The 243793-nt window shown below is 40.3% G+C and overlaps 7 protein-coding genes and 3 long non-coding RNA genes across 12 annotated transcripts in view; 3 read left to right on the forward strand and 7 right to left on the reverse strand.

Moving 5' to 3' along the window:
- The window catches only part of LOC133538189 (uncharacterized), a 34903-nt gene extending 29467 nt beyond the window's left edge, over positions 1-5436 (reverse strand). The window contains exon 1 of the long non-coding RNA XR_009802942.1: positions 5147-5436. This is a non-coding gene — a long non-coding RNA (uncharacterized LOC133538189). The remainder of the gene's footprint in view (positions 1-5146) is intronic.
- A 14638-nt stretch (positions 5437-20074) lies between these two features.
- Positions 20075-80226, reverse strand: enox1 (ecto-NOX disulfide-thiol exchanger 1). 2 transcript variants are annotated; one of them, XM_061879576.1, is made up of 14 exons: positions 79779-80226; positions 79246-79375; positions 44316-44509; positions 39754-39921; positions 39424-39630; positions 37219-37452; positions 29572-29784; positions 26088-26194; positions 25714-25831; positions 25437-25630; positions 22189-22296; positions 20962-21049; positions 20641-20726; positions 20075-20548 (listed from the first exon to the last, which is right to left on the reverse strand). In XM_061879576.1, the coding sequence occupies exons 3-14, from the start codon at positions 44428-44430 to the stop codon at positions 20417-20419; spliced, it is 1770 nt and encodes a 589-aa protein (XP_061735560.1). In that variant the 5' UTR covers positions 44431-44509; positions 79246-79375; positions 79779-80226; the 3' UTR covers positions 20075-20416. The 2 variants fall into 2 exon arrangements, with proteins under 2 accessions (XP_061735560.1, XP_061735561.1); XM_061879577.1 differs by lacking the exons at positions 79246-79375; positions 79779-80226 and adding an exon at positions 76033-76760.
- lacc1 (laccase (multicopper oxidoreductase) domain containing 1) lies at positions 79864-84754 on the forward strand. The gene is made up of 5 exons (XM_061879579.1): positions 79864-80354; positions 83640-83818; positions 83890-84055; positions 84130-84346; positions 84422-84754. Exons 1-5 carry the CDS (start codon positions 79907-79909, stop codon positions 84606-84608), a joined length of 1197 nt encoding a protein of 398 aa, XP_061735563.1. The 5' UTR covers positions 79864-79906; the 3' UTR covers positions 84609-84754.
- LOC133538193 (TGF-beta receptor type-2-like) lies at positions 84667-97253 on the reverse strand. Its single transcript, XM_061879578.1, has 8 exons — positions 96958-97253; positions 92746-92893; positions 90018-90220; positions 89302-89948; positions 89087-89224; positions 88877-89018; positions 88591-88718; positions 84667-86914 (listed from the first exon to the last, which is right to left on the reverse strand). The coding sequence occupies exons 1-8, from the start codon at positions 97004-97006 to the stop codon at positions 86702-86704; spliced, it is 1668 nt and encodes a 555-aa protein (XP_061735562.1). The 5' UTR covers positions 97007-97253; the 3' UTR covers positions 84667-86701.
- On the forward strand, positions 96957-106464 carry si:dkey-69o16.5 (Alpha-aspartyl dipeptidase-like). Of its 2 annotated transcripts, XM_061879581.1 has the most exons (10): positions 96957-97199; positions 97325-97479; positions 97670-97758; positions 97849-97923; positions 105095-105174; positions 105256-105429; positions 105662-105721; positions 105793-105875; positions 105939-106012; positions 106099-106464. In XM_061879581.1, the coding sequence occupies exons 2-9, from the start codon at positions 97346-97348 to the stop codon at positions 106000-106002; spliced, it is 759 nt and encodes a 252-aa protein (XP_061735565.1). In that variant the 5' UTR covers positions 96957-97199; positions 97325-97345; the 3' UTR covers positions 106003-106012; positions 106099-106464. The 2 variants fall into 2 exon arrangements, with proteins under 2 accessions (XP_061735565.1, XP_061735564.1); XM_061879580.1 differs by lacking the exon at positions 106099-106464 and having other exon boundaries at positions 105939-106075.
- Positions 106173-168820, reverse strand: itgav (integrin, alpha V). Its single transcript, XM_061879573.1, has 32 exons — positions 168329-168820; positions 156462-156592; positions 146191-146282; positions 145307-145421; positions 143742-143803; positions 143570-143618; positions 139989-140111; positions 137967-138011; positions 137703-137746; positions 137575-137631; positions 133196-133248; positions 132427-132502; positions 132222-132351; positions 132041-132138; positions 130316-130409; positions 130178-130223; positions 125310-125417; positions 125177-125232; positions 124952-125106; positions 124741-124878; positions 124613-124680; positions 119227-119371; positions 119050-119142; positions 117347-117426; positions 117094-117174; positions 116928-117033; positions 114864-115022; positions 112398-112532; positions 112191-112304; positions 109560-109667; positions 107525-107644; positions 106173-107455 (listed from the first exon to the last, which is right to left on the reverse strand). Exons 1-32 carry the CDS (start codon positions 168493-168495, stop codon positions 107363-107365), a joined length of 3141 nt encoding a protein of 1046 aa, XP_061735557.1. The 5' UTR covers positions 168496-168820; the 3' UTR covers positions 106173-107362.
- Positions 167989-178139, forward strand: LOC133538196 (uncharacterized). Its single transcript, XR_009802943.1, has 3 exons — positions 167989-169359; positions 174876-176450; positions 176513-178139. It is a non-coding gene; the product is annotated as an uncharacterized LOC133538196 (long non-coding RNA).
- LOC133538191 (alpha-tectorin-like) lies at positions 175382-187317 on the reverse strand. The gene is made up of 18 exons (XM_061879574.1): positions 187238-187317; positions 185432-185514; positions 185062-185295; positions 181375-181446; positions 181181-181283; positions 181000-181102; positions 180677-180911; positions 180389-180563; positions 177988-178084; positions 177823-177885; positions 177546-177748; positions 177321-177452; positions 177070-177254; positions 176849-176997; positions 176506-176751; positions 176228-176390; positions 175869-175964; positions 175382-175797 (listed from the first exon to the last, which is right to left on the reverse strand). Exons 1-17 carry the CDS (start codon positions 187284-187286, stop codon positions 175869-175871), a joined length of 2388 nt encoding a protein of 795 aa, XP_061735558.1. The 5' UTR covers positions 187287-187317; the 3' UTR covers positions 175382-175797.
- Positions 187318-204374: 17057 nt separating this feature from the next.
- LOC133537771 (alpha-tectorin-like) lies at positions 204375-220577 on the reverse strand. The gene is made up of 16 exons (XM_061878855.1): positions 220365-220577; positions 220217-220285; positions 212804-212897; positions 212615-212717; positions 212307-212538; positions 212041-212218; positions 208248-208326; positions 208088-208150; positions 207820-208019; positions 207622-207747; positions 207329-207513; positions 207098-207252; positions 206281-206526; positions 205621-205783; positions 204786-204878; positions 204375-204659 (listed from the first exon to the last, which is right to left on the reverse strand). Exons 1-15 carry the CDS (start codon positions 220563-220565, stop codon positions 204786-204788), a joined length of 2187 nt encoding a protein of 728 aa, XP_061734839.1. The 5' UTR covers positions 220566-220577; the 3' UTR covers positions 204375-204659.
- Positions 220578-220658: 81 nt separating this feature from the next.
- LOC133537816 (uncharacterized) lies at positions 220659-226566 on the reverse strand. The gene is made up of 3 exons (XR_009802854.1): positions 226512-226566; positions 225725-225797; positions 220659-220744 (listed from the first exon to the last, which is right to left on the reverse strand). It is a non-coding gene; the product is annotated as an uncharacterized LOC133537816 (long non-coding RNA).
- Positions 226567-243793: the final 17227 nt, after the last annotated feature.

Raw genomic sequence — 243793 nt, forward strand, 5'->3', positions numbered from 1 at the left:
TACATGTGCTTTGTGGACTTGGAGAAGGCATTCGACCGTGTCCCTCGGGAAGTCCTGTGGGGAGTGCTCAGAGAGTATGGGGTATCGGACTGTCTTTTTGTGGCGGTCCGCTCCCTGTACGATCAGTGCCAGAGCTTGGTCCGCATTGCCGGCAGTAAGTCGAACACATTTCCAGTGAGGATTGGACTCCGCCAAGGCTGTCCTTTGTCACCGATTCTGTTCATAACTTTTATGGACAGAATTTCTAGGCGCAGTCAAGGTGTTGGGGGGTTCCGGTTTGGTGACCGCAGGATTAGGTCTCTGCTTTTTGCAGATGATGTGGTCCTGATGGCTTCATTTGACCGGGATCTTCAGCTCTTACTGGATCGGTTTGCAGCCGAGTGTGAAGCGACCGGAATGAGAATCAGCACCTCCAAGTCCGAGTCCATGGTTCTCGCCCGGAAAAGGATGGAATGCCATCCCGGGTTGGGGAGGAGACACTGCCCCAAGTGGAGGAGTTCAAGTACCTAGGAGTCTTGTTCACGAGTGAGGGAAGAGTGGATCGTGAGATCGACAGGCGGATCGGTGCGGCGTCTTCAGTAATGCGGACGTTGTACCGATCCGTTGTGGTGAAGAAGGAGCTGAGCCGGAAGGCAAATCTCTCAATTTACCCGTTGATCTACGTTCCCATCCTCACTTATGGTCATGAGCTTTGGGTCATGACCGAAAGGATAAGATCACGGGTACAAGCGGCCGAAATGAGTTTCCTCTGCCGTGTGGCGGGGCTCTCCCTTAGAGATAGGATGAGAAGCTCTGCCATCCGGGAGGAACTCAAAGTAAAGCCGCTGCTCCTTCACATCGAGAGGAGCCAGATGAGGTGGTTCGGGCATCTGGTCAGGATGCCACCCGAATGCCTCCCTAGGGAGGTGTTTAGGGCACGTCCAACCGGTAGGAGGCCACGGGGAAGACCCAGGATACGTTGGGAAGACTATGTCTCCCGGATGGCCTGGGAACGCCTCAGGATCCCCCGGGAAGAGCTAGACGAAGTGGCTGGGGAAAGGGAAGTCTGGGTTTCCCTGCTTAGGTTGTTGCCCCCGCGACCCGACCTCGGATAAGCGGAAGAAGATGGATGGATGGATGGAAGCCAAAATCAGAACTTCCCTCTTCATCGAAGACGTCCAACACGAATTTAGGAACACACATTAAGGCGACTTTGTCATGATCCGTTGCCCGGATCATGTGTTATTTTTCTTCTGGTTTGGCATGGTCGCATGTTTTTGCGTGGCTCGTTCTCCCAGGATGTAGACTGAAACTCAAGAGGCAAGGTGCACGTGAGACAATGATTTATTCTCATAAATAATACAGGATCCAATACAAACAAAACAAGCGTGCCGATAGCACGAGAAGCAAAACTAATAGCCAGCGCGAAAGCTTAGCATTGAAACAGGCAAACCAAATGGCGAAGCTTAGCTCAGGAATCATATACTGTAAGGTCAACGTAGTAACTGTTGCAGGAAGCAAATAAGACAGCCAGACTGAGTGTGCCAAAAAACAGGATTTTGTCGATCTCTGATTAGTGCCCGGCAGCAGGTGAGCGTCCCTAACAATATTCAGAGGCAGGTGAAAGAAATCCACACCCATGGCAACTAAAACACAAATCCACGGGTGCTCAAAACAGAACTATGGGAGTCAAACTAAAATAACATATAATCCGGGCAACAGATCATGACAAAGTTCATGAAAAGTTTTACTGCACATCATCATCATCATCATCATTTATTTTTATTCCTTTAATGAAAATGCATGTACTGTATACAAAAAACATACAGTTGACACTTTCATTGTTTTTTTGTATCTTATACATTTCCATGATGAGACAGGAGCAGATGGAAGAATACTATTCTTATATTTATCTGCCCCCTTTTTAACACTAATTATTTTAGATGACTTTATAACTGTTCCCTCCACCAACAACCAAACTCCAACATACTTTTTAATTTTCGTTTAAGCATTTTCACAATGACACATCCAATCTAAATCAAAATTCAGTTTGATATAATTCCAGTTTTCTCTTTTTGTAATTCTTTTTAACTTCAAAGATATTCTCACAACTTTTTAAGTCTTTGTTTAGAGAATTCCATGCTTTCACACCAGCAACAAACAAGCACATTTGTTTCAAATTTGTTCGCACTATTAGATGTTTAAAGTCATACGGCCTTCTGTGGTTCTCATCTTCAGACGTGAACACTAAAAACTTTTGTAAGTCCTTCGGAAGAACTATATTTCTAGCTTTGAACATCACTAATAGAGTATTCAAGCCTACAATGTCTTTTAGTTTCACATAACCATTACCAACTGTTCCGAAACAACACACGTCATTGTTGTGTTTTTTTGTCAACCTATAGATAGAGGCATTTTTTTTTTACTGTAGGTGGAGAAAATAATATCATTATAGATGTGGGCCAAAGAAGAGGCAAACTAAATAAATACATACAGACATGACAGACAGTTAACACTCTCAGTGTCATTAACATTTATATTATACATGTGGGCCTATAGATAGAAAAACTCTTAAAGGAGAACATTATCACCAGACCTATGTAAGTGTCAATATATACCTTGATGTTGCAGAAAAAAGACCATATATTTTTTTAACCGATTTCCGAACTCTAAATGGGTGAATTTTGGCGAATTAAACGCCTTTCTATTGTTCGCTCTCGGAGCGATGACGTCACAACGTGACGTCACCTAGGTTGTCACCTAGGTAGTCAATCCGCCATTTTCTCAAACACATTACAAACATCGAGTCAAATCAGCTCTGTTATTTTCCGTTTTTTCGACTGTTTTCCGTACCTTGGAGACATCCTGCTTCGTCGTCGTGTTGTCGGAGGGTGTAACAACATGATCAGGGACGGATTCAAGTTGACTTACGTGGAGTGGGCATCAATTAGCACGGCATGCTAATAAATAAATAAATAAATGGGTTGTACTTGTATAGCGCTTTTCTACCTTCAAGGTACTCAAAGCGCTTTGACATTACTTCCACATTTACCCATTCACACACTGATGGAGGGAGCTGCCATGCAAGGCGCCAACCAGCACCCATCAGGAGCAAGGGTGAAGTGTCTTGCTCAGGACACAACGGACATGACGAGGTTGGTTCTAGGTGGGATTTGAACCAGTGACCCTCGGGTTGCGCACGGCCACTCTTCCACTGCGCCACGCCGTCCCTGTAACCTCTATACTAACATGCTATTTAGGCTAGTTGTATATACATATTGCATCGTTATGCCTCATTTGGAGCTATATTTGCATCCAGCCTTTCCCTCCACCCACATTTAATGCCAAACAAACCCTTACCAATCGACGGATTCAAGTTGCACCAGTGTCAAAAGATCCGAAAGTCCCTCGTTTGGTCTGCACACTTTACCGGCGATGCTACAACAGACATGGTACAGAGATGTATGGATACCTTGCAACACTCAAAGCAGATGCATTTCCAACGATAAAGTCAACGAAATCACAAAGGTGAGTTTTGTTGCTGTTATTGACTTATGTGCTAATCAGACATATTAGGTCGCGGCATGACTGCCAGCTAATCGATGCTAACATGCTATTTAGGCTAGCTGTATGTACATTTGTAGCTATATTTGCATACAGCCTTTCACGCCACCCACATTTAATGCCAAACAAACACTTACAAATCGACAGATTTAAGTTCCTCCTGCACATTTTACTGGCGATGCTACGAAAGACGTGGCACAGAGATGTATGGTTACTCTGCGACACTCAATCGTTGGTTAGAAGGCGATCGCCGAATAGCTTCAATAGCTATTCGCTCAATAGCTTCAGTTTCTTCCTCAATTTCGTTGTTGCTATCTGCCTCCATACTCCAACCATCCGTTTCAATACATGCGTAATCTGTTGAATCGCTTAAGCCGCTGAAATCCGAGTCTGAATCCGAGCTAATGTCGCTATATCTTTCTGTGCTATCCACCATGTTGGCATCACTAAATGACGTCACAGGAAAATTGACGGTGGATTTACAGATAGCGAAAATCCGGCACTTTAAAGCCTTTTTTCGGGATATTCCATGATGTGTAAAATTCTGAAGAAAACTTTGAAAAATAAAATAAGCCACTGGGAACTGATTTTTATTGGTTTTAACCCTTCTGAAATTGTAGCTTTGATGCAGCAAGCTACTTTTGCTGTGTATCCTGTAGTGTAGCTTGCTACATTTAATCGAGAGTAACTTGTCACTTGTGAATTATATTTATATAGCGCTTTTTCTCTAGTGACTCAAAGCAGTTTACATAGTAAAATCCAATATCTAAGTTCCATTTAAACCAGTGTGGGTGGCACCGGGAGCAGGTGGGTAAAGTGTCTTGCCCACGGCAGTGACTAGAATGGCGGGAGCGGGGATCGAACCCGGAACCCTCAAGTTGCTGGCACGGCCACTCTACCAACCGAGCTGTACTGTACTGTTGGAAACCCGATTAGAGTTGGGGGAAAAAAATACCAATATGTCCAAAGCCCAGCTAGCGCCACATATCTCTTGTTATGTTGTTGTTTTTGCTACATTTATTTCATTTAAAAAGAGTTAACTTCTTTTTGCACTTGCTTGCCACTTTGACTGATTAAAAAAAGAAAAAAGATGCAATTTGCCTTCATGTGACCGTTCTGTACGAAAGGCACCATGACATGCGAAAGGTACAAAATGGCTCCGGCAATTGAGCAGCTAAAAAGGTAGCACCAGGGCGGAACAACATCTGTGCGGAAAAGGCCTGCAGAAAGTTGCCAGGGTCTGTGGAGGAAGGCAAAAGCGGTGAAATGTTGCATTTTCTGTGTTTTTAATGTTGAGATCGTTAGAACAATATCGACTATAGTCCCTTTTAAGGCGGTCATTTTTGCCCATTCTGTATTAAAAGCACCAACAATGGGCAAAAGGTACAAAATGGACCCTACGTTTTGTTTTGACACAAAAACAACCCCTGCATAATGAATAAAAGGTTTTACGGCGGGCCCAGTTTGACCCTGGAACAGATTATTTCCACAATTTCCGATTTGGCCTGAGTGGTTCCACTGTACTTTTAAGTGCAATAAGCACTTAGCTTACAACATTTCCCAAGTAGCTTGCCCATCACTGCAATTAAAATCTATGCCTTACCTGCACGTCGACCTCCTGTCACCTGCATCTTGGGGACTCAACTACAGCTGCCATGCGAGTAGGTGACAACAACCTCCTGGCTGACACCTAGCTTCTTTCTTGAGGCGGTCAAACCTATTGTTCTATTTGTTTATCTTGTTGGCTGTCGTCTAAATATCCGGTGCCATACTTCAATTTTCATTCTGAAAGTTTCTCTGGCTGAATTGAGTAAGAAACCAAATGGACTTGTCTCTGATGCTTGTTGTACTCGACTATACTTCAATTCTGTCTTGGTTGTGGAGGACCTAGAAAATGACATCACTTCCTGTTCTCTTGGTTGTCTGATGCTCTCATTTTTAATCATTTTCCATTCATGTCCTGTCTATCTACCCAATTAAGAATTGTAATTGTTTAAACAAAAGAACTGAACACATTCCCAGCAACAAAATGTAAATGTCAACATGTTAAAACACATGACGAGAATGAATTATTAGAAAGAGACATGGACAAGGGTTATATAATTAAATATTATCTTCCTATACTTTCTTCAGACATGTTAAATTGTGCTAATATAAACATATGTTCCCTAATATAACCATGGCTATAATGCACGGGAGTGAAATCAATCATGTTGGCTCAAACAAGCTTTATTTTCCTCTTTTTTACTAAGACAACCTTCTTATTCATCCACTGCGTGCATAGATGAATGAATGCATGAATACATTCCAGCAAATAACATCACGTGTGGTACATTGTATTGTTGTTTTAACTGACTTAACTCTTAAAAAAATACTATACGTTGTCAACAATCACTAGCTGCAGGGTCTACTTTTGTCCCGCAGATGGGAGTGTTGCATCGTGTATATGTATATATATACGTATCCTTCCGCCCAATTGTAGCTGAGATAGGCGCCAGCGCCCCCCGCAACCCTAAAGGGAATAAGGGGTAGAAAATGGATGGAACAGACGGATATATATATATATATATACATACACATTATATATATATATGTATAAATATATAATAGTTGGTATATAGAATATATATATATATATATATATATATATATATATATATATATATATATATATATATATATATATATATATATATATATATATGTACTCTTGACAAATAATAATATAATATTATAATTACAGGCCCTGAAACATGGCGCCACCACTAATTAAATGACATGACAGTGAGTTGTTTTACTGTATTTAAAATGTAAAATGTCATGACGTAAAAATCATTTTGATTGTCTTTTCAGCCATCCCTACCATCCATACACCAAATGAATGAATGAATCCATTTTAGTCAATAACAGATATCCGTCTGCACAGTCATTGCCTTCTTCATGGCAGAGAAGTGCCTGCTCAGACCTTCAATTTTCCCAAGCAGGCAGAACATGTCAAGAATGTTGGAAGTCACAGGTGCAAGTTCATTAAGGTGATGAGACACAAAGCAAAATATATTTTCTCCTGCCTTGTGAAATTATTTCAAACAGCTTTTAACATTATTCACATCCTTTTGCAATTCTTTGTGTGCAACAAAGTAATAAGTGGAGCTTGGGCAAATCAACTTTGTTAGAACTTATTTCATGCAGTTTTCATTTTGACAAGGAAATTTAAAAGTGTTTTTTCCACAATCATCTTACCATCGACAGACTTGTAGATCTCTGGTTTTACTCGAGGTTTACTGCCATTTCACCCCGATTAACCTTTTTCATAACCTCATGCATATCTTTATGCAGATTAACTCGTTTGTTTATTTTGACCTGACACGACGATCAGCAATCAATTTAAACTCATTGGGGGGGTTTTCAGCATGTATTTCCTTCAGTGAAAAAACATCACTATTATGCTAACAAATTGCCCACCCTGGATGAGTATTGACAAGATGAATCAAGACCTCTTATGGTTACATTGTCCTACCTTCTTGGGTTTTCTTATACTTTTCATATTACAACACAGCCATAATCGGACACTCTAATACAGGTGTAACCTATCTCTAAAAAAAGAGAAGTGTGGAATACTTCTCCTTATTTGTGTTTGACTTTGTTAAATGCTTGGATTATTTATTCCTTGCCCTTTTGTGGGTTCTTCCGAGGATGTCGTAGTCGTAATGGTTTGTACAGTCCTTTGAGACATTTGTGATTTAGGGCTGTATAAATAAACATTGATTTATTGATGATTGATTTATTTTTATATATATGTATATATATATATATATATATATACATATACATATATATATATACACATATATACATATATATATATATATATGTATATATATATATACATATATATATATATATACATATATACATATATATATACACATATATATATACATACATACATACATACATGTATATATATATATATATATATATATATATATATATATATATATATATATATATATATATATATATATATATATATATATACATACACATATATATAGTACAGGCCAAAAGTTTTGAACACACCTCTCCTCATTCCATGCGTGTTCTTTATTTTCATGCCTATTGACATTGTAGATTGTCACTGAAGGCATCAAAACTATCAATGAACACATGTGGAGTTATGTACTTAATAAAAAAATGTGAAATGACAGAAAACATGTTTTATATCATAGTTTCTTCAAAATAGCTACCCTTTGCTCTGATTACCGCTTTGCACACTATTGGCATTTTCTCGATGAGCTTCAAGCATACCTGGGAAGTGAAAACCATTTCAGGTGACTATCTACTTGAAGCTCATCAAGAGAATGCCAAGAGTGTGCAAAAAAGTAACCAGAGTCAGTGTGCAAGACACGCTTGTCCTAAACAAAAGGCTGAGGACAAAGGGTGATAAGACCAGGTGAGTTACTGTTTTGTTTGTACTGTCTTTTAAATAGTATTTCTAGCATTTTGCTGTTGTTTGATTGAATGAAATGTTATTTTATTTTTCAAACAAAAATGTAAAGTGAAAGTTATTCTTGCTGATCTGGGGCATAGGTCAGCATCTAAGTCAGTGAAATTATATTGTGGTATGTGACCCTGGTGCCAAAGTAGGTGAAGTGTTTTGTTCAGAATACTGTGCTTCCTGAAAACAGAATCAAGGGGGAGAAGGTAAAGCGCAAATAAAAGAGGGACAAGGATTGAGCCCTGGGGGACCCCATGTGGTAGAGGAGCTGTGGAAGACATGAGGTTGTCTATGTCCATGACCCTGTTGCACTTCATGAAACCTGTTGTCCACAGGTTTATTCAAGGTCAGGTGGTTATTGCGGAAAGTGTTGTTTTGGTATTTATCCTCCCAGGAATGTTAAAAAAGCATCTGGACCCGCTGTGGTTAATTAGTAGTGAAAGAGTGATGTCAGGATACTGTAACATGAGGTGAGCAACAAGGCATGTGTCGGTGGAAGACACAGAATGAACTAATTATGAGCCGGTGGTCACAGTGAGTTGGCCCAATGAGACACAACAAACACATTCTCTTGATGACAGCATCACAATATTGATGTTTGCCCTGGTCCGAAGCCCCTTTGTGATAAATTCATCTGGGGAATAGAGTTTGACCTGGACAGTGTTGCTATGAGATTGTCAAAACAAAACAAAAAAGCGGTTGTGGAAAACAATTACACCATCTTGCGCAGCACAAGGAAACAAGGAAAAAAAAGACATGGTTTTCCCCAAGACCATGGCGGCGGTATGACATCAAAACAACTACAACCAAATAATTGAATAGAAGGAAATATAAAATAGAAGGAAATATAAAATTTTGTCTCCTAATTTGTCATAAAGGTCATTCTAGGGACGGGTGCAATCCATTCTGCCTCTAAATCCCTTTGAAGGCCTACTGAAATGAGATTTTCTTATTCAAACGGGGATAGCAGGTCCATTCTATGTGTCATACTTGATCATTTCGAGATATTGCCATATTTTTGCTGAAAAGATTTAGTAGAGAACATCGACGATAAAGTTCGCAACTTTTGGTCGCTAATAGAAAAGCTCTGCCTTTACCGGAAGTCGCAGATGATGACGTCACCCGTGTAAGGGCTCCTCACATCCTCACATTATTTTTAATGGGATCCTCCAACAAAAAGAGCTATTCGGACCAAGAAAACGAAAATTTTGCCATTAATTTGAGCAAGGATGAAAGATTCGTGTTTGAGGATATTGAAAACGACGGACTAGAAAAAAATAAAATAAAATCAAGTTTAAAAAAAAAAAACGCGATTTCATTGGGACGGATTCAGATGTTTTTAGACACATTTACTAGGATAATTCTGGGAAATCCCTTATCTTTCTATTGTGTTGCTAGTGTTTTAGTGAGTTTAATAGTACCTGATAGTCGCAAGGGTGTGTCCACGGGTGTCTTAAGGCCAGTGTCTGATGGAAGTCGACGGCAGCTGTATGGACGGCACAAGCTCAGCTGATCTCAGGTAAGTGGCGACTTTTTACCACAATTTTCTCACTGAAAACTGCTGGTTGACATGGAGTCGGAATCTGCTCTGATCCATAGGAAAAGCTTCACCTCCGGGAATTTTAAACAAGGAATCACCGTGTGTTTGTGTGGCTAGAGGCTAAAGCTTCCCAACTCCATCTTTCTACTTTGACTTCTCCATTATTAAGTGAACAAATTGCAAACATTTCAGCAAGACAGATGTCCAAAATACTGTGTAATTATGCGGTTAAAGTAAACGACTTTTAGCTGTGTGTGTGCGCAGCGCTAATATTTCCTAACAATCTGTGACGTCACGCGTACACGTCATCATTGTTGTCCGTTAGGTGCAGTTGTCCGGGGACGTTTCCAGTTGATTTTGGGAAGGTGGGAAAAAGTTTCTACCACTGCAGGGTTTGTCAGCACAAACAGTTTGTCTTTTGTTGTGATGAAGTTTTTTTGAGCAGTGTCCTCCTTGTCAGCGACAAGTGGTCTTTCCGTTGATAAAAACATTGTGTGCCACCACTCAGTGCAGCAGAAGTAGAGGTTGCCAAATGTAAAAGTTCAGTCACACTTTTCCAGCAAATCTATTTCACAGATTTAACTCACTTTTCCCACATTTAGCAAATCTTCATCTCAATTAAGTTTAAATTAAATGTTGCCTCTAAATATTATTTCTCAATGTTAAATGTCAATGCTAATTCTAAATCTAAATATTACATTTAAATCTAAATGTTGTATCTAAACCTAAATCTTTACATATAAATGTTGAATCTAAATCTAAATATTAGATCTAAATATTAAATCTAACTCCAAATGTAAGCGCTAACTGTATAGATCTTAAATAAAAAATCTAAATGTTAAATCTAAATATTAAATCTAAATGTAAGCGCTAAATATTATATCTAAACATAGATCTTAAAAATATAAATCTAAATTCTAAATCTTAAATCTAAATCTTAATTTTAAATCTTAAATATAAATGTAAATGTAAGCGCTAAATGTGAAATCTAAACCTAAATTTTTAATCTAAACCTAATTGTTGAATCCAAATAAGAATAGAAATCTAAATCTATATCCATCCATTTTCTACCGCTTATTCCCTTTGGGGTTGCGGGGGGCGCTGGTGCCTATCTCAGCTACAATCAGGCAGAAGGCGGTGTACACCCTGGACAAGTCGCCACCTCATCGCAGGGCCAACACAGATAGACAGACAACATTCACACTCACATTCTCACATTAGGGCCAATTTAGTGTTGCCAATCAACTTATCCCCAGGTGCATGCCTTTGGAAGTGGGAGGAAGCTGGAGTACCCGTAGGGAACCCACACATTCATGGGGAGAACATGCAAACCCCACACAGAAAGATCCCGAGCCCAGGATTGAACCTATGGACCTTCGTATTGTGAGGCAGACGCACTAACCCCTCTGCCACCGTGAAGCCCCTAAATCTATATCTTAAATCTAAATCTAAATCTAAAAACAAAATGTGAGCGCTGTAATTTCTTAATTCCTCGTTCACAGTTCTCAGATTGACTTTTGTTAACTGCCTCTGTTAGTTGCATGCTGTGAGCTATTTTGTGTTACCTCTGTTATAATTAAAATCCGTGTCTTACCTGCATCAGGCCACAACCTCCCGGCTGAGACCTAGCTTCTTTCCTGCGGCGGTCAAACCAATTGTTCTATTTGTTTATCTTGTTGGCTGTAGTTTTTTTATCCGGTGCCAAACTTCAAATTTCATTGTGAATGTTACAATCGCTGAATTGGGGAAACATTTTTTTTCACCCTCCTCTGTGTCTCTCTACTCTTATACTCTATTTCAAGCCAACTGGTCGAGACCGAGGTTTCTTCCTTAGAAGTGGTCTTTCCTTGCCTCCGTCGCCAAGTGCTGGGTAATGCGGGGTTCAGTCGGTTCTCTTGAATGCGTGAGGAGCGTGGTTGAACCTGTGCTCAATGTTAAAGGCCTACTGAAACCCACTACTACCCACCACACAGTCTGATAATTTTTCATCATTGATATATAAACTAACATTGCAACACATGCCAATACGGCCTTTTTAGTTTACTAAATTACAATTTTAAATTTCCCGGGAGTTTCGTCTTGGAAACGTCGTGTAATGATGACCTGTACGCAAGACGTCACGGGTTTTTAGGAAGTATGAGCGCTACGCACACACACACACAGCTAAATGTCGTCTGCTTTAACGGCATAATTATACAGTATTTTGGAGATCTGTATTGCTGAATCGTTTGCAATCTGTTCAATTAATATTGGAGAAGTCACAGTAGAAAGATGGGTTTAGAAAGCTTTAGCCTTTAGCCACACAAACACACGGTGATTCCTTGTTTTAAATTTCCGGAGGTGAAACCTTCCTATGGATCAGAGCGCGGTCAATAGAACATGGATCCCAACCACATGTCAACCAGCAGGTTTCGGTGTGAAAATTGTGGTTAAAAAGTCAGTTCTTACCGGAGAAAAGCTGAGCTTGTGCCATCCATAGCTGCCGTCGACTCCCCTGAGACACTGGCGTCAAGACATCCGTGGAGACACCCTTCCGACTATCAGGTACTGTTAAACTCACTAAAACACTAGGAACACAATAGAAAGATAAGACATTTCCCAGAATTAACCTAGTAAATGTGTCTAAAAACATCAGAATCCTTCCCAATGCAATCGCGTTTTTTTTAAAACTTTTTATTTATTTATTTTTTGTAGTCCGTCGCTATCAATATCCTCAAACACACATTTTTCATCCTCGCTCAAATTAATGGGGAAATTGTCGTTTTCTCGGGCCGAATAGCACTTTTTGTTGGAGGCTCCCCTTAAAAACAATGTGAATATGTCAGGAGCCATCAACATGTGACGTCATCGTCTGTGACTTCCGGTAGAGGCAGGGCTTTTGTCTTATCATCGAAAGTTGCAAATTTTGTCGTGGATGTTCTCTACTAAATCCTTTCAGCAAAAATATGGCAATATCGCGGATTGATCAAGTATGACACATAGAATGGACCTGCTATCCCCGTTTAAATAAGAAAATCTCATTTCAGTAGGCCTTTAAGTGCCTTAAGAAACAAAATTGGCTTGATTCTGATGCTTATTGTACTTGACTATACTTCAATTTTGTCTTGTCGTGGAGGACCTACAACATGACATTACCTGCTCAGTGGCCTTGTGGTTAGAGACTGGAAGGTCGTAAGTTCAAACCTTGGCAGAGTCATACCAGAGACTATAAAAATGGGACCCATTGCCTCCCTGCTTGGCACTCAACATCAAGGGTGGGATTTGGGGGTTAAATCACCAAATGATTCCCGAGCGCAGCCACCACTGCTGCTCACTGCTCCCCTCACCTCCCAGGGGGTGAACATGGGGATGGGTTGAATGCAGAGAATAATTTCACCACACCCAGTCTGTGTGTGACAATCATTGGGGCTTTAACTTAACTTTAACTTCCTGTTCTCTTGGACGTGTGATGCTCTCATTTTTATTCAATTTCCGTTCATGTCCTGTCTATCTCCCAATTAAGAATTGTAATTGTTCAAACACAGGAATCAAACACATTCTTAGCAACGAAATGTAAATGTCAACATAATAAACACATGGCGAGAATGACTTACTAGCAATAAACATGACGAAGGCGTCAAGTTTCAAGAGCCCAAATAATCAGGGGGCAGACATCGAAATGTGGATGTTTTGTCAGAAACTGCCTCCTCAGGTCATATTCCATCGAGACTGTGTTTACTTAATTGCAAAGTTAACACATCGGCTGTCACACTGCACCGTCGACAAATGTATTATTATAAATAAATAAATAAATGGGTTGTACTTGTATAGCGCTTTTCTACCTTCAAGGTACTCAAAGCGCTTTGACACTACTTCCACATTTACCCATTCACACACACATTCACACACTGATGGAGGGAGCTGCCATGCAAGGCGCCAACCAGCACCCATCAGGAGCAAGGGTGAAGTGTCTTGCTCAGGACACAACGGACGTGACGAGATTGGTTCTAGGTGGGATTTGAACCAGTGACCCTCGGGTTGCGCACGGCCACTCTCCCACTGCGCCACGCCGTCCCCCGTATTCTGCCTTTGCTACTTGTTTCCAGCGTGTGCAGCTAGTTAACAGTATGAAGAATAAGAAGCTCCAGTTTTTGTTGAGGATCGATGTTCTTTCATGTGCATTATTTTCCTTCCTCATTTTTATTTCCTTACAATTCTTCCTTCATTTATGTTTGTAAGACTGGAAATTTAAACATAAAATAAACATAACAAAAGTACAACGTCCATTGTGTATTTTCCATCCATCCATCCATACATTTTCTACCGCTTATTCCCTTCGGGGTCGCAGGAGGCGCTGGTGCCTATCTCAGCTACAATCGGGCGGAAGGCGGTGTACACCCTGGACAAGTCGCCACCTCATCACAGGGCCATTGTGTATTTTACATAAATAAAATAGAAGATTTAGTGTAATATAGTCACTATAAATGACAAACGTTCACACATATTGAAATTACACAACATTTCCCTGCTTGGCATTCAGCTTCAAGGGTTGGAATTGGGGGTTAAATCACCAAAAATGATTCCCAGGCGCGGCACCGTTGCTGCCCACTGCTCTCCTCACCTTCCAGGGGGTGAACGAGGAACAAGGGGATGGGTCAAATACAGAGGACCAATTTAATAACACCTTGTGTGTGTGTGTGTGTGACAATCAATGGTACTTTAACTTTACTTCATACCAGGGGTGTGGGAAACAATCGATTCGAATTTGAATCGCGATTCTCACGCTGTGCGATTCAGAATCGATTCTCGTTTTTAAAAAATTGCCAGAGCCCCCCGCAACCCCAAAAGGGAATAAGCGGTAGAAAATGGAAAATGGATTTTTTTTTCTATTATCTAACAAAACAATACACAGCAATACCATAACAATGCAATCCAATTCCAAAACCAAACCTGACCCAGCAACACTCAGAACTGCAATAAACAGAGCAATTGAGAGAAGACACAAACACGACAAGGAACAAACCAAAAGTAGTGAAACAAAAATGAATATTATCAACAACAGTATCAATATTAGTGATAATTTCAGCATAGCAGTGATTAAAAATCCCTCATTGACATTATCGTTAGACATTTATAAAAATAAAAATAAAAACAATAGCGTCACAGTGGCTTACACTTGCATCGCATCTCATAAGCTTGACAACACACTGTGTCCAATATTTTCACAAAGATAAAATAAGTCATATTTTTGGTTTGTTAAATAGTTAAAACAAATTGACGTTATTGCAATCAGTTGATAAAACATTGTCCTTTACAATTATAAAAGCTTTTTACAAAAATCTACTACTCTGCTTGTATGTCAGCAGACTGGGGTACATCCTGCTGAAATCCTATGCATTGAATGAATAGTGAATCCTTTTAAATCGGGAAAAAAAATCGTTTTTGAATCAAGAATCGTGTTGAATTGAAAAAAAATTGATTTTGAATCGAATCGTGACCCCAGGAATCGAAATTGAATCAAATCGTGGGACACCCAAAGATTCGCAGCCCTACTTCATACCCAACATTTTATGTGACTTATTAGCGTTGTCGCCCTCTACTGGTCAAATTTAGCACTACATGTATTAAACGAAGCTTGATCGTTACGCTCTGACAAAAAAACAATACGACTCCGAATATAAAATACATCACAAACTCAGCAAAATTAAGGCAAAACAAATTAAATATCTTAATGCAAAATATATACTTACAAATGTTCGACCACGTTCCGTGATGACGCTTACACGCTGGGATTTCTACCATTGTTGCTGCTTGTCTGGAACAATGTGTCGTCAATTAGAAGTTCCGCCAGGAAACAATGACTCGAGCACTTGCTCAGAGTAAAAAATTCACATGTTGTTGTCCACTCGTTGTTTAAAAGTTAGATTTTTGCAATTTATTTCGATTACCGTATTTCCTTGAATTGCCGCCGGGGCGCTAATTAATTTAAAACCTCTTCTCACTCCTGCGCTTACCAAAGGCATGCGGTAAAAGTAAGCATGCGCTAATTATTTTAAGACCTCTTCTCACTCCGGCACTTACAGAAGGTATGCAGTAAAAATTTGAGTGTGATGTAAGCTTGGACCTTGAATCCTACTGAGTTGCTCTTAATCTTCTTCCCTTTATCCGATTTTAAATTACCAGTATTGAAATCAGCCTCCTCCATTTTGAAAATGATGACCGGGAAAGTGTCACTCGTGACGTCACGAGTTTGACCAGGCGGTAATACTAAGCACGCGCTAATTATTTTGGGAAGAAAGTTTGACCCAGCAGTAATTCAAGGCAGGCGCATACTATATGCCCTGCGGCAATTCAAGGAAATACGGTATTTTAGAATAGTATTCTTCTACTCACCCCACTTCTGCTTCTCTGTGACACATACGTTTCGCTGTCACCCCCTGCGGGTTGGCGGGAGCACTGCTTGCATGATCAAGTCTAGTTTTAATGGTTTCATCAAGCCTATTTGGGGGATGTTCGGCGGGCCAAATGAAAAGCGTTGGCGGGCCACCAGTTGAATAGGCCTGTAAATATTATATGCTGATTCTGTCTTTTTTTTAGACATGTTGAATTGTGAAAATGTAAACATATGTTCCTTAATGTAACCATGACCATTATGCACAGGAGTGAAAACAATTATGCTGGCTCACTTTTATGTCTTTTCCACTTTTTTTAGTCGCGGAACCTTTTCATCCATCCACTGCATGCACATATGAATTAACACATGAATGAATGAATGAATGAATAAATGAATGAATGAATGAATGCATGCATTACAGTTAATAACATCACGTGTGGCTTTTACTGAAATACTGCATGTTGTATCAATCACAAGCTGCAGGGTCTACTTTTGTCCAGCAGATGGGAGTGTTGCATCAGAAACTATATGAGCACTGATGCAAGCCATATAATTGGCGATATTAATAAGTATAATAAATATATATACTAATGTAAATACGTGAGACCATCCCCGACTTCATGAGTCATGTTAATTTATTTAACTTTGAACAAGTCACAATTGTACTTCTTCTCACACTTGCATGACAGTTAAGAATGTTAAAATGTGACCGCGTGCGCGTGAAGGTCATTTTAATTGTCTTTTCCACATTAGACATCTTTTTTGTTGTTATTTTCATTGCGTATCCCACCCATCCTACCACTGAATGAATGAATGAATCCATTCTGGTCAAGAACATCATGTATGAGACAGTGTATTGAAGTTTGAGTGACTTAATTTATCACCAAAAAGGGATTTTGACGTCAGCCACAAGCCTAAGGTTGCAGTTTGGCCAACAGAAGGGAGTGTTGCATCACTCAACGGGTAGAGCGGGCGTCCGGAAACTTGAGGGTTCCCGGTTCGATTCTAGTCGCTGCAGTTGAGTCCTAGGGCACCCACCTTGATCCCAGTGCCACCCACTAGTATAAGTGTAGCTTACCACCACCAAGCTTGGACGTATGGGTTTGCCAATGTAAAGCACTTTGAGACAATTGTGAAAAGGCGCTGTATAAAGAGGATTCATTCATTCATAAACTATATGAGCACTGTTATATACAAGCCATGTTATATACAGTGTGACTATAATAATATATAACGATAACTATCACCACCAAAATTGGATCACTTCAGTATCCCATTTCTGACATCCATCCATTCATTTTCTACCACTTATCCCTTTCAGGGTCGCGGGGGTTGCTGGAGCCTATCTCAGCTACAATCAGGCAGAAGGCGGCGTACACCCTGGACAAGTCACCATTTCATCGCAGGGCCAACACAGATAGACAGACAACATTCACACTCACATTCTCACATTAGGGCCAATTTGGTGTTGCCAATCAACCTATCCCCAGGTGCATGTTTTTGGAGGTGGGAGGAAGTTGGAATGTACCCGGAGGGAACCCGCAAGCAGTCACAGGGACAAAATGCAAACTCCACACAGAAAGATCCCAAGCGCAGGATCAAACCCAGAACCTTCGTATTGTGAGGTAGATGCACAAACCTCTCTTTCACCGTGCTGCCCCCATTTCTGACAGTCTGATTTAAATTCACTTTGTCCCTGTGGGTGTAGGTGGGGGCCCCGAGCATGCAAGCACAGAAAAGTTTCACCTAAACGTAAATTAATATAGTAGAAATTATTCAAAATTTAATGGCTTGTTCCTTTTCTCTTTTCTGACATTTTCTGAAAGTTTAATCAGAATCCACCCATAACCTTTGGAGCTGATGAGTTGCTAACAGACAAACAAACCCCTCGAGGAAATTTTAAAGAGTAGGATAATTAGGGCTGTGAATCTTCGGACATCACACAATTTGATTCGATTCTTGCGGGTGACAATTCGATTCAGAACCAATTTTCAATTCAAAACGATTCCTGATTCAAAATCAGTAGTTTTTTTTAATTAACATTGGATGCCAGTCATGATTAACTACAATGCCCATCCATCCATTTTCTACCGCCTATTCCCTTTTTGGGGTCGCAGGAGGCGCTGGCGCCTATCTCAGCTACAATAGGGCAGAAGGCGGTGTACACCCTGGACAAGTCGCCACCTCATTGCAGGGCCGATTAACTACAATGCTTTGTAAAATATATGAACAGTTCGGATCAATTTCTATGTTACTTAAAAGAAAACTGGCATTTTTAAATAAAATTCTACCCAAACATTTAATAAAGTCAAATATAAGTAAGGCAACAAGGACAGTATCCAACATTCCCCTTTTCTAAAGTAAATCTGTACAGCATATATGATCCTCTGCATGTATATATATATATATATATATATATATATATATATATATATATTCATATACATACTGTACATATACACACACAGATATACATACATACATAGGCATAGGGAGTTTTTCTACAAACATTCGTGGAAGAATGGGCCGCTCTCAGCTTTATTATAAGAAAAGTGAAGAGTTTGGGAACAACAGCAACTCAGCCACCAAGTGGTAGGCCAAGTGAACTGACAGAGAGGGGCCAGCGGCTGCTGAAGCGCATAGTGCAAAGAGGGCGCCGACTTTCTGCACAGTCAGTTGCTACAGCGCTCCAAACTTCATGTGACCTTCCAATTAGCCCACGTGCAGTACGCAGAGAGCTTCATGGAATGGGTTTCCATGGCCGAGCAGCTGCATCTAAGCCATAGTGGTGTAAAGCACGTTGCCACTGGATTCTAGAGCAGTGGAAACGCCTTCTCTGGAGTGATGAATCACGCTTTTCCATCTGGCAATCTGATGAACGAGTCTGGGTTAGGAGGTTGCAAGGAGAACGCTACATTTTGGACTCCATTGTGCCAAGTGTGAAATATGGTGGAGGAGGAATTATGGTGTGGAGTTGTTTTTTAGTAGTTGGGCTTGGCCTCTTAGTTGCAGTAAAAGGAACTTTGAATGCTCCAGAATACCAAAACATTTTGGACAATTCCATGCTCCCAACCTTGTAGGGACAGTTTGGAGCGGGACCCTTCCTCTTCCAACATGACTGTGCACCAGTGCACAAAGCAAGGTCCATGAAGACATGGATGACAGAGTCTGGTGTGGATGAACTTGACTGGCCTGCACAGAGTCCTGACTTGAACCCGATAGAACACCTTTGGGATGAATTAGAACGGAGACTGAGAGCCAGGCCTTATCGACCAACATCAGTGTGTGACCTCACCAATGCGCTTTTGGAAGAATGGTCGAAAATTCCTATAAACACACTCCGCAACCTTGTGGACAGCCTTCCCAGAAGAGTTGTAGCTGTAATAGCTGCACAAAGTGGACCGACATCATATTGAACCCTATGGGTTAGGAATGGGATGGCACTCCAAGTTCATGTAAGTCAAGGCAGGTGGCCAAATACTTTTGGCAATATAGTGTTTATATGTATGTATATGTGTATATATATCTACATAATATATACTCATATATGTATATACACGTATATGAATATATACATATTTGTATATATGCACGTATATATATACACATATAATTATACATCTATATATATACATAAACTGTATGTGTATCCATGTATATATACATATATTTTTTTATTGATTTTAATCGATTAACAATCGTTACAAATAAGAATCGTAATTCGGTCAAAAATAAATTCTTTGGACACCCCTAACAATAATAAAATGATGTATAGAATAGTGACAGACAGAAGAAAAGGGATTCATAATTCAACTGATGCTGTGGCCAAAGACAAAATTGTCACAAAACACATTTTAAGATATTCAACATCCTGCTGGCATCTGGCAGCTAAAGTGGATAGTGCATCTCCCGAATTCGTCACGTTTCATGTATCAGGTAAACCGCAATGAATGGGGCCATATGAATCCCCTCCCTACCATATAGTTATAGTACAATGATAGTATAAATACCAATCAGATACTTATGATTGTCAGGTGAACAGTTCGAAGAGGACCCCGCTTCTCGCCCTCAGCTGGGATAGGCTCCGCCCACAGCACAAAAAAAAAAATCACGACTGAGCTCGTTTTGACGACTTCCTCTTTAATAAAAATCTCCGTATTCATCAAAAGCAAACACAAAATTTTAAGCCTTTGACTGACGTTAGAACAGAAAAAAAAAACATCCATGAGGATTAAGACATGAAAGTAGGCGGAGCTTGATGCCAAAAACCCCCAATAGAAGATTCTCATCAGTGTTGGCGTGACAGCAGGGGCGTCACATCACACACACCCCTGCAGGTCATAGCGGTCCCTGGAGGCAGTGAACGTTCACCACCTCAGTGTCAACGTGATGGCCGCCCACTGCGTCAATCACTGTGTGCGCGCGCGTGTGCGTGTGTGTGTGTGTGTGTGTGTATCCTGAGTCATCCCGAAGTGAGGCTGTCAAACCCACAGAACTTCCAGCGTTTCTCCAAAGTGGCTCCCACGCCGCTCAGCTCCTGCCTGAACATAAGGGGCAGTCGAACCATGAGGCGCTCCAGCTGCCCCGCGGACACCTACACACACAAACACACAAACACACTTAGACACGCAAACACACACCACTGTGCACCACGAACATAACTTTCAAGGAGGAGTGTGTGTATACCTTGGAGTCAAGTCTCTGCATGTAAGACCACAAATACTCCAGGTTGGCTCCGAATGGGTGAACATGGAGGAAGGTCGAAATCACACCTGAGGTCGGCAGGATAGGAGAGGAGAACATTGTTGAAATGTTTTTGATGATTTTTAAGCCGTGCACGCTTGCACAGGGAGAAGTTTGAATTATTTTGACTTTTAAAATGTGACCAAAAACTGTGTTCTGGTGTTCACACAGTGACACTGTCATGATGGACACAGTTTGACCCTGAAGAAGAGTTTGCAATCGTGACAAGGAACGCATGGCCGCCGTGATGACATCATCACTCACCCAGAAGCAGGGCCTCTTTTTCTGAAAGGACGACGTTACTTCTCCTGCCCATGCTGAGGTACGTTGATGGGGGACACCCGCTGACCCCCTGAACACACGGAGAAATATGAAACAAATACAATGAAGTCACTCACGATGTAACACATGGAGCAGCTCTAGGGCGGAGCCCTGTGGAACGCCGATGTTTTAGGAAGAAGAAAACAAAGAGAAAAAAGGAAACTAAGAGGAAGCAGAACAAAAAATAATTAAAAAGGAGAAAGGAGAAAAGAGTGGAGAGAAGTGGATGAGGACAACGAAAAAGAAAAGGAAGAAAAAAAAGAAGAAAAGCAAGACGAAAAACAAAGAGAAGAAGAAAAAGTAAAGGAAGAAAAACAACAACAAAAAACAAGATGAAAAACCAACAGAAGAAAAACAAGAAGTAGAAGAAAAAGAAGAAAAACTAAATGAAGAAAAACTACAACAAAAAACAAATAAACAAAGAAAAACAAGAAGAAGAAAAAGTAAAAGAAGAAAAACAACAACAAAAAAGACAAACAATTAAAAAGTAAAAGAAGAGCAAAAACAAGAACAAGAAAAACAACAAAACAAAAGACAAACAAAAAACAAGAATAAGCAGAAAATGATAGGAACAATAACAAGAAGAATAAAAATAAGAACAACAAGAAGGAAAATGATAAAAACAGGAAGAATAAGAACAACAGGACAAGGGAGAAAATGCATAAGAAACAGTAGAAGGAAAAGGATGACGAGAAGAACAAAGGACAGAACAGTAACCAGAACACAAAGATGAAAAAAACAAGTGGAAGAATTTAAAAAAAGGATAGGACGAATAGGAACAAGTTTAAAAATAAAAATAAAAATAAAAGAAGGAAGAAGACAAATAAGAAGAAAAAGACAAATAAAAATTAGAAGAGAAAGAGGAAGAGGAAGAAGAAAAGAACGAGTGAAGAAGAAGAGGAAGGAGAAGAGAAGTAAATCAGAACAAGAAGAACTTTGGTAGAAGAAAATGACAGAGAAGACGAAAAAAAAGAAAATGGTCAAGAAAAAGAGAAGCAAGTCGAAGATAAAAAAGCAGAAGAATAGGAATAAGTGACAGAAGACGTAGAAAAGGAAGAAGAAGAAGAAGAAGAAGAAGAAGAAGAAGAAGAAGAAGAAGAAGAAGAAGAAGATGATGAAGAAGAAGAAGAAGAAGAAGAAGAAGAAGAAGAAATACAGGATCCAGTTCACCTTGTCTTGGAGCGAGAGCACCTCCCCTTCCAGGAAGTGATGCTCCTCTCTCGCTTGCTCTAACTCCGCCTCCTTGCTCGCCAGCTGCTCCTGCAGTCTGTGGAGCTGCTGAGAGCCAAATAGACACATTAACATGACATCACAGGTGTGTGTGTGTGTGTGTGTGTGTGTGTGTGTGTGTGTGTGTGTGTGTGTGTGTGTGTGTGTGTGTGTGTGTGTGTGCGACATTACATTTCTAAATAAAATGGGGTATCGACTAATCCAAATAGTTCCTTCAATCCCCAGCAGAGGGAGACATTCCAGCATCTGGATGTTCAACACTAACATTTGTTTAGTGCTGCCTCCTTTTCTTTTGCCCCACTTTTCATGCGCTTTGTTTTTGATTCAAAGTCTTCACCCAAACCTGGTTTTCGTACAAGCGTCTCTGTTATCCTGCCAACATCCCGCCAAACTAAATTGTTTGTTTGCTCACGTTTCCTTCCCAGAGTCAAGGGTCCAAACAAAGAACTGTAGGTGTTGACTCAGTCTCTTTGCTTGTTTTTCTCTGGAGTATGATAATAATCCAGCATGCGGCCAAAGAAAGTTGTGAGTGCCAACACTTTGACAAAGAAGGTGAGAAACACTATTAAATTGAAGCAAGCACTGAAAACAAAGGCTCTCTCCTCCACTACTTCCTCCCCGCTCCTCGCCATCTTCGCCAACAATAGTCTTCAATAAAAAGTATTAAACCCACTGAATGTGTGCTGTGTTAATTTTTTGGGTGTTTTGGATCCATTACTTTGATTTACATTATTTCTTAGGAGAACAAATTCAGGTGTAGCCCGACATTTTGAAACTCATTTCTAAAAAAAAACAAAATACTGTTTAAATACTGTACACATACTGGAGAAATGCTGTTTAAATACTGTATACATACTTTATAAATACCATTTAAATACTGCAAGAATACTGCTTAAATACTGTAAAATTACTGCATTAAATAATAATGTTTAAAAAGCTGTATAAAATACAGTTTAAATACTGCATATATACCGTTGGAATCCTGAAAATATACTGTATATATAATGTTAGAATACTGTATGAAATACTGTATTAATACTATATAGATACAGTTTAAATACTGTAAAAACACGTTCTAATTACTGTATGAATACTATTTAAACACTTTATAAATCCAGTTTAATTACTGTATAAATATTGTTTAAATACCGTATAAATACAGTTTAAATACTGTATAATTACTGTTTAAATACAGTATAAAGACACTTAAAATACTGTATAAGTACTATACTAATACAGTATAAATACTGTATAAATACCATTAGAATTCTGTACGAATACCGTTTAAATACCGTATGAATAAAGTATAAATACTGTATAAATATTGTATGAATACCGTTTGAATACCGTATAAAAACTGTATTAATACCACTTAAATACTGCATAAATACTGTATGAGTACAGTATAAATACTGTATGAATACTATTTAAATACCGTATGAGTACCGTTTGAATACTGTATTAATACCATTTAAGTACTGTTTAAATACTTAATGAATACTGTATAAGTCTTGTATAAATACCGTATGAATACTGTAAAAGTACAGTATAAACACCATATAAATATCATATAAATACTTTATTAATACCCTTTAAATACTGTTTAAATATTGTATGAATACAGTTTAAATACCGTATAAATATTGTATAATTACTGTATGAGTCTTGTATAAATACTGTTAAGGCACTGTATAAATACCTTATAGGGACGGCGTGGCGCAGTGGGAGAGTGGCCGTACGCAACCCGAGGGTCCCTGGTTCAAATCCCGCCTAGTACCAACCTCGTCACGTCCGTTGTGTCCTGAGCAAGACACTTCACCCTTGCTCCTGATGGCTGGTTGGCGCCTTGCATGGCAGCTCCCTCCATCAGTGTGTGAATGTGTGTGTGAATGGGTAAATGTGGAAGTAGTGTCAAAGCGCTTTGAGTACCTTGAAGGTAGAAAAGCGCTATACAAGTACAACCCATTTAACCCATTTATTTATATATACTGTAAAAATGCCATATGAATACTGTATAATAAAGTATAAACTCTGTATTAATAGTGTATAGTACTGTGTTAATACCATATAAATACTGTATGGACACAGTTTGGGTACATTTATACTGTGTAAATACTGTATAAATACTGTATATATATTATTTAAATACAGTATACTGTGTAAAAACTGTATAAATACAGTATGAATACCATATAAATAATGTATGAATACCATTTAAATATAGTATAAATACTGTTCAAATACTGTATAAATACCGTATGAATACCGTATAAATACTGTATGAATACAGTTTGAATACAGCACAAATACTGTGTAAATACTGTATAAATACTGTATAAATACCATTTGAATACAGTATAACTACTGTGTAAATACCGTATAAATATTGTATGAATACCATTTAAATACTGTACTAATATTGTTTGAATACCGTTTAAATACGGTATTTTATAAGTACTTTATGAATACTGTATAGTACTGTGTAAATATTGCATAAATAATACTGTATACAGTATAAATACTGTGTAAATACTGTGTAAATACTGTATGAATACAAGTATGAATACTGTGTAAATACTGTATGAATATTGTATGAATACCGTACAAATACCGTTTGAATACAGTATAAGTACTGTGTAAATACTGTACGACTATTGTTTAAATACAGTATAAATATTGTATGAATATCATATAAATACAGCATAAATACTGTTTAGATACCGTATAAATGCCATATAAATACAGTGTAAATATTGTAAATACCGTATGACTAACGTATAAATATTGTGTAAATACTGTATGAAAATCGTATAAATATTGTGTAAATACCATACAAATATCCTACGAATATTGTATAAATAGTGTGTGAATATTGTATAAATACAGTAAAAATACTGTGTAGATACCATACAAATATCCTATGAATATTGTATAAATACTGTGTAAATACTGTATGAATATCGTATAAACACAGTATAAATACTGTATAAAAACCGTTTAAATACTGTATAAATACCAAATAAATACCGTACAAATATCGTATGAATATTGTATTTATACAGTATAAATACAGCATACATACTGTGTAAATGTCATATGAATACTCTTCAGATACTGTACTAATATAGTTTAAATCCAGTATCAGTACTGTATAAGACGTGTAAAAGAGCGTGTAGAAGAAGAAGAACCTGCTGCACGCTGACGACGCTCTGCTGCAGCAGCTGCAGGGAAGTGTCAGGGAGGTTCCACCCGACTGCGTTGTTGTTGTCCTCTCTGCACACCTCCTTCTGAGCAAGCTCCGCCTCCTTCACGTAAGCCTCCAGCTGCCATCGCAGGGAGACGTTCTCCTCTCGAAGACACGCCTCCCTCTGATCGCACGCCCCTAGGGGGAGGAGTCAAGGCCAGACAGGGGCACGGTCAGGCGCTGTACACGCCCCGCACGCCATGGCGTGTTTTCTAACGTACCGTTGTCCTCACAGCGCATCTTCTTGCACGGGCTTTCGTCGGAGTCTTCATCCGACATCTCCATCTCCTCTTCGTGTCGGAATCCCATGATCTCGTCACCGTGGACTTTCATCAGCTCCTGGAACGCCATGAACATCATCACTGTCCACGGATAATAGCTTCTTACTATCATTTCTGCACACTCTTCTGCAGCACTGTTGCTATGGCGACAGGTCCTCCATGTACACTTACCAGCACCGGCTCGCAGCAGATCGGTTGTTAGTTCAAGCCTGCTTTGTGTGGGCGGAGCCCCACAATGACCACTGACTGGGCACAAAACTCTTTGACTGACTTCCTGTGGGAGGGGACAGCGGACAGGAAGAAGGCGTACCAACCTCGCACTGCTTGCGCCAAATGTCTAGGTTCTTGCGCTGAGCTTTAGAGAAATGGTCCCATGCCTTTTGTCTGCAGGCGGCGGCGAACACGGCTGAGATCTGCTCGACTTTGGGGTCAGCCGGGGAGGGGCCGGGGTGGGCAAGGAGGGGAATCGAGACACAAAAGAAAACATTTTATGTGTTTGTGTGTGCCGTGATTCGGACCCAGGACTAGCTCGGGGCCGATGGGTGGGAGGAGTCATGTCATGGCCTGGTACCGGCCCTTTTCTAAGTTCTCTACTCCCATTGTACAGTATGTACATGTACTTAGACCAAGGTCGTACTTACACATGTACTTGCATGGTACTTGTATTGTACTTACACAAGTACTTACACATGTACTTGCATGGTATTTACACATGTACTTACACATGTACTTGCATGGTACTTACACATGTACTTACACATGTACTTGCATGGTATTTACACATGTACTTGCATGGTATTTACACATGTACTTACACATGTACTTGCATGGTACTTACATTGTACTTACACATGTACTTACACATGTACTTACACATGTACTTACACATGTACTTGCTTGGTACTTGCATTGTACTTACACATGTACTTCATTGTACTTACATTCTACTTACACATGTACTTGCATTGTACTTACATTGTACTTACGCATTGCACTTATATTGTACTTACATTGTATCTACATTGTACTCACACATGTAGTAACATAGCACTTACATTGCACTTACACTGTACCCACACATGTACGTGATTGTACTTCATTGTACCTACATTGTACTCACATGTGTACTTACATTGTACTTACATTGTACTTACATTGTACTTATACATATACTTACATTGTACCTACTTTGTACTTACACATGTACTTACATTGTACTTATACATATACTTACATTGTACCTACTTTGTACTTACACATGTACTTACATTGTACTTATGTTGTACTTACACATATACTTCATTGTACTTACATTTTCCCTACATTGTACACTCACACATGTACTTACATTGTACTTACATGCGTGTTTGCCCCCCCACATGCAGGTTGACTTGCTCCATGGCTGACACGTGATGTCATAGGTCACATGATCACGTCATTATATTTACATTTCCAACTTGTTTTTGACTTTGACAAACCTCAATGGAGGAAAGAACATCCACGGGTTTCCTTTTCAGAGACTATGGGTGGATGGACCATAGATGGAGGATGGGTTGGATGAGTGGGTGAATAGACAGGTGCATGAAAAAAAATTAATGGGTGGATGGGTGCACTGGACAATGGATGGATGAATGTTAAAATGGATGGATGACGCAGGCTGGATAGAGGATAATGGATGGATAGGTGGACGGTTGGTGGATGGAGATGGAGGACATATGGATGGATGATAGATAGATGGATGGATAACATACGGATGGATGGATGGATGGACAGATGGATAGGTGATGGATAGATACATGGATGTGTGGAAGGATGATGTAAAAATGGGTGGGTGATTGGAAGAGTTAATGGTTAAAGAGATGATGACCTATGGATGGTTGGACGGACTGATGGGTGTATTGATAGATAGATGGATGGATGATAGATGGATAGGTGAGTAGATGATAAATGGATGGTGGATGTATAGATAGATGGATGACGTAGCCTGGTTAGAGGACGATGGACGGTTAAATAGATGATTGATGGATGCCAGGTGGATAGATGATAAATGAGTGGTTGGATGGATGGAGAGGTGGATGACGCACAGATCAATGGACGAACAGACGGACAGATGGATGGCTGGAATGATGGATGAATAGATGGATGGATGAGTGTTGGTTGGAGCGGTGGATAGTTGGATTACATATGGACGGATAGACACACAGTCGGACAGATGGATGGGTAATGGATGGATGAACGGATGATGTATAAATAGATAGGCAGATGGATAGGTAGAAGGGTGGGTTGTTGGAAGGGTCTATGGCTGGACAGATGGATGACATTTGGATGGATGGATGATAGATGAATGGGTGGATGAATGATAAATGGAGAGTGGATGTATGGATGACATAGAATGAATGGAGGATGAGAGGTAGGTGGGTGAATAGATCCAGGCATAGGTGGATGCCTGGACAGATGGAGGGATGGATGCATACATGGATGACGATGAGATATAGATAAATTGAGGGATGACAGATAAATGGATGGATAGGTGATATATAGATAGATGGATGGATGGATGGATGGATGCCTGGATAGATGGACGGATGATATATGAATGGATGGATAGTTAGGGACGGCGTGGCGCAGTGCGAGAGTGGCCGTGTGCAACCCGAGGGTCCCAGGTTCAATCCCCACCTAGTGCCAACCTTGTCACGTCCATTGTGTCCATGAGCAAGACACTTCACCCTTGCTCCTGATGGGTGCTGGTTAGAGCCTTGCATGGCAGCTCCCTCCATCGGTGTGTGAATGTGTGTGTGAATGGGTGAATGTGGAAGTAGTGTCAAAGCGCTTTGAGTACCTTGAAGGCAGAAATCCGCTATACAAATACAACGCATTTATCATTTATTTATTTTTATAGTTGATATATGGATAGATGGAAGGATGGATGGATGACAGATACATAGATACACAAATGGCTGGATAGATGACACAAATATAAATTAATGATTACAAATAGATAGATGGCTGGATGAGGGATGGATGACATGGATGGATGGATGGGTGACACATAAATAAATGGATGGATGACGGATGGATGGATGGATGGATGACATAGATAATGGATGGATGATGGATGCATGACACCATGAATTGATTAACGTGGACCCCGACTTAAACAAGTTGAAAAACTTATTCGGGTGTTACCATTTAGTGGTCAATTGTACGGAATATGTATTGTACTGTGCAATCTACTAATAAAAGTATCAATCAATCAATCAAACACATAGATAGATGGATGGATGGATGGATGGATGCCTGGATAGATGATGGATGGCTGTATAAATGGATGGATAGATGATATATAGATAGATGGATGGATGGATGATAAATAGATAGATAGGTGGATGGCTGGATAGATGACACATATGTGAATTATATGTTATATTTATAGATGTATGTATTACACATAGATAGATGGATGACGGATGGCTGACACATGGATGGATGGATGGGTAACACATAGATAGATGGATGGATGATGGATTACACAGATAATGGATGGATGATGGATGGATGGATGACACGTAGATAGATAGACGGATGGATGGATGGATGCATGACACAGATACATGGATGGATGGATGAAACATAGATAGATAGATGGATGGATGGATGATATATAGAAAGATAATGATGGATGGATGGATGGATGGATGTATGGATGAGACATAGATAAATGGATGGATGATGGCTGGATGACAGGTTGAAAGGTTGTAATCCAAGGTTGTGACAAGGAGTGACTTTGAAGATGCTTACACTGTGTCAAGATGGCCACCAGGGCGCACTTGAAAGCCTCCTTGGCGCGCTCCATCTCCTCCTCGTGCTGCGCCTTCTCGCTCATCAGCCGGCGCACGTGGCCGTTGGCCGACTGGATCATGGAGTAGAACTGGTTGGCGGTGCGACGGTTGACCTCGCCCCGATCCATCCAGGTGAGGAGCACGGCCGTGGCCTGGCTGAACTTGTGGTTGTCTGCAAAGAGGAACAGGCTGACTGGGGCATGTTCATCAAGATGTTGCAGGAACTGATCAATACTGCATCCACTCTTTCAGTCTGCAGCTACACACAAACTCACTACGCTTCTTTTCCTGCTTCCTGCTTCCTGCTTCCTGCTTCCTCCCCAACGAGCAGGCGTCACCACGATTGGATGTGAGCGTTCCTTCACGGGACCTTTGGCGCCCAGTCAGCCTAAACCAACGGCGGCGCCCAAATTGTTCCCCAAACGTCACAGTTGAGAGGCGCGCCGCCACATTACACGTCCGTCACTTGAGAGCGCCCCGTCTTATTTCAATGACAATGGAAGCGCGTGAGCACTGAGGCGAAGACGGGAGTGAATTAGCGAGCGCTTAAAGGCGCTGCGGCGCAGATGAAAAGCTTCTGGAGCGGCGGCGGCAGATTAAAGTCACATTACACGACGTCGCTCCACAATAATAACCGCTATTTTTTTTAGTTCACGACAAAGACTCCACAAAGGAAACACCTTTGGCTTGTGTTGCCATTGGCGGCGAGCTGCCGTACGGCGCCACAAACAGATGTCAGCGAGCACGCTGCCGACCGATAGCGATCTTAGCATGAAACGACGGTGACGGATGGTCCGTGGGTAGGTGCCCCTGGGTAGGTGAGCACTACCGCCAACTTGTGGTCTGGTGTCTGCATCGCATTGTTTTCGCACCCAGGAGCAACATTGCCAAAAGCCCAAAAAAATGAAATAAAACTAAACTGAAAATGCTGAATTACGGGAAAAGTAGAAATGGTGGAATGTGGAAAATATATAACCTGTGTTAGAATGGGTGGAACCATTTAAGAAATATCAAAGAAGCAGGAATTTTTTAGATCAAAGGGAATTTGTGTAATATATGTATCCATCTATCCATTTTCTACCGCTTGTCCCTTTTGGGGTCGCGGGGGGTTGCTGGAGCCTCTCTCAACTGCATTCGGGCGGAAGGCGGGGTACACCCTGGACGAGTCGCCACCTCATTGCAGTATAACAATATATATATATAATATATAAATAGTCTAATTACTACTTTTGAGGATCGGTCTAAGACCATTTAGAGTGAGAAGCTCATTTTATTTTCGCTCGCATACAAAACATTCTAACTTGGATTGTTTCCCTGGCTTCGAGACTCTCCCGAAGGACAGTGCGGCGAAGACACAACAAACTCCCTTCTTGTCTCTCGTGGACACACACCTGTTGTTGTTGACTTTGGACTAGCGACAGCACGACATCAAGGCCGCGGAACAGGGACACGCTGCAGGCTTACACACACACATGCATCCACCAAAATATACCCTACGCCCCATCCAATGCCCTTGACGCGAATTCCTTAGGGGTGATGGACGGATGGGCAGCGCCTGAAGAGCTGCAGCCTGCGACCGTGGCCCACATCCCTCCCCTCTGTTGCAAGACTCGAGATGTTTCTTGTAATATGTATATGTGCTTTGCTATGGAGGTTTTTTCGCACTCCAGACTGAGTCCCCTTAGCAGCCCAGTCTAGATTGTATTTTTTTACTCATCATCCCCCAGCGTTAACCTTTTTCCCATCTTTTACGGGGCGCCTTGTGGCGACCCATTAGCGTTCCTGTTCTGTAACCCTGATTGTTTGTCTAATCTTTAACGGTTTTGTGCTGAAAACAAAGTTTTTTTGTACTTGTGCAATAACAATGAAGACCTACCTACCTCCCTACCTACTTAAAAAGGCTGGTTTTAGAACATAGAAAGTTGTTAGCTGAAATGGCTTCAATTGGTTAAAAAATTCGTTTGCACGTTTGAGTTCAACCCAGTGGACGAGAGGGTAGCTTCCCTTCGCCTTCGGGTGGGGGGACGGGTCCTGACTGTTGTTTGTGCTTACGCACCAAACAGCAGTTCAGAATACCCACCCTTTTTGGGTACACTCGAGGGAGTACTGGAAAGTGCTCCTCCGGGTGATTCCCTTGTCCTACTGGGAGACTTCAACGCTCATGTTGGCAACGACAGTGAAACCTGGAGAGGCGTGATTGGGAAGAATGGTCGCCCGGATCTAAACCCGAGTGGTGTTTTGTTATTGGACTTTTGTGCTCGTCACGGATTGTCCATAACAAACACCATGTTCAAACATAAGGGTGTCCATATGTGCACTTGGCACCAGGACACCCTAGGCCGCAGTTCCATGATCGACTTTGTAATTGTGTCATCGGATTTGCGGCCTGATGTTTTGGACACTCGGGTGAAGAGAGGGGCGGAGCTTTCTACCGATCACCACCTGGTGGTGAGTTGGCTGCGATGGTGGGGGAGGATGCCGGACAGACCTGGCAGGCCCAAGCGCATTGTGAGGGTCTGCTGGGAACGTCTGGCAGAGTCTCCTGTCAGAGAGAGTTTCAATTCACACCTCCGGGAGAACTTTGAACATGTCACGAGGGAGGTGCGGGACATTGAATCCGAGTGGACCATGTTCCGAACCTCTATTGTCGAGGCGGCTGATTGGAGCTGTGGCCGCAAGGTTGTTGGTGCCTGTCGTGGCGGTAATCCCAGAACCCGTTGGTGGACACCAGCAGTGAGGGATGCCGTCAAGCTGAAGAAGGAGTCCTATCGGGTTCTTTTGGCTCATAGGACTCCGGAGGCAGTGGACAGGTACCAACGGGCCAAGCGGTGTGCAGCTTTAGCGGTCGCGGAGGCAAAAACTCGGACATGGGAAGAGTTCGGGGAAGCCATGGAAAACGACTTCCGGACGGCTTCGAAGCGATTCTGGACCACCATACGGCGCCTCAGGAAGGGGAAGCAGTGCACTATCAACACCGTGTATGGTGCGGATGGTGTTCTGCTGACTTCGACTGCGGATGTTGTGGATCGGTGGAGGGAATACTTCGAAGACCTCCTCAATCCCACCAACACGTCTTTCTTTGAGGAAGCGGTGACTGGGGAATCTGTAGTGGACTCTCCTATTTGTGGGGCTGAGGTCGCTGAGGTAGTTAAAAAGCTCCTCGGCGGTGGGGCCCCGGGGGTGGATGAGATCCGCCCGGAGTTCCTTAAGGCTCTGGATGCTGTGGGGCTGTCTTGGTTGACAAGACTCTGCAGCATCGCGTGGACATCGGGGGCGGTACCACTGGATTGGCAGACCGGGGTGGTGGTCCCTCTCTTTAAAAAGGGGGACCGGAGGGTGTGTTCCAACTATCGTGGGATCACACTCCTCAGCCTTCCCGGTAAGGTTTATTCAGGTGTACTGGAGAGGAGGCTTCGCCGGATAGTCGAACCTCGGATTCAGGAGGAACAGTGTGGTTTTCGTCCTGGTCGTGGAACTGTGGACCACCTCTATACTCTCGGCAGGGTTCTTGAGGGTGCATGGGAGTTTGTCCAACCAGCCTACATGTGCTTTGTGGACTTGGAGAAGGCATTCGACCGTGTCCCTCGGGAAGTCCTGTGGGGAGTGCTCAGAGAGTATGGGGTATCGGACTGTCTTATTGTGGCAGTCCGCTCTCTGTATGATCAGTGCCAGAGCTTGGTCCGCATTGCTGGCAGTAAGTCGGACACGTTTCCAGTGAGGGTTGGACTCCGCCAAGGCTGTCCTTTGTCACCGATTCTGTTCATAACTTTTATGGACAGAATTTCTAGGCGCAGCCAAGGCGTTGAGGGGTTCCGGTTTGGTGGTCACGGGATTAGGTATCTGCTTTTTGCAGATGATGTAGTCCTGATGGCTTCATCTGGCCGGGATCTTCAGCTCTCGCTGGATCGGTTCGCAGCCGAGTGTGAAGCGACCGGAATGAGAATCAGCACCTCCAAGTCCGAGTCCATGGTTCTCGCCCGGAAAAGGGTGGAGTGCCATCTCCGGGTTGGGGAGGAGACCCTGCCCCAAGTGGAGGAGTTCAAATACCTAGGAGTCTTGTTCACGAGTGGGGGAAGAGTGGATCGTGAGATCGACAGGCGGATCGGTGCGGCGTCTTCAGTAATGCGGACGTTGTATCGATCCGTTGTGGTGAAGAAGGAGCTGAGCCGGAAGGCAAAGCTCTCAATTTACCGGTCGATCTACGTTCCCATCCTCACCTATGGTCATGAGCTTTGGGTCATGACCGAAAGGATAAGATCACGAGTACAAGCGGCCAAAATGAGTTTCCTCCGCCGTGTGGCGGGGCTCTCCCTTAGAGATAGGGTGAGAAGCTCTGCCATCCGGGAGGAGCTCAACGTAAAGCCGCTGCTCCTCCACATCGAGAGGAGCCAGATGAAGTGGTTCGGGCATCTGGTCAGGATGCCACCCGAACGCCTCCCTAGGGATGTGTTTAGGGCACGTCCAGCTGGTAGGAGGCCACGGGGAAGACCCAGGACACGTTGAGAAGACTATGTCTCCCGGCTGGCCTGGGAACGCCTCGGGATCCCCCGGGAAGAGCTAGACGAAGTGGCTGGAGATAGGGAAGTCTGGGCTTCCCTGCTTAGGCTGCTGCCCCCGCGACCCGACCTCGGATAAGCGGAAGATGATGGATGGATGGATGGATGGTTGAAAAATTAAAAACATGTTTTTTTATTCATCATTTGATTTAATTTATTTTTTTTAAATAAATAAATTCCTAACAATGTGAAATTCCAGGAATTTAGGAAACAAAATAAATAAATATAACTAACACCAGCATAGAAGTTGAAACGCAATATTTAAAAGGAGCAACGGCTTTAGTTTCACTATCTGAAGTGAAGTGAAGTGATTTATATTTTACATACCACTTTTCTCTAGTGACTCAAAGCGCTTTACATTGTGGAACCCAATATCTAAGTTACATTTTTAAACCAATGTGGGTGGCACTGGGAGCAGGTGGGTAAAGTGTTTCGCCCAAGGACACAACGGCAGTGACTAGGATGGCGGAAGCGGGGATCGAACCCGGAACCCTCAAGTTGCTGGCACGGCCACTCTACCAACCGAGCTATAGTGCCCCGATATAGCTGCAGCTCACCAGTAATCCTGCCCTGAATGCGGACTTGCAGGCACTCACAGAACATCTATGTGACTGTATTGGTCCCGACTAATAGAATCAACACACCTACTAATTTAATTTTCCTGAAGGAACTCTCCTGAAGGAATCAATAAAGTACTATCTATCTATATATCTATCTATCTATCTATCTATCTATCTATCTATCTATCTATCTATGTATCTATCTATCTATCTATCTATCTATCTATCTATCTATCTATCTATCTATCTATCTATCTATCTAATTTAACCATAAAAGGCATTTTTATATCTAAATATTTTTAATCAGACTTTTTGTTTATGTGTCTGCCAAGATTCCACTCCTCTGATATAAAATCTAACGTAAACGACTCACTTATATTTTTTTGTTTTGTTTGTTTTTGGATAAAAAAAATAAAATTGAGTCCATGAAATAATCATTTAACTTGTTTCTAGTGTTGGTACACAGTATTTGCACTTTAATGTACTTGTATTAAATATAAGCTACTGTAGTTGGGTTTATCCATCCATCCATCCATCCATTTTCTACCGCTTATTCCCTTTCGGGGTCGCGGGGGGCGCTGGCGCCTATCTCAGCTACAATCGGGCGGAAGGCGGGGTACACCCTGGACGAGTCGCCACCTCATCGCAGAGCCAACACAGATAGACAGACAACATTCACACTCACATTCACACACTAGGGCCAATTTAGTGTTGCCAATCAACCTATCCCCAGGTGCATGTCTTTGGAAGTGGGAGGAAGCCGGAGTACCCGGAGGGAACCCACGCATTCACGGGGAGAACATGCAAACTCCACACAGAAAGATCCCAAGCCTGGATTTGAACCCAGGACTGCAGGAACTTCTTATTGTGAGGCAGACGCACTAACCCCTCTGCCACCGTGAAGCCTAGTTGGGTTTAAAGAATACAAATAATAATTTTCCATTTAAAAGTAAGTAAATGTTAATTTGAAGTAAAGTAATTCACCAATGATACTTTGTTTACTGCAAAATGTTTGTGATGACAAGCAAAAACAGACAAAAAAACTTTGAAAGGAAAAAAACTTTGTCTCTACTCTCACAAAACGTACCAAAAAATAAGCAAAACCGTGACCCTAAACCGGAAAGGAGAGTGGGTTCCCTGTTCTGTTGCATCTTTAGTAAACACAAATATATATATGAACAAAATGGCTCGGCGATGAGGTGGCGACTTGTCCAGGGTGTACCCCGCCTACCGCCCAAATGCAGCTGAGAGACCCACCGCAATCCCAAAAGGGACAAGCGGTACAAAATGGATGGATGGATGGACAGTTGACAGCTGTTGGCATATACAGTATTACCTCAATCAAACATGGTGGAAATGTATGTCACAATATACTGCAGTAGTAAATAGTAGGGAGGCAAAAATCCTCGTTATAATCCTGCACAGGATATTGAAAACAAATTGTGATATGAATCGAGATCGGATGACATGAAAAAAATTCATCGTGGTCATTTTTTTTGCCATTTCACCCAGCCCTATACGGTCAAGGACGTAACAATTCTTCAGATCAAGGAGGTTTGGACACAACAACTCTGGGATTACAAAAAAGTGACAAGGTTTGAGAAGTATACCATAAATTGATTAACGTGGACTCCGACTTAAAAAAGTTGAAAAACTTATTGGGGTGTTACCATTTAGTGGTCAATTGTACGGAATATGTACTGAACTGTGCAATCTACTAATAAAAGTATCAATCAATCAATCAATTCCAGAAAAACCAACAATTTTGGGCATGTTGGAAAAATCAATAGCCTGAATATTAGAATGGTTTCGATTGGTTGAGAAATATCAAAGTAGTAAGAATTACTGAGCTCAAATAGAATTTGTGTTACGAAAAAAGTCTAATAACGAAAAATGTGGCCTTTGTTAGGAAGCAGAAAACTCTTAGTTAGATGCTGGAGTGGCTTGAATTGGTTGAGGAATTTATCAATTTCCATTATCATTTTTTGGGCCGATTGTTGACATCAAATGAATGCTTTGATGTCAGAATGTTTATTGACTCCTCAGGGATCAATAAAGTTTGTCTCAGTCTATATCTCGAAATAGTACACATTTTTGAGATGAAAAATTAGTGTTTAAAAAAAAAGTGGAATTACCAAAAAGGTATTTAGACAACCTCTGGGACGTAGAACAAGTGTCAGCTGGAATTTTTTGATGCCGGGGAGGAACCTGGGACTTTTGAGAATGTGGAAATTAGGTAGACTGACTGCTTCAAAGGAAATGATTTGACTTGGTTGAGAAATATGGAAAGGTTCAGAAAAACGGAAGACCAAGGAACATTTGAGTTATGGTAAATGTGTGATTTTGAGAAAAGCGAGAATTTTAGGGATGTTGAAAAATGTTAGTCAGAATCTCATGAATGTCCTGAACGTCGGAATCTTTTGAATCATTGAAAAATGTGTGACGGTCTTCAACATTCACAATAAATAAAAATGACTGATGTCTTCTCACCTTTCAGCCCCTCAGCCAACATGGCCGCCTCATGCTCAGAAAAGTGCACGACAGGCGCCGGAGACGGCGGCTTCAGACAGTCCTCCCAGAGCGTCCGGCGGTGTCGTTCTTCCCTGGCCAGAAGTCGCTGTTGACACTCCCACTCGTACAGGTCGTCTCGTGCCTGAGCAAAGTCCACATGGATCTTCCCCGAGTCCTTCTTGTCCGTGCTGGACCCGATACGCATCCGGTATCCTGGGAAAACACTCATTGCTTATTGGCACATAGTACTATGCTATTATGAGACCTTGTCAGTTGGGTGCATCACCGAGCACTGGACTCAACAGGAAGCAAAATTCAAGTAGTCTTGTCCTCAAGTCTGTCAATCCTCTAGTAGTTTAGTATTCTAGTAGTATGGCATTTCTAGTGGTCTAGCTCTCAAGTCTTCTAGTCAAGTAGTTCTCTACTCCTCCAGTCGTCCAACAGTCTAGGCCTTGTTCTCTTGCCCTGTAGCTGTAGGTCTTATACACTTCTGGTTCAGAAGATTTCTAGGCTGTAGCTGTCTAGTCGTCGTGTCGTCGAACCCTGTAGTTCTCTAGGCCTCTGGTCGTCTAGTCAGTCCCAGAGACTATCTAGTCCCAGAGCCCCAAAAAAGGCTGCAGGTTTTAGAGCATTTTCTTTTCGGGCTCCAGTACTTTGAAATGCCCTACCGGCATTTAGAGATATCACCTCGGTAGAAGCATTTAAGTGCCACCTTAAAGGCCTACTGAAACCCACTACTACCGACCACGCAGTCTGATAGTTTTTATATCAATGATGAAATATTAACATTGCAACACATGCCAATACGGCCGGTTTAGTTTACTAAATTATAATTTTAAATTTTCCGCGGAGTTTCCTGTTGAAAATGTCGCGGAATGATGACGCGTGTTTGTGACGTTATTGGTTGGAGGGGACATATTAGCTCAGCACCACTTACGGCTAAAAGTTGTCTCTTTTCATCACGCAATAACACAGTATTTTGGACTTCTGTGTTGCTGAATCTTTTGCAATTTATTCAATTAATAATGGAGAAGTCAAAGTAGAAAGATGTAGGTGGGAAGCTTTTAGCCTTTAGCCACACAAACACACAGTGTTTCCTTGTTTAAAATTCCCGGAGGTGAAGCTTTACTATGGATCAGAGCGGTCAAGCGAACATGGATCACGACTACATGTCAACCGGCAGTTTTCGGTGAGAAAATTGTGGAAATAAGTCGCCTTTTACCGGAGATCAGCGGAGCCAGCGTCCTCCTGCTGCCGTGACTTCTCTCAGAGACTCTGGCGTCAAAACACCCGTGGCCACACCCCTCCGACTTTAAGGTACTCTTTAACTCACTAAAACACTAACAACACAATAGGCAGATAAGGGATTTCCCAGAATTATTATGTGTCTAAAAACATCTGAATCGCTCTAACTTGCCCTCGCTCAAATTAATGGGGAAATTGTCGCTTTCTCGGTCCGAATAGCTCTTGCTGCTGGATTATAAACAATGTGAGAATGTGAGGATCCCTCACACCGGTGACGTCATCATCTGCTACTTCCGGTAAAAGCAAGGCTTTTTTTATTAGCGACCAAAAGTTGCAAACTTTCTCGTCGATGTTCTCTACTAAATCCTTTCAGGAAAAATTTGGAAAAATCGCGAAATGATCAAGTATGACACATAGAATGGACCTGCTATCCCCGTTTAAATAAGAAAATATCATCTATATACTTTAGCTTTTAAAATAGACTATGTTGTAGACCAGTTGACCTGACGCTTTTCTCTCTTTTTTGCTCTGCTTACCAGATGGCCACGGATAATCCCAGGAGAGAGACCAGGTGGTGCTGGCTGTTCTAAGTCATGACCTAGTGTGGACCATTCCTCTATGACCTGGATGGAGACCTCCTACGACCTCCAGCTTGCCACCAGTGGGACTCTCACATTATTAATAAAAGATGATTGATAGTCCTCGTTCTTTAGTCCTGTAGGCGTCTAATCTTCTTCTTGTCTAGTCCTGTAGTCGTCTCGTCCTTGTTATGTGGTCCTGTAGCATTATAGTCTTCCTGTCTTCCACTCCTGTAGTCCTCTAGTCATCCAGTCATTGTTCTCTATTCCTGTAAAAGAATGGTCTTCTTGTAGTTCTTTTGTCGTTTAGTTGTGCTCTCGTCATCTAACCACACAGTGGTCTAGTCTGTCCATGTCTCACCTGACAGGTAGATGGCTTTGTCCACCATGAACTGTTCGCTGAAGCGAATGTGGCAAAAGTTCTTCTTGCTCTTGCGGATGGCGATGATCTCGCCACACGGGCTGAAAACCTCCCTGATGATGTCGTCGGTGGCGTTCTCTGGCAGACCGCCCACAAACACCGTTCTGCAGCCGGGAGGCCGCTCCCGGATCGATGGAGGGGGCAGGTCTGCGGCACAGTGACGTCATGAAAGTGAAATACCTGCTAGTGGTTCTAGAATACTCTCCAGTGATCAAGTAAATGTCATTATGATAATGAATGAATGGCTGAGGGGAGAATTGGACTTCTCACTCGGATTCTGAGGGAAGAGAGTGCAGCTCTTGCAGTGGATGATCTCCTTGGCCGGCTGCACGTCGGGGGGCATGGGCAGAGCCGGGACCAGGTTGACCCTTGTCATGATGGGGTTGACTGGTGCCATGAGGTCCAGCGGGGACTCGAACCTCTGGATGCACATAGAGTCTGTAGGAGACCAGGAGAGTCTTACTTAAGGACGGTATAGCTCGGTTGGTAGAGTGGTCGTGCCAGCAACTTGAGCGTTCCAGGTTCTGCCATCCTAGTCACTGCCGTTGTGTCCTTGGGCAAGACACTTTACCCACCTGCTCCCGGTGCCACCCACACTGGTTTAAATGTAACTTAGATATTGGGTTTCACTATGTAAAGTGCTTTGAGTCAATAGAGAAAAAGCGCTGTATAAATATAATTCCCTTCCTTCACTTTAAAACACACTATGGTTATCTTCATCCGTGCACTAATGGATGTGATAAGGGAAAAAGGCTCCAAAAGGAAGATAAAGAAACAACGTCTCAGCCGCCAAGCTGGGGGTGGGAGCAGAAGCCGACTAAAGGGGCAGTCAGATGTGACTATAAGGAAGTCAATAATCAAACGTCGCAAACGGATCAAATTAGCTAGCTGCTGTCAGCATGACATGCTAACGACATGCTAGCTCTTTGTGCTAGCACAACACTGCTATTTTAAACCAGCTGCTAACGGTAGCTCCCCATGAGCTCTGCCTGCTCCTCACTTTGTTTTTGTTTGATTTGCATTCGTGTTCATTTCAAATGAGTCCAAGGCAATAAAACAAAAACAAATGAGTCGTCATCAAAGAAAGTCGCCATGAATAATTGTCGTCTAATGTGTGTCAGCTTTTATCTGCTAGCTCCAGCGAGGCGTGTTTGGTCACAGAAAAACAAGGAAAGGCGAGTGTGAGCGCTTAGCTTTTAGCTCTTTGGAGAAGCCATTAAAGTGGTGTGTGCGATAACCCTGACAGCTAAATTACACTTGTTGGCGCCGCACATTCATCACAGTCCAGCCGGGCCGCTTTTGCTGGCGGGCGCCATGACTCACGCCGCCTTCACTCTGTGCCGGCGAGACCTATGTGTGTTTATTTCTTTATTTTGTTTTACCAGACCCAAATACAATGCCTGATCCTTTGGCAACCTTCTGACTCATCAGACGGCGAGCGGCACATCAGGATGTGTAACGTCACCGCCACTACGTGAACAATTTTGCCGCTTTGTGGAACACAACACGGACAGATGTTCTGGGACGTCTTGTCATCCACAAATTAGGAGCTGTGTCCGAGTACTTTGGTCTTTTTGCCAGGTTCTACATGATGACCTTGGTGTAATGTGCATACCTTTGTGTATATGCGGTGGACAAATTATATTTTGTACCATTTAAGGGTTAAATACTCAGTGGCCTAGTGGTTGGATTGTTTGCCCTGAGATCGGTAGGTTGTGAGTTCAAACCCCGGCTGAGTCATACCAAAGACTATAAAAATGGGACCCATTACCTCCCTGCTTGACACTCAGCATCAAGGGTTGAAATTGGGGGTTAAATCACCAAAAATGACTCCTGGGCGTGGCCCCCGTTGCTGCTCACTGCTCCCCTCACCTCCCAGGGGGTGATCAAGGGTGATGAGTCAAATGCAGAGAATAATTTCGCCACACCTAGTGTGTGTGTGACAATCATTGGTACTTTAACTTAACTTTGTTTATATGTATTTTTGCACGTATTGAACATTTATTCACCAGGGTAAAACAATTAAGAACAGATTCTCATTTTCAATGCTGACCTGGCAGAGAGGCGACAAGAACACATAGGAGATGTTGAGATATGATGATAATTTGTCATCGTTTCTCGTTTACCAACAAAAATGAGCGCTGTCGATCGCTCTCAACAGTTCACAAATGCTTTTAACGTGCGGCGGAAAATGTGTTGGAACATAAATTATTGTTTTGGACAAACACTTTTTGAACATAAAACATATGCGGAGAATGTCTGCAATTTGTGGACGACAGAGCAAACAGCGGACAATTAGGAAGACTTAGGTAGTATTTCTTTGTATAATTATAATGAATTATTACTATTATTAGTTGTTAGCTATAAATATGTGGTTTCACTGCCATTTAGGGCCTGATCTATGAAAGGTTTGCATATAATGAAACACGTGCAAACTTGATAGCACACGCAAAGCTGATCTACTAAACCTGTGAGCAGAGGATTGCGTCTGTTAAGTGAGCAGAATTTATTGTGTCTGGCTTCATCAATTTGTAGAATATATGCTGATCGTTAGAACGGCCACAATATTGGAAAAAAGGACACGCAAATGTAATTATTCAGTATTAGAGATGTCCGATAGTGGCTTTTTTGCCGATATCCGATTTTCCGATATTGTCCAACTCTTAATTACCGATTTCGGTATCAACCGATACCGATATATACAGTCATGGAATTAACAAATTATTTTGCCTAATTTTGTTGTGATGCCCCGCAGGATGCATTAAACAATGTAACAAGGTTTTCCAAAATACCGGTAAATCAATTCAAGTTATGGAAAAAAATGTAAACATGGCACTGCCACGTTTATTATTGAAGTCCATCCATACATCCATTTTCTACCACTTGTCCCTTTTGGGGTGACGGGGGTCGCTGGAGCCTATCTCAGCTGCATTTGGGCGGAAGGCGGGGTACACCCTGGACAAGTCGCCACCTCATCGCAGTATTATTGAAGTAACAAAGTGCATTATTTTTTTAACATGCCTTGGAATTTGGGACATGCTCTCCCTGAGAGAGCATGAGGAGGTTGAGGTGGGCGGGGTTGAGGTGGGGGGTAGGGGTGGCGGGGGGTGTATTAGTGCTGCAAGGGGTTCTGGGTATTTGTTCTGTTGTGTTTATGTTGTGTTACGGTGCGGATGTTCTCCTGAAATGTGTTTGTCATTCTTGTTTGGTGTGTGTTCACAGTGTGGCGCATATTTGTAACAGTGTTAAAGTTGTTTATACGGCCACCCTCAGTGTGACCTGTATGGCTGTTGACCAAGTATGCTTGCATTCACTTGTGTGTGTGTGTGAAAAGGCTCAGATAATATGTGACTGCCCTGTAGCAGCCAAAAGCTGCAATCATTCACCGGCAATCAGTGCACCTGTCTGTGATGAAGGAGCTGCCTTCATAAGCCTGCTCAACCTGCGCCGCAATATAGTCCTCTGTACTATAAGCCGATACCCAGCTTTATGCTCTGTGTCTCTCTCTCTCTCTCTCTCCCTCTCTTTCTCTCTCTCTTTCTACATGTCTCGCTCCGTGTTTTCGGTGTGTGTTTTCTTGTGTCATCCCCGCAGTACTCTCCGTCGCCTTGGAAGTGAGTTGTGCGTCACACTTTTCCCTGGATCTCCCTCTGCTTCCCTCGATCCTTGACTACTCGTTCACCCCCGGACTCTGACGCCTCTCTGCCCCACGGACCTCACGTGTATCTCGGATCCCTTCTGCGTGGCCCTCTTTGGTTTTGACTGCTTCCTCATTCAACATTTACGGTAACACTCAACAATTAATTACACACATAGTCTTACACCACACACTCTTGTTTTTTGGTCACACACTCCATTCTATAGTTTAGGAGTAATGTTTGTTATTATTTTCATATATATATATATATATATATATATATATATATATATATATATATATATATATATATATATATATATATATATATATAATAACTCATTGCGCATTACACACTCTGGTGTCTGTTGCCGTCATCTCCCCTCAGTAACCATAACACTAACATTGATTAAACGTCGTCAAAAGCATGTTGTTTCAACAATGTATTTGTGTTGTAGAATATATTGGTTGGGATATTACCAAATGTCAATGGTCAAATCAACCTCAGAACACAACATTGATGAAACTTCGTCAAAAAGCATGTTCTTTCAACGTTGTATTCGTGTTGTAGAATATTGGTTGGGAAATGACCAAATTTTAATGGTCAAAACGTCAGAACCCAACATTGATTGAACGTCAAAAAGTATGTTGTTTCAATATTGTGTTTGTGTTGCAGAATATAGGTTGGGAAATGACTCAAATTAAATGGTCAAATCAACGTCAGAACCCAACATTGATTGAACGTCAAAAAGTATGTTGTTTCAATATTGTGTTTGTGTTGCAGAATATAGGTTGGGAAATGACTCAAATTAAATGGTCAAATCAACGTCAGAACCCAACATTGATTAAATGTCGTCGAAAAGCATGTTGTTTCAACGTTATGATTGAGTTGCTCTACGCCAGGACCTAATTCAACAAGTTCTCAATGTGGTATGTGTATATTGATACGTGCGTCGCATAGCAGCTACCATGGCAACCATGCTGACCCCCACTGGGGGCTGCGGGTTTGCAAAGGACAAGGTGTTTAGCTTGTATGAATATTCATGACTCTTTAGACTCATTAGCATTCGCACCATCACGCTGACAGCTACGTTTAATATTTTGGTGCAAAATTATGGTCAATACGAATTGATAAAGACGTTATTGACATCATATTGGACAGCAGTAGTCATGTGATCGCCAGACCGGAAGTTACCTGAGAGCAGCTGCTGCCCGCCAACGCCCAGCGGCACCACGGTCAGGTTGGTCCAGGCAGGCCGCTCGCTGGTCTGATGGCTGCCATCAGTCGCTGAGGAAGCAACGCTGGCCATGATTGTCGTATCAACACCACCTGAACCAGGCTGGCAGGCCGGGGCCCAGGTCAGACAACCTCATGGAGGCGGGCCCTTACTGAGACAGGAAACAGCAGAGTTAGCGAAGTAATGTCATAATGAGATAATTAGACTTGTTGTATGAATATTGATCACACGTTCATGTATGTCATCCTGACGTTCATAACATTTACGATAGCCACCGATGAGGACCCCAGGAGACCCGTAAAGGTATTGAAGGAGGGGGTTTGGTTGATTACACTCTTTTTTCATATATATATTTCCGTTGAAGTTTTTCCACAATAGTAAATGTTTTTAAAATCCATATTATCATTTATCCAACACACTGTAGTAGGTATGAAACGATATGGACATTTCATTACACAGTTATTATGACAAAAAAATTACTGTTGTATTGACAAATGTGCTCAAAAGGTTACATAAACACACACTGAAATATTTTTACCATTTTTTTTTGTAAATAACTAAAATAAATAGATGCAGTGTTAGAAAAGCCACTCTTTTGTATGTTTTGTGTTTCTTTATGATTCATTGAAAGTGTTTTAGTTTGAGTATTGTAATTATTTTAAAGGGTTAGGCCGGGGTTCGGCTAGGCCGGGGTTCGGCAACCCGCGACTCTAGGGCCTTCAGCGCCACCCTAGTGGCTCTCTGGAGCTTTTTCAAAAATGTATGAAAAATGGAAAAGGATGAGGGGAAAAAATATACATATTTTGTTTTAATATGGTTTCTGTAGGAGCACAAACATGACACAAACCTCTCTAATTGTTAAAAAGCACACTGTTTGTATTAAACATGCTTCACTGATTCGAGTATTTGGCGAGCGCCGTTTTGTCCAATCAATTTTGGTGGTCCCTGAATTCACCGTAGTTTGTTTACATGTATAACTTTCTCTGACTTTCTAAGACATTTTTAATGCCACTTCTTTTTCTGTCTCATTTGTCCACCAAACTTTTAACGTTGTGCGTGAATGCACAAAGGTGAGTTTTGTTGATGTTTTTGACTTGTGTGGAGTGATAATCAGACATATTTGGTCACTGCATGACTGTAAGCTAATCGATGCTAACATGATATTTAGGCTAGCTATATGTACATATTGCATCATTATGCCTCATTTGTAGCTATATTTGAGCTTTTTGGTTTCCTTTAAGTCCTCTTAGTTCAATTTATATCTCATGAGACTATCTGTATGTAATATGGCTTTAAATTTTTTTTGCGGGACCAGAAATATTTTTTTTTATATTTTTGGTGCAACATGGCTCTTTCAACATTTTGGGTTGCCGACCCCTGGACTAGGCGTTTATTGTTTTAAATATGAATTTGCACTGTAGCACTTAAATATTTATTGCCTTAAAAATGAATGTTTTTATTATTTTTATTATTTCTGGACCCCCGACACTGTTCAGCTGTCTTTGAACGCAGTGTAAAAACACTTCAGTCTGGTATAGGACAATCACTGTTCTAAGCGAGCACAGCTGCTGGGTTCAATGTGCATAGTTGAATACCTTAGTGCATAGTTGAATACCTTAGTTGCTCAGACAGTAATGTGTTTCTATAAGATTAAATTGGGCTACTCATTTCTTAATGTCTCCTGTTTTCATGTTAGCATTTGAGCTAGCGAGTAAGCGCCAGTCGACCGTGAATTGATCCAAGTGCAGTTATCAATCACGTTTTTTGAAATTATAGTTTTAATTTAAAACTGTAATACTAACCGTCTAGAGTGTCACCACAGTTATTATTATTATTACCGCTTGTCGTTACATCCCTACACTGTAGTGTAGTTTACAAATGACCGTGGCAAATGTAGGATATACTGATCTCCAAATTAAATTGAAACACAATTGAATTGTAGGTGGTTGATGAACTTTTTGTGTGCTTGTCGGTCAGTGTATCTCTTTAGGGACATTCAGGAATACAACTGCCTGTGGTTTTATGTTGATAACTAACCACTTGATGGAGCCCGCGTACCATTAGAGGTACACATACTAAAGTTTGAGGATCGATCACTACTATTTATGTGAAAAATCTATACCCATAATTTCATAATTGTGTAATAAATAAGTTTTTGCATGTGTCCAGACTTAAGGGACACCCTGTCTATTAATTAGGAGTGCCGTACAAAATCTGAATATCGATTCTTATTTACTAAGACTCTGAATCAATCCAAAATGTGCCATAATCGATTTTAAATAAAGGTTGGTTTTTTTGGGTATTTTTTTTTGGTCCTGTCCAGCTTCTCAAGCAAATCATATAGTTGATGTAGATGCCCATATCGGCTGTTCAGATGTACTTTACCAAATAGACGTGCAGGATACTTCTCTCGTTGCCTTATTTGTATTTGACTTTATTAAATGTATTCATATTATCATTTGGTGCAGCCGGGCCGGAGCAGGGGGGATAGAAAGAGAGAAAAAAAAGAAGACCGAGGGGGACATTTTGGGGACAAGACAGAGAAACAAAAACAACAACAGCAAACACAACAATAACAACAACAACAACAACAATAGAGCAACATCAGCAAAGGATATGTACAAAAATGATGGTATTAGTGATAGAAAAGAAGCAGTTAGCGAAATAAATAATAATACAGAGATAAGCATTATTACGCTACAAATGGAGCATTATAAGTACCAATAGAAATAGCGCTATTGATAATGAACAATACCAGTAATTTACCTTTATTATCAACAATACAGTTGTTCAAATGCAACAATACATATACGTAATGATAACTAGAGATACAAAAGAATGCAGAAAAATGGAGGGGAAGAAAGAGAAGCAACCTATATTAACCTTGTAGATTGTTATAGTATCAATACTTTAAGCTTTGTCAGTGTGCCATGTGTTACCCAGTTTCCCCTGGGGCAACAGCGTTAATATATGTTTGATGAAATGTGATTACGTGCATGAGTGTATGTAAGTACATGTACTTTTTTTTTTCTACCGTTTATTCCCTTTTGGGGTCGCGGGGGACGCTGGCGCCTATCTCAACTACAATCGGGCGGAAGGCGGGGTACACCCTGGACAAGTCGCCACCTCATCGCAGGGCCAACACAGATAGACAGACAACATTCACGCTCACATTCACACACTAGGGCCAATTTAGTGTTGCCAATCAACCTATCCCCAGGTGCATGTCTTTGGAAGTGGGAGGAAGCCGGAGTACCCGGAGGGAACCCACGCATTCACGGGGAAAACATGCAAACTCCACACAGAAAGATCCCGAGCCTGGATTTGAACCTAGGACTGCAGGACATTCGTATTGTGAGGCAGACGCACTAACCCCTCTGCCACCGTGAAGCCCGTACATGTACTTGTATATGTAAAATAAAATTTTTTTTTAGCGCTTACTCGCTGTGCATATACGTCATACGTATAAGGCTGTGAATCTTTGGGTGCCACGTAATTCAATTTGATTCTTGTGTGTAATGATTCAACTTAAAACGATTCTCAATTCAAAATCATTATTTTTTTAAATAACATTGGGTGTCAGTTCTAAGATCAACTACATTGCTCCATAAAGTACAAAAAAAGCTCTGATCAATTTCTATATTACTTAAAAGAAAATTTGTTTTGTTTATTAAAATTATACCCAAACATATAATAAAGTCGAATACAAATAAGGTAAAAAAAGAGAAGTATCAAACACTTTTTTTTTTTTTTTTAAGTAAATATGTACAGCAGATATGATCATCTACAATGTAGATGATCATATAGTTGATGTAGATTCTACATCAACTATATGATTTGTCTGAGTGGCTAGACAGGATGGATTAAAAAATAATAATAATAATAATAATAAATAAATATTTGTTTTCATCTATTAAGCATCATTACAAATAAGAATTGCGATGAATCTTTTTCACACCCCTCGTCATATGTCAGTAAAAGCTTTTATAACATGTAACTGTATTGGTCCGTTTTTTCATTATAATTTACATAGCAATAATTCTATAGCGACAACTGGATTGAATCGAGAATTGTGTTGAATCGAGAATCGATTTTGAATCGGATCTACACGCCGAGAATCGAAATCAAATTGAATCGTGAATTGTTTTACATCACTATTATGCAAAATATTATCATTCGTACTCCTGTTCCTGTTCCTGTTGCGCGCGCACACACACACACACACACACACACACACACACACACACACACACACACACACACACACACACACACGCACGCACGCACGCACGCACACACACACATGCAGACGTGCATGATAACATTTACTGAGATTTGAGCCACGTGAAGCTCAGCTCACTTTCACACATCATCAAATATTCATCACGGAATGCTTGTCCTGCTTCATTATTCATGAGCACACACACACACACGTGCCCGCACACACACATCCATCGTCAAGCTGCTGTCTTTTTCTGCATCACATGACCTTGTAGAAAACAGCTCTCTAAAGTGCAGCCTGGGTGACATTTTTCAGCCCGCAGCTCGTTTTCTATTGGCCGTATTAATGAGATATAGCAATAGAATTTGCAATTCCGGTTAGGAATTGCGTGTGTAAGCCCTATGTGCTGGCATGAGTGGAACTGAAATGCTTGAATGTCCAGCACGAGTGGAGTGTATGGATGTTGGAACGGTTCAAATCGGTTGAGGAATGTGAGATGTGCAGTCGATTGTATGTTTCCCTTTCATTGTCAATTGGGAGCAAATTCTGGGAAATTCCAGGAAAACCAGGAATTTGAAGAAAAGGAAAACATGTTTTGCGAGCGATATATCGGAGGAGTAGTGTGGGTGGATGGTTGAAAGGTCGGAATCGTTTTTATAAATGGCGCAAAACGATGAATATGTCCATTCTTTTCCTGGAAATTTAGGAAAAACCGGGAATCTTTGCAATTATTGATACTGGCACAATTGTCCTAAAAGATATGAATGGGTTGGTGTTGGAACTTTTGGAATTGGTTGAAAAATGTTGATGTAGTAACAGTTTGAATTTAGAGTGGATATTTTGGAATTTCTGGAAAACCCAGTATTTGTACAGGGGAAAAACTAACAGGAATGTTTTAGTCCTAACTAAGAAGACTGTTTTGAAAGCGGAATGGTAAAAAAAACAGTTGAAAAATGTGGACTGTGAAAACTTTCCAGGAAGAGGTGAAAATAGGGTTTTGGAATATAGGGAAATCTGGGAATTTCTGGAATAGTTTTGCACTTGTAGTTTGACTGTCTGAGGTGAGTGGAGTGTGTGGACGGAGGAACGGTTCGAATGTGGGATATGGAGTGGTTTGTATATTGCCCATTCATTGTCAATACAGGGAAATTCCTGGTAATTCCGGGTAATCAGGGAATTTTACAGACCAGGAAAATATGCTGGCTTGAATGTCCAGGGCGAGTGGAGTGTGTGGATGTTGGAACGGTTTAAATCGGATGAGAAATGTGGGATATGTAGTTGAATGTATAATGCCCATTCATTGTCAATGGGGAGAACATTCTGGGAAATTGCGGTAAAACCAGGAATTTGGGAAAAGGAAAAACATGTTTTGTGATTGATATGTCGGAAAAGTATTGTGGGTGTGTGGTTGAAAGGTCAAAATCAGGTTTAAAAATGGCGCACTACTATAAATGTCCATTCATTTGAACGGGAATTTCATGGAAATTTGGGAATGTTGGGAATTTTAGAAAATATTGATAATACAAATGGGTTTGTGTTGGAATTTTTGGAATTGGTTGAAAAATGTTGACGTAATAACAGTGTGAATTGAGAATGGGAATTTCTGGAATTTTGGGAAAAAACACAGAATTTGTACGAGGAAAGAGGAATGTTTCATTCCCAACCAAGAGGAATATTTTGAAAGTGGAATGGTCAAAAAAGGGTTGAAAAATGTGGACTGTGAAAACTTTCCAGGAAGAGTTGAAAATAGGGCTTTGTAATACCGGGAAATCTGGGAATTTCTGGAATTCCCAGTGTCTGGATGGTGGAATGGTTCGAATGTGGGATATAGAGAGGTTTTTATATTGCCCCATCATTGTCAATACAGGGAAATTCCTGGTAATTCCGTGTAATCAGGGAATTTTACAAACCAGGAAAACATGTTGGCTTGAATGTCAAGGTTGAGTGGAGTGTGTGGATGTTGGAACCGTTCATATCAGATGAGAAATGTGGGATATGTAGTTGATCGTATAATGCCCATTCATTGTCAATGGGGAGAAAATTCTGGGAAACTCCGGGAAAACCGGGAATTTGGGAAAAGGAAAAACATGTTTTGCGATCGATATAGGCGCCAGCGCCCCCCGCGACCCCGAAAGGGAATAAGCGGTAGAAAATGGATGGGATGGATGTCGGAAAAGTAGTGTGGGTGGATGGTTGAAAGGTCGGAATCGGGTTTAAAAATGGCGCAAAACTATAAAGCTGTCCATTCATTTCAATGGGAATTTCATGGAAATTTAGGAATGTCGGGAATTTTAGAAACATATTGAAAATATATATGGGTTGGTGTTGGAATTTTTGGAATTGGTTAAAAAATGTTGACATAATAACAATGTGAATTGAGAATGGGAATTTCGGAATTTTGGGAAAACCCAGAATTTGTCCTGGGAAAAAACTAAGAGGAATGTTTCATTCCCAACTAAGAGGAATGTTATGAAAGTGGAATGGTCAAAAAAGGGTTGAAAAATGTGGACTGTGAAAACTTTCCAGGAAGAGTTGAAAATAGGGCTTTGTAATAACGGGATATCTGGGAATTTCTGGAATTCCCAGTGTCTGGATGGTGGAACGGTTCGAATGTGGGATATGGAGAGGTTTGTATATTGCCCCATCATTGTCAATACAGGGAAATTCCTGGTAATTCCGTGTAATCAGGGAATTTTACAAACCAGGAAAAGATGTTGGCTTGAATGTCCAGGTTGAGTGGAGTGTGTGGATGTCGGAACCGTTCAAATCAGATGAGAAATGTGGGATATGTAGTTGATCGTATAATGCCCATTCATTGTCAATGGGGAGAAAATTCTGGGAAACTCCGGGAAAACCGGGAATTTGGGAAAAGGAAAAACATGTTTTGCGATCGATATGTCGGAAAAGTAGTGTGGGTCGATGGTTGAAAGGTCGGAATCGGGTTTAAAAATGGCGCAAAACTATAAAGCTGTCCATTCATTTCAATGTGAATTTCATGGAAATTTAGGAATGTTGGGAATTTTAGAAAAATATTGAAAATATATATGGTTTGGTGTTGGAATTTTTGGAATTGGTTGAAAAATGTTGACATAATAACAGTGTGAATTGAGAATGGGAATTTCGGAATTTTGGAAAAAAACACAGAATTTGTCCTGGGAAAAAACTAAGAGGAATGTTTCATTCCCAACTAAGAGGAATGTTATGAAAGTGGAATGGTCAAAAAAGGGTTGAAAAATGTGCACTGTGAAAACTTTCCAGGAAGAGTTGAAAATAGGGCTTTGTAATACCGGGATATCTTGGAATTTCTGGAATTCCCAGTGTCTGGATGGTGGAACGGTTCGCATGTGGGATATGGAGAGGTTTGTATATTGCCCCACTCATTGTCAATACAGGGAAATTCCTGGTAATTCCTTGTAATCAGGGAATTTTACAAACCAGGAAAACATGCTGGCTTGAATGTCCAGGTTGAGTGGAGTGTGTGGATGTTGAAACCGTTCAAATTGGATGAGAAATGTGGGATATGTAGTCGAATGTATAATGCCCATTAATTGTCAATAGGGAGAAAATTCCAGGAAATTCTGGTAAAACCGGGAATTTGAGAAAATGGAAAACATGTTTTGCGATCGATATGTCGGAAGTGTAGTGTGGGTGGATGGTCGAAAGGTCAGAATTGGGTTTAAAAATGGCGCAAAATTATTAAGATGTCCGTTCATTTGAATGGGAATTTCATTGAAATTTGGGAATGTCGGGAATTTTAGGAAAATATTGATAATATAAGTGGGTTAGTGTGGGAATTTTTGGAATTGGTTGAAAAATGTTGACATAAAAACAGTTTGAATTGAGAATGGGAATTTCGGAATTTTGGGAAAACCCAGAATTTGTACGGGGGAAAAAATAAGAGGAATGTTTCAGTCCCAACTAAGAGGAATGTTTTGAAAGTGTAAAAAAAGGGTTGAAAAATGTGGACTGTGAAAACTTTCCAGGAAGAGTTGAAAATAGGGCTTTGGAATGCCGGGAAATCTGGGAACTTCTGGAATTCCCAGTGTCTGGATGGTGGAACGGTTTGAATTGGCTGAGAAGTGTAGGAGTTGTGCATGTTTGAAAACTGGCCCTCTCATTTTCAATGGGACTGCAAAGGCAAGATACTTAAGTTTTGGGAGCTCCGGCTTCCTGGTCGAGCCGAACGTTTTGGGATGGAAACTGTGAGGCTGTGGAATTTTGCGGCGGATAACCCTGAACAGATGATGTTATGGTGTAGAACCTTCTACGTGTGAACGAACGTTATCTGAAACCACTTTTAACGTATGGTTGTGCCGCAGCACAAGATCAGTCGCGTTCTGGCCCGCCCCTCATGTAGTCCACCAGGACGCCTGCCACCGCGTCTCTTAAAAAGCATCGCAAACCATCAAAGCCACTCCGCTCGTTCAGAGAGAATTCCGGAACGTTCCCCGGAGAGAGATGTTCAAAGATGACACTTTCTAGGCTAAACGCTGACACGTTCTCTGGGCGGCCGGTCGGAGGAGACGCGTCGCTCAAAAGGAAGAGGAGAGCAAGACAACATGGCGGCACAGTTCCTCGCCTTCCTTCTCTGACGCTGTCAGCTTGTGTTTGCAATCCTGCATGGCCTTCGCCGCGTCACCATCAAATCGTCGCCCGGCGGCTCACGGCCATTAGCCGCCGCCGCCGCCGATCAGCGGCCAGAAGGCGACCGTCAAGTCCTAATTGTCGCACGATGAGAAGGGCACCCCGGGCCTCTCGTATGTGTGTGTGTGTGTGTGTGTGTGTGTGTGTGTGTGTGTGTGTTCTTGTATTTCTACCCTTCTTGATGTCTCAAGAAGGGTAGAAATACCGGTGAACAAGTTAGGAACAAAGTCATGGTCCCAATACGGAAAACCATTACATCTAGTAGATAATGTCTCATCTGCACCCCTGCTGATTGGGTGGTCCCAAAAAGGAGGGATTTTTCAAATTGACTGTGAGTCGGTTTTAAAAGTGCTCCTCCTCTGCTCAACATATGTAATAAGAAGTGTGTGTGAAAGAAATTGAAATGGGCCCCCTTTGGCCAAAATGAATAAAACTAAATAATTTAATATGAGGAATACTGTAATAACTTGAAGTAAATCACAGATTAAAAACCAATTGCAAACAAAAAAATTTAAAAAAGTAACTAAAAGCAATCTTTTTTTCACAATGTGTCAACTTTTTTCTTATAAAATTGGTAACAATTTTTCTTATTCTTTCTGTCTCGTAAAATTATTACTTTTTCATGATAAATGATTATTTTCTAATGCAAAATGGTGACATTTGTCATATAAAATGTCTGACTTTTAAACAATATTGCCAATTTTTTTGTTGTTCTTGAAAAATAGTGAAATGTTTTGAGTAAAATTATGACTTTTGTCATTATTTTGCCAAGTAAAATTCCGATTATTATTATAATACTGCCAAAAATGTTAAGTTTTCCTATAAAATTGTGACTTTTGTCGAGTAAAATTATGAATCTTTTTATAAAATTGCCAAAATTGTAAGCTATTCTTGTAAAATTGTGACTGTTATTGAGTACAATTCCAAATGTTGTCATGATATTGTACAAATGTTCAGTTTTTCTTGTAAAATGTTGATGTTTACTACTTTTATTATAATACTGCCAAAATTCTAAGCTTTTCTTGTGAAATTGTGACCTTTTTCTTGTGAAATTCCAACTAATTTTTCACGAAAAGCTTTTTTATATTTGCATAGTATGTACAAATATATATTATCAATGTTGTAAATACAAATCTATGATAGGTTGATTGGCAACACTAAATTGGCCCTAGTGTGTGAATGTGAGTGTGAATTTTGTCTGTCTATCTGTGTTGGCCCTGCGATGAGATGGCGACTTGTCCAGGGTGTACCCCGCCTTCCGCCCGGTTGTAGCTGAGATAGGCACCAGCGCCCCCCACGACCCCAAATAGGGAATAAGCGGTAGAAAATGGATGGATGGATGGATGGATATCGAGAAAGGTCTCAAGAAGGTAAGAAATACAAGAATGTGTGTGTGTGTGTGTGTGTGGTGTGTGTGTTTGTGTGTGTGCGGGCGTGCAAGTGATTTTGTCCGAGTAACAATAAAACAAAGATGGCCGACCTGAAGATAATTTTTAATACATAGTAATATATATTGCTCCTAATCACTGCTGATACTGTAAAGGGTTAATTTATTCAACTGCAGAAGGTACAGGACATATCTCCCACAAATCTGTTTTTATTTTAACGATCAATAACGGTTTGATAAAGCCAAAGTTTTTTCCATACTAACTTCAAACTTCAAAGCCACTTCCATTAAATGCTCAGTCATTCACCAACAAGGATGGGGCGAGGGTCACCACTTTGTGAACAAATGAATAAGCAAATTGTAGAACAGTTTAAGAACACCATTTCTCAACCAGCTATTGCAAGGAATTTAGGGATTTCACCAGCTACGGTCCGTAATATCATCAAAACTTTCAGAAAATCTAAACACATCACTGCACGTAAGCAGCAAGGCTGAAAAGCAACATTGAATGCCCGTGACCTTCCCTCCCTCAGGTGGTACTGAGTCAAAAACCGACATCACTGTATAAAGGATATCACCACAGGGTTTAGGAACACTTCAGAAAACCACTGTCAGTAACTATAGTTGGTCGCTACATCTGTTAGTGCAGGTTAAAACTCTTCTATGCAAAGCGAAAGCCATTTATCAACAACACCCAGAAATGCCGCCGGCTTCGCGAGGCCCAAGCTCATCTAAGCCTGACTAATGCAAAGTGGAAAAGTGTTCTTTGGTCTGACGAGTACAAATTTTAAGTTGTTTTTAGAAACTATGGACATCATGTCCTACGGACCAAAGAGGAAAAGAACCATCTGGATTGTTATAGGCGCAATGTTCATAAGCCAGCATCTGTGATGGTATGGGGGTGTATTAGTGCCCAAGGCATGGGTAACTTACACATCTGTGAAGGCCCCATTAATACTGAAAGGTACATACAGGTTTTGTAACAACATATGCTGCCATCCAAGCAACGTTATCATGGACGCCCCTGCTTATTTCAGCAAGACAATGCCAAGCCACGTGTTACAACAGTGGGGCTTCATAGTAAAAGAGTGTGGGTACTACATTGGCCTGCCTGTAGTCCAGACCTGTCTCACATTGAGAATGTGTGGCGCATTGTGAAGCCTAAAATACGAGAACGATGACCCCGGACTGTTGAACAACTTAAGCTCTACATCAAGCAAGAATGGGAAATACTTCCACCTGAAAAGCTTCAAATATGTATCCTGAGTTTCCAAACACCTCTTCAGTTCCCAAACGTTTACTGAGTGTTGTTAAAAGGAAAGGCTATGTAACACAGTGGTAACAATGTGTTGCTGCCATTAAATTCCAAGTTAATCATTATTTGCAAAAAAAAAAAATGTTTTCTCAGTTGGAACATTAAATATATTGTCTTTGTAGTCTATTCAATTAAATATAAGTTGAAAAGGATTTCCAAATCATTGTACTCTGTTTTTATTTACGAATTACACAACGTGCCAACTTCACTGGTTTTGTATTTGTCGCGCAACACTATTCTCATTGCAAATGAGCAGGCAGTTTTTACAGGATGCACGTTTCTCAAACCATGAAAAGCATTCCAGCTGACAGTTTTTTACATTTACAAATACTCAATCCCACTTTTCCTGAGCCTGAGAAAGACGCCTCCTGCTAAAGAAGCAAAAAAATGTATGCACCAACTACAGGTAAGTCTACATGTATAAAATAATACAACTGTATACTTTTTGCATTCCCAAAATGCTCGGGTTCATCGAAGTTTCAAATTTTCCAGCACAATGTAATGTAATAATTTAATCTTCTATTGTTGTTGTTGTTTTTGTTGTTATAGTTGTGTTTGCTGTTGTTGTTTTTGTCTCTCTGTCTAATCCCCCTTTTATCCCCACAATTTCCCCCTCTGTCTTCCTTTTTTCTCTTTCTATCCCCTCCTGCTCCGGCCCGCTTGCACCAAATGATAATATAAATACATTTAATAAAGTCAAATTCAAATAAGGCAACAAGAGAAGTATCCTACACTTCTTTTTTGTAAAGTAAATCTGAACAGCCAATATAGACATCTACATCAACTATATGATTTGCCTGAGAAGCTGGACAGGACAAAAAAATAAAAAATAAAAATAATAATAATAATAATGTAATCTTTGCACATTTCTTAATCAATCATTGCAACTTTTCCTTCAGGGCTGCACGATTAATACATTTCAATCCAAATCACGATTGTGGCGGCCCCGATTAAATAAGGGTGATTGTTGACGATATTAATATTTAAAAGCGCAGGCTCCACTGCATATCAAATCAAGCACTTTCACAGCCTGCGGCGGCAGGACTGCTTTGCTTGTCTCCTTGGAGTCACGCTCGCAGCACTAACGGCTATAGCCATTATGTTAAACAGAGTCTGGAGACACTTTTTCGTCGGGTGCCAAGACATGGATACCATCTACCTGTAACTGGGCATGTGCATGAAATGTAGAAATCAGAGGTGCTTCAAAAAAATCTATTCACATATGAATCGCAGCTGTTTATTCTGATTCTAAATCGATTCAGAATTTTCAAGAATCAATAAAAAAATTACAGTATACATATATATTCATATATATATATGCTGTATATGTATACACAGATCATGTGTGTATATCTATGTATACATATGTATGTATATACATAGATACACGTATACTTTATATATGAATCTTTATATATATATGCACAGTATATATACACATATATACACACATATACATATATCCACACATATATATGTATGTACATATATGTGTATACAGTATATATGTACATATACACACATATGTATATATACATACATATACTGTATATACACACGTGTATATATTCATACATAAATACATATATACACACACCTATATGTATATACTCTATACATACATATAATACATATACTGTATACACACACATATATATATACATACATATATATTGAATATATACATATAAATCGTATATATGCGTATACACACACATATAGATACAACTGGGGTGTCAAGAAACTCGATTTTCATATACATTGTGATTCTTATTTGTAACGATTCTTAACTGATTAAAAAAAAAATCTTATCTTTTTTCTTTAAAAAAGAAAATATGTATATATTTTTGTTAATCTGTCCTGTCCAGTCACTCAGACAAATCATATAGTTGATGTAGATCAGGGGTCGCTAACCTTTACCACTCAAAGAGCCATTTTGACCCGTTTCACAAAATAAAGAAGACAATGGGAGCCACAAAACTCTTTTGAAATTTAAAATGAAATAGCACTGCATACAGAGTTTTTTTTTTTAGCTTTGTGCTATTTATAAACCAGGGGTCTCAGACACGCGGCCCGCACCTTAATATGTAGATTTAAAGATAGTGCGGCCTGCAAGTTTTATATGAATGCCGCTTGACAGCATCACACTTGCCAACCGTCCCAATTTTTCCAGCAGACTCCCGAATTTCAGAGTAAGTGTTCTCGCGAGTGTCTGCTAATTTTCACCCAAACAACAATAATAATGGCGTGCAATGATGGCACTGACTTTAACGCCCTCTACAACATGTACAAACAGGTTGCAGGCCCAGATTCATTTTAAAAGTGGCTACTGCAGACACGTGCGTGACTGCAAGGCATACTTGTTCAACAGCCATACAGGTCACACTGAGGGTGCCCGTTTAAACAACTTTAAAACTGTTACTAATATACGCCACACTGTGAACCCACACCAAACAAGAATGACAAACACATTTTGGGAGAACATCCGCACCGTAACACAACATAAACACAACAGAACAAATACCCAGAATCCCATGCATCCCTAACTCTTCCGGGCTACATTATACACCTCCGCTCGCACCAATCCCCTATATATATATATATATATATATATATATATATATATATATATATATATATATATATATATATATATACACATACATATATACATACATACATATGAACATATATATATATATATATATATATATATATATATATATACATATGTACACACATATCTATATACACATATATATATATTGAATCAATTAAAAAATATATGTTATTTTAAGACCACATTTTTTAAAAAGACGTTCTTCGCGCTCACTTCGTCCACATGATATATTAGCAACCAAGAAGAGCTTTTGTAACCTGTAAACTGTTTTGAAAATGTTGCATTATAATTTTCATGCCATATAATAAATAGCGAGAATCGGTTTGAATTTAAAATCGATTCAGAGTGGAATCGCTACCCCAAGAATCCGAATGGAATCGTGAGTTGTTGTAAGAACAAATACACAAAGATTTGTCTTTGTATCATTACTGGGGTTCAGTTAGTTTTGTTTTTCGCTTTATTTCTTTATTTCCATTGTATCTATCTGCTGCTCATGGCACAGGGGTGGGACCAGACACGCTCTGCTTCTTCCCACTCCTTTTGTGTGCATGTGAAGTTTAAACATCTTACAAAAACTACATTGAACTGAATGGAAATAAATTGCAAGTAACTTGCCCACCGAACACAGTGATTCTTAATCGGTATGCAAGCTCCACCTAGCGGTATGCCAAAGAATCATATTACACACATGATACATGTTACTGTTCAAAATGTGTGTACTGTCACAGTGGCCAAAATATTACATTGAAATAATTTTAATATTGTTGTTGGATAAAACATCTGCCTTGTTTTAATGAATATTTAGGCCTACTATGCTACTATATTTGAATGTTTATCATTATGGTGGTACTTGGGGGATTGTTTTCTGAGGCAATAAAGCCTGAGAACCATAGACATAACATAGTGAATAATTGCTATTTCAATGTTGCTAAACATAATTGTGTTGATTATTTTCATACTGCATTTTAATTCAGCTTTGACATTCACACGCAGTTTCTACACAAATTGTCACTTTACGCACGTCAACTCCTGCCTTAGTCCGTGTAAACATAGTCTAATCAGTAGTCTTGTGACCTGCCTCGTCCGCCATCACTGATGAAACATGTCACTAACAAGACTCCTGTGTGTGTGCGTGTGTGCGTGCGTGCGTGCATGTGTGTGTGTGTGTGTGTGAAAGCACATGACGTACAGTAGCAGATGGACAAGCTAGTAGAGCGAGGCAGCGTTTTCCTTCAAGCTAACGTTTGTTCAGCCGTGACCACCCTGTGCATTTTAAAGACTTCAGCCAATTAACATTGCTCACAAATTGGGGGTTAAATCACCGTGTGGCCATGGCTGCTGCTCACTGCTCCCCTGTGGGGATGGGTCGAATGATGAGGATAATTTCACTGCACCTAGTGTGTGTGTGTAACAATTATTGGCACTTTATCTTTAACCGGTATAGCTCGGTTGGTAGAAAAGCCGTGCCAGCGACTTGAGGGTTCCAGGTTCGATTCCCGCTTCCGCCATCCTGGTCACTGCCGTTGTGTCCTTGGGCAAGACACTTTACCCACCTGCTCCCAGTGCCACCCACACTGGTTTAAATACAACTTAGATATTGGGTTTCACTATGTAAAAGCGCTTTGAGTCACTAGAGAAAAGCGCTATATGAATATAGTTCACGTCTCACTTGACAACTTTAAACAAACACACACATACACACATTCTTGTATTTCTTACCTTCTTGAGACCTTTGAAAAATGCCTGCCTCTTTAAGATCACCCTTTCTAGATTTATAAAGATTTGTGTTTACAACATCGATAATATATACCTACAATGCAAATATAAAAAATATAAGCTCATAGTCCGTGTTTTTGTTTGTTTGTAATTGTTTTTTAATCGTCATTATTTACTTCCGGTTATTACAATATGTCTCTATATACATATTAATTTTTTGAAATTTATTTTGGCTAAAGGGGCGCATTTAAATTTCTTAAACACTTGTTATTACATATGTTGACCAGACGGGGAACATTTCAAATTTTTACACACACTTGTTATTTCATACGTTGACCAAAGCAGGAGCACTTTTAAAACTGATACACAGTCAATTTGAAAAGTCCCTCCTTTTTGGGACCACCCTCATTTTGATATATTTCACCAGCAGGGGTGCAAATGAGACATTCTCTATTAGATGCAATGGTTTTCTGTATAAAGACCATGATTTATGTCCTAACTTGTTCACCGGTCCTCATATGGAAGGTACTTTTTCCTTGTTGTCTCAAGAAGTGTAGAAATACAAGAAAAACACACACACACACACACACACACACACACACACACACACACACACAGTACACAATAGTACACTAAAGAGGAGGCATACTGTGACTGTACAGTCAAAATGATATCATACAGGCCAACTGTGCAAACAGTGGTTGCTAGTAGCCGTTAGTGCTGTTACCTCGCAGGCCTGATGGTGGCCTATCATGGCGCCAGGACTCCCCACGCCGCGTCCACAAGCCGGTGGGCGACACGGTGAGAAAATGAGTGTTGTTTTATGTGGCGGCTAAATGAGCTGATTGACGGAGGCATCGGGCCGCGGCGGCGCCGTCTGTTCCCATCCCGTCTAATTAGGATGACGAGGAGGCGGCGCGGGCGGGATTGGGGAGCTCGCAGCCCCGTGGCGTCTCGCATGACCGCCGACGACCTGCGTGTCACCGGACCCGCTGACACGCTCCGCTTGCCAGGCCTTTCGTCATCGCGCGCGCCTCCCGGACACTTTTATGGCGCTTGTAACGTTGCCGTGGCAACAGCTGCCTGTTAGATTACGATCATTGGTGCTGCGACCCGCTTGCTTGACAGTCACGTCCGTTCTGCTGCCAGTTCTCTGATTTGGTGGATTATTTCAATTCTCAATTTCACGTGATTATTTCTACTGAGTGAGACAGCCGGTGTCATTCATCGCTCGTGTGAGGAGCAATCGCATGAATCAAACGACACCTCTTTAATACGCACACAAATCTAGCTGTCGGGGGTGGATGCTGTCAATAATCAATTGAGAGAGGAGCAATAGCATGGATTAAACAACACCTCTTTAATACGTGACACAAATCTAGCTGTGGGGGGTGGATGCTGTCATTAATGAATTAAGAAATGAGCAATCGCATGAATCAAACGACACCTCTTTAATACGCACACAAATTTAGCTGTCGGGGGTGGATGCTGTCAATAATCAATTGAGAGTGGAGCAATCGCATGGATTAAACAACACCTCTTTAATACGCACACAAATCTAGCTGTGGTGGGTGGAAGCTGTCAATAATCAACTGAGAGATGAGCAATCGCATGGATCAAACAACACTTTTTTTAATACGTGACACAAATCTAGCTGTCGGGGGTGGATGCTGTCATTAATCAATTGAGAGAGGAGCAATCGCATGGATCAAACCACACCTCTTTAATACACACACAAATATAGTTGTGTGGGGTGGATGCTGTCAATAATCAATTGAGAGAGGAGCAATCGCATGGATCAAACAATACCTCTTTAATACGTGACTCAAATCTAGCTGTGGGGGGTGGATGCTGTCATTAATCAATTGAGAGAGGAGCAATCGCATGAATCAAACAACACCTCTTTAATGGTAAATGGGTTGTACTTGTATAGCGCTGTTCTACCCCTTTTAAAGGAGCCCAAAGCGCTTTGACAGTATTTCCGCATTCGCCCATTCACACACTGACGGCGGGAGCTGCCATTCAAGGCGCTCACCAGGACCCATCAGGTGCAAGGGTGAAGTGTCTTGCCAAAGGACACAACGGGCGTGACTAGGATGGCAGAAGGTGGGGGTTGAACCAGTAACCCTCAGATTGCTGGCACAGCCACTCTACCAACTTCGCCACGCCGTCCCGCACGCAAATCTAGTTGTGGGGGGTGGACACTGTCATTAATTAACTGTGAGAGGAGCAATCGCATGAATCAAACAATACCTCTTTAATACGTGACTCAAATCTAGCTGTGGGGGGTGGATGCTGTCATTAATCAATTGAGAGAGGAGCAATCGCATGAATCAAACAACACCTCTTTAATGGTAAATGGGTTGTACTTGTATAGCGCTGTTCTACCCCTTTTAAAGGAGCCCAAAGCGCTTTGACAGTATTTCCGCATTCGCCCATTCACACACTGACGGCGGGAGCTGCCATTCAAGGCGCTCACCAGGACCCATCAGGTGCAAGGGTGAAGTGTCTTGCCAAAGGACACAACGGGCGTGACTAGGATGGCAGAAGGTGGGGGTTGAACCAGTAACCCTCAGATTGCTGGCACAGCCACTCTACCAACTTTGCCACGCCGTCCCGCACGTAAATCTAGTTGTGGGGGGTGGACACTGTCATTAATTAACTGTGAGAGGAGCAATCGCATGAATCAAATAACACGTCTTTATTAGGCACAATCATGTAGCGCGGGTTCATGTTGTCATTTAGTCATTGTAATAATAACCAAGTTATATATATTTGTGGAGAGGCATAGCCGACGTGCCGACAGCGGGCTCGGACAATTGATGGCGGCGAGAGGGCGCAGCGTGCGGCGAAGCGCAGAGGCGGGGCGCGCCTTGAGCGAGACTGCAGCCATCAGCGTCAGGTGCGTACACCACACACCTGCGCTCAATCGCTTCATCTTCTGCTGCAGCACAAAAAGGGCGAAGGAGGAGCAATCGGGGGAGAAGTAGGAGAGGAACGATCCAACCAGAACGACCACGAGAGCGACGAAGGAGAACCCGAGCGAGATGAGTCCCCGCAACAGACGCAACCACCGGCCACCGAAAGGTGCGCCGCCGCCACCAGCAGGAACAGCTGGCGCGCTAGCAATTGGCGCAAAAGACAGGCAAGAAAACCTCATGTGTATTGAAATAATAAACATGGGCCAACCCTGCTATGATGCGGCATGTGTCCATCGTCACTGCAACCCACACATGGATGGCAGGAAGTCTGTCACAATATTCATCACCATGCTGGCTAGCAAGGAGGAAGATGTCATTAAACACTTGCGAGAGGTGGGATCATGTGAATCAAAATGACACATCTTGACTACGCACACAAATGTAGTTGCGGATGATCAAGCGTTCTGCGCGTTTCGACTTTTCAGATTATATTTAGTCTTTGTATTCCCCTTTTTACATTTCTGATGGCGTCGGTTATCGTTAACAACCTGCGAGGAGCGATCGTGTTTGTGCCTGCGCACAATGTCAATGACAACCAACACAATTCAAAATAGAAATAAAATACAAAGACTCAAAATAATCCACAACGCTGCAGCAAACGAATGCTCCATTAAGTGCGTTACTATATCCGTGGGGAGCGGGGGTGAGGGGGGGTTAGTACCTCAGAGGACGCCTGAAGGTTGAAGCTGATGAATTATTGATCACACACACACACACACACACACACACACACACACACACACACACACACACACACACACACACATACCCTAACCTCATTAGAACAGAATAGTCACAAAAAAGTCAAAGAAGTCTTTGTTCTCGCTTCGCTTCCTGCAGCCGACCCAATACTTATGTCCTCACCCAACGGCAGAACATCTTTGATTTTGTGTTCTTCACATTATTGTGAATAAATGATTTTTGTCGCTCCAAGATGAATGCAACATCCTCATCCTTCTGCTCTTCCTCAGTGTCTCTCTCAGCCTTTGTGGCGCTTCCACTTCCTGACACAGCCTCGCTTGCCTCACCCTGGCTTTTTCTGCTCACGCACACACGCACGCACCCACACACACACACACACACACACACACACACACACACACACACACATACACACAAACTGTGATGTAGTGGCCAGTGAGCGCGTTGCATAGCTAACTTCCAACATCATTCATCAGAGCTGCTCTGCTGCATGCAGCGGATGCATCAACATGATCCTCCTGTGGGGGAGGGGCTGTTGTGTGTGCGTGTGTGTGTGTGTGTGTGTGTGTGTGTGTGTGTGTGTGTGTGCGTGTGTGTGTGTGTGTGTGTGTGTGTGTGTGTGTGTGTGCATGTGTGTGCGTGTAGAGGGAGGAGTGGGACAGCAGAAGACGAGCTGTAGAGAAAGAGAACATTGAGGATGAAGGAAGGAAGCTGACTGCATGATGACAACACTCATTCATTCTAATACACACACAGACACAAACACACACACTCACACACACACACAAAAGAACTGCCATCTGGGCAATGCTGACCTTTCAAAGTAAAGGTCTACGTTCACACGCACAAAAGGCGGTGAGAGTGTTTTTCATGTTCACACTGGCAACAGCGTGGCTAACCTATATGCTACTGAATGAATACATGAATAGATGGTGAGATAAATAGACGACTAGTTAACGACATGAATAGATGATTAGATGGATAAGTAACTACATGAATAGATGACTAGATGGATAAGTAACTTCATGAATAGATGACTAATGATAAGTGACTACATTAATAGATGATTACATGAATATATATTTTTGATGACTGGATAACTACATTAATAAATTATTACATTAATAAGTAATTACATGAATAAATAAAACCATGAATAAGTAACTCCACCAGTATGTGAACACATGAATAGGTAACCCCATGAATATAATTTTTTGATAATTAGGTAATTACACGAATAGATGACTAGATAAATAGGTGACTACATTAATAGATGACTATATGAAAAAGTAACTACATGAATAGATGATTAGACGGATAAGTAACTACATGAATAGATGACTAGTTGATAGGTGACTACATTAATAGACGACTAGATGGATAAGTAACTACATGAATAGATGACTACATGAATATATCATTTGATGAATGGATGACTACATCAACACATTACTAGATGAATAAGTAATTACATGGATAAATAAAAACATGAATAAGTAACTCCACCAATATGTAACCACATGAAAAGGTAACCACATGATTAGATTTTTTTGATAATTAGGTAATTACATGACTAGATGACTAGATGAATAGGTGACAACATTAATAGATGACTATATGAAAAAGTAACTACTTGAATAGATGATTAGATGGATAAGTAACTACATGAATAGATGACCAGTTAATAGGTGACTACATTGATAGACGACTATATGGATAAGTAACTACATGAATAGATGAATACATGAATGTATCATTTGATGACTGGATAACTACATTAATAAATTATTAAATGAATAATTAATTGCATGAATAAATAAAAACATGAATAAGTAACTCCACCAATATGTGACCACATGAATAGGTAACCACATGAATAGATTGTTTTGATAATTAGGTAATTACACAAAATAATGACTAGATACATAGGTGACTACATTAATAGATGACTATATGAAAAAATAACTACATGAATAGATGATTAGATGGATAATCAACTACATGAAAAGATGACAAGATAATAGGTGACTACATTAATAGATGACTATATGGATAAGTAACTACATGAATAGATGACTAGATGGATAAGTAACTACATGAATAGATGACTAGATGGATAAGTAACTACATGAATAGATGACTACATTAATATATCATTTGATGACTGGATGACCACATCAATACATTATTAGATGAATATGTAAATACATGAATAAATGAAACGTGAATAAGTAACTCAACCAATATGTGACCACATGAATAGGTAACCACATGAATATATTTCTTTGCTAATTAGGTAACTGCATGAATAGATGACTAGATGGATAAGTAACTACATGAAAAGATGATTACATGAATACATCTTTTGATGACTGGATAACCACATTAATAAATTATTAGATGAATAAGTAATTACATGAATAGATAAAAAATGAATAAGTAACTCCACCAATATGTGACCACATTAATAGAGTTTTTTGATAATTAGGTAATTACATGAATAGATGACTAGATGAATAGGTGACTACATTAATAGATGACTATATGAAAAAGTAACTACATGAATAGATGATGAGATGGATAAGTACAGGTAACTACATGAATAAATGACTAAATGATAGGTGACTACATTAATAGACAACTATATGGATAAGTAACTACATGAATGGATAATAGATAACTAGGTAACTACATGAATAGATAATTAGATGGATAAGTAACTATGTGAATAGATGACTCGATGATGGGTGACTACATTAATATAATATTTGATGACTTCATAACTACATTTATAAAGTATTAGATGAATAAGTAATTACATGAATAAATGATCACATGAATAAGTAACTCCACCGATATGTACCCACATGAATATGTGACCACGTGAATAGACTTTTTGATAAGTGGGTAATCACATGAATAGATGACTTGATAAATAGGTGACTAGACGATAGGTGACTACATTAATATATTATTTAATGACTAGATAATGACATGAATAAATGATCACATGATTAAGTAACCCCACCAATGTGACCACATGAATAGATTTGGTGATAATTAGGTAATCACATGAATAAATGACTAGATGAATAGGTGACTACATTGATAGATGACTACATGAGTAAGTAACTATGTGAATGGATAATAGATGACTAGTTAACTACACACATAGATTATTAAATGGATAAATAACTGCATGAATAGATGACTACATTAATATATTATAGGTGACTACATGACTATATATTTGATGACTAGATAACTACACGAATGAAGTATTGAAATAATAAGTAATTACATGAATAAATGATCACATGAATAAGTAACTTCACTAATATATGACCACATGAATAGGTGACCACGTGAATAGATGTTTTGATGATTAGAAAATTACATAAATGGATGACTAGATAAATAGGTGACTAGAGGATAGGTGACTACATAAATATATTATTTGATGACTAGATAACTACATGAATAAATTATTAGATGAATTAGGGCTATATAAGTAAACATTGATTGATTGATTGATAATTTAACTGAATAAATGATCACATGAATAAGTAACTCCACCAATAGGTGACCACATGAATATGTTTGTTGATAATTAGATCATTACATGAATAGATGACTAAACAAATAGGTGACTACATTAATATATGACAATATAAATAAGTAACAACATGAATGATAAGTAAATGAATATGTAATGGCATGAATATTTAAACTACATGGATAGATGACTAGATGAATATGTAATTAGATTAATAATGAGTTACATCAATATGTAGCTATATGAATGTGTAACTACATTAGATGACTGAATGAATATATGACTAAACTATACGAATATATGAATAAATAAATGACTATATTAACAGATACATACATGAATAGATGACTACATGAATAAAGAACTGCATGAATAGTTGACAAGATAATAGATGATGAATTGAATAGATAAATAGATGAATGCATGAATACATGACGAGATAATAAGGAATTCCATTGAGAGATGACTAATTAATAGATGACTACATCTGTAGGTGACTACATTAATAGACGACCAGATAATTAGGTGACCAGAAGAATAGATCAGCACATGCATAGCTGACTAGATGAAGAGGTGACTAGGACTAGATCAGTGGTTCTCAAATGGGGGTACGCGTACCACTGGGGGTACTTGAAGGTATGCCAAGGGGTACGTGAGATTTTTTTAAAATATTCTAAAAATAGCAACAATTCTAAAATCCTTTATAAATATATTTATTGAATAATACTTGAACAAAATATGAATGTAAGTTCACAAACTGTGAAAAGAAATGCAACAATGTTGCATTTCAGTGTTGACAGCTAGATTTTTTTTGGACATGTTCCATAAATATTGATGTTAAAGATTTCTTTTGTTGTAAAGAAATATTTAGAATTAAGTTCATGAATCCAGAGGGATAAATGATAAATGATAAATGTGTTGTACTTGTATAGCGCATTTCTACCTTCAAGGTACTCAAAGCGCTTTGACTCTACTTCCACATTCACCCATTCACAGACACATTCACACATTGATGGTGGGAGCTGGCATGCAAGGCGCTAACCAGCACCCATCAGGAGCAAAGGTGAAGTGTCTTGCTCAGGACACAACGGACGTGACGAGGTTGGTACTGGGTGGGGATTGAACCAGGAACCCTCGGGTTTCGCACGGCCACTCTTCCACTGTGCTACGCTGTCCCTCTATTACAATCCCCAAAGAGGGCACTTTAAGTTGATGATTACTTCTATGTGTAGAAATCTTTATTTATAATTGAATCACTTGTTTATTTTCAACAAGTTTTTAGTTATTTTTATATCTTTTTTTCCAAATAGTTCAAGAAAGACCACTATAAATGAGCAATATTTTGCACTGTTATACAATTTAATAAATCAGAAACTGATGACATAGCGCTGTATTTTACTTCTTACCAAAAATGCTTTGCTCTGATTAGGGGGTACTAGATGACTACATGAATTAGATGACTATATGAGTAGGTGACTAGGACTAGAAGACTACATGACTATATGAGTAGGTGACTAGATAAATAGATGACTAGATGAAGAAGTGACTAGATGACTACATGAATAGATGACTATATGAGTAGGTAACTAGGACTAGATGACTACATGACTATATGAGTAGGTGACTAGATAAATAGATAACTAGATGAAGAGGTGACTAGATGACTACATGAATGAATGAAGACATGAATAGATGGCTCGATGAAGAATTGAATACATGAATAGGTGACCACATTAATCGGTGATTAGATGAATAGAGGGCTAAATGAATGAAGAAGTACATTATCAGGTGACTAAATGAACAAATTGATAATAATAATAATACTAATAATGGATTAGATTTATATCGCGCTTTTCTATTGTTAGATACTCAAAGCGCTCACAGAGAAGTGGGAACCCATCATTCATTCACACCTGGTGGTGGTAAGCTACATCTGTAGCCACAGCTGCCCTGGGGTAGACTGACGGAAGCGTGGCTGCCAGTTTGCGCCTACGGCCCCTCCGACCACCACCTATCATTCATTCATCATTCATTCACCAGTGTGAGCGGCACCGGGGGCAATGGGTGAAGTGTCCTGCCCAAGGACACAACGGCAGCGATTTTTTGGATGTCAATAGGTGGGAAGCGAACCTGCAACCCTCAGGTTTCTGGCACGGGCGCTCTACCCACTATGCCATGCCGCCCCATATAAATAGGTAAAAAGACATGATGAAGGTAATGATATAAATGATGATGGTGATGATGAAGGTGACTTTGAACGTGTGGCGTCACTGAGAGGTCAAAGGTGAATGTTATGCTAATGTCTTACAAGCGCTAGCAGGGTAATTTTTCAAAATAAATGTCAGCGGCGTTGTAAATTTGTATTGTGTGCGTGTTTGATGCTATTTGTTTGCGTGAACATCAATCACTTGGGGTTGGGGGGGTCACACCACTTGACATGTGTGCCCCCCCTCACCCCCCACACGCACACACACACACACACACACACACACACACACACACACACACACGCAATACATCTCCATCATGAGGTGGAAGGATGGCCTTTATTTCGTCCGACAGCAACGAATGCGACAAAAAGGTTGCACAAACACAACATTAAAGTCAGTGTGTGTCCATGGCGTGGGGAGAGAGGAGGCGAAGAGAGAGGAGGCGAGGAATGAGGAGGTGAGTTTTTCCTCCGATGCGACGAGGAAGGGCAGAGGACGTGATTGGTTGAGACGTGTGAGGTGGGGGGAAGGGATGCTGGGTGTTGGCAGACCACACTTCTAATAAAGTGAAGCTCTGCCCACACTGACACATACTTCCTGTTTACATATCATCATTATTACAATCATTATTAACATGTAATTAAATGTACTTACACACTAATTACCTTTACTCAAATATATTTAGTCTTTTGGAAATGTTGGCCTTAAATTGAATTATGAAATCATCTTTCTGAATTTAATTGTTAGTGAGGAGCGCTGCCATAGAAACATTATTACATGAGAACAAAGAGATGTCACGCCGTCCCTCTCTCTCTCTCTCTCTCTCTCTCTCACACACACACACACACACACACACACACACACACACACACACACACACACACACACACAACACACACACACACGCACACGCACACTCACACACACGCAAAGAGGATTATAGATTGTGCATCCGAGTGTTTCCTATGAAATGAATAATTTCAACCATCCTGACTCAAACAGAGTATCACTGCAGTGCACGGACAGCATTAGCGTGCACGTGGAAAAGGAACTGTCTGCATGCTGGGATGATGACCGCACACGCGCACACACACACACACACACACACACACACACTTGATGTGCTCTCGTCAATTAGAGGATCTTGGACAATATATATATATATATATATATATATATATATATATATATATATAAATATATATATATATATATATATATATATATACACACATATATATATATATATATATATATATATATATATATATATATATATATACACAAATAATAAATTAACCCACGCATCGCAACGGTAATACGATAGACCTAGTGCTTGTCAGGGGTATCACCGTTTCCAAAGTTACGATACTCCCGTATACTAAAGTATTGTCCGATCATTACCTTATAAAATTCGAGGTTCAGACGCATGTTCATCAAACTAATAATAATAATAACTGCTATAGCAGCCGCAACATTAATACGGCCACAACGACAACTCTTGCTGACCTACTGCCCTCGGTAATGGCACCATTCCCAAAATATGTGGGCTCTATTGATAACCTCACTAACAACTTTAACCACGCCCTGCGCGAAACCATTGATAACATAGCACCGCTAAAGTTAAAAAAGGCTCCCAAAAAGCGCACCCCGTGGTTTACAGAAGAAACTAGAGCTCAGAAATTATTATGTAGAAAGCTGGAACGCAAATGGCGCACGACTAAACTTGAGGTGCACCATCAAGTATGGAGTGATGGTTTAATAACTTATAAACGCATGCTTACCTTAGCTAAAGCTAAATATTACTCAAATCTCATCCACCGTAATAAAAACGATCCTAAATTTTTGTTTAGTACGGTAGCATCGCTAACCCAACAAGGGACTCCTTCCAGTAGCTCCACCCACTCAGCTGATGACTTTATGCAATTCTTTAGTAAGAAAATTGAAGTCATTAGAAAGGAGATTAAAGACAATGCGTCCCAGCTACAACGGGGCTCTATTAACACTGATACGATGGTATATACGGCGGGTACTGCCCTCCAAAATAGTTTCTCTTGTTTTGAGGAAATAAGATTAGAGGAATTGTTACAACGTGTAAATGGAATAAAACAAACAACATGTTTACTTGACCCTCTTCCTGGGAAACTGATCAAGGAGCTTTTTGTGTTATTAGGTCCATCAGTGCTAAATATTATAAACTTATCACTTTCCTCGGGCACTGTTCCCCTAGCATTCAAAAAAGCGGTTATTCATCCTCTTCTTAAAAGACCTAACCTCGATCCTGACCTCATGGTAAACTACCGACCGGTGTCTCACCTTCCCTTTATTTCAAAAATCCTCGAAAAAATTGTTGCGGAGCAGTTAAATGAACACTTAGCGTCTAACAATCTATGTGAAACCTTTCAATCCGGTTTCAGGGCATATCACTCCACGGAGACAGCCCTCGCAAAAATGACTAATGATCTATTGCTAACGATGGATTCTGATGCGTCATCTATGTTGCTGCTCCTCGATCTTAGCGCTGCTTTCGATACTGTCGATCATAATATTTTATTAGAACGTATCAAAACACGAATTGGTATGTCAGACTTAGCCCTGTCTTGGTTTAACTCTTATCTTACTGATAGGATGCAGTGTGTCTCCCATAACAATGTGACCTCGGACTACGTTAAGGTAACGTGTGGAGTTCCCCAGGGTTCGGTCCTTGGACCTGCACTCTTCAGCATCTACATGCTGCCGCTAGGTGACATCATACGCAAATACGGTGTTAGCTTTCAGTTATGCTGATGGCACCCAACTCTACATGCCCCTAAAGCTGACCAACACGCCGGATTGTAGTCAGCTGGAGGCAAGTCTTAATGAAATTAAACAATGGATGTCCGCTAACTTTTTGCAACTCAACGCCAAAAAAACGGAAATGCTGATTATCGGTCCTGCTAGACACCGAACTCTATTTAATAATACAACTCAATTAAACAAGGCGACACGGTAAAGAATCTGGGTATTATCTTCGACCCAACCCTCTCTTTTGAGGCACACATTAAAAGCGTTACTAAAACGGCCTTCTTTCATCTCCGTAATATCGCTAAAATTCGCTCCATTCTGTCCACTAAAGACGCTGAGATCATTATCCATGCGTTTGTTACGTCTCGCCTCGACTATTGTAACGTATTATTTTCAGGTCTCCTCATGTCTAGCATTAAAAGATTACAGTTGGTACAAAATGCGGCTGCTAGACTTTTGACAAGAACAAGAAAGTTTGATCATATTACGCCTGTACTGGCTCACCTGCACTGGCTTCCTGTGCACTTAAGATGTGACTTTAAGGTTTTACTACTTACGTATAAAATACTACACGGTCTAGCTCCATCCTATCTTGCCGATTGTATTGTACCATATGTCCCGGCAAGAAATCTGCGTTCAAAGGACTCCGGCTTATTAGTGATTCCCAAAGCCCAAAAAAAGTCTGCGGGCTATAGAGCTTTTTCATTTCGGGCTCCAGTACTCTGGAATGCCCTCCCGGCAACAGTTCGAGATGCCACCTCAGTAGAAGCATTTAAGTCTCACCTTAAAACTCATTTGAATACTCTAGCCTTTAAATAGACTCCCTTTTTAGACCAGTTGATCTGCCGTTTCTTTTCTTTTTCTCCTATGTCCCACTCTCCATTGTGGAGGGGGTCCGGTCCGATCCAGTGGCCATGTACTGCTCGCCTGTGTATCGGCTGGGGACATCTCTGCGCTGCTGATCCGCCTCCGCTTGGGATGGTTTCCTGCTGGCTCCGCTGTAAACGGGACTCTCGCTGCTGTGTTGGATCCGCTTTGGACTGGACTCTCGCGACTGTGTTGGATCCATTATGGATTGAACTTTCACAGTATCATGTTAGACCCGCTCGACATCCATTACTTTCCTCCTCTCCAAGGTTCTCATAGTCATCATTGTCACCGACATCCCACTGGGTGTGAGTTTTCCTTGCCCTTATGTGGGCCTACCGAGGATGTCGTAGTGGTTTGTGCAGCCCTTTGAGACACTAGTGATTTAGGGCTATATAAGTAAACATTGATTGATTGATTGATATGTATATATATATATATACATATATATATATATATATATATATATATATATATATATATATATATATATATATATATATATATATATATATATATATATATATATATATATATATATACATATATATATATATATATATATATATATGTATATATATATATATTAGGGGTGTGGGGAAAAATTGATTCCGATACGTTGTGCGATTCAAAATCGATTCTCATTTTTAAGAAATCGATTTTTTTTTATCAATCCAACAAACCACTACACAGCAATACCATAACAATGCAATCCAATTCCAAAACCAAACCTGACCCAGCAACACTCAAAACCGCAATAAACAGAGCAATTGAAAGGAGACAAACACGACAAGGAACAAACCAAAAGTAGTGAAACAAAAATTAATATTATCAACAACAGTATCAATATTTGTTATAATTTCCGCATAGCAGTGATTAAAATCCCTCATTGACATTATCATTAGACATTTATAAAAAATAAAAAAAAGAACAATAGTGTCACAGTGGCTTACACTTGCATCGCATCTCATAAGCTTGACAACACACTGTGTCCAATGTTTTCACAAAGATAAAATAAGTCATTTTTTTGGTTTGTTTGATAGTTAAAACAAATTTACATTATTGCAATCAGTTGATAAAACATTGTCCTTTACAATTATAAAAGCTTTTTAAAAAATGTTTTACTACTCTGCTTGCATGTCAGCATACTGGGGTAGATCCTGCTGAAATCCTATGTATTGAATGAATACAGAATTGTTTTGAATCGGAAAAATATCGTTTTTGAATCGAGAATCGAATCGAATCTAAAAAAAAAATCGATATATTATCGAATCGTGCGACACCCAAAGATCCACAGCCCTAATATATATATATATATATATATATATATATATATATTTTTTTTTTAAAGAGATTGGATAAAAACGGCAAAGCGCTCTCTCATACAGTATAGAGGATCACTCACAAGCCTTTTTAAAGCATGTTATTAAAAAGAGCATAAGCACTCCCGTCATATAGAGGATCTTTGACAAGCATTTTTTAAAAGTAGGTTGTTAAAAACAGACACGCACTCCTGTTGTATAGAGGATCTTTGACAAGCATTAGGTTGTTAAAAAAGAGAAAAGCACTCCTGTCGTATAGAGGATCGTTGACAAGCATATTTAAAAAGTAGGTTGGTTAAAAACGGCAACACACTCTCCAATATAGAGGATCTCTGACAAGCCTTTTTAAAGCACGTTATTAAAAAAAGCAAAATCACTCCTGTCATATAGAGCATTTTTTCAAATGTAGGTTGATTAAAAACAGCAAAAGCACTCCTGTCATATGGAAGATCTTTGACAAGCATTTTTAAAAAGTAGGTTGTTAAAAACAGTAAAGCACTATTGTTGTATAGATGATCATTGACAAGGATTTTTTTTTTTAAGTAGGTTGGTTAAAAACAGCAAAAGCACTCCTGTTGTATAGAGGATCTTTGACAAGCATTTTAAAAAAGTAGGTTGTTAAAAACAGCAAAGCACTCCTGTCATATAGATGATCTTTGACAAGCATTTTTTTTTAAGTAGGTTGGTTAAAAACAGCAAAAGCACTCCTGTTATATAGAGGGTCTTTGACAAGCCCTTTTAAAGCGGGTTATTAAAACCGGCAAAATCACTCCTGCTATATAGAGGATCTTTGACAAGCATTTTTAAAAAGTAGTTTTTTAAAAAAAAGGCAAAGCGCTCTCTCGTATAGAGGATCTCTGACAGGCCTTTTTAAAGTAAATGGTAAATGGGTTGTACTTGTATAGCGCTTTTCTACCCTTTTTTTTAAGGAGCCCAAAGCGCTTTGGCAGTATTTCCACATTCAAGTAGGTTGTTAAAAACAGCGAAATAACTATTTTCATATAGAGCAGTGGTCCCCAACCACCGGGCCGTGGCCCGATTGGTACCGGGCCGCCGAAGAATTTTTTATAAAAAAAAAAAATAATAATAAATAAATTTAAAAAATGTTTTTTTTTGTTTTTTTAATCAAATCAACATAAAAAACACAATATACACTTACAATTAGTGCACCAAACACAAAAACCTCCCTTTTTCATGACAAAAACGTTCCTTTTTCATGATAAAGAAAAAAAAAAAAAGGATTCCCTAACCAAAATTGCGAACTTTATCGTCGATGTTCTCTACTAAAACCTTTCAGCAAAAATATGGCAATATCGCGAAATGATCAAGTATGACACATAGAATGTACCTGCTATCCCCGTTCAAATAAGAAAATCTCATTTCAGTAGGTCTTAAAAGACGGCTTAGCGCTCCTGTCACATAGAGGATCTTTGACTCGCTGAGTATCTTCCACTGGATGCTCTGCAGCATTCACACGGAGACGACAGAAAAATGTTGCGCCACGAGTACTTTCACTTTCATTCTGCAGAGGAAGTGTCCTTGGGCCAACACTGGACACACGACGACTACAAAGCGGTCGTGTGTGCCTCACTCTTTTTCCTCCTTAAAGAAAAAAAGAAAAGTCTCCTCTTTCCTGTCAGTGTTTGCGGGTCATGTTTACTCCAACACGCACACACACACACACACACACACACACACACACACACACACACACACACACACACACACACACACACACACACACACACACACACACACACACACACACACACACACACTACACAATATGTGTGACCCAGCCAACAAGACATGTCATGATTCAAAAGCATACTTGGATTCTGGACGACTAAAGTCCTCCTGATTCTCCTGAAAACAACTGTATAACCTCCTCCAAGGCACACACTTGTTCCTGTGAGTCTGCTAATTAACACCACCTACTAATGATTGTGTACATTGTGTGCAGTGAGATGGCAGAAAACAAACGAGAGCGTGAACATCATTAAAACATAAATTGATTGTAGAAATTCATGTTCCGTCTGTCACAGTGACGAGGCTACATGACAACATAAGCACAACATCAGCATGCATCATCACACACACGCGCACACACACACACACACACACACACACACACACACACACACACACACACACACACACACACCAGCCTGCCTGTTAGCCTACCTGGCTAACCTTCTGTGTTTATTAGCCAACATTAGCATTTGAGCACAAAGAAGGGTTTGTCATCGCAAGGTACTCAAAGTGCAAAAAGTAATCAGATTACATCACGATTCCTCATGTGTTCACCTTCTAAACTTTCCCAATGAGACCAAGTGGGGAGTTGTGCCTAATATTTCATGGGAACACATGAATGGATGACGACATGAACCGTATGGCTACATAAAAATGTGCATGCATAGTTACATGCAAATATATGAATAGGCGACTATATGACACGAGCGGATAACTATGAATGGATGATTACAGGGATACAGTAACAGTTGATTGTATAAATGTAGCCATGTCATTACATGTTGTCTCGATGAATGGATGACTCCATGATAAGGTGAGATCTTGAATAGTTGACCACATTCGAACGTGTATTGATGATGACATGAATTTTTATATACACATACAAAAAGGTGATTGTATGACTGTATGAATACACAAATGGATGAATACCATAATGTGTAAAGGTGACTAAGTGAATAGAAGATTGTATGAATACAGGAATACACAAATAGGTGACTATTATCATGTGAAAAGATGAGTACATGAATATATATCCTGTTTATAAATATAGATTATAAATGATCATTTTACTGCAGATGAGGACATGAATACATATAAATGGATTCCTAAATCATAATACTGCATGCAAACATTAATAGATACCAACAAATGGATGATTAAATGAATACATTAATTATATGATTATATAAATGTCGCCATGCCATTACATGGTGACTAGATGAATGGACTACATGCTTAGATGAGTACATGAATAATTGAATACATTAAAATGTGAATAGATGACGACATGAATATTTATCAACTCAATAATGAGTGTATGCTGTATGAATACATTGAGGGATGAATAAGTTAAATGTGTAAAGATGACTACATGAATATATGTACATATATAACTCGATGATTGTATGGATACTTGAATAGGTGAGTACATAAATAGGTGACTATCAAAATGTGAATAGATGAGTACATGAATATTTATTCTGTGTATGAATATAGATGATCATATGACTGCAGATGAGTACATTAATACATATAGATACATGAATAGATGATTATATGACTTGCATACATGAAGAGATACCTAAAATGGATGATTACATAAATTCATTAATCAATGATTATGATTATATGAATGTAGACATGTCAATACATGAATAGACGACTCCTTGACTAGATCAGTGCATGAATAGATGACAACATGAATATTTATGTAAATGTATGATCATATGATGGCATGACTGTATAATTACATCGATAGATGCATACATTAAAATGTGTAATTATGACTACATGAATATATGTAAATATAGACATACACGATTGTTGGACTGTATGAATGCATGCACAGATGACTACATATACGGGTGACTAATAAAATGTGAATAGATGAGTACATGAATATATGCCCTGTCTATGAAAAAATGATCAATGATCATTTGACTGGAGATGAGTACATGAATACATATAAATACATAAGTGTATAACTGTATACATACATGAATAGACAGATATGAGTGGATGATTACATAAATGCAATATTAGATGATTATATGTATGTAGTAATGTTTTTACGTGGTGACTATGAATGAATGACACCATAATTACAGGGGTGCATGAATAGCTGATTACATGAAAATATGACAACATGAATATTTATACTTCTACAAAAAAATATTGTATTACAATTGATTGATGAATACATTAAACACTGTAAACATTACTACATGATGTGTAAATATATGAATACATTATTGTATGACTGTGTGAATACATGAATAGATGAGTACTGTATATAAATAGGTGACTATTAAAATGTGAATAGATGAGTACATGAATATATATACTGTATATGAATAGATGATAGATGGTCATATGACTGTATATGAGGAAATGAACACATACAAATGGATGATTGTAGGACTATATGAATACATGACTAGATGACTACATGAATACTGTGTATACATGTATTAATAGACGACTCCATGAATGGATGATGACATAGATTAAGAGATAATTAGATGAATAGGTGACGACATGAATTAATAAATGTAGATGATTATGTCATGTCATTACACGGTGACCAGATGAATTGATGACTACATGAATAGATGATTCCATGCATACTTTCTGCAGTAGAGCTACGTTAGAAAGCAGTTGTGAACGTGCGTGGATGATGGCATGAAAACACAAACATTTCCATTCATCGCCTTTCAAACGCTGGTGGCGCTAAAAGTGCTCGACACAATCACACAATCACACAACAGCCAAAAATACTTTTTTTTTTCTTCTTTTTTTTTTTTTTTACCTCCGCCAAGGAGATGCGACGATGACGACCACGAGCTGCACGCGCGCCTTCCTGCCTGCCGCTCATCCAACGGGAGTGCGCGTGCACGCACTCGAGGACGCGCCCGTGCGTGTGCACACTCTGGCAGGTCCTTGAAAAGAGAGAGGACACACACGCGAAGACAACACGTGAACGATAAATAATATTAACTGACATACGCCTCAGCCCAGTAGACACTCCATTAGGTACACCTATAATGACGTGTTTAAATACAAAGATTATAATTGAAATAAAGCTATAATGACGATAACATTATGACTGTCAACTTATTCAGTGTTTTGACAGAAAATGTCGGAAAAATAGTTGTTAAAGTGCATATTTCATACATTCATATAAAAATTGACGTGTAAACTCTTTGACGTGGTCTGGCGTCCTCTGCTGGTAAACACGACGAAGTGTCACAAAATAATTCACGCTTCCTACTTACATATATATGTAATAAAATATAATATTGTGGGACTTTGTTCATGTTGGATACAATTTGTAACAATTACTTTTGCCTTTGCGTGAAGTCGAACTTCTCCCGTGCCGCTGCGGTCACGCGTTCCCCGCCCGAGTGGGCGGGGCGTGCGCGCAAACAGGAAACGGGGCCTCACGAGCGGCTTCCTTCCAGGGCGCGAGGATGTGCGCGGTCGTGCTGCTGGATCTCGCGCACGCCTGCCGCTGCGGGTGCACCGAGCGGCTGCTGCGCGAGGAGTCCGCCACACACGCGCACGTGTACTTGCTGCCCGGCGCCGGCCACGTCGCGGACGCGCTGACACTCGCGTGCGGGAGCGCGCGCCGGCTGGACTCGCGCTCCACCGCCGAATGCGTGTACGAGCTCAAGCGGGCGGCGGATGACCTGGACGCGCGCGCGCTGCGCGTCATCACGAGTGAGCGGGGACGAGAGCGGCTCCTTCGCTACCAGCAGCTGCTCTTTACGGACTTGTACACCTTCACCTACCGGCTGGGATGCCTCCGCCCCACCCACACCCACTCACCTGAGGTGGAGGATGACGTCAATAACTTTCTGCACACACTTCCGGCCCTGGGCGGGCCCGTCAGATTGCTGACGTCATCGCTGTTTCCAGGTGACTTCAAAACAAAACTATGACATAGTAGCATTATAATATCTCGTAGTCACATTTGTGACAACGCAGTAACTATACCAGTTAGTAATACTTGTGTTACACCGTTGTAACAATACAATGTAGTAATACCTAATATGTTAACAGTACAACGTAGTATGTGTTACAACCGAGGAACAATATAAAGTAGTAGTAGCCTACTCAGTGGCCTAGTGGTTAGAGCAGGGGTGTCAAACATACGGCCCGCGGGTCGGATCAGGCCCGCAAACAGGTTCTATCCGGCCCGCGGGATGAGTTTGCCAAGTTTAAAAATGAGCCGAAATTTTTGAATGAAAGAAACTGTTGTTCTAAATGTGTCCACTAGATGTCGCAATAGCAATTCTTTGTATCTTTGTAGATCAGGGGTCACCAACCTTTTTGAAACCAAGAGCTACTTCTTGGGTACTGATTAATGCGAAGGGCTACCAGTTTGATACACACTTAAATAAATTGCCAGAAATAGCCAATTTGCGCAATCTACCTTCAATAAATACATCTATTTATATTAAAAAATTGGTATTTCTGTCTGTCATTCCGTCGTATATTTTTTTTTCCTTTTACGGAAGGTTTTTTGTAGAGAATAAATGATGAAAAAAAACACTTAATTGAACGGTTTAAAAGAGGAGAAAAACAAAAAAAAAGAAAATTTAATTTTGAAACATAGTTTATCTTTAATTTCAACTCTTTACAATTCAAAATTTAATGGAAAAAAATGAAGAGAAAAACTAGCTAATTCAAATCTTTTTGAAAAAATTAAATAAAGAATATATGGAACATCATTAGCAATTTCTCCTGATTAAGATTAATTTTAAAATTTTGATGACATGTTTTAAATAGGTTAAAATCCAATCTGCACTTTGTTAGAATATATAACAAATTGGACCAAGCGATATTTCTAACAAAGACAAATCATTATTTCTTCTACATTTTCCAGAACAACAATTTTAAAAGAAATTCAAAAGACTTTGAAAGAAGATTTAAATTTGATTTTACAGATGTTCTAGATTTGCCAGAATATTTTTTTTTAATATTAATCATAATAAGTTAGAAGAAATATTTCACAAATATTCTTTGTTGAAAAAACAGAAGCTAAAATGAAAAATTAAACTAAAATGTATTTATTATTCTTTGCAATAAAAAAAATAAATTTACTTGAACATTGATTTAAATTGTCAGGAAAGAAGAGGAAGGAATTTAAAAGGTAAAAATGTATATGTGTTTAAAAATCCTAAAATCATTTCTAAGGTTGTATTTTTTCTCTAAAATTGTCTTTCTGAAAGTTATAAGAAGCAAAGTAAAAAAATTAATGAATTTATTTAAACAAGTGAAGACCAAGTCTCTAAAATATTTTCTTGGATTTTCAAATTCTTTTTGAGTTTTGTCCCTCTTAGAATTAAAAATGTTGAGCAAAGCGAGACCAGCTTGCTAGTAAGTAAATAAAATTTAAAAAATAGAGGCAGCTCACTGGTAAGTGCTGCTACTTGAGCTATTTTTAGAACAGGCCAGCGGGCTACTCATCTGGGCACCGCGTTGGTGACCCGTTGTAGATGATGCTACATATGTAAAAAAAATAATAAACCACATGATGTTAGTGCACCAGTCGAGGGAAATTATCAAACTAAACAAATAACATCCTGTAATTTGTTTCGATATTACTTTTTTATCTTGATAGAATGAAAATTAACAACGAGTTGACTGATGAACATTAACACATAATTTATTCAGAAAGTATAAATAAGGACAAATAAATATAGAATATTATTAACTGCATTGTGTAAATGTAAAAAGTACCTAACAAAACATTAGAATTTTACATTACCAGACATTGCTCGTTTATTTTTAAACAAAGAACAGTTCTAATTTTTAAACAAAGAAAACAATCTGAAGTTGTCTTATTTTAAGTTGTCGGCCGTGATGTTACCAGTCCGGCCAACTTGGGAGTACATTTTTCTCCATGTGGCCCTCGATCTGAAATGAGTTTGACACCCCTGGGTTAGAGTGTCCGCCCTGAGATCGGTAGGTTGAGAGTTCAAATCTCGGCTGAGTCATACCAAAGACTATAAAAATGGGACCCATTACCTCCCTGCTTGGCACTCAGCATCAAGGGTTGGAATAGGGGGTTAAATCACCAAAAATGATTCCCGGGCGCGGCACCGCTGTTGCTCACTGCTCCCCTCACCTCCCAGGGGGTGATCAAGGGGATGGGTCAAATGCAGAGGACAAATTTCGCCACCAGTGTGTGTGTGACAATCATTGGTACTTTAACTTAACTTTAAATTTAGTAATATTTGTTTGTGTGACAACGCTGAGATTGGTAGGTTGTGAGTTCAAACCCTGGCCAAGTAGACTATAAAAATGGGACCCATTACCTCCCTGCTTGGCACTCAGCATCAAGGGTTGGAATTGGGGGTTACATCACCACAAATGATTCCCGGGCGCGGCACCGCTGCTGCTCACTGCTCCCCTCACCTCCCAGGGGGTGAACAAGGGGATGGGTCAAATGCAGAGGACACACCTAGTGTGTGTGTGACAATCATTGGCACTTTAACTTAACTTTAACTTTAGAAATATTTGTTTGTGTGACAACCCTGAGATTGGTAGGTTGTGAGTTCAAACCCCGGCCGAGTCATACCAAAGACTATACAAATGGGACCCATTACCTCCCTGCTTATCACTCAGCATCAAAGGTTGGAATTGGGGGTTAAATCACCAAAAATGATTTCCGGGCGCGGGACCGCTGCTGCTCACTGCTCCCCTCACCTCCCAGGGGGTGATCAAGGGGATGGGTCAAATGCAGAGGACAAATTTCGCCACTAGTGTGTGTGTGACAATCATTGGTACTTTAACTTAACTTTAGTAATATTTGTTTGTGTGACAACCCTGAGATTGGTAGGTTGTGAGTTCAAACCCTGGCCAAGTCATACCAAAGACTATAAAAATGGGACCCATTACCTCCCTGCTTGGCACTCATCATCAAGGGATGGAATGGGGGGTTAAATCACCAAAAATGATTCCCGGGCGTGGCACTGCTGCTGCTCACTGCTCCCCTCACCTCCCAGGGGGTGAACAAGGGGATGGGTCAAATGCAGAGCACAAATTTCGCCACACCTAGTATGTGTGTGACAATCATTGGTACTTTAACTTTACAACATAGTAAAAATATAAAGTAGTACTACAACAAGAACAACACAGTGTAGTAATATTTATGTTTTTCAAAATACTAACACATGCTGTCTTATTTACCTGCAGACTGTTTCGGCCATGGTTTCAGTACGCGTTCAGGGGGCATCTCCTACATTCCCACCTTGTCCTCCTTGAACTTATTCAGCAGCAGAAGGAGGCGCGACCCCCCCGCCGTGGTGGAGGAGAACAGACGCCGATTGGCGCTCCACGCCGGGTTCCACCCGCATCCCTTCCACCTGGCCAAGGTGTGTCATTGCGTGGAGACACCTCGACTGCGCCTGTCCTCTAACGGGACATGCGCTCTCTGCTGCCGCAGGTCGAACATTCCAGCCAGGTGTGGATCGTGGGTGAAGCCGAGCCAGAGAACTACGACGCCATCGTCACCAATAGGCCGGGGTTCGTCATCGCCGCTCCGGGCGCCGACTGCATCCCTATGGTCTTTGCCGATCCCGTGACGAAAGTGGTCGGCATTGCCCACGCAGGTACGTGACACGCCTTCACACGGCGGTGTGACGCAGCATTGAACCGGAAGCAAATTTTTCTTTGTGGTCCTCAGGATGGAAAGGAACCTTGATGGGTGTAGCCATGGCAACAGTGGAGGCCATGGTGACGCACTTTGGTTGCAGCTCCAAGAACATCCTGGTGGCCCTTGGACCGTCGGTGGGGGCGTGTTGTTTCAAACTGGCGCGAGCGCACGCATCCAACTTCCATCCGGTTTGCGTCACAGACGCCCAGTCGCCCATGCCCCACGTCAACATCCGCTTGGCCAACAGGTAATGCTGCCCTTCATAATTCATAATTAATTCGAACACCTGCGACTAACCCTCTGTGTGACTTGGTTGTCACAGGCTCTTGCTCCAGGAGGGCGGATTTCTGCCGGAGCACATCCACGACGACACGGTGATGGACAGGTCACACGTGACGCTGTGCACTTCCTGCCATCCCCGAGACTTCTTCTCCCACGTTCGAGACGGACCTAACTTTGGCACCCAAGTGGGCTTTGTGTGGATCAAGGAGGCAGGAACGCCCCACTGACAGAGAAGGACATTTTCTATTTAAGACACGGGACTGTCGGACATAACAGATGAAAACATTTTTGTACAAACCTTCACATGTTTTATTCTCTTCAATGACCAAATATTTCTGCTCAGAAAATAAAGCTGAGATGATCTGCTGAGTCATTTTTAGTGTCTCTACTGAAATGAGATTTTTTTTATTCAAACGGGGATAGCAGGTCCATTCTATGTGTCATACTTGATCATTTCGCGATATTGCCATATTTTTGCTGAAAGGATTTAGTAAAGAACATCCACGATAAAGTTCGCAACTTTTGGTCGCTAATAGAAAAGCCTTGCCTGTACCGGAAGTCGCAGACGATGACCTCACCCGTGTGAGGGCTCCCCACATCCTCACTTTGTTTTTAATGGGAGCCTCCAACAAAAAGAGCTATTCCATTAATTTAAGCGAGGATGAAAGATTCGTGTTTGAGGATATTGATAGCGAAGGGCTAGGGGGGGAAAAAAGGCGATTGCATTGGGACGGATTCAGATGTTTTTAGACATATTTACTAAGATAATTCTGGGAAATCCCTTATCTTTCTATTGTGTTGCTAGTGTTTTAGTGAGTTTAATAGCACCTGATAGTTGGAGGGGTTTGTCCACGGGTGTCTTGAGGCCAGTGTCTGAGGGAAGTCGACGGCAGCTGTATGGACGGCACAAATTCAGCTGATCCCCGGTAAGTGGCGACTTTTTACCACAATTTTCTCACCAAAAACTGCTGGTTGACATTTGGTCGGGATCCATGTTCGCTTGACCGCTCTGATCCATAGGAAAGCTTCACCCCGGGAATTTTAAACAAGGAATCACCGTGTGTTTGTGTGGCTAAAGGCTAAAGCTTCCCAACTCCATCTTTCTACTTTGACTTCTCCATTATTAATTGAACAAATTGCAAAAGATTCAGCAACACAGATGTCCAAAATACTGTGTAATTATGTGGTTAAAGCAGACGACTTTTAGCTGTGTGTGTGTGCAGCGTTAATATTTCCTTACACTCCGTGACGTCACCCGTACACGTCATCTTTCCGCGACGTTTTCAACAAAAAACTTCCGGGAAATTTAAAATTGTAATTTAGTAAACTAAAAAGGCCGTATTGGCATGTGTTGCAATGTTAATATTTCATCATTGATATATAAACTATCAGACTGCGTGGTCGGTAATAGTGGGTTTCAGTAGGCCTTTAGCTTTTAGCTAAATAAATAATCAATTGTCTGGGGTTGGTATTGTTCACCTCCCTTTGGACTTCCTTGTGAGACAGCAGAAGGTCTGGGGTCATGGTTGTTGTAGTGCTTCATATAGTCTTATAGTTCTCTGCGACTGACAGCTGATCAGTACAGAGTGACCGCTGACTGAGGCTCCACCCACTTCACGACGATGAATAGATGCCAACATTTGTCCCAAGCTAAGGACAGACAATAAGACAAAGAACACTGGACGGTCGTCGGAACGTTGGGTTTGAGGTTAGGGTGACAATCGTTGACATAGCAATTGAATAAAAAGGGGTTTAGGGGCGGTGGGTTTGTGGCTAAGGTTAGAATCGTTGATATGGCTTTGTTAGTTCAAAGAATTCGGGTTTAGGGGTTTGGAGTTAAGGTTACAATCGTCAATATGGCTATGTTGGTAGGGTTACAGTCCCAAGACATTCAAGTATTCTGGCTAGTGCAGACTCACATGCAAAGACAAAATACCATCAGAGAGCGTGGTAATCTTGAAGCCACTTGATTGGGTGTCCTAGAACAGGAAGTGGTGAACATGTCTGCCCAGGCTGCTCAGTGCAATTGGTCACGAAAAATGTGGCCTCTGGGGCGAGCTGCACTGTTTAACAATAGTCCCGCCCCTTTTCATACTTCATACAGGTAACTGACCAATGAGAAGCCACTTCCTGTTGTTTTCAAGACATTTCCAGGTGACCTTTTTTTAGGAAGAAGACTTTGTAATGTGTCGCGTCAGCTGTCTTGCTGAGGAAATGCGATCAAAAAATTGTTCTTTGATGTTGAAGTTGCGGCGTCACGTGTCGACTTCTGCTTATGTGGTCACTATGGAGATCAGCAGCCTACATAAAAAAGTCTTCATCACACGTTGTGCCCCTGAGGATCAGCACTTTCAGCATGGCCGACATCCTCTGGCGTCTTTGCTCTACCGTCATCACCTTCTGATGGGACCGTTTTCTCCACCTGGTCCCGCTGCAGGGCGGCAAAGCGCTCCAGCACGCAGGGCGCTGTCAGCCGGGCCTCGGGGTCGTGATCCCAGCACTCTCTCACGGTGGAGCAGAAGATGTTCATTCCCTGATGTCATACAAACCCCGTTTCCATATGAGTTGGGAAATTGTGTTAGATGTAAATACAAATGGAATACATTGATTTGCAAATCATTTTCAACCCATATTCAGTTTAATTTGCTACAAAGATAACATATTTGATGTTCAAACTGATAAACATTTTTTTTGTGCAAATAATCATTAACTTTAGAATTTGATGCCAGCAACACGTGACAAAGAAGTTGGGAAAGGTGGCAATAAATACTGATAAAGTTGTGGAATGCTCATCAAACACTTATTTGGAACATTCCACAGGTGTGCAGGCTAATTGGGAACAGGTGGGTGCCATGACTGGGTAAAAAAACAGCTTCCCAAAAAATGCTCAGTCTTTCACAAGAAAGGATGGGGCGATGTACACCCCTTTGTCCACAACTGCGTGAGCAAATAATCAAACAGTTTAAGAACAACGTTTCTCAAAGTGCAATTGCAAGACATTTTGGGATTTCAACAACTACGGTTCATAATATCATCAAAAGGTTCAGAGAATCTGGATAAATCACTCCACGTAAGCGGCATGGCTGGAAACCAACATTGAATGACCGTGACCTTCGATCCCTCAGACAGCACTGTATCAAAAACCGACATCAATCTCTAAAGGACATCACCACATGGGCTCAGGAACACTTCAGAAAACCACTGTCACTAAATACAGTTTGTCGCTACATCTGTAAGTGCAAGTTAAAGCTCTACTATGCAAAGCGAAAGCCATTTATCAACAACATCCAGAAACGTCGCCTGCTTCTCTGGGCCCCGAGATCATCTAAGATGGACTGATGCAAAGTGGAAAAGTGTTCTCTGGTCTCACTAGTCCACATTTCAAATTGTTTTTGGAAATATTCCACATCGTGTCATCCAGACCAAAGGTTGAAGCGAACCATCCAGACTTTTATCGACGCAAAGTTCAAAAGCCAGCATCTGTTATGGTATGGGGGTGCATTAGTGCCCAAAGCATGGGTAACTTTAACATCTGTGAAGGCACCATTAATGCTGAAAGGTACATACAGGTTTTGGAACAACATATGCTGCCATATAAGCGCCGTTTTTTTCATGGACGCCCCTGCTAATTTCAGCAAGACAATGCCAAGCCACATTCAGCACGTGTTTTAACATTGGGCTTCGTAAAAAAAGAGTGCGGGTACTTTCCTGGCCCGCCTGCAGTCCAGACATGTCTCCCAGCAAAAATGTGTGGCGCATTATGAAGCGTAAAATACGACAGCGGAGACTTCGGACTGTTGAACGACTGAAGCTCTACATAAAACAAGAATGGGAAAGAATTCCACTTTCAAAGCTTCGACAATTAGTTTCCTCAGTTCCCAAACATTGTTAAAAGAAAAGGTGATGTAACACAGTGGTGAACATGCCCTTTCCCAACTACTTTGGCATGTGTTGCAGCCATGAAATTCTAAGTTAATTATTGTTTGTAAAAAAAAAAAAAAAGTTTATGAGTTTGAACATCAAATATTTTGTCTTTGTAGTGCATTCAATTGAATATGGGATGAAAATGATCATTGTATTATTTATATTTACATCTAACACAAGTTCCCAACTTAAACAGAAATGGGGTTTGTACACAACCCATTTAAAATCTAAGTTTGTCCTGAAAAGACTTGTTAGACGGGACTTTTTAAGAGATGGATGACAGACCTGATGCTGCGTCCAGGCGGTCGGCATGTCGGGTCGTCGTCGGTCTCTCAGCACAAGATCTCGCATGCTGTCCACGCAAGGGTGCTCGCACCCTTTGGAGCCAAACGCCGGCTCATAGCTTCTCACCTCTACATACATGCACAAAGACACACACACACACACACACACACACACACACACACACACGCACACAGAGTTTAGTGGGTCTTGTTGCCATAGGGAAGTAGCTTAGGAAGCACCCGGCAGGGACTCTTCTGTTTGGCTATGTTTGTATTTTGCCTACTACCTCCGACGGCGCTGCAGCGGGAGGCCATTTCCCACAGGACCAAGGCCATGGAGTACACGTCCATCTGCTTGAAGGCCTCCACATCGTCCAAGTTGACTCTGGACTCCAGTACCTCAGGAGCCATGTAGCGGGCCGTGCCCACCTGGAATGTACCACATGGAAGGATCAGGTTCTCAGCGGCATTTTCCCCAAGATACCGCTTGACTTTACCTGTCCGCTGTTGGCATAGTCGTCTACCGTGAGGGAGAGGTCCAGTTTGAGTGCCAGGCCAAAATCGCACAGAACACATTCCCCGTTCTTCTTCAGCATAATGTTGCTACTCTTCACGTCCCGATGAGCCACCGGCAACTGCGAGGGGCGCGTTAGCTTAACTAAAATCGTAGTCTCAAACTTACATGATATCATTATATTGCTAGTGGCATCACCTTGGGCGCCCCGGCGGGTGTGGTGTCACTGTGAAGGTGAGCCAAGCCACGAGCAAGGCTGGTTGCCATGGTAACCAGCTCCTCCCAGTTGAGGACATTGGTCATGAGGAAGTCTTGCAGGTTTCCTAGGTGATAATACGTCAAGACCAGCCAATATGTGGTCATAGCGTGACCTGCCGGACCTCGGGCCTCAGCTGCGCGGAATCCGACCACGTTGTCATGTTCCAGCTCGGGGTCGGACAAGATGGCGCTCTCGTTTCTCCACGAGGCGTATTCCGCGGCGAGAAACACTTTGACTGCAACCGTGTCTTTTGGCAGCAATCGCGCCCTCCAGACCTCTGCAAAGCGTCCTTTGCCCACCAGCACCTCCAGTTTGACGGAAAGCGGCCAGCCCGCGCCACTGTGAAGGGACGCAACCTTGGCCGTCGACTCCTCGCTTTGAACGCTACTCTCCCGTCTGCCCCCGCAAGGACGGTCACCGTTGGTCTTGGCGGGCCACCGGAGTCCGACAGGACGGCCGTGTTTACCTTGGCGACGCGTGCGGTGGAAACAGAAGGCGGCCGTGGCGAAGGCAGCTAGCAAGAGGGGCGGCAGCAGGCTGACGGCCACCACGGCGGCCACGTCCTTTCTATGCAGCCTAGAGAAGCCTGATGATCAAAGGAAGAGTCACGTGGGCGTGATCATGTCACGTGACCGCGCTGCCAGAATGCACTCACCGTCGGTGAAGATCAGCTTGTCATTGCATTCATGTTCGCCGCGGCAACCGCACACCATGGCCACACCCACATCTGCTGGCTGCCACACCATGTGACACTCTCTGGAGGTGACACTGCGCAGTAGCCCCGCCTCCACGCCCTCTAGTGGTAGCGCGGGGTCGTGACACATGGTTTGCACTGTTGTTGTGTCGTTCATCTTTCTCCTGGGAAAGACAAAATTACATCATCAGTCTTCTCTGATGCTTTTGACCATAACTACATTTCAGGAAGTGGGCGCGTGTCCAAGGTCGCAATGAGACTGAATTAAGTCTATCCTCAATGCAGTGTCAGTTCTGTTTCAATCCAGGGTCTGCTCACTTAGGTCAAGTGTATTGGTCACGTCAATCATGTTCCAATAATGTGTCAGTCAGCTTCATACCAGTTTCAATCCATTGTCTGTCAATTTAGGTCTTGTGTTAATACTGTCAAACCTGTTCCAAGCCAGTGTCTGTCAGTCTGCTTCATGGCTGTTTCAATCCAGTGTTAGTTCATTCACATCTACTTTAAAGGCCTACTGAAACCCACTACTACCGACCACGCAGTCTGATAGTTTATATATCAATGATGAAATATTAACATTGCAACACATGCCAATACGGCCTTTTTAGTTTACTAAATTGTAATTTTAAATTTCGCGCGAAGTCTCCTGTTGAAAACGTCGCGGTATGATGACGCGTACGCGTGACGTCACGGATTGTAGCAAACATTTTGTTCCAGCCCGATCCCAGCTATAAGTGGTCTGCTTTAATCGCATAATTACACAGTATTATGGACATCTGTGTTGCTGAATCTTTCGCAATTTTTTCAATTAATAATGGAGATGTCAAAGTAGAAAGATGTAGGTGGGAAGCAGTGTATTGCAGCTGCCATTAGCAACACAAACACAGCTGGTGTTTCCTTGTTTACATTCCCGAAGGTGAAGTTTTACTATAGAACAGAGCGCTCCAGCGAACATGGTTCTCTACCACATGTCAAACGGCAGGTTTGAATGAGAAAATGGTGGTAATAAGTCGGCTCTTACCGTAGACATGAGCGGAGCTTGCGTCGTTCCTCGTGCAGCTGTCAAAGAGGCAGCTGCGGACTCTCTTGCCTCCTCCGACCGGCCGCCCCCGAACGTGGGATGCTTCCACCATGGAAGAGGGGAAAAAAAGCTCAGCCTGGCCTGACCGGCTGCCTTCGCTTCGCCTAATCGAGAAACGTGGCTTCCCTCAGAGACACTGACGGTCACCACACCCGTGGCCACACCCCTCCGACTTTCAGGTACAACTATATAATCTCACTAAAACACTAGTATCACAATAAGCAGATAAGGGATTTTCCAGAATGATCCTAGTAAATGTGTCTAATAACATCTGAATCTCTCCCACTGCCCTGTCTTTTTTTTTTCTAGTCCTTCACTCTCACTTTCATCATCCACAAATCTTTCATCCTCGCTCAAATTAATGGGGAAATTGTCGCTTTCTCGGTTCGAATCGTTCTTGCTGCTGGTGGCCATGATTGTAAACAATGTGAGGAGCTCCACAACCGGTGACGTCACGCGCACATCGTCTGCTACTTCGGGTACATGCAAGGCTTTTTTATTAGCGACCAAAAGTTGCAAACTTTATCGTCGATGTTCTCCACTAAATCCTTTCAGCAAAAATATGGCAATATCGTGAAATGATCAAGTATGACACATAGACTGAACCTGCTATCCCCGTTTAAATAAGAAAATCTAATTTCAGTAGGCCTTTAAGGATTTCAACATCTACGGTCCATAATCTCATCAAAAGGTTCAGTGAATCTGGAGAAATCACCCTACGTAAGCGGCATGGCCGGAAACCAACATTGAATGACCAAGACCTTCGATCCCTCAGGCACAACTGTATCAAAAACAAACAACAATCTCTAAAGAATATCACCACATGGGCTCAGGAACACTTCAGAAAACCACTGTCACTAAATACAGGTCATTGCTACATCTGTAAGTGCAAGTTAAAGCTCTACTATGCAAAGCGAAAGCCATTTATCAACAACATTCAGAAACGCCGCCAGCTTCTCTGGGCCCGAGATCATCAAAGATGAACTGATGCAAAGTGGAAAAGTGTTCTGTGGTTTGAAGAGTCCACATTTCAAAATGTTTTTGAAAATATTCAACATCGTGTCATCCGGACCAAACGGGAAGCGAACCATCCAAACTGTTATCGAAGAAAAGGTGATGTAACACAGTGGTGAAGATGCCCTTTCCCAACTACTTTGGCACGTGTTGCAGCCATGAAATTCTAAGTAAATTATTATTTGCAAAAAAAATAAAATAAAGTTTATGAGTTTAAACTTCAAATATTTTGTCTTTGTAGTGCATTCAATTGAATATGGATGGAAAATGATTTGCAAATCATTGTGTTCCGTTTATATTTACATCTAACACAATTTCCCAAATCATATGGAAATGGGGTTTGTACTATGATTCACGTACCTGTGCGGAATAGGGTAAAAAGGCACAGGGCCAGAATTTCACCAATCCCGTCAAACCTGTCGCGATCCGGTGTCAGCCTGCTTCAGTCCAGTGTCTGTTTCCCAATTCACTGACAGTCTACGTAAGTTTTGTGTCAGTCTACTTAGGCCTGGTGCACCCTTGTCACAGGTAAACTTGGGTAGTGACAAGAATGAGTTGTACGTAGGAGCTTAGCATGTTATTGTGATAGCTCACCATATGGAGACGCAGATCTCCTCCAGGTAGGTGCAGAAGGAGGACAAGGAGCAGTTGGAGAGGCAGATATCGTCCTGGCACGCCGGACTGGACGCTTCGCACCACTTGCACAGGTTGAAGTTGAAATGGCTCGGCGACGCCACCGCCGCTGGCAGGAGAAGACAAGGGAGGAGAGGAGGACATGAAGTTAGCACTTCAGTCCTCAACGTAAGACTTCTCAGCTAACGTTCTCGCCACTCTTTTTTTACACTTGCAAGACACGAGCATGGTCAAAGCCAGGGGTCGGGAACCCAACATGTTGAAAGAGCCGTATTGAACCAAAAATACAAAAAACTAATCTGTCTGGAGACGCAGAAAGTTAAAAGCCTTATGTAAGGGTTATAATGAAGGCAACACATTAAAGTAAGCGTCTCAAAGGGTTTGATAACTCCTGGAAATGACTGCCTTAAAACTGCCAAAGGTATAGATGTGTGTGCCCAAGTTGAGGGAAATGACAGGCGGTCTTCTTCTAATGGATTTATTACAATCTTTGCAAGCTGGGTAACGTTTGCTGTGGTCTGGAACAAAATGGCACACAATAAGAAACGCAGCCGATAGTACTTACAGATAACGTGTCATGAGACATGCAATCCAAAGAGGACATAAGTAAAGGAAATTAAATAAACTCAAATATACCTACAAACGAGGCATAATGATGCATTATGTGCACACAGCTAGCCTAAATAGCATGTTAGCATGGATTATTAGCACTCCACGCAAGTCAGTAACATCAACAAAGCTCACCTTGGTGCATTCACACACAGCATAAAATGTTTGGTGGACAAAATGGGACAAATAAGGAGTGGCATTAAACACGTCTTTCTGTGGCAGCGATGGAGAAAGTTGTACAGTATACCAACTGCGGTGAGTTCAAGGAACGCCAAAATTAGTCGGACCAAATGGCACTGGCCAAATACTGTCATCAGTGAAGCATAAACACAAACATCCTAAACAGTGGGCTTTATGACAATTAGCAAAGTGTGCGTTATGTTTGTCCTCCTACATAAACATTATTAAAACAATAAATATATTTTTGAAAAAGCTCCAGGGAGCCACTAAGGCGGTGCTGAAGAGCTGCATGTGGCTCGAGAGCCGCGGGTTGCTGACCCCCGGTCAAAGCTAACAATTGTACTCAATGCTGTGCGTCCATTGTATCACTCCAATACTTTGTCCGACTTTAATGAGTGAGCTACACTACAGCTTTGCACACACACGCACACGCACACACGCACACACGCACACACACACACACACACACACACACACACGCACATCTGGGCTTTCTTGGCGGAGAGGACAGCGACTGTCACTGCGACAAAGTGTGTGTGTGTGTGTGTGTTTGTGGTAATAACAACAGTGACACACAGGCAAACACACAATGCAGTCCCTTAAAAACTGATCACCAGGGTTCACGGCAGAGGCGATTGCTCTAAGACTGCAAGCGAAGCCCAGGTTCCCTTAAAATTTCCAAAAATCCATCCATCCATCCATTTTCTACCGCTTATTCCCTTTTTGGGGTCGCGGGGGGCGCTGGCGCCTATCTCAGCTACAATCGGGCGGAAGGCGGGGTACACCCTGGACAAGTCGCCACCTCATCACAGGGCCAACAGAGATAGACAGACAACATTCACACTCACATTCACACACTAGGGCCAATTTAGTGTTGCCAATCAACCTATCCCCAGGTGCATGTCTTTGGAAGTGGGAGGAAGCCGGAGTACCTGGAGGGAACCCACACAGTCACGGGGAGAACATGCAAACATGCTCAGGTTGCATCCTGACCAGATGCCGGAACCACCTCATCTGGCTCCTCTCGATGTGGAGGCGCAGCGGCTTTACTTTGAGCTCCTCCCGGATGGCAGAGCTTTTCACCCTATCTCTGTTTATTTACATGATTTTTTTTATTTCTCTTTGCTATTTGGGCTTATTCGACCCTAATTAGAGTAAAAACTAAACATCATCTTTTTATATAGTGTACTTAGTCCATAAGTAATAAATGTGTACTTAATGTGTAGTGACATGCTAGTTTTTATTTTTACACTTTTTTATCCAAATTCCATTGTGTTATACTCTTCTGACACCACCAGAAAGCAGTATAAGACCACAATTCAGTAGTGTACACAATTTTGAAAATAAGAGCTAAAAAGATGCTGTCCACGTATGTGGCCACTAAGGCTTTTACAGGTTAAAGCGGCTGAAGTCTTACACCCGCAACACCAAGGGCCAAGGCCGTCAAAGCTGCCTAGCTCTGCTGGACATTGAGAGATCACTTGTCAAATCCCTGGAAAAGACGCCTTCTTGGGACGACAGGGTCACAGATCACTTTCTTAAAAAGGATCGGAGGGTAGAATTTACGTATAAATAAACCGACACATTTTATTATGTAGGCCGAAATTGGCCCTGCGATGAGGTGGCGACTTGTCCAGGATGTACACCACCTTCCCCCCGATTGTAGCTGAGATAGGCACCAGCGCTCCCAAAGAGAATAACCGGTAGAAAATGGATGGATGGGCAAAAATTGAGCTTCCCCTCCTTGAGAGACCAGCATCCGGCACTGGTTCACAGTTACACCATCACTTCCTGTTTGTGGCAGGAAAATAAAGATACAATGATGCCATAGCGCTCGGGCGGCATGTTTCCATTTTTTTGACCAAAAACTAGAGATGTCCGATAGTGGCTTTTTTGCCGTTACTCCGACATTGTCCAACTCTTAATTACCAATACCGATATCAATCGATACCGATATATACAGTTGTGGAATTAACACATTATTATGCCTATTTTTGTTGTGATGCCCCACTGGATGCATTAAACAATGTAACAAGGTTTTATAAAATAAATAAACTCAAGTTATGAAAAAAATGCAACATGGCACTGCCATATTTATTATTGAAGACACAAAGTGCATTACTTTTTTTTAACATGCCTCAAAACAGCAGCTTGGAATTTGGGACATGCTCTCCCTGAGACAGCATGAGGAGGTTGAGGTGGGTGAGGTTGGGGGTCGGGGTTGAGGTGGAGGGTGGGTAAGGGGTAGCGGGGGTGTATATTGTAGCGTACCGGAAGTGTTAGTGCTGTAAGGGGGTCTGGGTATTTGTTCTGTTGTGTTTATGTTGTGTTACGGTGCGGATGATCTCCCGAAATGGGTTTGCCATTCTTGTTTGGTGTGCATTCACAGTGTGGCGCATACCGTATTTCCTTGAATTGCCGCATGGCATATAGTATGTGCCTGCCTTGAATTACTGCCGGCTCAAACTCGTTTCCCAAAATAATAAGCGCATGCTTAGTATTACCGCCTGGTCAAACTCGTGACGTGACGAGTGACACTTCCCCTGTCATCATTTTCAAAATGGAGGAGGCTGATTTCAATATTGGTAATTTGAAATTGCATAAAGGGAGGAAGATTAAGAGCTATTCAGTAGGATTTAAGGTCCAAGCTTGCATCACACTCACATGTTTACTGCATACCTTTGGTAAGTGCCTGAGTGAGAAGAGGTTTTAAGTTAATTGGCGCCCTGGCGGAAATTTAAGGAAATACGGTATTTGGAACAGTGTTAAAGTTGTTTATACGGCCATCCTCAGTGTGACCTGTATGGCTGTTGACTAAGTATGCGTTGCATTCACTTGTGTGTGTGAAAAGCCGTAGATATTATGTGACCAGGCCGGCACGCAAAGGCAGTGCTTTAAGGTTAATTGGTGCTCTGTGATTCTCCCTATGTCCGTGTACACAGCGGCGTTTTAAAAAGTCATACATTTTCCTTTTTTTTTTAAACCGATACAGACAATTTTGAAACCGATACCGATAATTTCCGATATTACATTTTAAATCGGACATCTCTATCAAAAACAGAACACTTTTATTTAGATTTTGGACAGAAAGACAAAAAACATGAGCTACTTGAACACGACTACTATGATGATGATGAAGTACTTTTTTTCTCTTTTACATCTGGGCTAAATGTGTTATTTATCCAGTTTGTGTTGTTACTAATCAAACGTTAATATTCGCGATACAAATGGGATCAAAATTCACTTGAAGTAAGTAAAGAACACGTCGTCACAAACTTTTGGACTTTTTCAAACTTTTCCACCCCCTCTCCCACACACACACACACACACACACACACACACACACACACACACACACACACACACGCAGGGAGAGTAACTCACAAACGCTCAGGAGGACCACGGCGTTCTGCATATTCCAGAACCGAGCCATCGTCCACGGTCACGCTGGGCCGTCGCTCGGTATGAGTCCGGTAGCGGGGTCCGTTTGTGGGGAAAGTCATGAACGCGGACCGAGCCCTCCAGATGTTTTTCATCCAGATGCGGACAGCAAGCCCCGCCCACCTCCGCTTCTGCGCCCGTGACGTCATCGGGCCGCTAAAACACGAGCGAGCAAAACATTCCGGGTAAGCAAGTCTTCGACGCGGGTCACTTCATTAGGTACACCTTTCAATGTCACGCGTTAGTTTACGATTTGAAAACTTTAATCTCCCTCCTTGTGATTGGTCTATCGCTGACTCCTCCCACCCAGGATTTGAGCGACTCCAGTCACATGACTTCCGGCCGGCAGACAGCTGAGACGGACGCAATGAAGAGCGGGAGACTTCTGCTGGTGTCCAACTCCACGCTGCACGGCAGCGGCTACCTGGACCACTGTCACGAGCACATTGCGCGCTTCCTGGGCAGGTACGAGCGTGCACGCACGCTGACGAGACGCGAACTTTTGCTTGCCCGAGCGCGTGCTTGTGGCATCTATTATAAAAAAAAACAACACAATTCTGACAGGAACTTCGCCATGACGTCATTACTATGAGTGTTTCTAAATACTGTTCGTACTGTCACGTGATTATAACCCACGCACTTTGTGCGGCTGTAGAAAGGTGAAGAGGGTCTTATTCGTCCCGTACGCGCTTCACGACAGGGACGCCTACGCCGAGACCGCTCGAAAGAAGTTTCGGACTCTGGGTGAGTGAAGTGTTGTGCTCGTTTTACGTGGCAAACAAATGACGGCAAAAGTGACGTTTTTTTTTTTTTTTGCTCAAAATGTGCTTGCAGGTTACGAGCTTGACAGCGTCCACGACGCCGCCGACCCTGTTGATGCCGTCAACAAGGCGGAAGCCATTTTTATTGGTCAGTGTTTCGAGATTGACTTGTTGGTCTCGCCCGATGTCTGTCCAGTTTTGTAGTCTCACTCCAGTCTCAATATAATTAAGTCCTGGGTAAATCGAGTGTCAAACCACTTATGTCTAATGCAGCGATTCTCAAACTGTGGTACACGTACCATCACTGGTACGCGGGCGCCATCTAGTGGTACGCCAAAGAAGCACTTGATTAAACTATAATATGTAAAGGCCGACTGAAATGAGATTTTCTTATTCAAGCGGGGATAGCAGGTCCATTCTATGTGTCATACTTAATCATTTCGCGATATTGCCATATTTTTGCTGAAAGGATTTAATAGAGAACATCTACATTAACTTTCGGTGTTAAGAGAAAAGCCCTGCCTCTACCGGAAGTCGCAGACGATGACGTCACATGTTTGATGGCTCCTCACATAGTCACATTGATTTTAATGGGAGCCTCCAACAAAAAGTGCTATTCGGACCGAGAAAATGACAATTTCCTCATTAATTTGAGCGAGGATGAAAGATTCGTGTTTGAGGATATTGATAGCGACGGACTACAAGAAAAAAAAAACGCGATTACATTAGGACGGATTCTGTTGTTTTTAAACACATTTACTAGGATAATTCTGGGAAATCCCTTATCTTTCTATTGTGTTGCTAGTGTTTTAGTGAGTTTAATGTTACAGTCGGAGGTGTGTGTCCACGGGTGTCTTGACGCGCAGTGTCTGAGGGAAGTCGATGGCAGCTATGGACGGCACAAGCTCAGCTTTTCTCCGATAAGAAGCGACTTTTTGACCACAATTTTCTCACCGACCTGCTGGTTGACATTCCGTCGGCATTCATGTTCGCTTGACCGCGTTCTGATCCATAGTAAAGTTTCACCTCCAGGAGTTTTAAACAAGGAATAACCGTGTGTTTGTGTGGCTAAAAGCTAAAAATTCCCAACTCCATCTTTCTACTGTGACTTCTCCAATATCAATTGAACAAATTACAAAAGATTTAGCAACACAGATCTCCAAAATACTGTGTAATTATGTGTGTACGCAGCCCTCATACTTCCTAAAAACCTGTGACGCCTTGCGTACACGTCATCATTACACAACGTTTTCAAGACGAAACTCCAGGGAAATTTAAAATTGCAATTTAGTAAACTTTAAAGGCCTACTGAAACCCACTACTACCCACTACGCAGTCTGATAGTTTATATATCAATGATGAAATATTAACATTGCAACACATGCCAATACGGCCTTTTTAGTTTACTAAATTACAATTTTAAATTTCCCGCGAAGTTTTTTGTTGAAAACGTCGCGGAATGCTGACGCGTGTTTGTGACGTCTCAGGTTGTAGCGGACATATTAGCCTAGCACCACTTACGGCTAAAAGTCGTCTCTTTCATCGCATAATTACACATTAATTTGGACATCTGTGTTGCTGAATCTTTTGCAATTTGTTCAATTGATAATGGAGACTATAAAGAAGAATGCTGTTGGTGGAAAGCGGTGAATTGCAGCTTCCTTTAGCACCGAAACACAGCCGGTGTTTCTTTGTTTGTTGTGAAGCTTTAACACAGAGCGGTCAAGCAAACATGTTTCTCTACGTCAACCAGCAAGTTTTTGGATTCGAAAATTGTGATATTAAGTCGGCTCTTACTGGAGACTTGAGTGGATTATGCGAAATCCTCCTGTAGCTGTCAAAAAGGCAGCTGTGATCTTGGCTCCTCCATTGGCCTGCTGAAATGAGATATTCTTATTTAAACGGGGATAGCAGGTCCATTCTGTGTCATACTTGATCATTTCGCAGAGAACATTGACGATAAAGTTCACAACTTTTGGTCGCCAATAAAAAATCCTTGCCTTCACCGGAAGTAACAGACGATGTGCGCGTGACGTCACAGGTTGGAGAGCTCCTCACATCCTCACATTGTTTATAATCAAAGCCTCCAGCAGCAAGAGCTATTCGGACCGAGAAAGCGATACTTTCCCTATTAATTTGAGCGAAGATGAAAGATTTGTGGATGAGGACGCACGGAGTGAAGTACTAGAAAGAAAAAGAAAAAAAAGAAGACAAAGCAATGGCTGGCGGCGTTTCAGATGTATTTAAGACACATTTATTAGGAAAATTCTGGAAGATCCCTTATCTGCTTATTGTTTTAGTGAGATTGTAAAGTCATACCTGAAAGTCGGATGGCTGCGGTAAACGCCAGTGTCTCTCAGAGAAGCCGAGGAGCCAAGATCACAGCTGCCTTTTTGAGCTGCAGAGTGTGGTCCCATAATCCACTGAAGTCTCCGGTAAGAGCCGACTTAATATCACAATTTTCCCATCCAAAAACTTGCTGGTTGACGTAGAGAAAGATGTTCGCTTGACCGCTCCTTGTTAATGCTTCACAACAAACAAACACTTGCGTGCCTTTAGCACCGTGTTTCGCTGCTAAAGGCAGCTGCAATCCACCGCTTTCCACCAACAGCATTCTTCTTTATAGTTTCCATTATTAATTGAACAAATTGCAAAAGATTCAGCAACACAGATGTTTAAAATACTGTTTAATTGTGCGATGAAAAGAGACTACTTTTAGCCGTGTTTGGTGCTGGGCTAATATGTCCGCTATAACCTCAGACGTCACGCGCACGCGTCATCATTCCGCGACGTTTTCAACAAGAAACTGCGGGAAATTTTGAATTGTAATTTAGTGAACTAAACCGGCCGTATTGGCATGTGTTGCAATGTTAAGATTTCATCATTGATATATAAACTATCAGACTAAGTGGTCGGTAGTAGTGGGTTTCACTAGGCCTTTAATTTTCCGGATTTCAAACAAAATGTTACTGTTCAAACTGCGTGTAATGGGACAGTGGCCAAAACATATTATACGTTTGGTAAGTAAAGCATCTGCAGTTTTTAATACATACTTTGGCCTACTATGCTACTGTATTTTAACATTGGTCATTATGGTGCTACTTGGTAGGGGATGGGGGGGTGGGACCCACGTGACTAGTGTAAATCTAGTGTCGGACCAGTTTCCATGAAGTGTCAGTCCACTTATGTCTAATGTCATTTTAATTAGGTCTTGTGTAAATCGAGTGTGAGTCCAGTATCTAGTGTCAATCCAATTATTCTAGTGTGAATGTATGGTTAGTCTTTTATCATGTCATGTCAGTGGACTTATATTTGGAGTCAGTCCAATTAGGTCTAGTGTAAATCAGGTGTCAGTCCACTTATGTCCAGCGTTAATCCCATTAGTTCTAGTTTAAATCTAGTGTCTGTCCAATTAGGTTGAGTGTATATCAGGTGTCAGTCCACTAGTCTACTGTCAAATTAGGTTGAGTGTAAATCATGCATCAGTACACTTATGTCCAGTGTTAATACAAATAGCTCTAGTATAAATCTAGTGTCAGTCCAGTTTGCATCAGGTGTCAGTCCCATTAGGTCTAGTGTATATCAGGTGTCAGTCCACTGACTGACACCGGATGTACACTGCGCATACGTGGCCTGACATACGTGTCAATTGTCCAGTGTCAATCCAATCAGCTCTGGTGTAAACCTAGTGTCAATCCACTTAGGTCCTGTTTTAATTTAAATTCGGTCTATTTAGGTTGAACCAGTATCAGTCAACATTAATTTGGCGTCAATACAGAGTCGGCCTACTTGGTTTGATAACAATTCAGCATCAGTCAATATAGGTCTAGTGTAACTGCTTTGTCAATCCTGTTTTAATCCAGTGTCAGTGTGCTTCAGGTGTTTAAATCCAGCGTCAGTGTACTTAGTTGTAATGTCAGTCCAGTGTCAGGCCATGTGGATTGTAGTGTAAATGCTGAGTCATTCTTGTCTTCTGTAGTATAGTTTCAGGAAATTTACATCTAGTGCCAATCCAAATGTAAATCTAGTGTCAGTCCACTTAGGTCCGGTTTCAATTCAACCTCAGTCAATTTAGGTGGATTGTCAAAACAGTATCAGCCAATATACAGTACATATATAATCAATCCAGTGTCAGTCCACTTGGTCTGATTACAAATCTGTGTCCGTCCTTTTAGGTCTGGCGTAAATGCCGTGTCATTCTTGTTTCAATCCAGTGTCAGTCTTCTTAGGTCTAATGTAAACATTAGGCTTGTATCAACTCTGTTCTGATCGAGTAAGTCTTCTGTAGTCTAGTGTCAGTCAACTTAGATCTTGTGTCAATCCAAGTGTAAATCTAGTGTCCGTCCACTTAGGTCCAGTTTCAATTCAAACTCAAGTCAATTTAGGTTGATTGTCAAAACAGTATCAGCCATCCATCCATTTTTTACCGCTTATTCCCTTTTGGGGTCGCGGCGGGCGCTGGTGCCTATCTCAGCTACAATCGGCCAATATACAGTACATTTAGAATCATTCCAGTGTCAGTCCACTTGGTCTGATTACAATTCTGCATGTATCTTCTTAGGTTTGCCATAAATGCTGTGTCTTTCTTGTTTCAATCCAGTGTCAGTCTTCTTAAGTCTAGTGTAAACATTAGGCTTGTATCAACTCTTTTCTGATCAAGTCTTCTGTAGTCTAGTGCAGGGGCGTCACTAGACCTAATACTGTACTGGGGCACACCTGGGGCAACAATAATTCATGTGAGCGTGCAAAGCGCGCAAGCAAAAACATTTTTAGCACTTATTATAAAAAATACATAAATAGTGCTTTAAACTATGAAATCATATCAGATTATGTTGTATGGATCTTTGATTAACCACCTGAAATTAACTAATGCATTTGACCTACTTGTGCACTTTTTTTACTCCAGACTTCTAAACTGCTACTGGTAAAAGCAAAAAGGAAGAGCAATGAATCTTTTTGAAATATTTATTGCAGTAATCATCTGCAAATTTAACATCTACAAAAGTAAAACAAAAAATAAAGCACCTCTGGGTTCTTTTATATTATTTAATTTCCATTTATGGCAATGTGGCTAATCCTATTTCAGATACACAAAACTATAAAATATACACAAAACAATAAAGCCACAGTAGTAGAATAAATGAACAACTGTTGTGTGTCTGTTCAGGGAATCATTTTCTGAGAAGTAAACTGTAATGTCTCGTTTTCATTTTTGAAAAGTGCTCAATCACTCTGGACAGGCATGGAAATATTACAGTAACTGTTATACAGTTGACCAGTGGTTCCCAACTGCTGGGTCGTGACATAAAAGTGGATTGTGTGTCATTTTCAGTGAGTCGCAGTAAGATGTGTGCATGAAAAAAAAAAATTTAGGGACAAAAAAATCAAATTGTGGCAACAAAACCAGATATTTTTAGCCATTTTTCTAGTGACTATTAGTGAGTATTTTAGCAAAAGGCAAACCGACTAACAAGTTGGAGGAGGACTCAGGACAGACATGGAAATATATTTTTTGAAAATCTAAATGGGGCAACAAAACCCGATATTTTCAGCCATCTTTCTGAAAACAAATACAGAAATGTTACTATTTTTTCTGGAAACAAACCAGATGCTTTAGCTGTAGCCATTTTTCTGGTGACAAAACAAGATTATTTTAGTCAAAGTCACAACGATTAACAAGACATGTCTACTGTGCTATTTTTCTGTGAAATAAACTTGAATGATTTAAAAATTTGGCTCACGACTTGATGATATGGAAAAATGTTTTTCTTCCTGAAGATAAACCATTTGAGAAGCACTCAACTCACACATGCTTACTCCAAATCATCATTGATGCAGAACAAGCAGACAATAACCAACATTATGTTTCATGTTCATTGGAAATTCCCCCGACAGCTCGTACAGCAAATGAATATGTTTGTCTTGATACAAGGAATATAGTTAGCTAACTTAGCATCAACTTAAGACAATGATGTTGCCTATGGCTAGCTAGGACTTCACTTACATCTCTCATCCTGCTGCTTCTTCCCTGCTGCAGGCGAATAACTTTCTTTAGTCCATCTAGGAGTTCCAGTTTGAGTCAAATCAAAATCAAAATAATGTAATTAACAAATTTTTGTTGGCTAACGTTACCTACCTCACGCAGTGATTCTCATCCTCTCTCTCTCAACCGAAGTCTCGATCCACACGTGAATAAATTACCATATTAATTAGCCATGTGCTCATTGTTTCGTGGAGTGAATACAGTAGCAATCAATTACCATACTAAGTAGTATGTGCGCTGTTGTCTATGTTACGTAGACTTAAAACTGAAGCGTTTTTTTTTTTATTGGTGACATTTTTACTGGGGCACTGCCGATCAACAGTGGGGCACGTGCCCCAGTGAAATATGTCTCGTGACGCCCCTGGTCTAGTGTCAGTCAACTTAGATCTAGTGTCAGTCCACTTAGGTCCTGTTTCAATTACACCTCAGTCAATTGAGGTTGATTGTCAAACCAGTATCAAATTGCATAAATCTGTCCAGGGTCAGTCTAAGGTTTTGGATGAAGCCACTGCCCGCCTACCAATTCTAATCCAGTGTCAATCTTCTAAAGCTTAATGTAAACAAAAGGATTGTGTCAACTCTAAGCCTTCTGTAGTCTAGTGTCATTCTACTTAGGTCCAGTGTAGGTCAACATAGATCTAGTGTCATTCCAAGTGTAGATCTAGTGTCAGTCCACTTAGGTGCGATTTAAATTCAAACTCAGTCAATTTAGGTTGATTGTCAAAACAGTATCAGCCAATAAACAGTAAATCTAGAATCAATCCAGCGTCAGTCGACTTGGTCTGATTACAGTTCTGCATCCATCCTCTTAGGTCTGGCGTAAATGCTGTCATTCTTGTTTAAATCCAGTATCAGTCTTCTTAAGTGTAGTGTAAACATTAGGCTTCAACTCTGTTCTGATCGAGTAAGTCTTCTGTAGTCTAGCGTCAATCAACTTAGATATAGTGTCAGTCCACCTAGGTCCTGTTTCAATTACACCTCAGTCAATTTAGGTTGATTGTCAAACCAGTATCAGACTGCATACATCTGTCCAGGGTCAGTCTAAAGTTTTGGGTCGAGCCACTGCCCGTCTACCAATTCTAATCCAGTGTCAGTCTTCTAAGGCTTAATGTAAACATAAGGATCGTGTCAACTCTACACCTTCTGTAGTCCAGTGTCATTTTAATTAGGTCCAGTGTATGTGGCCTGTCTCAATCCAGTGTCAGTCCATTTAGGTCTGGTGTAAACATGTCAATCCAGTGTCAGTCCACTTAGGTGTCATATGCATGTCTTACAGGTGGAGGAAACACTTTCCGGCTGCTGAAGTGTCTCTATGACAACCATCTGCTGACCGAGATCCGGAGAAGGGTTCTGGAGGTGGGCTTTTGACCTAAAGTCAGACGGGCGTCAAGGCTGTCTTTATTTCAAATTCCTGTGTTCCTTTCTTGTCCGGTCCAGGACGGCGTGCCGTACATGGGCTCCAGCGCCGGCACCAATGTGGCCACTGTCAGCATCAGCACCACCAACGACATGCCCATCGTCTTCCCGCCTTCTTTCGCCGCCATCGGCCTCGTCCCCTTCAACATCAACCCACACTTCTTGGACGCCGACCTAAACAGTCGCCACATGGGGGTGAGTCTCAATCGCTGACGCCATCGAGTGCTCCTTATCTTGTCTTCCTCGTGCACTTTGACACCTTTTGGCTTATTAGACTACTCAAACAAGGTGTGTCATTAAGATCAAACATGATCGGCCTGGTCTTATCAGGCGCCGCAGAGCGAGGCCCAAAGGTCTCTGGTCACATGACCACAGAAGGGGTCAAAGTAGCAGTCAGCTGACATGACTATGATGTTGGCTCATGCAGGAGACGAGAGAGCAACGCATCGCTCAGTACCACGAGGAGCCGGATACGCCGTCGGTGCTGGTGAGACCACGCTGACATTACACGGGGCAGACAATTAAGTCCGGAGTGCGATCATGTTTACGTATGTCCAGGGTCTTCGTGAAGGTTCTATGCTACTGGTGGAGGGCCAGCGAGCAACTCTGTTGGGAAGCACCAAGGCGCGTCTCTTTACCAGGTAAGCGCCAAGAGCACGCTACTGCGACACGGCACCTCTTAATGACTGCGTGGCGCCCGATAGGGGACAAGCGGCGGTGGAGTATGAGCCAGGAAGTGATCTCAGCTTCCTGCTGACGGAGCTTTGACCAATCAGAGGCAAGCAAAGTTGGATCTCAGGTTTTTTTACCCCCTTCAAATAAACTGATGACACTTTTTTGAGCAGCGCCCCTTCCTTCTTTCAGCCCATGTGATGCTACCCCATGCTGGCCAGAGGGAATGTCGGCACAAGTCGAACATTGTCAACGCCTCACACGAATGTGTTGACAAAGTTTATTTTCATTGAAAAGGTGAAATCACAAAAGCGTGAAAAAGTACATCAAAAGTGCGCACACGTGAATGCTAATTTTAATACTTGGTTGTTCAGAGTGGGCGCCGTGTTGCCACACTTGTTCTACCTCCGCCAAGACTCATTTGTTAAAAAACTATGTCACGGGAAGTACTGCGTTATGTGGAGTTGCGGCAGCGGCGCCCTCTGGTGAACAACACGGAGTGATGATTAATCAATTAAACCATGTAGAATGGAAACCCAATATGGGTTTTTAGATTCAGATTCGGGGAAAAAAAAGGATCCATTAGCAATCGTAAAAAAATTAGAATCGGGTCTACAAACTGCATTATCAAGTAAAATAAAATGACATCTCAACAAGTGAATGCACCGAAGCCCCGCCCCTCCAAGTCGCTTTTCGGTTTCCTTGGCAATAGTTGATTTGTTGACCTCAGTGCGAATCAGAGCGTTGTGTGCGAATGTTTGATCCGTCAAAACAAGCACGATTTAGCGACTTTCTATTTTGTTAATGAAGCTCTAACATTATCTTAGCTAGTTAGCCAAGACAAGGTTACACTACAAATATTTTTTAACAGCAAATAAAATGACAAACATTTCAGCCAAGTGAAATGTTAGTAGTAAACGCTGACTAAAGCAGCCAGCTAACACGCGGGAGTCATTGCTTTACAATTAACTTGGGAGTGTGCGATGATGCTAGCTTGCTTACCAGCTAGCTGTGCTTTAAACACTAGCCTTGTCAAGGCCAACAGTCACAAGCATTGATTGGAAATAAAAGTAAAAGTCATTATTGACCTTGTAAATCTGAGCCACTTTTCGTAAATAACAATTAACGACTTGGACTGTGTGTTGGTGCTAGCCGGCTGTCTAGCTAGCTGTGCTTTGAACACCAAGTTGGCAGCCAGAAGCATTGATTGGCACTAGAAGTGAAAGTAATTATTGGCTGTGTTGAAATTGTTTCTGAAGTCAAAACCACTCCAAGCAGGAGGCAAAGTGCAAACGCTGGTTAGAATATCGATACCACTCACACGTGTGGGGCTTTGTGCGAAGCTAAGCTAAGGTGGCGTGCACATGGGAGTTGTATCAAAGTTCTGGTCGATGGCTGCTATGATAAATAGCCATCTTCGTTCCTGGCATTGGAGGCACAGTGCCCAGTGTGACCACTAGGTGTCAGTGTTGCCATTCTCCTCGGGCTGCAGCTGCTCCTTCTCCATAGAGTCCTCCTGGGGGGGTCGCACCCTTTTGAAGAAGCCCAACTGAGGAAGCAGAAGGAGGAGGAGTTTTTATGTGTGTGACCTTTTGACAGTGGAGGACATCTTGCTCACCTTGTACATGATGAAGATGAGCAGCGCCAGCAACAAAAGTCCCGCCAGCACGGCCAGCGCCACCACCCAGCCTGGCACCGACTGGGGGGTGTCAGCCACCCACAGCACAGACACGCTAACCTGTTCCACACAAACAAAGAACTTGAAGCACCCTCAGCGTGTGTGCTAACAGCATGTGTGTGTTTTTATATTTCTACCCTTCTTGAGACGTCAACAAGGGAACGTACCTTCCATATGAGTACCGGTGAACAAGTTGGGACATAAATCATGTTCCCAATACGGAAAACCATTGCATCTAATAGATAATGTCTCATTTGCACCCCTGGTGGTGAAATCTATCAAAATTAGGGTGGTCCCAAGAAGCAGGGATTTTTCAAATTGACTGTCGGTTTTAAAAGTGCTCCCTCTCTGGCCAACATATCTAAAAACAAGTGTGTGTAAAAAATTGAAAAGTGAAGTGAATTATATTTATATAGCGCTTTTTCTCTAGTGACTCAAAGCGCTTTACCCAGTGAAAGCCAATATCTAAGTCACATTTAAAGGCCTACTGAAACCCACTACTACCCACCACGCAGTCTGATAGTTTATATATCAATGATGAAATATTAACATTGCAACACATGCCAATACGGCCTTTTTAGTTTACTAAATTACAATTTTAAATTTCGCGGGAGTTTCGTCTTCGAAACGTCGTGTAATGATGACGTGTACGCAAGACGTCACAAGTTTTTAGGAAGTATGAGCGCTGCACACACACAGCTAAAAGTTGTCAGCTTTAACGGCATAATTATACAGTATTTTGGAGAACTGTGTTGCTGAATCTTTTGCAATTTGTTCAATTAATATTGGAGAAGTCACAGTAGAAAGATGGAGTTGGGAAGCTTTAGCCTTTAGCCACACAAACACACGGTGATTCCTTGTTTAAAATTCCTGGTTGTGAAACTTTCCTATGGATCAGAGCGCGGTCAAGCAAACATGGATCCCTACCAAATGTCAACCAGCACGTTCCGGTGAGAAACTTGTGGTTAAAAGTCAGTTCTTAACGGAGAAAAGCTGAGCTTGTGCCATCCATAGCTGCCGTCGACTCCCCTGAGACACTGCGCGTCAAGACACCCGTAGAGACACACCTACGACTATCAGGCACTATTTAACTCACTAAAACACTACCAACACAATAGAAAGATAAGGGATTTCCCAGAATTATCCTAGTAAATGTATCTAAAAACATCGGAATCCGTCCCAATGCAATCGCGTTTTTTTTTTATATATATATATTTTTTTCTATTCCGAATCTTTCATCCTCGCTCAAATTAATGGGGAAATTGTCGTTTTCTCGGCCCGAATAGCACTTTTTGTTGGAGGCTCCCATTAAAAACAATGCGAATATGTGAGGAGCCATCAAACATGTGACGTCATCGTCTGCAACTTCCGGTAGAGGCAGGGCATTTCTCTTAGCACCGAAAGTTGCAAACTTTATCGTGGATGTTCTCGACTAAACCCTTTCAGCAAAAATATGGCAATATCGCGAAATGATCAAGTATGACACGTAGAATGGACCTGCTATCCCCGTTTAAATAAGAAAATCTAATTTCAGTAGGCCTTTAAACCAGTGTGGGTGGCAATGAGGGCAGGTGGGTAAAGTGTCTTGCCCAAGGACACAACGGCAGTGACTAGGATGGCGGAAGCATGGATCGAACCTGCAACCTTCAAGTTGTTGGCACGGCCACTCTACCAACCAAGTTATACCACCCCCTTTGGCCAAAATTAATAATAATAAAAAATGTGTATAGACACATACTGTAATAAAATGAAGCAAATAATGAAGATTAAAAACTAATTACAAACAAAAAATTCAACAACAACAAACTAAAAGCTTACCTTTTTAATATTTGTATTGTTTGTATATATTATTAATGTTGTAAATATAAATCTTTATATATGTAGAAAGGGTGGTCCTAAAGAGGTAAGCATTTTTCGGAGGTCTCAAGAAGGTGACAAATACAAGAACGTGAGTGTATGTGTGTGTCTGTCTCACGGTGGTGCTGTTGGACGGCAGTTCAGACTCGAGGTTCTTGTACGGCATCTCGATGACACTGAAGGATGCCGTAGACCGGATCACATAGGAGCGATTCTGATTCTCAGCCTGAACACAAGGACAGTTGTTTAGCATTGTGTGTGCAATTGTTGTTTTGTGTTACATGCGTGTGTATCAGTTGAGTCGACCATGTTTGCGTGTGGTTGCAAGAAATTGTTGTTGCCTAAAATTGCATGTGTGAAACTTGTGCAGGACTGTGTGCTTGTAACTAGTGTAGTACTGTGTGTGTGCGTGCATAAACCTATTGTATAGCTTTGTTTGTAACTGTTGAGAGCTTAAAACTGTTGTGTAGCTTTGTGTGCTGTGTAGAATTAGCACTGTGTGTAACTGTTGTGCAGATGTGTTTGTAATTGAATGGTATTGCATATGAGTATAACTATTGTGTAGCACTGTGTCTAAGTGTAACGGTTGTGTAACACTGTATGTATAAGGCTATAGTATAGCTTTGTGTTTAACTGTTTTGTGTGTAAAAACTGTTAAGCATGTGTTTGTGTGTGCGTAAAACTTATGTCTCATTGTGGGTATAACTGTTGCTTAATTGTGTGTGTGTGTTTGTGTAACTGATATGCAGAATTGTGTATTTGTGTAAGTGTTTGTAAACTAGGGTAGGACTGAGTGTGTAACTGTTATGCAGATTTATTTTGTGCGCATGTGTGTAAAGCTTCCATTAAGCAGAATTGTGTGTGAGTATGTGTGAAGCTGGTATGTCGAATTGTGAATAACTATGAAGAATTTGTGTAACTGTTGTGGAATTGTGTGTATAAATCTATTGTATAGCTTTGTGTGTAACTTATGTATTTGTGTATGTGTTTTTAAAATTGTTATGTAGCACCGAGAGTGTAACTGTTGAGCAGATGTTTGTGTCTGTGTGCATGTGTTAAACTTCTACATAGTAAAATGGTGTGTGTGTGAGTGTAACTGTTGTGTATTCGTGTACGTGTTTGTGTAACTGTTGTGTATCATTGAGTGTGTTACTGTTAAGCAGATTTGTGTTTGTACGTCTAAGATGTCTTTTTTGCAGAATTGTTTGTGTGTGCGTGTGTAACTATTATGCCAAATCGTGGAAAACCATATAATTTGTGTAATTCTTATGTGGAATTGTGTACAAAGCTATTGTATAGCTTTGTGTGTAACTGTTGTGTACTCGTGTACATGTTTGTAAAACTGTTGTGTATCACTGAGTGTGTTACTGTTAAGCAGATTCGTGTTTGTGCGTGTGTGTGTGTAACACTTCTATGTTGCTGATTTGTGTGTTTGGTAAGTGTGTGAGTGTAACTATTATGCCAAATTGGGAAACAACGTTGTGTAGAGTTTGTATAACTGTTATTTGGCATTGTGTACAATACAATTGTATAGATTTGTGTAACTTGTGTATTTATGTAAGTGTTTTTAAAACATTTGTCTAGCATTGAGTGTGTAACTGTTAAGCAGATTTGTGTCTGCGTGGGTCGGAAGAACTTCTATGGAGCAATATGGTGTGTAAGTGCGAGTGTAACTGGTGTGTATTTGTGTATGTTTTTAAAACGGTTGTGTAACTGTTACGTAGATTTGTGTTTGTGCACGTGTGTGTAAAACCTCTATGTAGCAGAATAATGTGTGTGTGTGACAGATATGAAGAATTGTGTGTAACTGTTGTATATTTGTGTACGTGTTAGTAAAACTGTTTTGCCAAATGGTAAAAAACTGTTGAGTGGCATTGTGCACAAAACTATACGATAGTTTTGTGGTAACTGTTGTGTTTGTGAAACTGTTTTGTAGCACTTAGTGTGTAACTGTTAAGCAGATTTGTGTCTGTGCGGATGTGTGTAAAACTTATATGTAGCAGAAGTGTGTGTGTGTGTAACTGGTATCCATAGTTGTGTGTAACTGTATTTATGGATATGTTTTTAAAACGGTTGTGTAATACTGTGTGTGTAACTGTTAAGCAGATTTGTGCCTGTGCGAGTGTGTGTAAAAACTTTCTGTGTAGCAGAATGGTGTGTGTAACTGGTATCCATAATTGTGTGTAACTGATGTGTAGAATTTGTAAAACTGTTGTGTAGCACTGTTATGCGGATATATTTTGTGCACGTGTATAAAACTTCCATGTAGCAGAATTGTGTGTGTGTGTGTATGCGCGTGTGTGTGTGTGTGCGTGTAGCTGGTATGCCAAATTGTGAATAACTGTGTAGAATTTGTGTAACTGTTGTGGAATTGTGTGTATGAAACTATTGTATAGCTTTGTGTGTAACTGTTATGTATTTGTGTATGTGTTTTTAAAACCTTTGTGTAGCACTGAGTGTGTAACTGTTAAGCAGGTTTGTGTCCGTGCGCGTGTGTGTAAAACTTCTATATAGCAGAATGGTGTGTGTGGGAGTGTTAACTGTTGTGTATTTGTTTTTAAAACCTTTGTGTAACACTGAGTGTGCAATTGTTAAGCAGATTTGTGTCTGTTGTTTGTACAACTGTTATGTAGCATTGTGCATGTGTGTGTGTGTATGTGTAACGGTAGTGCAACACTGTCTAATTCCCGTGCACCATTGCAGCCGCAGTATAGCGTTGTGTGTCTGTTGTGTAGCATTGTGCAAGTACCGCGAGGAAGTTGTTGACATCTAGTCTGGAGTAGATGAAGAGGATGGCGTTTTTCTTCCTCTCCAGACGGCCAACCTGACATCTCAGCTTCAGACACTCTGCTGTGCTGCAGTCCTACACGCTCGCACACAGACACAATCCATCATGAAGTCATGTGACCACATTGCTTCGTAGGTGTACGTCACAGTGAGGTACAAGAGACCTCACCAGGCTTAGCAGATCGTTCTGGGAGTCTCTCGTCTCCAGGTCTCGCTTGCGGACATGGTTGCGGTTGCGGCCCTCCGTCTCGCGCTCCCTAGGAGGCACCACGCCACTGGCATTCTTTGCCGACGACAGCGGACTCTACAAGATGAAAAAAGAAGCAGGCAATAAGCCCCAGGCTAACAGGGTTCGTGTGTTAAAGGTGAAAAAAATGTAAAGTCAGTCTTAAGCTTCCCGTAAATTTAAAGGTTTCCCATTTCTCGGTGCTGAGCAGCAGTTACCATATATGGACTTCCTAAAGGTGTGACATGACAAATTCACACAATCTCGTCAAGTTCTCATAACCAAAGACTATAAAAATGGGACCCATTGCCTCCCTGCTTGGTAATCAGCATCAAGGGTTGGAATTGGAGGTTAAATCACCAAAATAATTCCCGGGCGCGGCCATCGCTGCTACTCACTTCCACACTCACCTCCCAGGGGTGATCAAGGGGATGGGTCAAATGCAGAGGAGAAATTTCATCACACCTAGTGTGTGTGTGTGTGTGTGTGTGTGTGTGTGTGTGTGTGTGTGTGAGACTATCAGTGGTACTTTAACTTAACCGATGACGAGATTTTGAAATGTGCCATAAAAATTAAAAGCAGGGATACGTTAACCCACAGGTGTCAAACTCAGGGCCCAGGGGCCAGGTCTGGGCTGCCGCATCATTGTATATGGCCCTTAAAGGCCAGGAAAAAATATGCATCAATAAGGTACCATATATTTGCTTACTAAATGTATTTGTTATCCATCCATCCCTTTTCTACCACTTATTCCCTTTGGGGTCGCAGGAGGTGCTGGTGCCTATCTCAGCTACAATCGGGCGGAAGGGGGCGTACACCCTGGACAAGTCGCCACCTCATCGCAGGTATTTGTCATATGAATATGCAATTTTTTTCTACTTTAATATTAACCACTATTGTAACAAATATTGTATCATCATATGTTCCAAACAACTTTTGGGGTTAAAGTAAAAACAAAGGCTGTAGATATCTGCTTGAACTATGATTTCAAAGCAAGTGAACCATCAAATTGTTCATTTTACATTTTAGGGGTTACATTTATGGTGTTTTTACAGCATTTTAACTTTAAATAAAAAAAAAAAATTTATTACAGTAAAATTCTGTCAACTAAGCTTGTTTTTACCGTGTATTACTTTAAATGGAAAAAGGGTCACACATTTTTTGACGGTAAAAAACTGGCAGCTCAATTGCTACAATTAAAAAAAAGTAACAGTGGTGCCGTTTTTCCTATTTACAGTAAGACGTAAAACCCCAGTACATTTTACTGTAATGTTCTGGTCACTAAGCTGACAGTTTTTCCCTTTACTGTAAAATGTTGTAAAAAACACTTTTTGCTGCAGTAAAATCCGGGTGAGTTGATGAGTGAGTTGCCAGTTTTTACTGTAAAATATAAAGATTATTGTTTTACAGTGTGCATAAAAAAATATATAATATTCAAATGTTTAGGCAAATTCATATATGAGGGCTGCTGTGACAAGCGGCCCTCTAAGGACAGCCCTGACTGCAGTGTGGCCCTTGAGGAAAACAAGTGTGACACCCCTGCTTTAACCTCATAATGTGGATTTTACACAGAAAAATATACTGTACATAAGTCTGAAATGTTGCTAATGTAGGATGAACATCTATCTGCGTTAGGGCTGGGCGATAAAACGATATCAATATAAATCGCCATACACACAAAACTGATATCAATAAAAATGCATTAAATATATATATTTTTTCTGTCGGAAGAAACCAGAGGTTGGTTCTGCCATCTTGTTGTCTGGCTGTTGATTCTTTGCATGGAGTGAGAAGAGAAAGTCAAAATTAAGAAATTGTGGATAAAAGACAAAAAGTCACAGTTTAGCAGTTTTTGGGGATTTTTTCAAATGGACCATAGTCAGACCGATGTGGTCTGTAAATGATGCAAAGTGCTCGTCCCCACCGAAACCCCGCTCACCTTTTAGAGCACAGCCGTAACTTCCTGGCACTAAACCTACAGAAAATAGTTCCCAGCTTTCCTCTGTTTACATTTTCATACTTTGCACTATTTTGTTACACTTTATTAAGCATTTGTTACATATTCATTATTTTGCACCTTCATTTTAAGAGGTTACTGTTAAGTGTTCAATGTGATTTTACAATTTTGTTTACATTGCTTGTTTTCCATAGTTTTTTTGACATTTCCTTTCTTTATGTCTCGATAGCTGAGAGACTATTATCAGTGGAAGGTTACATTTGAAATAAAAATGTTTACGTTTAATATTTTTTCTTCTGGTCATTATTTTCAACAGGTCATATACCAAATATCAGTATCGCTCCATATAAAAAAAACACTACAGTTTCCAGCCATATTGCCCAGCCCTAAGCGATGTGTTTGTCGTCTTTGTCAATGGCGGTCGTCCGTGCATGTGCGAGCGTGCGTCTCACCGACACGTTGCGAGGGTTGATTTCCACGTCGGTGGTGCAGTTGATGGGTCCTTCGGTGTCGAAGCTGGTGATGTAGAGCAACGATCCGTTCTTGTAGTGGTACGGCCACTCCACCTCCAGCGACGCCTTGCTGAACGTACTTGGACCGTTGTTCAGCAACTTCACCGTCAAACAATCACTGATCAATATGCAACCCTTCACTCGTCACGATAAAGTCTTCTAGCGAGTACGTCCCAAGGCAAAGACAAACTTTTCCTTTCAATATCTATCTCTTTGTACGTTTATAATCTATAAGGGGTGTAACGGTAAGCCACAATCACAATTTAATGATTATTATTTTTTTAAATAAGAAAAAATCATACACTAATAATTAAAATTATGATTATTAGGAACTTTTTTCTTCAAAAATTAGGAATTATTTTTTCAAAATATTACAAGTTTTTCCCTCAAAATGCAACACATTGTCTTGTTAAATTGCAATTAGTTTTTTGTAAAATTCAGATTTGTTATTCAGAATACGTTTTACTGCTTAAACTTTTGAATTGTTCTTATAAAAAATATTACTTTTTGTCTTACTTTTTTCACACAAAATCACTTGATTGTAAAATTGAAATAATTTCATGTAAAATTTAGATTTTTTTGTGAAGTATTCTGACTTTTTACCCATGACTTAACAGTAAATATTACTACATTGTAGTGTGGAAATATAACTTTTTAAACTTAAAATTACAACTTTTTGCTCAAATTTTATTGTTGCATTCTGACTTGTTTTTGGTAAAATGGCAGTAAAATGTCTTGTAAAAATATTTTTTTTTTTGTAAAATTCAGATGTATTTTTCAGAATATTCTTTTTAAACCTCAAAGCATTTTCCGTATGAAAATTATTTTTTTTCTCTTACAGCTTTTTTTTCTCACTGTATGACAATTTTTGTCTTGTAAAATTGAAATGATATATTGCATATCCAGATTTTATTGTAGCATTCTGACTTTTTTTTTGGTAAAATTCAGATTTATTTTTCAGAATATTCTTTTTAAACCTCAAAACATTTTCCCTATGAAAACTATTACTTTTTTTCTCTTACAACAAGACAACTTTTGATTTTGAATCACAATAAGGTCCTTGAAAATTTAGATTTTCTTGTGATATTTAGCCTTTTTTTGCCTGTAACACTGCAGTAAAGATAACTACATTTTAGTGTTGAAATACAACTTTTTTCTCAGTGTATGACAATGTTCGTCCTGTAAAATTGAAATCAAATATAGATTCAGATTTTTTTGTAGCATTCCGACTTTTTATCGGTAAAATTGCCATAAAATGTAATATAAATGTAATATTTAATACATCTTTTGTAAAATTCACATTTACTCTGCACATCTTTTTTACTCCTCAAAGTAAATTACTTTTGTCAAAAAAGATTACCTTTTCCTTTACAACTTTCTTTTGTGAAATTCCAATCATTTCCTGAAAAAATTACTTTCTGGTAATATTCATATATATATATATATTTTTTTTTTTTACCTGTAACATTGCATTAAATATTATTACATTTTAGTGTAGAAGTAAAAAACAAAATACAACTTTTGCTCACTATATGATAATGTACATCTTGTAAAATTGAAATCATATATTGTAGATCCAGATCTTTTTGTAATATTATGACTTTTAATCTGTAAAATTGTCGTATTTTTAAATACAAGTCAATACTTTTTTAGTGGAATAACTTTTTTTTCTTGTAAAATGACTTTTCTCTTTTCTTTGTCTTGTAAATATTGCAACATTTTCTTATAAAATAATTTTTGACGTGAAATTACACTTTATACTGCAATTTTCTGAATTTATTCTGGTAAATGTCTCAAATTAAAAAAAAATATTTAATACATGTACCATTACACCCCTACAAAATTTCTTATTTTTAAAAAAATCTATGGAGCAATATTTGTTGGCCTCTGCTTAATCTTTTTTGCAGCTTAAGACTCAAATTACACACTTGGTTCTCCCTTGGGCTCAAACATAGTACATTAAATACGTATGTTTAATGAGTAGGTGTTGCGGACACATGTTACCTCATAGACGTGCACTATTTGCGGTCCGATGTCGTCTCCAGTGACCGGGGGTACCTTTGGTTTCCAGTTGGCAATAGGGAGCAGCACCTGGCCGGGAGACGAAGTGCTGTAAAAAGACAAAACAGTTCAAATGTGCGATGCTAGCAGGTAAACATACACCTTTTACCCTCGGATGGAGACTCTGGCCAGAACAACTAGTTTGGTGATGCTGGACACTCGTGCGCTGGTGTTATTGAACTGATTGGAGCTACAAGAAAAAAAAAAGGCTAGTTTGAATGATGGCAGATATTAGGAACCAAGCAGAAGACAGTGACGATCGGTAACTACATTTCCACCCTCGTGGTCAAGATGCAACACTGCACATCAGACAACAGCTGTGTTGTATGTGTGATAGTTGCCATGGAAACCGTTGAGCATACCTGACCATCTGCAGATCAAACTGGACCGCTGTGTCCTCCTCCGAGAGCTGGTGCACGCTGAAGCGCAGCTCAGCCAGCACCTGTCCAATCACAGCACAGGAAGTGGAGCAAAACGACAAACCAGGAATCAAAACTTATGCCACACCTATTATTTACTCCTTCAACATGCATGGTATGACCGGCGTTAATCATTTAATTTTGTTCTAGATTACAGCGGCTCCGTAATTTGGAATTTAACCACAGTTTTTCGAATAACTCAAAGATATGTGAACTTAGCATTAAAAACAGTAAGACTCCACAACTTATATATATTATCCCTTGTTATGCAAATGTATATTATTTGACAACTATGACATAATTTGATCAAATGGCTTTTAAAGGGTAAAACGTTTTTTTTTTTGTTTTTTTTTAAACCCATTACATTTGGTATTTTTGTTTAGGGCATGTACTGGGGAAAAAAAAAGTAAAAAAAAAAATAAATAGAAAGATTCTAAAATGTTTTGTAGGCCTTTTAAAAAATGAAGGACTTTCATGTCTTGCTTGACTTTGGGATATTGTAGAATACCTGCCAGTGTCAAGATTAAAATATTGAAATTTAAAAATGTACCACACACACACACACAACATTTATAATTGAGGAACACAATAAAAAATACAGCAAAAGTACAAACAAGTCAGCCTTTTTCCCCTAAGGGTTAAATATGTTATATTTGACTTTGTGGAATAATTCAGTCTTTATTATGACTCTATTATATTATTATCAATGAATTAATATTGTGTTCGACCTTAACGCAGGGGTGTCAAACTCATTTTAGCTCAGGGTCCGCATGGAGGAAAATGTAATCCCAAGTGGGCCGTAATGGTAAAATCATGGCATGATAACTTTATAATAAAGACAACTCCAGGTTGTTTTCTTTGTTTTACTTTGGCCAAAAATAGAACAAGCTCATTCTGAAAATGTACAAATCACTAATAATCCTCTGGACAAAACACTTCAAGTTTGTTGAAAATTCTGAGGAAATTGGTGTAGCTTCAAAAACACAATGAGCTTAGACTTCGTCTCAGTGTATCTACTAAACCAGGATTAAACTTTAAATCACAGTCTTTCTGGGATTGAACAAAAAACTCAACATGTAAACTCTTCGAGGCATCAAATACCTTCTTAGTCATGTCCACGTATCAATCCAGTGCTAACTCAACAAACTATAAGAAACGGAGGTAAAAACTATTCAAAAGGGTTAAGTTTTCTGTTTCACACTTTTCTCGTGTTTGACAGAGACATTTTGGGGGACTAAGGGTGCCAAATAATAATGTTTGAAGCGGAAGACATAAAACGGCAGGTTTTAAGTTTGATGTGGGTAGAGGGGGGACCCTTTACTGTGTACCTCCTGCTTGGCTTGCGTATAAACCGTTTGCCTGCCTAACAGAATTGCTATTGTGAGATCCATTGGACACATTTAGAACAGGAGTTTATTTTTTTTAAAAACAAAAGCAGCTAATGATTATACTTGGCAAACTTATCATGCGGGCCAGATAAAACTCCGGCCCGCGGGCGTATGTTTGACACACCTGCCTTAAAAGTTCCTCGGTGCTCAAACTTCCTATTTTCCCATTTTGAGGACAAGCTCTTTAAAAAAGTTTCCTACAAACATCGTGTATTTCCATCTCTTGAAAAAAATCTGTCAGGAGGCGTTTGCACTGACCTTAGTTCCTCCTTTCATGGGGTTTCCCAGGTCACACACCACCATCTTGGTCTGGTTCTCCTTCTTGTAAGCGCATGACAGCCGGCTGAGCGCCTGTCAAGCACACATGCACGTCTTTCGTCTCATGACCTACACCGTTCGGACCGTGAGGCGGCGAGGGATCTGCGGTCATGTTACCTGACTGCGCACCACACCGGTGAAGTCGGCCTGCTGTGGCGGGAAGACGTGGAGCTCGGCCTCGTAAGCGCCTTCGCCGCGGTTCTCAGCGCTGATCTCCAGCGTCAGAGCGTTGTCGTCGCCGATGGCGATCTGCTCGCGGTCGCTGGAGCGTTGAAAGACACATGGTGGCGAGTGGTTCGGGGAAAAAAACAAAAGAAAACAATGAAAATAGTCAACTTTATTGTTGCAAAAATATAACTTTTTTTGGTTAAAAAAAATATATATATTATTCAGGGATCTGCAGGATTTTTTCACCAACATTTTTTTCTCGGACAAAAGACAACCTTCTTCCTCAAAAATAATATACATAACACAATTACACGTTTTAATCAAAAAAATATTAAATTGTAATCTAAAACTATTTCTGTAAAAAACAATAACTTTTCTAATAAACATCCATCCAACCATTTTCTACCGCTTGTCCTTTTCAGGGTGGCGGAGGGTGCTGGAGCCTATCTCAGCTGCATTCCGGCGGAAGGCGGGTTGACTCTGGACAAGTCGCCACCTCATCGCAGGGCCAACACAGATAGACAGACAACATTCACACTCTAGGGCCAATTTAGTGTTGCCAATCAACCTATACCCAGGTGCATGTTTTTAGAGGTGGAAGGAAGCCGTACTACCCGGAGGGAACCCACACAGTCACGGGGAGAACATGCAAACTCCACACAGAAAGATCCCGAGCCCGGGATTGAAGTCAGGAACTTCGTATTGTGAGGCACATTGATTGATTGATTGAAACTTTTATTAGTAGATTGCACAGTTCAGTACATATTCCGTACAATTGACCACTAAATGGTAACACCCGAATAAGTTTTTCAACTTGTCAGTGTCCACGTTAATCAATTCATGCATTAACCCCTATACCACCGTGCTGCCTATTTACATAACTTAAAAAAAGATTATCAAAAATATACAACACTTAACAATACTTTACACTATTTTTGTCAAGTAAATTATTTTTTCATAAAAAATAAAACAAAAGATTTGTGTCAAAAATATACAACTTTTCTTGCAAGATTCCGACTTTTTTTTTCAACAAAATCCAACTCTTGTCATGAAAATATACATAAATAACTCTCGGTCTTAATATGCTAGTTTTGAAAGGTTTTATATCTTTTCCCTAAAAAACAATCAACTTTATTCTTGCAAGTTTACAACAGCTTTTCAAGCATTTGCTGGATTAATTTTTCAAAAATAAATAAATAAAAGATACTCAAAAATATATAACACTGAACAATATTTTATATTGTTTTTATAAAGTTGAAGAAAAATCAAAATGTACTTTTTTGTGAAAAATATACAACTTTTCTTGTTAGGTTTGGACTTTTATTCTTGAACAAAACACTTTTTAAACAGACATATACAAATATAAATCATAGTTCTAATATACTAGTCTTGTAATATTATACAGTACATGTTTCCATTAAAAATAGTCAACTTTATTTTGGCAAGATTACAACTATTTTTTGAAAAATTTTTTTACCGGTACCGTAATTTCCGGAGTATAAGCCGCTACCTTTTTAGCTATAGTATAAAGTCGCTATAGTAAAAATTATTTTATAAAAAAAACATCCATCTATCCATTTCCTACCGCTTATTCCCTTTGGGGTCGCGAGGGGCGCTGGTGCCTATCTCAGTTACAATCGGGCGGAAGGCGGGGTACACCCTGGACAAGTCGCCACCTCATCGCAGGGCCAACACAGATAGACAGACAACATTCACACTCTAGGGCCAATCTAGTGTTGCCAATCAACCTAACCTCACGTGGATGTTTTTGGAAGTGGAAGGAAGCCGTACTACCCGGAGGGGACCCACGCAGTCACGGGGAGAACATGCAAACTCCACACAAATGATCCAGAGCCCGGGATTGAAGTCAGGAACTTCGTATTGGGAGGCACATTGATTGATTGATTGATTGAAACTTTTATTAGTAGATTGCAGAGTTCAGTACATATTCCGTACAATTGACCACTAAATGGTAACACCCGAATAAGTTTTTCAACTCGTTTAAGTCAGTGTCCACATTAATCAATTCATGCATTAACCCCTATTCCATTGTGCTACCTATTTACATAACCTAAAAAAAGATTCTCAAAAATATACAACACTTAACAATACTTTACACTATTTTTGTCATGTAAATTATTTTTTCATAAAAAACATATTTGTCATAAAACAAAAGATTTGTGTCAAAAATATACAACTTTTCTTGCAAGATTCCGACTTTTTTTTTTTCAAACAAAATCCAACTCTTGTCATGAAAATATACATAAATAACTCTTGGTCTTAATATGCTAGTTTTGAAAGGTTATAGATTTTTACCTAAAAAACAATCGACTTTATATTTGCAAGTTTACAACAGCTTTTCAAGCATTTGCAGGATTATTTTTCTCAAAAAAAAAAAAGATACTCAAAAATATGAAGCACTAAACAATACTTTATATTGTTCTTATAAAGTTGAAGAAAAAACAAAATGTACTTTTTGGTGAAAAATATACAACTTTTCTTGTTATGGTCTGACTTTTTCTTGAACAAAACCCTTTTTAAACAGAAATATACATATATGAATCATAGTTTTAATATACTAGTCCTGTAATATTATACAGTACATGTTTCCATTACAAATAGTCAACTTTATTTTGGCAAGATTACAACTATTTTTTGTGAAAAAAAATTACCGGTACCTGAAATTCCGGAGTATAAGCCGCTACCTTTTTAGCTATAGTATAAAGTAGCTATAGTAAAAATTATTTTATAAAAAAAAACAAAAAAACAAGAAAAAACACTTAGAAAGTGTTTTAATGTTTGTGCTAAGGCGTCATCTATGGCTCACTGCAGGTGCTGCAGTGTCCTTCCATTTACCGGCAGTGCATTTTTTTCCCACAACCAAAGTGTCATTCAGTCTTCTAGCCGTCCATAGCAATTTTACTCGTATGACTCTTCATTCATCACTCTAACAACATTTGTAAGTCTAACAATATAACTAAAACTGGTTATACTTACTAAACCGTTCCTGTGTGATGTCGGTAAGAGTGTTTTCATGCATATTTCTACGCACTATCGTTATGTAATGATGCTTGTATTGTTCGCTATAATGCTAACATGTTTAAGAGTGTCGGATTTAGTATTATTAACTTAAAATGGCACTCTTTTTGTATTGTTTCAGTTTCACAAATTCCTCAGTAAATTTACCAAGACGTCACGGAGGAGTTAATGAGTCTGTTTAGCTGATTGGAGTGCTAGCTTCCACAGCTTGCAGGTCAATGATGATGACTTCTGTTTTGTTTGATCAGTCGTTTTACTGCCGTGTTACAGGCACCATTTGGAAACAATTAAGGTAGGTAAATAACACTTTACAGAACCTTACTGTGTAAATAACTTGTTTCGCAACATATATATTTGCGGCTTACAGTCCGGTGCGGCTAATATATAAAAATAAAGGTTTCTTTTAAAATTTAGTGGGTGCAGCTTATATCCCAGTGCGCTCTATCGTCCGTATAATATGGTACTAACTTTTCCTGTGAGATCACTGCTATTTATCTCTGACCAAATAAAAATGTTTTCTTCCAAAATACAGCAAATAACACATTTTTAAATCAAAAACATTAAACTTTAGTCTGGTAAAATTCCAACTATTTTTGTTAAAAAAAATACAACTTTTATTGTAAGCTCATGGCTATTTTTGTCTTTTCTTAGAGTTATATTAACTTATTGTTATACTACAAGTCGTCTTTGCTTTAAAATACACAACTTACTACTTTACATTAATTTGGCTCAATTGCAACATTGTTTCATCAAAAAAATTCTGGGAAATGTGGGATTTCGAGAAAACCAGACATTTTTGTAATAAACATGAACATTATTTTGTTAGAATGGTTGATTGGTTGAGAAAAACAGAAGTAGCAAAAAAAATGTGTTGTGGAGAACATGAAATTCGGGAGAAATGGTAATTTTTTGGGGTTGTGTAAATGAAACTGAAATAAACTAATCTCATTGGAGACTCCAAATTGTCCTTTGGTTTGAATGCGAGTGGGAATGTTTGTCTATATGCGCCGTTTGATTGACTATGAACCAATATTAAGTGCCTTGCCCAGGATCAGCTGGGATAGACTCTAGCTCACTTGTGACCCTAATGAGGACAATATGTACAGAGGATGGTTGGTTGAGACATCTGGAATGTTTTCATTTATTTTTTAATGGGAATTTAAATTGTGGAAAATATGGAATCTGAGAAAACGTGGGCATAATTTTGCACTAAAGTATATCAAAAGGTAAATCATGTGTCCTCTATGAGCTGGACATTTTGATGTTAGAATGGTTTGGATCGGTTGAAAAATGTGGAAATGGTAAAGCATCAAAAAACATGGCAGTTTAAGAACAATGTGTGAAAGCTGTTTAGAATTTACGCGATTACACATAGTGTTCTTGAAAATTACTTTTACAAAGTAATTAATTATAGTTTCAAGTACCTTTACCATAAACGTTATTGCATTACAAACATAACTCTTTAAGCAATGTAACTAATTAATAGGTGAAGTAATTAATTCAAACATCTGGCATATGCAGTGGAGAGGTTTCATGAGAGCAGAGTGTGTGTGTATGCCCTTAAAAGGCAGTGCGCCTTGCCAAGTGATGTGTGACGTCAACGAGAGCGCTCTCAGAGCAAAAGTGTAGCTCAGCTGTGTTTGTTAGCTTAGTAGCAGCAATTTGCCAGCAGTGACGGCAGCACTGTTAAATCTTTTCACTGGATTGTGTTAGCGCTATTTAATAAAGAGATTGAATGTGCCTCAATGGCTTGCATTTCTCCTTGTTCACAAACGGAGAATTGTAGTATTTCAAGCTTGACACTTTGATAATTGATTTCTTCATTATTCCTTCGTAGTAGTGGTAGGAGGAGTGTGCGTGCGTGTGTGTACTTAGTCTACATGTTGTTTGCGGTGTGATATTGCGTTTAACTATTTAATGTCAAAGTTTTTTTTTGTGTGGTGCTGGTTGTTGCTTTCATTAGTAAAAAGTTGCTATACAACCACATCAAATGTAGCGTGCAACACTGCATCAAACGCATTGGTAATGGCATTGTAACATATATGTAAAATTAGATAATTCAATTACTCGTTATCAGTAAAAGTAACACAGTTCACCTAACACTTCATATAACACAGCAGATTTACATTTTGGCTACTAAATATGTCCTAAAGTGTGATGTGTCTGTTTGATAAACATTTGTGCTTCTGAATAAAGCTAATTGGATAGTCCAGATTTTCAGGAAACATCAAGGGCATTAAAATATAAATGGTATAAAAAAAAAAAAAAAGTAAAAATTCAAAGATATATAGGTCACCTCTTCACAGACAGCCTCAGGTCAGGTTTGCAGATGTTGTCGTCGCCACAGTCCAGCAGTATGTGAGCCTGACAGGAATGAGGAGGACGTCAAAAGACGTTGGCTAAAGGTGGAGGCATCAGCGTTACCTGTTTGGTGACGTTAGGCGGCGCCGACATATCTAAGATGGGTAGCAGTCCGTTTTTATCCGCAGCCAGCTGGTAGTCCAGACTGTACTCCATCACCACAGAAATAGGCGTGATTTTATCCCTGAACTCACGGTCGTCCTGGAAGAGGACACACACCTTGTTTCCTCCAAATCAAACGCTGTTAGAACCTGAGTCTAAAATGTGGTTTTACTCTAAGAAAGACGGTCTGCTCCTCGCAGGCCGGGCCGCCGCCGTTGGCCGTGGTCATATTCTTGGAGTACTGAAAGGTGCGACTGTGCAAGAAGAGGACGCGCTTGGTCGCCTCTTTCTGCTTCAGGCGGTCCAACAGCAGGTCAACGCGGAACGCTTCGGGAGAAGTCGAGACATCACTGCTGAGCGATGGCAGTGCTACCAGAAGGCCAGACTTTTTACTCACTTAGAGACGAATGAGCTCCTCTGCCGCTCGCCTTCAGGCAGTATTTCACCTTAAAACTACACAAAAAACGATGAGCAGGTCAACCTCAGCATTCTTAAGAGACCATTAGATGGACGGTCTTTGCAAGACTCACCAGGACACAGACGTGCCGGATTCAGGAAGCGTGCAGGTCTTCTCCAATGGGTTGATAATCGGAGGGGTGATGTCCAACGTGGCGTTCACACTGATCACTGGGCGCGCTCTGGCATGCACGTTAACAACAGGAAGATTGTCACAAAGTACGCCACAGAGCCCTGGCAATGTCAACAATCCCAAACATGTCTGTCTGATGTGGGGCGAGTGGCTCAAGTAGGGCTGAGAGATAAAACAATACCAATATATATCGCGATATACACATATCTTATATCAATAAAAAATGCGTTTGATAAAACGTTCCATCCATCCATCCATCCATTTTCTACCGCTTAATCCCTTTTTGGGGTCGCGGGGGGCGCTGGCGCCTATCTCAGCTACAATCGGGCGGAAGGCGGGGTACACCCTGGACAAGTCGCCACCTCATCGCAGGGCCAACACAGATAGACAAACAACATTCACACTCACATTCACACACTAGGGCCAATTTTAGTGTTGCCAATCAACCTATCCCCAGGTGCATGTCTTTGGAAGTGGGAGGAAGCCGGAGTACCCGGAGGGAACCCACGCATTCACGGGGAGAACATGCAAACTCCACACAGAAAGATCCCGAGCCTGGATTTGAACCCAGGACTGCAGGACCTTCGTATTGTGAGGCAGACGCACTAACCCCTCTGCCAAAACGTTCTGTATTATTTTTTTCTTCTTCGATGGAAGAAACAGGAAGTTGCCAAACAAGGTTGGTTGCATGAACGAAGGCACTTTAAAACTCCTATGTTGTGATACAGTTTTCTGTCAGTCACTCAGGCTGTAGTGTGACAGCGTAGTAAAGGACTAATGTTTTTTCTGTAAAGCGCTTTGTGTATCTTGAAAGACGCTACAAGCAGTCTTTGTAGTTTCTAAAAGGCACTCCCATAAATTATCAATGTAAAAAGAATAAAAAGAACTACCATAATTCCAGACTATAATCGGCTACTTTTTCATTACACTTTGATTTTTGCAGCTTATGAAACGGTGCGGCTAATTTATGGATTTTTCTTCACTGACAGTCATAATGCAAATAGTTAAAAAAAAACAAGCAAAGATACTGAAAAGGTGTGTTATGTTTGTGCTATGGCACCATCTTTTGGACAAGTTCGCTCACTGCAGGTTCTGCATTTAGTGCTTTCAATCAGAAGTACAAGTGCAGTTCTGTCTTCTAGCCATCCATAGAGTTCTTACATGTATGTATTTTTAAATCAACATCCCAAGCAACGTTTGTAAGTTTTACAATTATAAGTATCGCATTTTTCGGATTATAAGTCGCTCCGGAGTATAAGTCGCACCTGCCGAAAATGCATAATAAAAAAGGAAAAAAACATATATAAGTTGCACTGGAGTATAAGTCAAATTTTGGGGGGAAATTTATTTGATAAAACCCAACACCAAGAATAGACATTTGAAAGGCAATTTAAAATAAATAAAGAATAGTGAAAAACAGGCCACGTTATGACACATAAATAACCAACTGAGAACGTGCCTGGTATGTTAACCTAACATATTATGGTAAGAGTCATTCAAATAACTATAACATATAAAACATGCTGTTTGTTTACCAAAAAATCTGTCACTCCTAATTGATAAATCCGATTAAATCTTAGACGTCTAGTCTCTTACGTGAATGAGCTAAATAACATTATTTGATATTTTAGGGTAATGTGGTAATAAGTTCACACATAAGTCGCTCCTGAGTATAAGTCGCACCCCCGGCCAAACTATGAAAAAAACTGCGACTTATCGTCCGAAAAATACGGTATTCATATTTACTAAACCGTCTCATGTGTGATGTCTGTAGGAGTGTTTTCATGCTTAGTCGTACGTGCTATCGTAATGTAATGAAGCAAGCGTCGTTAACATTATCTAATATGCTTACACATTTGGGAGTGTCTGTATTAGTATTATTAACTTACAATGGCATTATTTTTGTATTGTTTCCATTTCACAAATTCCCCAGTAATTGCAACAAAACGTTACCGTGGAGATATTGAGTCTGTTTGGCTGATTGGAGAGTAGTTTCCACAGCTAGTGGGTCCATGACGATGACTTCTGTTTTGTTTGATCAGCAGTAATGTTACAGCCACTGTTTGACAACAATTAAAGTATGTAAATAAACATTAATAGAACCTTTCTGTGTAAATAACTATTTTTTTCAGCATATACAGTATATCTGTGGCTTATAATTTGCTGCCGCTAATATATATAAAAATATAGTTTTTCCTAAAATACTGTTGGTGCGGCTGATATACCGGTGCGCTGTACTGTCCGCAACAAAGGGCAATTACGTGCACGTGGCGGAATAAAACAGTCACGCATCGCTACACCAGGTCAGTTTTGTACTTTTTAGTTTAATTTTTGTCCTTTTCGATCAGGCGTGTCAAACTCATTTTATCTCAAGGGCTTTTCCCAAGTGGGCCGGACTGATAAAATCCTGGCATGATAACTTAAACATATAGTCTGTGTTTACTAATAAGACATCATCGTGGAGCAGAAGTCACGTTCCTTAACATGGAGATATTCTCACTACTTATCTTTTGTTGACCACAAAGAAAAGAACATTTTAGTTAAGTGTAAGTTGTGTCTTGGATCAAAGATCAAAGATGCCCAAAACAGCAATTAAAAATGTGCTGAAACACCTACAAAACATGCTTCAACGAAGCTAGTAAAGAGAAATACAGACTCCAATGTCACTTTACGTACACCTGCACCACCACCAAAGGATTTTAATGGAGGCACTGCTAGCCAGGACAACATTGATTGAGCCATTGCAGTGTATGTGCTAGAAAATATGCTGGCTATTTCTACAGTGGAGTCACCCGTTTTCAGGCAGCTGGACACAGTGGACAGTGAGTACATAAACATGGAAAGCAAGCTATAGAAAACACTCAAAACTCTGCCTCTGCTCATCATTCAGCACTGAAGGTACACACACTTGTCAATTCTCTTATACAGTATACTCTTTCATTATAGACTTCTAGAGTGTTTGATTATCACATCACTCTAAATGCATAGACTATAAAGTTCACAAAAATAAAGAGAGTTCCTAGTGGGCCAGGCCAATCTTTCCTTATCTCTAAACTAAAAGTGGGGAAAAGCGTAGAGTGTTTTGGGCTTCAGTAAAGTGTTGATCTCCTGAAGACATAATTTTATTTAACAATTCCTTGAGAGAAAAAAGCGCCTAGTTAGGCTTTGTGTGTATAGTACAGTGGTTCTCAACCTTTTTTTCAGTGATGTACCCCTTGTGAACATTTTTTTTAATTCGAGTACCCCCTAATCAGAGCAAAGCATTTTTGGTTGAAAAAAAGAGATAAAGAAGTAAAACAAAGCACTATGTCACCAGTTTCTGATTTATTAAATTGTATAACAGTGCAAAACATTGCTATTTGTAGTGGTCTTTCTTGAACTATTTGGGAAAAAAGATATACAAATAACTAAAAACTTGTTGAAAAATAAACAAGTGATCCAATCATAAATAAAGATTTCTACACATAGAAGTAATCATCAACTTAAGGTGCCCTCTTTGGGGATTGTAATAGAAATCCATCTGGATTCATGAACTTAATTCTAAACATTTCTTCACAAAGAAATAAATCTTTAACATCAATATTTATGAAACATGTCCACAAAAAATCTAGCTGTCAACACTGAATATTGCATTGTTGCATTTCTTCTCGCAGTTTATGAACTTACATTCATATTTTGTTGAAGTATTATTCAATAAATATATTTATAAAGGATTTTTTAATTGTTGCTATTTTTAGAATATTAAAAAAAAAATCTCACGTACCCCTTGACATACCTTCAAGTACCCCCAGGGGTACGCGTACCCTCATTTGAGAACCACTGGTATAGCAGTTTGTATGCTGTATATACAGTAGTGACATGACATATAATCATGTCATGTGTACCTTCCTTGGGTGAAGCCAGGTTTACATCTATTTTGTGACACGGTTTGTTACTTACGCATGTTAATGTTGCAGCTATTTAAAATAGTTTTGTCAATGTGTTCTGGCCTGAAATAAATTAGCCCTTTGAAACATATATTTGTCTTTGTGTGTTGTATGTAGACCAGATTTTAGTGATGCAAATGCATGTAAACTTTATCAACAGATTGTATTATTCTCAAGTGCAATAATAGTACTGAAATGAAGGCTGAAAGGGCATTAATGGGAGCCCTAAAAAAAAAAAAAGCAGTAACTAGATAGTTACTTTTCACAGTAACACATTACTAACTCATTTACTTACACCAAAAAGTAACTGAGTTACTTATGAAATAAAGTAACTAGTAACTGTAACTAGTTACTGGTTTTCAGTAACCAACCCACCACTGGTGATGACTAAGCAGCGTGGTAGTTGTCCTATTTTACCGTCCCAGTTATATTTTGTAATACTTTCTTTTTTTATTTCTTCCATGTGTTCTGTGTATAGACTGATTGACTAAGTGTTCATTCAGATATAATTTAGGTATGAGAAGGCCTCCTGTATATATATCAAATCCAATACTATTATTTAAACATAGGTGGCACACAAAGCATGCTTTTCTTACTTTCTCTTTCCCACTGCAGATCTATTGGGCCAACGCACTGGCAAAAAGTCATATTAAATTTCTCCGAAGTGCAAGAAATTGTTGTGGCTCCTTCCTTGGCTCATCATACTTGACACTATGATGGAATATAATAAGCGGCATGACTAAAAACTTTGGATCCGAGTGCCTCTGTATGGTTTAGCTCGCTTTGATATCAGGGGAGGTCTCGTTCGGTAAAGTACCCAGTCAGCAGTCTTAAAGATGGCCTAGCAGGGAGCCTGCACATACAGACACATAAACACACTTACCTGTATAAAACAGCTGTGTCAGCACCAAACACTCCAACTAGTAAATCTGCAAGACACAAACTTCAGCTGTTTCCATTGCAAGAAAGACACACCTGATGGTGTGTGTGTGTGTGTGTGTGTGTGTGTATGTGTGTGTACCTGGATAACCATTGCGGTCTATGTCAGTGCTTCCAATCATGGAGTAGCCAAAGCTCGCAGGCATGTAGTTGGATGCCCATTTACCCTGAAGGACCTGGTCGATGACAATCAAAATACTGTTTCATAATAGTTTTGTGGTCATCAGCCAGTTCTTTTTTTTGTACTCAAAGCTCTGTTGTCATGGCAAAGAACTTTATCTTCAAGTTTACACTGACCCCGGTTGTGGTCTTGGGACAGTAAGAGATTTGGAGGGGATTCAGCATACATTAATCATCTACTAAAAAAACAGCGCAGACCTCCACTATTTCCTTAATCGTGAAAAAAATCCTGAATCCAGAGATCCGTCTCAAAATGTTAAATCACTTGTTAAATCCCATGTCTGACATTTCTGAAAAGGTAAATGAAAATCCACCCACTGCTTTTTGATCTATCAATAGAAGCATGAAAGAAACGGTGTGGCCTCTATTATACATAAGTATTCACAGCCTTTGTACAATACTTTGTTGATGCACGTTTGGAAGCAATCATAGCCTCAAATATTTTTCAATACGATGCCACAAGCTTGGCACACCTATCTTTGGGCAGTTTTGCCCATTTCTCTTTGCAGCACCTCTTAAACGCCATCAGATTGGATGGGAGGCTTTTTTTTTTTTTATCCTGTATGTATCTGTACATTGCTACATCCATCTTTTTCCTCTATGCTGACTAGCCTCCCAGTTCCTGCCGCTGAAAAACATCACCACTGCATGATGCTGCTGCCACCACCATGTTTCACAGTAGGGATAGTACTAGCCTGGTGATGAGCAGTGCCTGATTTCTCCAAACATGACGCCTGGCATTCATGCCTAAGAGTTCAAGCTTTGTCTCATCATACCAGAGCATTTTGTTTCTCATCGTCTGGACTGGTCTGGCCACTCTACCATACAGGTCTGATTGGTGGTTGTCCTTCTGGAAGGTTCTCCTCACTCCACAGGGAAATGCTGTAGCTCTGACAGAGTTTGATTGATTGACTGATACTTTTATTAGTAGATTGCACAGTACAGTACATATTCCGTACAATTGACCACTATATGGTAACACCCGAATAAGTTTTTCAACTTGTTTAAGTCGGGGTCCACGTTAATCAATTCATGGTACAAATATATACTATCAACATAATACAGTCATCACACAAGTTAATGATCATAGTATTTACATTGAATTATTTACATTATTTACAATCCGGGGGGTGGGATGAGGAGCTTTGGTTGATATCAGAACTTCAGTCATCAACAATTGCATCAACAGAGAAATGTGGACCATTGGGTTCTTGGTCACCTCCTTGACTAGACTAAAACGAATGCAACAATGGACAGACATCCTGGATGAAAACCAACACTTCCCATCCAACCTGATGGGTAGCATGAGAGGTGCTGCAAAGAGGAATGTGCAAAACTGCCCAAAGATATGTGTGCCAGGCATGTGGCATCTTATTAAAAAATACTTAAGACTTTTAATAAATTTGCAAAAAAAAAAATTTAAAAACCTTTTCACATTGTTATTGTGGATTATGATCTGTAGACTAGGACAAAAAATAATTCAATTTTAGAATAAGGCTGTATAATACCAAAATATGGAAAAAATGAAGCGCTGTGAATATTTTCCCTCAGAGGTAATAATACAGGAGTGACAAATCCAGTAAAGGTTGATGATTACCCACAAGTTTTTAACAGAATTTCAAAGAACCTGGGAGGGTGTCGGCTCAGGTCCCTGGGGACGCCCATTGTGGATGTAGACCAGGCCGTTGTGTTCTGGGCCTCCATAGGGTGCAGAGATGGCAACATCTGGGTCGAGACAAAGCACAACATAAATCAGCAGACAAAATGGTGAACGACTGTGTGTACGTGTAAATGGATGATTTGCTTGCCATTGTAACCGTCCATGTCCAAGTCTCCCAACGCCGCGATGGACGAGCCGTACCTGGCGTAGATCTCTGACCCCGTAAGCATCTGCGGAGGGTGGAAGGAAAATCCTCCCCGACCCATGAAGACAGACACCTGGAAAACACACATGCACACAGGCAGTAAATAAAAGCGGGATGCAAATATGGTGTGCGTCTGTGTGTTTCCTACCTGCCCCACCTCCCTTAGTTTGCCATCGGACCCCCTGTCCATGAAGAGAGGAGCACCCACCAGCAGGTCCATCAAACTGACAAAATGTCAATTGGGCGACAGCATTAGTGATGTTAGCAATCATGACCCGACATTGACAATAAGTCTAACCCATGGGTGTCCAAACTACGGGCGGCGGGGAAATTGCGGCCCGCCAGCTTCTTCAATTTGGCCTGCAAGATGGCCCAAGTTCAACAGGCAATTTGGCCGGGCATATTAAATTAAATATCTATGCTTATTTGTCAACACATTGAGTGACTCAAGCCAGTGCCTATGGAGTATGCTTTCTACTATAGCATTCACAGCTTTTACTTATATAACCCAATCCAAACAACCTTTGCTGGTCATGGCAGAGGAAAAAAAATCAAGTAACACAAAAAGTAAAAAAACATGTCATACATAAAACAACCTGCTCATTGAACTTTGTGGATTTTAATAGAAAAAAACGCAAACCCCCGTAAAAATTTTTAAAATACACCCATTTAAATCTGTTACAAGGCATGATGGGAAAAGCGCCAAAATTATTCTTTATACTTTTTGGCTTTCCGACTTTCGCAAAATGTTCAGCCCAATGCGGCCGCCCCAGTCAAAAAGTTTGGACAACCATGATCTAACCCAAAATAATCAAGAGCTATTCGTGCGGAATGCCATATTGTAGTGGAAATGCAGTGAGGTTAGCTTGTCCTTATAAGGACTCAAAAACATCAACAGCATCTCCTTGGCGACTCACCCGTCCTTGTTCACGTCGGTCACAGCCACAGAGTGTCCGAAGTAGGCGGCCATCTTGCAGAGGCAGAAAGGATAGGTAACAACATTGCACTGATTTAAAGCATTCGTAAAAAAGGCTCGGTCCTCGTCTCAAAAAGTGACGTGCTCTGCAGGAATGCTTCTCATCGCTTTGTGCCGCCTTTCCTGAGCACTGACATCATCACTTTATTGCCTGCCAAGGCCCGCAGGAGGGTCAAGCCAAAAGTTACCATTCCTACTTAGGTAAGAATGAGCTCTTTTTTCATCTATATTTTATCTGTAGACACAATCAAGAGTACGATGATGCAACCAGCTCAAATATAGCTAGATAAATAAGATTAACTATGGACCCCACAATGCCTCTTTATGCGGGGGGATCCTTTTTTTTTTTTTTCTTTGTCATGAAAAAGGGACGTTTTTGTCATGAAAAAAGGACGTTTTTGTCATGAAAAAGGGAGGTTTTTGTGGTTGATGCACTAATTGTAAGTGTATATTGTGTTTTTTATGTTGATTTAATAAAATATATATATATTTTTTTGTTTTTATAAAAATGAATAAAAAAATTCTGCGGACCACTGAACTAGACGACACAAACTACATTTCTTACAAATCCCTGCAGAACGAAGAATAGCTAAACATCCTTCACTACACACCGTAAGGGGATACAATAGCTAACCGCTAACAGCTAGTACTCCTCAATGTAAACAAATTGGTGGATCGATAGAATTATCAACTGCAACAATATCAAATAAAAGAGCTTTATATAGTCAATGTTTACATCAATATTTATATTTACAAAATATTTTGTCATTTTTCCTATTGTTCATAAACTCAGGAAATATGGCCCTGGACACAAGAATAATTTATTATGACCAATGTATGACCCTGTAACTACTACAAATTTGTAGTATCACCCACAACTTATGTAAAGTATCCAAACAACAGAAAAATAAGTGCTTATTACATTTTATTGGAAGTGTAGAAAGAACATGTTAAAACTGAAAGTAACCAGTCAAATAATAACAGTAAATGAACACGTATATTAATATCAAGCCAAAATGCGTCCGTTCTCCCTTTTCTGTCTATACACATTGTCTGCTTGCAAGTACTCCGTGATTGTGTGCAACCGAACATGCTCTTCTGCTCGTAAAACCAGCAATGTCAAGACATGACTTCGACACGGGTTCGGGACCGGTACGTTTCAGAGACGGTATCGTACCGAAAATTATTTATTGGTATAGCGGTATTATACTAATACAGATGAATAAAAATAAAAAAAAATGTAAAAAATTAAATATTGTAACAGTATGGCATTAGAAGGTGGGTCTTGAACTGGGTAGGAATCTACTTAACCACCAGGAAGCAATACGTGAAGCTAGGCAAACATACATCTACACCTCTAAATATAACCTGTGGCGTACAACAGGGATCAATACTGGGACCAAAATTGTTCTATCTTTATAATATGACATTGGTAAAGTTACAAAAGTTAGTATTATTTGCAGACGATACAAATGCATTTTGTTCAAAAGAACACGCAGAATCTAACACAAATTTTAACAAAAGAAATTAATACATTAAAAAGATGGTTTGACAAAAATAGACTATTCTTAAACTTCAGGAAAACTAAAGTAATGCTATTCGGTAACAGTGGAAGAGAAAGTCAAACAAAAATACCAATAGACATCGAAAAAGTAAAATAAATCTAATTCTGGGTGTAATAATTGATAATAAAATTAACTGAAAATCTCAAAAATATACTACATAAAGTGACAAGAAATACATCAATGCTGAATAAAGCTGGATAAATATGTATTGGACAAACACCACTCCATAACATTTGACAACGAAACAATTAAACAAGGCGACACGGTAAAGAATCTGGGTATTATCTTCGACCAAACTCTCTCCTTTGAGGCACACATTAAAAGCGTTACTAAAACGGCCTTCTTTCATCTCCGTAATATCGCTAAAATTCGCTCCATTCTGTCCACTAAAGACGCTGACATCATTATCCATGCGTTTGTTACGTCTCGTCTCGATTACTGTAACGTATTATTTTCGGGTCTCCCCATGTCTAGTATTAAAAGATTACAGTTGGTACAAAATGCGGCTGCTAGACTTTTGACAAGAACAAGAAAGTTTGATCACATTACGCCTGTACTGGCTCACCTGCACTGGCTTCCTGTGCACTTAAGATGTGACTTTAAGGTTTTACTACTTACGTATAAAATACTACACGGTCTAGCTCCATCCTATCTTGCCGATTGTATTGTACCATATGTCCCGGCAAGAAATCTGCGTTCAAAGGACTCCGGCTTATTAGTGATTCCCAAAGCCCAAAAAAAGTCTGCGGGCTATAGAGCTTTTTCATTTCGGGCTCCAGTACTCTGGAATGCCCTCCCGGTAACAGTTCGAGATGCCACCTCAGTAGAAGCATTTAAGTCTCACCTTAAAACTCATTTGTATACTCTAGCCTTTAAATAGACTCCCTTTTTAGACCAGTTGATCTGCCGTTTCTTTTCTTTTTCTTCTATGTCCCACTCTCCTTTGTGGAAGGAGTCCGATCCGGTGGCCATGTACTGCTCGCCTGTGTATCGGCTGGGGACATCTCTGCGCTGCTGATCCGCCTCCGCTTGGGATGGTTTCCTGCTGGCTCCGCTGTGAACGGGACTCTCGCTGCTGTGTTGGATCCGCTTTGGACTGGACTCTCGCGATTGTGTTGGATCCATTATGGATTGAACTTTCACAGTATCATGTTAGACCCGCTCGACATCCATTGCTTTCCTCCTCTCCAAGGTTCTCATAGTCATCATTGTCACCGACGTCCCACTGGGTCATCATTGTCACTGATGTCCCACTGGGTGTGAGTTTTCCTTGCCCTTATGTGGGCCTACCGAGGATGTCGTAGTGGTTTGTGCAGCCCTTTGAGACATTAGTGATTTAGGGCTATATAAGTAAACATTGATTGATTGATATTCTCTACTGCCCGCTAGTGTTACCATATATGAGTTATTGTGCACAAATATGGGGAAATAACTACTAAAGAAAGTTTCAGTCACTAAACGTGTTACAAAAAAAATCAGTTATAAAAATACATAAGGTTGTTCATTGAATCACAATTAAATTCCACGATATAGTGAATTTGCAAACTGCTAAAATTGTGCATAAAGCAAACTATAACCTGTTACGTTACCCAAGAACGTACATTTCTTCTCAACAAAAGAGGAGAACTATAAACTCAGACAAAAATGTTACTCAAAGCATCTGTATGCAGGTACACCACTTAAAACCTTTAGCATATCAGTATGTGGAATTAAATTAAGGAATGGATTAAGTAGAAGAATCAAACAATGTACCAATATGACCCAGTTTAAGAAACGGTTCAAACTCGAAGTGTTCACAATGTACCAAGAAGGAGAAGAAAAAACATGATAAACATTTTGAAGTAATTGATAACCTTAGTAATCACATATGAAGTCAAACTTGCTTGACTATTTATTCATCTTGAATTTTATTATTTATGGAGTATATTGTGAGCAAATAGAGAACAGGGAGTGAACAAAACTGAACAAAAATTGCGATTTATTTGCTCTCGCCTTTTTCCAACTCCTTTTTTAATAGGTTGAAAAGATGAACTGGAAATTGTGGCGTATCATGTTGTAATTGTATGCATGTTTGAAATAAGCTCAAAAATATTTTCCAGAATATTTACCTTGTTTTGGGAACCCCCAATGTCCATAAAAATAACGTAATGCCAATTATGCAAATTAGACGGCAGTACCCCCCCTACAGCCACAGACAGATGGCAGTCCTGTTGGTTACGCTGCAAACAATAGCAATTATTGAAAAATATACAGATTAGCATTTCTGACCTAAATGGTTTAATAAAAGTATTAAATAAAAAAATAAGTAAATAATATCAAAAAGGCCCCTGCATGGGCAAATAACATTTCAAACATGAAACATTGTGGATGAACTTGTGGACTGACGTGTTGGCAGCATGTCACTGATAAACGACACGAGTCACTGCCTCACTGATGTGGTCAGAGGAATGAGACAGAGACAGAGATGCAAAGTGTCTTTGTTCCAACTTAAATCCTGAGAACGTGGGCCTCAAATAGGAGAGGAAACAGGAAGCAGATAAAAGTATGACTGCTGCTTTCAGATGGCAGCTAAAGGAGGACAGACAGGAAGTGAAGAGCTCATTAAGGCCCATAACTTCTCTCTACACACGCCTTAGGGACCTTTTACAATCGCTTATTTCTTCATTGTATTCAAGTATCTTTTTTAACCATTTCATAAATGTCATTTCAGACCAATAGACAGTGTAATTGCATATAAACAACGAATACAGCTCACCTGAGTTCCTGTAAAGTTGACCATGGACTCCATGTTGAGGCCATTGAAGATGTTTACCTAAAATGTTAACGCCATTAGCCATGCTCCTTGTGCTGCAATTATCGTAGTGAGAAGTTTTTAGCACTTACGTAACCTAGCGCCTTGTCCCCCCTCGGCACCCCAGTAACGTAGTCTAGGAGAGGGAAACAATAGACGTGTCACACAGGAAAAAAACAAAAAACACCTGGGGAACCCCAAATGTAACTGCCGAGTAGGGATTGCATTCCAGGGCACAGCTGTAAAGCGAGGGGGGAACGCTACATGTGGTTTTCCTAAAGCAATTATTCTTAAATGCAGTTTGGTGAATGAGTGCGTCATGAGTAAGTCACATTCAAGAATGCAGTAAAAATTACCCTCTTTTCCATCGTCGTTGAAGTCTCCGACTGTCACAGAGTATCCTGGAGGACAAAACAAAATTCAACCAGAAGCTTGCCAGAAGGTTGCGGAAGGCTACCAAAAGCGCCTTATTGCAGTGAAACTTGCCAAAGGACATGTAACCAAATATTAACATTGCTGTATGTATACTTTTGACCCAGCAGATTTGGTCACATTTTCAGTAGAACCATAATAAATTCATAAAAGAATCAAATTTCATCAATGTTATTTGTGACCAACAAGTATGTGCTCCTATCACTCAATCACAAAAAAATAAGAGTTGTAGAAATTATTGGAAACTCAAGACAGCCATGACATTATGTTTTTTACAAGTGTATGTAAACTTTTGACCACAACTATATATATATATATATATTATGGGTGTGGGAAAAATCGATCCGAATACGAACCGAATCGAATACGTTGTGCAAATCAGAATCAATTCTCTTTTTTTTTTTTAAAACGATTATTTTTTTTATATCAATCCAACAAACCACTACACAGCAATACCATAACAATGCAATCCAATTCCAAAACCAAACCTGACCCAGCAACACTCAGAACTGCAATAAACAGAGCAATTGAGAGGAGACACAAACACGACACAGAACAAACCAAAATGAGTGAAACAAAAATGATTATCAACAACAGTATCAATATTACTTATAATTTCAGCATAGCAGTGGTTAAAAATCCCTCATTGACCTTATCATTAGACATTTATAAAAATTAAAAAAAGAACAATAGTGTCACAGTGGCTTACACTTGCATCTCATCTCATAAGCTTGACAACACACAGTGTCCAATGTTTTCACAAAGATAAAATAAGTCATATTTTTGGTTCGTTTAATAGTTAAAACAAATTTACATTATTGCAATCAGTATATAAAACATTGTCTTTTACAATTATAAAAGCTTTTTAAAAAAAATCTACTACTCTGCTTGCATGTCAGCAGCTCTGAAGTAGATCCTGCTGAAATCCTATGTATTGAATGAATACAGAATCGTTGTGAATCGGAAAAATACCGTTTTTGAATGGAGAATCACGTTGAATGTAAAAAAATCTATATTTTTATCGAATCGTGACCCCAAGAATCGATATTGAATCGAATCGTGGGACACCCAAAGATTCGCAGCCCTAAAAAAACACACATATATATATATATATATATATATATATATGTGTGTGTTATTTTTAAATGACTATATCCATCCATCCTTTTTCTACCGCTTATTCCCTTTGGGGTCGCGGGGGGCGCTGAATATATAATTAATATAATTGGTTATTAAGGGTATGTGAAAATTCGACCCCTACCTTTTTTACTTCTGTGACAACCTCCTTAAAGTTTAATCAGAACTATCAAGCAACTAAAATGCGGCAAACATAGATAAGTGTGGAGAGAGTGTTTTGCATTTTCCCATCATCCCTTGTAATGGATATAAATGTACATAGTTTTAATTTGTATATGCTGAATGTATGTTTTTTTATAATATCCACAAAGTTCAATGAGCAGGATGTGTTGTGCTATCTTGTTTGTTGAATTTTTGTGCTGGTTGAAATTTTTTTCTGCACCTTGACTAGGGAAGGTTGTTTGGATTAAGTCAATACAAGTAAATGCTGTTCACATATCCACATTGAAGTACAATAATGTGGTACTTTTGTTGGTCATCAGATGACGACAAAATGTCAGTTATTAAATTGCTGATTATTTGTGTATTATATGTAAACACCGCGCTCGGCCAAATTGCTTATTCGAATTGTGCAGTCTCGCAGGCCAAATTTATGACGCCCGCAAGCCTAAGTTTGGACACACCTGCACCAGACCTTTGCTAACGTAACTGGACTATCAGCTGGACTGTTGGAACAGCAACAGGTTAAATATACCAATCTCAGTGGTTTTAAGAAGAACAGAGGGAATTAGTCACAGACCATTTCGACGGTCGAAACGGACACCATTTGAATACACCCTAAAAGCGCTGGTGAGCAAATCTGTCGTTACCTAGGTAACTGTCGTCATACTGGGCGCTGGCCGACTTGGTTGCCAGGGTGTTTCCATACGGGGTGATGTAGTTGTTGTCGAGTCTGGTAAAGATTTCCGATACATCATCGGATATCAGTTGACCTGCAAAATGGAGTCAAGTCAATCCACAAAAGCAAAAAATAAAATAACCAAAAGGAAGGTTTATCACTGGAAATAAATACTTTAAAAAGACTGCCTTCTGCGAGAGGCGCTTCAATTTTGTTTACGAGATAAGGATGTTATATTAAAGAGTCTGGTGGCTTTTGTGCATTTCAAAAAGCAGGGAACACTAAGTCTGTCCAAGCATGACTCAGCGTTTAGGCTCTGCCACATCCTCTTTGTCAGACGAGAACACAGACACGCCTGGACCTGACTCAAGCACACCCTGTTCACGTTTGAAAAAAAAAACACCTCACTTTTACTCTGGAAACAGCTGGCACACTTTGACAGCCGAAACAGTTAACCAGACCAAAGAGAGCCTTGTTAAGAGGTTCTAACAGCTATCTAATAACACAATGACATAGTTCAACTTGTTAACTAAATAACTCGCTTTTGAAATATGAAAAGTCTAATTACATGAATCTAAAAGTAGCACACACATACACAACTGCTTATATTAATGTCAGCCAGTTTGAGGCGCATCAACATAAACAGGTTTTACTGTATTGTGAAATCTTTTGAGACAAGTAAACCCCTTTTTTCAGACCGACAATTCCAAATCAAGGCTACATCCAATGATTGAAAACCTGATTGGGACACCTGGTGTATTCCTGCATCAATCTCAATATTAGGTCATACGAACACCTAGGGCTGGACGGACAATTATGACAAAAATAATAATCACCATTATTTTGGATTGACATTGAAATTCCAGTTAATAACACAATTAATCATTAATTTGAAATGTTTAATTGAATTTGATAAAAGAACAACGGATATAAATGGGTAACAACTAAACAATAAGTAACATAGTAATACGAGTAGCAGCATGACTTGAAAATAACTGCAATATAAAAAAATATTAAGTTCTGTTTTTTTTGTTTATAATTCCTTTTTTTTTTTTTTACCTTTTACACTTATTTTACCACTATAGTGTGCGCTTTCAGAATCATAATACAATGTAATAAGATTTTTGTTAATTTATTGCAAAAAATCCTCAGATTTGATGGTGCGAAAACACCTTTGAAATTTTTTTTGCCTGTATTTTAAGCCAAAGCATAATAGTTTGGTAAACGTATCAATAATTGTTTAAGTACATTATTCTGGTATGAGGTACTTTTTTGAAACCTTCATTTTGTTAACGCAGTCAGACCAGATATGTTGCACACAGCGCTAATATTGTGAAGGGGGGAGTAGCCTGACGAGTTTGGAGACGACAAGGGGCCAGCCTCAAGTTGCGACTGCTGTTTGTACATTGATCTTACATCCATGATTCCATGGTGTTGTTCACAACAACACAAGCTGTTTATGTTGTTCTTGCTAGCTTTAGCTTTAGTTTAGTCGCCGTTTCAAGTGGCCGCCTCCACATTATTTACGTCAGCACGCAGCGGTTGAGTATTTCAGGGGTGAATGAGTGTTATCGGATTATTATTATTTCACTCACAATTATTTCAATGTAATGATATTTAGCGTTTAACAGCTGATTCTGTTTTATTGGCCAATTGTGACTCCGTTCGGGTTACATGTATGCCAAAATAATATGGCCTTACTTTTTTTATAGTTTGGTGATCATTCATTTAGCATACAAGCACTGTGTCAATCAAAAAGTAGCAACCCTGCCGCTAATCCAAACTTGTAGCGGAAGTGGTGTTTTATTCACTCATTACTTTCATCTTTGCAAGTTCTGGAATTTGCAAGCACTTTGTGCGGCTCGTTATTAGTTTTTTCAAATTATAATATTTTATGATTGTGAAAAAACTAAATCGGAATTTAAAAATTGGATTAACTGTCCAGCTCTATGAAGACGTTAATGGGAAATTGAAGCCAAGTGAAATATCAAGTGGTTGCTTGGCATGCTCACAGTTCAGATGCTAAAAGTGTCAAGCCTGGCATGGAACGGAGGCTGTAAAAGTTTACACTTGGTAAAAACTTCAATATTATGGAGGGCATCGAAGGGCGTAAGCAAGCATAAACTCTCTGTGCAGTAGTTTGCGGCCTTAAAGGCCTACTGAAACCCACTACTACCGATTACGCAGTCTGATAGTTTATATATCAATGATGAAATCTTAACATTGCAACTTATGCCAATATGGCCGGTTTAGTTTACTAAATTACAATTTTAAATTACCCGCGGAGTTTCTTGTTGAAAACATCACGGAATGATGACACGTATAATGACGCGTGTTTGTGACGTTATTGGTTGAGCGGACATTTTAGTCCAGCACCACTTATGGCTAAAAGTAGTCTCTTTTCATCGCATAATTACACAGTATTTTGGACATCTGTGTTGCTGAATCTTTTGCAATTTGTTCAATTAATAATGGAGACTATAAAGAAGAATGCTGTTCGTGGAAAGCAGTGGATTGCAGCTGCCTTTAGCAACTGAAACACAGCCGGTGTTTCTTTATTTGTTGTGAAGCTTTAGCGAACATGTTTCTCTACATGTCAACCAGCAAGTTTTGGGATGAGAAAATTGTGATATTAAGTCGGCTCTTACCGGAGACTTGTGCGGAGTTAGCGTCCTTCCTCCTGCAGAGGCTGTCAAAAAGGCAGCTGTGATCTTGGCTCCTCCATTGGCTTCTCTCAGAGACACTTGCGGTCACCGCAGCCCTCTGACTTTCAGGTATTACTTTATAATCTCACTAAAACACTATTAACACAATAAGCAGATAAGGGATTTTCCAGAATTATCCTAGTAAATGAGTCTAATAACATCTGAATTGCTCCCACTGCCGTTGCCTTTTTTTTCTAGTGCTTCACTCTAACTTTTCTCATCCACAAATCTTTTATCCTCGCTCAAATTAATGGGGAAATCGTTGCTTTCTCGGTCCGAATCGCTCTTGCTGATTGTGGCTATGATTATAAACAAGGTGAGGATGTGAGGAGCCCTACAACCCGCGACGTCACGCGCACACCGTCTGCTACTTCCGGTATAGGCAAGGCTTTTTTATTAGCGACCAAAAGTTGCGAACTTTATCGTCGATGTTCTCTACTAAATCCTTTCAGCAAAAATATGGCAATATCGCGAAATGATTAAGTATGACACATAGAATGGACCTGCTATCCCCGTCTAAATAAGACAATCTCATTTCAGTAGGCCTTTAACCACTAGTAGCGATGTTAGGTACGCATCATGCATCCCTGATGCATTCAAATCTGAAAGGATGCAATAAACTCACTTTCCATGCGTCCCACAGAGGCACTTCACTTTTCCATGAAAAACAATGCATTGTGAACAACTAATTTTTAGAACAATTTGTTGACCTTGTCATCACAAATTGTTCAAATGAATTTCTCGATAATAGTTTGTGACGTCATTGCTAGTGCTTTTCCTAACAGAAACAAACATGCAAACACAATTTTATTCAGAGTTCTGTAGTGGCGACCTGTCGCCTCCTCACCTTGCCAGTAGAAGCTTCCGGGTCCGCCCACCACCACTCGGTTGTTCTGCTGCAATACAAAAAGAAAGTCGGAGAAATTCACACCGCATGTTCTCCACCTGTCAGTCAGAAGCAATTGGGACGTGATGCCTCACAATTTTGAAGCCACGCCCACACATAGATGGTGTTCTACCTTGAGAAAGTCGGCACTGAAGCCTGCCTGGCAGAAGCCTTGCCCCTCGGGTGAGTTGGCACCTGGGCAGAAACAAAACAGCAGGGGCTTATTGGCTCACTAAACCACTAAAATAGAACATCAAAAGAAGACAGGAAAATGACAAGCAAATGAGGAAATTTGGATAGATGTTGAATATAAATGTGATCATTTGATTATGTGTTTAGAGTAGATAAGTATGTCAAACTACAACATCCTATCGTGCATTTTATTTTACACAGAAAGTTTGGAATGTTTGCCTCTGATCCTCGCCCAAATTTGAGCCCGCTTCCCCTCCTTCGAAACGATTGGATGAGATAGTCTAAGGTGTTGCACCTGTCCATGCACACGCATTATTCACACATGCAACATAGCCGTTATAGAACGACTGTAATGCCATTGCTATTTGCAGGTTATTGATGACAACCAACATAATCAACTATTAAAATTAAATACAGACTCAAAATAATCCACGTCAGAGGGCTGCTCATCCAAGACTATGTGTGTGCGCAATAAAGACGCTAAAGAAGGACATACATTTGGATTGCCACAAATAGACACAAGGCTACCTGTTCACCCTCACTTAAATGCTCTTTAACGGCACTGGCTTTTAATGTCACATGTCGATACAACACTGGACAGTAGGTGGCTTAATGCATCAGAATTCCGTTTCTTAACACACCTCATAAGTGCCTGCTTAGCCAGAGAATAAGAAGACGTAGCAAGCAAAATAAGTGTTGTCAAGTTAGCTACTTTGACGTTATATTTGCATATTGAGTATTCAGACCACTACATATATACATATTTAAAAAAAATGTTTTGGTCTACCTGGAGACATTTACATGAAAGCTCCTCTCAACGGGCAGTATGTGCTGCTGTGGGTCCCTTCCTCCTCAAAAGCACTCAGACAGTCTTGTTTGTGATATTGACAAAAAGAAGCGACAAAAGAAAGTTTGTTTGTATTTACAAAAATGTTTCACCAATTCTTTGACTCCCTCACGTTATTCCTCTCTCCTTGAGCGCCCATTACAATTACCGTACATGTGCAAGCCTCATTGCCAATTATGCAAAAGAGATGATTCCATTCTCAGTGTTTCCCACAGGTCAGGCATCTATTTGTGGTGGTGTGGTCGGGCGGCGGGGGGTGTGGGTAGTGGAGGCGGCGATGACCAAGAAGAACGCGGAGTTGGAATATAATTACAACACTTTATGTACATTTTTATATAAATATTTATATTTATAAAATATTTACATATTTATATAATATGTAACTACAAGCTCCATTCACAGACAGAGTCCCATTACATTTATGAGCGGTTGAGTAAGTCAAAAGCCAAAAAAAAAATAAAAAATAAAAATGTTTTTTTTTATTATTATTATTTTTATTTTTATTTTATTTTATTTGGGGCGGCCGTACTTCTTTCGTGGCGGGCCGCAACAAATAAATGAATGTGTGGGAAACCCTGATTTTAAAAACCTGTGTATGACAAGTGATACTTGATATGTATTCAAACTAAGAAGACAAGAAAAAAAATCTGAAAACTAACTTGATCTACAGGGCGAATATTCCACCACCTGCGTGCCTTTCTTCAGGAAACACGTTCCTACTGGCTCTCGCTCCGAGACCCCAAAGGTGGACCACTGGTACAGAGGAGCGCAGGCCTGGACACATCAACAATTAGGTCATTTTCACAAAGACATTCCTTAACAGTGGCTATGGGACAGACGCACATTCCACAACATTTAATTGGTTAAATTCTTATATTTATAGGAATTCAGATGCATGTTAATGCATTGATAAACATTTATTAAAATAGTGTGGCCTAAGTGGAGGTCTGCATGGTTGTAGCTCAACATCCAATGGTTGATAGCATGTTTGTCCGCTTTTTTTGGACAACATACTAATTCACAACGCATCTACTGGTTGCAGCCAAGTAAACCACTCCTAAAACTGTTACTGTCTGCGTCGCTGCGCTTTACTAAAGAATAACATTCTTAAGTTGTTTTTTGTGTTAAATGGGGAAAAGTCAGCAAAAAAGCTGTGCTTCTACCAGAAAAAGTAAATATGAAAAAATATAGCAATTATGTGAGAAAAGTAATCTTCCCCAAAAAAATTTTTTACAGAAATTGTTGCAATCTTACATCATGAAAGCGGCAATATTAAAAGAAAAAGTCAGAATTTTTACAGACGAAAGTAGCAATTTCTAGTTAGTTAAGTTATAATTTCACAAGATGTTATTATTTGGAGAATAATCTGATTGTATGTTTTGCTTTAATAAATCATTAAAGCTGTTTAAAAACGCTTAACAGCTTTTTGTGTTTTGCATTTTTTACCCTCATTGTGGCCAAACTTGAACAAAACGTGAACTTAAAACCGAGGTGCGTTCCGAACTGTAATTATGTGGTGCTGGTGCACGCCTAAGGAACTTACCAGGATGTGCTCGCCATCAGATCGAACCGAGGCCCCGAACCACTGCTTGGACTTGAATTCCATCTGAACCCCATCTGCATTTTTCCTGTCGCCTGCAAAGATGTTCATATATTTAAAAATAAAGATGACCTTAAAAGGGAACATTATCACCAGACCTATGTAAGCGTCAATAATTACCTTGATGGTGCAGAAAAAAGACCATATATTTTTTTAACCGATTTCCGAACTCTAAATGGGTGAATTTTGGCGAATTAAACGCCTTTCTGTTTATCGCTCTGGAGGCGATGACGTCAGAATGTGACGTCGGCGAGGAAATACAGCCGCCATTTTCATTTTCATCACATTGTAAACATTGGGTGTCAGCTCTGTTATTTTCCGTTTTTTCGACTATTTTTTGGAACCTTGGAGACATTATGCCTCGTCGGTGTGTTGTCGGAGGGTGTAACAACACTAACAGGGAGGGATTCAAGTTGCACCACTGGCCCGAAGATGCGATGTCTGCGCCAGACCCCCATTGAATGTACCAAAGTGTCTCCACATTTTACCGGCGATGACAGACATGGCACAGAGATGTATGGATAACCTGCAGATGCATTTGCAACGATAAAGTCAACGAAATCACAAAGGTGAGTTTTGTTGATGTTTATGTATGTGCTAATCAGACATATTTGGTCGCGGCGTGACTGCCAGCTAATCGATCCTAACATGCTACGCTAATCGATGCTAACATGCTATTTACCGGCGGTGCTAAAGCAGACATGGCTTAGAGATGTATGGATAATCTGCAGATGCATTTGCAACTATATTACGTTTCCTTCCACCCACATTTAATGCGAAAAAAACACTTACAAATCGACGGACTCAAGTTGCTCCAGTGTCACAAGATGCGAAAGTCCTGATCGTTTGGTCCGCACATTTTACCGGTGATGCTAACGCAGCTATTCGGCCATGCTATGGCTATGAATAGTGTCAATAGCTATTTGCTCAATAATTCAATACTTTCATACTCCAACCATCCGTTTCAATACATGCGTAATTTGTTGAATGGCTTAAGCCGCTGAAATCCGAGTCTGAATCCGAGCTAATGTCGCTATATCTTGCTGTGGTATTCGCAATTTACATTGGCAGCACTGTATGACGTCACAGGGAAATGGATAGTCGCATCGCAAATAGCGAAAATCAGGCACTTTAAAGCTTTTTTTAGGGATATTGAGAGACCGGTAACATTTTGAAAAAAAACATCAAAAAATACAACAAGCCACTGGGAACTGATTTTTATTGTTTTTAACCCTTTTGAAATTGTGATAATGTTATGAAAGACATTAAGAAAGACATGACGAATGGATTTTTTTTTAATGCATTCTAAATATTGAATAAACATAAATAAAAGTCCCCTCACAGCGGAGCCAATGGCAGCTCCACTATTCCGCCCTTAAAACACAATAAACAACAATTGAAAAAGCGGCAACAATACCCAATTTACATTTCGTGACTTGAATATTAACCAAGTATTAGTGATAATGTTATTATATAGGCACTAAAGCAGACCAACTCTAGTGGCGATGTAATAATCACTTTACATCATCGAGTGGCCTGCTGTTTCCTCACTTCCTGTGAATTCATTGTAGATCATAAATCATGCATCTCACCTAGAAAGAAGATGGCTGAGGATATAATCCGAAAAGTTGGGGCAACACTAAATTGGCCCTAGTGTGTGAATGTGAGTGGGAATGTTGTTTGTCTATCTGTGTTGGCCCTGTGATGAGGTGGCGACTTGTCCAAGGTGTACCCCGCCTTACGCCTGATTTTAGCTGGGCCCTCGCGGCCCCAAAAAGGGATAAGCGGTAGAAAATGGATGGATGGGAAGTTGGGACACTTTGACCGCTGATTAGAACCTGGAACTGGCGAGAACGACACGAAAAACTAATAATAAAATAATAATCCATCCGTCGTCATCCTCTTTCAAAATGATTGTGAACGATAGGCCCAATTAAAAAAAAATGCAGTTCCCCTTTGACCTCGTGCCGTCAAACATATGGGCAGTTGTAAGCAAAATTCCCTGATAAGTCGACTCACACTTGCTGTTTTGTAGGATTTTTTTTCCTTTTTTGAAGGCCCAAAAAATACTGTTGAAGGCATATAAAAATTTACTTAACAGTTAATATACACAGTAATGATATGTTAAAAAGTAATATATGTTCATTGATTATATGTATATTTTTATCATTTAAATATAATTGTTCTTTTTCCAGTAATTAATGTTTTCAATTTATTTATTTTTTTCAATTAGCTGACTAATTATTGGTCTACAGCAGGGGTGCCCATTACGTCGATCGCGAGCTACCGGTCAACCGCGGAGGTTCTGTCAGTCGATGGACAGCCAGGCTTTTAAAAAAATAAACCTAAAAATTAGCGATCATCAAAGGTCTTGTGAGATGACGCTGGCTGCTGCGAGATCATTATTAAGAAAAAATGACGACCGAGAGGAAGGCGAGAAACCCTTTTTTTTTTTTTCCAACAGACTCTCGCGCCGAACCTTCCGTCAAAACTCTAAAGACCGACTGCACATTTCCTATCTTCACAATAAAAGCCCTGTGCACGCCAGCTTTCCGAGACCCTTATTTTGTTAGCGCATGTAGCATAAAGCAGTGCTTTTATTGTGAAGATAGGAAATGTGCAGTCGGTCTTTAGAGTTTTGACGGAAGATACGGCACGAGAGTCTGTTGAAATAAAAAGTGTTTCTCGGTCATTTTTTCTTAATAATGATCTCGCAGCAGCCAGCGTCATCTCACAAGACCTTCGGGTGCCGTGAATGTCAATCAAGCAAGCTACGGAATTTGCCGCCAATGTTTTTCTTGTAAAGTGTATGGAAGTTGGATAAATAAGATGCCAAAATCCAACCATTTTCATGTGGTATTGTACAAAAAGGAGGACTTTTTTTCTCCTCCATTCAAAAATTTGGACTTTATCATCACTACTGTCTGATTCCAATCAATGCAAGTCATCAGAATCAGGTAATACACCAACTTCTATTCTTGTCTTCATGAAAGAAAGACATCTATAGGTGTTACACATGCTTGTATTATCAATAAAACACATTTAACTTGTTAACAAAAACGTCTCTTTCATAAATAAATAAATATAAATGATATATATGAATGAGGTAGATCCCCTCGATTTGGTCAATTGAAAAGTAGGTCGCCTGCAGAAAAAGTGTGGGCAACCCTGGTCTACAGTATGTCTATCATTAGCTCAGACTTAAGTGTAGACATTTACTCACTGGCTCTTAACCCAGCATGAGACTTTGAACTGTTTAAAGTGTTTTTACCTTTTTAACTGCATTTTATCCAACAAACGGCTCTTAAAATAATTTTTATGTGCTCTTATATATATATATATATATATATATATATATATATATATATATATATATATATATATATATATGTGTGTGTGTGTACGTGTATTTTACCTCAGTTTTAAATTATATATTTTAGTCTGTCCTTTGCCCGTATTTCTCGGCTTTTTGTGTGTTTAGTTGTTTGTGGTGTACAGCCCTTTGTTTTTAAATCGTGGTTATTTTTAAAAGGCTACATTAATAAAGTTGGTATGGTATGTTAAAATAATTGTTGGCCCCTAGATGTCGTTAATTCTGTCATTGTTAATTTGTCGTTACAGTAGCAGTGCAGACAAAGTAGCAACAAAAAGGTCAAAGGGCATAAGGAAGACAATGAGAGAATGACACTTTTTTTTTCCCAAGCCACAAATGTGAAACCATTTGTCATTGGCCCATCATGCACCACGCCAACTCATCTAGGCAACTACTAGTTACAACGAGTCTGCACTAGTGGTGTGGCAAGATCTGATGCTCTCCTCTGTTTAAAGCACTCACATCCCAGATAATTCAGTTGTGTGTAGAAGCATTGAGTCATGAAGCTACAAAGGCTTTTATTGTAGAAAACACACACGCACACATTTATGGCATTTCAAACAGTGTAACCTGTTATTGCCATGTGACCCCTGCAACCACCACACAAAATTACATTGTTTGCCTTCCTTATATCAGGTCAAGTTTAATTAGATTTTTGCCAAATTGCTACTTTTAGAACGGTGCTGGTGCTTGAATGCCCGGCAGACAAATGTTCATTCTTTTGGAGTTCACTAACATTCCAGCATTTGTTCTGACACGAGGAGCTAGCGGCAGGCCCTTTCTGGACCAGGTAAGTGCCATGCTTTGCTGTTACCATTAGCATCCCGGGTCCACGGCAGGCAGACCAGTTGTCGTCTTCTTGACTTGTTTTGACAGTTAGCAACTGTTTGAAACCCTCGTTACAGAACTACAGGATTTAGAACAACAACAACAACAACAACCTTAATGTTTTGGCTCTAGTTTTGATTGCCACTTTGTATTCCATGCAGTGTTACCTAGCATAACAAAAGACTGAATCAGCAGTGCCTCCGCTGATTGCAGCAAAGTAGTGCATTTCAAACGCCACCAGATGTGTGCCCTCCTAAATTGAACCAAACTAAAGACTCAAGAGGCATCCAGCTAAAGATGTACCAATCGATAGCCTTCCGATACGTATCGGACGATTTTCCTGAAAAAGTATGTGATTGCCGATCCTCGAAGGCTGACACTATTTTTAATTCCTGGGCTGATAAAAGGCTAGAAGCTAATTATGCTTCCCCATACACAGTGTGGAGCCACTCCCCTAAGCTAATAATAATAATGACCTTAATTACATTAAGATATTTTTATTTTCTCTGAAAAAGTTCTTGTTTTTGTTCATGTTTACAAATTAAATCAATAATTCCTTGGACAAAGGAGAACTTTGAGATTAAAAAAAAAAACTACGAATTTGAAATAATAGTAGATCATAGTTTTTGTTTTTGTTATAGGAGTGTGAATCTTTGGGGACCTAACAATCCGATTCCGATTCCTGGGGTGACGATTTGATTCAAAAACATTTTCAATTCAAACTGATTCTTTCTATGAATTATTTGTAAGGGTGCACAAAAAAATATATATTTACATCCGAATCACAATTCTTATTCATCCCGATTCTAAATTGATTTTCAAAAATGTATTTGAAAAATATACATATTTCACAGTTTTTTTTTTTTTTATAAGAACACATTTTTTAAAATAAGTTTTTGGGGCATCTCTTTTCAAGCAGAAGGAGCTTGTCTAACTTGTAGCCTGTTTTGAAAACGTTTTATCATAACTATGATATAATACCAAATAATACATCGGAATCGTCATTTCAAAAATCGGAATCTGGTTGAATCTAGAGCTGAAACCATTACTTGAGTAACGAGTAATTACATTACAAAATATATTCGAGGAATTTTCGCTGCGTCAAGGCGTCGTTAAGTTTTTTTGTTTTTTTACGGCATTTTGCCTTGTTAAGGCCATGTCCACAGGAACACAGATACTTAATAAACGCATACTTATCTCTGCGTTTAGGCCTCTTGCAGATGCATACTTTTGTCCTTAAAAACGCAGACTTTTACAAACGCGGGCCAAAGTGAAGAGATACAACACTCTCCACTCAGCTGAGACTTGTGATGACGTCACGGTCGTACGCTGTCACTTCCAAACTCATCAACACTGCCTTGCTGCCTTTAAACACATTATAAGGGGACTTGATGTATGTTTGAACGTAAATATGCTGCTCTTTTACCGAAACATTAATAAAAAAGACACATCAAAACTCCTACACAGCACCCAGCAATGTCCCACCCACACAACCATCTGATTGGTTACATATATAGCGGTAACAGCCAATCAGCAGTGTATATTCAGAGCGGTAACAACCAATCAGCAGTGCGTATTCAGAGTGCATGTCGTCAGCACTTCGTCGAGCAGATAGGTGTTTGGCAGGTGAGCAGCAGATTCTCCCCAAATTATAATAAACACCTCCCAGTCAACGTTCTAGAAACAAACTGCAGCTCAGTTCGCTCGCAGTCCTGGCTTGAGGTGAAGGCTAATTAACTTTTAGCGTAACGTTAGCTCATTTTGCGGTGTGTGTGTTAGCTCATTGTGCTGTGTGTGTGTGTGTGTGTGTGTGTGTGTGTGTGTGTGTGTGTGCGCGCGCACGTGCGTGAGTGTGTAGGCTAGTGATATAATAATGTAACTGGATCATTAAGCCTACATGAACTCCACGGTGTTCAGAGATGAATAGTCTCTCCTATTGCTATTGTGCTATTTTTTCAGCTATAGTTACATTAATCATTAGTAACGTAGCAGCCTAGTTTGAATGGCAGGGTGCCTGCTATCACTTGTTGATAAAAATATAACATTTACATAATAAAAATCAACTACAGGGTTCCCAAATGCTGTAATAAATTAAGCATGATGAGTTGACTTTAAATTGTTTAATGTTGCACTTTTTATATGTAGAAAAAAGTTGTATTTAATCTGAGCAACAAGTTGAGGAAGTTTAATGTTGATTAACGTGTACATAATTATTATAGTGTTCCCAATATTAAAAGGATATATAGCCATTGTTTAAAAATTTGGTAAATAAATAACCAAAAAATTAATATTTTGTTGTTTTCTTACTGTACCGAAAATGAACCGAACCGTTACCTCTAAACTGAAGAACGCAACGAACCAAAATTTTTGTGTACCGTTACACCCCTAGTTTTACAGTAGCTAAATGAACACTTAGCGTCTAACAATCCCTGTGAACCCTTTCAGTCCGGTTTCAGGGCAAATTACTCTACGGAGACAGCCCTCTCAAAAATTACTAATGATCTATTGCTAATGATGGATTGTGATGCGTCAGATATGTTGCTGCTTCTTGATCTTAGCACTGCTTTCGATACGGTTGATCACAATATTTTATTAGAGCGTATCAAAACACGTATTGGTATGTCACACTTAGCCTTGTTTTGGTTTAACTCTTATCTTACTGACAGGATGCAGTGCGTCTCCCATAACAATGTGACAGCGGACTTTGTTAAGGAAACGTGTGGAGTTCCCCAGGGTTCGTTTTCTCGGCCCTGCACTCTGTAGCAACTACATGCTGCTGCTAGGTGACCTCATACGCAAATACGGTGTTAGCTTTCACTTTTATGCTGATGACACCCAACTCTACATGCCCCTAAAGCTGACCAACACACCAGATTGTAGTCAGCTGGAGGCTTGTCTTGATGAAATTAAACAATGTATGTCCGCTAACTTTTTGCAACTCAACGCCAAGAAAACGGAAATGTTGATTATCGGTCCTGCTCGACACCTAAATCTACTTAATAATACCATCTTCACAATTGACAAACAAACAATTACACAACGCGACTCGGTAAAGAATTTGGGCATTATCTTCGTTTGAGTCACACATTAAGAGTGTTACTAAAACGGCCTTCTTTCATCTCCGTAATATCGCTAAAATTCGCTCTATTTTGTCCACTAGCGACGCTAAGATCATTATTCATGCGTTCGTTATGTCTCGTCTCGATTACTGTAACGTATTATTTTCGTGTCTCCCTATGTATAGCATTAAACAATTACAGTTGGTACAAAATGCGGCTGCTTGACTTTTGACAAGAACAAGAAAGTTTGATCATATTACGCCTATACTGGCTCACCTGCACTGGCTTCCTGTGCACTTAAGATGTGACTTTAAGGTTTTTTTACTTACGTATAAAATACTACACGGTCTAGCTCCAGCCTATCTTGCCGATTGTATTGCACCTTATGTTCTGGCAAGAAATTTGCGTTCAAAGAACTCCGGCTTATTAGTGATTCCATGAGCCCAAAAAAAAGTCTGCGGGCTATAGAGCGTTTTCTATTCGGGCTCTAGTACTCTGGAATGCCCTCCGGGTAACAGTTCGAGATGCTACCTCAGTAGAAGCATTTAAGTCCCATCTTAAAACTCATTTGTATACTCTAGCCTTTAAATAGGCCCCCTTTTTAGACCAGTTTATCTGCCGTTTCTTTTCTTTTCTCCTCTGCCCCCGTCTCCCTTGTGGAGGGGGGTCGGGGGGGAAATAGATCCAGTGGCCATGGATGAAGTGCTGGCTGTCCAGAGTCGGGACCCAGGATGGACCGCTCGCCTGTGCATCGGTTGGGACATATCTGCGCTGCTGACCTGTCTCCGCTTGGAATGGTCTCCTGCTGGCTCCACTATTGACGGGACTCTCACTATTATGTTGGATCCACTGCGGACTGGACTCTCACTATTATGTTAGATCCACTATGGACTGGACTTTCACAATATCATGTTAGACCCGCTCGACATCCATTGCTTCCGGTCTTCCCTAGGGGTGGGGTGTTGCCCACATATGCGGTCCTCTCCAATGTTTCTCATAGTCATTGTCATCGACGTCCCACTGGGATGAGTTTTTCCTTGCCCTTATGTGGGTTCTGTACCATGGATGTCGTTGTGGCTTGTGCAGCCTTTTGAGACACTTGTTATTTAGGGGGATATATAAACATTGATTGATGATTGATTGATTGATTGATTGATTACACATGTACCATGTCACTATATCGATGATTAAATCCTTTATAATTTAACAAGAGTTTTGCAGCAATACATGCACGTCCGTGCACTTTATATTGGCATCTTTTTTTTTTTTAAACAAAAATATGATTTATTCGATTACCCGAGTAATTGATCGAGATATTCGATAGAATACTCGATTACTACAATATTCTAGTTCAATCGTTAAATGCCCAAAGATTTGCACCCCTATTATTTGGTGTAGTAATTATTATAATGAAAATTCTTTCAAAACAGGTCACGGGTTAGGAAAGCTCCTTCTGGTTACATGGAAATGGCCTAAAAACTTATTTTAAAAATGTGATTTTTATTTCAAAAAATATATATATATATTAATAATTAAAAAATATATATTTTACTAAAAAAAATTCTTAATCAATTTCTGAAAATTGTGTATTGATTTACAATAGGGATTTTTTGTGCACCTCTGTTAGTGGTGTATATTTGACTTTGTTCGTTCAAACAGTTGTATGTAATAAAATAAAACAAGGAACGAGTTTAAATATTGTGTTGATATTGTTAAACTGTCAATAGCGCTCACCATAAATACAGTGAAAAATGTACAGTAACTGAAATTAGATTTTCTTATTTAAACATGGATAGCAGGTCCATTCTATGTGTCATACTTGATAATTTCGCGATAATGCCATATTTTTGCTGAAAGGATTTAGTAGAGAACATCCACGATAAAGTTCGCAACTTTCAGTGTTAAGAGAAAAGCCCTGCCTCTACTGGAAGTCGCAGACGATGACGTCACAAGTGTGGGGGCTCCTCACAGATTCACATTGATTTTAATGGGAGCTTCCAACAAAAAGTGCTATTTGGACCGAGAAAACGACAATTTCCCCATTAATTTGAGCGAGGATGAAAGATTCCTGTTTGAGGATATTGATAGCGACGGACTAGAAAAAAAAAACAAAAAAAAACGCGATTGTATTGGGACGGATTCTGATGTTTTTAAACAAATTTACTATGATAATTCTGGGAAATCCCTTATTTTTCTATTGTGTTGCTAGTGTTTTAGTGAGTTTAATATTACCTGATAGTCGGAGATGTTGACGCGCAGTGCTTCAGGGGAGTCGACGGCAGCTATGGACGGCACAAGCGCAGCTTTTCTCCGGTGAGAAGTGACTTTTTAACCACAATTTTCTCACCGAAACCTGCTGGTTGACATTCTGTCGTGATTCATATTGGCTTGACCGCGCTCTGATCCATAGTATAGTTTCACCTCCAGGAATTTTAAACAAGGAATCACCGTGTTTGTGTGGCTAACGGCTAAAGCTTCCCAACTCCATCTTTCTACTGTGACTTCTCCAATATTAATTGAACAAATTGCAAACGATTCAGCAACACAGATCTCCAAAATAATGTGTAATTATGCCGTTAAAGCAGACGACTTTTAGTTGTGTGTGTGCGCAGCCCTCATACTTCCTAAAAACCTGTGACGTCTTGCGTACACGTCATCATTACACGGCGTTTTCAAGACGAAACTCCCGGGAAATTTAAAATTGCAATTTAGTAAACTAAAAAGGCCGTATTGGCATGTGTTGCAATGTTAATATTTCATCATTGATATATAAACTATCAGACTGAGTGGTGGGTAGTAGTGGGTTTCAGTAGGCCTTTAATACATGTAATCAGTGTGACGCATGGATGCTCGGTATTGGAATCGGCAGCAGAGAAACAGCAACTCAACCTGTCCGAGCCCGTCTAGAAGAGGTAGTAGAAAACTGCCAGTAAACAGAAAATTGCATTTTTTACCTGACGAGTCGAACTGTAGCTGCTGGCAGGGGGACGAGGTTTTCCAGGGGCAGCTGTACACGGCTCCTCTCTCCACGACGTCGCTCAAGGACGACGTGTTGGCCCGGGGCGCTCCAATCAGAACGTCTGACCTGTGCGGGCAAGAGCAGCACAACTAAGTGACAACTCGACTCAATTAGCTTGAGACACTCTCCATAATCTCCAACTTGAAAAGCAGTACAACCATTCTGCCATTTATACATACCTGAAGGGGAAAACATGGAATAGTAAAGGGAATTGTTGGTTTACAATGTTTTGTGGTTACATTGTTTGGCGGTTTGCTTCATAAATGTGAGGCTCATTTGAGAACTAGTTAGGCGCATGCAGAGCCGATTTTGTTCTTTGGAAGTAACTTTTAGTTGTTTTTAGAGCTGCCAAGTCAAGGAACCCCTCTTCTAATGGCAGTGCATCAAAAAAGGAAACCGATTAGTGACATGAAATAGGCCTGGGCTGATATACAGTTGGTCAAATAGGTCTCGGCGACATGGCTGAAAACTGTGTCATGATATAAGTCTTTTATATCGGTCGATATCGATAATTAGATTTTAAATGGCCTATCGAAAATAAACATCAACAGAAGAATATATTGACTGTAAAAAAAATGTTTTCAACTGTAACTTTCCTCTTAGCACAATCCCCTCCGCTATCAAGGTAGAAATGAAAGGACATATCAACACAAGCATGGAAAACACTCACTGTAAACAAAATAGTAAAATCACATTGAACACTTAACAATAACCTCTTAAAAAGAAGGTGAAAAAAGAAGTAATATGAAAGAAATGCTAAATAAAGTGTTACAAAATAGTGCAAAGTGTGAAATTGTAAAGAAATCTGAGGATAACTTTTTTCTGTCGGCTTAATGCCAGGAAAGTACAGTTGTGCTCTAAAGGGTGAGCGCGGCTTGGCAATTTTCCTCTCTCAGCAACACTAATTGTTATGCGTTGTTCTTTTAACAGAGAACGAATGCCTTTGTTCATGCAACCAACCTTGCTTGGCAACTTCCAGTTTTTCTTCCAACCGAGAAGAAAAATAAAAACTTTTTATTGAAATTTTTTTTTTTATGTGTATAACAAAATACATATACCGGTAGATATAATTTTATGGCCTGGCCCTACAGACGAACAAGCCAGTATGACAAATTTGTTGGACAGTGATGGCAAACAAAACACCTGACCCAATATTTCCAACTTGGGAAAAAAAACTGCACTTCAAATAGTACAATATTTGTTGAAAAACAATTTTTGCTAACTATTGCTAACAGGGATTGAGAGTCCATTTTATTTGTGTGTGTTTATTATTCAGGATAATCAAAACTTCTTGACCTTTCAATTACAAGGATGTGGGCACACTGAGAAAGAAGAGCAAAATTGAGGGGGGAGGGGGGTGTTGGGGTAAGGAACATTTTCATCAGCACAAAACGCTGCCACGCAAACGCGGAAACAGCATAAATTTAGGTATCGATCCAATGTCAAGTAGTTACACGGTCATAATTAAAGTTCTCCTGCGTTCAGTGACATATTTTCTGAGTTTATAAACAATAAAAAATGACAAGATCTTGCGATAATAAAAAATATAAATGTATATGTATCGACTATATACAGCTCTTGTACTTGGTATTGCCACAGTCTATATTTTTATCCATTCACCCTTTTGTTTACATTAACAAGTGCTAGGTTAATGTTAGCGGTTAGTAGGTTTGCGCAATATATCAACTTCATCAATATATTTGAGTTTTTTTTGTTGCAGACAATTTGAAAAGTAAAAAAGTCAAAGTTTATCTCATTTTCCTCCGGCATATACTTTTTGCCCCCATAAACTTTTGTAGTCCGTGTCCGCCCCTTTACTTCCTTAGCCGAGATTTGCAAAACATGGCTATCGCTAATGTCCGTAAGCTGTTCACTTCTAGGGATTACTTTTTCGCAGAACGGACACTGATATTGACAAAATAAACAATAATGTAATACAAAATTATGTCTGTCTGTAAATAAATAAATTAAAAATTTTTTTTTAAAAATTATGCTATCGAGAGCGAGACATTTACTCCAAAGAAAAGAAAAGTGTTGCAAGTGCTTTAGAATAGCGGCAACAGGCGTGGACAAGTGACTGCATGCTGCAGCGTTTATTAAAAGAAGGCAGCAGCACAACAAACGTATTCCAGCTTTTGAAACAGCATCAAGCGGAGTGGGGAAAGTGCTGATCTTTATGAGGCGAAGAAGACGCAACAACAACAAACTCCACCTGAGAAACAGCTTACTGTGTTGGAATCATTTACACAAGGTACCATGTTTGATGAGAAAGGAGAACAATGCACACGGCGATAACTAACGCAGCCAAACTGCACATCAAAACCGGACAGCCCTTACTTCTGCTAATTCTCGTGGAATCATACCACATTTTATCATCAATATAGTGATATATTACATGCGCAATGAAGTGTACAATGCCTTTAATATCAGTACACACTAACAAAGAGCCCAGGATACTTCATGGAAGGGCCTGCTTTATTCACTTACTAAAACTATATAGTCATCTCAATGTTTTACTTAATTATTGATTTACATACAATGTACAAAAGTACATTTTTATTTACAGAATTCTTATATTTAAGACAGAAGTCTTAAGTTAGCACTTTATTAATCTGATTGATTTTTATTACTATTTCATGATTATCGGTAACGTTATATGATTCATTTGAGTTTATTTATTTGCATGCATTGTACAATGCTACATTTTTGTTAACATAAGTATTTCATTCAAGCAGAAGTATTAGTTCTCAGAGAAAGCTCTTAATTTTGTTCTTTTAAGATTATTGCATAAAAAGTACAATTGATGTCCGGTCGAAAAAGTACAAAATTATACACATTTGAATTTTGATAAGAGTAAGATGCAGCGTATATAGTGTCATGTCAAACCACTAGTTTCTGGTCAAATAAAAGCAAAACTTGTTTTGAATTATCTCTGTAATTTGTGTTCATTGGTTTATTTAAAAAGTAAGGGCAAAAAAAACGTAAAAAATCATAAATCAAATATTTAGTGAAAAAATTCAGATTGTACTTTTAGGCCATATCGCCCAGGCCTAGCGGTCAGCTATTGTATTTTCCTACAATGTAGAGTGAAGCAGATTTAGCTATTCCCCGTCCTGCAGGGATATTTGTAAGAAAGGTTTTTATGTGTCTGAATGGCGGCGAGGATTAGTGATTTAGAAGTGGCTAAAACACTGTGGACGGATTAGCCTGCTATGTTTTGTTAATTGCTTCACTTTTATCAATAGTTTTAAATCCAAAATACGTCCATATTCCCTATTTTTGCTTGCAAGTTGGTCTGTGTGTGTGTTGACTGGCGCATTAAAAAAAAGTAGTGTTTTTTTTCAAAGGCAGTATGGTACCTTTTTTTAAAATGAATTAGTACCCCAGTACATTATTAGTAGCGATAGACCGTACAAACTTCCTTGGAACCATCATCAAGAATAAAGATGGTGACCGGGCTTGACTATGTGAAAAACTTTGCTCCTATGAAATCGGCAGTGATGACTGAGCAGCGTAGTGGTCTCATTATTGAGAAGGTTACACGTGGTTTGGATGGAAGCCCTGGATTTCCTGCCAATTCTACTCACGATAAACCAGTCTCTCAACGCCCCTTCCAGTGTACAAGCCACCCACAGAAATAAAGTTAATAGTTTCCTTGTTTTCAATTATTGTTTTATTTAATACATTTTATTGCAGTATCTTACATGTCCCACGTGCAGTCTGAGTACAGTTTGAGTGGTTTCTAGGCCAGTAGGCCAGAATTTAAAGCAGAACTACAATTTTTTGGGAATTGTGCCTATCATTCACAATTCCTATGTAAAAGAAGAACAAATATGTTAAAAAAATGTATGCATTCTAACTTGTGATATAAGGAAAGTATGAGGTGGCTAACAATGCTGCTAACGGTAATACTCTATTGCGCCCTTAGAGACCTCTTAAAAAGACATTCAAAAACCGCCAACGAAACTGCATTTACATGTCTTGACCTGATTATTAACCAAGTGTTAGCGATTTGGTTATTATAAGCGCCAACTCAGACAATCTATTTTTAGCGGCACATTGATCCCAGAGAGCTGACAAGCTTTTGCTGCTATATTGACATTTTAAGCCAGTAAGCTGCTACAGCTGCTTCGCCTCTGAGCTGGTGAAAGTTAATTCTGGAATATAAATAATGGGTCTCATCTGTTTATTAAAAGGATGTGGTGATAAACCCAGATGTTGGTCAATGTCGAAATCCACCTTAAACCCGGATATGGCCAGAAAGACAAAAAAAGACGCTTATTTGTGGCAACTTTTTTTCTAAACCTTCTTGAGGGTTATGACTGACTTCGTTTTTATTGACTTAAAAAAAGGAAGTCAGTTATGAGTAATTCTTTATCGAAACGGGAAATATGAACATCTCACCAGTCCGCATCCCAGTCAGTACATGTCAATGCACTAAATTAGTCAGATTTCTCAAATAGTTCGGCTCTAAATGAGCTTCCTGCAGCCCATGGAAACACCTTAATCTGATCTTGTTTGGTTTTTCAAAAGTTGGACTAACACACCTGGATTATGCGATTGGAAACCAGATTTCTCGAGGGAGGGCTTGCGGTCAAGGGGATGTGAATGCGCCAGCCTCAACGCTCGGGATATAACCCGAAAGCAGATATTCAAACAAATCTGCAACAATTGAAATAAAGGAGGAGACTGTTTATTTGCTTCTCAAATTAATAGAAACAGAACATTTTCAAGTCCATCGTTGGTAGAAAAAAGAAAAAAAGATTTACGAAATATGAAAAAGAATGAAGCAGGTATTACAAAAATAAAGAGGTATACAAAAACCTCTTCTTGCCGCATTCCAAACTGTTTAACAATAACTATGTGTTTCACACAACTGGCAAGATAGTCCATAAATACAGCAACTAAGTTCATCTGCAACAGTATCCAGTTGAGGCACGAAGGCTCTTTTCCTTCACATTTAAAACTCTTTCCATCAATCCACGGAGCCTTTGCTGCCTTATGAATTTACTCCGAGACATTCAAAAGTTGTTTTCATGATTCTCGGTCCAAAAATTCCTTTGAAAAAAATCTCCCAGCCGTCGGTCTTTCTTTACTTCGGACCTGCCTTTGCTACGATACATCCTTGGCAGTACTGTCATGGTCGTAGCGCAATCCAAGATACTTTCTTAATGCTGGTTGCTATTTAACATCAGCATAGCCATTAAAAACTTAATATTTGTATTTGGTGTCAATATTACAATGGACATCACAACATAGCTAGGCTCTTAACTTGTTAGAAGCCAAAGACGTCTAGTGTGACGTCAGGTAGGTCAACCGGAAAATAAATAAATTAACCGCGCTAAAAGGAAACAAGAGACCCTCACTGTAAGCACCGTGCAGCAGTATTGCTAAGTGCTGAACAAGATGTGCAAACTACAAACATAATAAATAATCACTTAAATTAGGGCTGGGCGATATTGGCTTTTATTAATATTTTGATATTTTTATGCCATATTGCGATATACTATATATATCTCAATATTTTTCCTTAGATTTGAATGAACACTTAATGCATATAATCACACCAGTATGATGATTCTATGTGTCTACATTAAAACATTCTTCTTCATACTGCATTAATATATGCTACTTTTAAACTTTCATGCAGAGAGGGAAATCACAACTAAGTCAAATGAGCAAAACTGTATTTATTAAATTCTCTTCATTCTCTCACGGGTGACAATTTAAATGAAAGAACAAATTAATATCAATCCATCAATCAATGATTATTTATATAGCCCTAAATCACTAGTGTCTCAAAGGGCTGTACAAACCACAACGACATCCTTGGTACAAAATTTCAACAATTAGTTTCCTCAGTTCCCAAAAGTCTATTGAGTGTAGTTAAAAGAAAAGGTGATGTAACACAGTGGTGATCATGCCCTTTCCCAACTACTTTGGCACATGTTGCAGCCATGAAATTCTAAGTTAATTATTATTTGCAAAAAAAAAATAAAGTTTATGAGTTTGAACATCAAATATCTTGTCTTTGTAGTGCACTCAACTGAAAATCATTGTATTCCGTTTATACTTACATCTAACACAATGTCCCAACTCATATGGAAACGGGGTTTGTAAATTAATCTTTCATCATGTACACAATGTTGACATCTATAGTTACATTTTGATAAACACTCATAAATGAATCTTTCTAGGAGTTCTCATGCAGTTGTGAAAATAGAAGAAACAGAATGATTAGAGAAATCCCTCATCAAAATAGAGGTTCTTTACAAATCAGTGTTGCTACCTTTTTGTAGTAACACTTCTGCTGCATACTTTGCATATTGCCGTTGTCTGCTGAATATCTTCCCACTTGAAGCCAAACCACCGCCAGATGATGGATCCCCTGCTCTTTATTTTGGGCATTTATTGTCCTTCTTCCATTTGTGATCAGTTTCGCACCTTCTCTCTCTTGTATTGTCACTAGCTCCACTCCACTTGCACGACATGCCTCAGCTAACGTTAGCCATGCTGCTACCTCTCTGTTCGGCGAGAGCGTATGACCCCAGACGCGCGACAGTATGTGACGTATGTAAGAAGGCGGGCTTGTTTTACGTCTGTGAGAAGGAGAGACGAAAATGAGTGAGAGATGCCTGTTAAAGTAATGCCCACAGCTAAAGGCAACTGTGTGAGAACATATAATCGAATATTACGATATAGTCATTTTCTATATCGCACAGAGACAAACCTCCGATATATCATTTATATCGATATATCGCCCAGCCCTAACTTAAATGTACAATGTCTGCTCTCAGTCACTACATTTCCCTTCACTAATTTATTCTGATTTCACGCACATTTAGGTTTTTTGTATTTTCACACCTGCGTGTGAAGTTCAAGTGTCCATGCACTTTCTCTGTTGCGACTATTGGTCATACGCAGTGTGCCTCCCATACTCTGGGGGGCGCTACTTCCTTTCAGCGCAATTAATTTAATTAATTTTCTGGTTGACCTATGACATCGCACCAGCCATTTGCTGATCCTTATAACTTGTTTTAACTGATGTCTGCTGTAAAATTGACACTGATTACAAATATTACATCTCTGACGGCTGTGCTAATGTTAAATAGCAGACAGCATCAATAAATTATCTTGTATTCCGCTACAAACATGACACCACTACCAAGAATATATCGAGGCGGATGCAGGTCAGATGCAATGAAAGAAGGGCAGAAAAATAAATTTTCGGACGAAAACCGCGGAAACAAAACTTTTGAATGTCTTAAAGTTCATCCAAAAGGCTGCGTGGATTGATGGAAGGAGTTTTAAATCCGAGGAGAAAAAAGGTGTGTGCCCCGACTGATATCGAGAGGAAGGTTGCTATTGTTCTGGACTATCTTGCCCTTTGTGCGGAAAGGGACTCAGTTGTCTTGCACAAATGCAGCGTGAAAAGGTTTGTGTACACTTTATTATTCGCCTTTAATATACCTGCTTCATTCTATTTCATCTCATTCGCATTTCATTTAAGCAGGTATTCTACATTTATTCAACACCCTTTTTAAATAAATCTATGTTTATTTTTCCTACCATCGATGTACTTCACAATGTTCTGTTCTTTTCATTGGTGAAGCAAATAAAAAGTACCCTCTTCATGACAATTGTTGCTTATGTTTTTATTGATTGATATCTGCTTTCGGGTTGCTTCCCGCACCTTGAGATGGGTGCATGCGCGACACGTTGGTTCCTCTCTTGCTGAGAACTGGTTTCCAATCGCATAATGCAGCTGTGTCAGTCCGACTTTTCAAAAACCGAACACGATCGGATTAAGGTGTTTTCTCGGGCTTTAGGAGACTTATATATAGCCGAACTATTTGAGAAGTCAGACTAATTTATTGCGTGGACATGTACTGAGTGTTTCACTAAAGCTGAAACTGTTTTGCACTCAGCTTGTAAAACTTGTAGCTCATTCTCTGTATATTTAGGTTAAAAAATATAAGGTTCTGGATCATCATCTGTCCTAAGGTTATCGTTGTTGTCTTTCACGCAGTCTGCCATGAGTAGTAGGTTTGATGTTGTTGAAGGGAAAAGCTAACGTTTAGACACGCCTGCTATATTAGTATAAAAGGTGCCTGTTAGTACATTACATATACTTACAACATGTACAGTATATAAAGCGTTGATGGAAGCTTTTTGATTCTTTTTTTTGCATTTTATAGGCGGAACAGAGCGAATCCTATTATGTCCATCAGTAGCAGACTTTTGTTAGCATTTATTTACGATTTAGATTGCATTAAAACACACACACTATATATATATATATATATATATATATACTGTATATGTTCTTAACTGTCTCACATACGGATTGTGGATGACGGACAAAATTCCCAAAAAGTGCAATTCCACTGTAGAAAATTGCTCCATTTGTTTTCAATTACGGTTTTATTTTAAGCCCAACTTCCGATTTTTCTGCGCATGCAGCATCATACTGACCGCTGTCATGCTGGCACAAATGTTAGGTCTCTAATGACTATGCTGATGTTAAATATCAGACTATATCAAATAATGATCTTGGATTGCGCTCGAGGCTATTTATTGCTACCATGCAAATTTTCGATGGCAAACATTAGCATTATTTTTTAGATTTTAGCATCAAAAGTTATTTACTAGTCTAGCAGGAACACAACCAAAGAAGCATCGGTCTGAAATTCCTTGTCTTTGAGCTCACAGCAGCGATTAAAAGCCGGGGCAATGTTGATCCTGACTGTCCTCCAGGTAAGCTCCGTTTTTAATTTTTTGTCTCCTCAGAAAAAACTTTTCATTTCTTTGGTATTTAGACCTTCTTCTTCTTCTTCTTTAACTTTTCTGGCAGCATGCAGGTGTTCGCATCGACTTCCGTCTTTTAACGAATGGGGAAAGGGGGAGTGACATATGCCGTAAAGCAAGTCAGAAACATTTGTAGTTTTTGGTGTAACAGGGTTCCTGCCACCCTCCTCAATGTCGCCAAGTGCCAGCAAAAGTGATACAGACCACCTCAGGCCATGACACAGGTGTCATTCAACTGGTTGTAAATCCATGTATCATCTTAAAAGTTGTGAACATTTTTTACGAAGGTTGAAAAGTTACTTAGTCCTGCTTCTATTTATTTAATTGTATTAAAGGCCTACTGAAACCCACTACTACCCACCACGCAGTCTGATATATAAACTATCAATGATGAAATATTAACATTGCAACACATGCCAATACGGCCTTTTTAGTTCACTAAATTGCAATTTTAAAATTCCCGGGAGTTTCTTGTTGAAAACGTCGTGTAATGATGACGTGTACCCAAGACGTCACGGGCTGTTAGGAATATGAGCGCTGCACACACACACAGCTAAAAGTCGTCTGCTTTAACGGCATAATTATACAGTATTTTGGACATCTGTGTTGCTGAATCTTTTGCAATTTGTTCAATTAATATTGGAGAAGTCACAGTAGAAAGATGGAGTTGGGAAGCTTTAGCCTTTAGCCACACAAACACACGGTGATTCCTTGTTTAAAATTCCTGGAGGTGAAACTTTCCTACGGATCAGAGCGCGGTCAAGCCAACATGGATCCCTACTGAATGCCAACCAGCAGGTTTTGGTGAGAAAATTGTGGTTAAAAAGTCAGTTCTAACCGGAGAAAAGCTGAGCTTGTGCCGTCCATAGCTGCCGTCGACTTCCCTGAGACACTGCGCGTCAAGACACCCGTGGAGACACCCTTCAGACTATGAGGTATTATTTAACTCACTAAAACACTAGCAACACAATAGAAAGATAAGGGATTTCCCAGAATTAACCTAGTAAATGTGTCTAAAAACATCGGAATCCGTCCCAATGCAATCGCGTTTTTTTTTTTTTTCCTAGTCTGTAGCTATCAATATCCTCAAACACGAATCTTTCATCCTCGCTCAATTTAACAGGGAAATTGTCGTTTTCTCGGTCCGAATAGCACTTTTTGTTGGAGGCTCCTATTAAAATCAATGGGAATATGTGAGGAGACCCCACACGTGTGACGTCATCGTCTGCGACTTCCGGTAGAGGCAGGGCATTTCTCTTAGCACCGAAAGTTGTGAACTTTATCGTGGATATTCTATTCTAAATCCTTTCAGCAAAAATATGGCAATATTGCGAAATGATCAAGTATGACACATAGCATGGACCTGCTATCCCTGTTTAAATAGGAAAATCTCATTTCAGTAGGCCTTTAAAGGCCTACTGAAACCCACTACTACCGACCACGCAGTCTGATAGTTTATATATCAATGATGAAATATTAACATTGCAACATACGGCCGGTTTAGTTTACTAAATTACAATTTTAAATTTCCCGCGGATTTTCTTGTTGAAAACGTCGCGGAATGACGACGGGTATGATGACGCGTGTTTGTGACATCTCGGGTTGTAGCGGACATATTAGCCTAGCACCATTTACGGCTAAAAGTCGTCTCTTTTCATCGCATAATTACACAGTAATTTGGACATCTGTGTTGCTGAATCTTTTGCAATTTGTTCAATTAATAATGGAGACTATAAAGAAGAATGCTGTTGGTGGAAAGCGGTGGATTGCAGCTGCCTTTGGAAACCGAAACACAGCCGGTGTTTCTTTGTTTGTTGTGAAGCTTTAACAATGAGCGGTCAAGCGAACATGTTTCTCTACGTCAACCAGCAAGTTTTTGGATGGAAAAATTGTGATATTAAGTGGGCTCGTACCGGAGACTTGAGTGGATTATGCGACCTCCTCCTGCAGCTGTCAAAAAGGCAGCTGTGATCTTGGCTCCTCCATTTGCTTCTCTCAGAGACACTGGCGTTCACCACTACCCTCCGACTTTCAGGTATGACTTTATAATTTTACTAAAAGACTATTAACACAATAAGCAGATAAGGGATTTTCCAGATGTATCCTAGTAAATGTGTCTAATAACATCTAAATCGCTCACACTGCCGTCGCCTGGAGCCGTCGCCTTTTTTTTTTTTTTGTGCTTCACTCTAACTTTCCTTATCCACGAATCTTTCATCCTCGCTCAAATAAATGGGGAACTCGTCGCTTTCTCGGTCCGAATTGAACTTGCTGCTGGTGGCTATGATTATAAACAATGTGAAGAGCTCTCCAACCCGTGACATCACGCGCACATCGTCTGCTACTGCCAGTAAAGGCAAGGCTTTTTTATTAGCGACCAAAAGTTGCGAACTTTATCGTCGATGTTCTCTACTAAATCCTTTCAGCTAAAATATGGCAATATCGCGAAATGATCAAGTATGACACATAGAATGGACCTGCTATCCCCGTTTTAACAAGAAAATCTCATTTCAGTAGGCCTTTAAGGTATCTTCCATGTCTCACAAAGACCTCGTAAACTGAGTACCTCCTGTAAGATGACGAGCTGCTGCAGTAAAAAGAATAAATTAAAGTTTGTCTCGTGTTATTACCATAAACAATCGAGTGGCGACAAGTTTAGATACTCCAAAAAAGGGAAGGCAATCAATGGAAGTCTTGGACTGCGATGAGGTGACAACTTGTCCAGGGTGTACTCCGCCTTCCGCCCGATTGTAGCTGAGATAGGCGCCAGCGCTTCCCGCGACCCCAAAAGGGAATAAGCGGTAGAAATTGGATGGATGGAGGTTGAATAGGAAGGGTTGGACTTCCACATTTTTGAGTAAGGCGTTTGTGTACAGGTATTAAGCAATAATGTAACTTGTATAAGATGTTGGCAAGGGGATACAAAGGAGGGAAAAACAACTAAAATGTCCTTTATCCAGGTTAACTTTGTCATTATCACAGAAGTGGACTTACCGTTGGTTTATGGGAGATTTGAAGAAGTCCACCGAGAAGCCAAAGTAGCTTCCTGGGGGGCCGCTGAAGACCGAGGGTCCCTCGGCGTCCAAGTTGAAGGAGGCGCCGCGGTGGAGGAACAAGCACACCAAGAGCAGGAACGCATGACACGGCCGGCCTAACGCCATGACCACCACGGCTGCTCCGGCTACCGCCCGAGGACTCGCGAAAGTAGGAGGCGGGCAGGGGACGATGCCAACTGGCTAGCCGCCGAGCTAGCTTGCAAACACAGCGACGCTACTTTTACGGCCGCCTCAGCACAAAAGTTGTGTCCCGGAGAGCTGCGAAAACACAGAAGCCGCCTTCTGAGAGGCGTAGCTCGGACAAGAAAAAGGGCCGCTTCACCAGTTGGCGAAAAGGAAGACGCCGGGGCAGAAGCCGTCAATGTCGGCGTTGATGGAGTAGTGTCACCGTAGGACGGCTTGCCACAGCCCCGAGTCACAACAAGCTAATTTGTGCTCCGTCGTAACCCACACAATATCCGATTATTTTTCACCAAAATAAAAGACTCATGGGTATTAACCTCTTCTGGATACTTTATTATGGTAACAATTGTAATTTATTTCCGTCCAGTTGGGGCTTGCCTCTGAAGACATTACAACTTTAGCCTCATGGTATTTTCAGAATCAGAATCGGCTTTATTGTCATTACGCAGGGTAACAAGATTGAGGCCATTCCATACAGTGCAATGTGTGTATATTTCAATTGTATTCTCGTTATAGTAAACATTTATTATTCTAACATTAAGACATTATTCACTAAGTTTACTATGTATTCTCCCAACCATACAAATCTACTATTGTAGCTATTTTCTAGAAATTTCCCATGTACCATAATGCACTACAGGTTTGTGCATGACTTGTTTTACTGTTTTTTGTTTTGCAGCTAAGCATGCAATATGGATGGACTGTCTTTAGTTGGGGCTCCACGGTGGGAGAGGGGTTAGTGCGTGTGCCTCACAAAAATTTCCCATGTACCATAATGCACTACAGGTTTGTGCATGACTTGTTTTACTGTTTTTTGTTTTGCAGCTAAGCATGCAATATGGATGGACTGTCTTTAGTTGGGGCTCCACGGTGGGAGAGGGGTTAGTGCGTGTGCCTCACAATACGAAGTTCCTGCAGTCCTGGGTTCAAATCCAGGCTTGGGATCTTTCTGTGTGGAGTTTGCATGTTCTCCGCGTGAATGCGTGGGTTCCCTCCGGGTACTCCGGCTTCCTCCCACCTCCAAAGACATGCACCTGGGGATAGGTTGATTGGCAACACTAAATTGGCCCTAGTGTGTGAATCTGAGTGTGAATGTTGTCTATCTGTGTTGGCCCTGCGATAAGGCGACTTGTCCAGGGTGTACCCCGCCTTCTGCCCGATTGTAGCTGAGATAGGCACCAGCAACCCCAAAAGGGAATAAGCGGTAGAAGATGGATGGATGTCTTTAGTTGTTTGCAAAGTTATTGCGGCTTTGCTCTGTTTTCTGGTTTTCAATAAAAACATATATATACACATGTAAATATATATGTAGGCAAGGCAAGTTTATTTATAGAGCACAATTTGTATACAAGGAAATTTAATGTGCTTTACATAAAAATAAAAGACGGCAAAAATAATATATTTATGTATATATATTAGGGGTGTGGGAAAAAATCGATTCGAATACAAATCGAATCCGTTGTGCGACTCAGAATCGATTCTCATTTTTAAAAAATCAATACATTGTTTTTTATCAATCCAACAAACCACTACACAGCAATACCATAACAATGCAATCCAATTCCAAAACCAAACCTAACCCAGCAACACTTAGAACTGCTATAAATCGAGCAATTGAGAAAACACAAACACGACACAGAACAAACATGAATATTATCAACAACAGTATCAATATTAGTTATAATTTCAGCATAGTAGTGACTAAAAATCCCTCATTGACATTAAAAAAAAGAACAATAGTGTCACAGTGGCTTACACTTGCATCGCATCTCATAAGCTTGACAACACACAGTGTCCAATATTTTCACAAAGAAAAAATAAGTCATATTTTTGGTTCGTTTAATAGCTGAAACAAATTTACATTATTGCAATCTGTTGATAAAACATTGTCCTTTACAATTATAAAAGCTTTTTTTTTTTTTTTAAATCTACTACTCTGCTAGCATGTCAGCAGACTGGGGTAGATCTTGTCTAAATCCTATGTATTGAATGAATACAGAATCGTTTTGAATCGGAAAAATATCGTTTTTGAATCGAGAATCGAGTCAAATCGAAAAAATTAATATATTATCGAATCGTGACCCCAAGAATCAATATTGAATCGAATCGTGGGACACCCAAAGATTCACAGCCCTAATATATATATTTATTAATATATATGTGTTTATAAACATATATATATATATATATATATATATATATATATATATATATATGTATATATATATATATATATATATATATATATATATGTATATATATATATATATATATATATATATATATATATATATATATATATATATATATATATATATATATATATATATATGTAACCCACAATGTCACTGCCTCTCGACACACCCTGCGTTGTGTTTTTAGTGTTTATAAGGTGGGTTGTTGTGCGGAGAGATTGGACACTGGACACAGTGGTTCTGGATTGTGGACGAGACCTTGTTGGATTTATTTGCTCACAGTAGTGGTCCTCTCTGGCTCTGGTCATTAAGCTTTTCAGTGGAAAAGAAAAACATTCACATTACAAATGCGTCACGATGCAAAAGAACACATTAACATATGTCAACAAAAATATATAAATCTTTCTAATATTCAATATGCCCAAATGCTAAATAACAATAAATCACAAATCAGTAGTTCAAACACAGTGACCAGAATAAACATGTAAAAAGCCATCCTTCACAACCCCATTCAATTCAATTCAATTCAGACTCTTAATCACACTGGCCAACTTACATCAAACATTTAAGTACAAAAACGGAATTGCACATTTCTTCAAAACACATCAAAATGTAAGTAAACACCTTAGCTAACACTGTATTGCAACAAATTCGCTGGATGGGCATTTTTAACTTTAATATCTTATAAAGTGTTCAGACAGTCATTAAACAGGTCTCACCTTTTCAGTGGAAAAGAAAAACATTGTCAAAGATGGCGCCTAGTTCTCTCTGACTATGGTGTCCACTGAGGGACAAAAAGGTGAGGTGTGCTGAACCCACAGGTAAAAATCAAAAGAATAGCGACATCCAGTGCTCATAAAGAGGTACTGTCTTATACATTAACAGGCTACTGCCTTACATCTATATATATATATATATATATATATATATATATATATATATATATATATATATATATATATATATATATATATATATATGTACATATATATACTATATATATATATTAGGGGTGTAACGGTACACAAAAATTTCTGTTTGGTACGTACCTCGGTTTAGAGGTCGCGGTTCGGTTCATTTTCGGTACAGTAAGAAAAAAAAATGTAATTTTTTTGGTAATTATTGACCAAATTTGCAAAATCTTCCACCAAAAATATTTTTCTTAGTGGAATGTTTGATGTGAAGTAATGGGAACCTTGGATAGGTCAATAATTCATAATAACATTGATTTTGATTCAATATTGTGTTTTGAGCAATTACAGTTTGAAAGAAAAAAAACAACTTTGTTTTATTAGTCAACATTGCAACTTTTTCTAAATTACATTTCACCTTTTAGCTTTTTTATTTCACTTCTGTTATGTTTTTGTTTATTTTAATAGTATTTTTAGAATATGGCGTGGGCCTTTAAAACATTAGCTGTGGGCCGCAACTGGCCTCCGAGGCACACTTTTGAAACCCCAGCTATAGATAATAAAAAATTGGCGACGCATGCGCGTTTGTTATAACTATCTCCCCCTCCCTCACGAATGCTGTGTTGTGCGAACAATGTGTTTTGTTTTTAACCCCTTCTTAGCCCTGAACGTACATTGTTAATACACGCAACTATAACTCAAAATGCCAGACATTTGAGGCATTTAAGAAACTCTGCCCTGACAGCTCCGCAAAAGTGGACATGTCCGGTGATAGAGCACCGGACATGCTAACAAAAGGAAACATGTCCGGTGCTAGCGGAGACCGGGCTAAATGCCTCAAATGTCCGGCATTTTGAGTATTGTTTACGCTACTTAATATATCTGGAAACTCGTTCGGTTCACCTCCGCACCGAACCGAAACCCACGTACCGAAACGGTTTAATTAATTTAAAACCTCTTCTCACTCCTGCGCTTACCAAAGGCATGCGGTAAAAGTAAGCATGCACTAATTATTTTAAAACCTCTTCTCACATCGGCACTTACCAAAGGTATGCAGTAAAAATTTGAGTGTGATGTAAGCTTGGACTTTAAATCCTACTGAATACCTCTTAATCAGGGGCGCTCACACTTTTTCTGCAGGCGAGCTACTTTTCAATTGACCAAGTCGAGGAGATCTACCTCATTCCTATTTATAATTTATATTTATTTATTTATGAAAGAGACATTTTTGTTAACAAGTTAATGGTGTTTAATGATAATACAAGCATGTTTAACACACATAGATTCCTTTCTTTCATGAAGACAAGAATATAAGTTGGTGTATTTGATTCTGATGACTTGCATTGATTGGAATTAGACAGTGGTGCTGATAACGTCCGCATTTTCAAATGGAGGGAAAAAAAAGTCCTCCTTTCTGTCCAATACCACATGAAAGTGGTTGGATTTGGCATCTCATTTGTCCAACTTGCATACTCGTTTTTAAACACTTTGTTATGAGAGTAGCATATGTGTGTGGCCCTTTAATGTCTGGCAGCAGGTGAGTGACGTCAGTGACTGTGCGGGTGGGCAAGCAAGTGAGAAAGCGGTCGCTGAGGGCGGGGGAGAAATACATTGGCATCAAACTCCGTAGCTTGCTAGCTTGTGCACGCTAGCTTTCTGAGACTCTTATTTTGTTAGCACAGGCAGGATGAAACAGGTCTTTTATGGTGAAGACAGGAACTGTGCAGTCGGTCTTTAGAGTTTTGACAGTAGGTATGAAGTCTCTAGAAATAAAATGTGTTTCTCTGCGTCCGCCCTGTTAGTGATTTTTTTCTTAAATATGAGCTCGCAGCAGCCAGCGTCATCTCACAAGATCCTCGGGTGCCGAGAATGTCAAACAACTGACGAAAGTGAAGTCTTGGTATGATTGATGATTGCTCATTTTTATGTCTATTTTTTAATGCCTGGCTTGAGATCGACTGACACACCCTCCGAGATCGACCAGTCGATCGCGATCGACGTAATGCCCACTCCTGCTCTTAATCTTCTTCTCTTTATGCAATTTCAAATTACCGGTATTGAAATCAGCCTCCTCCATTTTGAAAATGATGACGGGGGAAGTGTCACTCGTGACGTCACGAGTTTGACCAGGCGGTAATACTAAGCATGCGCTAATTATTTTGGGAAGCGAGTTTGACCCGGCAGGAATTCAAGGCAAGCGCATACTATATGCCCTGCGGCAATTCAAGGGAATACGGTATATATATATATATATATATATATATATATATATATGTATGTATATATATATATATATATATATATATATATATATATATATATATATATATATATATATATATATATATATATATATATGCTGTATATAAAATGAATGATTAATTAATAAGTCCTTCTTTAGCTGCTGCCCAAGTTTTATCATATATTACTACCTTTGCATAAGTCAATGTTTACTTTTGTATGCCCAATAAATCAACACAAAATCCGTACTTTGGAGCAATGTGTTCACGACTCTACTATTTGGTTTGTTAGCTTCCTGTCGCAGCCGAGCGATGACGGTTGAGGTTGAAGGAAGAGTTGTTTAAAATTGTTTACTAGAAAATGTCCAATGCGTTGCAACAATGAGCCTTATTGCATTGTTGCAGTTCGATTATTTTTGTACTTTTGCTAGACGAGCGTATGAAGTGGGCGGCTGTGTGTGCTCTGGGGGCCGGGGTGTGGCCGCAGTGTCTAGAGCGAATGAGAGGCTTAAGAGAGGGAGGCAGAGGCGTGCATGCGTGTTCAGGGGTCAAAGTGCTGGCCTGATTGCGGGTCTGTTCTCTGGGTGAGGTTGTCACTGATCCCAAAGATCGACGTTGCGTTTGACGGGTTGAAGACCCCTGTTTTAAAGCAGTACTGTTACGGCGCACACGCATTCTGCCTTTCCCTCTGCTGCGGGAGCACTTAGATGCTTTGCTGTGAGCACAGCAGGGCATGCCCCAGCACGCAGACCAGCAGGAGGAAATCTGCAATCAGCACACCAGGTATGGATGAAGAGCAGCAGCATAAAGGCTCACTCAGCAGACTACCCTATGCCGGAACGTACTGTAGCCTTTGTCTCAGTAAGCTTTGCGTCTCTGGCTCCTCTCCTGTGTCTGCTCTCCTTGTTCCCTTGTTACAAGTACTTACCTGTCCCTACTGTTTCTTGTTCCCGCAGTTGTCTCCGTTGTCTCAGAAGTGAGCCGTGCGCCTCACACTCTGGATCTCCCCCAGGACCTTGACTGCCTTCCTCAATCCTCGACTATCCCCGTTTTCGGACACGGACCTTTGGAGGTCTCTCTCCAGCCCCACGGACATCGCTTGGATCACAGACCTTTTTTGCTTAGCCCCTTTGGACTTGTTTGCCTCCACAACCAACACGCACTTACAGCAACCTCCGGTAAATACTGTCTAGTTAAATTCTACACATAATCTCGCCTGTGCACTTATAGTAGCATACACACTCCACGTATTCATCAAGAGCTCAATAAAACCCATTGAGCTAGACCTCCTGTTGTTGTGCCATCTCCTTCCCCCTAGTCTACTTAAATACTTTAGTACTTTTACTTAAGGAATATTTTTGACTACTCTATTTTTATTGTTATTGAGTTAATATTTGCAAGAAATATTTGCACTTTTTCTAAAGTAATTTACATTGTCCCACAGCTATACACAAAACAGGTCTTTTACCATAGCTTTGTATTTTATTTCTGTTTTTGGATGCAGGAATGAATTGTGGCAACACCATGTCGCCAAGACAACAGGAAGTGAAGTTTGCTACAGGAAATACATTGTGGTTGTGTATATAAGGTTGGCCAGCAGCACAGAATGCATTTTTCAAGCTGACACACAACATTGTGTGTCTTGTGTGATGATATGTGATGATTAATTAGCAGTGTACTTCTACTATAGATATAGCCCTTTGCTGATAGGTAATTTCCCTCCACCATGATACAATATGTTTACTATTGGACAGTCAGACACAAGGTTCACTATTGGCTTCATAAAAAAATAATTCAGCTTCTAAAAGAAATTCCCATTAGGCCATGGTCTGGAATCATTCTGAAGGTTCACAAAATTTTAGTCGCTACGGAAACAGCCTGAGAAGACAAGCAAAACAAGGATTGGGTGATCAGACCGGATTAGTCTCAGCAGCAGAGGCGTGGGTTACCTAATTGGACCAGGACATGCTGATGAGGGCGGGGCTTTCATCAACATATTCAGACCTGGCAGCCCTGCGTCTTCTCTTTGCAGCACCACCACAACTCTGAGACAAAGTGTTGGGATAGGTCAGGATGTTTGGCTAACATTTGGGAAATGGAGGGTGTTTATGCCTATAAAAATACGGTAGGATTGAATGAACAGAGGTGTGTCTTGATTGGGGTAAGGTGATGTGAGTATGGTGTTATCAAGACTGAAAGATGGTGTCTTACTTTTAATTCTCGGCTAAGAAATGTTGTTCTACTTTGTCATTAGTGGTTAGGTTTAAGACAGGCATTGGGCTTTAAATCAAGATGTCAAGCAAAGTACCGGCTGGCAGTCTCCACTCTGGTTGGGGCACAGTTCAACTTTGCAGTGCAAGTAGACCTCATAGTTTCCTCCAGTGAAGTAGAACATGTTGAAGGAGAAGCTGTTGGACACTGCAACGCCATTGTACATCACGTTCACTGAGGGCTCCACAGGGCTCGGACAACTTCCCGGAAACAGGAACATACAGATCTGATTTTCTGGCCTGCCTCATTAACTAAGAGCTGTAAGTAAACTTTAACTGATACATTTCCAAGCAGTAGTGACACATCTTGTCTCACCCATCAGAGATCAGGTCGTATCTCAGACCCTCATTGGGCAATGAGCTGTTGGTGGCCCAACAGGAGTTGGTCACCAAGTAGACCAGGTTGTCATCCAGACCTTCTGTCATCAGCTCCACCCAGACCCTCTGGTTCAACTGAATTTCTGTATCTAACGTCACAGGTTGTGTGTGTCGGTCGTCCTCGTAGACTGTCATCTTCAGAGTGTAATTCCAGGATTCAGATACCACCTGCTGGAAAACAGAGCTGCACACACACACACACACACACACACACACGCACTCCAATCTTTATGTTGTCGTTTTCAAAAGCAATTGATGAAAGTCAGATGTCTCAAACTTACTTGTCTTTGATTCTAAAGCGCACACTCTGGACGTCTGGCTGGTTATGGTAGCAGGAAAAGTTAACATGGAATTCGTCAAAGTTAGCAACAATTTCAGAGGTGTTCAATCCAGTGACACTGTTCTTGTACACAACCACGCTGTCATTGGCCTGCATGGACATTCAAGAGTTCAACACGTGGATCACAAACAGTAGGAGTGTCAGGACAAGAGAGACCCCCACCGTGACCACCGTCCCACAGGCGTTGCTGTTACTAAAGTTGAAGGTCACCATATGGTCCATGTCTCTGTAACCTCCACAAGAATCATCATTGAGGTGCAAATCCGTGTATCTGAAGCCTTTTTCCTCCAGGAGACAACCAACCAGAGTGATTGAACCAGTGTTGTTCATGCAGACCGCCGGATCACCTGTGGATCAGAACACCTTTGTTTTGTCACTTCTTGTACCATGTGGGACAAACCCCTCAGTCTTACCTAAAGTGTCATTGGACCTGAAGTCGGAAGCAAAAATGGCTCGACAGAAGCAGTTGATTTGACCGTTGATGCCGTCAGCGCAGAACTCGTGATCAACACAGCGTGTGTCATTGCAGAAGGCCTGAGGGGCAGCTGGAACACAAACACATCAGCACCATTAGAATCATGAGACTCTCTGTTGTGATTTAACTTGATCAATGTGTTTTAATGAGACAGGGGGTTTACGGCAGTTGGCATCCTTTCTCCAGTCGTCCAACATGTGGTCCTGTTTCAGGCTGCAGGCGTGGGCGTAGGCCTCCAGAAATTCACACCTGAGGCCGTCCACATCTGGATAATGACACAGCGTATAGTTGCAGGCGGAAATGTACGGCTTGGGGTCAATAACCGTGTGACAGTCGGTGAAGTCGTAGCCGTTTAGGACTTGACAGCTGAAATGAAGGTGGAAGGAGGCAAGGTCAAGACAGAATAGAAGCTGCTTGTGTTGTGGAGTGTTTCTGCTCACTGTTCAGTCACTGTGGTGCAATTGATGGATTCGTCAGCCGGCTCACTGTACTGCATCTCACAGCTAGGTAGAGAACACACAGCGGGGGGTGGTTACAAAAAAAACACACACATTTGATATTCATGATGTTGCGGTCAGCAGGATGCTGTAGTGACGAAGTCTCACCCCGCAGAGCTGAAATCATTCGACTTCATGACACTCAAAGCCACGCTGGAGTTTACACAAAGTCCGTCGGAATTTTCAGTTATGTTTTTTTCAGTTTCTGTTGAGAAGTTTGAAAGGAGATCACTTTGAACTGAGTCACTAAAAATAAAAGTCAACCTTTTCAAAAGTTCTGTCTGGTTTTTATTGGTTGGAAGATTAAGGGCCTGATTTACTAAGTTTGCGTGTACTAAAACACATGCAAACCTGATAACATACGCAAAGCTGATCTACTAAACGTGTGTAAAGTGGATTACGTCTGTTAAGTGCGCAGATTAAGGCATGCAATACATTTTGCGTCTCGGTCTTCATTAAGATAAAAAATATATGCTGATCATCAAAACGCTCACAATACTGGTGGGAAAAAATGCAAATATTATTATAGAGCACACTCAATGTGATTTATAAACACTCATCACAATCATTTGCGAGCACTATTTTGGGTTTTATTTAGCACGTGTGGGAAGGACGTGCGCATTGATGGTTCCGCACACGGCTGCAGATTTAGTGCAGCCAGAATCCTCTGTCCTACGTGTGAGTGTCAACATTTTGGACTGACAGTAATAAAAAATATTAGACATATCGGCCATTCAACAATTTCATTTCATAATTATATTCCTGCTGGAAGACTTCAAGTATCAGTAGGGTGGAAAAACAAGTTGCCTCTGTTTTGAAGCTATAATCATATAGCTCTGATTTATGACACCAAAAGCCTTCCGAAGCTTGCAATTAAATAGATATGATCAAAATAGTATCAATCTCACGGAGATTCCCGAGCCATTTTTTGAGTTAATGAACAAGCCAATCGCGTCATCCATGATGTAGCAGGAGGAACCACACATCCCTTCCCCATCAACAACAATGCTAATCAAGCAGACTTTGTGAGAGCCAACAGCGATTACTTTGGGAAAAACTATCACTGAGAACCTTATATTTTTGAGCCCGAACGCAAAGAGGATGAGCGGTATTTTTACATACTTTGCAAATACTAAATACAATTGGATATGGTTGAATGGATACAATGAAACATATATTAGCAGATACAGTCAACTTGTTTTTCAGTTGACTGGTACTTTAAGGGGCTGAATGAAATTAATTCAATTGATGCGTTTTGGTATCTGCTGGCGATTTTAATGTTGTTTTTTTAATTAGGTATAATATCACTATAATATATCGCCAACTTAAAAATATGTATTTCATTTTGCATTTTCTTACATTGGAGTGATTCCAGAGGCATGAATGCGCTGGTAATGCGATCCACAGCCTCGCGCACAGATTGAAGTGTCAGTGTGCATATGTTTCTGTTGTCTAGATCAGGCCTGGACAATTATTTTGACTCGGGGGCCACATTTAGCGAAAAAAATTGTGTCTGGGGGCTGGTAAATCTATTTTTAGGAACACAAATACAAAACCTTACAATAATGTCTGATTCAATGCTAAAAACGTTATGACAGATCGCCTTAAAAAACAATGGAATTTTACAGTTTTCTATGAAGGATAAAACACTGAGCATTGACAGAATATGAACATCACACCCCCTTTTCGATCGACACATTTTACAGTCAAGTGAAACGCCACAAAAATGCAACATACAGTAAAATATGAACACAAAGGGTACAAAAAAACCCACCTACAATTTGATATATCTGATACATCACTAAACTTTACAACTTTGTTGTGAAAGTCTCCTTCCGTGTTCGTGGAAACGCTTCCCGCCCACACTGTTTGGCGGCTCGTCTGAGCTGCTGTGACATAGATCACCATAGTAACTAATTAGATGACCATCACAACTAATTAGATTACCATAGTAACTAATTAGATTACCATAGTAACTGGTATATAATCCAAAAGCGAAGATTCCAACCATTAAAATACTTTGTATAGTTCAAGACTTACAAAGTGGTTCGAAAACATGACTGCACATCATAATGGCAGCTACACTTTCCATCTTAAATATCTAAAAAAAAGTATTTATGAATGTCCTGCGAGCCAGATAAAAAGCTTAACGGGCCGCATGAGACCCCAGGGCGTTAATTTGCCCAGGACTGGTCTAGATTGCGATTCAGAAAAGGTGTTACGGATTTTAGATGTGTGCTGCTGGTTCAACGCATCGCACAAAGGTAGGTGCGTGATAACATGAATGTGCAACAAATGAACGTCTTTGTGGTAAAAATCCTGTATGCACGAAATATCTTCATTTGAATAAGGCGGTCTGCACCACACACGCAGTTTTAGTAGATCACACCCAGTAATAATACATGCTATTTAGTTTTTTTGCACACGCCGTTTTTAGCTGGGTATTTGGATCTTAGTAAATCAGGCCATAAGTGGAGGCCCTCAAAGCTGGGAATGAGGAGAATATTACCTGCCAACATCCATGGATGTGTTAGGAGGATCTGAGCTGTGTCTCCGTTAAAAAAGACAGTAATGTTGTAGTCAGACTGATAAATGGTGACTGTGACTCCAGTCTGGTCCTGGTGGAGGTCCAAACCTTCATGCTCTTCAACCACACTGCTGACGTTCACATAGGTGTTGTTCACCTGCATCCCAAACACTGGCTCAGACACACTCAACATCCTCTCTTCACAGCGGAGAAGCCGTAACTTTTACAAACGTTTGTATGATCAGTTATCTGCTGACGATGGCGACTTACCAGAACCTTCACACCTGGTCCCAGTTGAATGACGTAGTCATACTCCAGCAGCTCGATGACGACACGGTCCAAAAACATGACGTCTTTTCGACGACGTTCCTTGAAAACGCCCACCACGTAGACGCTTGAATTTGAGAACAAAGTGTAGGCGCAGCGATCATCCACGGAGGTGGAGTTGTCCGAGTAATCGATGATTGTGGAGCCAGTCACAGTGCAGATGGCACCTTGCACACAGCTGACGGGCAGAGGCGATACAGCATGATTAGCAACAACGCAACACAGTCATGGCAAAAGCAAAAGAAAATAGGAAATCAAATAATTACTAGTCGTTTATTTGAGGGATGGCGTCGAGGTGTGCTGTTGCGTTACAATGAATGAAGTTTCCTTGCGAGTCACAAGTAGTGGTGTTCGGGTAGTAAAACACATCTGGAAACCACACACAAGAGTGCGTTAGGTCATGGTTCACTGATGCTGCTAAGAGTTCTCAGCAATGATCATCACTACCTTTGTATCTGCAGCCACTCAAATCCTCGAAGAATGGAGTTGAACCTGTGAGGTTAAAGCTATCCATTTCCACTCCGTTTAGCAAGGTAAATGCACGTTCGACCTGCCGGGAAGGTGTGGGTGAGTTAACCGACCATGTAGGACCAGCCAGATAATGACTTTATAGTCGTTTTTCATCACGTCCATGTCCTTACCGGGTTAGATGTGTCCTCAAGATTAAAACGAACAGCTTGTTGATCTCCAAACTGCCGGAAAACGATGATGATCTAAGGTAAGATATGTGATCGTTAGACTCCATCCGTGACGATATTTTACTCCTGCTTGCGACAAAGATACAAAAGTGTTGGATTGTGAGGGAATCTGTGCGTGGCCCCTCTTGGGTCACCCGCACAAGATTGGGGTGTGTCAGAGAAACTGTAAGAGTCAAGAAAAGGCACCGGGTGGAGCCATTTCACAATTCCCCTCAACTTCCTTGTTCCCAGCATCCCTCGCTGTGAATATGACAGCTGCTTTAGTTAAGTTTGGTGTGTTCCCATCTAATCATTTTCTACCGCTTATCCCTTTCGGGGTCGCTGGAGCCTATCTCAGCTACAATCGGGCAGAAGGCGGGGTAGACCCTGGACAAGTCGCCACCTCATCGCAGGGCCAACATAGATCGACAGACAACATTCACACTCACATTCACACAATAGGGACCATTTAGTGTTGCCAATCAACCTATCCCCAGGTGCATGTCTTTGGAGGTGGGAGGAAGCCGGAGTACCCGGAGGGAACCCACGCAGCCACAGGGAGAACACCCTTGTTTTTATGTGTGTACTTACTTTGTAACATGTTTTTCCCCATTTGTCTCTAACAGTCGAACTGTGGTTGTTGTTCTGTATAGTGAGATCCCTGCCCACGTTTTACTGTTTGGTCGAGTCTCTAGTGAGACTCTCATTAATGCTGATTAGTCTTCAGCAAAGCTAATATTCCCTACTTGACAATTCCTCATTTGTGCCACAATATTTTATAAAAACATATATTGTGCTGTTTTGTGAAAGGTTTTCAACAAAAAATACTGAAACACTTTCAAAAGTTAAGCTCATCGGTCAAGGTCATAGTGCATTTTTTAATTTGGTATAGTATGGTTTATTTGTTTTAGACATGTTTAACAAGTTACATTAAGGTACAAACCCCGTTTCCATATGAGTTGGGAAATTGTGTTAGGTGTAAATATAAACGGAATACAATGATTTGCAAATCTTTTTCAACCCATATTCAATTGAATGCACTACAAAGACAAGATATTTAATGTTCAAACTCATAAACTTTATTTTATTTTTTTGCAGATAATAATTAACTTAGAATTTAATGCCAGCAACACGTGACAAAGTGGTTGGGAAAGGGCATGTTCACCACTTTGTTACATCACCTTTTCTTTTAACAACACTCAATAAACGTTTGGGAACTGAGGAAACTAATTGATGAAGCATTGAAAGTGGAATTATTTCCCATTCTTGTTTTATGTAGAGCTTCAGTCGTTCAACAGTCCAGGGTCTCCGCTGGTTTATTTTACGCTTCATAATGCGCCACACATTTTCGATGGGAGGTAGATCTGGACTGGAGGCGGGCCAGGAAAGTACCAGTATTCTTTTTTTATAAAGCCACGCTGTTGTAACACGTGCTGAATGTGGCTTGGCATTGTCTTGCTGAAATAAGCAGGGGCGTCCATGAAAAAGACGTCGCTTAGATGGCAGCATATGTTGTTCCAAAGCTTGTATGTACCTTTCAGCATTAATGGTGCCTTCACAGATGTGTAAGTTACCCAATACATTGGGCACTAATGCACCCCCATACCATCACAGATGCCGGATTTTGAACTTTGCGTCGATAACAGTCTGGATGGTTCGCTTCCCCTTTGGTCCGGATGACACGATGTCGAATATTTCCAAAAACAATTTGAAATGTGGACTCGTCAGACTACAGAACACTTTTCCACTTTGCATCAGTCCATCTTCGATGATCTCTGGCCCAAAGAAGCCGGCGGCGTTTCTGGATGTTGTTGATAAATGGCTTTCGCTTTGCATAGTAGAGCTTTAACTTGCACTTACAGATGTAGCGACGAACAGTATTTAGTGACAGTGGTTTTCTGAAGTGTTCCTGAGCCCATGTGGTGATATCCTTTAGAGATTGATGTCGGTTTTTGATACAGTTCCGCCTGAATGATCGAAGGTCACGGTCATTCAATGCTGGTTTACGGCCATTCCGCTTACGTGGAGTGATTTCTCCAGATTCTCTGAACCTTTTGATGATATTATTGACCGTAGATGTTGAAATCACAAAATTTCTTGCAATTGCACTTTGAGAAACGTTGTTCTTAAAACTGTTTGAATATTTGCTCACGCAGTTTTGGACAAAGGGGTGTACCTCGCCCCATCCTTTCTTGTGAAAGACTGAGCATTTTTTGGGAAGCTGTTTTTATACCCAATCATGGCACCCACCTGTTCCCAATTAGCCTGCACACCTGTGGGATGTTCCAAATACGTGTTTGATGAGCATTCCTCAACTTTATCAGTATTTATTGCCACCTTTCCCAACTTCTTTGTCACGTGTTGCAGGCATCAAATTCTGAAGTTAATGATTATTTGCACAAAAAAAAAGTGTATCAGTTTGAACATCAAATATGTTGTCTTTGTGGCATATTCAACTGAATATGGGTTGAAAATGATTTGCAAATCGTTGTATTCCGTTTATATTTACATCTCACACAATTTCCCAACTCAAAAATGAAATGTGGTTACATTTTCACAATTCAACATGTCCAAAAAGAGTCGTAAGAATCTGAGTTTCTTTAGTTGTACACCTTCCCCAGATCTATCACTGGTATTTCATTCTCAGCTCCAGGCCTTCCAAAGCTTTTTTGTGATTGTGGGGAGGCGTGGCCGGCAGACCTACAGCGAGGCAGGGCACCCCGGGGCCGACCCCGAGATGGCGGCGAGGAGGCTTGGCCGGCAGGCCAGCGGCGAGGCGGGGTGCGCTGGGATTCACGCCGAGATAAATGTCAGGTGCATGGATCGCCCACCTGGGACCAATTATATAATCTCCCCTCAATGAATAAAAGGGCGGCAGCCAAGAACGACGGGGCAGAAGGAGTTAGAGAGATGCGAGCACTGCATGAAGAACGGAAGCGACCAAGAGCAAGACGAAGACAAGGGCGGCTAAAAAGCAACCGGAGGAGCGAGCGGTTTGAGGAAAGAGGAACTAAAAAGTGACCCGACCTGCACAGAAGGTTTATTGAAAAATAAACAAAGTAATAAAACTGCCGAAGTCATGTCCGTCCTTGGTGGTCCATGGAACCCGGACGACAGTGAGAGTCTGTCACAGTGATTGTAATTGTCTAACATGCCTGAATTTGCGACAGCTTTTTCAGAAAAGTTGCAGCAAAAGTCGCAATCTTTTTGAGGTTCATATTTTTTTCACTAACATTAAATGAACTTGGGATTTTATGAATTTGTTATCAATGTATTAAGTGTTCCTTGTAACCGTAACCTCAAAAAGCTGTAATAATCCGTTGCCCAGGTCATGTTTTGTTTTAGTTGGATATTTCCTTAGTTGGTGGTTAGTTTAGTTTCAACACCCTTGTTTATTTTATTTGTTGCCATGGCTTCTGATTTTTGTCACCTGCCTGTGATTAGCGGTCAGGACGCTCACCTGCTCCCGGTCACGAGTGGAAAGGTGACTCTATGGGTGTTATTTCTTAGTTAGAGGGCTCTGAAAACAGTTTTTCATGCTCTAACTATGAAAGTATGTAATTCATTGAAAATAACCTTTGTCGAAATTCCTTTACCATGGGCCGCGATAAACAAGGGACGACCGTATGGTATTGTTGTCAGTGTACTCACCAGGTTGTTGTTGTTGTTGTTGCGTAATCGCACTCGTACAAAGCACGTTGATATCCCCGTTAGAGTTGGCAGATTTTCCAGAAACAGACTGTTTGAAGTTGTTACGCTATTTGCGTTGACCCCCGTGTTACCTCGGTTCGCCTCTGCTCGATAAACAATCAGACAGTCGTTTGGTTCTCCATTGACGAATTGGCCCTTGAAGCAGAGCGCGGCTCGGCCGTTCGTGATGTTTATCTGTTGGAAAGAAAAGCAGTGGTGCGCAGGGCTGAAGATGAACGAAGGTTAAGAGTTATATCTGCCAAGATATAATAATTATTTTTTTTATTCAAGTTTTCCAGTGTTTGATGACAGCCGTCAGTTGTCTACTCACAAACAGCGTGTTGTAATTCGTTCCGTAAAACTTGATGGGACACCTGGTGGTGTTCAATGTCCGTACGAATTGGGCAGTCACACCTGCACAGGGAGACATGTTTAATCGGTCAACAGGCCCCACCCCTTTCTGTCTGATAAGCCTATTTTCTTGGGTTGCGATCTCGTCTCAATGTATAACCTCTTTTGCACAATCCGCCTTTTCATACAAAACTAAAAAGGAATTGAACGCCTCATACAGACTATTCTCCATTGATGGCAAAACTTCAAAAGTGGCTTTGGAGCGATCAATGTTGCTCACAGTGTGGACGCTGTGTTTTGTTTGACCCACGTGCCTACGTAATGTGTGTTACAATCAAGTGTGACAACATTTTATTATGTACTGTGAAATGTATGTGTTGAATTCATGGTTAGTTTTTACAAATGATGACAGTTGTCAATGAGAGGAAGTATTGTCTATAGAATATTTCTGTTCCACAAGGCGCGGTATTGGGATTTAAGTTATTCATACTTTATTTAAATGATATTTGTTCAGTATCTAATACATTTAAATGTATTATGTTTGCAAATGATACAAATGTATGTTGTTCAGGAGAAGAATTGAAGGAATTGTTGAGGATAATAGAGGTTGAGTTGCTTCAGCTAAAAAATTGATTTGATATTAATAAGTTATCATCAAATACTAAGAAAACTACATTTATGGTGTTTAGTGGTGCAACGACAAATTGTGATGTCAATTTAAAATGAAATCAAGTGGAAATTGATAGAGTATATAAAACTAAGTTCTTGGCAATAATAATTGGTCTTAAATTATGTTGGAAACCGCAGATGGAATATATAAAGGGAAAAATACAAAATTGTTTTATTTTTCCATATCTAACGTATTCTGTTGAAGTTTAGGGAAATGTTTCTAAAACAAACATGGACCCAATAATTAAACTTAAAAAAAGTGTCATTAGAATAATACACAAAGTGTGCTGATATAAACCTATCACTCAATGTACAAAATTTTCGTATAATATGTTTTTAAAAACAATACAAATTGTGTTTTGTGTAAAGACCAACAGCCTTCCAGCTTATATGCTTAGGTTATTTAAATTAAGAGGAGAAAACTATAATTTGCGGGGATATTGATTTTTGAAATATGTAAAGCAAGAACGAATTTAAAATACAAATGTATTCCAGTTTTAGGAGTTAAATGGTGGAAGACATGTTGTTCTTTGCTAAGGTTTGAAAGAAGCCTTGAAATGTGAAATAATGGAAAATTATGAAATATAGCAACAATTATTTTCATCCCCTAGATGTTTTGAACATTGATGTTTCAGGCAATCTAGTTTTCAGTGAATGTATAGGATAGGCAAATATAAGCCTTGGCTTCAGCCTATTTCTTTTTTCGGTCATCTTGCCTTTTTTGGTTTGTATGTGTATGATTGTTAATATGTGTAATCTGTGCTGTTAAATTGATCACACAAAATTGGTGATTACATGACAAAAAACAAACTCATTTAGTTTCATTGTTGTAATTTGTTTGCATGATATTTTATATTTCAATTCATGTAAGCAGCTTCATGTCTCTGTGTGTTGTCCTTTCAAATAAAGACTGAACTCAACTAACTCGTGCTTCTCACGCCCCAAAACAAGTCTCCCCTCAACTGACTATGGCCACCAGACCAGCGGATCCTCTGCCTGGCTCCCTAACGTCAGCTGGGATAGCTCCTGGATGAAATCCTCCATCTTCTGCCCTTGCGTCTCGCCCTGATTGGTCCTCTACAAGCTGAACAAAGCAATGTGAAGTGGCCGTGGTTACCTGGCAGCAGGCTAACTGCAGTCGTGAGAACCAGGAGGAGAAGGAACATGTTGGAGACGAGCAATCCCTTGACAGAGACCTGCAAGACAAATGTGACATTCCGGAGTCTTTAGCAAGAAGAGAATAATTAAAACGAATTGAGCTGTAAATGTTGCACTTCAAAGGGGACCTGTTATGCAAAACCAACTTCTCTTACCTATTGATAGCTGTTTTTGTTCATTTGGGATCTGCATAAGTCTCGAAAATGTGAAATCAAACCATGGAGGCATGGTGCAGATATTTATAAAACATTTTGATTGCTTGATGGATTGAGACTTTTTAGTAGATTGCACAGTACAGTACATATTCTGTACAATTGACCACTAAATGGTAACACCCCAATACGTTTTTGAACTTGTTTAAGTCGGGGTCCACATTCATCAATTCACGGTAAAACAATCTTCCTTCAAACAAGCCAAATTATTAGGAGCATTCAAAAACTTTACATTTTCAGAATAATCACAATTTCTTGATGTAACGATTCTAATCCATCCGTCCATTTTCTACCACATCGAATAAAAAAAATAAAAAACTCTTTTTTTTTTTCGAATCTGTTTTGTCCAGCCACTCAGACAAATCATATTGTTGATGTAGATCAGGGGTGTAAAACTAATTTTAGATCAGGGGCCACATGGAGAAAAATCGACTCCCAAATGGGCCGGACTGGTAAAATCACGGCACGATAACTTAAAAATAAAGACAACTTCAGATTGTTTTCTTTGTTTAAAAATAGAACAAGCACATTCTGAAATTGTACAAATCACAATGTTATATATACGGTTAATGGTATACATACTTTATTTGTCGTTATTTATCTTTTCGGAATAAATTATGTGACAATGTTCATTAGTCAACTCATTGACGTTAATTTTCGTTCTACCAAGATAAAAAAATTATGTCAAAATCAACTTACAAGATGTTATTGATGTAGTTTGATCATTTTCCTCGACTGGTGCAGTAACATAATGTGGTTTATTTTGCACATATGTAGCATCAGCTACAAAGATACAAATAAATGCAATTGCGACATCCAGTGGACACATTTAGAACAGCAATTTATTTCATTCAAAAAAATCACATTAATTTTTATACTTAGCAAACTCATAAAGCGGGCCGGATAAATCCTATACGATTGACACCCCTGATGTAGATGATCATATCTGCTGGACAGATTTACTTTAAAAAGGAGAAGTGTTGGATACTTCTCTTGTTGCCTTATTTGTATTTGTCTTTATTTAATTTTTGGTTATAATTTTATTAAGCAAAACCATTTTTCTTTTAAGTAATTTAGAAATTAATCAGAGCTGTTTTTGTATTTCATGGAGGAATTTAGTTAGTCATAGAACTGACACCCAATGTTATTTAAAAAGTATTGATTTTGAATCAAGAATCTAAATCGATTCTAAATCGAATCGTCACCCCCAAGAAAGGAATTGAATCTTGTGGCTCCCAGAGATTCACATCCCTACCAATTAGTGACGTTTTCCGCATTGGTGACGTCAGCGTATATCTTTACATATGGTAAAGATTTGCCCGAAGCATTTTGCATGGGTCCGCCGTTGTAGTCCAACGTTTTAGTCAATGAGCTCCTGCAGCAGGTGCAAGGCATTGACACAACGCTGTATCAATCCTTTAAAACTGACTTTGAAACAACGTTGCAAAATAGTTGTATTTGTAAATTCAGACAACATTGATGTCTGATGTTGGATCCACGTTGTTGGTTTTAATGGTCAACTCAACATCAGAACCCAAAATTGATTAAACGTTGTCAAAAAGCATTTTGTTTCAACATTTTGATTGAGTTGCTCAACGTCAGGACTTAGTTCAACAAGTCCTCAACGTTGCTTCAAGGTCTTGTGCCTGCTGGGCCTTCTTTTTATCCATCCTCTTGTTGTGGGGCAGACTGGCTCGTACATGCACATGCATCCTCCACTTTTAATACAAATTAGCGTATATTTCGAATTTATATCTGTCAGTAGACTCCATATGTAAGCGCTAAAAACTATAACATAGATGACGGGGAGAAGAGGCCGTCGAAGTGGAGGCACGTACATAAGATCGCCCACAAAATGGAACTTCTTGAAGAGATGGTCAGAAAGCGGCTGGAAGACGGTCTGTAAAATGTACTGAACAGAAGAAGTATAAACGCAACACATTTCGGAGTAAGCCTTTCAGTGGGCAGCCTAAGGCACACCTGTGCAATAATCATGTTGTTTAATCAGTATCTTGATATGCCACACATGTGAGTTGGGATGGATCGTCCTGGCAAAGAAGAAGTGCTCTCTAACACAAATTAGACAGATTTGGGAACAATATTTGAGAGGAATAGGTCCGTCCATCCATCAATTTTCTATCGCTTGTCCCTTTCCGGGTTGCGGGGGGTGCTGGAGGCTATCTCAGCTGCATTCGGGCGGAAGGAGGGGTACAGCCTGGACAAGTCGCCAACTCACCGCAGGGCCAGGAATAGGTATAGGTATATATAATATACAAACCCCATTTCCATATGAGTTGGGAAATTGTGTTGGATGTAAAAATAAACGGAATACAATGATTTGCAAATCATTCTCAACCCATATTTAGTTGAATATGCTACAAAGACAACATATTTAATGTTCAAACTGATAAACATTTTTTTGTTGTTGCAAATAATCATTAACTTTAGAACTTGATGCCAGCAACACGTGACAAAGAAGTTGGGAAAGGTGGTAATAAATACTGATAAAGTTGAGGAATGCTCATTAAACACTTATTTGGAACATGCTATAAGTGTGCAGGCTAATTGGGAACAGGTGGGTGCCATGATTGGGTATAAAACAGCTTCCCAAAAAAGGCTCAGTCTTTCACAAGAAAGGATGGGGCGAGGTACACCCCTTTGTCCACAACTGCGTGAGCAAATAGTCAAACAGTTTAAGAACAACGTTTCTCAAAGTGCAATTGCAAGAAATGTAGGGATTTCCACATCTACGGTACGTAATATCATCAACAGGTTCAGAGAATCTGGAGAAATCACTCCACGTAAGCGGAATGGCCGTAAACCAACATTGAATGACCATGACCTTCGATCATTCAGGCGGAACTGTATCAAAAACCGACATCAATCTCTAAAGGATATCACCACATGGGCTCAGGAACACTTCAGAAAACCACTGTCACTAAATACAGTTTGTCGCTACATCTGTAAGTGCAAGTTAAAGCTCTACTATGCAAAGCGAAAGCCATTTATCAACAACATCCAGAAACGCCGCCGGCTTCTCTGGGCCCGAGATAATCAAAGATGGACTGATGCAAAGTGGAAAAGTGTTCTGTGGTCTGATGAGTCCACATTTCAAATTGTTTTTGGAAATATTCGACATCGTGTCATTCGGACCAAAGGGGAAGCGAACCATTCAGACTGTTATTGACGCAAAGTTCAAAATCCAGCATCTGTGATGGTATGGGGGTGCAATAGTGCCCAAGGCATGCGTAACTTACACATCTGTGAAGGCACCATTAATCCTGGAAGGTATATACAGGTTTTGGATCAACATATGCTGCCATCTAAGTCTTTTTCATGGACGCCCCTGCTTTTTTCAGCAAGACAATGTCAAGCCACATTCAGCACATGTTACAACAGCGTGGCTTTGTAAAAAAAATAATGCGGGTACTTTCCTGGCCCGCCTGCAGTCCACACCTGTCTCCCATCGAATATGTGTAGCGCATTATGAAGAGTAAAATACGACAGCGGAGACCCCGGACTGTTGAACGACTGAAGCTCTACATAAAACAAGAATAGGAAAGAATTCAACTTTCAAAGCTTCAACAATTAGTTTCCTTAGATCCCAAACCTTTATTGAGTGTTGTTAAAAGAAAAGGTGATGTAACACAGTGGTGAACATGCCCTTTCCCAACTACTTTGGCACGTGTTGCAGCCATGAAATTCTAAGTTAATTATTATTTGCAAAAAAAAAATAAAGTTTATGAGTTTCAACATCAAATATATTGTCTTTGTAGTGCATTCGATTGAATATGGGTTGAAAAGGATTTGCAAATCAATGTATTCCATTTTTATTTACATCTAACACAGTTCATGTGGAAACAGGGTTTGTATTTGTTTTATTGTATTGTTTCATTAATAGCTGTTGTATTATTATAAAATGGCTTGTTAAACATTTCATAGGATTTTCAGAGGGAGGAAAAACCAAGACATTTCATATAAAATTTAAAATGAATAAATACATAAAAAGAAAAAGAAAAGAATGGTTAAAAGCCATCTTCCCGGGAAACATTTCATCTCGTCCCGTACATTTTTTTTTACCATCCCTGGGACGACAAACGACGATAATCTCAAGTCCAGGAAGTTACATTTTATTGTTTGCATTACTTGTTTCAGCATTGCACTTTGAAGATGGTGCCCCAGCTCTTTGACAGCTTTGGCTCTTTTTCAGATCAGCACATGGACTTTAAGTCTTTCTTATTTACAGTATATATGAAAGTTTCTCATTTCTATTCAGACCTAAATATGTATTTAATTTCCTTAACCGACTGAAATAATAACAATGAATAATTTCCAAGTCTTTGTTAGCCGTTTGTGAAGTTTTGTGCTTGTGCGCTACGTTCGCTCGCATCCTCTGCATTTCCTGGGGGCTAAGCGCACCCTGTCCTTAAAAGCTAGTGACGCCCCTGGCAACACTCATGTCAGCGTCATTGACACGAGACATCAACTTGAGCCGAAAATACACTTCTTTGCAAAGTTCCGGTCTGCAACCTGTCCAAAAATGTTGAGCACTATCATCTTTAACAGCATCTCCACATGACAATGAAGTCTAAGCAGGATGCTATTTTTCAAACCTTGGTCAAAACCAGACAGTGACTATGTGTACTAATAATATGTAGTAGAACCCATGGTCCATCCATCTATTCTGTAGTTTCAGGCCACCAAGACATAATCGGTGCAACAAAGTGGTAAATCAAGAGCTTTGCCTTCTGACTCAACTCTCTTCACCGTGACGGACCGGTAAAGCAGCCACTTCACTGCGGATGCTGAAATAAGGCAGCTATCATTCGTCACTCATGAACCCAAGATATTTAAACTTCTCCACCTGGGGAAAGTATACAGGTAATGCAAAAACGTAATTTACATTTTTTCGAATAAGCACAATAATATGCTGACAGAACAAGAAAATTGGGCTTGCCAAATCTGTATCTTTCTTGTTCTTTTTTTTTTTTTAACTCGATTTGAGAAATGTAATCTTGCCGAGATTACCAAGAGCGACAGAACTTGAGACTTACCTTCAAGCCGAGGATGAAGTCAACTGAAGAAAAAAGGTTTCAGCCTCATACTTTTATGACGGTGATGGGGGGATGTGGCTTCAAGTATTCGAAGTGCATCTTGTCCGACTGGTTTCGCATCAGAACATCAGACACTGATGTTTTTGCTACTTCAAAAAACTTTCTGTTGCTTCAAGGGAATCTGTTTTTAAAGATGAAGCTGGAAATGTTCCACAAGTTTCCTGGTGGTCAAGGGGACCCCCTGTAAACCAAAGGTCACAGCAATGTTTAGGGACAGTCTTAATGTGGGCCACCTTGGATGCATGGTAAGAAAAAGGTCAAGTGCAATTAGGACCGATTACCAGGAGAAAAATACCAGGAATAAATGGAAGAGGAGCCGTATAATACAAAGCAGGGGTGGGCGATTATTTGATTGATGATCGTGATTAATTTGAGTTTGACCATGGTGATCAGCTGTTAGCTCATATTACCTCGATCAAACATCGCGCAAATGCAGATACTGCAATATAGTTGGTATTCCGGTGGTCATCCAAGCCAAGGTGGCTGTTGCACAGCAAGCAGCACGCAAACTATCTGAGTACAAAAGAGGCTTAAATCTTCCTGCAAAAAGCAGATACAAGCAAAATATCAAACTATACGATGCAATAGAGCACTATACTTAATATAAAAATATTTGTTGAGTGATATTAATGACTATATGTCTGTCGCGTTCCCAGAAATATCGAACTATTGTGCTGCAGACACCATTCAATAGGACAAAACAAATAGAAACTTGGAAAAGCATGGATGTATACAACTTTTTTGTGTGTGGCTGGGTCAAAGACATTGCTATCAAAACTCTCCAAGATAAATATGCATCCTTTTTGCTTGGGTAAGGTTGCATTTCATGATTTAACTTTGTGTCTACTGCCATGTTTGTTGTTGTTGCATGCCCCGTTTACGAGTAGCGTGTTTTTCCCCGTTTTTATCAAAATATAACTACACATGTCAAAATTGTGTATGTGCTGAGAGACTCATTTATGATTGCTGCCTTTGGTAAGAACCAAACTCTTTTAAGTTTAGACTCGCTGAGTCTAAACTTAAACTTGTGTATTTCTTAAACTTGTGTTTAAGAAATACAAATAATATCAAGATAATACTTCAATGAGAAATAATAAACATTAAGGTTATATCAAGCAAACCTTCAACAAAGTGATCACTGCAAAGTCGTGCATTATTTGACTCTGCTACCTTAGACTGGTGTGGGAGCTGTTTTTGACAGACTTTAGTCTCACTGATGGCTGCAGCTCACCAGTAATCCTGCCCTCAAAGAAGGTCTTTGTGACTTAACTACTGTATTGGTCCTGACTGGGAGAATAAACACATCAGGCCAAAAGTTTGGACACACCTTCTCATTTAATGCAATTCCTTTATTTTTTTGACTATTTACATTGTAGATTGTCACTGAAGGCATCAGAACTATGAATGAACACGTGGAGTTATGTACATAATAAAAAAAGGTGAAATAACTGAAAACATGTTTTATATTCTAGTTTCTTCAAAATAGCCATCCTTTGCTCTGATTACTACTTTGCACACTCTTGGCATTCTCTCGATGAGCTTCAAGCACACCTGTGAAGTGAAAACCTTTTCAGGTGACTACCTCTTGAAGGTCATATATATATATATATATATATTTATATATATATATATATATATATATATATATATATATATATATATATATATACACTGATATATATATATATATACATATATATATATATATACACACACACACACACACACACACACACTCACACACACACACACACACACACACAGACAGACAGACAGACAGACAGACAGACAGACAGACAGACAGATAGATAGATAGCTAGAAGGGTCAAATCATCCCACCCAATAATCAAAGGAATAAACTGCTATTGACTTTTGCAGTGGAAAAGTCAAATGCGTCATGGCAGCCTCGCTCTGCCTTGTTAAGCAGATCCTACGTCAACCGTAATAACAACAACCATTCTCCTGTCAACACGCTGACAATAATAAAATCTCAGAGATAATTATAACACAGAGATAATTATAACAGTCATTATGAATGACAATTTAAGGAATCTTGCCCGCCTAGAATGTGAGACATGAACTATGTGCTCTGAGGACATAGGATGTGCGTTTACTGCATCAGGTGCATGGCCGTAACTACAAAAAGAAGATGATATGACTGACAGCAAATAATCTTTGTATAGGACATTGTGTGCGCTGTGCATCGCCATCCTCTCTCAATATAGGATCTTTAGTCATGCACAGCCAGTTACAAAACCAGACAACAATGTACCGCAATCAAGTCCACTTTTACTTGAAACATCCTCCGACCTAATACGTGCTGTCGACATCACGTTAACATGGAATTATAGTAACGTAACTAATCTTGGTATCAGCTGATTGAAAATCATGTGAAAGGCTGTCGGTATAACACCGGAGTCATGCCAGTCAGGTTCTGTTCACAGAGATCAAACCAGCCCCGCCCTAAACGCTAAACATGGGCGTGGGCTTTCGCGATCATTGGGGTGGCACATGTCAAATGTAAATTACTATTGAACGACAAGGCGCTTCATATAAAATTTTACCTCATACGTATTTCTGGCCGCGTCATGGTGTGTCGCTGATAAGAAAATGGGGACAGATTCTTCCTCAGACCTCTGGTGTCATTAGGACTTGTGTTGCAAAGCAGAAGGTCTTGGGTGAAATCCCACCATCACCAAGCTCAGGGTTTTATACTCCAAATCCCTGCTGGTTTTGAAGTACCGTATTTTTCGGATTATAAATCGCTCCGGGGTATACGTCGCACTGGCCGAAAATGCATAATAAAGAAGGAAAAAAACATATATATGTCGCACTGGAGTATAAATCGCATTTTTGGGGGAAATTTATTTGATAAAATCCAACACCAAGAATAGACATTTGAAAGGCAATTTAAAATAAATAAAGAATAGTGAACAACAGGCTGAATAAGTGTACGTTATATGACGCATAAATAACCAACTGAGAAGGTGCCTGGTATGTTAACGTAACATATTATGGTAAGAGTGATTCAAATAACTATAACATATAGAACATGCTATACGTTTATCAAACAATCTGTCACTCCTAATTGATAAATCAGATGAAATCTTCTTCATCGATGTCACTTCTAAACAACTCTGCCAACTCCAAAGGTATGCGCCGCTTCCTCTTGTCGTTTTCTGCTGCATATTTCACTACGTCCAGCTTGTAATCTGCAGTACATGACTTCCTTTTCAGTGCCGTTTTTGTTCAGCCTTTCTCAGTTTTTTTAAGTTACCGCCAACGATAAAATGATCCATTGTAATAGCTACGGCAGTAGCATATAGCAGTTAGCATTCCATGACCCACAATGCACTTCTGCCATGACCCTCCCACGCCGAATTCTTACTGGTTGACGTTTGTGTGACGATTTCTGACATTTTCCTTGTCTCTTCCGCGAATGAGATAAATAATGTTATTTGATATTTTACGGTAATGTGTTAATAATTTCACACATAAGTCGCTCCGGAGTATATGTCGCATCCCCGGCCAAACTATGAAAAAAACTACGACTTATAGTCCGAAAAATACTTAGTAATATTATATTGATTGTTGTTTTTTTTACCTTTAAATAAAAATATTGGAATCGGGAAAACCCTACTAGGAACTTACAAAATTCCAAATTCCCAGTACAAATGGAACACAGCCTAAATGTAAAGGGTTTTACTGCGGTTTATGATTACCGCCGGTTGTTTTTATCATTCCTTCAACTTTGTTGTTCAGTGTGAATTGCGGGACACCATCCCTCAGATATCTGCAAAATTGATGAGGAATCATGATGTTGGAATGTTGACAGTCTAATATGTCATCTTTTGTGACAGTAGTGGTATTCGGGTGTGGTTTTACAGATGCTAGACGACACACACCTATAATTATGATGATGATAATTACTGATCGGTATTCATATTGACGTCCACAATTTCATATTGACTGCCAGAACCCGATTTTCCTTTTACGTTGAGGCAGAAATCCACCTGATCCACCTGGCCTTACCTAGAACGTAAACCTGTTGTGAAGCTGTTAGAATTACCTAGAAACGCGCGCATAAAATCCTGCTAATCAGGTTTTTCATGTCGCTCAACCTCCAACATTAATTTTGGGATCCAGAGGCAGAAACAAAAAATAATTATTGTTTTTGTATTAAAGTAATAGCAAATTGTTATTTGATCCCGAGTTGATTGTAAATCGTACTTTTTTTGCAATAATGTCTCAGAAGGTTCATGGTAGCTTAAAGGCCTACTGAAATGCGATTTTCTTATTTAAAGGGGGATAGCAGGTCCATTCTATGTGTCATACTAGATCATTTCGCGATATCGCCATATTTTTGCTGAAAGGATTTAGTAGAGAACATCGACGATAAAGTTCGCAACTTTTGGTGTTGATAAAAAAGCCTTGCCTGTACCGGAAGTAGCAGACGATATCCGTGTGACGTCACGGGTTGTGGAGTTCCTCACATCTGAACATTGTTTACAATCATGGCCACCAGCAGCAAGAGCGATTCGGACCGAGAAAGCGACGATTTCCCCATTAATTTGAGCCAGGATGAAAGATTTGTGGATGAGGAAAGTGAGAGTGAAGGACTAGAAAAAAATAAATAAAAAAATAAAAAAAATAGGACAAGAGGGCAGTGGGAGTGATTCAGATAGGGAAGATGCTGTGAGAGGCGCCGTGGCAGCCGTGGGAGTGGCAGGACCACTCGGCCAGGCCCAACCGCAACAAAGGATAGAGCCATACCGCTTTGAACCCGACGCTGACGGTCAAGAGGACGTATATTGATGCTGGAGTAGCACACAACATAGATCGCCTTCAGGATACAGAATGTGGCAGCCGTGAAAGTGTCAGGACCACTAGGCCAGGCCCAACCGCAACAAGGGATAGAGCCATACCGCTGTGAACCCGACGCTGACGGTGATGGTCAGGAGGACGCATATTGATGCTGGAGTAGCACACGACATAGATCACCTTCAGAATACAGAATGGTAAAATGTTTTTTATTAATACACACTGTACTGTGTGTGTGTGGTCCAATCCAACCGTGTTCGCTTGACATCTCTGTTCCATAGTAAAGCTTGACTGTCATCTTTCGGGAATGTAAACAATGAAACACCAGCTGTTTGTGTTGCTAAAGCCGGCCGCAATACACCGCTTCCCACCTACAACTTTCTTCTTTGATATCTCCATTGTTCATTGAAAAAATTGCAAAAGATTCAGCAACAACACAGATGTCCAGAATACTGTGGAGTTTTGCGATGAAAACAGACGACTTAATAGCTGGGAACGATGCTGGAACAAAATATCGTCTACAATCCGTGACATCACAAGCACGTGTCATCATATCGAGACGTTTCAGCAGGATATTTCGGTGCGAAATTTTAAATTGCATTTTAGTAAACTAACCCGGCCGTATCGGCATGTGTTGCAATGTTAAGATTTCATCATTGATATATAAGCTATTAGACTGCGTGGTCGGTAGTAGTGTGTTTCAGTAGGCCTTTAATTGAAACACAGACAGTGTAAAAAAATAAAATAAAGGTTACCAAATAGTGCATACAGTGGTACCTCGGGGCACAAGTTTATTCTGTGACGCAGCTTTTACCTCGTGCTGTGGAACAGCGTTCATTGACTTCTCACGCAACCGCACTGTTCAGTTTGTTCTAGAAGACGTTTTGCCTCTCCTCCAAGTAGGCTTTATCAGGTCATGATCATAGACTTGGAACGGCCAGATACAGTTTTAGACTTAGATTGGTCAGGTCTAGTCTGACTGCAAATGGTAAATGGCAGAGGTGGGTAGTAACGCGCTACATTTACTCCGTTACATCTACTTGAGTAACTTTTGGGATGAATTGTACTTCTAAGAGTAGTTTTTATGCAACATACTTTTACTTATACTTGAGTATATTTATAGAGAAGAAACGCTACTTTTACTCCGCTCCATTTACCTACATTCAGCTCGCTACTCGCTACTTTTTTTATCGATCTGTTAATATTGGTTTTGTTTTTTCAAAGTAGGATACGCATGCCTGTGTTTCACCAATCACATGCAGTCACTGGTGACGTTGGACCAATCAAACAGAGCCAGGCGGTCACGTGACCGTCACACGTAAAACCCGACTCAAACAAGTTGAAAAACTTATTGGGGTGTTACCATTTAGTGGTCAATTGTACGAAATATGTACTGTACTATGCAATCTACAAATAAAAGTTTCAATAAATCAATCAAAAGTGTAAAGGAAAAAAGACACTTTTTATTTCAACTGTACTTCCCGTCAAAAGCCTAAAGACTGATCGCACAGTTCCTGTCTTCACAATAAAAGTGCCGCTCCATCGTGCCTGCGCTAACAAAATAAGAGTGTCCGAAAGCCAGCGCAAACAAGCTAGCAAGTTAGGAGTTTGCCGCCAATGTATTTTTTGTAAAGTGTATTAAAACGAATATGGAAGCTGGACAAATAAGATGTCAAAAACCAATAACTTTCATGTGGTATTGGACAGAAAGGAGGAATTTTTTTTCTCCTCCATTTGAAAACGTGGACGTTATCAGCACTATACTGTCTGATTCCAATCAATGCAAGTCATCAGAATCAGGTAATACACCAACTTATATTCTTGTCTTCATGAAAGAAAGGAATCTATGTGTTAAACATGCATGTATATTCATTAAAACACCTTTAACATGTGAACAAAAACGGCAAAATAAATAAATATAAATTACATACTGTATATTTAAAGATATGTATGTATATATATATATATATATATATATATATATATATATATATATATATATGGAATTCAGAGACGTGTGGTAGGTGATGCAGCCATTCGCAGGAACTGGCAAAACTTTCTTTGAGTTGACAGCAATAAGACTGAGTTGTTTGCCTTTCTCTCAGAGGCTCTGCTCAGATGGTTTGTGCAGGAGGATAAACGGCTTGTCATCACAAGTGACATGGAAGTCCTTAGCAAGCCACCTCTCCCAGATAGGACATCGATTGCTCCTTGCACGCATGAGGAAGCGGATAGTTGTATGTTATTGTACGTAGCCCATGCAGCAAGAAACGGCGACTACAAAATTGTGATTCAAACAGTTGATACTGATGTTGTGGTGCTGGCTGTGGCAGTGGCTCAGACTCCATGACCAGAAGATGAGCTTAGGTTGGCTTTCGGTACTGGTAAGAATTTTTGATATTTGGCAGCCCATGAAATTGCAGCAGAGCTCGGGCCCAAGAAAGCATGTGCACTACCAGTGTTCCAGGCATTGACGGGTTGTGACACTGTGTCAAGCTTTATTGGCCATGGGAAAAAGACTGCATGGGCTGTATGGTCTGTGCTTCCAGAACTTACACATGCCCTGTTGAAAGTGTCTTCAGCCCCAGATGACATACCACAGGAGGTAAGGGCCACAATTGAGAGGTTTGTTATCTTTGTCTATGACCGAACCAGCACATGTACAGAAATCAATACGGCAAGGAAGAAGTTATTTGCAAAGAGGCACAATGTGCAAACAATCCCCCCTACCAAGGCTGGCCTAGAAGAGCATGTTAAGAGAGCTGTATACCAAGGAGGGCACGTGTGGGGTACAGTCCTGGTATCAACACCAGAACTACCATCACCGTACGAATGGGGCTGGTCAAAGTCACCTGAGGGGGACTGTCACACCCCGCCTCGGGTGAAGGTAATGTAACCTTTGCAAACTGTACTTTAAATCAAAGATGGCTAGGCACGCAGTGGTAACAGTTTACAAACATTTAAACCTTCTGGACATGCCTACCAGATGCAAGCCAGTCAAGTTATGAACTTGCAGGCCAGTCAAGTTATGAACTTGTCTCAAGCAAATGCAAGAAGGGTTGTGTTGGGCAGTGTAAGTGCCAAAAATCCCACTTACAGTGCACAGCCCTTTGGGTCTGTGAAGGCGAGTGTGACTAGTCTTCCCAGTGATAGACCCTATGTTTCCCTTGCTTAACATGAGTATTTTGAGATAGAAAGAAGATTCTTAGAAATTCCAAAGTTCCCAATTTAAATTCTGCATCAAGATAAATGTATAATTAAACATAGAGATCATTCATATCTAACCAGTTAGCGGCCATTTTGAATTTTCTATGAAAATGTTCCACTATCCAAAATACATTTACCAAGTAGTATGAATGGTAAGTAAGTTTGAAATATTATATTAAATCCATCATTCATAAAAAAACAGTTGTTGCTGGCGGACATTTTGAAAAATGGCTGCCATGGGCGCCATGTTGAAAATTCATGATGGCTCCACATCCAAATCTTTTGAAAATGCCTTTGGCTATAAGTGTTCCAAATTTCATGCTTTTATCACAAAATGCACAATTCCTTTATATTTTGGAACTAACCTCTTGTACTAATATGAGGTAGATCATCTCGACTTGGTCATTTATTAAGTAATTGATTAATGTTGAAAAACTTATTGGGGTGTTACCATTTAGTGGTCAATTGTAGGGAATATGTACTGTACTGTGCAATCTACTAATACAAGTTTCAATCAATCAATCAATCAATGAATGCCTACTGAGCATATGGTGCTGTTAAGTTATTGTGGCTCAATGTGCCTTAATTTTTTTTATTTTAATGTACTATTTTTTAATATATATTGTTGTTTTAGTTGCTTAAGACATATTCCTGGCTCTAAATTTGCTTGTTACTATTTTTATGTTTTTGTGCATTATTTGTTGCCGTAATCATTAAACAAACAGGTTACTCTTCAGTTACTCAGTACTTGAGTAGTTTTTTCACAACATACTTTTACTCAAGTAAATATTTGGGTGACTACTCCTTACTTTTACTTGAGTAATAAATCTCTAAAGTAACAGTACTCTTACTTGAGTACAATATCTGGCTACTCTACCCACCTCTGGGGTTATTCTACCTTTTTAAGGAACTCAAAGCGCTTTGACACTAGTTCCACATTCACCCATTCACACACACATTCACACACTGACGGCGGGAGCTGCCATGCAAGGCGCTAACCAGGACCCATCAAATACTGGTCTTGAGCAGGTCTATGGTTAAATCCCCTCAGCTCCTTGAATCTGTTGCTTTAATGGAGGAGTGTTTGTGTGACAGGTGTATTTTGTCCACATGATAAGAGAGATGCTTTAATGGAGGAGTGTTTGTGTGACAGGTGTATTTTGTCCACATGATGAGTTGAGATGCACAGTACCTTCATAAAGGGACAGTACAGTCTTCATAGACACACAAGAGGTTTGTCAGGATTAAAAGGCTGGCTTCTTGGTAATGAATCGAATACTTATTTTACCTATTTGACCCACTTGATCTTAGTTTAATTGCCCCATTTTTTGGAACTTGTCCGGTTAAAAAAAAGAAAAAAATTATGTTACTTCAGGATTAGATTGCGATGTAGTTTTTGCTTTTGTTTTAAAGCATTGAATTAATTTTGCTACAACAATTGTTTTGTATGTGTTGAAATCGTGTGTGCCCAATATATATTATTGGTTAATTATTTTTTGATGTTTTGTAGCTGTATTTAGAAATGGCAGTGCTGGAGTGGCAGCTGGTTGCATCAGATCTGCTCTTTTAATGTATTGAATGTCCTTTGTGTTTTTTGCTGTTACACATGTTACACACATGTTTATGTGTGCTATGGCTATGAGGTTTTCCTTGCTCTCAGTCTACGGGGTTGGTGGGGCGGTGTTTGGTGGTAGCGTGGGGTGTGTATTGTAGCGTCCCGGAAGAGATAGTGCTGCAAGGGTTTATGGGTATTTGTTCTGCCAAGTTTATGTTGTGTTACCGTTCGGATGTTCTCCCGAAATGTGTTTGTCATTCTTGTTTGGTGTGGGTTCACAGTGTGGCGCATATTTGTAACATTGTTTATACGGCCACCCTCAGTGTGACCCCTATGGCTGTTGATCAAGTATGCCTTGCATTCGCTTGTGTGTGTGTAAAAGCCGTGACTGGGCCGGCACGCTGTTTGTATGGACAAAAAGCGGACGTGACGACAGGTTGTAGAGAATGCTAAAGGCAGTGCCTTTAAGGCACGCCCCCGAAATTGTTGTCCAGGTGGAAATCGGGAGAAATTCGGGAGGATGGTTGACCCAGGAGACTTTCGGGAGGAGCGCTGAAATTCGGGAGTCTCCCGGGAAAATCGTGAGGGTTGGCAAGTATGGTCAGCAATCCTGTTCTGTCTACATTACAGCGATCCTGTTCTGTCTCCCTGTAATATTTGTCTGCTCTTGAATGGGATTGTGCTGAAAATCTTAATTTCCCCTCGGGGATTAATAAAGTACTTCTGATTCTGATTCTGAAAAGGGCGTATATGTATTGCTTTGTGGTTACTGTTGTTTTTGTATACACAAATGAGTATTTTGGGGAAAAACTTAGTTTTTTACCCTTCAATATTTTTCTTGTTTCTTTTTGATTATAATCATTATCAAGATACTAAAAAAATTGCTATTTTCCAATCAAGACTTTCAGCTTCTGATTTGATTTTTTTTGGCCTCAGATCCGATCCGATTTTGAGTCCTGATCCAAGACTTTGAAGATAGATTATGGAACTAAAAGTATCTTATAGCAAGTAATTAAGGTAAACACTGGAACACATTTTTATAAAGCTTTTCTTGTCCAATTTATAATTTGCCGATATTGTTGTTATTGTAAATCTAATAATGTACTAAGTTAGTGATATTTAATGCAAACCACTTGCATTTAATATCATCACGGCGTGGTGAAATTGGCACAGTAGCTGTGCCAGCAATCTGAGGGTTACTGGTTCAATCTCCACCTTCTACCATCCTAGTCACGTCCGTTGTGTCCTTGAGCAAGACACTTCACCCTTGCTCCTGATGGGTCCTGGTTAGCGCCATGCATGGCAGCTCCCGCCATCAGTGTGTGAATGTGTGTGTGAGTGTGGAAATAGTGTCAAAGCGCTTAAAAAAAAGGTAGAAAAGCGCTACACAAGTAAAACCCACTTACCATTTACGAATGTTTTTAACAACAACAAAAAAAGTACTCAATAACTAAACAAAAGCAATACCATCTGTTGGCTCCAATTTTAATCATTTGGGTTTTGCCCTCAAAGCCTTTCTGTAACAAGAGACTTACTCCCTGAAAATGTAAACAATAATAAAAAGAACCCCCGAAAATATTTTGTAATAATAGCAACAGAAACAATTTTGACGTAATCAATTTAGTTTTGTTACTATAATGATACTCTGCTAATGTATCGGTAGTATCGACATCTGGATCGATTATCCCAACTTTACATTGAAACTTTAGTGGTTAGCTTCTCGTGTCCTCCTGCTCGATGTGTGGGTATGTGTAGCATGTTTAGGCATTCCTTTTACTCTAAGTCCTCCAGTGATAATGTACATGGAAGAAACACATTTTTTTCATCACCATGGTGGCGATGATTAGTATCTTAGTAGTGGCTTCGCACATTGGATAGACGATGCGTTCGTTGCAGCTTGCTCTCAAATTGGAGCCGGTGATCTGGCAACATGCACCCTCCTGGAATTCGTGAAACTACTGCATGTGTGTAAGAAGTGTTACGGAAATGTAATTGTGTCACCTTTACAGTGCAACCCCATTTGAAGGAACCTTTCATGTGAGTATAATATTTAGCAAAGCTGTGATAAATATCAGTTAAAATTTCGATCGCTAGTAGATGAGCACTTTTTTTTTCTTTTGGAGGCAATGAAACAAACATGTCAAAGAATTGATGAATGCATATTTCTTTATATTTATATATGCCGTCGTCCACAACCAAGACAAGAATGAACTAGTCAAGTACAACAAGCTTGACTTGAGTAATGGTCAGCACGCTTGAGTGATGATTTATTTGCAGTATAGATAAAGTAATTTTCCCTTCACCGTGTTACAATAATATAGCAGCTGTTGGACAGACAGAGCCTTCAAACGCTAAATGCTTCCAGTCAAAAGTGGCTTCATAACAAAGCTAACTCCACTTCTAAAAGACATTCCAATCAGGACAAAGTCATTGTGAAGGTTTTTGTACTCTTTGAGTCGCCATGGACACAACCTGGGAAGACAAGCAGAAGACGTGTTGACCGTGGACCAGTTGTCATGAAAATTAAGACTTTTAATGTGTTTCTTTGCTCCTCACATCTGTTGTACTTCAGTTGACATTGAGATTATGCATCCTCACCTATTTAGTCAAGGTCATGCTGATAAGGCTGGGAGTTTCGTTGACGTACTGCGGCTTGAAAGACCTACGTCTTCTCTTTGAGCTGGAGCAGTTCTGAAACAAAAGTGTCGACAGAGAGAAGCAGATGATGCACACGTTTCCAAGCAGTGGATAACAAGGCTATTTTATTTATAGCGCACAAATCGTACACAAGGCAACTCAAAGTGCTTTACGGAAAATTAAAAGAAGGCAAAAATAAAGATATAAAATCATAATTCAAATTAAAATCAGAAAATACAATCATCTTAAAACATCCATCCATCCATCCATTTTCCTACCGCTTGTCCCTTTCGGGTTGCGGGGGTGCTGGAGCCTATCTCAATCTTTATTAATTAAAATCAATCAAATACTGTACATAAAATACTTTCAGTTGTCGTATGTACAATTAAATTAAATTGATTTCAGCTTGGATTTGAACATTGCCAATGTTGAGGCTTGTCTTACATCTTCATGGAGACGATTCCAGATTTTAGGAGCATTAAACTGAAAGGCAGTTTCACCATGTTTGGTCCTGACTCTGGGCACCAGCAGGAGACCACTCCCTGACTTTCTCAGAGCTCGAGATGGTTCGTATGGCTCTAACGTGTCTGCGGCGTACTTTGGCACAAGACCATGATAAGACTTATACACAAGGAGAGATGTTTTAAAGTATATTCTCCGAGCAACGGGAAGCCAGTGCAGTGACCTAAGCACTGGACTAATGTGGTTGTATTTTCTGGTTCTAGTCAGGACTCGAGCCCAGTGAGAAGGACATGACAGTAGTCTAACCAGGAGGCAAATCTTAAATTCAACATACCGGGCTGCAGATCTGGTTTGCCTTCAGACACAGGTGGATTTTGCAATGCAGATAGATGCTAAAGCGATCCTCGTAGAACTGGAACATGTTGAAGGAAAAGGAGCTGGTTGGGCCTAGTCCGTTGACATCCACTCTCACCGTCTCATCCTCTGAGTTTGCACACCTGCCCACAAACCGACATCAACCGATAGATGACTAATTGCTGAGTCACAGGATAGATCCCCTGATGATTTGTTGACTTATGACTTACTGTCTGAAAATGCTACAAGTTGTTTTAAGTGTGAGAGATCACTGACCTAAACCTTGCTAAGAGTTTAAACTGGTCCACATGAAGATGGCTTTGGAAATACACTGTTGTTTAGACCAAAACCTGCAGAATCTAACTCTTGCAGTCAGAAATAAAATCCAGTGGAGTTTAGGTTTACTTATTATTTTGTTCAATGGAATTGTCTTAACACAAAACGGTCCATCAGAATTGAAAATTTTTGCTACGAGGCAACAGTGCTAATTAATCATTAGTGTTGAACCGCAAATGTCCTCTTAGAGCTGATAAAGTGATGAAACATGCCTATAGCGGGACCAAGCTTCATTTGACAGATTTTTATACCAGGTTTGTTCATTCACAAATGGATCAAATTGAGACATGTCAAATCTCCTCACCCATCAATGATCAGGTAGTACATGGGACTCTCGGTGGGCGATGGCTCACTCGTTGCCCAGCACGAGTCAACAACCACAGAAAGGAGGTTTTCGTCCAAGCCGGCCGTCATCAGCTTCACAAAGACGGTCTGGTTCAGTAGGATTTCTGTGTCCACTTCCAGTGCCTGAGTGTGGTTGGAGTCCAGGTAGGTGGTCATGTTCAGGATGTATTCAAAAGATCCAGACATGACTGTCTGGACCACAGAGCTGTAGAAAGAACACAGTTTGATGAATTCATCCTCGTTTTTCTATCCCACCTTGCTCCACTGTCCTGGCCTCAGCTCAGATATTCCCCAGGGCTCACTCCAATGGCCAAGGTTCATATTGCCTGTCTCCTCTCAATTGTACACTAAAAACCTTTAAGATGTCTGACGTGATTGTCTTGGAGGCTCCAGTGTGTCACTCAGTGAAGAATAAAAGTAATGCCCTCCCAGCTACAGCTAACCAGGACAGCAAACTCACTTACCTGAAGTAGTTCAATTTTAAGGACATTCCTTAGGGAATATATCAAGTACTTGAATTAAACTGACTTGAATTGGATTCAGTTGATGGTAGGAGTCCCTACTCTCAAACATAACAACATTTGGCTGAATTGGTTGTGCTTGTTAAGTCCATGTACACCAGACCTGAAGTACTAGTGTGTTAGGATTTGAACCTTGGAGACTCTGAGGTCCCAAAGCCCAGGGAAAGTCCTTAAAAACTGAGCTACTGACGATGCACCATCCGGAGGGCTCCAACTGCCACTAACCCTCCTCCCAACAGTAATCTATCAACTCACTTATCCTTGATTTTGAAAGTCATGCCATTGATGTCTGGCTGTTCTAAGAAGCAGGAGAAGTCCAAATGGAAGGAGTCGTAGCGCAGGATGCCATCAGGTGTAGGCATGCTCTCTCTCATGACGGTATTCTTGTAAAATATTTTGCTGTCATTCACCTGCATGATCACAGAGATCAGAGATTATTCATGAAATTTTGAACAGTACAAGTGTCCGGACCAGAGCGGCACCCACCATGACCACTGCCCCACAGTTATTGCTGGTGTTGAAGTAGAAGTTCACCATGTTAAACATGTCCCTGTGCCCTCTACAGGACTCGTCATTGAGGTGCAGTTTAGTGTAGTCGATGCCCCTTTCCTCGAGAAGGCAACCGGCCACAGTGAGTGTAGCATTGTTATCTACACAGACTGACGGATTACCTGAAGATCACGAGCCAAATTAAAGACATGGCTATTCAAGGAGAACTTCAAGCATGGTAGGAGGAATGACTAGAAATCCATATTAGCTGTAAAAACCCAGTTTCTTACCCACAGTCTCGTTAATTTTGAATTCAGATAAGGCACGACAAAAGCAAGCAGTTTGACCATTGATGTCATCAGCACAGAACTCGTGAACCAAGCAATTATTGTCTGGACAGAAGATCTCATGGGCAGCTGAAGAAAGCGAACAAAGACGAAGATTAGAAACACTACAAAACACTTAAGTGCGCTTTGTTCGTGTCTTACGGCATTGGGCATTGGACCTCCAGCCATCCACCGAGTGGTTCTTCAGGCTGCATGCTTTAGCATAGGCCTCATGGAACATGCACTTGACACCGTCCATATCTGTGTAGTTGCACCTGGTCTGGATGCAAGCGGCGATGTACGGCTCTGGGTTGACGTGCGCGTGACAGTCGGCGAAGTCGGAGCCGTTCATGACATGGCAGCTGTAATGAAAGATGAAAGGATGGAACACATGTCAAAAGCGAAGAGGAGCTTTTTTGTTTCTGCTCACTGTTCAGTCACTGTGGTGCAGTTGATGGACTCGTCAGCTGGCTCGCTGTACGGCACCTCACAGCTAGAGGGCAACAAGTAGCAAAAGGGAGTTGATAGATACACACACAGAAGAAAATGATAAATCTGCATTTTTTTTAATACAATTGACAAAATCTTACCTTTCCAAATAAGACTTTGCTTCGCTCAAAGTCAAGCTTTCGTTGACACACAGACCGTTCAGATGTCCAGCAAGGCCCTCTGGTTGAGGATAGAATACAAGTCAGTGTATTCAAGAACTTTGAAGACTCACGTTGGCACTTTAAAGGCCTACTGAAACCCACTACTACCGACCACGCAGTCTGATAGTTTATATATCAATGTTGACATCTTAACATTGCAACACATGCCAATTCGGCTGGTTTAGTTTACTAAATTACAATTTTAAATTTCCCGCGGAGTTTCCTGTTGAAAACGTCGCGGAATGATGACGCGTATGATGACGCGTGTTTGTGACGTTATTGGTTGGAGTGGACATTTTAGCCCAGCACCACTTACGGCTAAAAGTCGTTTCTTTTCATCGCGCAATTACACAGTATTTTGGACATCTGTGTTGCTGAATCTTTTGCAATTTGTTCAATTAATAATGGAGACTACAAAGAAGAATGCTGTTGGTGGAAAGCGGTGGATTGCAGCTGCCTTTAGCACCGAAACACAGGCGGTGTTTCTTTGTTTGTTGTGAAGCTTTAACACAGAGCGGTCAAGCGAACATGTTTCTCTACGTCAAACCAGCAAGTTTTCGGATGGGAAAATTGTGATATTAAGTTGGCTCTTACCGGAGGCTTGAGTGCATTACGCGACCACATCCTGCAGCTGTCAAAAAGGCAGCTGTGATCTTGGCTCCACCATTTGCTTCTCTCAGAGACACTGGCGTTCACCGCAGCCATCCGACTTTCAGGTATGACTTTATAATCTCACTAAAATACTATTAACACAATAAGCAGATAAGGGATTTTCCAGAATTATCCTAGTAAATGTGTCTAATTACATCTGAAACGCTCCAACTGCCGCCGTCTGGAGCCGTCGCCTTTTCTTTTATTTTTTTAATATATTTTTAATTTTATTTTTTTAGTGCTTCACTCTAACTTTCCTCATCCACAAATCTTTCATCCTCGCTCAAATTAATGGGGAAATCGTCGCTTTCTCTGTCCGAATTTCCCCTACTGCTGGCGGCTCACATTATAAACAATGTGAGGATGTGAGGAGCCCTCACACCGGTGACGTCACGCGCACATCGTCTGCTACTTCCGGTACAGGCAAGGCTTTTTTATTAGCGAACTTTGTCGTCGATGTTCTCTGAACAGTATGACACATAGAATGGACCTGCTATCCCCGTTTGAATAAGAAAATCTAATTTCAGTAGGCCTTTAATCATCTAGTACCTATGTGTCAAAGTCAAGGCCCGCAGGCCAGGTCTGGCCTGCAAATGAATTATCTATGGCCCCCGGGATGATATTTGATTAGTATTACAACTGGCCCACAGGCCACAGCCGCCTGCTGCTGTTTTGCACACAAAAATACTCCATCGGTGTTGGTGCTAGGAATTCTCGAAATGGGGGTCCCTGGGACCCCATCACGTCATTAAAACGGGGTCCCACAGTAAATTTTTGGGGTCCCACATTTTTGTAACCGTTTTGAAAACAAATGATAAATGTATGTATGCATTATCCTGTTATATTTCACAATCTATATTGTGTTTAAAAAAAATAATACAAAAGAAAACACATTATTATGCATATGTAAATGTACTCAGTTATTCATTCACATTCTTCTTTCCTTCATTGATCTAAACTTTAAAGCTGCCGGTATTTTTTTCTATATTTTTATTTTAATATTTTCAGAATGTGTTTGTTCTATTTTTGGCCAAAGTAAGACAAAGAAAACAATCTGTAGTTGTCTTTATCATGATTTTCCTCCATGCGGCCCCTGAGCTAAAATTAGTTTGACACCCCCTATCGAGTAGGTAAGTCACAACCCCGCACTGCCCGGTGGTGGAAACCTGTCACTGTTTTGTTGTGTCTGTATTAAGATTCCCCAAAAGTTAGGTTATCAGTGTTGCATGTATTTTTACACTTTGAATACTGGTTTGTCGCGTTTGTTAAACGTTCACGTTCAATCTGGTATTCAATAGACATCTGTTTTATAACCGTCGTGAGTGGAAAAAGAAAGTGAAGCTCAACCAGTTCAAAACAGAGGGCTCAGGATCACACTCATGACATTCATGTCTCATGTGGGATGGTATGACAATAAAGTTCTGTGAATCCTTGAATGAAAGGTATGTAAGAAGATTACTTATCAATTTATCACTGCTCATGTGAAATTTACTGCGAAATATAGATTTTTTTTATTGACCTTAAAGATGTTAAAATTATGGATATTCATCACCTTTTCATATCAGTAATTTAATGTTTGCAAGAGTTAAAATTCTGTGATGAGGTACCCCACCTACCGCCCAAATGCAGCTGAGATAGGCTCCAGCGACCCCAAAAAGAGACAAGTGGTAGAAGATGGATGGATGGATGGATGGATGGATGGAAGAGTTAAAATTTCAGGTCAATTAGGATAAAAAGGTTCTAAAGTTGTTTTTCAAATGCAAAAATGTAATAAGTACTGACAATTTTGCTGCTAATCCAGCAGGCACAGGAGATTAAAACCAGGAACCACTTTTGGTGAAAAAGTTGGTACCTTACATTTTCCTTTTAATTACCGTCTTAACATTTCAAACAGCAGCACTTGTGCTAAACAAAATTCAACAGTAATCACGACATGGTAAACTAATTCAATGGACTCCACTATCGAGTTACGCTATCAGTTACCTTTAGCAAGGAGGCAAACAAATTTGACAAAATCCATCCATTTCTACCGCTTATTCCCCTTTGGGGCCGCGGGGGGCGCTGGCGCCTATCTCAGCTACAATCGGGCGGAAGGCGGGGTACACCCTGGACAAGTCGCCTCCTCATCGCAGGGCAAATTCGACAAAACACAGGCACCAAATGTCTTTTACTGCGGGGGTCAGCAACCTGCGGTTCTCGAGCCGCATGCGGCTCTGTAGCACCGCCTTAGTGGCTCCCTGGAGCTTTTTCAAAAATATATTTATTGTTTTAATAATATTTCTGTAGGAGGACAAACATAACACAAATCGTGTTAATTGTTACAAAGCCCACTGTTAATATGTTTGTGTTTATGCTTCACTGATGACGGTATTTGGCCAGCACCGTTTTGTCCAACTAATTTTGGCGGTCCTTGAACTCACCGCAGTTGGTATATTGTAAAACTTTCTCCGTCGCTGCCACAGAAAGACGTGTATAATGCCATTCCTTCTTCGTCCCATTCTGTCCACCAAACGTTTTATGCTGTGTGTGAATGCAACAAGGTGAGCTTTGTTGATGGTACTAACTTGCGTGGAGTGCTAATAATCTATGCTAACATGCTATTTAGGCTAGCTGTGTGCAAATATTGCATCATTATGCCTCGTTTGTAGGTATATTTGAGTTTATTTAATTTCCTTTGCTTATGTCCTCTTTGTATTTAATTTTTCTTTGCATGTCTCATGACACGTTATCTGTAAGTAATATCGGCCGCGTTTCTTATTGTGTGCCATGTTGTTCCAGACCACAGCAAACGTTACCATGTTGGTTCAGACCACAGCAAACGTTACCCAGCTTGCAAAGATTGTAATAAATCCATTAGAAGAAGACAGCCTGTCCTTTCCTCCAACTTGGGCACACACATTTATACCTTTAGCAGTTTTAAGGCAGTCATTTCCAGGAGTTATCAAACCCTTTGAGACACTTACTTTAATGTGTTGCCTTCATTATAACACTTACATAAGGCTTTTAACTTTTTGCGGCTCCAGACAGATTATTTTTTTGTATTTTTGGTCCAATATGGCTCGTTTTAATGGCTCACAGTTACCTTTTAGAACCCAGCCAAGACCCACGATGTAGAACACAGCAGAGTTGCCATCAAAGTAGAGCTTGGTGTTGTACGTGTCGTGTGACAACATGGCGGAGACCCCAGTTATGTCCTTATAGAGCTCCACGCCGCTGTGGATCTCGGATACATTTCCAAGGTCCACATACTCAGCATTGACCTGCATCAACCACACGTTTGATTGACCTTGTTGCTGCAGTAAAGAGATTCAATTCAGTTGGCAGTGAGTGGGTGGACGTTGAACTCACCTGAACTTTCCCGCCTTGGCCCAGTTTAATGACGGCGTCACCCAGGTCGATGACCACATATTCCAAAAACATCACGTCTTTGCGGCGGCGCGCATTGAACACGCCCACCACCTGCATGTCCAGTTCTTCCACAAGATCGTAGGCACAGTGATTGTGGATGGAGGTGGAGCCCCCACGGTTGTTAATGACGGTGGATCCGCTCACCGTGCACAAGCTGACATCCCTTACACAGCTGGGGGTGTGGGACTGGTTAGCATTGTTAGCATTAAACAAAACATTTGTGAACAGATGTCGTTTTGAGTCTTTACTAGTCATTGGGCTGAGGAGCGGAGTCCAGGTAGGCCGAGGCATTACACTTTATAAAGCTGCCCATGGAGTCGCATGCCCTTGTGTCAGGAAAATGAAGTTGATCTGGAAACAACACAAACATCAACCATCAAGCGGGGAATGACGGGGAAAACCATGAGGACCAGACACGTTCCATGTCTTTCACAAACCTTCGTGTCTGCAGCCGCTCACCAGAAAGTGGTTCGTGCTTTCAACGGACTCCCAGTGGTCCACTACCAAGCCGTTCACCTGCACTTCTGCATCCTACACACCAACCCGAGCCCAACATGTACAGGTGCACAGAACGTTAAATATGCTGTCCGTATGGTACACTCGCTTACATCAACAGTAAATTCGATATGATTACAGATTCCAGCTGGTACAGCTTTGCAATAGAACGTTGGTAAGCCTCACGCCCTAATGCCCTAAGAGTCATGCTGGACAACAAGCCGGCGCCCTGGGTTTGAACCCAGGGAAAGACGCAAGAACTGGACTAAGTCGGTTAAACTGGTGGCTAGGGATGGACAATGTAACCTAAAATCTATATCACAATATGCAAAACCCAAAACCAGTGACGTTGTCACGTTGTGTAAATCGTAAATAAAAACAGAATACAATGATTCGCAAATCCTTTTCGACTTATATTCAATTTGATAGACTGCAAAGACAAGATATTTAAAGGGGAACATTATCACAATTTCAAAAGGGTTAAAAACAATAAAAATCAGTTCCCAGTGGCTTGTTGTATTTTTTGAAGTTTTTTTCAGAATTTCACCGGTCCCGGAATATCCCTATAAAAAGCTTTAAAGGGCTTGATTTTTGCTATTTGCGATGCGACTATCCATTTCCCTTTGACGTCATACAGTGCTGCCAATGTAAACAAACAATGGCAGATACCACAGCAAGATATAGCGACATTAGCTCGGATTCAGACTCGGATTTCAGCGGTCTGGCGGGAGACACTTTCGCAACTTCGGGCCAGTGGTGCAACTTGAACCCCTCCCTGTTAGTGTAGTTACACCCTCCGACAACACACCGACGAGGAATGATGTCTCCAAGGTTCCAAAAAATAGTTGAAAAAACGGAAACTAACAGAGCTGACACCCGGTGTTTGTAATGTGTTGAAAATGAAAGTGGCAGCTCACCACATGAGCGATAAACAGAAAGGCGCTTAATTTCCCCAAAATTCACCCATTTAGAGTTTGGAAATCGGTTAAAAAAATATATGGTCTTTTTTCTGCACCATCAAGGTACATATTGACGCTTACATAGGTGATAATGTTCCCCTTTAATGTTGGAACTGACAAAACTTTTTTTTTTTTTACAAATGATCATTAACTAAGAATTTAATGGCAGCAACACATTCCAAAAACGTAGTCACAGGGGCATTTTTACCACCGTGTTACATGGCCTTTCCTTTTAACAACACTCTAAATGTTTGGGAACTGAGGAGACCAATTTTTTAACCTTTTCAGGTGGAATTCTTTCCCATGCTTAAGTTGTTCAATAGTCCAGGGTCCCTGTTGTGGTATTTTACGCTTCATATTGCACCACACATTTTCAATGGGAGACAGGTCTGGACAACAAGCAGGCCAGTCTAGTACCCACACTCTTTCACTACAAACCCACGCTGTTAATACACCCGCAAAATGTGGCTTAGCATGTCTTACTGTAATAAGCAGGGGCGTCCATGATAAAGACGTTGCTTGGATGGCAAAATACAGGTATGTTGGTCCAACACCTGTATGTACCTTTCAGCATGAATGGTGCCTTCACAGATGTGTAAGTTACCCATGCCTTGGGCACTAATACACTCCCATACCATCACAGAGGCTGGCTTTTGAACTTTGCGCCTATAACAATTCAAATGGTTCTTTTCCTCTTTGGTCCGGAGGACACGACGTCCACCATTTCCAAAATCAATATAAAATGTGGACTCGTTAGACCACAGAACACTTTTCCACTTTACATCAGTCCATCTTAGATGAGCTCGGGCCCAGCGAAGTCGGCTGCGTTACTGGGTGTTGTTGATAAATGGCTTTCGCTTTTCCATAGTAGAGTTTTAATTTGCACTTACGGACATAGCGACCAACTGTAGTTATTGACAGTGGTTTTCTGAAGTGTTCCTGAGCTCATGTGGTGATGTCCTTTACACACTGATATCTATTTTTGATGCAGTACCGCCGGAGGTATCGAAGGTCACAAGCACTGCCGCTTCCGTGCAGTGATTTCTCCAGATTCTCTGAACCTTTTGATGATATTACGGACCTTATATGGTGAAATCCCTAAAATCCTTGAAATAGCTCGTTGAAAAATGTTGTTAAAGAGGTGTCCCTCGCCCCATTCATGTTGGTGAATAACTGAGCATTTCATGGAAGCTGCTTTTATACACAATCATGGCACCCACCTGTTCCCAATTAATCTGTTCACCTGTGGGATGTTCCAAATAAGTGTTTGATGAGCAAATCCGCAACTTTCTCAGTCTTTTTTGCTACCACTTACGCCAGCTTTTTTGAAACACGTTGCAGGCATCAAATTCCAAATTAGTTAATATTTGTAAAAAATAAAGTTTGTTATTTCAAATATTAAATATCTTGTCTTTGCAGTCTATGCAATTGAATATAGTTTGAAAAGGATTTGCAAATCATTGTATTTTGTTTTTATTTACCATTTACACAACATGCCAACTTAACTGGTTTTGGGTTTTGTATATTGCAGCCTTTTGTGATATCAAAATAAATGACCATATATTTTTGGTATGTAAATGAAAATAGAATATTTTCTAAATAGTTTGTAAAGACTCCATATGTGGCTGCTGACATTGACAATCCAGTCATTTTATTTTATTATTTTGTCAAAACTATTATTAATCTACTTGTTAATTTACTGGTTACTTTCTGTTGTAGCATGGTTCTATGTATCCCTCTGTAAAAATGTAATATTCACCTGTTCCTATGTATTTTGGATACTTGACATTAGTTTTGGGTGGTGCTAGAAATCGGGATATGGAGCCGATACCAAGTAGTAACAGGGCTGATACTGATACTTCAATTTTTTAAGATCATTGAATGATTAGAAAGGTAATCAGAAAAAAACACAGTATGGTGGTGTAACAATACCAACTGAATATTGAAATGATTTCCCTCTTATTACAAATGATATTTCAAGTAAAACAAGTAAACATAAGCAAAAACTACCATTGGTTCGGATTTACGTTCTTTGGTTTTTGACCTTAAAATACAGGGATTAATTTCCTGAGTTTGTGAACAACAAAAATGACAAAATGATTTGGTGATAATATACTACGGAGCCCCTAAAGGGACATGGGGGACATTTTTTTTTTTTTTTAAGATATGTATCTCGTGAGCACGAGAAAGTATCTCATCTTCACGCAAAAGTTTCTTGTGCGCACGAGATGTTTTCCTGTGAGCACAAGAAACGTATCCATCCATCCATCCATCCATCATCTTCCGCTTATCCGAGGTCGGGTCGCGGGGGCAGCAGCCTAAGCAGGGAAGCCCAGACTTCCCTATCTCCAGCCACTTCGTCTAGCTCTTCCCGGGGGATCCCGAGGCGTTCCCAGGCCAGCCGGGAGACATAGTCTTCCCAACGTGTCCTGGGTCTTCCCCGTGGCCTCCTACCAGCTGGACGTGCCCTAAACACATCCCTAGGGAGGCGTTCGGGTGGCATCCTGACCAGATGCCCGAACCACTTCATCTGGCTCCTCTCGATGTGGAGGAGCAGCGGCTTTACGTTGAGCTCCTCCCGGATGGCAGAGCTTCTCACCCTATCTCTAAGGGAGAGCCCCGCCACCCGGCGGAGGAAACTCATTTCGGCCGCTTGTACCCGTGATCTTATCCTTTCGGTCATGACCCAAAGCTCATGACCATAGGTGAGGATGGGAACGTAGATCGACCGGTAAATTGAGAGCTTTGCCTTCCGGCTCAGCTCCTTCTTCACCACAACGGATCGATACAACGTCCGCATTGCTGAAGACGCCGCACCGATCCGCCTGTCGATCTCACGATCCACTCTTCCCCCACTCGTGAACAAGACTCCTAGGTACTTGAACTCCTCCACTTGGGGCAGGGTCTCCTCCCCAACCCGGAGATGGCACTCCACACTTTTCCGGGCGAGAAACGTATCTCAAAAAAATATTTTCCCCTTGTCCCTATATGTTTCTTGTGCTCACCTGAAAACATCTCGAGTGCACGAGAAACTTTTGCGTGACCACGAGATACATATCTAAAAAAAAAGTTCCCCAGTGTCCCTTTAGGGCAGGGGTGTCAAACTCAAATACAGAGTGGGCCAAAATTTAAAACTGAACGAAGCCGCGGGCAGAGGTTGAACAAATTAATCCTTTAATAGGGACCCAAATAAGTTTTGCATTGAATATTGACCAAGCAAGGCTTATATCACTTTATAGTGACATGCAAAATCGAGTTTTAAATAATAATAATTAAAAAATATCAATGGCATATCAAATAAAATAAAAATACAGATTGAATGCCTCTTTTAGGCAGCGGGTTTGAGTTGGGGCGGGGTTTGGTGGTAGCGGGGGTGTATATTATAGCGTCCCTGAAGAGTTAGTGATGCAAGGGGTTTTGGGTATTTGTTCGGTTGTGTTTATGTTGTGTTTATGTTGTGTTATGGTGCGGATGTTCTCCCGAAATGTGTTTGTCATTCTTTTTTGCTGTGGGTTCACAGTGTGGCGTTTATTTGTAACAGTGTTAAAGTTGTTTATATGGCCACCCTCAGTGTGACCTGTATGGCTGTTGACCAAGTATGCCTTGCATAAACTTGTGTGTGTGTGTATGAGTCGCATACATTTTGTGAGTGGGTTGGCACGCTGTTTGTATGGAGGAAAAGCGGACATGGCGACATGTAGAGAACACCAAAAGCAGTGCTTTTATGGCCCGCCCCCAATATTATTGTCCGGGTGGAAGTCGGGAGAAATTCGGGAGGGGCACTGAACTTCGGGAGTCTCCCGGGAAAATCAGGAGGGTTGACGAGTATGACTATTAGTGGTGAATGCGGTGTTACAGCGGCGGGCCAGCTCTAATGTTAATTTGATATTGCCTCAAGAGCCAAATGAAATTACACGGCGGGCCAGAGTTTGACACCCATGCTTTAGGGGTTCCGTAATATACCGTATTTTTCGGACTATAAGTCGCAGTTTTTTTCATAGTTTGGCCGGGGGTGCGACATATACTCCGGAGCGACTTATGTGTGAAATTATTAACACGTTACCGTAAAATATCAAATAATATTATTTATCTCATTCGCGGAAGAGACGAAGAAAATGTCAGCAATCGTCACACACACGTCAGCAATCGTCTGACACACATGTCAACCAATAAAAATTTAGCGGGTGAGGGTCATGGCAGAAGTGCATTGTGGGTCATGGAATGCTAACTTCAATATGCTATATGCTACTGCCGTAGCTATTAAAATGGATCATTTCATCGTTGGCGGTAACTTATAAAAACTGAGAAAGGCTGAACAGTTCGACGTATATGTTTTTTTCCTTCTTAATTATGCATATTCGGCCGGTGTAACATATACTCCGCAACGACTTATAATCCCAAAAATATGGTACTGATACTATACTTGTTATTGTCCCTGCTGATAGTGATACTTGGATACTTGTAAGAAACATCGTTTATTTACCGTCATGGAGAAGAGGATTAGTTGAATATGTGGTCATTTGCATGTCGCTGTAAAATTTGCGGGACACAGCTAGAATGTGTCATCAACATACATTGTTACGAACGACGATAGCAATAAAAGCTCTGTTTTTAAATGTATATCATTTATAATCTATATCGTCTATACTGCATGACCATACTGGTTACGTGACCCAGATGAGAGGGCTTTAAGGTAGCGAGTGTAATGGATACCGGCCAATGCAGCTGTCTGGTGGAACATTGGTACATCTCACTCCCTGGCGCCTTAAGAGTCGCACTAGAAAACTGTCTGACAGCTCAGGATTGTAGCTTGATGATTAGCGCCCCTGATTTTCAATCAAGGGACTCTGGTTCGAGCCCAGGGCAGGACAATGGAGCTGGACCAGGCTGCTTACAATAGTCCAGTGATTCTCGCAGGCTCGATCTAGTGGTGCGCCAAATAATCACTTAAAGGCCTACTGAAATGAGATGTTCTTGTTGAAATGGGAATAGCAGGTCAATTCTATGTGTCATACTTGATCATTTCGCGATATTGCCATATTTTTGCTGAAAGGATTTAGTAGAGAACATCGTCGATAAAGTTTGCAACTTTTGGTCGCTAATAGAAAAGCCCTGTCTTTACCGGAAGTATGTGCGTGTGACGCCACGAGTTGCAGGGCTCCACACATATTCACATTGTTTTTAATGGGAGCCACCAGCAGTAAGAGCTATTCGGACCGAGAAAACGACAATTTCCCCATAAATTTGAGCAAGGATGAAAGATTCGTGTTTGAGGATATTGATAGCGAAGGACTACAAAAAAAAAAAAGGCGATTGCATTGGGACGGATTCAGATGTTTTTAGACACATTGACTAGGATAATTCTGGGAAATCCCTTATCTTTCTATTTTATTGCTAGTGTTTTAGTGAGTTTAATAATACCTGATAGTCGGAGGGGTGTGTCCACGGGTATCTTGAGGCCAGTGTCTGAGGGAAGTCGACGGCAGCTGTATGGACGGCGCAAGCTCAGCTGATCTCCGGTAAAAAGCGAATTTTTACCACAATTTTCTCACCGAAAACTGCTGGTTGACATTTGGTCGGGATCCATGTTCGCTTGACCGCTCTGATCCATAGTACAGTTTCGCCAATTTTGAACAAGGAATCACTGTGTTTGTGTGGCTAAAGGCTAAAGCTTCCCAACTCCATCTTTCTACTGTGACTTCTCCATTATTAATTTAACAAATTGCAAAAGATTCAGCAAGACAGATGTCCAGAATACTGTATAATTATGCGTTTAAAGCAGATGACTTTTAGCCTCGAGTCGTGCAGCGCTAATATTTCCTTACAGTCTGTGACGTCACGCGCATGCGTCATCATTCCGCGACGTTTTCAACAACAAACTCCGTGGGAAATTAAAATTGCAATTTAGTAAACTAAAGCAGTCGTATTGGCATCTGTTGCAATGTTAATATTTCATCATTGATACATAAACTATTAGACTGCGTGGTCGGTAGTAGTGGGTTTCAGTAGGCCTTTAACTAAATACTTAAACACCGCTTTACTGTACAAAGTGTGTGTAATGTTACAGTGGGCAAAATATTACATTTACTTGTTAAATAAAACGTCTGCCTTGTTTTTATTGAATACTTAGTCCGGCTATGCTACTGTAGTTTAATGTTGGTCACTATGGTGGTACTTGGAGAGCCAAGTGTTTTCTGAGGTGGTACTTGGTATAAAAAAGTCTGAGAACCACTGCAATAGTAAATTACATGTGATGTAAATATAGTACACTAAATATGATGTCTGGCCAACTAACTGACATGTAAATAATGTTAGTGTTGTTTATCGACAGTTCTTTACTTGTCAGGACTGATTGGATGTTTTCAGGTGTTATACCAGGCGGACAGAAAAACTCACCAGGTTGGCTTCAAACAGGTTGAAACGTATACTTCCTTGCTGGCCGAAAGTACGGAAATAGATGGCAAACTGAAATGCGAGAGAATCAGACATGAGGATGTGTTGTCTTAGCAGTGAGAAAGTGTGGACCACACAGGAGGTGACCTACCACGCCATTGCCAGTGTCTGTCGTCATTTCCAGGACCGTGTAGCATGGTGACGTCCCAGTGAGCTCTGGCAGCGCGGTATGAAACTCTGATCCAGGCCCCGCTTCCACCATGAAGGACGACACGGCTCCATTTTGCGGCCCGATGTGCACAATATGGAAGCAGTCCAAGCCGTTGTGTTCATCGAAGCAAACATTCACCATGCCACCGGAAATGTCCACCTGTTGTCAAAAAACCGAAGCACTCTGCTGATTGGCTGAGTTGGTCTGCCTTCAGGTGTGGAGAGGAGGGACACTCACAAAAAGGGTGTTGTATGTTTGTCCGTAGAAGTTGATGGGACAGCTGCTGGCGTCAAAGTCTGCCGTGAATTGAGCGCTTGCACCTGTGGACAAGGAGAAACCTTGAATAAAATTCTGATCTTCCATTGCTACCGTTAGCTTAGTAAACTATGTAACGTCCAGTCTTTCCCATCACAAGTATACGCGCCGGAATTTCAGACAATCACACGGCTGTGATACTTGCTGTCAATCATCTGTCATTTATCCATTTGCTCTAACTCCACTGACAAGGAGCCTTTTAACGAAGGCTGGCTCCACCAGTTCATCTCCTTCACCTCTATGTTCTTTGAAGAAAAGTCCCTTGACTGGCCTTTGTCCTCCACGCTGACACTAAGGAATCATTTGTATACTATAACCTTTAAATAGTCCCCCCTTTTAGACCAATTGATCTACTGGACCACTCCTCTGTGCGTCATTGGGGGCGTCTCTGCGCTGCTGACTTTTCTCCATTCAAGATGATCCCCTGCTAGTCCCACTATGGACTGGACTCTTACACTATTAACTAGATCCACTGGACATCCATGGCTTCGGTCGCCCAGGGACGAGGTCCCTACATCTCCGGCCACGTCCGAGGTTTCTCATTGTGCCCATTGGATTGAGTTTTTTCTTGTCCTGATGTGGGATCTGAGCCGAGGATGTCGTTGTGGCTTGTGCAGCCCTTTGAGACACTTGTGATTAAGGGCTGTATTGTCAGGCTTGCCACTGACAGTTTGTTTGTGTTTTAGTTTCTCCTCTGTGTGTTTAGTATTTCCTGTCCTTAGTTCCTGTCTAGTGCTCTTATTTTGTCAGCTTCCTGTCCTGTTCCCTGAGTGTGGTGTTCCTCCTCAGCTGCGGCTGATTGGCACCTTGCCACACCTGTTGCCAATCAGCCTGCTCCTATTTGTACCTGCTTTGTCTTGTGTCAGTGGCTGGTTCATTCTGTCACAGTTATTTGTGGGTTCTTCCGAAGATGTTGTAGTCGTAATGATTTGTGCAGTCCTTTGAGACATTTGTGATTTGGGGCTATATAAATAAACATTGATTGATTGATTGATTTGTTGTTGAACCCCAAGATGCAGAGAAGGAAGCAGGCATTGAGCAAGAAAACATGATTTAATTAAAACTAAACAAGAACAAACAAAAAGCACACACGTGGGCGGAATAACAAACTTAGGGAGCTAGCACTGGGAGCTAGAAAACAAAAAGGAACTTTAGCATGGAAGTTAGTGGGTAGCAAACAGAAAAAACTGAAAACAGCTAATGGCTAACAAAAACAGCTTACCGCTACGACGACCAGGACAAAATGTAGCACGACAGGTAGTAGCTGTAACGATGCCAGACAAGACAGGTAGCAAACTCAAGAACAACATGTGGCAACGACAAGACAATACAAATGACAATACATAGATCCAGCCACTGACACAAGACAACCCAGGTACAAATAGGAACAGGCTGATTGGCAACAGGGGTGGCCAGGTGCCAATCAGCCGCAGCTGAGGAGGAACACCACACTCAGGGAACAGGACAGGAAGCTGACAAAATAAGAGCACTAGACAGGAACTAAGGACAGGAAATACTAAACACACAGAGGAGAAACTACAACACAAACAAACTGTCAGTGGCAAGCCTGACATGTACAAGTAAACTTTCATGGATTGATTGACATTTAACTTTTGATCACAACTTCGAGTTGAGTTAAGTTTATTTTGAACACGAACATACTTACAATATGATACATCACATAATTTCATATAATTTCTCTTTACAACATCTCCGAAAAGAATAAAAAAGAAGCAAAGGTCATTTAAAGGTCCAACCCCTATCCCACTTCAGAGCACTTATTAATACAAACGTTCACTCCTTCTTTTTGGAACACAATTTACATCAGTGAAATATTATTACAACAGTTCTTGTAATAGATAATTAATTTCAGTATGATTAACATACTGAGATAAAGAATATCTCCTTTTCAATAAGGTACAAGGTGTTGCTTAAAATAATTATTCCTTTTACTTTGTAAGCACTTTTAATTTGAAAAGCCTCTTAATCTGGATCATATTAGTACATTGTTTAACTTCTTTGCTCAATCCATTCCATGTTTTAATTCCACATACTGATATACTAAAGGTTTTATGTGCTGTACGTGCAAACAAATGTTTTAAGTTAGTTTTTCCTCTAACGTTATATTTCTCCTCTTTTGTTTTTTAAGAATTGTTGTACATTATTGGGTTGCAGATTATAGGTTGCTTTGTGCATAATTTTAGCTGTTTGTAAATGCACCTAATTGAAATGTAATATTTTTGATTTAATAAATGAAGGGTTTGAATGTTGTCTCTATCCAACATTATCTTTTTTGTAACAAGGTTAAATGGTAAAAGGATTATACTTGTGTAGAGCTTTTCTACTTTCAAGGTACTCAAAGTGCTTTGACACAATTTCCACATTCACCCATTCCCACACTGATGGCGGAAAGCTGCCATGCAAGGCCCTAACCACGACCCATCAGGAGCAAGGATGAAGTGTCTTGCTCAAGGACACAATGGATGTGACTAGGATGGCGGCAGCTAGGATCGAACCTCTACCCCTTAAGTTACTAGCACAGCCGCTCTTCCACCCGAGCCACACAGCCGGTTAGTAACTGAAGCGTAATTTTGTAATTAATTCCCCATATTTCTACACAAAACCTCAGATATTGTAACACTGGCGAGCAATAGAGAATATGGAGCGATTTTTGTCCAGAACATATTTTGCTATATTTATTATTGAAATATTTCTTGCTGCCCTACGTATATGTATATGTATATGTATATGTATATGTATATGTATATGTATATGTATTTGTTTTATATCAGATTTCCAGTTGTATTTCTCATCTATTATTACTATTTCTATTATGGTTTCTTTAACTCATTCAATATCTACTCTGCCGCGATGAGGTGGCGACTTGTCCAGGGTGTACCCCGCCTTCCGCCCGATTGTAGCTGAGATAGGCGCCAGCGCCCCCCGCGACCCCAAAAGGGAATAAGCGGTAGAAAATGGATGGATGGAATATCTACTCTGTCTATTTGTATTTGTGTTTGACTTTCTCTTCTACTGTTACCATTGACACAAACTTTATCTGACTGGGCTTTGTCCTCCACATTGACACTAAGACATCTGACTTTTGACAATAGTATTGACACGGATGTTATAGAACTGGCATTTGTCCTCCATGTTTAAACAAGGACGTTATTTGACTCGCCTTTGTCTTTCACTTTGATAGTAAGACATTATTTGTCCTTCGCATTGAGACTAGGACATAACCTGAATGGGGCGGTATAGCTCGGTTGGTAGAGTGGCCGTGCCAGCAACTTGAGGGTTGATTGATTGATTGATTGATTGATTGATACTTTTATTAGTAGATTGCACAGTTCAGTACATATTCCGTACAATTGACTACTAAATGGTAACACCCGAATAAGTTTTTCAACTTGTTTAAGTCGGGGTCCACGTTAACCAATTCATGGTACAAATATATACTATCAACATAATACAGTCATCACACAAGTTAATCATCATAGTATGTACATTGAATTATTTACATTATTTACAATCCGTGGGGTGGGATGAGGAGCTTTGGTTGATATCAGTACTTCAGTCATCAACAATTGCATCAACAGAGAAATGTGGACATTGAAACAGTTTAGGTTTTATTTAGTTGGATATGTATAGCCAGCAGAGAACATAGTGAGTTCAGATAGCATAAGAACAAGTATATACATTAGAAGTACATTTGAGTTGTTTATAATCCGGGGAGATGGGATGTGAATGGAGGAGGGTATTAGTAAAGTGTTGAAGTTGCCTGGAGGTGTTGTTTTAGAGCGGTTTTGAAGGAGGATAGAGATGCACTTACTTTTATACCTGTTGGGAGTGCATTCCACATTGATGTGGCATAGAAAGAGAATGAGTTAAGACAATTGTTAGATCGGAATCTGGGTTTAACGTGGTTTGTGGAGCTCCCCCTGGTGTTGTGGTTATGGCGGTCATTTACGTTAAGGAAGTAGTTTGACATGTACTTCGGTATCAAGGAGGTGTAGCGGATTTTATAGACTAGGCTCAGTACAAGTTGTTTTACTCTGTCCTCCACCCTGAGCCAGCCCACTTTGGAGAAGTGGGTTGGATTGAGGTGTGATCTGGGGTGGAGGTCTAAAAGGGTTGCAGATTCGATTCCTGCTTCCGCCATCCTAGTCACTGCCGTTGTGTCCTTAAGCAAGACACTTTACCCACCTGCTCCCAGTGCCCCCACACTGGTTTAATTGTAACATAGATATTGGGTTTCACTATGTAAAGCGCTTTGAGTCACTATAGACAAGCGCTATATAAATATAATTCACTTCACTTCACTTCACTTTGTCCTCCACATTGACACTAAGACATCCAACATTCGACCATGATATTGACACAGTTGTTATAGGTCTTCCACTCTTATAGTAAGACATTATCTAACTAACCTTTGTCGTCCACGTTGACACAAGGACATAACCTCAATGGCCTTGGTCCTCCACGTTGCTTTTAAGACATATGTTTGGCGTTTGTCCTTCATGTTGTCACAAAGAAATCTGACTGGCCTATGTCTTCCACAATGACAAGAGGACATTATCTGACTGGCTTTTGTTCTTCATGATGACACATTGACACTCAGACCTTTTCAGACCAACCTTTGTCCTTCACAATGACACTAAGACCTTATCTGACCAAATGTTGTCCTCTACATTGACACTAAGACCTTATCTGACTGGACTTTGTCCTCCATATTGACATTAATTAAGACCTTATCTGACTGGACTATGTCCTCTACATTGAAACTAAGACCTTATCTGACTGGACTTTGTCCTCCATATTGACATTAAGACCTTATCTGACTTACCTTTGTCCTTTACCTTGACACTAAGTCATTATCTGACTAGATTGTGTACTCCACTTTGACACTAAGTCATTATCTGACTGGACTTTGTCCTCCACACTGACTGTCAGATGTCCAGAAGGTGAGGATAAAGTCAGGTTACCTAGCAACAGGCTGACGGCAGTCGTTACAACCAGGAGTAGCATGCTGGACATGAGCGGTCAGCTGACAGAGTTCTAGAAAACACATCAGATATTCATGAAGGAAAGTTCAGTCCACCAGCATCATGCATTCATCATAAATGTCAGTCAAGGCAGTTAATATGCATGTCGATATGTGTCAGCATTTAACTCACAGCTGCTAGAAAGTTATCAAAGATTACATATTCGAGTCAAACAGGATATACTGGATAATCACTTGTGTTATTCGATGTGTCTGAGAGGATTGTGGTGTACAGTATGGTATTTATTACAGCTTTGAGTGATGAGAAGACAAAACCTGCCGGGAGCTAGTCGTGACAAACGAGCTAAACCAGACTGAGGAATTCCAGCCTGGTGGATATGTACTTGCATCCCCTACACAGCTTTGGCATTATACATTTCATATTAGCAGTCAAAACATTCACCCCTTTTTTCACTTTTGGGTCTTCCATAAAGCCAAGTGAGAACCATACAGAGGTGACAAAGTTCGTAATGGATGTCAAAGGACCTGCTCAATAGTTTTCCCATAAACACCTTTCAGAGCTTTTACAAAGATTTAAGCATTTTTATTCAGTTTTGAAGACCAGTCCAAATTCTGCCGAGCCAATAAAACCTTCTAGATCCAATCAATCAAACAAAGTAAAAGCAATTTTAGAATCTGAACAAAGTCTTTGATTTCAAACACAAAAACTATTAGGTGTTGTTAAGGGTTTAAGTGTTTAAATGTTAAAAGAGGGAAGTGGTGCTTACATGAGGCAGATGTCCTTGAAATTCTGGATGCAGATGCTCCTTCTTCCGTCTTTGGCTGCAACAAACAAGCTAGACCTTTGCAACGCTGCCTTTTTAAGGCCGACAGCTCTCATATTCTCAAACTGGTTTATCCTCAGAACATTCCAGCGATTTGTGACATTTGAGCAATTTGGTAACATCACAGTTTGTGATGTGCAGGGAAAAATTTAATATACGTCAGCAGTGTTTCATGCCAGAGATAATCATAGAGGGTGAAGACACAACGCATTCCAAACACATCTTGAAGAGCAAACAATGTCTGTATCTTTTGCTTTTGTAGTGTGAGAAAGATAGATGAAGGTACTTTGTCATTCTTCATGTGAGATACGTTCCCATAACTTGGACCTCATATTGGAGGCTAAATTAGGCTGACCATACGTCCTCTTTTCCTTGGACATGTCCTCTTTTGCGGCGGTGTTTTGGGTGTCCGGACGTTTTTTTTTTTAAATGCGTCAAATGTCCGGCATTTTGAATTAGGGTTGCGTGTATTTTCAATGTAGATCCAGGGTTAAGTCTCTTTCTCTCTCTCTCTCTCTCTCTCTCTCTCTGTCTGTATATATATATATATATAAGGGGTCGGCAACCTCTACCAGTCAAAGAGCCATTTTGACCCGTTTCAAAATATAAAGAAGATAATGGGAGTCGCGACCATTCTAGCTAATATCTGCTGATGGTCACCCAAATAACAATGATAAGAGTATGCTATGAAGCCATTGCCTTTGACGCCTTCTACAACATGGACAAACAGCTTGCCAGCCCAGTAACATGTTGTACATGGCTTCTGATGATACATGTACACGACTGCAAGGCATATATATGGTCAACAGCCATACAGGTTACACTGAAGGTTGTGATATAAACAACTTTAACACTCTTACTAATATGCGCCACACTGTGAACCCACACCAAACAAGAATGACAAACACATTTCGGGAGAACATCCTCACAGTATCACATTAACGCAACATAAAAATTACCCAGCATCCCATGCATCCATGACTATCCAGGCTATATTCTACACCCCGCGCCCCCAACCCCGCCCACCTCAACCGACGCACGGAGGGGGGGTGGAGGGGGGGGGTTGTGCTAGTAGGGTGTCCTATCCAAGGTTCCAATACTTCACATCAAATATTCCTCTAAGAAAAATATTTTTGGTGGAAGATTTTGCATATTTTGTGTGTTTGCCATTAAAAACATAGTTTTGTTTGACAAAAAAGGGTGGAAAACAAACAAACAAAAAAACAACAAAAAATTTAAAACATTTTGAAATGAGGGATAAATGTGAAGTTGATGTAAACTCCAGAGATTTAAGCATTAAATATAAAATCATGACCCAAGCAAAACACTTTTTACACTTTTAAACTGAAATAAATACACTTACAACTTATTAAATAAAAACATAGAAAAAACTACCAGCAGCAGTAAAGTTTAGATCCATGAAGGAAAGAAGAAAGTGAATGAATGTTTTATAACTGAATAATATGTATATACATTTGTTTTCTTTTTTTCTTTTTTTTTAATGAATTAAGTAACGTTTATGACAACCTTTTTCCAAAACACGATATAGAATGTGAGATATAACAGGAGAATGCATACCTTTATCATATGTTTTCACAACATAAAGTGGGACCCCAAAAATTCCCTGTGGGACCCCATTTTTATGACTTGATGGGGTCCCTGGAACCCCTTTTGAAAAATCCCTAGCGTCAACAGAGGAGAAAAAATGCTTTATTTAAATAAATATATTATTTATAAAGCAAGTTCGAGTATCAGTGGCATATTTTCACCTACTCCCGGCCTTGGCGTGCTGCCCGCCTTGGCACGCATATATATGTCCTCTTTTTAAGATCTCAGAATATGGTCAGCTTATGCTAAACGTCCTTTAACATCATCTGCTGGATGTCACAGAGCCAAATATATGCTCCTCACCACCAAACATTGTGTACCTCAAGTTAGCTACAGTATGCTACTTATGGCTTCTCAACCCTGGATTCTTTAAGGATCACTTGAATAACTCATGAAGTCTAGTTCCTTCATTCAAGGCCCATCCACTGCTAGCAAAGGCAAACCATTGTGTATCACTACTGTGATGACAGAGCTAATAAGGTGACAGTTCGATTATTGGGATGTGCCTCATGTATAGACACAAGCTAAATCTTCACAGCCAGTGGACGTCAGTTGAAATTAGCAGATCCTTCTAGAAGTTTAAAAGCTCGATAAACAGGAATCAGTCACTGCTTTGCTCAATTTTATTTAGCTGTTGACAGAAAAATAACAGTGTCCTATTTCAGCTTCTCATGTCTAGGCCCAGTTGAAGCAGGATGTCTCTGCTCTGCTATTTGCAGATGATAGTGCCTCGATGGCCTCATTAGGCTGTGAACCTCAGCGTTTACTTAGGCGCTTTGTAAAACTTAACACCTCCAACTTTGAGGCCATTGTCTTCAGCTGGAAAATGAGTGAATACTACTCTTCGGTTTGGGAGTGCGGTCTTGCCTCTGGTGGAGGAGTTCAAGTATCTCGGTGTATGGTTCACGTTTGAGGGAAGGCTAGACTGGCATTGACAAATCGGTGCTGTGCGAGACCGTCATGGTGAAGAGAGCTGAGCCAGAAGTTACATTCCTACCCTCACTAACGCTTCCAAGCTTTGGGTAGCGACCAAAGGTCAATCTTACAAATAGCAGTACCCATAAGGTCCAAATGATGTACGTTTCACTTACAAGTTCTCTTTAAGTTTTTATTGCTCCTGAAAAGTAATCTGGCAGTCATTTCCCATTAAATAATTCAGTTTTTGGTAATTGTATGCTAACTATTTGTACTTGGAACACCCCTTTTCCATCACCAGACACGATAGGGAGTTAATTTCCTCGCATACACATTTAATTGCATGTTTTTTCCATTCATGATTAAAGTATTTCAAAACTGATATGGTTAAAGGCCTACTGAAACCCACTAATACCCACCACACAGTCTGAAAATGTATACATCAATGATGAAATATTAAGATTGCAACACATGCCAATACGGCCTTTTTAGTTTACTAAATTACAATTTTAAATTTCCGGGGAGTTTGGTCTTGAAAACGTTGTGTAATGATGACGTGTACGCAAGACGTCACAGGTTTTAAGGAAATATGAGCACTGCACACAAACACAGCTAAAAGTCTTCTGCTTTAACGGCATAATTACACAGTATTTTGGAGATCTGTGTTGCTGAATCTTTTGCAATTTGTTCAATTAATATTGGAGAAGTCAAAGTAGAAAGATGGAGTTGGAAACCTTTAGCCTTTAGCCACACAAACACACAGTGATTCCTTGTTTAAAATTCCTGGAGGTGAAACTTTCCAATGTCAAGCAAACATGGATCCCTACCAAATGTCAACCGGCAGGTTTCGGTGAGAAAATTGTGGTTAAAAAGTCAGTTCTTACCGTAGAAAAGCTGAGCTTGTACCGTCCATAGAATGCTGTCAACTTCCCTCAGACACTGCGCGTCAAGACACCCGTGGAGACAGCCTTCCAACTATCAGGTACTATTTAACTCACTAAAACACTAGCAACACAATAGAAAGACAAGGGATTTCCCAGAATTATCCTAGTAAATGTCTCTAAAAACATCGGAATTCGTCTCAATGCAATCGCGTTTTTTTTTTAACTCATCTTTTTTAATCTTTTTTTTTTTCTAGTCCGTCGCTATCAATATCTTCAAACACGAATCTTTCATCCTCGCTCAAATTAATGGTGAAATTGTCGTTTTCTCGATTTTTGTTGGAGACTCCCATTAAAAATAATGTGAATATGTGAGGAGCCCCCACACGTGTGACGTCGTCGTCTGCTACTTCCGGTAGAGGCAGGGCATTTCTCTTAACACCGAAAGTTGCGAACATTATCGTGGATGTTCTCTACTAAATCCTTTCATCAAAAATATGGCAATATCGCAAAATGATCAAGTATGACACATAGAATGGACCTGCTATCCCCGTTTAAGTAAGACAATCTTGAATAAATTAAAAACAATGCAGAGATTTTATTTAACAAATATATTTAATATTTTTGGCCACTGTGACATTACTCAAACTTTGAACGGTAACACCGTGTTAGAATATTTAATTACATGATTCATGAACCACAGTTTGAGAACCACTGGTCTAGACTCTTTAGTTCCCAGTCGAGACACGAACACACCTGTGCTCACTTGCGGTTTTTTCTAAAGACTGGAAGCACTTTTCATAGTGAAACCCGTTATCCACATCTTTAAGCTACATTTAAACCAGTGTTGGTGGCACTGGGAGCAGATGGGTTAAAGTGTCTTGCCCAAGGACACAACGGCAGTGACTAGGATCGAACCTGGGACCCTAAAGTTACTGGCATGGGCGCTCAATCAACTGCCCCAATACACAGCACTTAGAAACTGTTTAACGGCAGTTGCCATTTTGTTCCTCAGCACAAAGTCTCACCATGGCCTTCCTGTCTAAAGGCCCTTTTCCAATAAAAAATCTGGACTATATAGTTCCTAAAACTATAGGTTACTGTAGACCTGTGTAGTTTTTTATTTTTACCGCATTTAAGGGTTCAGAGTAGTTTATTTAAATCTGATAATGTAAGGATGAGTGGCGCAGGGAATAATTTGACCACACCAAGTTTGTGTGACAATCATTGGTACTTCAACTTTAGAGTACATTTCTACATGACAACATGTAAATAAACATACAATATTAGGTCATACTTATTTTATTAAAGTGTAAGTAAATACAAATACAAAGCAATAAGATAGAAAACTATATGATTAAAAAACTAAGGGTACCGCCTTTTACACAATAAGTCAGGCTTTTGTCCAAGTTCCTGTGCTGAAAAACAGCCGAATATTATATTTTGCCTTCTTATTATCTGGTGACTTGTAAGACTGGTGTTTCGCTAGGATTATGTTTAAATCACCTGTGTGCCTATCTGGCCTTGTGGCTTTCATCAGTCCTGCAACTTTTAGTTTTCTTCTGATCTTTTTCCTACCATAATGCCACCATTCCTTTCTCTCTGCATCCTGGGTCCACCCTTCAAACACTCCTTGACAGTTTGTCCGCACTTTGCTTTCTATAAGTGTGCCAGTGGAAGAGTGCTACCAGATGATTATACCGTCTGCAATGCACTTCCCTGAACACTATGTTTTTATGTTTTTGTGGTCACGTTCTGTTTGGATTTGGACTCATTGGACACTCTTGTTTGTTTTATCACCATGACTACCAATTAGTTTTCACCTGTCATGTCACGCACCTGGTTTGTTTGGACTCACGCACCTGTCAATAATCACAGCACTATTCAAGCCTGTAGTTGCCAGTCAGTCAGCCTGGCGACATCACCCTCTACAACCCCTTGATACTTCATTGCTCACGTCTTGCCATAGATTCACGCTTTTCACGCCACAGCAAGTGTTTTCATTTTGGTTGTTTATAGTTCTGCCATTGTGCAAGTTTTTTTTTTCAGAGCCAAGTTTTTGTACCCCCTCTGCTGAGAGTGCCTTTCGTTTGTTCCTTTTTTTGAGTTAATCATAAAAGTATCAGTACCTTCACGCCATGTCCGGTCCACTTGATTTGCACCACGGGAAAACAAACCGCACCAAAGTCCACGTCATGACAGTTGTATCTAATCGTATTCAAAGGCCTAAAGCAGGCCTGGGCAATTATTTTGACTTGGGGGCCAAATTTAGAGAAAAAAATGTGTCTGTGGGCTGCTATATACATTTTTAGGAAAACTAATACAAAACCTCACAATAATGTCTGATTGAATGTTGAAAATGTTATGACAGGCCGCCTTGAAAACGGATTGGAATTAATTTTTTTCTAGGAACGATAAAACCCTGAATATTGAGAACATATGAACGTCACACCCTCTCTCAATCGACATATTTTACAGTCAAGCCAAATGCAACAAAAATGCAACAAACAGCAAAATATGAACGTGAAGGGTATAAAAACCCCAAAACATCTACAATCTGATGTATGGGATATATCACTAATCTTTAGAACTTTCTTGTAAAAATCTCCTTCCACATCTGTCCCTGACACCCGCCTTTCAGGCTGGTCGCTCTGGAAACACTCTGTGGAAACGGTCCCCACCCACACTGCTTGGTGCCTCATCTGACCTGCTGTGACGTAGATTACCATAGTAACTAGTTGGGTTGTACGGTATACAGGTATTAGTATAGTACCGTGATACTAATGAATCATACTCGGTACCATACCATGACGTCCGCTGCTGCTTCCACACCGCCGATGACGTCCGCTGCTGCTTCCACGCTGCCGATGAGGTCCGCTGCTTCCACGCCAATGACGTCCGCTGCTTCCACGCTGCCGATGAGGTCCACTGCTTCCACGCCAATGACGTCCGCTGCCTCCACGCCGCCAATGACGTCCACCGCTGCTTCCACGCCGCCGATGACGTCTGCCACGGCTTCCACGGCGATGACGTCTCCTCCTCGTGTTCGGCGGGACGCACCATAACGCCACTCACCTCCGCCTCCCCGACGGCCAAGATGGTGGCCATTCCTTGGTCGCCGGCCTCGCCGGCCTCAGCGGCATTCTACTCGTCGCCGCCACCAGACTCGTCCCCGGTGGATTCGGGGACATTTGGGCTGACGACCCACCACCAGTTCGCCCCTTCGCCCTCCCTTGACTCTTGTTCCTGTGTTTTTTGTGGTACGACCTGTGAGACATCTGGAAGCTGTCCATAAGGAGGAGGGTACTGTTACGGCTCAGACCCTTGCCAACGGCGCTAATCCGTCTGTGCGCTCCAGTGAGCGCACCTCAGGACAAGCCCCGTGCGTCTCCGCCCTGCAGCGGCCACCAGCTGTTTTCATTCACCGACAATCACCACACCTGCCAGCAATAAAGGACCTGCCTTCATAAGCCGGCACAGCTTTGCATGCTGGCGCCGGAGTAGGATCATTTGTATTTTCCCTGTGTGTATCCCCGAGTGAAGCTGTGCTTCTTGTGCTCCCGGATCTTCCTTGCCTCCCCCGCGCTTCATGGTTTTTTCGACTCCTCGCTCGCCCCCGGACAACGATACCTCGCTCCTGCCTCTCGACTACGCTTCCGCCCCCTGGACTTCCTCTTCTCTCATTCAACACTTGGTAACACACACTTTGATAAAATTGTACACAGTCATACACCATACACACTCTAGGATTTTGTCACACTCCATTTCCTTAGTTTATTTTCCATTGTTTGATTATTATATATATATACAGGTGCTGTTCATATTATTAGAATATCATGAAAAAGTTGATTTATTTCAGTAATTATATTCAGAACGTGAAACTTACATATTATATCAATTCATTACACACATAGTGATATAATTGAAATGTTTATTTCTTTAAATGTTGATGATTAGTACTGACAATTACTGAAAATCCCAAATTCAGTATCTCAGAAAATTAGAATATTAGTTACGACTAGTACCAAAAAATATTTTTTAGAAATGTGGGCCAACTGAAAAGTATGAACATGGAAAGTTTCAGCATGTACGGCAATCAATACTTAGTTGCAGCTCCTTTTGCCTGAATGTCTGCAGCAATACGGCGTGGCATAAAGTCGACCAGTCTGTTGCACTCCTCAGGTGTTATGAGAGCCCAGGTTGCTTTAATAGTGGCCTTCAGCTCTTCAGCATTGCTGGGTCTGGCATCTCGCATCTTCCGCTTCACAATACCCCATAGCTTTTCTATGGGGTTAAGGTCAGGTGAGTTTGCTGGCCAATCAAGAACAGGGATACCATGGTCCTTAAAGCAGGTACTGGTAGATTTGGCACTGTGTGCAGGTGCTAAGTCATGTTGGAAAATGAAATCTTCACCTCCATAAAATTGGTCCGCGGCAGGCAGCATAAAGTGTTGTAAAACTTCCTGGTAGACTGCTGCATTGACCCTAGACCTCAGGAAACACAATGGACCAACACCAGCAGATGACATGGCACCCCAGACCATTACCCATTGTGGAAATTTGACACTGGACTTCAGGCAACGTGGATTCTGTGCCTCTCCTGTTTTCTCCAGACTCTGGGACCTTGATTTCCAAAGGAGATACAAAATTTACTTTCATCTGAAAACATAACTTTGGACCACTCAGCAGCAGTCCAGTCCTTTTTGTCTTGAGCCCAGGCGAGACGCTTTTGACGTTGTCTCTTATTCAAGAGTGGCTTTACACAAGGAATGCGACAGCTGAAGCCCATATCTTGCATACGTCGGTGCGTGGTGGTTCGTCAAGCACTGACTCCAGCTGCAGTCCACTCTTTGTGGATCTCCCCCACATTTTGTTTGACAATCCTCTCCAGGGCGCGGTTATTCCTCTTGCTTGTACACTTTTTTCTACCACATCTTCGCCTCTCTATTAATGTGCTTGGACACAGAGCTCTGGGAACATCCAACCTCTTTGGCAATGACCTTTTGTGTCTTACCCTCCTTCTTTAAAGTATCAATGGTCATCTTTTGGACAGTTGTCAAGTCAGCAGTCTTCCCCATGATTGTGTGTCATACAGAATCAAAACGAGAGACCATTTAAAGGCTTTTCCAGGTGTTTTGAGTTAGTTAGCTAATTAGAGTGTGGCACCAGGTGTCTTCAATATCTGACCTTTTCACCATGTTCTAATTTTCTGAGATGCCGAATTTAGGGTTTTCATTGGTTGTCAGCTATAATCATCTCCTTTTTGGCAAAAAACACTTGAAATGTATCCGTCTGTTTGGAATGAATGTATACATTCTACAAGTTTGACTTTTTAAATGGAATTAATGAAATAAATCAACTTTTTCATGATATTCTAATAATATAACCAGCACCTGTATATATATATATATATATATATATATATATATATATATATATATATATATATATATATATATATATATATATATATATATATATATATATATATACATACATATATATATATATATATATATATATGTATATATATATATATATATATATATATATATATATATATATATATATATATATATATATTTGTAGGTGTGGGGAAAAAAATCACAAGACTACTTCATCTCTACAGATCTGTTTCATGAGGGGTTCCCTCAATCATCAGGAGATTTTAATGGAAGCATTCACATACAATGGTTTATATAGGGCACAGAGTGGGTGGGTACAAGCAGGCGTAGGGTGTGGTGATTGGCTCATGTGTTACCTAGGAGGTGTTTCCGTCTGTGGCGGCATGTTGAAATGATTTCACTGCGCTTGTTGAGGTATGATAGATCTGGATGATATATAATAAACAGTTTCTCTTTTAAGCATAGGTTGCATCTTTTATTACCACTGTTGTAAGGTGTGCTGGATGCAAGAATTTGCCATGTTATTGAATATTCAACATTATTGTCTTTGAGGTTCCAAATGTGTTTGCTGAGTTCTGTAGAATTCTGCAAAGTCTGGTTTCTAAAGGAGGCGTTGTGATTATTCCATCTTGTTTTGAACGCTCCTTCGGTTAATCCTACGTACGTGTCGGATGTGTTAATGTCCTTGCGTATTACCTTTGCTTGGTAAACGACTGATGTCTGTAAGCACCTTCCGTTGAGAGGGCAATCAGGTTTCTTGCGACAGTTACATTCATTATTGGTTTCAGAGTCGTTTAGTCTGGGGGTAGGCAGTCCTTTTGCAATTGCTTTGTTGTGGTTTGAAATGATTTGTTGCATGTTATTCATACAGCTGTAGCTCAATTTAATGTTGTTCTTGTTGAATATTTTTCTTAGGGTGTTGCCTTTGGGGAAGTGTTTGTCAATCAGAGTGAGGAACTTGCGGCCGATGTTGGTTGAGACGTCTTTGCTGAATGGCGGATTGTACCAGATGATGTTGTTTCGTTTTCTGCTCTTTTTTGGTTGGTTTCCTGGAGTGGGTTCATAGGTGAGGGTGAAGTTGTATCCGCTTTCATCAAGTGCTTTCTGGTACGGGGGGGGGGTCGCCTGCTTGTACCCACCCACTCTGTGCCCTATATAAACCATTGTATGTGAATGCTTCCATTAAAATCTCCTGATGATTGAGGGAACCCCTCATGAAACAGATCTGTAGAGATGAAGTAGTCTTGTGATTTTTTTCCCCACACCTACATATTGCGCTCTACCACGGTATCGAGCACTATTCTCTGGATAATCCAATCAAGACATATATATATATATATATATATATATATATATATATATATATATATATATATATATATATATATATGTATATATATATGTATATATATATATATATATATATATATATATATATATATATATATATATATATATATATATATGGTTAATATATATAATAAATATTTGGAAGTTACTGCCCTCTAGTGTCTGCCGTCACCTCCAATAAAGCTAATAATGCACTTTTTTCTGGTCCCCTTTATTTAGAAAAGTATCGAAAAGTACTGAAAAGTATCAAAATAATATTGGTATCAGGACAACACCAGTTACTAAAATATCATGCAAAAGCGCAGAGTCCAACCATTGAAATATGTTGTATAGTTCAAGACTTAGGGTCATTTGAAAACATCACTGCACATCATAATGGCAGCTACACTTTCCATCTTAAAGATCTAAAAAAAATATTTGGGAATGTACAGATTGAAAAGCTTAATGGGCTGCATGTGGCCCCCGGGCCTTAATTTGCCCAGGTCTGGCCTAAAGTGATGAGGACAAACATATCTAGAGATTTTTCTGTGACCTTTTAGAAGCTTGACCAACAGATGGCAGTGTTCCAGTGTAGACAGACACATTGTACTGTAAGAAGGATCAACATTCAAGCATAGAATAGGAAGAATCATACAATGTGTAAACATTATATGATGTGGTAAAACGCAAGGGAGTAGGTTTGATTTTGAGATTGGTGGGGACCAAGGAACCACTCTGAAAGTTTACTTTTATTTTTTTTTACATTGGCAATCATAATTTCACGTCATGCAGATGTTATAGGGTAAAGCAACTAAAATGAAAGCAAAGGAGACAACTTGGAAGAGTTCTCATCTTTACTCTTTAGTGTAGGGGTGTAGTGCAACTGTGCATCATACTGTCAATTAACATAGCCTACTGTCCATCAACAACATCCGAAATACATTCATGCAATACAACATTGTAAATAAACATAAATGAACTGCAATAATCTTTTTCCCAACTTGTGTTTAAATCACTCACAATTTTTCCCTTCATCTACTTCTTTCTATTGCTGCTTTTGTACTGTAAATATGTTTGTCACTAATACTCAAATACAAGCAGATTAGTGTCCACTGGTTGTTCCTATTTGAAAGAGCCAAACACATGCCTCCGCCAGGCTGTCACAGAAATGAACTGCTGGCCAAAAATATGTTGATGCATGACAGATACATTAAGGACAATGACTATAAAGCTTGATGGTACACTTACTGCCTGAGCAAAAAGGCTTTAACTAAATATGAATATTACTTGATAATAATTAATTATATTTTATAATTGTAAAATCACATGATCATCTAGTGAAGTTTTATTGTATTTCCACCGCAAAGTTTTGTTCATTGGTATTTTCAAACCGTTGCTCACTTCTACACAAATACATGAAACTAAAGAATAATTTCAAAAATAAAACGGAAAGGTGAAATCCGGCGATCTGATTGGCTGTTAACCGTGGTTTAAATATTGAGCACGGCTACTATTCTAAAAGCCTTATCACAGCGTAGGCTATCACTCCGCCTCAGGCACGTATGACTGGTATGAATGGAAGTTGTTGTCATGTATCCATGACAACGGACTGTTGCAGTAAAAGACAGCTGATGTTTTTATGATGTTAAAAAACGGAGACTAAAGTCATTGAATTCACATGTTTAAGGTTAACTTTCACCTCCGGGGAGGGTTAACAATGCTAAAGGGGATTGAGCATTGACTTTCACCTGAAAAAAAAGCGGAGGAGAAGACGAGATGCAGTGCTAATTTGGAGCTAACGTCTGGATAGGTGGGACTATTTTTTCCACAGTGAGGCTATTTTATTGGATAATATGTATTTCTGGTTGGATGAAACCACATTAAATTGATTGAGTATTCCTATTTCATATTGCCTTTATTGGTAACCGTTTTATAAAAGCAATATATCACTCCAATCCATGGTATATGCTCATTATAGCACTCTAAGGGGTGTGACTGGAGTGATATATTGTTTAATTATTCAATGTTGCTGAGCCTCTATACACCCTTGGAGTAACTTACAGTTTGACTCCTAAAGAAGTCTCTTATATCCAGTTTTCTTTTCATTGACATCCTTCAAAACCTACAGCACACACGCAAGCAAACAGACACAAACACAATGTAAATCACAGCACTGATATTAAAGTCCATCTAGCTACTGTGTGCCAGCAACATCAAATGCCGAACATGTTGACAACTTACACTTACTTAAAACTTACACTTAGTTACAACTTACAAGTTAGAACTTACAACTTACACCGAGTTGCACTGCCTCTCGTCCGCTCGCTAGCAACTAGCATGTAGGCTAGCTTTTACAAGCAGAAGGAGTGACAGCGGGGACAGCCAACCACATGTAAGTTAGCATGAAAGCGGCAACTAATCAGGGAGCGATATTTAGGTTAGAGGCAGGACTTCTAACAGAGACCGACATTTAACCCTTTCTGTGCCATAATCATTGACTAAACATTACGGGCAGCGCTTGTATTGATAGTGACTACACAGTAGCGGCTGGATATTGGTAGGGACGTGTCCCTAGCGTCCCTACCCAATTCTACCCCCTTGATAAAACGGATTTTCTTTTGCTCATAATGTGTTTTTAGAATATAGGACGATAAAATAATGACACATTTTGGGACAGTCCCTGCATTCTGCCAATATATCATGAGGTACTTTCACCTGTTGGTGAATTGACCTTGTCAAAGCGGATGTCATTTACATTAAAATTGCAGGTATTTAGAATCAAGCCTTCAACGGTGTGCAACTGAATTGTTCGTATTGGAGTTATTGATGATGAACTAGGAACAGACAGCATTTTTTTCTCTGACATGCAGACAATACGAACGTTCATGGATGGTAAACACCTGAGTGACGCCCAGCTTTCCCCACAGCGCCTGGAGGTGTTGCTCAACATGAACGACCGAGACCAAACGTCCTTACTACATTCCTTACAATGTACTGTAATTGTTTTCTAGGAATTGAAAAACAACTTCTGAAAATGTTGTCCGTTTAGTCAACTGGTTGACTCAAAAGGAAAAACAAACAACAATTGAAGGGTTCAGATGCAAAAACAGATATCTCCGTTTTTCTCGTTTTGAGTAAATCAAGGTTTTTTGTGGAGCCTTTAATGACATCCTGCTGTTGCAATTGGATCGTTACTAACAACCAAAGTGAAAGTCCCAATTTGAAAAAAGCACATTTATTTCAAAAATGTATTTGTTTTACAATTTTGTATACATTTTGTATACAATGTTTTTTCCCCCCAATGCAAAAACCGACTACATGTCTCCTATATGGTGCCAGCCTGGCCCATTAAATGAGGGGAAACAGATCAGTTTTATCAAAGGAATGCTTATTCAATTACTCTAAAGAATTAATTGCACCCAAACAAACACATTTTTTGGTTGATCTTTGGACACGGGGTTCCAGGTTTTACATTGATTTCTACAACATGAAATTGTTACATTGACAGCTACATCGCAAGACAACAACTGTAAAGTGAACACACAATTCAGCACGTCATTCGAGAGAGTAGTGGCGACACACAACCCCCGCAACCCCAAATGTGACAAGCGGTAGAAAATGGATATATATATATATATATATATATATATATATATATATATATATATATATATAGGTGTACACCGCCTTCCGCCCAAATGCAGCTGAGATAGGCTCCAGCAACCCCCCCGCAACCCTAAATGCGACAAGCGGTAGAACATGGATGTATATATATATATATATATATATATATATACACACATATATATGTATATATACACATATATATATATATATATATATATATACACACACATATATATGTATATATACACATATATATATATATATATATATATATACACACATACATATATATACACACATATATATACACACGTACATATATATATACACACATACACATATATATACACACACATATATATATATGGATTCCAAGATGGCGGCGCCCGGAAGGGCTGCGACCTCGAGGAGCTCCTGCTAAAGATGGAACATTTGGCAGAAATACTGGACAATTCTACAAACTTTATGGCTGGCTCACATCGTGGTCACTCCGTGATCACGTACGACCGCCAGACACTTCTGGATGTGGACATATCGGGCCGTTTTGGACTGATAGACGCGTGCGTGCTAGGATTGCTAACTAGCATGGGAATAATTCGGCGGCTACATCCAGCGGCCTGTGAAGCAGGGGAGTACAGTAGCAGCGGGGGCCGTCTACGGAGCAGACGCCAGCGGGGTGATCGGAAACGCGGATGCCGAGCGGGGCTAAAAACAAAGAAGCAGAAGGCTAATCCCCACAGAACACCACTTCCCTCCATCCTGCAGCCGGATTTAAATGGAAGATGCGAGACTACTGGTCTGGGTAAAAAGTCAGTTAAATTAGAACAAGTTAAGGAGTCAGTTAAATTAGAACAAGTTTTTTTCTGCTTTGAGTTTTTCAGAGTTGGACATGTGTTTTACTGAGGTGGCTAACTATGATGCGTGCAGTTTATCAAAGCAACAATCAAACAATCGGAAAATTCCCGTCGTATCAATTCCTAGATATGGTCGTAATTATACTAAATGCACTGGGCATAATAAACACAACATTATTAATATTGCTACTACGGATAATTTGATCAAAAATTCCCTAAAACAGCCCACTACCTATAATATAGGTTTTTTAAACATAAGATCATTGTCTCCCAAAACGTTGTTAGTTAATGATATCATCAGAGACAACAATCTTAACGTCATCGGTCTCAGCGAAACCTGGCTTAAACCAAACAACTTTTTTGCGCTAAATGAGGCATGTCCTCCTAACTTTACACATGCGCATATTTCCCGTCCGCTTAAAAGGGGTGGGGGGGTCGCACTAATATACAACGAAAACTTTAACCTTAGTCCTAACATAAAAAATAAATATAAATCGTTTGAGGTGCTTACTATGAGGTCTGTCACACCGCTGCCTCTACACCTGGCTGTTATCTACCGCCCCCCAGGGCCCTATTCGGACTTTATCAATTAATTCTCAGAGTTCGTTGCTGATCTAGTGACACACGCCGATAATATAATCATAATGGGGGACTTTAATATCCATATGAATACCCCATCGGACCCACCGTGCGTAGCGCTCCAGACTATAATTGATAGCTGTGGTCTCACACAAATAATAAATGAACCCACGCATCGCAACGGTAATACGATAGACCTAGTGCTTGTCAGGGGTATCACCGTTTCCAAAGTTACGATACTCCCGTATACTAAAGTATTGTCCGATCATTACCTTATAAAATTTGAGGTTCAGACGCATGTTCGTCAAACTAATAATAATAATAACTGCTATAGCAGCCGCAACATTAATACGGCCACAACGACAACTGCCCTCGGTAATGGCACCATTCCCAAAGTATGTGGGCTCTATTGATAACCTCACTAACAACTTTAACAACGCCCTGCGCGAAACCATTGATAACATAGCACCGCTAAAGTTAAAAAAGGCTCCAAAAAAGCGCACCCCGTGGTTTACAGAAGAAACTAGAGCTCAGAAATTATTATGTAGAAAGCTGGAACGCAAATGGCGCACGACTAAACTTGAGGTGCACCATCAAGCATGGAGTGATAGTTTAATAACATATAAACACATGCTTACCTTAGCTAAAGCTAAATTTTACTCAAATCTCATCCACCGTAATAAAAACGATCCTAAATTTTTGTTTAGTACGGTAGCATCGCTAACCCAACAAGGGACCCCTTCCAGTAGCTCCACCCACTCAGCTGATGACTTTATGCAATTCTTTAGTAAGAAAATTGAAGTCATTAGAAAGGAGATTAAAGACAATGCGTCCCAGCTACAACGGCTTCTATTAACACTGATACGATTGTATATACGGCGGATACTGCCCTCCAAAATAGTTTCTCTCGTTTTGAGGAAATAACATTAGAGGAATTGTTACAACGTGTAAATGGAATAAAACAAACAACATGTTTACTTGACCCTCTTCCTGGGAAACTGATCAAGGAGCTCTTTGTATTATTAGGTCCATCAGTGCTAAATATTATAAACTTATCACTTTCCTCGGGCACTGTTCCCCTAGCATTCAAAAAAGCGGTTATTCATCCTCTTCTTAAAAGACCTAACCTCGATCCTGACCTCATGGTAAACTACCGACCGGTGTCTCACCTTCCCTTTATTTCAAAAATCCTCGAAAAAATTGTTGCGGAACAGTTAAATGAACACTTAGCGTCTAACAATCTATGTGAAACCTTTCAATCCGGTTTCAGGGCAAATCACTCCATGGAGACAGCCCTCGCAAAAATGACTAATGATCTATTGCTAACGATGGATTCTGATGCGTCATCTATGTTGCTGCTCCTCGATCTTAGCGCTGCTTTCGATACTGTCGATCATAATATTTTATTAGAACGTATCAAAACACAAATTGGTATGTTGGACTTAGCCCTGTCTTGGTTTAACTCTTATCTTACTGATAGGATGCAGTGTGTCTCCCATAACAATGTGACCTCGGACTACGTTAAGGTAACGTGTGGAGTTCCCCAGGGTTCGGTCCTTGGCCCTGCACTCTTCAGCATCTACATGCTGCTGCTAGGTGACATCATACGCAAATACGGTGTTAGCTTTCACTGTTATGCTGATGACACCCAACACTACATGCCCCTAAAGCTGACCAACACGCCGGATTGTAGTCAGCTGGAGGCGTGTCTTAATGAAATTAAACAATGGATGTCCGCTAACAAAAAAACGGAAATGCTGATTATCGGTCCTGCTAGACACCGAACTCTATTTAATAATACAACTCTAACATTTGACAACCAAACAATTAAACAAGGCGACACGGTAAAAAATCTGGGTATTATCTTCGACCCAACTCTCTCCTTTGAGTCACACATTAAAAGCGTTACTAAAACGGCCTTCTTTCATCTCCGTAATATCGCTAAAATTCGCTCCATTTTGTCCACTAAAGACGCTGAGACTACTGTAACGTATTATTTTCGGGTCTCCCCATGTCTAGCATTAAAAG

This window comes from Nerophis ophidion, linkage group LG19, assembly GCF_033978795.1.
Source record: "Nerophis ophidion isolate RoL-2023_Sa linkage group LG19, RoL_Noph_v1.0, whole genome shotgun sequence".
NCBI classification, from domain to species: domain Eukaryota; kingdom Metazoa; phylum Chordata; class Actinopteri; order Syngnathiformes; family Syngnathidae; genus Nerophis; species Nerophis ophidion.

Bases quoted from the DNA above. Each gene is read 5' to 3' on its own strand.
- lacc1 (XM_061879579.1), top strand. From the start codon at position 79,907: ATGTGCGCGGTCGTGCTGCTGGATCTCGCGCACGCCTGCCGCTGCGGG. The intron at 80,355-83,639 runs GTGACTTCAAAA...ATTTACCTGCAG, and splicing joins GACGTCATCGCTGTTTCCAG to ACTGTTTCGGCCATGGTTTC. The intron at 84,056-84,129 runs GTACGTGACACG...TGTGGTCCTCAG, and splicing joins GGTCGGCATTGCCCACGCAG to GATGGAAAGGAACCTTGATG.
- itgav (XM_061879573.1), bottom strand. From the start codon at position 168,495: ATGGCGTTAGGCCGGCCGTGTCATGCGTTCCTGCTCTTGGTGTGCTTG. The intron at 138,012-139,988 runs GTAACGACAGAT...TTTGTCCTCCAG, and splicing joins GTATGACGACAGTTACCTAG to GATACTCTGTGACAGTCGGA. The intron at 125,418-130,177 runs GTAAGTGTGTTT...CGTGCATGCCAG, and splicing joins GACACAGCTGTTTTATACAG to AGCGCGCCCAGTGATCAGTG.
- LOC133538193 (XM_061879578.1), bottom strand. From the start codon at position 97,006: ATGGCTCGGTTCTGGAATATGCAGAACGCCGTGGTCCTCCTGAGCGTT. The intron at 92,894-96,957 runs GTGAGTTACTCT...TTCTCCTGCCAG, and splicing joins CGTGGTCCTCCTGAGCGTTT to CGGCGGTGGCGTCGCCGAGC. The intron at 89,949-90,017 runs GTGAGTGCATTC...TTTGATCATCAG, and splicing joins CAAGCTGATCTTCACCGACG to GCTTCTCTAGGCTGCATAGA.
- LOC133538191 (XM_061879574.1), bottom strand. From the start codon at position 187,286: ATGTTCCTTCTCCTCCTGGTTCTCACGACTGCAGTTAGCCTGCTGCCA. The intron at 178,085-180,388 runs GTAATATTCTCC...ACTTCTCAACAG, and splicing joins ACATCCATGGATGTTGGCAG to AAACTGAAAAAAACATAACT. The intron at 175,965-176,227 runs GTACTTTGCTTG...ACTTTGTCTCAG, and splicing joins AGAGTGGAGACTGCCAGCCG to AGTTGTGGTGGTGCTGCAAA.
- si:dkey-69o16.5 (XM_061879581.1), top strand. From the start codon at position 97,346: ATGACTTCCGGCCGGCAGACAGCTGAGACGGACGCAATGAAGAGCGGG. The intron at 105,175-105,255 runs GTGGGCTTTTGA...TGTCCGGTCCAG, and splicing joins TCCGGAGAAGGGTTCTGGAG to GACGGCGTGCCGTACATGGG. The intron at 105,722-105,792 runs GTGAGACCACGC...ACGTATGTCCAG, and splicing joins CGGATACGCCGTCGGTGCTG to GGTCTTCGTGAAGGTTCTAT.
- LOC133537771 (XM_061878855.1), bottom strand. From the start codon at position 220,565: ATGGTGAATGTTTGCTTCGATGAACACAACGGCTTGGACTGCTTCCAT. The intron at 208,327-212,040 runs GTAACTGTGAGC...ATCCTCAACCAG, and splicing joins TCTTGGCTGGGTTCTAAAAG to AGGGCCTTGCTGGACATCTG. The intron at 205,784-206,280 runs GTGAGGAGATTT...GTTTGTGGGCAG, and splicing joins TACTACCTGATCATTGATGG to GTGTGCAAACTCAGAGGATG.
- enox1 (XM_061879576.1), bottom strand. From the start codon at position 44,430: ATGGCCAGCGTTGCTTCCTCAGCGACTGATGGCAGCCATCAGACCAGC. The intron at 39,922-44,315 runs GTAACTTCCGGT...GGTCTCCTACAG, and splicing joins CGGGCAGCAGCTGCTCTCAG to ACTCTATGTGCATCCAGAGG. The intron at 20,727-20,961 runs GTGAGTGATGAT...TGCCGACCTCAG, and splicing joins AAAAGAGGCCCTGCTTCTGG to GTGTGATTTCGACCTTCCTC.